The 288,358-nt window shown below is 35.7% G+C and overlaps 12 protein-coding genes and 2 non-coding genes across 16 annotated transcripts; 5 read left to right on the top strand and 9 right to left on the bottom strand.

Annotated features, from left to right (window-relative positions):
• Window positions 1-46,097: 46,097 nt before the first annotated feature.
• Window positions 46,098-48,464, bottom strand: LOC132902893 (slit homolog 1 protein-like). Its single transcript, XM_060949777.1, has 2 exons — window positions 48,287-48,464; window positions 46,098-47,199 (listed from the first exon to the last, which is right to left on the bottom strand). The coding sequence occupies exons 1-2, from the start codon at window positions 48,288-48,290 to the stop codon at window positions 46,100-46,102; spliced, it is 1,104 nt and encodes a 367-aa protein (XP_060805760.1). The 5' UTR covers window positions 48,291-48,464; the 3' UTR covers window positions 46,098-46,099.
• A 6,717-nt stretch (window positions 48,465-55,181) lies between these two features.
• LOC106141977 (protein artichoke-like) lies at window positions 55,182-61,029 on the bottom strand. The gene is made up of 3 exons (XM_060949573.1): window positions 60,962-61,029; window positions 59,021-59,060; window positions 55,182-58,651 (listed from the first exon to the last, which is right to left on the bottom strand). Exons 2-3 carry the CDS (start codon window positions 59,037-59,039, stop codon window positions 55,365-55,367), a joined length of 3,306 nt encoding a protein of 1,101 aa, XP_060805556.1. The 5' UTR covers window positions 59,040-59,060; window positions 60,962-61,029; the 3' UTR covers window positions 55,182-55,364.
• A 1,880-nt stretch (window positions 61,030-62,909) lies between these two features.
• On the bottom strand, window positions 62,910-67,860 carry LOC106139730 (leucine-rich repeat-containing G-protein coupled receptor 5A). Its single transcript, XM_013341227.2, has 3 exons — window positions 67,521-67,860; window positions 66,428-66,470; window positions 62,910-65,178 (listed from the first exon to the last, which is right to left on the bottom strand). Exons 2-3 carry the CDS (start codon window positions 66,435-66,437, stop codon window positions 63,011-63,013), a joined length of 2,178 nt encoding a protein of 725 aa, XP_013196681.2. The 5' UTR covers window positions 66,438-66,470; window positions 67,521-67,860; the 3' UTR covers window positions 62,910-63,010.
• Window positions 67,861-68,665: 805 nt separating this feature from the next.
• On the bottom strand, window positions 68,666-83,191 carry LOC106139731 (uncharacterized). The gene is made up of 13 exons (XM_060949730.1): window positions 83,101-83,191; window positions 82,868-82,971; window positions 82,598-82,669; window positions 81,757-81,909; window positions 79,954-80,152; window positions 78,281-78,448; window positions 77,172-77,317; window positions 75,981-76,112; window positions 74,494-74,571; window positions 72,979-73,122; window positions 71,307-71,432; window positions 70,302-70,393; window positions 68,666-68,855 (listed from the first exon to the last, which is right to left on the bottom strand). The coding sequence occupies exons 1-13, from the start codon at window positions 83,189-83,191 to the stop codon at window positions 68,666-68,668; spliced, it is 1,695 nt and encodes a 564-aa protein (XP_060805713.1).
• Window positions 83,192-83,551: 360 nt separating this feature from the next.
• Window positions 83,552-89,620, top strand: LOC106139744 (eukaryotic translation initiation factor 3 subunit J). The gene is made up of 7 exons (XM_013341239.2): window positions 83,552-83,894; window positions 83,972-84,057; window positions 84,191-84,301; window positions 85,045-85,183; window positions 86,015-86,179; window positions 86,698-86,837; window positions 88,736-89,620. The coding sequence occupies exons 1-7, from the start codon at window positions 83,879-83,881 to the stop codon at window positions 88,796-88,798; spliced, it is 720 nt and encodes a 239-aa protein (XP_013196693.1). The 5' UTR covers window positions 83,552-83,878; the 3' UTR covers window positions 88,799-89,620.
• A 26,853-nt stretch (window positions 89,621-116,473) lies between these two features.
• LOC106139737 (bromodomain-containing protein 4) lies at window positions 116,474-151,820 on the top strand. Its single transcript, XM_013341234.2, has 3 exons — window positions 116,474-116,576; window positions 147,602-151,047; window positions 151,430-151,820. Exons 1-3 carry the CDS (start codon window positions 116,559-116,561, stop codon window positions 151,752-151,754), a joined length of 3,789 nt encoding a protein of 1,262 aa, XP_013196688.2. The 5' UTR covers window positions 116,474-116,558; the 3' UTR covers window positions 151,755-151,820.
• A 719-nt stretch (window positions 151,821-152,539) lies between these two features.
• Window positions 152,540-220,850, top strand: LOC106139352 (oxysterol-binding protein-related protein 9). Of its 2 annotated transcripts, XM_060949666.1 has the most exons (16): window positions 152,540-152,734; window positions 181,401-181,529; window positions 181,866-182,045; window positions 183,282-183,359; window positions 183,859-183,909; window positions 185,352-185,418; window positions 186,513-186,608; window positions 188,493-188,601; window positions 210,204-210,304; window positions 212,241-212,347; window positions 214,040-214,125; window positions 214,638-214,821; window positions 215,475-215,734; window positions 216,044-216,266; window positions 217,137-217,364; window positions 220,625-220,850. In XM_060949666.1, exons 1-16 carry the CDS (start codon window positions 152,633-152,635, stop codon window positions 220,733-220,735), a joined length of 2,112 nt encoding a protein of 703 aa, XP_060805649.1. In that variant the 5' UTR covers window positions 152,540-152,632; the 3' UTR covers window positions 220,736-220,850. The 2 variants fall into 2 exon arrangements, with proteins under 2 accessions (XP_060805649.1, XP_060805648.1); XM_060949665.1 differs by lacking the exons at window positions 152,540-152,734; window positions 181,401-181,529; window positions 181,866-182,045; window positions 220,625-220,850 and adding an exon at window positions 182,399-182,495 and having other exon boundaries at window positions 217,137-217,677.
• Window positions 154,937-179,720, bottom strand: LOC106139735 (elongation of very long chain fatty acids protein 7). The gene is made up of 5 exons (XM_013341233.2): window positions 179,672-179,720; window positions 177,527-177,717; window positions 173,159-173,402; window positions 156,035-156,177; window positions 154,937-155,158 (listed from the first exon to the last, which is right to left on the bottom strand). The coding sequence occupies exons 1-5, from the start codon at window positions 179,718-179,720 to the stop codon at window positions 154,958-154,960; spliced, it is 828 nt and encodes a 275-aa protein (XP_013196687.2). The 3' UTR covers window positions 154,937-154,957.
• Window positions 220,851-224,715: 3,865 nt separating the features above from the next.
• LOC106139734 (protein yellow-like) lies at window positions 224,716-232,707 on the bottom strand. Of its 2 annotated transcripts, none has more exons than XM_060949662.1 (8): window positions 232,338-232,707; window positions 231,672-231,875; window positions 228,639-228,760; window positions 228,039-228,292; window positions 227,070-227,181; window positions 226,291-226,482; window positions 225,520-225,714; window positions 224,716-224,853 (listed from the first exon to the last, which is right to left on the bottom strand). In XM_060949662.1, exons 1-7 carry the CDS (start codon window positions 232,561-232,563, stop codon window positions 225,529-225,531), a joined length of 1,296 nt encoding a protein of 431 aa, XP_060805645.1. In that variant the 5' UTR covers window positions 232,564-232,707; the 3' UTR covers window positions 224,716-224,853; window positions 225,520-225,528. The 2 variants fall into 2 exon arrangements, with proteins under 2 accessions (XP_060805645.1, XP_060805644.1); XM_060949661.1 differs by having other exon boundaries at window positions 224,718-224,853; window positions 225,508-225,714.
• A 490-nt stretch (window positions 232,708-233,197) lies between these two features.
• On the top strand, window positions 233,198-242,805 carry LOC106139340 (RING finger and CHY zinc finger domain-containing protein 1). The gene is made up of 7 exons (XM_060949663.1): window positions 233,198-233,473; window positions 234,404-234,565; window positions 235,547-235,705; window positions 237,740-237,922; window positions 238,467-238,562; window positions 239,021-239,106; window positions 240,155-242,805. Exons 1-7 carry the CDS (start codon window positions 233,372-233,374, stop codon window positions 240,327-240,329), a joined length of 963 nt encoding a protein of 320 aa, XP_060805646.1. The 5' UTR covers window positions 233,198-233,371; the 3' UTR covers window positions 240,330-242,805.
• A 2,528-nt stretch (window positions 242,806-245,333) lies between these two features.
• LOC106139741 (ceramide-1-phosphate transfer protein) lies at window positions 245,334-249,959 on the bottom strand. Its single transcript, XM_013341237.2, has 4 exons — window positions 249,739-249,959; window positions 249,450-249,661; window positions 248,145-248,320; window positions 245,334-245,853 (listed from the first exon to the last, which is right to left on the bottom strand). The coding sequence occupies exons 1-4, from the start codon at window positions 249,855-249,857 to the stop codon at window positions 245,725-245,727; spliced, it is 636 nt and encodes a 211-aa protein (XP_013196691.1). The 5' UTR covers window positions 249,858-249,959; the 3' UTR covers window positions 245,334-245,724.
• Window positions 249,960-250,983: 1,024 nt separating this feature from the next.
• On the bottom strand, window positions 250,984-274,576 carry LOC106139339 (peroxisomal leader peptide-processing protease). The gene is made up of 11 exons (XM_060949660.1): window positions 274,326-274,576; window positions 266,417-266,773; window positions 265,487-265,647; window positions 260,334-260,437; window positions 259,640-259,767; window positions 258,658-258,824; window positions 256,995-257,101; window positions 256,562-256,730; window positions 255,353-255,494; window positions 251,940-252,103; window positions 250,984-251,361 (listed from the first exon to the last, which is right to left on the bottom strand). The coding sequence occupies exons 2-11, from the start codon at window positions 266,767-266,769 to the stop codon at window positions 251,276-251,278; spliced, it is 1,581 nt and encodes a 526-aa protein (XP_060805643.1). The 5' UTR covers window positions 266,770-266,773; window positions 274,326-274,576; the 3' UTR covers window positions 250,984-251,275.
• Window positions 269,068-269,140, top strand: Trnav-cac (transfer RNA valine (anticodon CAC)). Its single transcript has one exon. It is a non-coding gene; the product is annotated as a tRNA-Val (tRNA).
• Window positions 269,421-269,511, bottom strand: Trnay-gua (transfer RNA tyrosine (anticodon GUA)). The gene is given in 2 exon segments: window positions 269,421-269,456; window positions 269,475-269,511. It is a non-coding gene; the product is annotated as a tRNA-Tyr (tRNA).
• Window positions 274,577-288,358: the final 13,782 nt, after the last annotated feature.

The raw sequence follows: 288,358 nt of genomic DNA, 5'->3' as shown, positions 1-288,358 counted from the left end.
GTTCAGATGCTTGGCTTAATGATAGAATTGAGATTCAAATATTGACTGATTGCTAGTTCTATAATGAATCGATTTTTGAAGTTCTTTGTGTTTTACGAAAATGGTAATTTCGATAGTGAGCATGTTTTTTCTCAAACTGCTGCTTTCTAAACAGATGGATCAAATCGAGAATATTCAGGTCTATGAAAGCTCTAGAGAACCCTAAACCGATTTGGATGAAGCGAAATTACAATACCGGTTAATGTTGTATATGTTTATTTTCTACTACCTTATTCTAAGGAGTCCTTGTTCCAAGGATTGAAAGTTTGAATCACACATTTCTGGTATGAATAGATATCACCGTGTGGTTTTGGTTGATTTGCGCCTGACATAAGCTAGCAGCCAGATGCGGGTTTTTCCACAGGTAAAAAAAAAGTTCTTTCACTATCTTACGTCACCCACAAGTAAGATCCAACACGTCTTTATCCTCTACGGGCTAGACCAAGCCAATAGTCACAAGACTCTTAGGCCACATTTAGCCATAGTATACCATACAATCTCAGTTTAAATTCAGATGCATGTCAAAGGCCTATTTGACTATGTTCCAGGCAGTTGAGATATTAGGTATTCTAGACCTAAACTAGACCAAGAATCAAGGTTCTAACCACATTTTCATAATTGTCTATTTCCTTGTTCGTCGCCGGCGAGATGACAATTTCCTGTGGTCTTGCGATGTACGATTTGAAACCAAACTTGGTGATACTATTCTTATGTCTCTGTATTTAACGTCTAAATTTGAATACAGCATTCTTGAAACTTTAGACAATTTTTTTTTGTTGACCTGATAAATAGCATGTTAACCTACTTTGAAGGATGTGGCCTGAATGCAAAATTAAGAAATAAATAAAATACCTAATAATGTCTCCAAAATCACACTAAAATCTGTTTGTGTAAAACCTTACCTTGTGCAATTCGGGACCTGGGCTTTCTTCTCTAAAATAGTGAAGAACGAACTGGGACTGACGGCAACAAGATAATAATACAGATAGAAATAATTACAGATTGTACTATTGATTATATCAATTTCCTTAAATATGGTTAACCAAATCGTCGTCCTGATGTGCCGCGTGGTTCAGGGCATCCAAAGAAAAAAAGAAAAGGACCACTCCATCTCTTTCCCATAGATGTCGTAAAAGGCGACTAAGGGTTATAAGCTTGGGATTCTTCTTTTATGCGATGGGCTAGCAACCTGTCTCTATTTGAATCTTAATTGTACCATTAAGCCAAACAACTGAACGTGGTCTATCAATATTTTCAAGACGTTTGGCTCTGTCTTCCCCTCAAGGGATATTTAATTTAATGTATTGTCTTCTTTAGAAATAAGAAAGTTCATTACATATGGTCACGTCCATATCAGACAGAGCCAACCGTCTTGAAAAGACTGAATGGCCAAGAAAGTGCAACAAATATATATTTTATAACTGCTTATTTTGTTTACTCCTCGGGCCAAAGGAACACAAACATCGACCGCAACTGTCGTGTCGGAGTCAAACAAATTGACACGTAGCTCACTCCTAATTGATTCCGAAGAGTTTTGTTGACTTTGAACAGAGTACAGAGTAAAAATAAAGTAGAGTTAATGTACTTTTGACCTTAATGTTCCTTCTTCTAATTCCTTCAAAAATAAGCTTAGTAAATTCGTTCTCGAGTCTTGAATTGGTTATGAATATAATTTAGTATACATACAAATCTTAAGCATCATTCTCGTAAATTAACTGTTGTTCACCCTTGTCTCAATTTTTATATGTGATAGGTACTCTTATTGTCAGGTTGGCTGGAAGAGATCTTAGGACGAAAGAACTTACGACTTAAGATCTTATACTTACTAAGGGTTAAGCCCGCCTTTGTACTGGACTGTTTTATATTTGTAATGTACTCCTTTAGTAAACAATAAAGCATTTACTTACTTACTTAATGTTCACCGGTCCTCGATTTCGTCAAGGTACGTTCGTCTAGACCTTTTTCTTCCACATTCACATAACTGCATGAATATTTGCTTACTCAAAATACAAAAATAAAAATATTTTTGCTCCAAGTTCATTGATACACCTCACTAGCTAAGCTTGTTCGGTCAATCAATTAAATTTTTAATTCGTCAAAATCGGTTAGGTAGTTTCTGATATATTCTCAATTTTCTACAAAAATTTAAGTATTCGCGATGAACGAAAACGTATTTTTTTTTTAATTCTAGCTGAGAGCTGTGTCTCTCTGTTTATATCCTCTACACCACGGCAACGCTAGAGTTATCTAAAACTCCTCGAGTTGATTTCGCAAATAAGTGCTTGAACAAGTACGCACTTCGTTATGACTTCTGAATGAATGTTAAACAAATTCCACTTTTTGCACTCGCAATATGAGTTTGTAACCTTTTCAAGTACCTTTGATATAATTAGTGAAATGAAAAAGTTTATGTAGAAATTACTACCTACCAGCAGAAAGTTTGCTTATTAGTCTACTTCTGTCGAGAGCTTTTTTTTCGCAATTATGAGCTCTGAGGTTGCATCACGATTCAAAAAAATATATTCACCACAGGATTCGAAAAAATAAAAACTATAGAAGTAGGTACTCGTTGTAGTAAATGTGTCATGGTCATTGCCTGCGCGATTCAGACTCTTCGCTGCTATTGGCTTAGCATCACATTCTTCGCGATAATTGACAGATTGAGTGTAACATGAGTAATGTCGCCACACGTTTCTATATAACAACACTGTTTGGAGTCATCACTAGATGGCGCTGATTAAATCACATACAAATGCACGTTTAATTGTCCGATGCGTGTGATCAGGTAAAACTCGTACCAACCCCTCAGGTGGAGCCGCGGATGAAAGTTAGTTTTTTTTCATTTCATTCATTCATTCACATCTCTCTATCATGCTAGAATACAATAGATTTATTTTCAAAATTGGATACAAGGTATCACTTATTGACGTCACATCACTTAATTATAACTACTACCGCTTAAAAAGCGCATGTGTAGAAGAAGCGGCGGCACTGCAGCATTTTCATCGGACGTCAATATACAAATATGGATCTCTTAAATCTAAATCATCGACGAATGCACACTGTCTACATTAAAAAACATGAACGAATGTAGAACTAGACTGATGCTGACTGAAAATAATTTTCAGCGAAGATACAATTCATTAATATGTAAGCTAGTATCAGGAGTATTGGGTTGCATTTAATATTCAAATGCATTCGATTGGATGCGATATTAGAAACGCCAGGGTGTGGATTCCCTAAATGCGAGGTCTGGTTTCTCTATTAGCGAGTAGTAAGTTTTTATATAAATTTATCTCGTGTTTTTTCTTTTTTGGTTCCTGGCTCTTAAGAATACGACCACTACTACATTTCTTCCCCAATGGATGTCGTAAAAGACGACTAAGTGCTAATGCGCCAACAACTTGTCACTTTTTTAATCTTAATTCAATCCATAATCAATATTTAAATCTCAATTCTATCATTAAGCTATACACCAAATGAACGTGGCCTATCAGTCTTTTTAAGACTGTTGGCTCTTTCTACTCCGCAAGGGATATGGACGTGATTATATGTATAATAATAATAATTTCTTTATTTCTGTACCAACTTAGATCAAACATATTTGTGACCGAGATCTTCTTTTAAGTAAGGAATTACCTGTATTAGGAGATCCCGCTCTTCAATAACAACAAGTATTTAAGTTTAAATGTATGTATACAAAAAATGAATTTTCGCTTAAAGTTGATGATTTAGAAATCATAGTTTCATTTCCCGCTAACAGTTAAATGCTGAATTACAGCGCAAAAACCTCATTTCACGATAAACAGTTCGTATCGAGAATATCTTGTTTAGATTTAAATAATTTAGACTTGAGACGTCTACATATACTAATATAGCAAAGGGTTACGTTTATTATTTTCTTTTTGTGTTTGTAAGTAGGTAACTTATCCACGGAAATACTGAACCGATTTTGTAAAAAATTTTTGTTGATATAATGGTTGATACATTATTTACGGATTATATAGGCATTATATGAATGTACTAAAATAAAGGTGAAGGAAGAAAAGCATGTAGCATCTATGTTCTTTCATACTAACGAAGAATGGAGTTCGTAAATCTGTTAGTTTTTGCCGTGTGGTTCCCGGCCCCAATAGAAAAATGAATAGCAACACTCCATCTCTTTCCCATGGATGTCGTAAAATGCTACTAAGGGATAGCCTTGTAAACTTAGGAATTGTCTTTTATGCGCTGGGCTAGCAACATGTCACTATTTGAATCTGAATTCAAGACTGTTTACTATGTCTACCCCGTACTCGTATGTATGTGCGAGTGTTCTTTGTGTTTTAAAGGAATATTTTCTTCCGAAATATAAACTAGCTCGCACATTCAGAATACTTTTGGGAAAATATTCTAAAGAGCGAATCGTTTGTTACACAGCCAATTTCGGAGGTCGCATCTACATCAAAATATAGAGAGTAGAGAATTGTAAGCAGCATACTTAAAAATAATTAAAATCGTAGGTACTAAAATTACTAAGATTATTAAAGAATTACATGGTATACCGGTGATAAGTGATCTAGCCTATTATAAAATTGGGAAAATCATGGATTTTGTAAAAGGCGACAAAGGGAAAGGCTAATAAACTTGGGATTTTTCTTTTAGGCGATAGATCATTTAGCCGTATAGCTAAACGTTGCTTTTCAGTCTGAAAATCGGCTGGCAATGAAACTAAGGTAACAACACAAATTCTCACTTATCTGTAGTTCTATAAAAAGTAACGCATGACACTCTCTACGAATCGACATAATACATACTTACATAAAAAATGTAAAATTGTTTGTGAGTTTGTTTGTCCGTGATTCATGTCAAAACTACTGAACAGATCTTCATGAAATTTTGCAAACATATAGTATAAAATACAGAGGAGAACACATGGTACTTGACACGCGGGCGGAGCCACGGGCAAAAGTTTAAAACGAAAAATAAACACTCTTTCTTTGTGAGGGTCACTTCTACATACATACATATAGTCACGTCTATATCCCTTACGGGGTAGAAAGAGCCAACAGTCCCGAAAAGACTGAATGGCCACGTTCAGCTGCTCGGCTTAATGATGGAATTGAGATCCAAATAGTGACAGGTCGCTAGATCATCGCCTAAAAAAGGTACGCAATTTTATAAGCCTATCCCTTAATCACCTTTTACGACATCCATGGGAAAGAGATGGAGTGGACTTATCCTTTTTTGTTTTGTATTTGTGCCGGGAACCACACGGCACTTCTGTTCGCTTTTTATTTTAAGTCCGCCTATAAAAAGCAAGTCCACAGGTGTGGGATTTCTTGAAAGGTCGCGTCTATATATCATTATTCTATGACAATATTGCGTAGAGGGTTTAGGAAAGGGTTCAGACCTTTTTATACGCAGTTAGGCACGTACCTAAACTGAACACTAACACACCACAGGGTTTACAATGAGGTTTTGCGTTGTGGGTTCATAGGTCTATATATTGCTTAGTTTATACATACATACATATAATCACGTCTATATCCCCTGCGGGGTAGACAGAGCCTACAGTCTTGTAAAGACTGATAGGCCACGTTCAGCTATTTGGCTTTAAGAAATGATTGAGATTCAAATAGTGACAGGTTGCTAGCCCATCGCCTAAAAGAAGAATCCCAAGTTTATAAGCCTACCCCTTAGTCGGCTTTTACGACATCCATGGGTAAGAGATGGAGTGGTCCTATTCTTTTTTGTATTGGTGCCGGGAACCACACAACACAACACTTAGTTTATTGTAACCTTTTTTTTGTGTACTATCTGACATTAACGTAGTTGCCTCTTTAGCGCAGCAGTAGCGCGCTTGTCTATGACACAGGATATCCCGGGTTCAAACCCCGGACTGTTCTTGATGAATAACGAATATTTTCTGTCTTGAATCTATAAAAGTATTTATTATAAAGTATATAATTTATATCGTTAAGTTAGTATCCCTTATCAAAAATTTCGAACTTGCTTTTGTTCTAGTTGAATCTAAGTGATTTTTCACGTTAATTTATTTATCTTGTTCTTATATTGTAACATTCAACTGTATTTTACATCGTCATTTATTTAATTACTGAATATTTTATGTAGATGCCACCGTTATTTTGTCGTGGGCGCGATTTACTTGATCTTTATTATAAAGTTATATCCACAAGGAAAAACTATACAATTTTAATAAGGGATCTTTATAAAAAATGCCCTTCATGAATCACCACAGTACAACGCTGACAATTTGGATCATCACAATCATCCTTGTAGCATTAATCTCACTCTTATCACAAAAGCCCTATAGTCTATTTTTTAACAGATTTTTGGTACATAAAGCACGTTATGAATTTTCTTTTTAACCCCGTTAATTTCTACGATGATAAAGAATTAGTAGTCTTATTCTACAGTACGATATTACCTAGTACTCTTGGTTACTATAAAGATAATTTATCTTTCCAAGTTAAAATTTAAAAAAGTAAGTCTTTATACAATGGAAAAGGCGCGATGCGACATTTTAACAGAGCTTTAAATGTAGCAGGCGCGGCGCAGTCACTTTTCTTCTTTCTTTTTTTTGCCTATCTCCATGGGGCGTAAATATTTTTACTTATGTATATTTGTAACCCGATACCTTTAGAATCGTTGGTTAAATTTTTATAAGTGATTGATGATGATGTCGTATCAAAAATGTTCACAATTTTGTAAAAATTGAAAATGTTCACAAGGTCCGTATAAGTTCACGGAGAATAACTATTATTTTTAAAAGAATTAAGAATTAAGGGGTAAAATTTGTTTCCCTTATTATTTGTACAGGCTTGGGAAATATTAAAACAATTATATAAAAAATATGTATATCACTGTCAAAAAGGTACATTATCTGCGTGTGTATCTATGAAGCAATGGCGGATCGCTAGTAGATGTTAATTTATTAAAACGTAGCGTCGCATCTGGTTTTGATGTGAAGTGGCCCTTAGAGAAAAAAGACAATAAAATTATCAGATTGTCAGCTTTTGACTGAATAAAAAAAATACAACTGACTATGTGAATTCGGTTCATCCAAATTCATATAACCCTCTTCATGCAAGATCATCGATATTGCTTACCTATTTTACATTATATACATACGTTCTGTAGCGGGAGCTATGGTTCGGCTCGACCGCCACCAAAGGGAAGATCTTCCGCCAGGCTAGGTGTTATGCCTGAGGAACCGCGGCTCCGACGATATTGTGTCGGAGGTTGTATATATATAGCTCCAATCCGTGAAATCATTGAAATCGCGATTTGGATTCTTCGCTGCTATTGGTTGAGCGCGTCAATTTCTTCGCGATGATTGACAGTAGTTGTTTGATTGGACGTTGTGACGAGTGGCGTAGAGATGTCGCCACAGTTCCGTTTTTCCCATTCGGCTACAGGACCCTAAAAACAAACACGAGTACGCAGCCAGAATCGATATTGGGACCTGTGGCTTGGCAGGCTGAGCACACGACGTGCCAAAAAGCTGATTTACCCTGTATTTCGTTTTTAAAACACTGAAGTTCCATAAACTCTAACTGTTTTTTCATTCTGAGCAGAGCAAGACGAAGATTTTTATTTATATCATCAAATTAAAAACAAATATTTATATAGGTATGTGGGATTACTCAGTTAGATTTAGCAAAACAAATGGTTTATTTCAGTTTCTTTAATAGGCTTTACCATCTTACAAACATCTATCTCAAATTGACACCTCTCAACATTTTACATCATTTTTCTTTTAAAGTAAAAGGTGCCAGTGCTTTCAATAACTAAAAATAACGAAAACAACATAAATGAAAAACGTTCACAACCCACATATATATTTAACAAGAGGCCGCCACTTCGTCCGCATGAAAACCCTATAAATCCCGCGGGAACTCCAAGATAAAAAGTAGCCTATATGTTATTCTGGGTCTTTAGCTCACTAGTCTTTAGGTCTCAAGCCACTTTCATGGGATTGAGAGTCAAATATTGACAGGTCACTATAGCCTGTCGCCTCAAAGAAGAATCCCAAGTCTATTATTAGCCTTTGATTGACTTCTCGTTACTACTACATTAACCTAATTTCAATTTATTTATTGCATATCATTTTGTACATTTCAGTTCTAATTACTACAATAGTTACTAGTTTAATTGGGTTCAACATGAACCCCGTAGGATATAGCAAAATTAAGATTGGAACGGCAAGCAATAAAGACGAAGATATGAGGGATATTTTGAAAAATACGAAGAGCAAGAATTTATTTATTTGATTAAATTTAATAATAAGTAAACTTACAAACGCACCCAACGAATTGCCAATCGAAAAATATTACGCACGTTATAATTTGGACGGCCTCTGTGGCGCAGCGATAGTATGCTTGTCTGTGACACCGGAGGTCCCGGGTTCGAATCCCGGCCAGGGCATGATGAGAAAATAACTTTTTCTGATTGGCCTGGGTTATGGATGTTATCTTTATAAGTATTTATTATAAAATATAGTATCGTTGAGTTAGTATCTCGTAACACAAGTCTCGAACTTACTTCGAGGCTAACTCAATCTGTGTTATTTATCCCGTATATGTTATATTATATTTTAACTATGATAATTATTTATTGAAATCCGCAAGGCATTTAAAACGTAAGTACGAGAGTTCACGCTAAAAACAAGACTTATATATTTGATCTCCAAAACGCAAACAACTTAGTGAAGGTTTAACCTCAGTCAGAATAATCTGGGATTTATTCAATACCCCGACGTAAGCTTGTTGCCCATTGTTCTTCTATTAAATATTTAATAAACAATTACGGTAACTCCCCTTGGTCCTTTGTGATTTAACAATACTTGAAAATTATATAATCTTCGTTACAAAGAAATATGTATTATACAAGATATATCTTGGAAATGTATTGTACTCGTAGTAAGTAAAGGATATTAAGCGATGATTTGTTTTGTTTTATAGCAGCAATATAATTGTTAATTTACATACATATAGTCACGTCTATATACCTTACGGGGTAGACAGAGCCAATAGTCCCGAAAATACTGAATGGCCACGTTCAGCAACTCGGCTTAATGATGGAATTGAGATCAAATAGTGACGGTTGCTAGCCCACCGCCTAAAAAAAGGATCGCAATTTTATAAGCCTATCCCTTAGTCGCCTTTTACGACATCCATGGGAAAGAGATGGAGTGGTCCTATTCTTTTTTGTATTGGTGCCGGGAACCACACGGCACATAATTTACATATACATTCATATAGTCTTGTCTATAACCCTTGCGGGGTAGACAAGGCCAACAGTCTCAAAAAGAATGAAAGGCCACGTTCAGTTGAATCATTAATGATAGAATTGAGATTTAAATAGTGACAGGTTGCTAGCCCATAGCCTATAAGCCTACAAGAAAAATCCCAAGTTTATTTGCTTTTCTCTTAGTTGCCTTTTACGACATTCATGGGAAATATATGGAGTGGATATCTTTCTCATGCATGTCAGTATATACATCCATATTAGTGCATTCTTTATTACCCTTTAACTTTAAAATAAACTAAGACAAATTAACGGTTAGATGTAGAACGACATCTAAGCACATACATACATTACCTCTAAACTTATTATGATCAATTTATTGTTGTCAATCAAATTAGTTCTACATTCATTTATGTTTTTTTTTTCAATGTAGACAATGTGCATTCGTCCACGATTTAGATTTAAGAGATCTATATTTATTAATTGACGTCCGATGAAAATGCTGCAGTGTAGTTTGTTCCGCCGCTTCTGCTACACGTGCGCTTTGGAAGCGGTAGTAGTTACAATTAGATTTAAGTGATGTGACGTCAATAAGTGATACGTTATATCCAATTTTGAAAATAAATCTATTATATTCTTTTCCATCAATCAATCATAAATCAATATAAAACTCTTACGTTACCAACTTGATAAGGGAGGTATATGTAATTACTGTTTACCCCTCTGGAACACAGTCGTGATAAGCTTTTACTCGCAACTTCGCTCGCGCGAATTTAGCGCCATCTATACGCGCGAATTTAGATGACTTATTGGCGCCACCTAAACCATTCTCGAATTTACCGCCACCTTAAAAAAAATACAGGTTTTTCGCTTATCCTACAGGAACATGAGTTCTTACCGGGATTAAAAATATACTTTGTCCTTCTCCAGACTAGTTCGGTAGATAACGCGTGAAGAGGAAACGAATCCTACTACTATTATAAAGGCGAAAGTTTGTATGGATGTTTGTTACTCTTTCACGCAAAAACTACTGAACCGATTACCATGAAATTTGGTATGTAGGTAGCTGAAGACCCAGAATAACACATAGGCTACTTTTTATCCCAGAGTTCCCGCGGGATTGATAGGGTTTCCATGCGGACGAAGTCGCGGGCGGCCTCTAGTAAACAAATAAATTTACTTTTTTAGGTATTCTCGAAATTCCCAAAGTTTCTGTGGAAATTCCAAGTTAACACCCAGGTAGATTGGCTCACCAATAAGCTAGTGAAATATAAACCTTATTAGAAAGAGATTTTCCTTATTAACCCTAAACACATTGAGCTCCGGTTTTGGGCAATCGCGTAAATAGGGGTCAGTTTAATTACAACACCCACACAAACGTATCAGGTATGTAAACAAAATATAATTTGCTAGCAAGGTCGGTTGAGCCATTACTGAAAAATTCGTAAGGCAAATTTACACTCAACATTTATAGGCGTGATTAACATGCTTCATGATCAACAAAACGTAAGTGTATATTGACAGCGCCATATAATTAATTTCCCGGAACTTATTAAGAGTGGACACGCAATTATATGTATTGACCGCATTGTAGTTCCACCGATTTGCACTAGATGGCGTTGTTATAAATTTACCGATAAGCACTGTTTTTATACTCTATGTATTTCCGATTTTGAACCTATGAAAAAGGTTTTGAAATGAACATGGAAAGGATGAATCTACGCTCCTTTAATTTTCTATCTTATTAAAACGATAAATTCAAGAAATGACTCGGCATTTCTTCAGTATGTATAAACGTTTTGAAACCCCCTATTAGAGTAGTAGAAAATATTGTTATCATTCCGATTTAAGAATTAGGTGACCTCACATGCGGAGGAGGTCAGACGGGAATCGCTTCATGTAAAAACCTAACCTTCCCAATCTCGGATCACAGTCTTATCTAACTAAACTAACTACTAACTAACTAACATCAGGAGATTTGTGAGCATAAAAATCAAAGTAAAAATATTGCTACACAAAAAAAATGTTGTGATGAAGAAAAGTACGCAAAACTTGTTCAAATTATACTTTTTTTATGCGAAAGTATGTAAGCATGAATCAATCTAATAATCACACTAAAATTTCAGAAATAATTTTCATGAAACTTTTCAGGGATATGTTAACATAATAAATTAAAATTAATAATAGAGTTTAATATTTTTTCTTTATTCACGTGGACAAAGTCACGGTTAACAGCTAGCATAAATTATATGTCTCTTTATTTACAAAGTTATTACGCGAAATTTGTGAAATAAAATGACCCTTTCAACATGTCTCAGCAAACAACCCTTTGTCGGAGGACAGATTAAAATTATCAAAGTGCTACCCCTTGTCTGTGGTTTTGCTTGTTTTGGTGAATTTTTCACGTTAACTCGACATCTGTTTATGGATTATTGTGTGACTTCGATCTCATACATACATATAGTCAGGTCTATATACCTAACAACACAGAGCTAATAGTCTTAAAAAGACTAAAAAACCTCGTTCAGCTGTATATGAAATATTCAGCTACTGAATGGAATTGAAATTCGAATAGTGTCAGGCTACTAGCCCATCGCCTACAAGTAAAATCCCAAATTTATTTGCCTTTTCCTTAATCGCCTTTTACAACATCCATTGAGAAAGTGGACTGGTCCTATACCAAAGAGCGGAGAACCACACGGCACAATAGTTTATTATTGTGTAAAATAGGTCAACGTCTCAAACAGGATACAGCATCATAAAGCAATTGAGAGCAGTCTTAATATAAACTAACTTTTATCCACAGCTTCACCCGCGTTTATTTAGCGCCATTTACAAAAAGCGACGAATTTTAAACTAACGCCATCTAACAAAAAGCGACGAAATTGGCACCGCCTACAAAAAAGAAACATTGAATTTAACGCCACCTACAAAAATCGACAAATTAAGCGTCACCAAAAAAATAAAGTTTTTTCGCAAATCCCACGGGAATTTTAGTTTTTACCGATATGAAAAGATACTATATACTTCTTCAGACTCTAAATTAGATGTACGTATTATTTCAATAGATAACCCGTGAAGAGACAACAAACAAACAAATTAACTTACTTTCGCATTTATATTAGTTCGGTTTAAACCCCAAGAAAGACGGTGTTAAATATGGCGCGTTGTACTCACAAAGCAGCTTCTTATAAACAAAATGCTATAATTCAAGCAGGTTGAACTGAATTAAGTCAGTTTTTATCCAATTTAAGTTTCTCGGAGTTTCCAGCTGCATTCATCAGAAGTATAAAATTATATCTTTGAAAGTTAAACTTTGCGTAATAATGTTAATTGGTATACATACATACATTCATATGGTCACGTCTATATCCCTTGCCGATGGCCACGTTCAGCTATTTGGCTTAATGATAGAATTGAGATTCAAATAGTGACAGGTTGCTAGCCCATCGCCTAAAAAAGAATCCCAAGTTTGTAAGCCAATCCCTTAGTCACCTTTTACGACGTCCATGACGTAAACGTTCATCATTGGTATATATAGTTTTATTGCACTTTTTGAATACCTACTAATAATAATAGCCCTGCAACATTTTTCATTTCATCTTTAACTATCACAATTGAACATACATACATGTATATAATCACGTCTATATCCCATGTGGGGTAGAAAGAGCCAACAGTCTTGTAAAGACTGATAGGCCAAATTCAGTAATTTGGCTTTAAGTTAGAATTGGGATTCAAATAGTGACAGGTTGCTAGCCCACCGCCTAAAAAAGAATCCCAAGTTTGTAAGCCTACACCTTAGTCGCCTTTTACGACATCCATGGGAAAGAGATGGAGTGGTCCTATTCTTTTTTCTATTGGTACCGGGAACCACACGGCAATCACAATTGAACTAGAATCTTAATTCACACGGTGCCCGTGGTCATAGCCTTTTCAAAAGACTATTGGCTCTGCCTACATCTTAAGGGATAAAGAATAAAGACTTTTAGTTTTCTCGACACTGTTATATCTATCTACCTTACTTATGTTACTATAAATCGTTTAACTAAGGCAAAAAAGACTTCCAGTTATTCGTTCACAAAAACAACTCATAATGGTACAATAACGACTGCTCTCAGCTAATAGAGGATAGCTAATTGAAACCAAACAAGGTTCTCTGTAAAAGGAATTCATTTGCGTCCAATTCGAACTGTAATTATATGCGGGGTGCGAGGCACAATGAGAGGTAGCTCATCTAACCTGCCTCGTGTTAATTCAAAGTTACGACAGTTTTCAGAGTTATGTATTATTTACATCTTTACTCAGAAGAATTTAGCGCCACGTTAAAAATAAAAAAACGGTTTCTGTAAAGTCGGTTTACTGACGATAGTTGAACGTGACAACGTCTTATGAAAATACTGTTGGAATGGTAGCATTTTTCAAAAGAAAATTTTAATTTCATTTATTTAATAGATTTGTATGTATATAGAGAAGGAAGTACAGGCTGCCGAACGCGAAGGCTGATTGTGCCTCTTTGTCGCTCGTTCCGCGCTCTCGCTTGCACTTCAAGCCTTACATGGAACGCCTCAGAGCGAGGTAACGCCGCATGAGTCATGTTTATTCGTACGTGCAGCCGGCTCAATCGAATTATAAGACGTCACGTCAAAAAAAAAACGACGAATTTAGACCCACCTACAAGAACGCACCGAATTGCCAACTACAAACTCCAACTAATTAAGCGTCACTTAGAAAAAACAATGAATGAACAATGAACGCTGTCTTAAAATACACAGGTTTTTTTTTGCAAATCCCACGTGTGATTTTTACCGTGATGCAAAGTCACCTAAAGCCCTTGTCCTGATTCTAACAATACTCTTAATGTATTACCTGCTTTATTAACGCCGCTGGTCACAGCTGTTGATTGGTACTCAAAACCAGACAGCCATTCAGATATCGTTATCATGAAAATGACACCCCTTTGAAAGGTGAAATTTGCATGTTGTGTAGGCTTTGTAACTATATACTGAGGAATAAGGTGATAACTTTAGCATAGTGACAAAATGAAATACCTGATATACATCAGGCTCTTAGCCGTTGCGTTTTAGAGCTAAGGGTCCCTCATCATATAATTTTTGTCGTAAGGTTCCCGGCACCAATACAAAAAAAGAATAGGACCACTCCATCTTTTTCCCATGGATGTCGTAAAAGGCGACTAAAGGACAGGCTTACAAACTTGAGATTCTTTTTTAGGCGATGGGCTAGCAACCTGTCACTATTTGAATCTCAATTCTGTCATTAAGCCAAATAGCTGAACGTGGCCATTCAGTCTTTTCAAGTCTGTTGGCTCTGTCCAGCCCGCAAGGGATATAGACGTGAACATATGTATGTAACTCTGTTTGTTTGTTACCTCTTCACGGGTTATTTACTGAATTAATCTTCTTGAAATATCATCGTATATATGGAGAAGGAACGTTGGATACCCTTCATTCTGATAAAAACTATAGTTCCAGTGGTATTTGCGAAAAACTTTTATTTTTTTGTAGGTAACGCTAAATTCGTCACTTCTTGTAGATGGCGCTAAATTCGTCGCTTTTTGCTCTTAGTGGTGATAATTTCTTCGCTTTTTTGTAGATAGTGTTTAATTCGTCGCTTTCTTTAGATGGTGCTAATCACGCGGACGAAGCTGCGTGTTAAATCTTGTTATAAATAAAATTACAAAACTTTCTTCAAGGGAAACCCAAATTTCAGAAGCTAAATTCCCAAATTTTGCATACGTCTACATAAAAGTTTTACAGTCTGCCCTACAGCGATAGCATAACTGGGTCTTAGGTCAAGCATTGATAACCTATCAAACTTATTTTTGCATAGACTTATGATATTTTCCTAATTCTTGTTTCAGTACCCGGAACCAACTAGCTTGCATGAAAAAAAATATGAATGTAGATGAAGCGCAAGTATGCAGGGATCGTGGTAATTGAAAAGATGTATTCTCTGCCTACCTCTTCGGGAAAGAGGCGTGATTTTTATTTCTCGTTTCTGTGATATTTTGAGTCCAAAAATTGCTGAGCTTCCTATTCTTTATATAACACTAGAGGCCGCCCCCAACTCCGGGATAAAAAGTAGCCTATATGTTATTGTGGGTCTTTAGCTACCTACATACCAAATTTCATCGTTATCAGTTCAGTAGTTTTTGCATGAAAGAGTAAACAAACATTCATAATAACATCCGGACATACTCACAAACTTTCGCATTTATAATATTACATAGTAGGATTCTTTCATTCATCCTCTCATCTATTTCTACTTATATCTATAGTCTATGCGAACAAAATAGTTAATTACTGGCGACTCGACGTCAACTCTCGTGACTTCGCGAAACACCAGACTAGTCACGCCAAAATTACTTTTCGGCTGACGTCGTCACCCCCCTCTCCCTTCTACCCTCCCTCAGTTACATCCCCCCTCCCTGTAGACATTTGAGGAAACTGTAATTTATCACTAGAATTAAATACTTAATTGTTCAGATCATAATTCAAAAACTGAACGAGGCTTTGCCGATCTTTTCTTGTGACTTTGAAAGTGACTAAGAACAAAACCACCAATTATAACTACCCTGTGCTCAGACTTTGCTCGGGTTAACAGAAGATCGGAAAAAAACTATATAGGTATTGTGGTCACACAGTTACAAATGCTGTGTGTGCCGTGTGGTTCCCGGCTCCAATACAAAAAAAGCCTTTCCCTTAGTCGCCTTTTACGGCATCCACGGGAAAGAGATGGAGTGGTCCTATTCTTTTTCTTATTGGCGTCGGGAACCACACGGCACATTGATTTATAACACACGTGAAGTACACGTAATGAATCTCATTGCCATTCATAGACAAGCTTGTGGATTAATTGAACGTTTACTTTGTAAATCGCCGCCATTGTTACCTTAACAAAGCTATGTTCAAAACATTTATGTGGAAACTCTGCTTATAATTCAATCTGTTTTGCCTGAGGTATTTCTGTGAGGCTTGTATACATACATACATATATATACCTACTCATGTCTTATAAGCTGTATGGCTTAATGACGGTATTGAGATTCAAATAGTAACAGGTTTTAGTAACCTGTCACTATTTGAATCTCAATCCATCCATTCATCGCCTAAATTAGAATCCCAAGTTTGTAAGCCTATCCCTTAGTCGCCTCTTACGACATCCATGGGAAAGAGATGGAGTGATCCTATTCTTTTTTGTTTTGGTGCCGGGAACCACACGGCACTGGTACATGGCCGTGGGATTCGAACCAGTGCCTTTATGTGCAACCGCGTTTTGACCAGGCACCTTACGATTCGACTACGCTCTAAATTCTTCTATTAGGCGACTAGTTAGAATTCTGTTATATTATTCTTGACGGCCTCTGTGGCGCAGCGGTAGTACGCTTGTCTGTGACACCGGAGGTCCCGGGTTGGAATCCCGGCCATGGCATGATGAGAAAAGAACTTTTTCTGATTGGCCTGGGTCTTGGATGTTTATCTATATATGTATTTATTATAAAATATATACATAGTATCATTGAGTTAGTATCTTGTAACACAAGTCTCGAACTTACTTCGAGGCTAACTCAATCAGTGTAATTTGTCCCTTATACATTTATTTATTTATTTGTTACTATTTGAAGTTCATCATTAAACCATACAATTGGACGTGACCTTATTTTTGAGAGTCCGGCTCTGTTAATCCCGTAAGGAATAAAGACATAATTGTATGAATGGAAGTATAGATGTTCAAATATTCATTTCAATACGTTCATTATAAACTTTCTCCATTGAGATACACCCTTCACCTTAACAATTGTATTCAGTTAGTAAAACAAAGGGCTCTCCGTAACAGTCGGTCAAAGGAACGTTCTGTGTAACCGCTCCCGGTAAATATTTGAAGGCCGAAGAATTAAATTAAACTTTTCATTGTCTTGGAATAGACTTGCAAGGTTAAATATTAATTTCACTGATTTTCATAAGCTTGAGTCGAATTTCGTAAATCGTACTTAAATAATAGTAGTGAAACATTGGGAATATGCAGGTATTCTTGTTTTTCTTTATTGTGAAAATACATACGTAGAAATTATCACGTTTTTATCAATTACGTCGTATACAGAGCCAATAGTGTCAAGAAGACTAAAAGGCCACTTTCAGCTGCATGATAAAAATACTGACGCGTAGCTCAAAAATAACGTCTGATTATCATTATATTGATTTACGTACATGGTTCTGAAATAATGAGAATTATCGATAACAATCTGTATGCAAAATCAATTATTTCCGAAATGCAAATATGTCAAATTAATAATAAAAAGTTTAATCGGAAGAAGATTATATATTTTTAGAATTTATAAAATCACAATGTTTAACTACTTACTTTGACGTTATGTCTTAGAAAACCATAATTGAATTAGGTATGTTTTTTTTTCGAATATAACAATACAAAAAAAACTATTATATTTACATACATTACAGGCATAATGTCACGTCTTAATAATAGAAAAGATATGGAATGGTCCTATTCCTGGCGTGTTATTCCCGGCACTAATTAATACATTATCTAACAACCAAATAACGAAACGATTCTTCGTCTCGTTAGTTATGTGAGTACTTCGAGCAACACGGGTTTCCGACTCGGAGGGGAGTAGGCTTCATAATCTGACCTTTCTGGTCTGCGATTGTGGTAACCCTAGGTTATCTCAAGGGCTTGACCAAACAAAAACGACAAGGTTGCAATAACATCCTTAACAAAACCTTATATCAACTCACTTAAACTGAATAACATACATACATACATATTGTCACGTCTATATCCCTTGCGGGGTAGACAGAGCCAACAGTCTTGAAAAGACTGAATTACCACGTTCAGCTATTTGGCTTTATGATAGAATTGAGATTCAAATAGTGACAGGTTGCTAGCCCATCGCCTAAAAAAAAGAATTCCAATTTTGTAAGCCTATCCCTTAGTCGCCTATTACGACATCCACGGGAAAGAGACGGAGTGGTCCTATTCTTTTTTCATTGGTGCCGGGAACCACACGGCATAAACTTAATAACGAATGTCAAATACCTAATCGAAATTCTAAGAAATGTGCTTAAAAGTAAAATTTCTTCGTACAAGGGGACAAAAAGTAAAGTCATTTTGAATTCATTTGTTACAAGGGATGTCGCTGAATATTTCATTTTAAGTAATATATTTTTTCTTGTAACAAAAAAAAGGTGAGGTTCAAGGAAGGGTAGGTACTCAAGGTCGCTTTAAACAAATGCGAATGAGAATTACTTATTAAAAGTAGATACTGAGAAGTAGGGACCCGTTTAAATAAGGTTACCTTTTTTTAATTTATATTTTTAAGTGCCAATGACAAGGTCTTATGTCTTTTAGACGGCCTCTGTGGCTCAGCGGTAGTATGCTTGTCTGTGACACCGGAGGTCCCGGGTTCGAATCCCGGCCAGGGCATGATGAGAAAAGAACTTTTTCTGATTGGCCTGGGTCTTGGATGTTTATGTATATAAGTATTTATTTTAAAATATAGTATCGTTGAGTTAGTATCTCGTAACACAAGTTTCGAACTTACTTCGAGGCTAACTCAATCAGTGTAATTTGTCCCGTATTTATTTATTATTTATTTATTATTATTTATTATACATTAAGCGAGCAATATTTATAGTATGAGTTTACTATCACGTTGAGGTTTGTTTGATTCCAGACTACAGATTTTTTATTAACAGAAATACAAAACACTGCGGTCCGCTCGGTCGCTCAGGTACTATTTAATACTTTAATTTTTAACCTTGGATGCGCTTGCTCTAACTTTAGTCCAACTTACACCTTTCTGGAGAGGAGCCCGGAGTCCGGAGCCGTTACGACCATGATCCTGAACTGAGTGAGTCACTTGACTAAAAAAAACTAACTAAAGCCTAAAAACTTTTTTACACGATGCAACTCTCATCTGACCTCCGCAACCTTCGCAGGGGATCCTAACTCAAATTGGATCGTCGATACACATTCAGTTGCATTAATGTGCAGGTTTCTGAAAAAGCATTTGCTAGCACTCAAACTAATGTACGTAACTCAGAAAAGAGTCATTAGTACATTGCTGGGGTAGGATTTGAACCTGTGACCTCACGGCTGGGCACCTTAACCGTTCGACACCCGACGCTCTCAACGCTATAACCGCGGGTAACCGCTAGTTTATACCTGTTCTTTGACATGGTAAGCGGTGTCTGTCACCAGATGATACAGGGCCGACCTCACAACTATTTCAATATCCTCACTGCGGTAAAGTAAGGTTAAGTAACTGTCACTGGAGATAGTTTGGGACCGTTGAGGTTGGTTCGGTTAGTTTGGTGACGCGAAAATAAAAAAGAAACAGTATTATAAATTAATTTGCTTGTAACTGTCACCCCGCAACTTGATGCGCGTAGATTTTATGAGTTAACAATATCGTTCAATCTTATAGTAACGTATTTTTTTATCCTTGCTAGGTAGACAGAGCCAAAAGTCTTGAAAAGACTGAAAGACCATATTCAGCTATATTTTGGCTTAATGGTGGAAGTGATATTCATATAGCTACAGGTAGCTAGTCTCGTACAAGAGGAATGCCAAGTTGATAACCTTAGTCGCTTTTTACGACATCCACGGGAAAGATATGGAGTGGTACTATTCCCAAGTGCCGGAATTTTCATACTTATCTGAAACAAAAGGCAAAACAGTTTCAAAACGACTGCAATTAAGGTGCGCACAGACCAATGCCTAGGCTAAGCCCCTCATACCCAGACATTCATTCATTCGTTCACTTTAAAAACGAGTTGCGAAACTCGTTGAAACGTAGTCTGTCACTAATTGGTACCATTCATTACGACAGAACGTTACAAATTAATGAGAGAATGAAGAACTATATTGTTGATAATCGTACCCTTTATTATATATGAGGTATAAGATATATTGCAGAACCCTTTTGTTTTGTAATTAAGCTAAACATTATATCTACCTTACAATCCCAACTGATAATATATATGCCAAAGTAAATTTATTTGTTTGTTTTTTGATAAAATAAATGCAAAAGTAAATTTATTTGTTTGTTTTTTTTTCCTTTGTTTAGGTGGCGCTGAATACGTCGCTTTTAGTTTTTTTTTTTTTTTAACTTTACTTTTATAAATACCTTTTTCCTTTCCAAAAAAGGGGAAATAACGCCAAGAAAATTATAATAGAGTAGAATAGATTTATTTTCAAAATTGGATACAAAGTAACACTTATTGATGTCACATCACTTTCATCTAATTATAACTATTACCGCTTCTAAAGCGCATGTGTAGAAGAAGCGGCGGAACAAACTACACTGCAGCATTATGATGACTTAGAATGTTTTTTTTTTTTACAAAATTATATGTTAAGTACATTTGTATTCTGCCGTGTGGTTATACAAAACAGAATAGGACCACTCCATCTCTTTCCCATGGATGTCGTAAAAGGCGACTTAGGGATAGGCTTACAAACTTGGGATTCATTTTTTAGGCGATGGGCTAGCAACCTGTCACTAATTGAAACTCAATTCTATCATTAAGCCAAAAAGCTGAACCTGGCCATTGCGTCTTTTTAAGACTGTTGGCTCTGTCTACCCCGCAAGGGATATAGACGTGACCATATGTATGTATGTATTCTGTCAGTGGTACACGTCTGTGGTATTGTTATTTTATGGTCGTACCAATTTTCCAGGGACCAGAAATATCGTTATTTTGGCATGAAATATTAAAGGTTTCAATATATACTATTTTAGTGAACCAATCAAATTCTTTTTCAATCGTTTTGTACCTAAATAAAAAAAGCTTGGGATTTTTTTTTGGGGGGGATGAGTTAGCAACCTGTCACTATTTGTATCTCAATTCTATAATTAAGCCCTACAGCTGAATGTGGCCTATCAGTCTTTTCTAGACGTGACAATATGTATATATATATGTATGTTATATTATGGAAACCTTTGGGCAAAAACTATACTGAATTGCTTTCTACACTACAGGATGTCACATTATTTCATAAAATTTGCATAAAATGACAGACATACCTGTATAAGAGGCACGTTTGCGAAAAGCTTAACTTTAAGTACATTTTCCTGTTGCGGTTTACAGAGACGGAACAAATGCTTCAGGTACCCATTCTTTATAATGACGGGTAACACTGAATGTACATTTTGTGTGAAACGGAAACTTATTTATGCAGTTATTTTTAAATAAAATCATTTCCGTATGGTCAGTTGTGTGTAATGTGTCATTTACTCCGATTTCGTTAAAATTTAAATTATAGAGATGCATATAAGCAAGGCAATAATTATATAGCTGTATAGGGTCCGATGTTATAGAATTTTGTTAATAATATAAAAATATTTTTAATAATAACAAAAAATTATAAATTTGAAACATTTTACCAAAAACACCGAGCCCCGCTCGGTCGCCCAAGTACTTCAGTGTAAAATACCAGTATTTCGGTATAAAAGTAGATGATTACGTCAGCTGAACAAAGTCTGACTATAATGCATAATAATAAAAACTAAGAAGTCAAGGTTGGTTTGTCCGTAAAAGTTATTTTACTGTTGTTGTTAGTGATTCCCGGACACGATTTTAAGGCCGTCGGCTGAACATGCTCTAAGTTATAAACTCTTACGAGAAATTGTGCCTAATCTGTTGTTAGATTTTTTTAGTAAATCATATTGTGTGCACTTTTTTATTAGTTAAGTTGACCAAAATTTCGTGATTTAATTTTTTTAAATGTACGCAAATGCTTATAATTCTATTGATTAGCATCCTGTTAATGTTGTGAACTATCGACATATTGTAACATCGATATGGTTCTCGATCGATTAAGCCGGCCTTCGATCTGATGCAGTTTCGATGTGGCATACCATCGCTGTGTCACACCTTCGCTTCTATAACTTATCGATGAAACGCTACCAATATAACGATCATCGATTCGGAAAATCAAGTATAACGATTCCTTTTGATTTCTGAACTATACAATCAACATAGTCTCACAAAATCTGTTAACTTAAACCACTCTCATGATACCCTGAAGGGCAGTACTGCAAGATCTGTGACGATCTTCGTTACGACCCAATAAAATACCTCGTGTCCCGGCTTAATGACCTCTAGGGCCAAATTGTTTTTAATGTCAGTTTGTCCAAAGATTTCTTGTTTACATTCGTGTAGGCCGAAGTTGATTTTTCGTAGACTATTTTGTTATTTAAAAAATGTCTAGGGATAAATTTACGTGAGAAGTAATTACATTTGGTAATTCAGTACGATAAAGCTGAATCAATCTGTTGAATATTTAACTTAATTATGTAGTTTATTAAATAATAATAGAATTATCCTCCTCTTGGCGTTAGATTTGACTGCGAATGATTCGATAAGTAAGGTAATTCGAAGCGATTCCGTTCTTACCTCAGTTACACAACAGTCACAAGGTTCCTCAGTAGGGTATTAAGATCAAAATTACATCCAATCACCTAAATATGTAGGTCAAAGTCAACTTAAAAAAAAAAATATAATCCATTTATAAAAAAGGCAATCTCGATTTTACTGCCCCGTTTTCAAAGGATCGACTCATCCGCCCAAACAAGAATTGTTTGTTTCCAAAACAGATGTCGTCCCGAGACTGTAAATCATGCCGTAAGCCAGCCTATATAAAAACCATTCCTTACGCGTCACCAACTTTTATTTAACTTGCCAACTCAGTATCATGTCTGAGGACGAAATTACGAGAATGTATTTATCATAATATCCCTTAATCTCACAAATCCAGATTTCCGAAACTTTTTGCCCGTTGCCTTACTAGTATGAACTCTTGTCTAACAATAATAGTTGCTAACGAACAAACTTTAAAACACATTTTCGTTTGCACTCCAGCTTTAAGCGTCGGAGTTACTTGCGATTTTTTCTCGTTTTTAAATGATGATGTAAAGTTATGAATTTATGCCGGTCCCAGAGCGTCGTAGCAATTTTCTTGTTCAAGTGTTTGAAGAGTAGGCTTTTCTAAATCAGGGTACGCTTGGGGAGTTAATGAAACCTGGGAAATTGTATTATTGTAAGCCTCTTTTTATTGTTTCCATGCTGGCAGGTGAAGAAAAAAACGTGGTGCGGATCAACTGTTTATCTGCCAACGCCGATTGTGAAAGAATGTCAAAAGGCTTATAAACTAAGATCTGTAATTAAATCTCAATTTCGTCATACATTTGGGTTTTATGATTATTGGCTCTGTTTCGGGCTAAAATAATAATATTAAATATTTATACTTGTAATGTATTGTACATTGTCCCTTCTTGAAGCACGTCACGGTCATATTGACCTCTTGAGCTTCGGTCAGATAGCATCTGCGGAACCCTTCTCAACCGAATTGATGTCTGTGCCTCACACACTGAGTGTATGCCTCACACATTGAGCAAATCATTGACTGAAGACTTGTACTAGTGCGTTGAAAAAAAAATAATACCAATAATAGTAAAACTGCCTGAGTTTTACTATTATTGGTCTAAAAATTTTTTTTTTCCTTTCCAACTTAATATGCTGTCAGACATACCATGCATTGGTGTAAACGAGTATTGAACATCATTCTCTTCTAAACTAAATGGGTCCTTGATAACTCCTAGATTATACGTACAAAAATTTTTTATTAAGCACATAAAATTGTTTATTTGGTGAGTAGTATTTTAATGGCACAATTGGTCATATATACTCTAAATATCTCTCTTAAAAATTTTGTAAATTGTCATCGATTTGAGAATCGATAACTGGCCTGTTGGCTTAGTACCACTGGCCTGGCGAGCCAGCAGCTGTCGCAATGTGTACAGTTGCCCTTACATTTGAAAATATTGTTAATGTCACCATATTTCTGGACGTCCGGACAAATAAACCCTTCGTGTTACATCGGGTTTATTTTGTTTTGTTTATAGGTACTGAGGTTTCTTGTTGGCTATCATCATTATTTACAATTTTTACAAGAATTTGAAAACAAGTAACAGAAGCGATGTTTTCGGTCTTGAGTGCCACGTAGGGATGATCTTCCGCCAGGCTAGGTGTCATGCCTGGGGAACCGAGTGAGAGACCATGCTGAGTCGGAGGTTGTATGTATGGTCCATACAATAATCGGGACCACACTATAATAGTAAGCTGGAAAACTAATTCCCTATATTTTTTACTAATTTCCAACTAATTCTTCCTCCCTAAGGACGGAAGGATAATTTTTATTTTAAAAATTCCCTGTTGTCGCTCCTGGATGCTATAACTGGTAAATTCCCACGGGAAAGAAGCCCCGGGGCACACCTTGTTAGTTCATAGAAAAATGTTACTTACCTACCGAGAAATAGATTTGCTATGTTTGTATAGATAGATAAACTTGCCTACAGTAAAATTAAATGTTACAGCAAAAAATCAGCGGAACGTATTACATTTAAAGGTTAACACTCCCTCGACCCTTATAACTAGCGCGATATCCCGTCTATTTCCAACGTGAGTTTCGAAATAATAACTTTCTGCTACCAAAACTGACCATCCCCTGCGTTTTAACGGCCAAAACTAGTTTTAACACATTCATTGCTGTGTCAACTTGGCGATCGAATAACACTATCGCAACAGAGCAGTGATGTAGCGTGATTACTTAGTTTCAATCGAGTTTTGCGATTACGTAATGGAAGCAACCACTGACCAAAGGTCTCATTATCTCCTTGCAAATAGTTGTCAGCACAGTAAGGACGATTTTAGATAATATTCTATAGGGGCTCACCAATTTTGGCTTGTTTAAACTGTTCTACAGACGTTTATGGGGTGACCGCTCGTTTGGGAATCCAGTTCTCGATTCGGGCAACAACGGCTTGCGCGTAACAATTTTAGTAATTAAATTCAGATTCATTTATGAATTCAACAGCATAGCAATGTCGTTACTTATACAATAAGTAAAGCCAATAACAGAATTCATACTAGTAAGATGCAATTAATGATCAAACGAACTTACCTGTACGTGAAGTTCGATCATAATTATATGATCAGCTTCATTCGATGCGATTATGTAAATACTAATTTTATAAGCAAGCGAATTAAAAAACAAGATACTAATCAAGTCTGAAGATTTTGGGTTATTGTGTGTGTGTGTGTGTGTGTGTGTGTGAATGTGTACTATTTTCAAAATAGATTCTTTACCTATTCATACCAGGTGTTAAAGTTTTACCTAACGCTGACGCATGGCCAATAGATACAAGACCACATTAAAATCGAAACCCTTATACCTATGGAATTAAGATCAAGATACTATGACAGGTCGCCTAAAAGAAGAATCTTGAGTTGATTAATTTGCGCAATACACACGACACGAGAATATCACCCAGGTGACCAAAGTGGAATCAACGAACTTAATAATAATCAAACCTAATACTACAATCGTTACGGTTACCACAATCCCTTTATACTTCTTTTGCTTCATAAGATTTCCATTTAAAAAATAAGGTTTCATACATAGATTTACGGAACATACTTGACCCAACCACATGGGTTTGTCATTTCTCATGTTTTCCTTCAATTTGTAAGCAGATGTGGAGACCATCAAATAGGCACACTCTCAGAATGAGAATCTCGTAATTTTCATGTTTTATAGGTGACAGCAAAGACTAAAATATGAATAGAATAGACAATCTAGATTTTATTCGCAGTAGGTATATGTTCTAACCACAGAAATCAGATTAATTTTTTTTGGAAATCATTCCAATTTCTTGTATGACTTTCTTAAACGCTGTGTATAGATACCATGTCAATATTTTTATAAAAGAGTGATGTGACGTGGTAATAGAATGAACAGGTAAATTGGTAATGAATTTGTTTGATAATAATATGCTTTTGGTTATACTTTTCTTTGAGCAATTAAGTCTATCTACATACGTACATATAATCACATCTACATCCCATGCGGGGTAGACAGGGCCACGTTCAGTTGTATGGTTCTATAATCGAATTGAGATTCAATTAGTGACAGGTTGCCAGCCCATCGTGTGAAAGAAGAATCACAAGTTAGTGAGGCTTATATCTTTGGATGAGAATGTCAAATCAATCTATAAGCCATGCAGTTGAACTAGGCCTTTCAGTCTTCGTGAGTCCGTTATCTCTGTCTACACCTTGAGGGATAGAGACGTGATTATATCCATGTATGGCTAGATTCAGGTCATTAATAAATTTTATCTGACTCATAATACCAATCACTCAATCTTCACCAAGTTATCTGGGTTACGAGGGGATAACATATAAATATCGTGTAAAAAAACTTGATGTTTCGACCGAGTGTAATAACCGTAACACTAAGTTTATTAAGGTTCGTATTATCTTCTAAGCCGGGAAATCGGGAATCGGTACAAGTCATAGAAGTAACGCCCAAAGCATTACCGCTGAGAGAACCATTTGAAAAAGATTGTTACATACATACATATGGTCACGTCTTTATCCCTCGCGGGGTAGACAGAGCCAACAGTCTGGAAAAGACTGAGTGGCCACGTTCAGCTATTGGCTTAATGATAGAATTGAGATACAAATAGTGACAGGTTGCTAAACCATCGCCTAAAAAAGAATCCTGAGTTTGTAAGCCTATCCCTTAGTCGCCTTTTACGACATCCATGGGAATGATATGGAGCGGTCCTATTCTTTTTTGTATTGGTGCCGGGAACCACACGGCACACAACAAAAAAAACCGCATAATTTTATCAATTGCACCACACTAGATCGTTAGGGCAGTTATATACCTGGCTAGTTTTAATGTTACGACCAAGCTCAATGGGCCACAGCAGCGTTATATTAGAAGCTTTCTTTCCTGAGCTTTTTGGATGTTGTAGCGGTTCACTGATTGAGCTTTTTTCTACGCGGAAAGTATAATGTAATGAAGGCTTTTTAGAATAATGTTACGCGATTCGAAATGGCCACTTATTTACTGCAATGAAATTCGCTTAATGTAAATACGAGTACTTACGAATTTCACTCACACACATAGTATAGAAAAGAATAGATTTATTTTCGAAACTGGATACAACATCACTTATTGACGTCACATAACTTAAATCTAATTATAACTACTACCGCTTCCAAAGCGCATGTGTAGAAGAAGCGGCGGAACAAACTACACTGCATCATTTACACCGGACGTCAATTTACAAATATTGATCTCTTAAATCTAAATCGTGGACGAATGCACATTTTCTACATTAAAAAACATGAATGAATGTAGAACTAATCGCGTCCTTATCGCTTACGGGTTCGACAGAGCCAATTTTTTCGAAAAATCTAAATGGCCACTTTCAGCAATGATAGTACCTAAGTATTGAGAATCAAGTATTGACTAGTTGCTAGTCCATCGATTATAAATTACTTAATCCTCGTAACATACATATTTTCAAGGACACTTTTACATTCTAACAAATCCTATAAAAGCCCAAGTGAAAGCTTCAACTTACAAATCATTAAAATTCAACAGGCGTCACCCGTAAAGTTAGTCAAAATTCGTGGACGAATTTTCTTATAATTAAAATCGTTATTCAAAAAACGGAAGAATTTAATTAAAAAGAAAAAGTGGATTAAAACATAATTTTTTTTTGGAGGAATTAAGTTGACTACGCTTAGTGTCCTTGCTTTGGTTAAATTAATGGTTTTTTTTACTAACACGGTTTTGCTACGTGTTTTGTGGTTATTGGTACTCGTATTTTATAAGAAAAGGACAACTCCATGTGTTCATGCACTTTAAAATTTTATGTTACGGGAAAAATGTACTTTAAAACAAATGAAAATAAAACCACTCTTCCTGAACTAATTTAAAACTGTATATTTTCGTTAAAAGAATTAAATTATACATTAAATACAAACGGGACTTATATGTTAACAATTTGCACTTCAACTTATCTCTCGATCGTCACTTTTTTATTTATGTTCTGTCTGAAAAAACTCTTTTTTTTTATTAGTGGCCAGTTGCAAACATAAAGAGGTTGCTTATTTCCAAACACCATGAATTTCGTAAAAGGCGACTTAGGGAAGATACATTTTATGTTGATGTTTTATGAAATAATTCAGATTCAAATAATGACACGATGATAACTATGTATTTAGCACCCGTAATGATTTGACTTTTACTAACAAACGGGTAACGTTTCATAAAAAAACAGGAAAAGACGAAAGAGATAAACTATAACAAATAATAAAGACTTTTCTCATCTTTTTCCCGCGTTATATGCTGGCATTGATACTCGTAAATAAACTTTTAATTAGATTGGTGTGTGCATAATCTTGGTTGAAGTTTGTTTGCGTATGAAAAATAAACGTGACATAGGAATTTTAACTCAGCTTTTTCTAGAAATATCGTATAAATGTATTGCGATGCTAACAAATTTAAATAAGTTTCTTAACCACATTGCATAAGTAACAATTGATTTAAAGTTATTGGAAAAAGTCTCCTCTGAATACCAATAACATTTCAGCTTCTCATCCATAATGATTTTGACCAGTGGAAAGCTGTAGTTTTCGCCTGCCTTCATGTACGTTTTTTTTTATTTATTTAAACTTCATTGCACAAATTACAAATGTATAGCACAACTGGCGGACTTAATGCTAGAAGCATTATCTACCAGTCAACCATTGGGTCTACGTTGTGGATTATGAATTTCTTTTTAATCAAAAAACGAGATAGAATCCGTAAGAGGACACATTGCAAGCGAAATTGAAGAAGGTTTTTTTTTAAAAAACTCTGCAACTGTTCTTATGCCTATAAGAAAAACAGAAAACAAAATCATTCCTAAAAAAGGCCATGTCTGTAAATTTATCGACGGTCAAATTCATAATACGTGTACAACATTTTCACAGTACATCAACTCCCACAGCGTATGGTGCGTTGTTAAAAAATTCTGCAATAAACCGCAGGGCGTAACATTTTTTGGTCAACCCTTCTCACTGCCCTTTTGTTGGCCCGAACATAATTAACAATGTCCAACCATTGTCTCTACAGGACAGATGGACAAATGATAAATTGGACTTTTTCTTTCTGGGCAAAAAAATAATGGAAACATGTAATTTCTGTCCTCAGCTGTGTTCTTATTAATTGAGGCTTTGTTTGGATTTTTTATAGTTTTTATGAAGGTTTTCGTTTTTGTAGGTCAATGGGAAGACAATTATTTATGTCATGGTTAATATTTTTATAGGTACCTAACTTGTAGGTAAGTGAACATAAAAATCCTTATGAAAATAAAACCTGATAACAAAGTATAAAATAGTGCTACTTTTTTATGTAAAGCTTTTACGAGACCAGCACTAGGAGGATGGTGATAGAATAGAGAAAATTTAGAGATTTCATTTTTGATCTGTCTTCTTTTTATATTTAAGATAACTTCGTTAATATTTTCTTATCTGTTTGTTTTTTAGTTGAAATAAATGATAATTTAGGCGACGAAAACCCTTAGCTACCTACTGAAAACCGTTTTTATTCAATTAAAATACTCGTGACACACTTGTTAATTAAATGCTTTTAGAGACGAAAAATGTTTCATTTTGATACTCAGTTGAATTATCAATTACTTTTTAATCCCTATTTGTCTAAAACTCAACGATAAGCTTTGAAATATAAACCAGGTTTTATCAACCGGACTAAATTTCAGATCTAGAGTACCTTTTAAATTTTAAATCCAGTCTGTCCCACAGTGAATGAAAGCGTGGCCGCAGAATATAAATTAATTTCTCATGTAATAGCCAGTCGGCGAGATTAATATTGTATCAGAGAAACCTTTTACATTTGTATGCTTCGTTTAGACGCACTTCGTTTCAAGTGTAACCAAATAAACTAATATGTATGGGGCAAATCAATCAAGCAAGTTCGAGATATCAGTTAAGGGAGGATATCAACGGAATGATACTATATTATAAAATAAGTAGGTACTTATATAGAAAAATATCCAAAACAAAATTAAATTCATTTTTTATCATGTCCCGATCAAGAGCCGAACACGTTAAATGTTCGCCTGTGAAGTGGTAAAAATATAAACCATATGGGGGTTAAAAATTAAACTTCTGACGAACATACTTGTTTTCCAAATCACTACTAATAAATATCCCAGACAGAGCTAATACTTGAAAAGAAAATTCAAAATATAAATATGTATAATATAAATAAAATAGTGCCGTGTGGTTCCCGGCGGTGCCGTGTGGTTCCCGGCACCAATACAAAAAATAATAGGACCACACCATCTCTTTCCCATGGATGTCGTAAAAGGCGACTAAGGGATAGGCTTACAAACTTGGGATTCTTTTTTAGTCGATGGGCTAGCAACCTGTCACTATTTTAATCTCAATACTATCATTAAGCCAAATAGCTGAACGTGGCCATTCAGTCTTTTCAAGACTATTGGCTCTGTCTAACCCGCAAGGGATATAGACGTGACCATATGTATGTATGTATGTATGTAAATATAATAACAATTACTTAATTGTTCTCACATTAAATTTTTGTTTTGTCAAGTAGCTGAACCAATGTGAAGGAAGCACGATTCCTGTGGAGAGCGATCATTCTCACTTAGCCTGCTCTCCTTACCTCCGTCACGACTTCTAGTACATTTATTCTTAACGTACCTGTAGCTTTTGATACTAGGTTTTTAGTAACCTGTTGTAATTTTTAATAACTAGAATAAATAAATAATCCACACTAATAATAAAGAGGAAAGATTTGTATTTTTGTATGTTTGTGTGGAATAAACTCAAAAACTACTGGTCCGATTTTGATAAAATTTGGCACAGATATAGAATAGACCTTCAAAAGTGACATAGACATAAATTTGTTTTTACTCTTTGTTTATTTCAAAATATAAAACACAAAAATATGTCCACCCGTGCGAAGCCGGGGCGGGCCGCTATAATAAATAAACCCGATAATTTCCGTTCCCGTTTGCGGGAAACCCGGGAAATCCTCACTTCATGCACTACTTAAGTGCACTGACTGTGGCTACTTAGCCTACAGGCTAGATTAAAAATTTCTATACCCAGATGTCAGGGCCGTGTTTTTTTTTTTAATTTTTATTTATTTACGTTGGGTATACACAACAGGTTACAACGATAATATTTAATAAAACTAAATTAATAATAATCCGCTTTGATCCGAACTATAAACCAAAAACTTTGCCATCCAGTCACTCAGTAGTTTAAGAGTTTTATATAGGAACTTACATAGTTACATAATTAGATATTATCTCTCTGAAGAAATCCCCGAAAATAATAAAGTAAAAAGAAAAAAAAAATAAAAAAAAATACAAAGTACTATGCAAAAAAAGAAGTACACCTGATTATATTCTTCTTTCTCCTGGATTTAGTCCCGGTTGCATCCTCACCTCACTGGAGGGGAATGCCTTCAACCATAGATCCTAGATTGGGTGAGTCAGTTCATCTGATTAAAGTGATATAATTTTTATAACATGATTACATCAACGTTTCTTACAAACAAGATTATAAACCGCCGAGCTTGCAAGAAGAGAGTTATGAATGTGGATGAAGCGAAGGAAGTATGCAGAGATCGTGGCAAGTGGAAAGAGGTAGTATCTGCCTACCCCTCCGGGAAAAAGGCGTGATTTTATGTATGTATGTATGTAAGACTATAATTCAAACAAACCATTAAACTCAGAGAGATTAGGATACGACCTGGACAACCGCCAAGAAGATTATGATGTAGCAGAGAAACCAGACACATTGAACTAAAATAACATACATACATATGGTCACGTCTATATCCCTTGCGGGGTAGACAGAGCCAACAGTCTTGAAAAGACTGAATGGCCACGTTCAGCTATTTGGCTTAATGATAGAATTGATATTCAAATAGTGACAGGTTGCTAACACATCGCCTAAAATATAATCCCAAGTTTGTAAGCCTATCCCTTAGTCGTCTTTTACGACATCCATGGGAAAGAGATGGAGTGGTCCTATTCTTTTTTTTATTGGTGCCGGGAATCACACAGCACTGAAATAACATCTACAGTATATTGGTTAATAAAAGCCAAAATTACGTAGAATAATTTATTACATAAGCCCAATAAAGGGTCCTGGAATTTCAACCGAAAAAAGAAATAAATTAAAATACGTACCTAGCTCGTTGAATAATTTCACGAGCAGTTTCGCGCGTTCTACAGGCTGCTTCGAAAATTTGTTCTAATTTATATTTTTCTTTAATTAAATAAGACACGGCTGATGTACTCGGAACGTGACTTTGGGAGAGGGGAGGAACCCATTAACCCGCAAGGTGGGGTCCCACATACAGCGTGGGGAATTAAAATGATTTCAGCTGTACTTTTAGTAAGACATACATTCATATAATCACACACACAAATACAGTCTATATCCCTTGAGGGGTAAACAGATCCAACAGTCTTTTAGTAAGAAAAATAACAAAACTAGCATAATCGCTGCAAGGCTACCACTTTAGCGTAAGTTCTTCTTGGTATGAAACATAACATACATACATATAATAACGTCTATTTCCCTTGCGGGGTAGACAGAGCCAAGGGTCTTGAAAATACTGATAGGCCTCGTTCAGCTGTTTATCTTGATGATATAATTGAGATTGAGATAATGATAGTAACAGGTACCTAGTTTGCTCTTAAAAGAAGAATCCCAAGTTAATTAGCCTTTCCCTTGATTGGACTCTACAATCTTCACGGGAAGAAAGCAGCTAGCACACACTATATCTTCTCTTTGCTACCAGAACAGCATGGGTGCCTGCACTAGACTTATGAGGTATAATCTAGGACATACATACATACATAACATGACGATTCTTTCCCGGAGGGGTAGGCAGAGACTACATCTTTCCACTTGCCACGATCTCTGCATACTTCCTTCGCTTCATCCGCTTAATACTAGGACCATACCTTAATATCCCCTTAAAACGCGGATGAAAGCAGAGTGCTCCAAATAGCTCCTTGATAAGTGTAAATATAAGGTGTCTTATTTAATTTTTCTCACAGAGTGCCCCATTACAAGTAACTCGGAATATCCCTACGCTGTTTATTTGCAATTAAGCGTAATTTGTGAGTGGTCTAATGTAGTTATAGCTAAAGTTATCTTTCCATTAAAAAAATCCTATCCAAGTCGACATAGACTTCGGAATAATAATGAAATAGAAATACTTTACGGTACATACATACATATGGTCACGTCTATATCCCTTGCGGGGTAGACAGAGCCAACAAACAGTCTTGAAAAGACTGAATGGCCACGTTCAGCTTTTTGGCTTAATAATAGAGTTGAGATTCAAATAGTGACAGGTTGCTAGCCCATCGCCTAAAAAATATCCCATGTTTACAAGCCTATCCCTTAGTCGCCTTTTACGACATTCATGGGAAAGAGATGGAGTGGTCCTATTCTTTTTTGTCTAAACAAAAAATTACCAATGATTAAAAAGGTTTTGTGAAATGTGTAAGTATTTTTCTGAGGCGCAAATTAAAGAGTGTAGTGGAGTGCCTTAAGCATCTAGAATTGAAAAAGCTCGGAATCCAATTACTGTCAACGAATTATTATGAAACCTGTTGGATTGTATTGTTGATAAGGTATATTAAAATGTTTACCAATTAAAAATCGTTGCTTTTTATTTAATAATAAAATAAATAAATTAAGGCATATAATATAATACATTACGAGCTCAACTAAGTAATGTAGTGTAAAAATCGTGTTATAAATACATTTCTATTAGGTATATAATATTAAAGAGTAATAGTATGAAACAATAATTGTAAAAAAAAAAAAAATATATAAAAAATATTTATTTAGTTCGCCTCTCATACATGCTTAAAAATGATTAAACTTCAATTATTCCGCTTTCGTCACTTTCTTCTACTTCACTTATTTTTAAGACAGGAGATGCATTAAAACAACTATCACCATTGCACTGTGAACACGTGAAATGTTTACCAATTAAAAATCGTTGCTTTTTATTTAATAATAAAATAAATAAATTAAGGCATATAATATAATACATTACGAGGTCAACTAACTAATGTAGTGTAAAAATCGTGTTATAAATACATTTCTATTATATAATATTAAAGAGTAATAGTATGAAACAATAATTGTAAAAAAAAAAGTTTATAAAAAATATTTATTTAGTTCGCCTCTCATACATGCTTAAAAATGATTAAACTTCAATTATTCCGCTTTCGTCACTTTCTTCTACTTCACTTATTTTTAAGACAGGAGATGCATTAAAACAACTATCACCATTGCACTGTGAACACGCTGAAGTGCAGTATAAACCACTTTTTCGACATCCGCAAGCATTACCACATCCTTTTTTACAATTACAAAATAACATTTTAAGTAAATTATCTGGAGCTGGCGATTGTTTCATCAGTATTGGTTCAAGTTTATCAGAAACGTACCTCCAACCCCAATTTTCAACAGAAATATTATTACCTAACCATATCAGCTGCACTTGTAAATATACTCTTTTCAAATGTTCAAACGCTGCATCAGACGTAGGTGGAAGAGATGCCAATTGAACACCGGTTTTTTTGGCTGTACCCTTTAGAAAAGAATTAAACCTCAATATATTCAAATCTTGGACTTTTTTGGGAGCACTGTATTTCGAAATTTATGGAGATAATACTTCGCAGTTTCTTTTTAGGTGGAGACTGTGCAGAATCTTCTTTTGCCTGGTTTTTTTGAATCTCAATATATTTTTTATTAATATATTTCTGTCTGCATATTGCATGAGCATATACAAACTGAGATCCTAAAAATCTAATTAATCCATCTTGTCGCTCATTTGAAGCAGCTCTCAAAGTTGCGACTCCTCTGGTAATTTTTATTAGATCTCCTAAATCTGTGCTACAACCTGAACCAGAACCCAATTTATCACAAATAATACAAACATGGTTAATTAGAATTCTGCAATACAGAAAAATGTATGTTTCAACAAAAAGTTCCTAAAAATACTCTTAATAATTGAAAGATAAAACATAATTTCACATAGTTAGTAATTACCTTTCTAAGATGCAAAAAAAAAAGATTTTTGGCAACTGTTAGTCATATTTTGATTCTCATAAATTGATTTTATTTTGGCAGAATCTTTTAAGTACAGGTATTGGTCAGTTATTTTTTTTTTTATAATTGAAATAACAACAAGAAACAAAACAAAAGAAGTATGCAGGAATCGTGGCAAGTGGTAGGATGTGATCTCTGGCTACCCCTCCGGGAAAGAGGCGTGATTTATGTATGAAATAACAACAAGTAGATTCTAACAGATTACGTATGACGGACTAACAGAATATTATTATCAAATAAAACTCTTATCAAGGGATATGCTTATTAACTTGAGATTCATCTTTTAGGCGATGGGCTAACAACCTGTCACTATTTGAATCTCAATTCTATCATTAAGCTAAACAGCTGAAGGTGGTCTTTCAGCCTTTTCAAGACTCTGCCTCGCAAAGAATATAATGTAGATGTAATTATATGTATGTACGCAATAAAAATCTTCTCCCACTGTTCAACATCCAGCTTTATGGAAAAATAACAAGAAGCGAAGTTCACGAAATTATAATTTACTCCAAAAACTCGTTTCCTTAAATCGAGGTGATACCAAAGTCATCTCAGAAATACATTACAGAGAATTTGAAACTCTCTAAGAACAACATACTAAGTAGAATTCCGAATAAAACGGTTCAATTCAGTGTGTCTTGGGAAAGTCAACGTTTTACGGTTCACTTGCTTTTAAGATGACAAAATATGTACATATATATTAATTTGGTGAATAAAGTTGACAAAATGTGACTATTAAATTTTTTTTACTACACTAATAATAAATCAACCTAATTAAAATAGTGAAACTCCTTAACTACAAATTAAAAAAAAATCGGCACCAATTAAGAAGTATAGGACCACCCCATCTCGTTTCTATGAATGTCGTAAAAGCCGACTGGGGGATAGGCTTATAAACTTGGGATTCTTCTCGTAGGCGGTGGGCTAGCAACCTGTCACTATTTGAATCTCAATTCTATCATTAAGCCAAACATCTGAACATGGCCTATCAGTATTTTCAAGACTGTTGGCTCTGACTACCCCGCAAGGGATATAGACGTGATTATATGTATGTATTATTATTAGCCTCTGAATTGATTTACTTTTACAATCTGCAAGAGTAGCAGCTGGTTTTCTTTGCTTCCAAACCAACATCTTAATCTTCAATGCGTCATCTTAAGAATTTTGTTAGAACATGATACCTATTTTTTCTCAACAATTACTAAAGAGATCAAAATTAAATTCATTGTGAGGATTCATTATGTAGACTTTCTAATGTCTACAGAATAAAACGATTTGTAATGAAAAATGCCTCAATTAGTAATTAGCGATTCCAATTTTACAGACAAAATGAAAGATTTTATGGCCCTAAAATGTCTACATATTTAAAACTTACACTTTATTTGATCATTTATTTGATTGAAATACAATGATCCTGCAGGAATTTCGGGAAATCCCTTTCTACATGATAAATTTAAAGTTTCCAGACCTAGCACTTTGGCCTGTGTGTTGTTGATATATCAGTCAATCAGTCAGTCAGTGTCCTCATTTCGATTCTCGTCTCCTTAATCTTTTTAGGCCGTGTGGTTCCCGACACCAATACAAAAAAGAATAGGACCACTCCATCTCTTTCCCATGGATCTCGTAAATGGCGACTAAGGGATAGGCTTACAAACTTAGGATTCTTTTTTAGGCGATGGGCCAGCAACCTGTCACTATTTGAATCTCAATTCTATCATTAAGCCAAATAGCTGAACGTGGCCATTCGGTCTTTTCAAGACTGTTGGCTCTGTCTACCCCGCAAGGGATATAGACGTGACCATATGTATGTATGTTCATCTTTTTTCAGATCTCAACATTCTCTTATATCGCTGTTCCATAATCCGTTGCTCGATTTTACACCGATCATACTCCTCAAGGCTTTCATTTCCACCGCGCCTAACATTTTCTTAAAATACGAATTCGGGCTAACACATGAATGAGCAAATTTACCCGTCGCTTGCCCTCTTTTGTTGCCCGAAAAATATATTCTTAAGTTCCTCTGGCAACCCCATTTTGATATCACCTCCGTGTAATGAAAGCTTTGTATGTCGAATTCCAATGTAGCACGAATAAAAACCGATATAATTTTATTCCACTGACTTTAATAAAACATGTATACTGGACTGAATATTCTTTACAAAATTAGAGATGGTTACAGCCTTACATTTGAAGTGCGTCCCGAGAGTGTCAACGGGTAATTAAATGACATAATTTTATTGAAATTTTCGCTGGGTCTAGAAATTTGAAATCAGGGATGTAGGTTCGTATTACGAAAATATCGTCATACTTTCAGTTTCGAAAATACCAAAATGTATACAAGTATATCTATTAACGTCAATGTTAGCGCGATCAAGAGATTTCACGGCGTCCGTAGAATTTATAATTTTATTTTATGAATATAATGATAATGATTAATAAAAACAATAGGATAATGATTAATCACCTGTGCTGTCCCGTTGGAGACCGCACGGCGATTGATATAAATAAACCCTAGTGCCGTGTGGTTCCCGGCACCAATACAAAAAAGGAATAGGACCACTCCATCTCTTTACCATGGATGTCGTAAAAGGCGACTAAGGGATATGCTTACAAAATTGATATTCTTTTTTAAGCGATGGGGCTAGCAACCTGTCACTATTTGAATCTCAATTCTATCATTAAGCCGAACAGCAAAACGTGGCCATTCAGTCTTTTCAAGACTGTTGGCTCTGTCTACCCCGCAAGGGATATAGACGTGACCATATGTATGTATGTATGTACACCCTAGTCTACTGACCACAATACTACTCAGGACGCTGTTGAAGCTGGTCCTCACTCTGTGTACCAGGGATCTGCAACTTTTCCACATCGTGGCGTAGAAACTATATATTTAAGCTTCTGAAAACATCCCAAAGCATTGCAAAATTTTGGTATCAAAAGTCCAAGATACATTATAGAGGTCAGTGTTTTATTGTCAATTCTCGGTTTACACGTGTTCACTTAAAATATGTCAGCATATTGTGAGGTATTTCTTTTATTTGCTCTGCTGCCGTTTCAAGAATGGTCGTTTTATTAACAAAATTTTCCACATAATAATTTCATACATTTCAATTCATTCTTTGATGATAAATGACGTTTAATGTATCCAATATTTCTTGACTGAATACGTATTTACTTACATTCAACGACTTATCATACACACAAAGTTACATACTCATAATATGTATAGATTTGTACTGGACAGATTTTGATGGTATTCAAAACACGGGTTGAATTATAACCTGAAATAAATCCACATTTTCAGAAATTCAATATTTGGCTTCAGTTGATGTCTTTCTTAATTAACTATCTATATTCTTGGCTTAGTTGACGGAAAAAAATGTACAGATTGCTTTAGTGTTAAGCAATCTGTACATTTTTTTCCGTAAAAAAATGATATAGAAATCTCAGGTGTTAAAAATACATTGTTAAGGAACGTGTCTCATCACGGTCAAGTGGCCATACAATATATAGGCTATAAATACCTGGGCGTTTATTGAAAACCCTTACTATGTAGTTTTACGGCTACTTACCTTGAACGTTTCATAACAGCGCCCTACCAAAATGGTGATTCCGCATAACAACACCATTATATAAAATGTTTTTTGTTAAATTTGTTGTTATTTTCATATTCTGAAAAGGATAGATTTAGCTATTGATATTTTAATTGTAAACTCAAACACTACTAGATCGATTTCGACTAATATGAAAAAAAAATATGAAGACGAAATAGAATAGACCTTTAGAAGTATCATTCTGTTTATTCCAAAGAAATTGGACTGTCACTAATTAGTGTTTCATAGCGTGTATGCCACTTTATCACTTGAATCTCAATTGTATTATTGAGTCATACAACTGAAATGGCTTTTCAGTTTTTTTCAAGACTGTTGGCTCTATCTACCCCGTAAGGGACATACGAAACGTACGCTTAAGCTTTTACCCGCAGCTTCGCCCGCGTGATTTTAGCACCACCTACATTAAACAAATTAAACGCCACCCACAAAAAGCGACGAATTTAGCGCCATCCTAAATGAATACAGGTTTTTCGCAAATCCCACGGGAACCATAGTTTTTAACGGGATGAAATGTACGTATCCAGTGTCCTTCTCTTAATTATAATATATACGCGATATTTTAAGTAGATCAATTCAGTAGATATAATCTTTATAAAACTCTGAGAAGCGATACTGCAGGCAAAAGTATGTTTCATTATAAATCTCTTCGATAAATCACATAACCTGGATCTCAGTCTCTTTTAATCCCACAGGACGTTGATGTTCAAAATTTCAGGACTTATCTATATTCCTGGCTCGTATTAGGATGCCGAGAAAATCCCTGGAGTGTCCCTAGTTCTCGCTATTGATATATATAAATATATATATATATCTTTGAGGAAACACTGCGCATAATATATATAATCAGATCTTAATCCTTAAGGGTAGACAGAGCCTACAAACTCGAAAAAACTGTAAAGCTACGTTCAGACTAAGCGATCGTATGGTACCGAAGAAAAAACACCGTATATGTCAATCAAGGGACAAGCTAATAAACTTGGGATTCTTCCTTCAGGCGATGGGCTACCAACCTGTCACTACTTACACAATCCTAGAATTAAACCAATGTAGCTAAATATGGCCATGTAAGACTGTAGGCTCTGCCTGCCTCGTAAAGGATAACATAATTATATGTATGTAGATTTCCATGAAGACATAACACTCGATTTTAGCGCTGTCGTGTAAAAATTGGGCATTACTAATCGGAAATAATTACGTGGGTAATGAAAAGAGCAGATTCCCAAGCTTCTTTGGCATGGCGCGTCTAATGGAAGTTTGAGTGCTCGGGCCGAGCTGCGAACAATATGGAGTACCTCAATGGTTAAAGTTATCGATAGACCAAAATCAGGGAATTCGGTTAATGAGTATTTGACAAACCCCAGTTTTCGTAGGAACAAGTCTTTCTAAGCCCTCTTTGATCGATATATGGAGATCGTCACAGTTATTGAAAACGCTTGTACATATTTTTTGCACGGCGTAGACATACATAAATAAAGTCACGTCTTTAACCCTTGCTGGTGGACAGAGCCTACAGTCTTGAAAAATGTTAAACTAAAATTTTGTAATAATGTAGATTTAAGTTGTCATAAATAAATTATTTAAGCTAGAAGTAACTCTGTCTCTCTCTATCTAACTCATAGCGGCTAAAATGCTCTTATGGGTATACGCAAAGATAAGAGAGAGTCAGTCCCTTTGCTACAATGCTTCTTTTCGAAAAGACTGAAAGACCACATTCAACTCGATGGCTTTTCAATGAAATTAAAGTACTTAAGTCTTTATACCTTATAGGGTAGACAGAGACAGAGACTCAAAAAGACTATAAGACCACGTTCAGAAGATAGCTATCTACTAAAGTTACAAAAAAATAATTTCATTAATTATTATGTTGTTGTCAGTTCTAAAATAAAGAGTGGAAAGGGCTTACAGTCACAATACTTGCAAGAAATTATTGAAATGTATTTTTTTTTTTTGCGAACTCTAAATATTTTATCAGCTCAATGGTGAAAGATGTTTCCTAAGCGCTGTTTACTTTCAGTGCCCAGTTTTTATGCGAAATGATCGCCAATAATTGTACATTTCCAAGTGAATTGGAACAGTATTCATGGGGAATCCTAATGACACTTAATCTTAACCGGCTTGGAAAAAAGAGGAGGTTCTCAATTCGAGTGCATGTTTTTTTTTGGCAAATTGTGAGGGGATTTTTGTTTTTTTCGTTTTCTTTTAAAAACTTTTCTCATACATCTAATTTTAATTATAAAATTTATAAATTTTGTCATTCCAAAACTTTAACCTGCTTAGTATGAATCTTATACAAAGTGCTAAAGATTATATTTGTTTGGATTTAAAACTGGTAATATCGCCTTTAACACTTTGCCAGTGATCATAGTTTACGACGACCGATAAAAACTTCCTTCCAACGACGGTCAACATAAATCGAGTTTATTGACATAGTTCACACTGGTTTAGTATTTTTGGAGTGATTTTCACTATTCTGTACTTGATCATAAATACATTACATACATATAGTCACGTCTTTATCCCTTGCGGGCTAGACAGAGCCAACAGTCTTGAAAAAGCTGACAGGGCACGTTCAGCTTTTTGGCTCGATGATGATGAATTGAGATTCATAAATACTTATATGATATTATTATGTCTTCAACCTTTCCAACAGTCTCTCAAAGACAGAAAAGTGTGAAATAAAATTTTGAACGTCGGTGACGCAATCCTTATGAGACTTACCCGTTCTTTTGTATTGAGGTCCTTTAGTACTGAGACAAAACTCTTACTTTTTTCTGATTAAAAACAAAATTTCTTAAAAAGATCAGCACTAACTGTGTAGCACATTGTTTACAGCTAGCATCATACTGAGGGGGTACCCTTTCGGGAACAACATCCTACCTGTCCACTTTTAAACTTGTACATATTCTTGTATTTCCTTTTTATGGTTTATGGTGAACTACGAATAAATTCTTTTTTACTTTACTTTGGTTCTGAGTTATGTCATCGATACGTATATAGCATTATGACTGGCTTCACAAATGTGGTCACGACACTTCACTCAACAGAGTACTTACATAAATAACATAAAATCTTTCCCATAGGGGCAGGCAAATATTACACTTGCCACGATCCCTGCATACTTCTTTCACTTCATCCACATTCATAACTCTCTTCATGCAAGCTAAACCTGACCTTTGACCAGGACGTTCCTAGTTTGATCATTGCACGTTTGTCTACCCCTTCCCACTGAAAGGTTTCCAATCTCACTCTTCTTATATACTTGTTTATGACAAACAACTGGTAGTAAACATATGAATGTACCTTTACAACCTCACCTCACTCAACTCACCAAGTTACTGTAACAAAATATCTTTGCCTTCGCTCTCTCTGTGTAAACTCGACTTTATTTCACGTTCGTGGGTAGATTTAAGTATGACCGATAAATATATTTTGTAGATAAACACTTTTATTGCGAAAAAACTGGTAGATTGCTATAGAAACCTTAACTTTCTATACAAATCTACCAGTTTACAGTTACAGGCAAAATAACTTATGTAGTGCTAAAATGTGCAATTTTGCAAGTTTTATTACTATCACGTCTATGACCCTCGTGGAGTAGACAGAGCCAACAGTCTTGAAAAGAAATCGAGATTCAAATAGTGACAGGTTGCTAACGTGTCGCCTACAAGAAGAATCTCAAGTTAATTAGCCTATCCATGGAGTATCACTTTATAGGCTCTGTATAGGCTAATTAACTTGAGATACTCCATCTTTTTCCCATGGATAGGATAATTATATATAATCCTCTTCTTATTTGTATTGGGTTCGGGAACCACACGACACAAATCAGAATAACAATTTACCTAAATAATGAAGTTAATTAAAATAAAATGAAACGACACTTTTGAATCAAGAATTTTGAAAGCTCGGCTGAGAGATCATTCCTCGGAAATATAAACCGAAGTTTATTGAAACAATCGCTAGACCTTGTCTTTAAACATCTCAAGTTTTTCATTCTTAAGGGCTTTGAAATTTCCAAATTTCTTCTTTGGGAAATAGAACTTTATGTTGTATTTAGAACATTGCTTCTAGTTGTCATGATAATAAATAAATATATACTATACGTGCTTAATTACACAAATTGAGTTAGCCTGGAACTTGAGTTACAATATACTAACTCGACAATACTACATCTATACAAGACTCGTATTATAAAGCTGATGAGTTTGTTTGTTTGTTTGAACGCGCTTATCGCAGGAACTACTGGTTCAAATTGAAAAATTATTTGTTTTGAATAGACCATATATCGAGGAAGGCTTTAGGCTATAACATCACGCTGCAACTATTAGGAGCGAAGAAATAATAGAAAATGTGAAAAAAGCGGGGTAAATTATTCATCCCTGAGGGCTTCAATGATGCCCAAAATAACCATTCCACGCGGACGATGTCGCGGACACAGCAAGTTTTATTTTAATAAAAACTCAATCAGAAAAAGTTTGTTCCTCATTGTGCCCTGGCCGGGATTCGAACCCGGGACCTATCATGAACGTGTACCTGGAGGAGGTTAGAGTAGATATGATGATAGAGTATAAAGGGGTGACCTCAATTGCAGAAATTGCCGTGTGGTTCCCGGCACCAAAAGAAAAGAGTAGGGCCACTCCATCTCGTTCCAATGGATTTCGTAAAAGGCGAATAAAGAATAGGCTTATTATCTTGGGATACTTCTTTTAGACGATGGGCTAACAACCTGTCACTATTTGAATCTAAATTCTATCATTAAACCAAACAGCTGAACGTGTTCTATCAGTCTTCAAGATTGTTGGCTCTGTCTACCCCGCAAGGGTATAGAACCGCAAGCATAGACGTGATTTTATTTATGTATGTATTTATGCAATTATGAAAACATCGACTAAGGGAATAAGCATACATTTATCTTATGCGCTTTGCATAGAGACAGAGAAAAAAACATAACATACTATGTGCTAGCTGCTTCTCTACCTGCAGTTTGTAAAAGTTAATCAAACCAAGCGACAGGCTAATAAACTTACGATTCTTCTTTCTAGCTGGTTTAACCCAGGTAAACTACTTAACTATAGTGAAACGAAGTTAAGTAAAATTTTACTCATAAAGTTTTTCCTTAAACTTTTTTAATTGACCCAAAAGTAAATTTTAAGCGACAATTAAGTTCCTGCGGTATCGCAACTTTCAAAGCTTTGCGCCTGCATAAGTTTTAACTCAACATACATACATACATATGGTCACGTCTATATCCCTTGCGGGGTAGACAGAGCCAACAGTCAATTCCATCTTAAAGCCATACAGCTGTCACGTTATGCTGTATGGCTTTATGAAGGAATCCTTTCAGTCTTTTTGATACTGTTGGCTCTGTCTACCCCGAAAGGGATATAGACATGAACTATTGTAATGTATGAGCAGGATCTCTCCAGGATAGTTACCAAGATAGCATGGAACACACCGATAAAGGAAAAGGCTTTATCTCGGACTGAACCATCTTTCATCCTTGACATAATAATTTCACAAGAAATTGGCGGACGCCCCGGCTCCGACTGCTTAAAACAAAAATTCCAAGAATCATGAACTAGGTGAATAAGTATGCCCGTTCCAAATTGTGTGTTACAATGGTACCAAAAACATTCAGTCGAATTGAGAACCTCCTTTTTTTAAGTCGATTGAAAAAAGTCGTCAATACGTAGTGGATTGTAATAATCTGTGGCATTCATGACGTTCCGTTTTGTTGAGAAAAACTCATTTTCTGAAGCTTAGCAGTTGAAACAAGCATGGTGTAATATGACTGTCACGATGGTTGGAATTTTTAATATTTTATGAGAATTATTCTTTCATGTATACATATCATCACGTTTTTATCTCTTACGAGGTAGACGGTGCTAACAATCTAAAAAAACTTAAAGGCCACATCAGCTTATTATATGGCTTATTTTTTCTTTCAGTTCGCTGATAATACATTTGAAGTGAAGGTGAATTATTCAATATGACTAAAGTTTCCCTGCAATAGTTGAGAAGATTTGACGGAAATTTGATCGGAATTTTATTATTTCCAAAACTGTGAATATCTCAAAAACGACTTAACCGATTTTAATGCCCCGTGAATTCTAATTATAGATTCTAAATACCTTTTTTAATTTCGTCGAAATCAAGCCAGCGGTCTGAAAATTATTGCATTAAAAATACGTAGGTGAACCTCACTCACTACACTCGCTCTGTCAAATAATCCAATATCGAAGTCATAGGCGGAGCTTAATCTTCTCCCAAAAAGATGTTGACACAGCCTTAACTTAATGAGAACAAATTTTTTTACCAGTTACATTATATTTCCTTATTAATTTTTTTTCAATAAATTACAACTATTAGGAGTCAAGGGAATTACGTCAATTTCAAACTTTGTCCCAATTCTTGTCATACGCCATATTATGCACAAGCCTCATACGTGCTTGGTTTAGGTATAATAGCAATCTTTTATTTTGCAAACCGCCACGATTTAAAATTCTCTCCCCACGTTGGTTTCGTGATATGAGCATTTTAAAGGCAAGACTGAAAAACCTCATCTTCCTTACTAACAGGCAAATTGTGGTCTTAAGTCTAAAAAAAACTCTTAAATAGAAAAAAATAAAATAAAAAATTAATGGTCTATTTTCCTGCCACAATGACGCACAGACAAGTTAGCTCTACACTGTAAATGCTCTGCGTTCGGAGAGAAAAAAGTGGCTATTGTTACCGAGAATAGGACCTCGGGGACGCACTGTAATTGCAACTAGAAATTCTAGAGAGGTGTACTTCCATACATACATACATTGCTGAAATGAAAAATTCTAACTATCAATATGATTATTTTTAGATTCCCTTTTTAACAGTGTGTATATGTATATTTCTGTGTTGTACGGCGCGGCGTGGCTATGGCGTATGCGCGTGGCTTCGTTCGTTGGAAGAAATTTGAAATAAGTAGACTTTTTCTGATTTGTCCAAATCTGTGCCAAATGTCATCAAATTCAGTAGTATCTGAGTACGATTTAATGTTTACATAAATATGCATCGAGTATAGATAAACATAAACAATAAACAAACACAGAGTGCGTTCAAGACCTTTATTTAAATGTTTTAATTTTGACGAACTAGAACTGAAAACAATCTAATGCACTTAGATATTATTGTAAAAAAACTAGTTGTAATCCTCCCTAATAAATTAATTTTAAGACTACTCAAAGAGGAATTATTTGCTTTTATACCTGAAATTCCGGTATCAGATAAAATTACAGATTCTAGATAAATGTTGTCTTGAAATAGTTCATCGTTTAGAAGGAGATTATTGTTGTTACTTAAATCTAAAATTTGCAACATGCGCAATTTCTGAAATGTTCCTATTTCTATATCCGTAATGTTATTGGAACTCAAATTTAATTTTTGCAATTGTGTCATGGCATCGAAATTAGTTTTTTTCAGACATGCAATTTTATTCTGATCTAGAAATAGTTCTTTCACATTTTCCAATCTCGATAGACTATCATGTAAAGATTCTAATTTATTATGCGATAAATATAAAGTTTGCAAAGAAAGCATCCCCTGAAATGATAGGATGTCTAAATTTTTGATAAAATTATTCGATAAATTTAAATGTTGTAGATGAGGGAATTTAACAAAATAATTATTTGGTAGTACATCTATAAAATTATAACTCAGATCTATAACTTTTAATGAATTAATTGGAGAGGAAATTACGTTTTCATGTTCTAAAAATGTGATGACATTGTCAGACACATTAATCGTTTGCAAATTTCGATTAGTAAATTTAGAAAGGTCTATACTTTCTAGTGTGCTTTGAGAAATTTCAAATTGTGTTAACTCGTCAAAGGTATAAACTTCATCGGGAATTGATAGTAATTCAAAATGAATCATTTTGATCACTTTGATGTTATCTTTGGAGAAATTTGGTGGTAAAAAGTTTTTAAACGAATAAATAATGAGGTCTATATTATAAAAACTTAAATGTAACTCGTAAGCTCCTGTGTAATCTGAATCTTTTGGTTTAATAGAAGTTAACGTAGAATCTTCGTATTTAAACATTCTATTACAGTTGATCTTTATTGTACAAATTCTTGCATTGTACTCTTGTTCGCATGAACATCCGATGGTCTCATTAATCGAAGAGCATGTTATGACCGTAGTAATCATCAAAAGTAAAAAAAAGATAAGTACCGAATCTGAAAAAAAAAATGATACATTACAATGGTTCAATTCGTATGTTTCTTGTCTTCATGATAATATCAAGTCATACGTCACTAGGTACCATAAAATTGGAATATTGTCAACGACACCATCGTTACTACAAGTCAGTCATTATTACTACACTTTGGTTTCAGAGTTATCGTCCCCCTGAATGCGTCTCACATTTTTGGAGAGGGGTTCGTTCCGTCGTCCACGATTTGGTTAGTCAGATTTATCTGTCGAATCTCCGAAACCCTTGCAGGGGAACCATATATATATTGGATCAAGGCTACATGCCATCCAGCTGTCTGAATGAACAGTTAACTTCAAGTGAATTTCTTTCACCATAAGAGCATTAGTTAGCAATGAAACTAATGTGCAATACTCAGGAAATTGTCATTGGTTGCTTAAGAATATTGAATCTTTTGGACCACTTTTTATTCAAAGTCAGATCACCGATGCTCTGTCTCATTTCAGAACTAATAAAATCATAGATTTTAAGCTGAATGTGGTATTTTCAAGACTATTGGCTCTGTCTACCCCGCAAGGGATATAGACGTAACCATATGTATGTATGTATGTATAAAAAGCAAAGCAGTGATAGATTATCGCTACTGCGTAGCCCGTGCCTTGTTAGCCCGCTGGTTTTATTCAGCCCCGCCGCATGACTAAACTATCTAATCATTCCCTTGTCTATTTCTGACACAAAATTCACTTATCGTATTATTCACTATCCTGTCATTCAATTTTAAACAGAACCAAAATTGTTTAATACATACATACATACATATAATCACGTCTATATCCCTTGCAGGGTAGACAGAGCCAACAGTCCTGAGCGGACTGATAGGCCACGTTCAGCTATTTGGCTTTAAGATAGAATTGAGATTCGAATAGTGACAAGTTGCTAGCCTATCGCCTAAAAAAAGAATCTCAAGTTTGTAAGCCTATCCCTTAGTCGCCTTTTACGACATCCATGGGAAAGAGATGGAGTGGTCCTATTCTTTTTTGTATTGGTGCCGGGAACCACACGGCAGTTTTAGTATTGTTTAATTAAATTTAAAAATCAGAATTCTTACGTACCCATTCCGTTTTGAACTTTAAATTTCTATGACGTCATCAAATAATTTTATTCATCTGTATATTCCATTATTATAGTTACTGATAGCGTTATTTTTGATATACTTTTTTTTATATATGAAACGATTGTGTTATTTCTGGTGGTGATAGTATATCAGGCGACCACAACGCTAGCACAATGTTTCGCTTATTATGTGTGAATGAGTTAAACGTTGTTACGGCTTATATTGGTCCAATTACTGCCAATAAATGTAGTTTGATAATGTCCTTGGAATATTTAATACTAATGTGGACACTAAAGTCTTTGTAATTTGTGAGCTATAGTTTTCCAGTTGGCGATTTTAGATTTGCCGCCGTGCCGTGTGGGTCCCGGCAACCACAAAAAAGAATAGGACCACTCCATCTCTTTCCCATGGATATCGTAAAAGGCGACTAAGGTATATGCTTATAAACTTGGGATTCTTCTTTTAGGCGATGGGCTAGCAACCTGTCACTATTTGAATCTCAATTCTATCATTAAGCCAAATAGCTGAATGTGGCCATTTAGTCTTCAAGACTGTTGGCTCTGTCTGCTCCGCATGGGATATGGACGTGGCCATATGTATGTATGTATTTATGTATGATTTTAGATTTCGCTCGTAGCTCTGACTGTGTGAAAATTTACCGTATGTCTTTTTTTTTGTAGACATATAATATAGCACAATATCGTCGGAGCCGCGGTTCCCCAGGCATCACACCTAGCCTGGCGGAAGATCTTCCCTTTGGTGGCGGACGAGTCGTATCATCGCGCCCGCTACAATAGGGGAGACCTAGGAAGGTTGTGACAATTTTTGCTTTAAGGAGTATATCTCGACGGAGAATCATAGCACAATTATAAACTCTATATCATATTATAGCGTAACTCTTACTCTTTCAAAAACTATCACATAAGTCAATAAAAAGTGGAAGGTTTCTGAGCATTTCCACAAAAACTGGAGGTACTCCTTTTGTCACAACTCTCCTAACACCGAGGTAAGTTGTGACAATTCTATTTTTAGACTTTTTGTGATAAATAAAAATAATATTATGGGAATATAAACAAAAACACACATAATTTTGCATAAAAGTAATATAATTATAATTTTTGCCATGAATATAGGAATTAGAACGATATTAAATATTAAAAAAAACATTAATTATTTTTTGTTATTGATAAGCGATCAATAGTTTTATAAGGAGGTAAAATTATTAATCTAATCGGACAAACAATTACGACAGACATATTGCAGCTCGCCTCCAGTGCAATCTTCGAGAGATCAACCTTTGCATTCAAGGCACTGAACCCACTTCTCATTTGATCTGCTATTTTCATAAGGTTCAAGGCAGGCAGCATAAGCAAAAGCAATCATTTTCCGCATCTTCATCTATATCGCCTTCACCCTTCTTGTTGATTTTCTTGGCTTCCTTAGGTTTCTTCTCTTTTTCGGTCAAAACACGATTTTTCACACTTTTTAACTTACTTTTTTTTCTATAGCAGCAATTTCATTCTTGATAGGTGTGTCGGTTAGCACCGTTGACTTGATCTTGCGTCTATTAGGCTTAACTGATTCTGGAGAGATCACATTAGAGACCGTAGCAAGAGGAGTACAAGCTGTAGACTTATTTTTGCCACCTAGGAGAGTTGTGACAGCGTGTCACAACTCTCCTAGGTGGCAAAAATCAGGACACCGTCGGAATATTATTTTGTAAATTCGAAACAAGATGCAAACACAATAAAACATTACCATGCTTAGAAACTTAAATAGACATGCTCCATAAAAAAATAATGAAAACCCACGTTAGTGTTATAGGTTGTGATATAAACACAATCAAAATATTTATGAAAAACTTACTTTTTGGATATTTTTTCGTGCCGTCGTCGTGCTCTCGCAACCGCTTGCCATGGGCCCCCGTGCTTACTGCGACAAATGGCGCGTCACAAGAGAGACTATTGTGGACTGTTGCCGTCCAGCTAACGGTCACGAATTTTCGGAAATCATCGCTGTCACAACTCTCCTCTGTCACAACTCACCCAGGTCTCCCCTACCTATAAGCCTTTTCATTCATTTCAGTAATCGCTGCACCTATTTATTTATGTATATTGTTTATTTATTGTAGTTTTTATGTATTTATATTATAATTATTTTATTTTATATTTTGTGTAGGTATAAATATATTTATTTAGTGGGACCCCACATAAAGTTCTCTGTCAGAACCAACGGTTATCTGGTAGGGTTGTCCACCCTGAACATTTTTTAACTAGAAATTACTTAAAATTATTTATATGGCGAAACAACGTTTGCTGGGACAGCTAGTATATATATAATTATTATATACATATTCTTGATCAAATTAAGGACGTCCTGGTGAAGGGTCAGGTCAAAAGTGCCCGAAACCGCCGAGCTTGCATGAAGAGAGTTATGAATGTGGATGAAGCAAAGGAAGTATGCAGGGATCGTGGCAAGTGGAAAGAGGTAGTCTCTGCCTACCCCTCCGGGAAAGAGGCGTGAGTTTATGTATGTATGTATGTATATAAAAATTAAACAAACAAACTCTTCAGCTTTATAATATTCGTATAGATATCCAGAGCGCTAATCTCTGTCAAGTAAACATCGTTCTATTTCAGTAACGAATCTTTTTCCTTCTCTTAAGAATTTACTAAATAATAATAATAAATATATACGGGACAAATTACACTGATTGAGTTAGCCTCGAAATAAGTTCGAGACTTGTGTTACGAGATGCTAACTCAACGATGCTATATTTTATAATAATTACATATATTGATAAACATCCAAGACCCAGGTCAAACAGAAAAAGTTCTTTTCTCATCATGCCCTGGCCGGAATTCGAACCCGGGACCTCCAATGTCACAGACAAGCGGACTACCGCTGCGCCACAGAGGCCGTCAACTACTAAGACCCAAGGCAAGAAAAAATACTCAAAAAACACTCTGAACTCACTTTAACCGTTCGACCACAGACGCTCCTAATCTAGAATTCTGCATTTATTAAAGGTCGTTGGCACCGCTTTGCTTATTGCGGGGAATCCCAAAAATATATAAATGCATTGTTTCAGCGGAAAATAATGCTTATCGCCATTACTGACATATCAGCAAGACACATGAACTGCGCAAAATTTTTGCGCAACCCGATATTAACAATGTAAATGTAGCGATTTCGTTTAGTTACTACACAACACTTATAAATCAGTAATACATAAATCTATATACGTTGAATAACCCAATCCCAACTTTTTTAATAAATGTGAAAGTGAGTATGTTTGTTAACTCTTCGAGAGATTTGAAATTTCGCGTATAATTCGCGTTCGTCTAAAAACCGGACTCACCCAATCTAGGATCCATGGTCAAAGGCATACCCTATGTTCTTCTCCAGAGAGGTTAGGATGCAACCAGGACTAAAGCCATGAGGAAGAAGAGGAAGCAACGCGAAAGTTTCAAATCAATTAAAACCTGGACTCTTCTGGCGGTGCAAAAGAATTCTACACGCTAACCACCTACTTTTATATGTATTTTATATGTAGCTATTAAGTATTAGTAACAGTCTGGACAATATACATACATATAATCACGTCTATATCCCTTGCGGGGTAGATTTTATTTTATTTTAGATATAGCCAACACTCTTAAAAATACAAAAATAATGAAAGAATTGAGATTCAAATAGTGACAGGTTGCTATCATGTCGCTAGACCATGGCCTTAAAATAAGTAAGGGTACCGATCGATAAATATTTTAATTAAAAAAAAAATATTACCCAAGCTTATTTCCCTTTCCCTTGATTGACTTTTACAATCTTTACGGGAAACAAAGCAGCAACACTCTATGATACATACATACATACATATGGTCACGTCTTTATCCCTTGCGGGGTAGACAGAGCCAACAGCCCCGAAAAGACTGACAGGCCACGTTCAGCTATTTGGCTTTAAGATGGATTACTATCACTTTGGATATTATATAATAATATATACTAGCTGTCCCGACAAACGTTGTTTTGCCATATAAACAATTTTAAGTAATTTCTAGTTTAAAAAATGGAAAGGATATAAAAATAAGATTGATAGTTAAGCATAAGATAGATAGATAGATAATTTATTTATTTGATTTGCTACACACAATTTACAATGTACATATGTAATACAAATTAATTAGGGTGTGAGTCGCAGCAATACGAAAAGGTCAACTCAACGAGTTTGCTATAGAGCAATACGCTGATTTTAAGATAAGCATAAATGCTTGCACTAAGTATCTATATGATTGTGCTCTAATTTCCTTAGTCGCCTTTTTCGAAAAAGGGATGGAGGATTTTTTGGAAAAGGGATGGGGTGGTCCTATTATTAGGTGTCAGGAACCACACTTCTAGACTACTTCTATGCCTGAAAACTCTTAATGGGGCGAGTTTCTTATAAAAATCTTGACCTCACTTAATAAAAAATATCATATTAGGTACTTTTATAATAATACTTACATATCTACATGTTTAAAAAAGAGTAGATATTATTTAATATTAATATATTCGGTGCATCAACCAACATGATAAAAGCACATTTTTTAACAGAACAAACGTAATTTTTATGTTAATATTAGAATTTATTTGTTTAACTAGCTTTTGCCCGCGGCTTCGCCTACGTTAATTTCGCTTCCATAAAAAGATTGCTTAGATTAAGAGCCTTGCATTGACATAAACTAATATTATGCAAAAAAATAGATGTGCCTACGTGAGTGCGTGTTAAAGGATGCTATTCAATCATGCAAATTCAACTGGATAGATTTTGATGAAACTTACGTACACGGGAAGAATAATGCCTGGAATAGAACATAACTTATTTTTCCTACAAAAGCAAAGTCCCGGGGGCGCAGCTGTTAAAAAACGAATAAATTCTAAAGACAAAAAAAGGTAAGTATAATAATGGAAGTAAGTACTGGCGAAACTAAAATTACTTTATTAAAACTTAATTTTCATATTTCATTAAAACTTAGGTTTCATAGGCTTAGCAAAGTCAGTAAATCATTTATGGGGAACTGTATACGATTTTATAATAGGTTGCCGGAGTCTGTTCTTGATATGCCCTACCGAAAATTCAAAGAGTATGTAAAGAAAGTACTTTGTGAGAAGGCTTATTATAGGACTGATGATTACCTTAATGATAAAAACATCTGGCTCGAGCTTGGCACAGGAACCTCGTAATTAATTGTAGTTTAATTTGAACTTAAATCAAAATTTCAGTACACTCTGTACATAAATCTTTTTAAAATTGGCAATCCATAAAATATATATATATGTATATATATATATATATATTTTTTTTTTTTTTTTCTTTTTTCAATATTAAATCTCATAAATATATAAATCTCCCGTGAACAATGTATTCTCCCGTCCACATTATATTCTAAGTATAATTTAATATTGTGAAGTTGACGTTGTTAAAGAAAATGCTGCAGTGCAGTTTGTTACCGCTTCTTCTGCACTGACGCCTTGGAAGCGGCAGTAAACTTAGTTTTTAAGTAATATATTTGACGTCAACCAAGTTGTTAAACCATACGACAATTATTAAGCGATATAATAATATCCTATAATAATGAATAAAAAATTTTGAATTTTGAATTTTTGAATTTTGAATTAATTAAAAATTTTGCCGGCGGCTACAATCGTGTTATTTCTTAAATTCTCATGAGGCGCCATCTCGTATCGAGTGGTCAAAAAATAAATACCTAAACCACGGGAACTAAATCAATAAACAAAGCATAATGAATTAAATCAATAAAATGCTATTTTTTTAATCATTATCATCATTTTTCATTATAATAAACATAAGAATTAATTATTTATGGTGCCGTGTGGTTCCCGGCACCAACACAAAAAAGAATAGGACCACTCCAGCTCTTTTCCATGGATGTCGTAAAAGGCGACTAAGGGATAGGCTTACAAACTTGGGATTCTTTTTTAGGCGTTGGGTTAGCAACCTGTCACTATTTGAATGTGAATTCTATCATTAAGCCAAATAGCTGAACGTGGCCATTCAGCCTTTTTAAGACTGTTGGCTCTGTCTACCCCGCAAGGGTGACCATATGTATGTATGTATGTATAATTATTTATAGATTTTTATATCGATTCAAATCAAAAATGACGAAGTTCCATACAAACTTGCACCCCCTATTTCATCCCCTTGGGATAGAATTTCAGGATAAAAAGTAGCCTATATTCTAATCCAGGTTACTAACTATATCTGTGCCGAATTTCGTTCAGATCCGTTCGGTAGATTTTGCGTGATGCGCGTACAAACATACAGACAGACAGACGGACAGACAGACAGACAAAAATTCTAAAAAAAATTGTTTTGGCTTCTATTGACCCTAAAAAGACCCCTTATAATTTTTTTTCTTAAATATCTTCAATGTACAGACTAAGTTGAGTTACAGTTTTATTATATGTATGGATATCTACTTTTGAACTTTCTTTATACATACATATGGTCACGTCTATATCCCTTGCGGAGTAGACAGAGCCACTAGTCTTGAAAAGACTGAATGGCCACGTTCAGCAATTTGGCTTAATGATAGAATTGAGATTCAAATAGTGACAGGTTGCTAGCCCATCGCCTAAAAAAAGAATCCAAAGTTTGTAAGCCTATCCCCTTAGTCGCCTTTTATGGGAAAGAGGATGCTGGGAACCACACAACCAACTTTATTTATTTTAATGTTTATGTGGTTCCCTTGTGATTAACGTGAGAGCTATATCACATGTGCATTCTGTGTTCGTTCCAAAAAGGTTGGAAACTGTATGGCATATTATGCATGTTACTCACCTTGTTCGCTGTCCAGTCAGTCATGGGACCAAAAAATTAAAAAAAAAAAGAAAACAATAAAAATAATCTTTATTTCTGCTACTTTAATGTTTTTGCTATTACATGTCCTTTAATTGGGGATAATATACTTACATAGAGAAATGGACATATATTTATCTTTATCGCTTAGAAATAAAGTCGCATGATAATTACACGAATTACAATAATTAAATGGTAGTGAATGAAATACGTTTAGTTACAAATTCGGGCTTTCGAGTTCTCTAATACTCGATGATCTACGAGGCCTAATATATATTTTGGATTTATAAACTTTATACAAAATATATCCAACAAGTATAACTAATATAATACCAACACATGTTTCAGTAAATACTGATTCTGATTGTACCTTACTATTATCAAATTTTTGCGACAGTTCTAAAGCAGGTGCGGTAGTCGACAATTCGACATGTCTGTTATCGAAATTTGATTTTATTGATGATAATTTAGAATTTATTTCTGCCATTATATTCTTTTTTTCTGAAGATATACGATCCTCCAGCTCTTGCCTTATTTCATTGATATAAGGTAGAACATTGTCCAAACTAACATTGTTCTTAGAGAATACTGTTGTTCGATACTCACTTATTCTCTTTAACATTCTTTGTAATAAAATATTCGTATCATTTGTGTTTTTCACCATTGCTGCTGAAAAGTTTGCCAGTTCAACAAGTTGCTCATTTTGTTTTAAAATTGTCTGTGATAACTCATTTATATTTGACTTTGGGTATTGTTCAATAACGTGGTCTTTTTCTATTTGCGATTTTTGTCCACTTGCAATTTTTACTAATTCATCTCTAATTTCAAAAAATACTTGATTGTTTTCGGAGATTTTAGTTAAATCTGAACGGTTTTTTGAACTGATAGTTTCTGAGTTTAAACGATTGTTACATGTTATACCATGAAAGTTTTCTTTGTTATACACGAGATGTATTGCAGTTAATTTAAATGGCGTACCAGCCTTATCTAAATTAACCAAAAGATCACATGGTAAAAGATTTTCGCCTATGCTTAGTACGTCCAGTGTACCAAATTCGTATGCATTAATTAAATTAATTTTATTATGGTCGACTATAAGTATTAATAAATTAGGCAGTTCATAAAAACGTTCACTTCTAAGATCATTTATTTTATTATACGACAAATCCAACTTTTTTAAATGTATTAAATGTTGAAAAATTCCATAGTTTAATTCACTAAGCATGTTGTGAGAAATATTAAGGAATGTTAAGAGAGTGTTATATTCAAAAACATTAGGTTGTATTGAAGTGATATTGTTATTACTTAAGTCTAATGACAACAAAGATTTCATGCCACATAAATCGCCTACGCGTAATTTCTGTATATTATTAAATGATAAAGAAAAATCTTCTAGCTGAAACAACGGTTTTAAATTTAGTATTTTTATATTTTCTATACCATTTTGCGCTAAATTTAAGGTCTTTATTGGTAAAAAATTTTCTTCCGTAAAATCTATTTTGCTTTTAAGTCCGGACAGATATAGAGTATTTAATTTTGTGTTAAACTTTATATTCGACACATTAAACTTCATGTTATTATTAAATGACAAATCTAAATACTTTAAGTTAGTTTGATCTTTAAAAGCATCAATGCTAATTCTCATAATATGGTTTGTGCCTAAACCTATAATTTCTAAATAATGCAACCCCTTAAAGGTACTGTCACAAACTTCACTTAACATATTATTATTTAACATCAGTGTAGTGATATTTGACAGGTGTGTTGAGTTGACCAAAAATGTCGAAATTCTATTAAATGATAAATCAACAAATTTTAAAAGACCTGTATTCATGAATGTATTATAATCAAGCCTATTAATGATCCCATGGGATGCATTAAATTCAGTCAGTTGATACATGCCGCTCAGAGAATTATTTTCGACAGCCCTCAATTGATTACCAGATAAATCAAGTTTTGGTAGAGAATTCAACCCTTTAAAGGTACCTGTTTCTAATGAACCACTTAAAGGATTGTTAGAAATGTCAAAATATATCAAATCTTGTAACGATTTAAATGTTTCAGGCTCCAATTTCGAAATATTATTAAAAGCTACATTTAAAAAATGTAGACCTCCAAGATTGACATAATCGTTAGACGTAATGTAATTCAAATAGTTATTTTGAACTGATAAATGTTTAAGATTTATCAAATCATCTTTTTCGAAATTTATAGTGGTAATTTTATTATTTGACAGATCTAAGTTTATCAAATTTAAAACGGTTCTGAAACTTTTCTTAGACAAAATGCTGATGTTGTTGTTGCTTAAATTGAGCCATTTTAATTTTTGTAGTCCAAAGAAAGCAAAATCTTGGATGGAAGTTAATAATTGGTTGGTTAGATTTAAATATGTGACTGATGTTAGCCCATCGAATATACCTTTTACTAGTGAACCTTCCAAATTGTTTTTTTCGATCGAAAATGTCATCAATGTTTTGTCTTTAAATAAGTATTTCGGTAACGAATGAAGATTATTACTTGAAATATCAACATCTGTCAAATAACTATTATTTAAGAAAAAATCTTTTTCAATAGACTCCAATAAATTATTACTTAAATTTAAAAAACGTAAAACAGGCATTGCTTCTAAACTTGTCTTTTCTATAGCTATTAAAGAATTAAATTTCAAGTCTAATGTTTCCAAACTTTGTAAATGTTTGAAACCATCTGTTTTTATTATCTGTATCTTATTGTAGCTTAAATCCAAATATTTTAACTTTTTGAATCGGAACAAGGAATTACCGACATCGTTAATATTATTATGAGACAGATTTAAGTTAATTAAGGCCTTAATGCCTTCAAATGACTCTATTTGCAAATTTTCAATAATATTGTAAGACATATCTAATTTTTTAAGTTTGGAAAATCCATCAAATATCCCATCAGGGATTTTAGTGATTTCATTATGTGATACAATAAGGGACGTAAGATTCACAAACTTAAACTCTCCGGACACGTCAAAATCAACAATCTTATTATACGAATAATCAATTTCCGTAAGTGAAAAAAGATTGACAGGATTCGTTAATTTTGCTTTAGTTATGTTATTATGCGATAAATTCAAGTTGTGTAGTCGATCCATCTGTGGTAAGTTGGGTGTTGTATTATAATTTTGGTTAATAATGTTCAACTCAGAAATAGCATTGACGCTACGTCTTTCAGTCGTGTCACTGCTATACACTGAACTTTCAAGTTCTTTTTCATTGTCACTTCTGAACATAACAACTATTTTTGTGTAGTAATTTCCATTGTTGCAAAATGACCGAAACTCTCTGAATGATTGGTAATTTGAATATCCATCTACAGAATTATAATTATTATAAACCGCACTCCAATATATTACATTAAAACAATAAAATCTTATTAAGCAATTATCAATGTCAAGTTCCTCATTACATCCTTTACTCTCCAGAGGCCAAGTTGTGAAATCTGCGTTTGGAAGCGTGACGAAGAAGAGTATTAAAACTGAAAATATAAGAAAACGTTATTTTAATAATTAACTTATATTAACGCAACTTATATTTTAAATTCACATCTTTTTGGCTAAACCTAATGATTAATTGCCGTAAAAGGCGACTAAGGTAATGGCTTATATAGTTGGGATTCCTCTTTTAGGTGACAAGCTAGACTATTTGAATCTCAATTCTGTTATTAAGCCGGACAACTGAACGTGGCCTTTCAGTTTTTCAAGACTGTTAGTACTGTCTACCCCGCAAGGGATATAGACGTGACTATATGTATGTATAGACGTCGCAAAAGACCCTGGGGTCCGGAGTCCTCCTGAAGTCAGGAGGATATAATGATCCGCTATGAATGTACATTGTAGTAACTTACAGTAAAGAAAATTCATCATCACTGCATTCCCCAATTTAGACTGCAACAAAAAATATATAAATAAGATCGGTCAAATCAGTAAGGGGACTGACTGAAATATTTATATATTTCAGTCAGTCACCTTACTAGCCTAGTTAGGATTTGATTGAGTGCTATACTTACTTACATACATACGTACAAACATACATACATATAGTCTATATCCTTTGCGGGGTAATCAGAGCCAAAAGTCTTCAAAACACTGATAGGCCACGTTCAGCTTTTTGGCTTGATGATGAAATTGAGATTTAAATAGTGACAGGTTGCTAGCCTGGTCCTATTCTTTCTCTACTAGTGCCGGGAACCACACGGCACAACGATACAGATAATTAATCTTAGACATTTAAATCGCCCAGAGCAAAAGACTTCTAAATCCGAAATACATAGATATTCATTTAAATCATCATCATTGCCTGAAACCTATGTAATGAGCAAAAAAAATCCATCCATCCATCTGATGTATGTTTGATTAAAGATGTAATGAAGTACAGACGTCAAGATTTATAAAGAACATTTCAAGATTTCCCGGGGGTGCTAAGCGGGGGGCTGTATAAAATTGGCACGGGAATATATAATACTATAGAATTAACAAGCGAGCGAGCGAGCGGAGCCGCGAGCAACAGATAGTTGTAAAGAAAGAAGGCACTAAGTCCTCACAACTAATCTAGTTATCTATACTCGTACGTACTCGTACTCGTACTACGAGTATATCTATACTCGTTCAATTCTCGAATACTCACTTTCTGACCCTTAGGTGTTCCACGATTTATAGTTTCTATTCGACTACCTAATATTAAATCATATTTATAAACATCTCAAATTTAAATATAAATAAAACTATGCCTCCTTACAAATGTCAGGAAATGTGCTAAAAATAAAACAACATTGTCTGTCATGGGGTTAACAAATTGGGGTTCCGCATTATAAAAGAAAAGAAAAACATTTGTTTATTATATGTATATATTATTGAAACTAACTTTAAAAAGCTGCTTCTCCACCCGGGTAGATTGTAAAAGCCGATTAAGGTAAAGACGAACAAACTTGGAATTAAGGTGATGGAGAAGCTAAACCATGACCTCGATTCCATTATTAGTATATACAGCTAAACGTGACCTTTCAATCTTTGCGATACTTTTGGCGCTGTCTACCTCGTACAGGATAAACATGTGTTGTAAAATGTTATAACTTTTAAAAAGGAAGACGGCCTCACTTTGTTATTTGATCGTGTCTTATCACATTATGGCGGACACAAAATATAAACTTTTATCGCTAATTATTATACATACATTTATACTTACATAAATTTATACATACACTTATACATATATTTATACATACATTTAAAGAAACATTTATTGTAACGATGATTAGCCTAAACTTTTAACTAATTTTTCATAAATTTTCACATACATCTGTTACATTATTTTGTATGTAAACCATAATCCTACATGGGTTAGGTTTACCTACAAAGATTACGGCGGTAAGAAAGCAGTCGTCTCGGGTAAAAACCTGACTTAGGTATGTAGGTAAGTACTCCTATTGCTCGTGGTCGAAGGCAGTGAGAAGGCAACCGGGTTAACGCCAGGAAGAAGTTTTAATTATACTAATTCTGTATTTCTATATATTGATATTACGACTAAACTGAGTTTACAAAACTTATATACATAACTAAGTTTTAGTAAATAAAGTTAATTATCAGAAGACAAACAAAGGTTTTTTTTTCTGAAAATTTTCACTGACCTGACGAAATATTATCAAACACGAGCTCGTATACAGATTATTATCAATTTGGATGAAACGAAAGAATTATGCAGGGATAGCGGTTTATGAAAGTTGTAGCCTCTGCCTACCTCTCTGGGTGAGAGGCGTGTTTGAGTGTAATTAATTAAATTGTAAACTTACCTGATTAAGTAAGGAGTGCAAGATCAACGTCTTCCTTGCATTAGCGAATAATGAAGTGAGACGTGAAATATGAGTCTGCTCTATTAAATATATGTATTTTAGGGATACTTACAAAATTACAAAAGAACCATGAGCGTACATTTATATAAAAAATCATTATAAATTCCACTGTTTTTTGATTTTTTTTTCAAGCATAATAATGCAACTTTATTTAATTCGGACTTCTCGTAAAAGAGTTCCGTTGATCAATTATTGTTTTATGACTTAAACTGAGTGATATCATGTTTTTTTAATAGTATACAAGATATTAACGTGAATACCATATAATTTCGGCATATACTGAACCTATATTTATATTACTGAGCAAGCTTAGCACTACAACAATATTGCTGACAGGATGCGATTACGCGATATCGGAATTTTAATAGATATCATATAAATATAAGACAATAGAAATGGCCTGTTTGGAACTACAGGAATGATGTGTCGCCATCTTGTAACTCAGTTGTTGTGCAAAAGATTAAAGTTAGAATTAATATGTAGTGATTAAAAAATGCCGTGTGGTTCCTGGCATCAAAATACAATAAAGAATAGGACCACTACATTTCTTTCCCATGGATGTCGTAAAAGGTGATTAAGGGATAGGCTTACAAAATTGGGATTATTTTTTTAGGCGATGGGCTAGCAACTTGTCACTATTTGAATGACCAAAGAAATGGTCTTACCCATGGATGTCGTAAAAGGCCGTAAAAGGGATAAACTTGGGATTCTTTTATATGGCGTCGGGCTAGCAACTATATGAATCTTAATTCTATCATTAAGCCAAATAGCTGAACATGGCCTATCAGTCTTTTCAAGACTGTTAGTTCTGTCTACCCCGCAAGGGATATACACGTGACATGTATGTATGTATGATGACAACTAATTGTAGTAATTACCATCAGTTGCGATGACATATTTACCAGTTCTTACCACTTCCACTGTGTGTTAGACATGGTCAGATCTTGAGCACAAGTAACTGTGTCACAGAGATAGCGTGAGGAATGTCCGTGATAAAGAGCAGACAAAGTATAGGAAAGCCGCTTACGCTGGTTTAGCCACGTCTTTTGGAAGCCGGCAGACATCTGGAGGCTAATTGTCTGGCTATGCGGGGTTCAGCAGGTCAAGTTTTGTTGCGGAGGACGCCACGGGGAACACGCAAAGATAAAGAAAGAGGCCACTTCTACTGTCTTATATTATTCTGAATTCTATGGTCGTTCTGTATATTGAAACTGTTATCAAAAATACACTCGTAGATAATAATTAAAAACAAATGAGAATTCGGAGGCAGGTCAAAGTTGAGAAAAAAACCGGCAAAGTGTGTGTCTGACTCGGCTTGTGAGAATTTTTGTTTGTAAATAATCTTTTGGAAAAGTGTAGGTAAGTTTTGTATGTTTTTTAGGTAAGTAGGTTAGTTATCAACCCTCTTTTCGCCTAGGTACGACATATTGTTTATTTAATTTTAAATTATTTGTAGTCTATAAGTGTTTAAAATCAGTTTTTTTTTTCTATGTTTACAGAACTAGATGAAAGTGCCTATTATCTTACGAAGAGATGGAGGGTGTATATTAAAGGGCCGTTATAACCACACGGCATGGATTTAATAAATAATAAAACAAATAATTATATGTATTTAATAATAAAACAATGGTACTAACAAGTGACAATACAAGTAAAATAAAATTTAAGTTTTCAAAACATAGTTTGAACAAATTCACTGGTGTTTCATATTTTTCACAAATGTCACATACATAGTGATATATTTTACAAAAAACACTAAGCAATTAACCAAGTGTTCTTTTATTATATATTAAGAAAAACAACCAAAAAATAACAACAATACGAGTATTACATAAAAGTACATTTTCTTTTTTTCATTTATTGTTCTTTTTATATATTTTTTTTTGTGTTTTGGGTTAGAAAAACCCTTGACAGTTAGGCTAACCAGACAGATCATAATAATAGTATAACGTTTTTAAAACAATATAAGTAACTGCTCTAAGATAAATGTTAGTATTTTGCCGCCCTCTCGGATATCGCGTGAGCCATATACTTCTTTATAAAGTAAGTTTGCTCTTTTATAGCCCCTAAAATTTGTAGATTTACTGATAACATTCGGTCATCATTAGACATGAGAGGATTTGAAATTAGTTCTCCGACCTCTGTTTGAAGGCAAGGTATACCTTCCACAGAATGTTGAGTGACTGCTTCTACTAAAACAGTCGGTCTCATTTGGGAGAAATGATTGTGATAGTCACTTAAAGCAGTACTTAACCAATTACAAGTAAAATTGTTTCCATCCACGTAAACCTCCAAATGGTTTTTATGGCCAATCCAACCTTTGTAATCCATATGATACATTTTATTGGATCTTATCGAAAGATATTGTAATGATTTGAGGTCTGAGAGGACTTTTGAGTCTAAATATGCAATTTTATTGAAAGACAAATCTAAATCCCGAAGTGCAATTAAACCTTGGAAGGAGCCGTAATCTATAGTAGTTAATTCATTATGAGATAGGCGTAACATTTCTAAATGACGGATACGATGAAAAGCGGCGGGTTCGATTTTTCTGATATGATTAAAACTAAGGTCTAAATTTGAAACTGTAACTGGAAGACATAAAGACGAAGAATTTAAAAGTTCAATATAATTTTTACTCATGTCTACATGTACCAACTCGGTTTGATGTAGCAAATTGATAAACATGGCTTCTGAAATATTGTTAGAACTTAAAAATAATTTTCTCATTCGTAATCCTTCCCCTAAAGGAATAGTCAATCTTGAAATTCCATTATTTGAAAGATCTAAAATACCACCATCCGGATGGAATATCTTTATATGAATGTTTTTCAGAATTGTAAACTCATTATCTGTCATATTAACATGTTTCAAATTAAAGTTATTTATAAAAGTAAAATCTGGTATATATTCCAAACGATTGTGTGAAAGGTCCAAATTATAGAGATTTCTCATAGAAGCGAAGCTATCGAAGTACAAATGTGTTATATAATTAGTACTAAGATTTAAATATCTGACGTATTCTAGGTCATTAGCATTAACAACAAAGTCGATCAACTTATTACAAGATAAATCAAGAGACCTTAGACGAACAAGAGAACTGAACGCGTCATAACCAATATCTGTTATAGAATTCTTTGACAAATCTAATTCAGTTAATACATCAATATTATTCTTGCTATAGGATCTAGTGGATCTTGGAGAATACTCTTCAGTTGTTGCATTAGGTACAGCAAATATATTATTTCCAGAGAGTATAATTTTACAAATTGAGTGACCTCCCAAATGTTCCCAGTGTCTTGAGAACAATCCTGAAGTCAAAATTTGGACTTCATTTGTTGAAAAATCTAATGTTTCTAAATGATGTATAATATCTAAGGACTCGTCACTTATATTTTGTATTTTATTATGTCCAACGTAAAGATGTTTCAGATTAAGTAGCTTGTTGAGAGCTCCATTTAAGTCTACTATTTTATTGTTATTTAATTTTAATATTTGCAAGTTTGTCAAATGTGCCAATACTTGTTCGTCTAATTTTGAAATATGATTGAATGACAGGTCTAAATCTACCAAAGAGATTAACTCCTCAAATACATCTCCAGGAATGTCTTTAATCAGATTGAATGCTAAATTAAGTTTTGTCAATTTATTTTTTGTTATTATGTCATTTGTTTTGTCAAGTTGTTCAATTTCTTCTGGTTCGAATCGAAACAAATCTGTTAAATTACTTAGTCTATTGCGTGAAAGGTCTAGATTTTCAAGGCGATTTAGAATGTAAAAAGGCTTGGAATCAAGAACACCAATATTATTGCCTACCAGAGAAAGGTTTTGGAGTTGTGGCATGTAATGTAAAAATGATAGTTTGGTCTGAGGCCACTTGCCAGATGCTTTCAACGATGTCACTGAAATTAAAAAGTCAGCGTCAATGATACGTTCGTCGAATCTTTCTATAGCGTCAGTGAGTATAACTTCTACGTTGACGGGATAGTTGGTGGAAGCCCGACATTTTTCTGGAAGACTTATGCCCCTTATGTTTCCGATGCAGTAGATTCGGAATCTGCACTCGTCGGATCTGTCGCCGATACTGTAAATCTTGTCTTGTGGACAGTAGGCATGCACTGAAGTGAAAACCACTGCGAGTAATAGTAACCGGCTGGCTGAAAATGAAACAAAATAAACGTCAATATAGAAAGACTTTTACATAATCCACATCCACACTAATAATAAAGAGGAAAGATTTGTATTTTTGTATGTTTGTGTGGAATAAACTCAAAAACTACTGGTCCGATTTTGATAAAATTTGGCACAGATATAGACCTTCAAAAGTGACATAGGCATAAATTTATTTTGAAATAAATTAGTTTTCAGGTAGATTATTCAACATTTATAAAGTAATCCGGGAAAAAAAGCGCTACCGAAAATCTTTCCGTGCGTGCGCTGGATCCACTGTTGATTATTCAGACATACAATATTACAAAAATAAAGGTTTTTTGCAGATCTATAAAAAAGTCCGCGACACGATACATCTAACTTCTATAATTTAGTAACTACAAGGTATTTTGTGCGTAAAAAAATAATGTAAATTCAAAGGTGCGTTTTGAGAATTATTGTTACACAAGCATATTAATCCTTATGATTGAAAGTTGTTTTATCATCAAGATAATTTTACGGAGATAAACTTTGTCCTTTACAGCTCAGTGATTGGATAAATAGATTCTGAAATATCGTGTAATTAAAAACACGCACTCCAAATTATTTTAAGTACCTACGTCACGCGAACGCGCTAGCCGCATAGGTACTTACGCGGTGTCTCGATCGCCTGAGAGAAATGTGGACTCTTTGTTTATTTCAAAATATAAAACACAAAAAAATGTCCACCCGTGCGAAGCCGGGGCGGGCCGCTAGTTTATTATATACTAGCTGTCCCGGCTGTGGCGAAATCTATACGCCATAAGTCACAAAAATAAAAAATAGAATCACGCGACGCTATCAGTCATAAACAGCGAAAAACCTAAATCGCGCAAGCAAAGATTTCACGGATTGGAGCAACAACGTCCGAATAAACAACGTTGGAGCCCCGGTTCCCCAGGCATAACACCTAGCCTGGCGGAAGATCTTCCCTTTGGTGGCGGTCGAGCCGAATCATCGCTCCCGCTACACCGGCAAACTTTTTTGCCATATAAATGATTTTTAAGCAATTCCCAGTTAAAAAACATGTAAAGGGTGGACAACCCTTATCACTAAGGGGTATGAGAAATAGATGTTGGCCGATTCTCAGACCTAATAGGCTCACAAAATTTCATAAGAATCGGTCTAGCCGTTTCGGAGGAGTACAGGAACGAACATTATGACACGAGAATTTTACATATAAGATTAGTTAGAATAGTATCAGTCTAAAAAACTTACTCCCAGCCATTTTTAGTTACAGTCTTGATTTTTTAAAGTTTATCTGAAACAAGAATATAATTTATTGGTTACTTTGACGTAAATACATAGATATATACATATTATCACGTCTATATCCTTTGCGGGGTAGATATAGTCAAACAGCCTTAAAATGCTTAAAAATACCATACGGCACATGTAGGTATGTGGAAGATAAATATAGGTCATTACCTCAACTTCCCTGAATTTTAGACTCATATAATATAGTGGCAACTTAGGCTTTTTTGTGTATGTTTGTGATGTTATCACACAAAAACTACTACACAAATATTGATGATGTTTGACATAGAAACAGACCTAACCATCAGGAGTAACTAGGCTAGCTATAAGCTGTACAGTATTAAAATATAGATAGATATATAAAACTCTTTATTGCACCATAGGAGTAAAACATACAAAACAGCACAAAACAGATAGAGATGGTACAAAGGCGGACTTATCGCTAATGTAATCTCTTCCAGTCAACCTTTGGGTGGAAGGAAACCAAACAGGAGATTGGCGTTGGTGCAGAGCAAGATAAATAAATGTTTGTTTGTTTGTTTGTTTGTAATTTCTTTATTGCATAGAAATTAAATTAATTGTTTGAACATAGTGCCGTGTGGTTTCCGACACCAATAAAAAAACAGAATAGGACCACTCCATCTCGTTCCCATGGATGTCGTAAAAGGCGACTAAGGGATAGGCTTATAAACATGGGATTTTTCTTTTAGGCGATGGGCTAGCAACCTGTCACTATTTGAATCTCAATTCCATCATAAAGCCAAACAGCTGAACGTGGCCTATCAGTATTTTCAAGACTGTTGGCTCTGTCTACCCAGCAAGGGATATAGACGTGATTATATGTATGTATGTATGTATGTATGTTTTAACATAATAAAATGCACACAGAATATATATCTATATGATACATATAAATACATACAAATACGCATAATTAATATACAAAAATACGCATAAATACATAATAATAACATATTCTTAGATTAGAGTAGAAAGATAATTAGACCTAATTATTTATGTAATTAATAATTTTAAATCTAAATAAAAGACATACCTGTTCTGATGTTGCACAATATTATGATAATGAAAGTATCAGAACATTACGACGTATAAGCTCAAAGTCCAACTGAACCCATACCTTAGCCTTTCATAATTTTGCTGACCATAGAAATGAGAGCGCATTCTCTAACGACAAAGGCTACAAAATTGTAGAAGTACCACCCTGTAATATGGGTCTTATACTTAAAGTCAAAAAGTCAATATAACAATAAAAAAATGTCAACGCTATTTGATCAAAAATTTTATACCAATGTTACGTACAAAAAGCACACCTTTTTCCCGGAGGGGTAGGCAGAGGCTACATCTTTTCACTTGCCACGATCCTTGCATACTTATTTCGCTTCATCTACATTCATAACTCTCTGCTTGCAAGCTCGACGGATTCGGGTACTCTTGACTTGACCCTTTGTTATAGCGTCCTACATTTGTTCAAAGTACCTTCGTCTAGGCTTTCCAGTTTTTCCTATCGCTCTCTTTGTATATTTAATTAATCAATCTGCATAGTCGCAGTAATTAAGTAGGTCGTGTGTGTAATGGGGCTTCTAAACATACCAAATCTATGCATGATTGTTCATCACTCCTAGATTTCCTAGTATTCATTGGCTGCTAAACAATATTTATTTATCTTGTCCGTTTCAATTGTACTGACTTCAATCCGAAACTTCGCTCCCATGATCATTTAAAAAAAATATATCAATGCGATCGTGCGCAAATGTTATCATTTCGGCTCTTGCGTGACAAATTTCAGTAAAATTTGTTAGGTAAGTATGTAATTTCAGTTGTGGTACATTATATTCTACTCCTACTTGTCTTCTTCTTCCTACATACATATAGTCACGTTTATATCCCTTGCGGGGTAGACAGGGCCAACGGTATTGAAAAGACTAAAAAGTCACGTTGAGCCATATAGGTAGCTTTATCATGGACTTGAGATTCAAATAGATAATAAGCTAGCAACCTGTCACTATTGGAATCTCAATTCTATCATTAAGCCTATCAGCTGAACTTGGCCTTTCAGTCTTTCAAGACTGCTGGCTATACAGACATGTATGTACGTATACCAGAAACCCTGTATATAGGCTCTGTCAACTCAGTAATGGATACCTAAATACGTATGTATCATGAGTCATCCGCTCTCACCTACGCAGAAACTCTTCCAAAGTCTTCAAATTCTGGATAATCGTCTCCATAATTAACTGGGAACAATGCGGCGCACTCATCCTCCCCACTAACCGGGTCCCTACTCACATGCGTAGGGTTCAAATCCATGAGCTCCAAAATTGCCAAGTCCACTTCTAATGATATCATGAACGCTATTTTCAGTTTATCGCTAAAAATAAAATACTAACAATTATTTAAGAAACAATTAACACAAATTGACTGACCCAACGATTCTATTTTACATATCATACATACATGCATAAAATCACTTATCCCTTGCGGGGTAGACAGAGCCAACAGCCTTGAAAAGACTGATAGGCCACGTTCAGATGTTGTTTGGTTTAATAATAGAATTGAGATTCGAATAGAGACAGGTTGCCAACCCATCGCCTACAAGGGGAATTCTATAGCCTATTCCTTAGTTGCCTTTTACGCTATCTATGGGTAAGAGACGGCTATTCTGTGAAAGTGCAGGGAACCACACGGCCACATTCTATTTTACTTCGTTATAAAACATACAAGACCCAGGTCGATCAGAAAAAGTTCTTGTTCCGCCATTACCTGGTTCGAACCCTGACCTGCTTACAGCGGCGAGAACCCGACAACCATGCCAAAGAGGCCATCATAATAGGAGTGAGTATAGAAAACCGTCACAATCATCTATCTACATACATCCTACTACTATTATAAAGGCGAAAGTTTGTATGGATGTTTGTTACTCTTTCACGCAAAAACTACTGAACCGATTACCATGAAATTTGGTATGTAGGTAGCTGAAGACCCAGAATAACACATAGGCTACTTTTTATCCCAGAGTTCCCGCGGGATTGATAGGGTTTCCATGCGGACGAAGTCGCGGGCGGCCTCTAGTATAATATAATCAGATCTATATACCTACCTTGTGGCGTAGACAGAGCCAACAGTCTTGGAAAGACTGATACTATTACTACATAAAAGCACCACTCTATCTCTTTCCCATGGATGTCGTAAAAGGCGACTAAGGCTAATAGGTTTATAAACTTGAAATTCTTCTTTTAGGCGATGGTCTAGCAATCTGTTACTATTAAAATCTCCAAACAGCCAAACAGGTAAATGAGGCCTACGCGGTCTTTCAAGACTGTTGGCTCTATCCCTTCCGCAAAGGATATTGACGTGATTATATGTATGTATGTAAGTAAGAAAAAGGCTAATACGCTTGGAATTCTACTTTCAGGCGATGGGCTAGCAAGTGGTCACGTGGCCTTCCTGTCATATCGTGACTGAATCCTACCACCCCGTGATTATATGTACTATATTTATGTACATACATACATATGGTCACGTCTATGTCCCTTGCGGGGAAGACAAAGCCAACAGTCTTGAAAAGACTGAATGGCCACGTTCAGCTATTTGGCTTAATGATAGATAGAATTGAGATTCAAATAGTGACACGTTGCTAGCTCATCGCCTAAAAAAGAATCCCAAGTTTGTAAGCCTATCCCTTAGTCGCCTTTTGCGAAAGAGATGGAGTGGTCCTATTCTTTTTTGTATTGGTGCCGGGAACCACACGGCATATTTATACTTATTTTTATTAGTACTTATAATTATATAATGTAAATTTAAATAAAATTCTAACGTTTCTGTAAATGAATCCGTGGCGTCGAATTGTTTTACGCTGTACGCAATATGAACCGCTTTATAAGGAGTCGTAGCCCTAAATATACCCATCTGAAATGTGATAATATTAGCATAGACATACACTTAGATAGATACTTAGTCTTTTTGCGTTTTCATTACAACGATGGTCTAGGATGCCGGTTTAAAAAAAATGCTTGATAAAGAACACGCTGACTGACATAGCAAAACTCACGGTTTAATGCGCTGGATTTGATATTTGAAATATGCCAAATAAGCTCCTCATGTGGTCTAGAGGCGCAGTGAAAGGATTTGTCCAAACGAACGCAAATTATAGATGTTTTTCGTTTCACGCGAGCAGAGTCGCGGGCATACTCTAGTAAATAGTAGCCCACAAGCCCACACTAATAATAAAACGAAATAATAATGTATTTTATATATATTTGTAACAGACAAACTCACACTACTGATCCAATTTTGACGAAAATTGGTGCAATATTGAAAAGACCCTTAGGAATAACAGGCAGTGTTAACTAATGCTTTTACGGTGAGGAAACGTCGTGAGGAAACCTACCCATTCAGGCAACTGAATGTTAACCATGATCCAATACGTGTTAGGTTCTCCTTCAAAGGTTGTGGAGGTCAGACGAGGATTCAGGATCTATGCTCAAAGACCCCGGGCTCCTCTCCAGAGTGGTGAGGATGCAACCGGGACTATAGCCAGGAAGGAGAAGAATTGTAGAGTACGGAGAAGATAAAAGAAGATACAGACTAACGTGATATCAACCCACGGCTGGGTCAGAGATTTGAAATTTGACTTGTAAGTTCATTATAATGGTCTGTGGTGAATTCAGAGAGATCAGTCATTTTTATATCATAAAGCCATCATAAAGCTTATCATAAAGATTATCATCATAAAAGTCTTTTCAAGACTGTTGGCTCTGTCTACCCGCAAGGGATATAGACGTGATTATATGTATGTATGTATGTAGTCATTTTTACTTACGTGAATAATCAACTTTCTGTGTCTCCTCAGAGCTTGAATAGCTACATAACGCTTGGATATGTCAAGCATAACTAGAATATGTGGAGGGAGGTACTCAGGCTGAGGAGTCACGCATTCTGACACCAACTGAAAGACACAAAATTAAAATATCCATCTCATATTCACTAATTAAACAAATAATTTTATAGTGTGTAGTGTTCTACTCAAACTCACAATCAAGATTCTTTCTTCTCCCACATTAGTCCCTTAGTCGGTTTTTACATCCATTAGAAAAAAGATGAAGTGATCTTATCATAAAGTGCCCGGAAACTACTCTGCACTAACATTTCAAAACATAATTTTACATACCTACACTTTTTTTTTTAATTTTTTTTTTCTTTTTTTCAAATATACACGGGACAAATTACACAGATTGAGTTAGCCTCGAAGTAAGTTCGAAACTTGTGTTACGAGATACTAACTCAACGATACTATATTTTATAATAAATACTTATATAGATAAACATCCAAGACCCAGGCCAATCAGAAAAAGTTCTTTTCTCATCATGCCCTGGCCGAGATTCGAACCCGGGACCTCTGTTGTCACAGACAAGCGTACTACCGCTGAGCCACAGAGGCCGTCTAAACACTGAATCTTAAGTGCCGTGTGGTTCCCGGCACCAATAAAAAAGCCACTGCCCTAAGAAAAGCCGAAGGCAGAACAGCCTGAGAGCAGCTCATCAAGGAATCCGTCAAAGCATTTCAGGACTTCAGTAAAGAAGAACACAATCAAAAAGAAAATACATCTTTAGGAAACACTTTAATGGAATTGGACAAATCACCTAGTGCCTATGGATGGGCAAAGAAAATAACCATATTGATTTAGCGCAGCTGTGGTCCAATATAGGTTAGAAGGGAGTCGCTTCGTGTAAAAACTTGACTTACCCAGTCTTGATCAAAACACTCACATCGGACTCCAATCGAGAGAGGCGAGAATGTGACCAGGACAAACAAAACAAGAAAGTAGTATCGTAGAGTTAGTATCTCACGACACAATTTTCATACTTACTTTGAGGCTAACTCGATCTGTTTAATTTGTTCCATATACAGGGTGTCTAGTAAATCGCGTTTCATACTTAAGGAATATAGTAAATCATGAGCCCGCTTGAATCTTTCCCCGGTAAATCGGCTCCATCGACCAATGGGTAGATGGCACAGATTAAATAGGTATCAACTAACCTGGTCGGTGTTAAGAAAGAGGCTGATATCATAGAATGAGCTGCATGCGGTAGTGTGAGCAATTCACAATTAAATATTATAATATAATTTGGCAAAAATCTTATCTCATCACAACGCTCAAAGCGGGGTGGATTCTCAACAGTCCCGGTGATCGGCCCGGGACGGTTGAGAGATTTTCGCGCCATTAAACCCGTTCTTCGCCGGGACCAAAATACCGGGACCGTTAAATCCATTTCTTTCAACTGTCCCGTCACCGGGACAGGCTCACCGGGCCAGATGAGAGTTACCCAGATCGCTGCGTGGATACCTAAACATCTTATTTTTGTAGGATAATTAGAAAAAAAATTAACTACCTCTGTTGTATAATTTATTTGGAACGACAATCAGATTATGAATGCCTCTTTTCAAAATGCGACGCGATTTACCAGACACCCTGTATATCATTATATCTTACTTTAGGAAACAATATAGCTAGTCCGTTGACTTTCGCTATATCATTGGGTGGAGCATAAAATCCAGGAATGACCAGGCCTGGTGGAGGAAAGTACTCGTCTTCATCTTCTTCACTACTCTGTTCATCCAGTTCTTCAGGTAACTCCTAGAAAAGAGTCATATTGAGACATAACCACAGACATTACTTCATTATACCTTACAGGATAGGCAGGGACAGAATTCTAGATTGTCTGGTCGGGTTTGTGACAGTTTGGACTTCTTCTTCTTCAACTTCGGTTTTTTCCCAGTATACGGCGTCCGATTTCCTGATCCTCTGATTGAAATTGACGGCCTCTGTGGCGCAGCGGTAGTGCGCTTGTCTGTGACACCGGAGGTCTCGGGTTCGAATCCCGGCCAAGGTATAATGAGAAACGAACTTTCTCTTATTGGCCTGCTTCTTGATTGTTTATTTATATTATAAAATGTAGTATCGTTGATTTAGTATCTAGTAACACAAGACTCGAACTTACATCGAGGCTAACTCAATCTGTGTAATCTGTTCCATACTTATATATTTATAAAGAAAATCTAGAAAAAATTTAGGCTTTCCCAATTTTGCAGCGTCAGGAATGCCACAAAACTGTTTGAACTTAGGTATTATTTTTATTTTGTAAATACTATTTTTGTTTTGAAAATAAGCAAAAACAAAAGTTATAATGTCAATCTAATGGCAACTAAGACAACGTTTTGGATTTTAACACAAAAAGTAAGTAGTTTACGTCTTCAAAAACGAAGAATTGTTTTCATTTCCATCCCAGGCGATTGGGCAACTATTTGGCTATAGTCTGGCTAGAACACGCCGCCTCTAAGATTAAAGACAGTGAAATTATTATCCAGGTGTAAGATAAGATATTTATAAGGTACACTTATAAGGAACTAGTGGCCGCTCGCAAACCTATGTTCTTAAATTCTGCGTACTCCACAATAATGTATTATAGCAACTTGCGAATTATGTCAAGAAAAAAAAGGTTAACAAAATAAATATATATTGGATGCTATTTTTACAATACACTAACTTAAAAAAATCGATGGAAACTATCCAACAAAAACGCAACGAAATTCAGGGAAGACTCCGCGATTTCAAATAAAGGCGCTAGGTATTCCATTAAGAGACAGGACCGTATTCTAGGGGCCGGACTCAGCAGAAACTTAAACACGATATAATGTACAAATAATAAAAATATTTAAATATTAAAGTACCCGAAACCGCCGAAAAAGAGAGTTATGAATGTGATTGAAGCGAAGGAAATATGCAGAGATCGTGGCAAGTGGAAAGAGGTAGTCTCTGCCTACCCCTCCGGGAAAAAGGCGTGATTTTATGTATGTTTAAACATTAATTATAATGCAAATTTTAAATTTAACCCAATGCCCGCTAAAGTATGTTAAATCTTATGGCGATCGGTTCATGGGTTTTGACATGAAATATAGACACACAAACACACACACAGAGTGACAATATTAGTATGGCTATACTTACTTCTGGAATAGGAATGCTCAATTCCACATCATCATAATTTTCCGGTTCATCTTTCAGCTTATTCAGTTCGTCCAATTTCTGGGAAATGTTACATATCAATTTCAAATAACTATACTACCATTTATTTATCTATACTAATATTATAAAGTTTATTTGTTTGTTTGAACACGCTAATCTTAGGAACTACTGGTTCGAATTAAAAAAAATGTTTGTGTTGAATAGACTATTTATCGAGAAAGGCTATAGATTATATAACATCAACGCTGCAATTATTAGGAGCGAAGAAATAATGGAAAATGGCTTCAATGATGCCCAATATAACTATTCCACGCGGAAGAAGTCGCGGGCACAGTTAGTATAAATATACTTGTACGCAAAGATTGTGGTTCCTGGCACTAATAGAAAAAAGAATAGGGCCACTCCATCTCATTCCCATGGATGTCGTAAAAGGCGTCTAAGGGATAGGCTCATATACTTATTTGAAATCCATTCTATCATTAAGCCAAACAGCTGAGCTGAGTTTTTCAAGACTATTGGCTCTGTCTACCCTGCAAGGGATATGGACTTGATTATGTGTGTATTACAAGGAGATTTTTGTTTGTCTACAGTAATAATAAAGAGAAAAAACTTGGACCATACAGCTGAACGTGGCCTTTTAGTAATGTATACATACATACATATGGTCCCGTCTATATCCCTTGCGGGGTAGACAGAGCCAACAGTGTTGAAAAGACTGAATGGCCACGTTCAGATATTTGGCTTAATGATAGAATTGAGATTCAAATAGTGAAAGGTTGCTATCCCATCGCCTAAAATAAGAATCCCAAGTTCGCAAGCCTATCCCTTAGTCGCCTTTTACGACATCCATGGGAAGGAGATGGAGTGGTACTATTATTTTTTGTATTGGTGCCGGGACCCACACGTGACTGTATGTATGTATGTTTGACGGCCTCTGTGGCGCAGCGGTAGTACGCTTGTCTGTGACACCGGAGGTCCCGGGTTCGAATCCCGGCCAGGGCATGATGAGAAAAGAACTTTTTCTGATTGGCCTACTTCTTGGATGTTTATCTATATAAGTATTAATTATGAAATATAGTATCGTTGAGTTAGTATCTCGTAACACAAGTCTCGAACTTACTTCGAGGCTTACTCAATCTGTGTAATTTGTCCCGTATATATTTATTTATGCCGCCGTCTGCCGTGTGGTTCCCGGCACCATTACAAAAAAGAATAGGACCACTCCATCTCTTTCCCATGGATGTCGTAAAAGGCGACTAAGGGATAGGCTTATAAACTTAGGATTCCTCTTTCAGGCGATGGGCTAGCAACCTGTCACTATTTGAATCGCAGTTCTATCATTAAGCCAAATAGCTGAACGTGGCCATTCAGTCTTTTCAAGACTGTTGGCTCTGTCTACCCCGCAAGGGATATAGACGTGACCATATGTATGTATGTATGTATGTATATTTATTTGTATGTATGCTTACCCCTGATTTCAGCAGCTCGATCTTCTGTCGTTCTCTATCAGCTCTCTTGGCTTCAACCGCCTCTAGTCTCGCTTGCCTGGCCATCCTCTGCATCTCTGATAATCTTCTTTTTCGTTTCTCAATCTCTTCTTGCTGCAAAAATTAAAATAAATAGATACGTACTTACATTTAGCATTAGGCCCGCCCGTTGTATCAACATTGTTTTTATAATAAAGTTTATATAAATACTAGCTGTTGCCCGCGACTTCGTCCGCGTAAATTTCGAGTTGAATCTTAATCATACAGTCAAATACAGACAGACAAAAAATGTAAACAAAATTCTCTATCCATTTCAGTCCAAAATACTAAATGTAGAGACAAAATATTTTTACTGTTTTATTATATGTAGGTATAGATATCTATTAATTAATAGCAGCTGAGCGTGGCTTTTCAGTATTTTGATGACTGTTGGCTCTGTCTGCCCCGCGAGGGATATAGACGTGAAATAAACAAATGCTTCGCTATCGGCTAAAAACGTGAAAGGTAGATTATTTCTAAATGAAGCCGTCAAGCAATATGTAAGATTAATACATACATACATACATACATAAACTCACGCCTCTTTCCCGGAGGGGTAGGCAGAGACTACCTCTTTCCACTTGCCACGATCCCTGCATACTTCCTTTGCTTCCTCCACATTCATAACTCTCTTCATGCAAGCTCGGCGGTTTCGGGCACTTTTGACCTGACCCTTCACCAGGACGTCCTTAATTTGATCAAGATATGTTCGTCTAGGTCTTCCCACCCCGACCTTTCCCTCCACACTCTCCTTGTATATCTGCTTAGTCAACCTGTTTTCATTCATCCTAAGATTAATACAATTTCTGTAAATTCCTATTATTGGACAAAGGTTTACCCCGTACTTTTTAAGTAAACTAACAATCTGGCAAAATCTGGAAGGCCACATTTAGCGGTAGGTATGGCTTAAACATGTAATTGAGATTCAAATTGTGGTTGCTAGCCCATCGCCTTAAAGAATAATGTCAAGTTTAAAAGCCTTTCCCTTCGCCGCCTTTAACGACATCCATTAGAAAGAGATGGAGTGTGTGTGTATATATTATTTCTAAGTGCCGGGAACCACACGGGCAACGCTTGGAGGTATTCATTAGTTAAAAACTTTCTATATAATATCAAAGTGATTTCATTATTGACCTTTTTCTTTTCTCTTTCTTCCCGGCGACTCTGAAGTATTTCTCCCTTAGTCTTACTGTACGACATGAAATGTTCAAAAGCCGTTCTCTCCCTACCGTCCTCCCCAAACGGTAGACGGTCCTCATATAAAATTTTACGTACTAGAGCTGTTATGACAAAGATGAAGTATTATTAAAACTGACAAGACCTTCTAACCATTAAAATTGGTACATTATTATACATACATATCTTGCGGGGTAGACAGAGCCAACAGTCTTGAAAACACTAATAGGCCGCGTTCATTAATTATACATTATTATAGGTATTCGTAAACTCTTCAGAAACGTCATACTGTTTCTCCCTAGGACATCTTCATATCTACATGACTGACTGACATATCAAAGCAAAGCCCATACCGTTCGGTCTTATTTGGCATGTAGGTTCTTTATGTGGTCTAGGGTGCACCCCCTAGACCACATAAAGAACCTAAAAGAAGATTTCCCCAAATTTCCCGCGGGAATGGGAATACGCCGGCGGAGTCGCGGACGTCCTTTATTAGTAGGTATAGTATAGACGCACACACATTATGTTAAGTTTGCTCTGTCTACCGTAATAGGCGTGACTATATATGTAGGTATGTATGTTCATCAGATTCGATAGATTTTTAAAATGAACTACGCTTCATCCAATTGGTGCCCTGAAGGTATCTGTGTCACTTCGCCACACTAATAATAAAAAGGACAAATAAAATATATACATATGGTCACGTCTATATCCTTTGCGGGGTAGACTGAGCCAACAGTCTTGAAAAGACTGAAAGACCACGTTCAGCTATTTGGCTTAATGATAGAATTGAGATTCAAATAGTGACAGGTTGCTAGCCCATCGCCTAAAGAAGAATCCCAAGTTAGTAAGCCTACCTATCCCTTAGTCGCCTTTTACGACATCCATGGGAAAGAGATGGAGTGGTCCTATTCTTTTTGTATTGGTACCAGGAACCACACGGCAATATTGGTGCTGGGAACCACAAGGACAAATAACAAGTACTATAATATCGGCAAGAAATTTAGATTATGCGATTAGTCTATGTGTGGTAACCCAGGTATCTTCTGGACCGTGTCTCTACTCACAGACAAAATGCTTGTCTTCATCTAGTAGTCTGAAACATAGCGTGAGAACAGAGCCTGATAAAAGGCAATACATGGACGCCTCATTAATAGGCGCATCGCCCGCGTAAAGGATGTCTTCTGCTTTTTCCTTAGTCAGCTCGATTGCTTCACGGGCAACCATGTATATGTCTGAAAAGATTACATACATATGGTCACGTCTATATCCCTTGCAGAGCCAACAGTCTTGGAAAGACTGAATGGCCACGTTCAGCTAATTGGCTTAATGATAGAATTGAGATTCATATAGTGACAGGTTGCTAGCCCATCGCCTAAAAGGGAATCCCAAGTTTGTAGGCCTTAATTGCCTTTTACGACATCCATGGGAAAGAGATGGAGTGATCCTATTCTTTTTTGTATTGGTGCCAGGAACTACACGGCAAATAAAATAATATGATTCTCAAACAGGTTAATAGCCCCTGGTGAGAACTGTCAAAATAAATGAAAAGTTAAACTTTGGTAGACAGAGCAAAGAAAATAGAGGAACGAGAAGCCATTTTGGAAATTTCTGTAGAGCCTGAAATTATTAATCAGAAATCAGTAATAACCATAGGACGTTTTGAAGCAAATTTTGTTCCAAAATTAAGACACTTAACTAGACAAAAATATTTAAGAAAATCTTTAATGGTCCTAGACGAACGTATCTTGATCAAATTAAGGACGTCCTGGTAAAGGGACAGGTCAAAAGTACCCGAAACCGCCGAGCTTGCATGAAGAGAGTTATGAATGTGGATGAAGCGAAGGAAGTATGCAGAGATCGTGGCAAGTGGAAAGAGGTAGTATCTGCCTACCCCTCCGGGAAAGAGGCGTGATTTTATGTATGTATGTATGTTTAATGGTAATTAGCTCATCATCACGCTCCAGTCACATGAGTCCCGATTGCGTCTTTGGAGCCCCAGGTGCGCCTACCTGACTTAATTTATCCAGGATATCCAGGATCATGATCTGGGATAAATTAAGTCAGGTTTTTACACGAAGCAACTCCAGTCCATCTTTCGTAACCTAACATTATAAGTAGTTGCACTTTCAAATGCCTGGATGTACCTCATGATGAGTCATTCGTACAAAGCCAAGCTTACTATTCAGGCACCTTAAAATTTGGACCACTGACAATAAAAGCTGCTTTACTGGAAGAGATCCCTTCATAGAATAAGTCTGCCAATGCTAGTGATTTATTTATTTTGATAACTATGTTCTATTTCTTGTAACTGTGTAAATGTCTGTGCAATAAAGATATTACAAACAAAGGTGTGTTATTCATCATTATAAAAATACTATAAAGAAGTTGTAGAAAAGTTATGAATGTATGGATGAAGCGAAGGAAGTATGCAGAGATCGTGGCAAGTGGAAAGAGGTAGTCTCTGCCTACCGCTCCGGGAAAGAGGCGTGATTTTATGTATGTACTAGAGGCCGCCCGCGACTTCGTCCGCATGGAAACCCTATCAATCCCGCGGGAACTCAGGGATAAAAAGTAGCCTATGTGTTATTCTGGGTCTTCAGCTACCTACATACCAAATTTCATGGTAATCGGTTCAGTAGTTTTTGCGTGAAAGAGTAACAAACATCCATACATCCATACAAACTTTCGCCTTTATAATAGTAATAGTAGGATGTTGTAGAAAATTTTGATAAATTACTATTCTCAGCCCATCGCTCGTACAGTTGGGGATGGGCGTTATGAGCGTGGGGCCAGAATACCACAAAATTCAGGTGAGGCAGATGCGGCACCATGAGTTCAGCACGGTGCCGCTTCCTCTGCGCTTGTCGATTGAATCGACGAGATTGGAGACTTAATTCCTCCCGCTTTTCTTCCAATGCCACAGTTGTAATCCATTCCTGTGAAAACAGATAGAACTGAAACTGTGGTAAGTGTACAATACACTCATACGTCTTATCTTATCTTAGAAGCTGTCTGATTCCCGAGACCGGGTGAAACCTTTGGGTTGCCTTGTTCTTACCCCCAAACATTATTCATTAGCATCAGGCCTCTTCAGAATTCAGAATATTACCTATTGCACAGTACCTGTAGCCTTACAGTTCGGGGTAAGCTGATCCGGGGTGCCTAATTCGTTCACCAGCTAACGAATCGCAGCAATAAGTAAAGCTCAAATGTCTCATAGAGGCCTCTTCATCACCACATGCCCTGCAAATTGGGCTGTTGACACGTTTAAGATTGAAGAGGTGACTACGGTTTTCAAAATGGCGCGTCAGGGATCCCATTAAGGTCCTTGATTCTTCTGTTGTACTTACAGATACTTTTGTTCCATCTGGTGTCAACATTCACACTAAGTTTTAGAGTGTCTCAGTCCACTCATAAATAGTCTTTAATTACCTACCCCTATTTTATACATACACTAGCTGACCCGCGCAACTTCGTTTGCGTGTATCCCGCTACTTCGACAAATACAGTCAACGCACCAACACATATTGGATACTAATTTTCAATTCACAATAACTTCTCTTTCCCTTAACCGCGTTTAAAATATTTTTTGGATTCTGTGACTCTTCTTTGATCGCCCCCCCTATCAGTTTTTGGAAAAAATATTTAAGTAATGTACAGATTTTTTTTGTCTTATATGTATAGATCAAAGTCGTAGTACCTACTTTTTAATATTATTTATTTGACGCTGCCCCCGCCGCCGCGGCCGGCCCGTACCGGCACGGCAAAACTAATATCGTGATATCTCCTAAACTATATGTCTAAATAACACACTGTAAACTGCAAAAATAATCTAAATTAAATGCTCGTGATGATGAACTTACTTATTTTGATAAGGATATATGTATTATTGGTTATATCACCAGTTAAACATCACCCAACGAATTAAATGTTTTTTTAATACAGAAAAGTAGTTTTTGTGACTTAAATAAAAAAGCTGGATATATGTCATCGCGGACTTTTTTGTAGAACTAATAAAGACCAATGTTTTTGCTATACATTGTTCTTACTTGTATCCAACGGTATAAGCGGCGCACGCACAAATGCAATCATCAAATAGATTTTTTTTCTGACTTCTTGGACATAAATCGCTATAACTCAGCTAATAAAGTTTCAATGTATTTCAATTATATATAAAAACCTGTCGGAGAAAATACTCTTTCTATTAGTGAAAACCGCATCAAAATCCGTTGCGTAGTTTTAAAGTTTTATGCATACGAAGGGACTACAGACAAAATGGGCGACTTTGTTTTATACTATGTAGTGATGATACATACATAAAATCACGCCTCTTTCCCGGAGGGGTAGGCAGAGACTACCCTGTTTCCACTTGCCACGATCTCTGCATACCTACTTCCTTCGCTTCATCCACATTCATAACTCTCTTCATGCAAGTTCGGCGGTTTCGGGTACTTTTGACCTGACCTTTTACCAGGACGTTCTTAATTTGATCAAGATACGGTTTATTTGTGTCTTTTTAATGCATTAATGAAATACTTACGTGTTCGTCGGGTGTAGCTTCATCTAACTCATAAAATGGTCTTTCTGGTCCTGCTCCTGCTACTTCGTTGTTGAGATGTCTTATTTGTTCCCTCGCGACCTGAGCTAGTCTTATGCTGTCCACTCCGCGGAATACTTTTGTTGCTTTTTTTCTCTGTACAATGTAATTTATTATCTACTAGTGACCTGCCGCGGCTTCGCACGGGTAGTATTTGGTATAGGTATAAACCTTCTTCAGATAACCCACAAAACTCAAGAACAAATATGTCGACAAGATTCAGTGTTTAGCGCATACATACAGACAAAGAAAAAAGGGGAAATATATATAATATAATTTAAAAAAAAAAACAGATAAATTAATAGCAGCTGATAGTCTCTTGGCCCCAAGCGTTAGTCCCAGTTACAACCTCACCTCTCTGGAGAGGAGCCCGTGGTTCGCCTTTTTGACCTAAAACCAAGTGTACCTATATAAAACTTCTTTTTTCCTGAATCTCACGGAGCAGAGGGCAACTACCTTTGTTTCCAAATTTATCAATGACCAGTAGTTGTACATACTACAAACATACATACATATGGTCACGTCTATATCCCTTGCGGGGTAGACAGAGCCAACAGGCTTGAAAAGACTGAATGGCCACGTTCAGCTATTTGGCTTAATGATAGAATTAAGATTCAAATAGTGACAGGTTGCTAGCCCATCGCCTAAAAGAGGAATCCCAAGTTTATAAGCCTATCCATTAGTCGCCTTTTACGACATCCATGGGAAAGAGATGGAGTGGTCTATACTTTTTGTAATGGAACCACACGGCAGACATACTCTACTCACATTTGTATATACTCACAGAAATAAACATATAAACAGGTTCACTGTGACCGCGAAATCTCTGTAAGCACTCTATTTCATCACATGGTACCTGAAATTAATTGATTTTTTTAAGAATAAGATGAGGTATATATGATGTGCTAATTAATTAAGAATAAGATGAGGTATATGTATATGATGTGCTCATTGAAACTTGAGAATTATATAATGAGGTTTACATCATAGTTTATAAAAAACAAACGAAGATGTGCGCCCATATCAGTTCATAAAAAAATCAATCGACTCTCACCTTCAATAAAATCATTTTACTGTTGCACCAATCCAACTTTATAGTAGTAAACAGTCTGTCGAGACAAGTGCAGGATCCGAAATAGGAGCAATAGATTTCAGCGCCTGATGTGAAAAATAAGCAATGATGAGGATCAACGTTACAGTACTTAGCAGACTTGACGGCGAACCTAACATAATAGAATCATTCAATAACATTCAACGTTTGCGCGTTAGATTCTAATTGCAACTTACAAATAAGTTTATCATCATTTGAATCTAAAATATGATGAAAATCTCTCTCATTTTGTATTTCCACAAATATTTCTATTTTTCGCTTTGCCATTGTACTATATTGTATTAGGTTTAGTTTATATTATATGAATCTATATGGTCATGCCTTAATTTAAATAAGATTCAAAACAGTATGACAGGCCAGTTACCCACTTAAAAAAGTTACAGCTGAAAGTGAAATTTAAATATCGAACGAAATCACATACTTGTCTAAAAACTTAGGGTATTTATCAACTTCATTCGATTAAAGGTATAATTTCTAAAATTTTAAGCGATTATAGCGATTCTTTAGCTACAGTAGAGGAAATATATCCTAAAAAATGAGCTTCCACAATATTAAAATTTAATCGGTTATGAATCGATTATTAACAAAAAAATATTGTTTTTATTTTAATGGCAACATTTCTTTCCGCCATATTGAAAATTTTAGTGATTCGGATAATTATCGCCTGCGATGGAGTCATATTTTTGCTTATCAAATTTTGATTATATTTTTGTTGGGATTTCGCCAAAATTATGTCAATTGCCCATCGTTTCCCAATTCGGTCGCGGTCATTGCAGAAAAGCCTCGGTCGTTTGACAAAATTCGCTTGAGAGTATTGTCAGTATATTCTCGGTCGACCCTGGGGACATCTTGTGATAAAAAATCATTGCAGCAGCAAGATAGTCGCTGTCTGATTTTGTCATAGAGTGAAACGGTTACAAAAATTAGTATTGGTGCTAGAAAAGACCCGTAAATATGGATGAGTCGTGGGGTAAGTGTTGGACTGCGACTTACATATTGATTTTTGGCTTTGTGTCAACGTGATGTCATATTTCATGTGTTTTCCAGATTCGGAAAATTTTGAGCCTAAGCTCCCGACCACGTTGACAACTTCGAATAAATGGGAGGGCGAAGACGAGGAAGACAACGTCAAGGTAAGTCTATCGTGCCAAAAACCGAAATAAATATCTCTATTTCCACATCATTTCTTGCGTCGTGATTTCCTGAAGGTTCTAAAGATAACCTCAAAATGTTTGCATACGTGTTGATATCTTTTTCGTTTTTTAGGAAAGTTGGGAAGACGAGGAAGAAGAGAAAAAAGATGAGGAGAAAAAGGATATGCCCCCACCAGCACCAAAACCTAAAAAGAAAATCCACGACAAAATAGCTGAACGAGAGGTATGGTAATAACTTAGCAGATAGCATAAATGATTTTCTAGATGCAAGTTCAGACTTTCTAAAATCGAGGTCATTAGCCTAAATTAACAGCTGTTAGATAACCTGTCTCTGAATTGAATTTAATAAAATTCTAGTTATATCATGGGTTTAAAGATTTAAATTTACCAAAACTCATACTTTGTCATTTGCATTCCGATCTTGGCTATTGCCCATGTCTTCGTCCATTGGAATTTCCAGGAAAAAAAGTTGTCTCTCTTGAAACTAGTCTATTTATTAAACGTTATTGCACCTAAAATAATTTACAATAGGTAGACTTAATGCCATATGACATTCTTTACCAGGCTAACCTTTCAATGTAGGTAAACCTTACTATTAAATATGACAGTGATAATGAAATCTATACTAATATTATAAAGCTGAGGAGTTTGTTTGTTTAAATGCACTAATCTCAGTGTTTCTCAAGTAGGTTTAAGATTCGCCAACATCTGTTTTTCATTCTGTAATTGACAAAGGTTGTCCACCCTTAACATTAACTAAAAAATTTATATGGCAAAGCAAAGATTGCTGAGACAGCTAGTGCATTATATAATAAACATTTAAATCAATAAAAGCCTAAGAGCCAGGCCAATCTGAAAAAGAATTTCCCATCTGTGGATTGAAACCCAGGCCTCTTAGTTCAGAGGTGATAATTCCGACAACTACACCAAACGGGCTTTCTAAAGAATTATTACACTTCTTCACAGAGAATGGAACGTGAGAAACTGGAGCGTCTCAGTGTAGAGAAGCCAGAGGAGCTCACTCCTGAACAGAAATTGGCAGAGAAACTCCGTGCACAAAAACTGCAGGAGGAGTCCGATTTAAGGCTTGCTATGGAGACATTTGGTAAGCATTTACATTCTATCAAGCTTTTCTCTTTATAAATTTATTTTCAAAATAAATAAATTAATAGATATATACGGGACAAATAACACTGACTGAGTTAGCCTCGATGTAAGTTTGAGACTTGTGTTACGAGATACTAACTCAACGATACTATATTTTATAATAAATACTTATATGTATAGATAAACATCCAAGGCCCAGTCAATCAGAAAAAGTTCTTTTCTCATCATGCCCTGGCCGGGATTCGAACCCGGGACCTCCGGTGTCGCAGACAAGCCTACTACCGCTGCGCCACAGAGGCCAATTTTTTTTAAATAATGTACTTCCGTTGTCGCTATAACAACAAATACTAATTAACACTACATATTTAAATATAAAAAATAAATATTTAAGTAACAAATGTGATGATGGTACTGACCCTTCGTGGTCGAGTCGGACTCGCACTTGGCCAGTTTTTATTTCTTTACAACCCTTCACCCGCAGCCTGTTTATAAGTAGCCTGTTTATTTTAAACATTTTTCTTCTTCCTGGTGTTAGTTCAGGTTAAATTAGATATCTGGAGAGGTGCCCCTGGTGGCTGAGTCAGGGTTTGCACTTTGAATCTAGCCCGGAAATTGGATCATGGTTGATCATCATTTGATTACTGATTTATTTCAAAACATTATTATCTTAATTGTATACCTTCCTATCTTACTCCAGGCAAGACACCAAGGGGATGATGAGTGTAGATAGGCTGGAAGTATTAGAGTATAGATTATCACATACTGCATTTTTTACAGACACACACATTTTAAATCATGTAGTTTAACAATTAATATATCTCAATTTCAGGCATATCAGAAGGCGGTGGTGGTAAGCTGGATACCTTCAATCCGACCACCAAAGCAGAGTTCACGGAGTTTGCGGACCTTCTCAGCAAGAAGATTACCATTTATAAGGCCAGGGAAGAGTTTCCCGGGTTTGCGGAGGACTTGTTTAGGAGTATTCTTGTACAAAGTAAGTTGATACATAATTCTTTATCCCTTACAGGGTGGACGGAACAACAGTCTTGAAAAGACTGAAGAACCATTTGTAACTGTATAGCTTAATAGTTAAATTCAGATTCAAATAGAGCAAGTTGCTACCCCGTCGCTTTAAAGAAGAATCCAAAGGTTGTTAACCTTTTCCTTAATAGACTTTTACAAGCTACATGGAAAAGAGATAGAGATTATGTAAGTGTCGGGAACCACACGGCAGGATAATGATTTAAATATTAGTATACATAGTATAATGCTTATCACTACATACTATGAAGTCCTATTTCTCTGTTTGTATCTATGCACAAGTCTCGGAAACTTGTAGACTAATTTGTTCCCTGTTTGAAATGCTGGAAAGGGGTTTTCTGAAGAAGGTTTATATCAAAATTTGGATATGAGCCATTCTGAAGAATGTTTATATCAATAAATGCTACCTGTGCGAAGCCAGGGCGGTTCGCTAGTTTGTTATAATCAAAATGTATTAATTCTCCATTTCAGTGGCTTCAGCTGACATCAAGCGGATAAAACTCTGCGTGGATAATCTCTACATTGAAAAACAGAAGGCTGAGAAGAATGACAAGGCGAAAAAACCAACAAAGGGCAAAGGGAAGGCAAAATTAAAAGTAGAAGGTGACAATGTGAGTACATAACAATTATTTATTTATCATAACCCAAATTTATCCTCTCTACATATTTATAATTCTAAGTTTGGATTGGAAATGCTTCTGTGAAATTTGTTTTCTGCTTCTTTCTTTCTTTTCTATATTATGGCTTCCACCGGATTTTCGGTGATTCTGCCAATGTCAGAGACACGAAGCTACGAAATTGGATGGTATAGGATCTGAAAGGAGAAGGTTAACAAATGTACAATCACGAAAATACAAATACAACAAATATGTATTGTTAGTAAAGGGAAGACAAGTTAATGATTATAATGTGTAGTGAATGTGTACGGTATGAAAGATTTGTAGGACAAGGCACATTAGAAGAGATTTCAGAGGTAGAAAAAAAAGAATCTGCTTCTTCTCCACTGACGCTTTAGAAGCGACACTAAATGTCAAACAATGTTGTGATAGCAAGATGTGACAAATACTAAGTTTTAAATAGAATAGAATAGATTTATTTTTAAAATTGGATATAAGTTATCACTTATTGACGTCACATCACTTAAATCTAATTATAACTACTACCGCTTCCAAATCGCATGTGTAGAAGAAGCGGCGGAACAAACTACACTGCAGCATTTTCATCGGACGTCAATATACAAATATAGATCTCTTAAATCGAAATCATGGACGAATGCACAAATGAAATGTCCCACAATGATGATGAAACAATTTTGATTTCATCACTAGCTTAAGTACTTCTTTCTTATATTTGCGGGTTTACTGTTCCCCCTGCACAGCTCCAATCTTGGTCGGTTTTTTTCATTTGAACAAGATCCATTTATTGATGTGAAGAAAAGGTACCAGGACCCTATATGTCTGCTTTATTTTCTCACTCCAATGAATTAGATTTTTATTATACTCAGTTTTAAGTGCATTGGCTCGCATATTATCTTGTGTAGCTATAGCTATATATAGCTAGCTGTGTGGTTCCCGGCACCAATACAAAAAAGAATAGGACCACTCCACCTCTTTCCCATGGATGTCGTAAAAGGCGACTAATGGATAGGCTTGCAAACTTGGGATTCTTTTTTAGGCGATAGGTTAGCAACCTGTCACTATTTGAATCTCAATTCTATTGTTAAGCCAAATAGCTGAACGTGGCCATTCAGTCTTTTCAAGACTGTTGGCTCTGTCTACCCTGCAAGGGATATAGACGTGACCATATGTATGTATGTATTATCTTTTGTGATGAATATTGGTTAGTTTTTTTTTTGTCATTTCAAAGCAAGTTCCATTTATTGACGTGACGTAACACAACCTTTTGTTTGATAAAATGATAAGATGTAATGGTATTTACGTGTTTTATCTTTGTACGATAACTTGTAACAGATAAATTATTAATAATATAATTTAATAGAATGCAGAGCAGATAATTCATTATTTGGATATGTCGCCATCTTTAGTATAGTGGTAATATGTTTGCCTAGTCATTAGGTGCTGGGTTGGATTCCCAGTAAAATATATACTAATATTATAAAGCTGAAGAGTTTGTTTGTTTGAACGCGCTAATCTAATCTCAGGAACTACTGGTTCGAATTGAAAAATTATTTTTGCGTTGAATAGACCTTTTATCGAGGAAGTCTTTAGGCTATATAACATCACATTGCAACTATTAGGAGCGAAGAAATAATGGAATATGTGAAAAAATCCGGGGAAAATTATTCATCCTTGAGGGCTTCAATGATGCCCAAAATAACTATTCCACGCGGACGAGGTCGCGGGAAATTATCTGGCATATTCCACAAACTTGGGGAACAGTCATGGAAATACATATTGTGTATTTTATCAAATTCGATTGATTATTAGTATTTAAGAAATCACTTTCCACATTTTGAAATTTGTAAGTTTAATTTTATATTTCTTTACAGGCTCACTTGAATCAATACGACGCTTACGGAAACTTCGATGACGATTACGATGACTTCATGTAAAGACCACTGTACTTACATAGTACAGTCAGATGCCTGCTATCCAAACGTTTTTTATGTAATAACACCTTGTTTATAAGGGCGATGTTGCCATAATTAAAAGGTATATTATATTCTCGAATATTCTTTTTTAGAGGCACAATTTGTAAGGTCTGATTAAATCTAGTTAAATTAAAATATTTGAAAAATCGGCAGAGCCGACATTTTAAAATGATTTTAATGGATTAAGCATTCGTCGAAAGAAATATTGATAAATATAAAATTTTAAAGTAATATATGTAACATAATTATATGCAAAGCTTGTTTGTATTGAAGTTATAGCATATTAAAATAAACATTATAACGACATAATGATTTCAGTATACAGTATTTTTCTTTTATTAAAATTTTTATTCATAAAAAAAGTTTTACTTGTTTAAATGTATAATTTTTCTTTGCATCCCGATTAACTTTTGAAATAACTCAATATTGACTTGTTCCTGTATATTTATTTATTTTTAAATAAAAGAATTTAATCAGATCTTACGTTTCGCATAATACAATTATTTTTTTAAAATATTGTTTATATTTGTCTTAAAAATATATCGTCACGTAAGCCATTGTAATGCCATCCAGGATAAAGTAATCGCCCGTATAAAATGGCAATTATGTTATTAAATTATTAGTAGTTTTTAAAATTTGTATGTCCGTATCGTTTGTATGTCAGGTATCTGCGTATAGCATATACTATTATATACACAATGTAATATACAGTCGTTTCATTGTACGGTTATGGTCGGATGTTATGTTATATATAGATAATAAATTTTTTATTGTGATAAATTATTCGGATTTTTATTTGAACTTTATGATTTTTTTTGGAACAAACATAATTATGATCATGTCCATCCCTTATGGGGTAGGCAGCCTACAGTGTCAAAAACCGAAAGACCCCATTCAGCTGTATAATATCTAAATTGACTCGAATACTGATGGGTTGGAGGTAACTAACTAATCTAAAGATAATCTTCTTCTTAAATCTAAGTTATTAGCCTTTCCCTTGATGGACTTTTACAATCTCCATACGTTATATTTTTTGAAATAGTGCATCTCATCAACAACATCAACTTTATCTAAAGTTCAGTAAAAATAATATTCTTTTCAAAAATTTAACATACGAAAAATAAAGGTGCGCTTGCGCAGTTTCCCCTAAGAGGAATACCTTGGAGTGAAGCGTGATTTAATTTGTGTTTTTGAAGTGTGTATGCTCACGGAGTAAGTAGTATATGTACACAATATTTTTTAAGTATTTACGGCAATAGTAAAAAGTAATCTAATTATTATTATAATTATTTTTTTGCTAACATTGCCTAGTTTATATAAGAGACCAAATAACTATACGAGTTCACCTCGTTCATAAAAGAAAACCTAGTTCATAAAAGAGAACCTAGTTCATAAAAGAGAACCTAGTTCATAAAAGAGAACCTAGTTCATAAAAGAGAACCTAGTTCATAAAAGAGAACCTAGTTCATAAAAGAGAACCTAGTTCATAAAAGAGAACCTAGTTCATAAAAGAGAACCTAGTTCATAAAAGAGAACCTAGTTCATAAAAGAGAACCTAGTTCATAAAAGAGAACCTAGTTCATAAAAGAGAACCTAGTTCATAAAAGAGAACCTAGTTCATAAAAGAGAACCTAGTTCATAAAAGAGAACCTAGTTCATAAAAGAGAACCTAGTTCATAAAAGAGAACCTAGTTCATAAAAGAGAACCTAGTTCATAAAAGAGAACCTAGTTCATAAAAGAGAACCTAGTTCATAAAAGAGAACCTAGTTCATAAAAGAGAACCTAGTTCATAAAAGAGAACCTAGTTCATAAAAGAGAACCTAGTTCATAAAAGAGAACCTAGTTCATAAAAGAGAACCTAGTTCATAAAAGAGAACCTAGTTCATAAAAGAGAACCTAGTTCATAAAAGAGAACCTAGTTCATAAAAGAGAACCTAGTTCATAAAAGAGAACCTAGTTCATAAAAGAGAACCTAGTTCATAAAAGAGAACCTAGTTCATAAAAGAGAACCTAGTTCATAAAAGAGAACCTAGTTCATAAAAGAGAACCTAGTTCATAAAAGAGAACCTAGTTCATAAAAGAGAACCTAGTACATAAAAGAGAACCTAGTTCATAAAAGGAAACCTAGTTACAAAAAAAGACACCAAATTACTGTACCAATCATTTGTCATCTAAGTAGTCTCCATTGTTTAGTTTTAAAATTAAATAGTTTTGCAGTTATTGCAATTGAACCTTGACCCAATGTGCAATAACTGTGCGAGTGTGAATTTTTTAAGTAAATGTGACATATTCTCAAACTTTAACCTGTCTACAAAAAAAAATCCTGATTGTAAATTTTATGAAACAACCATAACAGCTTTCGTGTGGTTCCCGGCACCAATAGAAGAAAAAAATACGACCACTCCATATCTCTTTCCCATGAATGTCGTAAAAGGCGACTAAGGGAAAGTTGAAAAATAAACTTGATATTCTTCTTTTAGGCGATGGGCTAGCAACCTGTCATTGAATCTCAATTCTATCATAAAACCAAGCAGCTTGAACGTGGCTTATCAGTCTTTTCAGGACTGTTGGCTCTGTCTACCCCGCAAGATATATAGATGTGATGTATGTGTGAATGTGTCTATAATTGTAATAAGTTTCGAACCGTTAAGATATTTACAATTTGTCAAAATGTGTTCGCGAAGTCTTCAAGTTCGTGGCGATGAAGAACTAAGCAAGGAATTTAAGACGGCCGTAAATATAATGCTTCGCACACAAAATCCGTTTATCAGAAACTGTGATCGGTACCTACACGAATTCGCCAACAGTTTTGTAATCGTTCTCGTCTCGTTTCCAAAAAACAAAATGTAGATTGTTGAACGCCCTTCAGCTCGGCCCACTGTGAGCAAATATTGTGAGATCTTATTATACTTATTTACTCTGCTGAAACTATTTCACATGTATGTATATTCTGTGTGGGAGAGTTCGTGGCTTACCTAACGGTTAAAGTGTCCGAATAAAAAAAGCGCGACGCTCAGGTTGGCACGTTCAAATCCAACTCGGACATAAAATCAATCTACCTATTAACAATTACAAGTACATAACAAGTACATAAAATCAATCTACCTATTAACAATTACAAGTACATAACAAGTACATAAAATCAATCTACCTATTCCGATCTCTGATTATGACCAATGACTCTTCTCTGAATTTTGCAGCGAGGTCTAAGTTCGCGGCGAACATACGGTTTAGTTATGTATTGGTCAAAAACACGTCAATCGGTTACATTTAATATGCCGCCTACTTTCCAACAATTGAAACACGAATTTGCATAATCAATAATCTTGTATCTTGACTGTCAGGTTACCTAGTCTACATTTACACAATGGTATGTATTACAAACACAGAGTATATAAATTAATAGAGTTTACATTCGGGTTAAATATTTCAAGGTCTTCTTTTTATTCTAATAAACAATTCTAGGATTGTGCCAAATTTGGCATAGAGATAGACTGAATCATCATCTGATCACACTACCTACTTTCATATGTAACAATACAAAAATATATACTAATTACATATATAACCATTTAAAATGTATAACAATATACTAAGCATATTATATTGTTTATAAAGTTTATTACAATACAATAGAAATGTATTATGTAAAATATCGATAAAAATTTCTTAGTCACAAGTCTAAAAACTCGTTTTTATGCTCTCTCTGAAGATATTATACTCTGTGACCGGTATAGACAGACCGGAAGATCGACATTCAACAATGGTTCCTTTCTTCAATCCAATTTTAGTCATTTATCTAAATCACTGACGTGAATATACTGGACCAGATATTCTTTACCTCTACATGACTGTATTCTAGTCCATTTGAAGTGCGTGTATTTTGGATAGCTGGTATTAGTGACTCACTTACTAAATTTTGAAAGATAGTGCATTTACATATTAATTATGTGAAATTAAAATTTTCTTCGCTATCAAGATGGAAGCAGAAAAACTATGAAGAAATAGGATGCCGTTTTGGAATGTATGTACAATATGAAGTCCAGAGCACATTAGTCCGTGTCAGTTCTTTTCTTTCCGAATGTGACGCAACATTTGTTGTATCTTCCGACACACATTTTTTGCTAATGACGTTTCTGTATGCGTGTGAATAGATTTTATTAATGTTAAATTTATCATTTTTTCAATTGCAGTTAAAATAAAGTTAAGTGCGGTTACATTTATTTTCATAAACACTTGTTGAGAGAGAGTTATCGCTACACGCGATTAAATTTTGTAATACCTAATAATAAAAAAAATCCAAACTTTGCGACAACCTTTTTCAAAATCCTTTATCAGTTGCTGCTGCATTTTTGGTTCACACTAATTTAAATGCAGGCCATATAAAATTGGTCAGCTCGATAACAATGTCAGTTATTCGTCCGCAACTAGACTACTAGAATACAACTAGATATACGGGTTCATTACATAACACCTTTCACGGACGGACGGACGGACAATCAAATAAGTGACTGGCCATTTGTGTAATACGATGCGAAGATTTACACATAGATACTGCACGTATCATACATACATACATATTATCACGTCTATATCCCTTGCGGGGTAGACAGAGACAAGTCTTGTAAAGACTGATAGGCCACGTTCAGCTATTTGGCTTTAAGATAGAATTGAGATTCAAATAGTGACAGGTTGCCAGCCCATCGCCTAAAAGAAGAATCCCAAGTTTATAAGCCTAGCCCTTAGTCGCCTTTTACGATATCCATGGGAGAGAGATGCAGTGGTCCTATTCTTTTCTCTATTGGTGCCGGGAACCACACGGCACACTACACGTATCAAAAGTTAGAAAAGTCGGAAGGCGGATCCCGGGCACCGAAAAACTTCTGTACAGGGTGCAACCAGGAACACGCAGAGATGAGAGATAGTGCTACTGCGTACCAAAAGTCGACACCCGCGCTCCTCTAGAGAGTGCATGGCACTGAACTATTGGTGTCCCTTTAAACGTCATAATAAAAAGTGAAACAGCGATAGGTTTGCGCGCGGTAAAAACGACGTCGCGCGTACTCTGCTCCGCGACCAGGAGAAAAGAAGAGGCCAGCACTATTAGAGGCGAGTAAGGGCCGTAAGTAAGGGTTCGTGCAGCGTGCCACCGACCGACGACTAGCGACTTTGATGACAAACGTTTAAATTCCGTCTGTCCGAGTCGGTCCTAAGGCGGACAAAGCCTGCGGCAAGTTACACTGCCCCAAAGGGTTAAGTACTTTTTTGTAGCTTCTGACCATGGATCCTGGATTGGGTGAGTCAGGTTTTTAAAAGAAGCGACTCCTGAATGACCTCCGCAACCTTTGCAAGGGAAACAACTCATACTGGACACATCCAGTTGCCAAAATCTTAAATAAATTTCCAGATTGGTGACATTCTGACATCACTTGTGTCAGGTTATGACAAAAACGGTTTGAAGATATAAATAAAACCAATACAACTGTTTCATGCTGGTTTCATGCATATGATATACGTATGTATGCATATAATAGCAAACAGTCTTGAAAAGACTTAAACTCCCCTAAGCTATATTTCTTAATGATGTAATTGAGATTCAAACAGTGACAGGTTACTAGCACATCGCTTACAAGAAAAAAAACAATTTTAATAGCCTTTCCCTTAGTCGCCTTCAGTTTGGCCCTCTATATATATAGTTACTGGTGATCTGCCAACTAGACACCCAAACATATGTTGCAATCCACCAATGGTTGAACAGGATGCGGTAATTTCACAAGGACACCGCTTTCACTGGTCAAGTGCGCCTTTCTATTCGGCGCGCGCGCATCATCACGCGTTACTTCGTACATTTAAAGGATTCTCGACACACAAGTGAGTCTCAGAATTATTAGTTATTCTGTAGATTCAAATTAAACACGGCTGGCGAAGTATATTTATTTTTCTAATTAAGTATGTATGTTTTTAATTACCTAGTTAGTTATATATTTTTGTGGGGAACAGGGAAAGACGATATCAAGAATGAAGTATTTGAAATAAAAAAAAATTCTAAATTATGTTGTCGTAAACATAATTAAAGTAAGTAAATAATCAAATGTACCTACTGTATGTAAATAATTTAATAGTTTAGTAAATTTAAGAAAAAAAAAAGATGAGTAGATGACGTGTAATTTATAAACATAAGTGTTAAAAAAAAAGAGAAATGTAAATAACAGACGAAAGATGAGAGAGAAAGGTTAAGTCAGAAATCCACATACATAGCAGAAAACGCAGTATATAAAATATGTATATACTTAGATGACCTTTCCGACCCGTGGTACGCCATAGTGGTTCACCTAGGTGTTCAACAGTTTCTTGTTAACACTTTACAGGACAGTACGGTTATAGCAGTGTGCTAAAAACTTAGAAGGTTGACAGCCCGGGCACCGCAGTCGTTTTAAAAGATAGCGTAAAGAGCGCTACGGTGGGCACCGTGCTACGTTCATACTATCATTGTAAAGAACAAGATTTACTGTCTATCTACAAGTTATTCAAACATTGTTACTGTCAAATCTAAGAACTAAAATACATACATATTTACATCGTGTAGAACCACAAAAAAGTAGTTGATATAGTGACACCACGGCAATAGCCGTTTAGTTCGCCTAGAACATTCTTTGAAACATCAAGTCAGTGTCGCAAAAATTTGTGACAGAAAACGTAAGTATTTTACTCATTCTTATAAGATTCATATGTACATATGTTGTTATAAAATATAGTATCGATACTAATGCCATTACACAAATCTCGAACCTACTTTGGGGCTAGCTCAATTTGTGTGATTTGCTCAAGTTCACTTTTTGTCATAGATGAATAAAGACGAAGAGAATAATCAAAAAACTGTTGGAGGATGTGTCGACCCCGGAAGATACCGACGATGATAGTTTATTTGAAACATCAGAAAATACTGAAACAGACCCTTTTGAGGCTAACTAACCGTCTTGTTGGTTTAAGTTTCTATTTATAATAACAGTCCGGTTGTATCCGTACAGAGGGTATGCCCGTAGCTACAGACGTATATTGATATTTTAGTAGTCATTTTAATAAGTACTGCTATAGACGTGGTGATTTTTTGTATGAAAAACCGGAGTGTCACCCTGTGTAATTTGAGTTCAGTATTCTGTCCTGTAAAGGGTTAATTATTCTGTGGGTTCGTCGACCTTGGACAAACACACATACATACAAACATTCGTATTTATAATATAGTAGTTAGTATAGTATAGTAGATAAGATCGGTTGTAAAATACAATTAATATTTTCTACCTAGTACCGTGTGGTTCCCGGTACCAATACAAAAAAGAATAGGACCACTCCATCTCTTTCCCATGGATGTCGTAAAAGGCGACTTAAGGGAAAGGCTTACAAACTTGGGATTCTTTTTTAGGCGATGGGCGAGCAACCTATCACTATTTGAATCTCAATTCTATCATTAGGCCAAATAGCTGAACGTGGCCATTCAGTCTTTTCAAGCCTGTTGGCTCTGTCTACCCCGCAAGGGATATAGACGTGACCATATGTATGTATGTATGTAATATTTTCTACGTTATGTATATTAGTTTGGGTAAACCTCGCGAGGTAACATTTAGGATATTGCATCCGTAACCATGATGGGTTGGGTTTCTCTGGAAAGATTGTGGAGGTCAGCGAGAGTCGCTTCTGACTTCTTCAATCTAAGATCGTGGTCACAGGCGGCTCTGGATGTAATAGGGACTAACATCATAAGGATGATGAGACAGTGAGATGCAACTGACTCAATAAGAAAGAATGATTAACAAGGTGCCGTGTGGTTCCGGCACCAATAGAAAGAGAATAGAACCACTTCACTCCATCTCTTTCCTATGGATATCGTAAAAGGCGACTAAGAGATAGGTAGGCTTATAAACTTGGGATTCTTCTTTTAGGCGATGGGTTAGTAACCTGTCACAATTGTATCATTAAGCCAAACAGCTGAATGTGGCCTTTTAGTCTTTTCAAGACTGTTGGCTCTGTCTACACCGCAAGGGGTATAGACGTGATTATATGCGCGTATGTATGATTAAAAATAAAACCGGAAGACAGGTTTCCAAGTTTAATCTACTAACCCACTTAAACAAAAATAGATTTTATAGCTATCGGCTTAAGTAGTCTGTTGTCACTAGTATAATTCCATTTGGTTACATTCTTCGTGCATAACGATTAATTATTACTTGCTATTTTAAGTAACAACTTCTTATAATACTCGTAGTAACTTCTAATTATTATGACTATAATCCTCTATGCTTTTTATCTGTCAGTATATCTTTTTATGTGCTGCATTTTTGTTTTTGTATTTTCCTATTGTGATTTGGGTGACTGGAAGAAATCCTAATTGAGATAAGTCCGCCATTGTACTTATTTTTGTTTGCAGTCACTGTTAAATTTAAGAAAAAAAAGGAGATGAGTATATTATAACTACTACCGCTTCCAAAGGGCATGTGTAGAAGAAGCGGCGGAACAAACTACATTGCAGCATTTTCATCGGACGTCAATTTACAAATATATATCTCTTAATATCTATCTATCTAAATGATGGAATTGAGATTGAAATACAGAGAATTCGTGTACAAATGTACACGCCCTAAGTTGTATTTTTCGGATGATATATCAATCACCCAAAATTACGTAATATCTAACATCGGAATGCGGTAATTGTGTGAGATTTCAATCTTAAAAGTACAGTGTGGTGAAGTACAAATGTGACACCCGAGATCTTTTTGCAGAAAATCTGTCTACTCCTTCTGGGAAAGAAGCGTGATCTTACCTATGTATGGAAGTCTATCCAGGCTTAGTTAGTGTTGTCCATCGCAATGAAATCATCGTGAAAATATTGATGATCTGTATATGAAAAAAAATAGCCATCAGAATTGATTCTTAAACTCCCTGCCTAATGTAAGCAAGTAAGAGCGGCCTCTGTGGCGCAGCGGTTGTACGCTTGTCTGTGACACCGGAGGTCCCGGGTTCGAATCCCGGCCAGGGCATGTTGAGAAAAGAACTTTTTCCGATTGGCCTGGGTCTTGGCTGTTTATCTATATAAGTATTTATTATAAAATTAATATAATATCGTTGAGTTAGTATCTCGTAACACAAGTTTCGAACTTACTTCGAGGCTAACTCAATCTGTGTAATTTGTCCCGTATATATTTATTTAAGAGCCGTGTGGTTCCCGGCACCAATGAAAAAAAGGAACAGGGCCACTCCTTCTCTTTCCCATGGATGTCGTAAAAGGCGACTAAGGGATAGGCTTATAAATTTGGGATTCTTCTTTTAGTCGACGGGCTGGCAACCTGTCACTATTTGAATCTCAATTCTATCATCAAGCTGAAAGGTTGAACGTATCCCGTCAGTCTTATCAAGACAGTTGGCTCTGTCTACCCCGCAGGGGATGTAGACTTGACTATACCTATGTATGTATGAAATGTAAGTGTGTTTGCATCACACTGTACCGAAACGTATGGTAATTTATACGGTATTGTATTGTTTACTTTTACATCAAATTACAATACTCCATCGCGTGCCAAACCAAATGTGTGTGATAATGCACATGCCGGAGGCTTCCTACACTTTATAATATTTTTATGATAGTAATAAGAGCCTTATAATTATGACCTATATAAATACAAACACACATTACGCCTAAATCTAAACTAATATTATAAAGAAGAGTTTGTTTGTTTGAATGCGTTAATCTCGGGAACTACTGGTTCGAATTGAAAAAATATTTTTGTGTTGAATAGACTATTTATCGAGGAAGGCTTTAGGCTTTAAAGTAGCCTATATGTTATTCGGGGTCTTCAGCTACCTAAATACCAAATTTCATCGTAATCGGTTCAGTAGAGTTTGCGTGAAAGAGTAACAAACATCCATACTGCCATCCTGACGTACTGACGTACGACACAAACTTTCGCATTTATAATATTAGTAGGACAGGGCTGAATAAAGGTTTTATAAGAGATCTATGAAAGATATGAATCTTACAGTGTGAAAGCACCCTTATTTAGGAACCTTCACGAAGGTCGCGGCAATACAACGTAACATCAACCTAACCATATTAATATAAAGTTACTTTTACAGTAATTCGTTAGCACCTACTAAAGCCAGTTCACACGTATTACATCATCGTTATTTCACTTTCTTTTCAAATTTACTGTAATGTGATCCATTGTTTGTTTTATCTCATATTACTCTATTAGAATACTAGAGCTTCGGCACGCCTCTTTCCCGGAGGGGTAGGCAGAGAACACCTTAGGGTGCAGTGAAGTTACTAACCACAATCCCTGCATACTTCTTTCGTTTCATCCACACTGTAAATATTCGAAATTTAATGAAGATCGGTTAGTACTTAAAATAGGAAAAGGTAACGAACAAACAAACTTAATTTCACATTTACAATTATAGTGGACCAGCTGTGCCCGCGACTTCGTCCGCGTGGAATAGTTATTTCTTAGCTCCTTAAAGTTGCAGCGTGATGTTATATAGCCTAAAGCCTTCCTCGATAAATGGTCTATTCAACTCAAAAATAATTTTTCTATTCGATCCAGTAGTTCCTGAGATTAGCGCGTTCAAACAAACAAACTCTTCAGCTTTATAATATTTGTATAGATATGGATTTCGACGTCCTTTACAACCTCAAAGCAGAAACCTTCTTTTTTTTCAATTTAATTTGTTATGAGATGAGATTCTTACACAACGTTTGAGAGGTTCTACCGCGTTTATGTTGTAAACTACATTACTTAAGAGTGCAGTGATGGTCTTTCCTTTCACTAAACTAGCCTTTTATCAAGTCTAAGGTTTAGAACGAAACTTATTATAACCATCCCAAATAATCGTTTATGATTATTGTCTGATAAACATTTGTAAAATCTAAAGCAATATGTACCTACCTATATAATGTGGGTGCAATTTCGTTCCCATTGTATTCCTATCATTCAATTGTCCCCTATTATTATACATATTGCTTTAAATTCTACAGATTCTAGAGATATCCTACTGAAAAGATTTTCACGAAATTTAGCACACACAAATTGTACAATTTTTTGTGAAAATTTGTCCAGTAGTTTTGCTTTTTTGTTCATTTGTATACTCTTTATTGCACATAAAAAATATAACAAAACAGTTATTGGATTTAGAAAAATATGTACAATGGCGGATTTATATCCCAATTGGGATTTCTTCCAGTCAAACAAAATATAAAGGAAGATCCATAATAAAAAAAACAGCACACTAAAAAAGCATTGAGAATGCGTTATAATCATCTTGTTTTTATAATAGTTTTTGTGTTCATTCGTTACAAACAAACAAACATACAAATCTTTTCACTTTATTAAAAGTGTGGATGTGGAGTGGATGTTGTACTTTGGTTACACTATTACACACAGATTGAGTTATCCTCAAAGAAGTTCCAGACTTACGAGTATATTATGAGGTAATAACCCATCGGTACCATATTTTTTAATAAAACTTATTAAATATAGATACATATCCAAGACCCAGGCCAATCAGAGAAAGTTCGTTTCTCATCATGCCCTGGCCGGGATTCGAACCCGGAGCCTCCGTTGTCACAGACAAGCGCACTACGCTGCGACACAGAGGCCGTTATTTTTATTATACACTACACTTTTATTTCGGTAACCCCTTGACCAAAATGACCTTTAATTTAAACTATACCTATTGTGGATTGGCAATATTTTCAATTAAACTCGTAGATTTCTTATTAACCAATGTTTTATTTATTCACTTGTTGCATTACACTTTACAAAAAAAAACAGAGGGCAGAGACAAGGAAAATAGCGCACCTAGTGGCGGAAAAAGGAAATATGTACGTTTACAAAGACAGTTGGTAAGGAAATGTTTATAGATACACCTATGAACCACTTTATAAATTTATAATCATTCAACAATACCCACGTAGACATAAATTGATTGACATAGGACTATAGATGTCGTCTGAAAACATTGCGAATGTGTACAAACAAACCCACACTATGTTGCACATGTCCACATATCGATTGCTTGTTAATAGCAGAACCACTCAAATTGACTCTAATACAAGTAAGAAATTTCAAAATATTCTAACATACTCGTATGAGTAGATTTATTAGGTACATCTGGGTTTTGCGCGGGACTTAATTCCCCTGGGAATTTCCAAATAAAAATCTATACACCTGTCGGTTTTGTGTGTCTCTGTGCCAAATATCATGAAAATCGGTACAGTGGTATATATTAATACATGTGGGTATATACATTATATGTATATCTATATATATAGTATTTATGTAAATATGGGAACCTAAGTCAGACTTTTACACGTACCATCTCACGTCTGACCTCCGCAAAATTTGCAGGGGAACATTATCCATATTGGGTCATGATTACACATCCAGTTGCCTCAACATCGATATTTTCCCGATTAATAAACCCTCACCATGAAAGCATCGATTAGCACTAAAACTAATGAACATAATTTAGTAAAGAATAATTGTGAACGGCCGAATAAATATTTGAATTTGTGTATGCATCACATTAAGTCTCTTTAACAATTCTACCATCGACGATATATAATTTTAATTTGTTGGATATACTTACTCTGAACTGTGAGGTCATTAGTCTCTTTCTACTTTCTCGTCCCTTATCGCCTTGACCGAGTATCGCCAAATACAGGTATCCAAACTAGTTTGCATGACAATTTGATATAGTTGAACCTTCTTGTGTTGTGTCAAACAAAATGAATATAATTTAGGAATAAAAGTACATGGTAAATTGGTATTCGCCAAATCTTTTATCATGCGAACCGCTGTTTGGAATTTCCTTGAATTATTTGGAACTTTGCGATTATCAAAGCAAGAGTGAATAAGCACTATTTAAGCTCGCGTGAACAGCATTGGGCCTGATCTTGCTTATCACCAGGTAGATTTAGGTCAAGCGCACTCAAATCTATTAAAAAAAATAAAAAAATAGGGCTGTTTTCAAATGTTGACTGCTTCCAATATGGTTCGTATGAAAATAAACTTATTTTCAAAGTTCCGACAGAAGGTCACAATAACAGAATGTTTTTAAATAAGTTTTTCACAGCTAGCGTACATACAATACGTTTACAATCAGTTAGATTGTTAACATAGTGTATGTAAGTTTAGTATTAGTTTGTACAATAAATTACTTGAAAAAGGATAGCGGTAAAATCATGAAGACTATTAAAAACTTGATATCTTATAAAAGGTATTGCTAAGCCATTTATTACGCCACTAGCTAGCATTTATACATAGTAGCATAGCATATTTATACATAGTAGTATAGCGTAGCATTTATACGTAGCAATTATACAAACTTTCTCTTGAATCACTCTATCTATAAAGAAAACTGCAGCAAAATCCGTCGTGTAGTTTTGAAGATATATATATAAGCATGCCTACAGACATACGCGGGAAGCGACTTTGCTTTATACTATTTAGTGATACAGCCGAACGTGGTCTTTTAGTATTTTCAAGTTTGTCGGCTCTGTGCACCCCGCAAGGGATATAGACGTTATAGGAAAGTTTAAAAAAAAAACAATTTTAATAAATTTTTAGTTTTATATTCTTAAAAATGTCAGGATTTCAAATAACTGTACAACAAATTATCTTAACATGTTGTTGTTGAATTTGTAGTAAAAGTTGTTCACATTGAGAAGGTTTTTATGTGTCAGGTAATTACTTAATAATCATGTATTATTGTGTGATTAAGTAATGCGATATAAGTCATTGTATACGACACTTTAGAGTCAGACCACTCATCATTCGCATCGTACTCGTAAAAGGTGACTCAGGCAATAGGCACATTTATTAGGATTACCTGCAAAAGTTGCGTAGGTCAGCTTAGAAGTGAGTCGCCTGACTTATCCATGCCAGGATCGTGGTCAGAGAGTGCACCTCTCTCCAGAGAGGTAATGATCTAACCAGGATTAGCGCCTGAAGGAAGAAATAGTAATACGCGGTCAAGTCAAGAATATAACATAAAACCTACGAGCTTGCTTGAGGAGAAAACCTACTTTCCTAAAGAATATGAATGAAACGAAAAAAGTATGCATGGACTGTGGCAAATGGGAAGTCTCTGCCTACCCCTCCGGGGAGGCGTGATTTGTCGTCAGTAATCAAAGAGACATACGTTTTTCGTGTTTCCAAACTTACGAAAGCATCATAAACATATTAGATGACACAAACAGTCATCACACAATCATCATTTGAAACATATCACATTTTCGGAAGGGGGTCAAAATTAAGGTTCATCATTGCGTCGGTTACATGTCAGTCGTCATTAACCTTTGTTTGAAAAAGACGGGTTATATAACAGCTAATGACATACTACATGCGGCTTGTTAAGTTTTTTACAATTCGCAAAATTTTTCAAAATATTTTTTACAGTTATTTCTTGCCTGGAGCTTTGTTTTTGTGGAATTTATTACTATAACCAATGGCAGGTGAATAATGTGTAAACATTATTGTGTAACCAATCGTAATAGGTTTCCCTGCAAAGGTTGCGGAGGTCAGATGGGAGTCGCTTCGTGTAAAAACCTGACCCACCCAATCCAGTATCGATGTCGTAAAAGCGCATCCCGTATTCCTCTCCAGAAAGGTGGGTACGAAATTGGGAATAACACCAGGAGGAAAGAAAAGTGGTGTCAGCAAACAATTTATTTTTAAAAGGTTAACTTTTAGCTGTATGTCATGTCAGTTACCTCTTGCATACCTGTAAGAAAGATTATGAATTATTTATGTTCCTTTCAAAAAATCCTCCTGATTTATGTAATTCGGCCACCGATAATTATAAAATTGCGATACTTAGATATTTTACGTAAAAAGGTACTAAAATAACATACAAACATATACTAAGTATCTCTTACGGGATGGTCAAAGTCAGTCTAAAAGCTTCGTAAGGCCGCGAGCAAATAGCTCATAAATACAATTGAAATCATAATAGTCACAGAGGGCTAGTTCATTGCTCAAAAGATAAATCCCAAGTTTATTAGCCTTTCCTTTGATTAACTTTTGCAATCTGCAAGGGAAGAGAAACAGCCAGTATGTTTCTCCTTCTTATTTGCAATACATAGTTATTGATCCATTTTCTGTCAGTCTTTTAACTCCAGCCTATACATGGCTAGGTCCTTTTCCATTGAACCATCCCAGCTCCCTCAGGAAGCGAAGCACCACCGACAGTGAGCAACAAGCCCCGCTTCATTCATTCATGTTTTTTAATGTAGACAATGTGCATTTGTCCACGATTTAGATTTACGAGATCTATTTTTGTAAATTGACGTCTGGTGAAAATGCTGCAGTGTAGTCTGCTCCGCCGCTTCTTCTACACATGCGCTTTGGAAGCGGTAATAGTTACAATCAGATTTAAGTGATGTGACGTCAATGATTAATACCTTGTATCCAATTTTGAAAACAAATCTTTGCTTCCTATTCTATTCTTAAGGTTTCTGGATTGACCACGAACGTCTTCCTTAAGTAAGTATCTATCTATATTACACATCAATAAGACAAATGATTATAATGATGATGTACGATTACTGTACAATTAACGCGTTAAATCGTGAGCGAGAGATTATGCGTTTCGACAATAATTAATTTCACTTTCGAGGGCACTACGTATTTCGTCCGGCAATTTGGAGAATAATTAGCAATCTGTCAGTTTCGGAAACGTACGGTTTGAAATTGCAGACGGACCCGCTGCGTTTTGATAACGGTCGAAAGAGTCGGCCTGGTACGTTTAAATATTATTCTTTAGTACCCTCATAGATTACAGGAACCTATATGCCACAGTTCAAATCTCTAGCCAAAGATTATGTCAGTCAATGTCCTGTCATTTAAATTTCATGTAATTAGATTTTCACGATTTGCCTTGTTATAAAAACGTATATATAATAATAATATAATAGAAAAAAGAATAAGACCACTCCATCTCCACTCCTCTTTTCCATAGATATCATAAAAGGCGACTAAGGAATAGGCTTTTCTCATATAGACGTGACTATATGTATCTATGCTTCTTTATTGTGTGGTTTCTTTTCTTAATTTTCGTAATCCAACGAATCATACAGAACTAAAACATAACTTCTTTTCAGCAACATATAGGATGAATTAAGTAACTATACGAGATACGTATAATTCGGCATAGCGTTTTGTAAACTTAATGACGAGCACGTCTATTATTTGTCCACGTATGTTTCCAAGATACTGAACCCAACCGCAATCAAAATAGTAAACGTATTTGATGCTCTAGCAGATTACCAAAACATTGGCCAATAATCAATTTGGAAAGATCCATATGAGTTTCTCATTGCATTGCATATTACCAAATTTATTACTTTTGCGCCGATTTCCGGATAAAAAAATAATTGATAGTTATCGAGTCATTTCGTTTTAGTGAAGGGATTATTATGTAAAAGTACTTGAATACTTGCTGACAGGTCTATTAAAAAGTTAACTCTATAGTTACTCTCTTACTTAGTAGCTAGAAGTATAATGAGTATTATTGAGTCATACAGCTATACATGTCCTTTCTGTATTATCAAGACTGTTGACTCTGTCTACCTCGCAAGGGATATAGGCGTGACTATGTGTATGTAAATAATGATCTCTTGGTCTGACCTTTTGCCAGGACGTCCCTGCTTTGATCAAGGTAAATAAGCCTTCCACATCCAACGATCCCATACATACATACCTACATACATATCATCACGTCTATATCCCTTACGGGTAGACAGAGCCAACAGTCTTGAAAAGACTGAAAGGCCATGTTCAGCTGTCGCCTTTTACGACATCCGGGGGGAAGAGATGGAGTCCTATTCTTTTTTCTATTGGTGCCGGGAACCACACGGTACCGATCCCATTCACACACTATTTGTATAATCATTGTGGAATTTGTAATCTTTGTATAGATAGATACATAGATAAATACTCTTTATTGCACCATAAGAAAAAGAAGGTACAAAGGCGGACTTATCGCTAAAGCAATCTCTTCCAATCAACCTTAGGGTCGGAGGAAATTAAAATAAATGCTTAGACAACCTTCTTTCATTGATAATCCATATCTTCACCTCTTTCGTGAATTAAAACTCGATGTAACCAAAGAAAAAAGTTACTCTTATAAATTTTAAACTACTCATGTAATAATATCAGTTTAAAAAGAATGTAACTAACAAGCGATGACATACATTCTAACATATGTTTTTAATTTCATTGCTATTCTTAGATCAGGTTGCATAACCAATGGAGGTAATTCAGAAGCGATTGTATTTATGATAAAAATATCTGTAACAACTAGGGCCATTTTGTTAGATTAATGACTGTTAAAGTCGAGGAAATGTAGACTTGTTTATTGTGGCCATAGATATAAATATACTTTGTTAATGAAGTGAGTTGTAGGATGGCAGGTGTAACTCGAGAGGCAGTAAGGAATTAGATTTATTTACCTCGGGTCTCTGATGTATGAGAATTTGACCAAGACATAAAATCTGAAAGTGAGTTTGTTTCTTTTCTCTTCACGAGTTATCTACTGAACCAATTTTATTGAAACTTCAGGTATATATAATTAAGAGTCTGGAGGAAGACATATTGTACCTTTCGTCCCGGTAAAAACTTAAGTTTCCGTAGGATTTGCGAAAAACCTGTAGGTATTATTTTGTTGGTGGTGGCTATATTTGTTTTTTTTAAAGTAATACTAAATTGGCGCGGGCGAAGCTGCGGGTCTAAGCTAGTGTTGTTATATATTAGAGACGTTAGTCCTGGTTGTAATTTGAGTGTCAGGATGAGGAACAACGTGATAAGGGAACAATCTACAAGGTCAATTTTGACTCGCAATTAAAGAAAAAGACGGTTCTCAGCTTGACCTGTATATACCTATGTTTATCTCGTATTTTGCTGAACCGATTTTGATGCAGTTTTTAGAAAAGTGTTTGTTACACTTAGGAGAAGGTTTTGGAAATTTAACCGACTTCAAAAAAGGCAGACATCGATTGGTAGCGGTTCTGCTTTAATTACAAAAAATATTCTGATTTTTTATGAATAACACCGTATGCTTACATGTAGTCATCTTAAAAATTGCAACAAAACACCTGTCTCTATTGCAGCAGTGGCATGCAATAACATTTTACATAACATTATTTGCATAACAATCAACACGCGTGATAGAAAAATCCGACTATATCTTTGTGATTCACGGTAACTATTAGAAAGATGGATTACTTTTATATTGTCGACCACTTATACTTGGGACTTATTTATTCTCGATGAAATCGGAAACGTCCTGGAAAAAGGTGTTCTTTTATTTAGTATAAAATATAATATCGTTCTTGCAACACAAGTTTTTAACTTACCTCGAGGCTTATAAAATTGGGCTTATAAACTCTTTTAGGCGATGGGCTAGCAATCTGTCACTATTTGAATATCAATTCTATGATTAAGCCTAATAGCTATAATAATAATAAGATGGAAAATCCTTATTAGGTAAAAAATTAAATGTCCCAATTGTTACACAATTTTGATTTAGAATATATTTAATTTTGTTGCAAAAACTATCTGCAGTCTAGTTAACGTGGTCATTGCATTATTTCACAAACAGACGAACAGTTTCATCAGGCGGTGAATGTAGTGCATTGTATGTATGTATGCATTGATTTTGTTTTTATTTCACTGGCTTATGTAACGTGATGAAGATGAAATATTGAGAATTTGTTATTTTTTATTTATGTTGTAAGTAGTCCAATGGATGTTGTAAAAGGCGACTTAGGGAATAGCAGCACATTCATCTAGCGCGAAGTTCCATGCAGTTCTGATTGGGAAGAAAATATGTAATTTTTGCCAACAATATATCTTACCATGTAGAACGTAAAAGCCAATAAAGGGAGAGGCTTATAAACTTAGGAATCTTGAGACTCTTGTAGGCGATGGGCTAGCAACCTGTTACATTTGAGTCTCAGTTCCATCATTAAGCCAAACAACTCAATGATATAAACATGATTATATGCATACATACATACATATAATCACGTCAATATCCCTTGCGGGGTAGACATAGCTAACAGTCTTGTAAAAACTGATAAGCCACGCTCAGCTATTTGGCTTTAATATAGAATTGAGATTCAAATAGTGACGGTTTGCTAGCCCATCGCCTAAAAGAAGAATGCCAAGTTTATAAGCCTTACCTTTAGTCGCCTTTTACTACATCCATAGGAGAGTGATGAAGTGGTCCTATTCTTTTTTCTATTGGTGCCGGGAACCACACGGCACGGCATGATTATATGTATGTACGTAAATATTTTCCCTCAAAATTTAAAGTCAAAACAGCCTTTCCATTCCGCCATCTCTTGGCAAATCTAAACAGTATAATTTATGTAATTTTATGTAAACTATACTAACATCCAATCAAAGTCGCATGTTACGTGACCCTACAATTATGTTTCAACAGAACATCCCACTTACATGGTACATAGGAGAATACGAAGAATTACGTACATACTTCAGAGTAATGATATGCCAAAGTCTTCACTCATCCTATCCTACTACTATTATAAAGGCGAAAGTTTGTATGGATGTTTGTTACTCTTTCACGCAAAAACTACTGAACCGATTACCATGAAATTTGGTATGTAGATAGCTGAAGACCCAGAATAACACATAGGCTACTTTTTATCCCAGAGTTCCCGCGGGATTGATAGGGTTTCCATGCGGACGAAGTCGCGGGCGGCCTCTAGTAAAACATAACTTACACTAGAGTGTGGCTCGATAATGCGAAAATCCAGTTTTCTGTTCCTGCGGGAGTCCTCTCTTAGTGCATTGTAATAATTTAGGAATAATTTTGAACTTTGAACCCTAGGAACAATCTTAAACTTTGAACCCAGTGGTTTGAGCTGTGCTTTTTACGTTTGATGTGATTATCCAGTATTATGCCCGTGAATCAGTAAGTCAGGGTCGTTTTTTAAATATTTAGATAACTTTTCTAATGAGGTCGATACATACATACATATAATCACGTCTTGCGGGATAGACAGAGCCAACAGTCTTGAGCGGACTGATAGGCCACGTTCAGCTATTGGGATGTAAGATAGAATTGAGATTCGAATAGTGACAGGTTGCTAGCCCATCGCCTAAAAAAAGAATCTCAAGTTTGTAGCCCTTAGTCGCCTTCTACGACATCCATGGGAGAGAGATGGAGTGGTCCTATTCTTTTTTGTAATGGTGCCGGGAACCACACGGCACATGAGGTCGATCTTTTTAATAATTTTTATTAATTAGCAACAGCTTGTTTAGGCTATCCGGTTGCCTTTAATGCGGCAGAAGTAGCTTAGAACCTTGGGCCTTTTCTTCTTTTAACCAAATGACTTATAGCCAGGTCAATGTCTCCTCACCACTCTGGAGAGAAGCCTCGTCCATGATTTAGATTTAAGAGATCTATATTTGTACATTGACGTCCGATGAAAATGCTGCAGTGTAGTTTGTTCCGCCGCTTCTTCTACACATGCGCTTTGGAAGCGGTAGTAGGTATTTATAATTACATTTAAGTGATGTGACGTCAATAAGTGATACCTTGTATCCAATTTTGAAAATAAATCTATTCTATTCTATTTGAACCTATGTCTTTATGCGCATCACATATTTTAACTTTACCATTTCGACCACCAACGCTCTGCACATGAATGTACAATATGTTATTACTCGAAGATGGTTATGTCACTAAGAAATAAAATAAATAAACTACACACGTTTTCTTGTAGGTTGGTCGTGGGCATGCTTGCTCAATTTCAATGCTACTTTTGGTTATGGACAAAGATTGTAAAGTGGTATCATAAATTAGATAACTAATTATTGTTGATGTGTTCTGGTCAGCTCATTAATTTGGTTAATTCGTGGTGTCTATCGAACTGTTACTTGTTAAATTAAATTAAATTTATTGTTACAAATTTTCCGAAGTGTGAATAATTTATAATTCCCTGGCAATGTTTTCGACATGTTTGTAGCTCAGAAAGACTAAATAATTTTAACAAATTTCACAGATTGAGCTAGCCCCAAAGTTAGTTGAAGACAAGTGTTGTGGGACACTAACTCAACGATAGGTACTATATTTTATAATAAATACTTACATTAATGAACATGAACCTTGCCGTGTGGTTCCCGGCATCAATAAAATAAGAATATGACCACTTCACCCTTTTTCCATGGATTTTATAAAAGGCGACTTAAGGATATGCTTATAAACTTGGGGTTCTTCTTTTAGGCGATGGGCAAGCAACCTGTCACTATTTGAATCTCAATTCTATCATTAAGGTAAATAGCTGAACGTGGTTTGTCAGTATTTTTAACACTGTTAGCTCTGTCTATCCCGCTCGGGAGGTAGACGTGATTATATGAGATCAAAAAGCAGAAAATGTTCTCAGATCGTAATTCGAAACATATACATACTTTATTAAACTACTAGCTGTTGCCCGCGACTTCGTCCGCGTAAATTTCGAGTTGAATCTTGATTATACCGTCAGATACAGACAGACAGACAAAAAATATAAAAAAAAATTATCTATCCATTTCAGTCAAAAATACTAAATGTACAGACAAAATATTTTTACTGTTTTATTATATGTATAGATAACTGTTACTTTAAAAAAAAGATTGTCCTAACATTTTTGTTGGGTACTTAGACGAATTTAATTTTTCATTCTAATGTTTTTAAAAACTTCCATTAGCAAAAGGCATAAACATATTCATGTCAAGGCTGGAAGAGATTCAGATGAGAACATCTCTAGGTTTTGTTTACATTGGTCAATTGATTAGGCGAGTTTAAGAAACTTAAATCAACACAGATTTTAATCTGTTATCATTATGAAATTCTACTGAATCAAGAAATTTACTGAAAAAAGAATAGGAACATAAAATGATAATTTCATTTAATCGTAAAATTATACTCTTACATTACATTAGTGCCTAATGCACCTAAACGTGGCCATTCAGTCTTTTAAAAACTGTTGGCTCTGTCTATCCTGCCAGGGATTTAGACGTGATTAAATTAGTTTAGTACATTGATGCAAAAAATTTACCCTGGAAAATAATAGAACATAAATATTAGTCTTCGGCTTCGGCCACCTTCGGCCAAAAAATCCACCTTCGGCGAAACATTCGGCTTCGGCCCAAAACCCGACCGAAGCCGAAGGTTTCGCCGAAGGTCCGAGCGACCGTCGAGATTGAACGAACTGTTACGAAAGTCATGAGGCGGCGGGGAGTCACTGTCAAAATATCACATTGCTGATTGCATGCATCAAAACAAGTCCGTACGTGTATTTAAACGAGTGTTTTTGTAAGAAATCAAATCATTATTTTTTACCAGTAGGTAAATCACAAAATCACAAACTTTTATCTATATCTATATCTATACATATAATAAAACAGTAAAAATATTTTGTCTGTACATTTAGTATTTTTGACTGAAATGGATAAAGGGACACTTAGAATGAATAATAGGAAGCAAAAATATATTTTTTTTAATTTCTTGTCTGTCTGTATGTATGATCACGATTATCTCCGAAAGTACTGAACTGATTTACTTCAAACTTTCACCAATTGCTTTGTTTTAACTCAGAATAACATTTAAAGTTTGTTTCATCAAAATCGGTTCAGTAAAAAAAAGTTATCGACATTTGAATGAACTCAAGGCATCAGTTTGCCTGCAAATAAGTTACGAAATTAAAAATTCAAAGTCATTTATCATTATACGACGGCATTATACCTATAACATATAAATATAAGTGAAAGGCGACTAAGGGATGGGCTTACAAACTTGGGATTCTTTTTTAGGCGATGGGCGAGCAACCTATCACTTTTTGAATCTCAATTGTATCATTAAGTCAAATAGCTGAACGTGGCCATTCAGTCTTTTCAAGCCTGTTGGCTCTGTCTACCCCGCAAGGGATATAGACGTGACCATATGTATGTAGTCTACTTTAATTTCGACACCAACGCAACGGCCTCGATGGTCCAGTCCAGTGGCTAGCCGAGTTAAGTTCGAATCCCAACAATTACAAGATATTTTTTTTTTATAAAAAATTTTTTTTTGTATTGTTTGAGTATTTTATTTTAAAAAATTGAAAATCAAAATACTACATATAATAAAACGGTAAAAATATTTTGTCTGTACATTTAATATTTTGACTGAAACGGATAGAGAATGTTTTTTTACATTTTTTGTCTGTCTGTATCTGACTGTATGATTAAGATTCAACTCGAAATTTACGCGGACGAAGTCGCGGGCAAGAGCTAGTTTATCTCTAAACCAACCATCTCTATGATATATCATCAACTTCTATATGAGACAGTCAATATATAAACCTTCAATATTGAGGTTTTGAAATGATTTTAATATTAACCCTTCTTTGCATGATGATGGAAATTTCAATCATAACATTTAGTGAAGAAAAAAAGGTACTCAAAAACTGTAAACTTTAAATTTGTTGTTGCTGGCAACTTTACAAATGACTATTGCGTACAACAAAACCCTAGTACCAGTCTACTAGAAGATGAATTACAATAAATAAAAAGAAAGATCACTTCGGTGTAAATTTCCCAAATGTAAAGGCTATTCCACAATTTCGTGTAATCAATGTGGAGTTCATTTGTGCTTGAATAAAAATAATAGTTGTTTTTTAAATTATCATTTAGAATAAAGGAGAATAAGTAAACAAAATCTTTTGACTTATTTAGTACTGAGCTATATATGTAACAATGCATAATGATGTAAATTTTCATCACTGTTTTTTAAATAATTCAAATTCTTATTTATACTAGGATTTTTTTAAATATTTTTCCTTTAATCACGAGCATTAATTACATCAACCTGTTTTTTTTTTTAGAAATAGGAAAAATCATGCAATGAAGGGTTAATTGTAGTTTGTAGACAATATTGAACAAAATTCATTACTGAGTGCTGAGAGAATATAAACCTTCGGCTTAGGCCGAAGGTTGTGGCGATAGCCGATTAATCGGCTTCGGCTTCGGCTTCGGCCAAAAATAGACCTTCGGTCGGGCACTAATAAAAATACACTGTATTTTTAAACATAAAGTTTTAAAGTTAAAATATGATTTATTTAGATCAAAGTTCATTTAAAGATCTACCGATTTATACTGTATCTTAAGTTTATAATTATTTTTAAGTAATTATTCTATTGCATAATATAAGAGATGACAAAAGCGCGTGGCGCTCCAGTATTTTCAGGTTTTTTTGGCTCTGTCTACTCCGTAAGGCATAAAGACGTGACGTATGTATGTACTAGTTAAAGAAATCGTAGGTGCCTCCATTAACCACTCGCCTTTCTACTCGCCTATTACACTCGCCCAATTTGACATAAAAATCTAACGATACACTACTGCATTATTTGGGATGGCCTCAGTAAATCATAAAAATTAATTGTGTTACCATTTCACAATATCATCTGCGAGATTTTTTCAACAATAAACGAATTAATTTGGCAGCCTTGGTGTCGATGGCCCTAAATTACAGGTTTAATTGTAGTGCAAGATCTAAATTTATATTTCTCTTTGTTAACATGATTTATGGCATTAATCTTTCTTTGAGAAGATATTCCACTAGATTTTACTGTCTGGCACATATATTTAAGAATGCGAGAGTATGTTTGTTTGTACGTCTTTCTCGGCAAAACCTCAAAACCTATCTTCATGAATTTTTTGTAACATATAACGGATATTAACATTAAAACTGGACTGAAAAAGCGTACATAAAGAAGCCTGAAAATCAAAACAGTAATGTGCAATGGTAATCATTATACCGTGAAGGTCGATAAATCAATAAATCTTTTTCGACCAAACAAATTACCATTAAAGAAACATAATGCATAACACCTGCACAATGGTTTTTTGATCTATGACATGACAGATGAATGAAGATGTTGCATGATCCATTGAACTGAGATCGAACTACAATAGGGGTCATGGTGTCATCTTTGTGAGTGGTCAACCTCTTACTGTCAAAAGATTGAGTAATTATTGTTGACATAGAGCGCGTTGTAGCCCGAATTGATTGTACGACAAAAGGAAGTATATGGATGGTGTCAAAAGGAACAATGCAGCCATTTTGGATACGATAGCCGACTTTGAAAATCATTTAACCTATTCGTGTTAAATACGTTTAGGTATTTGTCGTAGCTATTGGTCAAAAGATTTACAATTCAATATTTTTACAGACTACAAAAAGGGCTATCAAAGTAGTTTCAATTTAAATATAATTGAAATGTAAATTCGAAACGATAAGATTTTGTTTTCATTAAACTATTGACAAAAATTAAATACAATTTGATTTTCTTTAAACAAAGTAGGTGATAAATTTAATTTTGATTACCTGGGTCGGATAAAACCTTTACATGATGTAATATTATATGATAAGCAATTTGAGTGAATAATAATACCAAATTAAATCGTTTAGCCCTCACTAAGTAAAGTTTTATGTTAATAAAAGAATATAAATAAAACTATATTACACATTGCCTATCACAGTCGTAAAAGGCGACTAAGGGATAGGCTTACAAACTCCAGATTATTTTTTTAGGCGATGGGCTAGTAAGCTGTCACTAGTTGAATCTCAATTCTATCACTAAGCCAAATAGCTGAACGTGGCCTATCAGTCTTTTCAAGACTGTTCTGGCTAACAGCAGAACAGCTGCTTCTTTTCAAGGCTCTGTCTACCTCACAAGGGATATAGACGTGACCGTATGTATGTATGTATATATGCCCATCAATTATGGCTAGGTTACAGAAAGTCGCTTGACCTTACACATTAAGTATATGTAAGGTCAGGCCACTTTCTGCACCTGTTGCGCGCTCTTATAAACAAAGCTCTAACCAATAGGAATATTGCTTCTATGTGTCAAACAGAGTCAGTGACGAGTTGTGAAATATTGTTATTCTGATGACTATCTTATGTCCTTTCAAAGGTTGAGTGCAATTGATTCATTTATCGATCATTTCGAAATAATTTTGATATATTACAATATAATAGCCGACAGAATGAATTAACTTAAAAAATTGAAATAAGCACTTACATAGACAAGTACACGACTAAATGGCAAATGCCGTGTGGTTCTCGGAAAAGATTTGTGAAAAAGAGTGACCTTTGCGTTATATAATTTAAAGGGAGGGATATAGGTACTAATTCTTATAAATTTTCTTAGGTCTCTAAGGTGAAACATAAACATGTAAAATGTTGCTCGTGTCCCGTATGGCTCGATGATGATTTCGTAAAAGGCGAAAAAAGAAATAGCACATTTATCTAGTGCTAGCTTCTATGCTGGTCCGGTAGCAGATAAAAACATTGAGTGTAAACTGTGACCGATACATAAATATATACATATAATCACGTCTACATCCCTTGCAGGGTAGACAGAGCCAACAATCTTAAAAAAACTGATAAGCCACGATCAGCTGTTTGGCTTTATGATAAAATTGAGATTCAAATAGTGACAGGTTGCTAACCTCTCGCTTGATAGAAGAATCCCAGGTTTATTACAACAATAAATAATTACATAGATTTTCCGAAGTTCCCGCGGGAACGGAAATGACGGGATTCACGAAGGATCCACTAGTAATAACAAAAAAAAAGGTCAAGCGCTTCTTTAAAGTACATACATACATTTATACAAAACGTTTTTATCTCTTACGTGGTAGAAAGAGCCAACATTCTCGAAGAGACTTAATGGTCACGTTCAGTTGGACAACTTAATTTTGGAATTGATATTCATATAGTAACAGATTCCAAGACCATCCCAATTAAATTAGCCCTGAATGACTTTTACAGTCGACACGGGATGAGAAGGAGCTGGCTCACACTATGTTTGGCAGTGGATAAAAGGTATTTTTTATATAATTACAATTATACTTAGCACCTTTTATGTGATGTCGTAACTCAGTCTCGCGTCGTGCGGTTAAGAAAGGCGACCGCAAAAGCGTCATCAAGTCTAGATTGAAAAACTGGAGCAACGCTAATGATTTTTTGTATTTAGAATTTGAAGAAAAATGCTTTTAAAATTGTTTTTTTTTTTAAGATTTGATTTAAGACATAGAAAAAAAGATTGATTGTCTCACCATTTATGTGCCCAAATAAAAAATGGTGATGTACCTACGCAGGGAGGCTTAAAAGGAGACAGGTTCAAATCCTACCGAGTCCATATGCCAATGACTTGTTTCTCATTTTTGTGTACATTTTAACATGAGTGCTGACAGATCCTCTTACGCTCAAGAAAAAATTTGCGAGAAAACCTGAACAGCCAGGCCGCAGCATGTTAAAAATGTGTAAAAATGTACGGGTCAGGTTCCCCTGCAAAGGTCACATAACAGTTGATTCATGTAAAATCATCCGCAACGGTCATATTAACTCGATATCATATAGGCTTTAAAACAAGCGGAACATCCTAACCTCATTGTCATCATCTCAGCCTCCATTATATTCATAATGCACTTGCGTTTTTTGTACAAGTTTACATAATCCACGAATGTGAAGGTTGTATACTTTCTTTGGCGGGGAGGCTGTATGACACGATGCCTTCGCCTCAGTTGTGAGAAGAGCGCGCGCGATCGCGCCTGTGCTGTGCCTGTTTTGTTTTTTTAATTTATTTTTTTTAAAGTGTTGTGCCGCACGGATACAATGAGGTTGATTTTATGGGTGAGTTCGATTTTTGATTTTTTTTTTTTTATAATTTTTGTGACTTGTTTTGTGTGATCGCCAATTTTGGCTCGCCGCGGGCGAGTCCACTTTCTTTAGTGAAAGTCGAGTGATCATCGATTCATCATCGGAAGAAACGTTTTTATCGATTCATGTCCGAGTGCCGTTAGTGCCGGTTCACTGATTTTGTGATCGAAAACTGTGACATGTCAAGTGCAACCAAAATTGGGTTAGCGTTTTATGAGAACATTTTATTCGTTGATAATTTGATAAAACTATTTTTTTTTTTAACAAGTAGCCTTAATTAAAATAAAATTATATCTTATTAATTACATTTTTACGCAACTTATTTATTTAAATTTATTAAAAAATGCATATAAATACGTATTAGAATTATGACACTTTCACACTCAACGTCAAATATTATGCGCTTTTGAAAACTCATTCGCCGCCGCTTCATTCAAATTTATCCACTTGAGTTTATGAAACACTCTGACAGTTCATTAGCATACAATACTAATTACAATATTTATTTTCGACTTCATTTTCCACTAGATCTAATCTAGTCATTTGGGGATAAACATTATTCTTCTAAAATAATTAAAACTAGAGTGCAGATGCGTCAACGAAAAATTGCATTATTTTTCGTTCCCGCGGGAATTCAGAATATCTCTAAATGCACCATTTGACCATCTACATGTAAAATTTTAAATCTTTGAACGCTTTTTGTTTTGTATACCTAATTCATTTGTAAATTTTCCCGTTCCCGCGAGATTTTGGAAAATCCTTTCTTTGTGGTCCATCCTTAAGGTACCTTCATTCCTAACTTCAAGGTCCGGACCTAGCGGTTTAGACTGCGCATCGTATGTACGTCAGTCTGACAGTTACTCTGTAACGGAAGAGTTTTACATACATTAGTAGATATATGATTCATTCATATAGTCACGTCTATATCGCGGGGTAGACAGAGCCAACAGTCTTGAAAACCGAAAGGCCACGTTCAGCTGTTTGGCTCAATGATAGAGTCAAGATTCAAATAATGACGGGTTGCTAGCCCATCGCCCAAATGAAGAATCCCAAGTTTACAAGCCTATCCCTTATTCGCCTTTTACGACATCCATCAGAATGAGTGATCCTATTTTTTTTTTATATTTGTGCCAGGAACCAAACGGCACATTCGATATTTAGTATAAAATATATAAACAAATATATTTCACGTAATATCAAATAACTTCATATCACGCGGAATTCGATAAATTGAAACTCATATAAAAATGTGCGTTTCTCAGAAACATCTTCGTAGCTTGCGGTAGGAAACTCGTAAAGCTATATATAAATAGTGAGAAAACAAGTGAAACGTCGTCCGTCTATCCGGTCTCGCGACCTACATGCATTTCTCCCTTTTATGTAATGAATAAAAGGACCATATATATAGACGAACGTATCTTGATCAAATTAAGGACGTCCTGATAAAGGGCCAGGTCAAAAGTACCCGAAACCACCGAGCTTGCATGAAGAGAGTTATGAATGTGTGTCTCTGCCTACCCCTCCGGGAAAGAGGCGTGATTTTATGTATGTATGTATGTATGTATATATTCGGTCATGTGGAGAGGATGAATGAAAACAGGGTGACTAAGATATACAAGGAGAGTGTGGAGGGAAAGGTCGGAGTGGAAAGACCTAGACGTACGTATCTTGATCAAATTAAGAACGTCCTGGTAAAGGGTCAGGTCAAAGGTACCCGAAACCGCCGAGCTTGCATGAAGAGAGTTATGAATGTGGATAAAGCGAAGGAAATATGCAGAGATCGTGGCAAGTGGAAAGAGGTAGTCTCTGCCTACCCCTCCGGGAAAGAGGCGTGATTTTATGTATGTATGTTACTGTAAAGGGGGGGGAGGGACATAGCGATCGGACAATAATGCCGCTTAAAAATCCATTAAACGTCTCCTTTGCTTTACATACATACATATTGTCACGTCTATATCCCTTGCGGGGTAGACAAAGCTCATAAGCTTACAAGTCTATCCCTTAGTCGCCTTTAACGACATCCATGGGAAAGAGACGGAGTGACGGAGAATAGGACTTTTCTTTTTTCATTGGTGCCGGGAACCACACGGCACCAATAACTTATAGTATTTATGTCATAATTCCAACGGGAACAAAGCTTAGGGGCGTAGGTAGTTATGAAAAAAGGGTACACCTCACAAAACTATGTAAAGTTTTAATTTTCATGTACCGTACACTATGTGCCAGGTTTTTGAATAAATTTTCTTTATTCATTCATACCTCAACAACAACTCATCACGGGTATAACGTTCATAGGAAAGACATCGACGCGCTCATTGGACTGATTTCTTTAAGTAAATTCGTAAAAAGATTTATATTATCACGTCTATATCCCCTACGGGATAGACAGTGCCAATTCATGATAATATTGATAGGCCACGTTCAGCTGTATGGCTTAATGATAGAATTGAGATTCAAATAGTGACAGGTTGCTAGCCCATCGCCTAAAATAAAGAATCTCAAGTTTGTAAGCCTATCCCTTAGTCGCCATTTACGACATCCATGAGAAAGTGATGGAGTGGTCCTATTCTTTATTAGCCTTTTCCTGTATTGGCTTTTACAATCTACACGAGAAGAGGAGCTGGCTTACACTTACACTTTTTGACTCCGCTAACAGACGATGTGCACCTATTCCCTATGTCGCCTTTTACGACATTTACGGGAAAGAGATAGAGTGCATGAAAAGTGTACTATTTCTGTCGTCAACAACATCATAAATACGAATGTTATGCCATAGTTAATGTAAATTGCAGAGTGATGTCTGTCCGTCTGAATGACATAACGTAAAAACATTACTAGTTAAGTTACAATAGAATAGATTTATTTTCAAAATTGGATACAAGGTATTATTGACGGCACATCACTTAAATCTAGATAATTATAATTAGTACCGCTTCCAAATCGCATGTGTAGAAGAAGCAGCGGAACAAACTACACTCCAGCATTTTCACTGGTCGTCAATTAAAAAATGTAGATCTCTTAAATCTAAATTGTGGACGAATGCACATTGTCTACATTAAAAAACATGAATTAATGTAAAACTAACTATTTCAATACGAGTATTACGAGTATTTCGTCAAATAAGTAAAGATAAAATATGTACACACTGTACAAATTATGTCAACACCATGTCAAAAATGCACAAGCATTAATAATGTGTATATGACGCATTAGTGAAATTGAAGTGTGATTGGTGCCGGGAACCACACGGCACCTTAACAGAACTGTTTTTTTCCCAAATTGTTTTATATCTACCATAAAACCAATGGTAGACGCCCATCTGTCACCAATTCAAGATATAAATAAATAAATATATACGGGACAAATTACACAGATTGAGTTAGCCTCGAAGTAAGTTCGAGACTTGTGTTACGAGATACTAACTCAAAGATACTATATTTTATAATAAATACTTATATAGATAAACATCCAAGACCCAGGCCAATCAGAGAAAGGTCGTTGCTCATCGTGCCCTGGCCGGGATTCGAACCCGGGACCTCCGGTGTCACAGACAAGCGCACAACCGCTGCGCCACAGAGGCCGTCAGATATATTCCGCTCACACCTGTCACATTATCGTATCCTGTGCCAGGTAACAGCTTTATCAGAATGTGGGTCACTACCTGACATCCAGTTTGAAATTTGTAGTGAATTAGTTTGAATTTAGTCTGGTTTTAGCTAGAATTTCTGTTTGTAGGTTTTTGATATAGTGTGAATGAATTTTTTATCTATCTAATACAACAAATGACTTTTTGTTTTTTATTGACATTATATGTTTAATATCTTTGTATCATTTGACAAATTAAAAATTAAAAATGTCTCGTTTATAAATATTTTACTTTAACTTTGATTCGACCGGTAATAACGGTATCTTATACATATATAAATCCAATCTCTATTTTGACCTACTCCTTAGTGTAACAAACACTTTCCTAAAAACCACATCAAAATCGGTTCGGCTAAACGCGAGATAACCGTACATACATACAAGTCAATTCAAGAACCACCTTTTTTTTTGCAGAAATCATTTAAAAAATGTGTCACAACAGAATCTATAGATAATGTTTCCGGCGCCAAAACCAGACCAATTCGGTTTAGTGAGGAGGGCTATTAACACGACCTTGACTTTGAACTGAACCAGCGCAGTAGGCCTATACCCCACTTACCGTTCTAATCATTGTGTGTAGTCGAGTTGAACTCATACGCACTGCAATTGTATTACGACTTTTTGAAGTCATTATACATAGTTGTCTCTTTCAGTTACTTACTGCTTTTTAAACGAGAGATGGAAATGGCGACTTAATGGATTTTTCCATTTTTAGTTTTCATTTTAAATTGATTGATTAATTCTATTTATAATCACGTCTACATCCCTTGCGGAGTGGACAAAGCCAACAGTCTTGAAAAGCCTAAAACGCCACGTTCATCTGTTTGGCTTAATGATAGAATTGAGACGCAAACAGTGACAGGTAGCCAGCCCATCGTCTAAAACAGGAATCCCAAGTATCTCTAGCCTATCCCTCAGTCGCCTGTTACAACATCCAGGGGAACGAGATGGAGTGGTCCTATACTTTTTTTATTGGTGCCGGGAACCACACAGCACCTAACTAAATCTACATAGCTGAGAACGATTATAACATATTAGTGAATATAATGAGGCATTCAACGTGCTGAACTATCTACGATCATGTTAACAATCATATATATATAATCATATAAATATATATGTATATGTTAATGCGTTGCACATGTTAAGGTTTATCATTACGCAAGTCAATAATCTTGGGAAATATGCTAAGAACATTTTCTCTAATACTAAGTTATGAAATTCTAACGCAAGATATATGTAGGTAACAACTTACATACATACATATATAAATTCATCATTCTAATTGCCACGAGCCATGCATACTTCTTTCACTTCATCCACATTCATAAGTCTCTTCACGCGAGCTCGTCGATTTTGGGTACTCTTGACCTGATTTGGTCATTGTCGTTCAGCTAGGACTTCCCCTTCTAAAGTTTTAATTCACACTCCTAAAACGGTAATGAATCAAATTTTAATGTTATTGATTACATTATTAAGATTGACAGTCTTTTGCCATATTGACCTGACCGCGAATCGAACCCGGTACCTTGTGACTCAATGGCAAGCTTTTTCGTTTGTAAACTCTTTATTACACATAAAAAGAAATTTAACTGTCATTATATAGATACTAGAAGCCGCCCGGGACTTCGTCCGCATGGAAACCCTTTCAATCCCGCGAGAAAAAAAGTAGCCTTTATATTATTCTGTGTCTTCAGCTATCTGCGTACCAAATTTCATCGTAATCGGTTCAGCAGTTTTTGCATGAAAGAGTTACAAACGTCCATACTGACATACTCACAAACTTTTGCATTTATAATATTAGTACCTAAGATCAATAAATATAGATACCTACTATTCGAAATATAGTCACCAATAATTCCTTTTCGATGAAAAACCCTTTTTATTACTTGAAGCACGAGCGTATCTAATAGGCTTAATGTCGAGATAAGCATCACTAATAGCGGCTTAGTCTAAACTTAAGCATTTTTAAGTGTAGCAGACAGACGTGACGAACACTCACGTGTAGTGTATATACATTGTTTACACTTGAGGAATCTATTGTTAGCATCTGTTTCCCACTTTCTCTTAAACTAATATGTGTGTTTTGTATATAAAACTACATATTTTTGTAAGGATACCTACGTTCATTCATATACCTAGTCACGTCTATATGCTTTGCGGGGTAGACTGAAAGGCTGATGTATGTGTCTATGATGGAATTGAGATTCAAATAGTGACAGGTTGTTAGCCCATCTCCTACAAGCGGAATCATAGGTTTATAAGCCTATCAATCATGTTTATAAGCCTATCCCTTTCTCGCTTTTACGACATCAATGGGAAAGATATGGAATGGTTTGAATTTTAAAGTGCCGGAAACCACACGACACATTATATTAAGGATATTTTGTAAGGATACGTGTATTTAGGTGTATTTTCATATAAGTACTTTTAAAAACTTGGATGTAATGTGTGCTTGAGAATCTCCTTTTAGGCGATGGGCTAGTAACCTGTCTCTGAGTCCTATCCTATAACTGAATCTCAATTCCATCAAACACACGTATATACAAAAACTAAAAAGTTATTGAAAGGCGCAAATACAAACAGTGTCTCCAGTAGTAATAAAAAAAAACAAGAATAAAGATATTTAATTATCGTAGAAAGAAACGATATTGTTATTCATTTTAATCATCAATAAGCCTTATTACTTAAAACTAGCTGTGCCTGCGACTTCGTCCGCGTGGAATAGTTATTTTGGGCATCATTGAAGCCCTCAAGGATGCTCCTTCCCCGATATTTTTCACATCTTCCATTATTTCTTCGCTCCTAATAGTTGCAGATAGACGTTATATAGCCTAAAGCATTCCTCGATAAATGGTCTATTCAACACAAAAATAATCTTTTAAATCGAACCAGTAGTTCTTGAGATTAGCTCATTCAAACAAACAAACAAATTCTTCAGTTTTATAATATTAGTATAGATTAATATAAGATCGTGGCAAGTGGAAAGAGGTAATCTCTGCCTACCCCTCCGGGAAAGAGGCATGATTTTATGTATGTATGTACAAATCTAAGTGCCTATTTAAACTAAAGAAAATATTCTAATATAATTATAATCAGAAATATGTACCTACAACTTACAAAATAAAAAGAAATGAGAATAAAGTTGAAACGCCTGTGCAATACTGTCTTGCCGTCGTCGGGTCTTCCCATACTCCCTTAAGGGAGTCAGAGTAGATTGGTCAGGGTTTTTGGCCCTCTTCAATGGCATCATCGCTGCCTATGACTGTAGGCAGGTCGATGGGGTGGCCGTGACGGCCTGGGTCTTCACGTCTTCATACACTGGGAGTTCCCATCGGCGGCGGCGTTGTCACTGGTCGACGACGTCAGCCGCGAGGCAGCGAGGGGAGGGTTTCACCCGATGGCCCGGAGGGCGGGCGTGGAGCGGCGCGATGCCGCGCAGGTGGCTGTGTGATGACGCGTCCGCCCTCTCGAATATCTAGGTTCTCCCACTTCAGGTCCCTGAGGATCGTCGAGTTCCTTACGTAGCACGGGGCTCTGACGACTGCTCTGAGACTTTGGTTCTCTTGGGCTCTGAGTCTTCTCCTGTTGGTCTCAGAGCAGAATGCGTACCACGCCGGGGCCGCGTACGTGAGACGGGATCTGACGTACGTTTGGTAGATCCCGAGCTTCGTCCTCAGGGGGAGGCTGGAGGAGAGAACTGCGTGAATTCCCCCCCTGGCTGCCTTGGTCATGAAGCTTACGCTCGCCTCCTGCCCCTTTTATACCCTGCCGCCGCTAGCCGCGTCGAGCGCGGCAACCGTTACGCAAAAATAATCCTTATAGCATGATTCAGTATTTACGCGCGATGGCTTGTTAGGGTATTTTATTTCATGTATAAGTTTGGTGTTTCTATACCGATTTCGATGATTCTTTTTTTATTGAATAGGTACTTATATTAATTTTAAGAATAACGAATGAGTGTGAGTGTTATTGGTATTATAAACATCAGAGTAAAGAAATATAATCAGAAATCTCCGAACTGCTAAGCTATTAGGAATTAAACGTGTTATTGTGAGTCAACTATAAAAGATAGACTTATGCTGTCGTGGGATATTTTATTAATAATTTTATGTAGAATATTTCCGTTATACATGGTTTCGCTGTATCTTTAACCATTAAGGCTTCACACGCGACGGAAGCTTGAAAAATCAAGTAACTTCTCCCGTTTTCCCAACATTTCCTTTCACTGCTCTGCTCCTAGTGATTGTAGCGCAATGAAAAGTATACTATAACCTGCTCAGGAGTATGAAGAATACCTGTACCAAGTTTCATTAAAATCCGTCCAGTAGTTTTTGTTTCTATAAAGAACATACAGACAGACAGACAGACAGACAGACAGACAGACAGACAGACAAAAAATTTACTGATTGCATTTTTGGCATCAGTATCGATCACTAATCACCCCCTGATAGTTATTTTAAAAATATATTCCATGTACAGAATTGACCTCTCTACAGATTTATTATAATTACTTAAAATTATTTGCAACTTCTATTAACAGTGATCAAACTTATCAAATTATCGTGATCACGGCAAAAAAAAAACAACTAAACAAAACACACACCGATCAGAGTAAACAATATCTCGTTAACTTAATTGGGAAGATTGTACAAATTGTCTAATCGTACATCTACCTTTATAATCTCTCTTCACATAGTACAGCTCTTGGGACATAGAAATCCGTGGAGCAGCGTGCGTTACGTAACGTCCTGTAGATGTGAATAGATATGTGAGTTAACGTATGTTACTGATGTTCAGACTATTTCCTTGTCTGTATTTTGAAACGATCATCAAGGTATGTTATTGTACATTGGATGATTTCAAAAGATTCACGAAACCGATTAGGTTACCGTGTGGTTTGAGAGGCTGTCTTGATTTTTTTTATTATGAAGATAATTCAAGAATTTACTAAGTATTTTTAAAAATAAGATTTTTATATCTTTTTTTTGTAACGAATAAACTTAAAAAAATTATTTAAGGCTTTGATTGGGAAATTTCCAACAGCAACAAAGTCTCGGGGAAATGTAAAATTTACCAATACAATTATTTTTAATTTTTTTTTATTAATCAATTCACGATTTATGAAGTGTCACCTCTTGCGTCGTTTTACGTAACACTAAGTGTTAAACCATAGCTAACGAACCTTACAGATGAATATTACTATTACGCATAAACATAATAAAATCGTTAATAAAACAGATAACGTAACGTATAAACATTTTGAATAAAAGTTCCTAAATTTCGGAATTAATTATAAAATTATGCATACCATACCAAGTACGCGGCCATAATGTTTATAGTAAAACGTTTATTATGGAATTTAGTGTAAATATTTAATATATTACCCATAATTAGATATTTAACGTAAAAGGTATTAGTTTTATTTAAAGCTGAAGTTGTTTAGAAATATCGTTTAGATAACAGATATTGATAAAAAATCTCAAAATGTTGATAAAATTATACAATCACGAATCATATTAAAATGCTCACTAGTTTGACAGATGCAATTGTACAAGCCCTCAGAAAAGAAAGAATTTTATTTTTTTTTAATTTTTTACCAATAAAAAATAATATTCCATAACAAAAAAAAACCTTAAGCAACTCCACACATTTTTGTGTCCTCGACGACCTTCCGAGAAAGTCCACAGTAAAAGTATTTGACACATTCGATGTAATTGTAAAATTAAGCAAACGTTTACATCACTCACCCGACGTTGTAATCCGAACTCTATGTATCATGTAATAAGGTATTTGTAGGTTACAACTTTTACTTTTTATGACGCCGTCGTCAAAATACTTTCGGTCAGCATGAATCTCACGGTATTTTTTTTTTCTTTTATATGAGATAGATGTGTGTAAAAAGCCCTTGTAATTTAAAAATAGAATTTAAAAAGGCGCCAAATGATAATTAGAAGTTATGTGTACTTACCTATTATAAGCGGTTTTAATTCAAAAATAGAATTATAAAAGGCGCCGAATGATGACTTGAACTTTCAAGACTGTAATTAAGTGTTGTTGGTTTACAGAGAGATTAATAACTATAAACATACGTAATCAGGCTTCACCTTTTAAAAAAATGGCAAGTACTTGGTGATGATTGAATTAATATACCTTATTATAATACCCAAGGAGGGAAAGGTCGGAGTGGGAAGACCTAGACGAACGTATCTTGATCAAATTTAGGACGTCCTGGTAAAGGGTCAGGTCAAAAGTACCCTAAACCGCCGAGCTCGCATGAAGAGAGTTATGAATGTGGATGAAGCGAAGGAAATATGCAGAAATCGTGGCAAGTGGAAAGAGGTAGTCTCTGCCTACCCCTCCGGGAAAGAGGCGTGATTTAATGTATGTATGTATGTATGTATGTAATACCCAAGGAAGAATGGAACATCCCTTACCTATCGCTTACAAAACAGAGATTACATATCTTACTTTATCACTCCACAGACTATCTAATATCAATCAATAAATTATTATACAATGATCATTATTTTTTCCCTAACAGGCCAAGAACGTCCATAAAATGTCAGATCTCCCGATTTAATTCTAAAAAATGGTAGTCACTTTAGAAGCTCGAACCATAAAATCCATTACCGGCTCGTTCATTTAATTGTGAATGTTACATAAACTTGGGGGGTCATTTATCTGACTTAAGACTTAGTTAAGAAGGCCATTTTCACACGGCACGTTAATATGTACTCTTCATAATATTTTTGGATTCGGTATTGATCTGTTATTCTGTGAATATTATTAGTGTACATAATTTATTTTTAAACATATAGAAATAAGTACCTATAAGAATATGTGACAATGTAAGGGAAAACTTACAGAAGCATATTTCTTTTTGTTTGTATTTTGTAGATATTTTTTTTTAATTTATCTGTGATATTAAAATTCATGTTTTAATTTATTTTATAAGACCAGTTTTTTAAAGGAAATTAATAAAGTAGAGAACAACATGAAAAAAATTTTAATTTTAATATCCATTAGGTCACATTGTCCACAATACCATGATCTTAAAAAAACCAACAGATAAAATCGAGTACAAAACTTAAAGTAAAGAGAAGTTTATTACAAGGACACTATTTATTACTAGAGAAATTTATTCCAGTAGGGCTGTGGTATGTGTGTGACGGACCTTAAATAAGGGAAAGCAATAAAATAAGCGAGCCTCGATGGCAGCTCGAAAACTATATAAATTGAATAAGTAATGATTATTCGGGGACATTGAATTAGAGAAAGCAGACGATTATGAAATAATGATTCGGAATCTATTTTCATAAATAAAAGTCCCTACTTAAATTTAGATAAAGTTACATCAGAAGAGAAATACATACATAATATATCGATTAAATAGTTCTAATATTTTAATCGATTTAACCCCAGGTTGTTAAATTATGAGAAACCCATATGAATGAATAACGCATCCTCAATGCTTTTAATGTGTGCTACCTCTTTGATTCTAGATTTTCCTTTATATTTTGGTTGACTGGAAGAAATCCCGATTTTGATAAGTCCGCCATTATACATATTCTTCTTAATCCAATGACTGTTTTATATTTTGTTATAGGTATTTCTTTTTATGGGCAATAAAGAGTTAAAAAACAAACAAGAAGTAGGTGTAATAAAAAAGACCAAACTTTTGTATCACGTCAAAAATTATGAGTAGTTAAGGCGGCAGTTAGTAGATTCATTCAAGTTAATAAAAGTCTATTGAAAATATAACTTCTTTTTCCAGTAAAAGGCTATCAAGGGAAATGCTTATAAACTTAAGATTCTTCTTTTTGTGATGACGGGCTTGTAGTTCCACTATTTCGAGATTCATTGTAAATGGAACAAGTTATGAAAATTATTATCATGGAACTGCACTATTGTACTTGTGTCAAGAAACGTAATTAATTATCTCTCACTTCTACCATTAGGCCATACAGCATAACGTGGCCTAAAATTTTTAACTCTGTCCACCCCGTAATTGTTATAAATGTCATACATACGTATGTATTGTAAAAAATATAATTATATCAATTTGTCCGCTATCGCCTCAGCTTATATTTTAAACCATACCTCAATTTACATTCCAAATCATATGTTACTGTTCAAACTATCTCAGCCCATCACCGCACCTTACGTAATACTCTCAAATGCATCTTTTGATGACTGAATTCCGGCGTTTATTGTTTTTTTTTTTTCGTACTTCATAAAGGTGGTCTGATAGCAAAGATAAAATATAGTGTGGTGTGTGTAACGGCCCCTGTGGCGCAGCGGTAGTACGCTTGTCTGTGACACCGGAGGTCCCGGGTTCGAATCCCGGCCAGGGCATGATGAGAAAAGAACTTTTTCTGATTGGCTTGGATCTTGGATGTTTATATCTATATAAGTATTTATTATAAAATATAGTATCGTTGAGTCAGTATCTCGTAATAACACAAGTCTCGAACTTACTTCGAGGCTAACTCAATCTGTGTAATTATTGGTCCCGTATATATTTGTTTATTATAGTGTAATGCCCACTGTTTTTCTACCTGCGCTAATTATAATTTTACAATCTAATGTAAAGGCTTACAAACCTGCAATGCTAGCAGGCGATAAGCTAATAACGATTCTGGACTTTCAGTCTTTTTTACTCTGTATGCCCGGTAAATGCCAAAAGATGTGATATTTGTATTCTTGGTAGTAGAAAATTGCTCTTACGATTTCGTTACAATTTGAAATACTGCCAATAAAATAAAAATTTAGCTAGCTGGGACCCATTTTGTATTACATAATATTAATTCATTGATCATTCTGTCGGTCTGTATGTTACTCAATAAGAAAACAATGATAACCTTATTGATATTCACAGACTGATATTATTATTAATCTGAATAAATACATAATTAATTTGCCTAATTGCAGACGACTTTCTTCTATTAATTATGAATTTAATTAAATTGTGATTCTTCTGTTGTAACCGACTTAAAAAAGGAGGTTTTATTTCGACCATTTTTAAAGGGTGATTAAGGGAATAAACAGATTCAGCAAGCTTCCATGCTGGAATAGCACTCGATAGTTTTTCGTTAATTATTGTTTTTCAAAAAGTGTTCGCAAATTAGCTGGTAAGTCAGTGAAGGTACAAACATACATACATATAATCACGTCTATATCCCTTGCGGGGTAGACAGAACCAACAGTCTCTCGAAAAGACTGAAAAACCACGATCAGATGTGAAACTGAGATTAAAATAGTTACAGTTTGCTAGCCCATTGCCTACGAGGGGAATCCCAAGTTTATAAACCTATTCCTTAGTCGCCTTTTACGAAATGGGAAAGGAGTGATTCTATACTAAAGTGCCGAAAACCACACGGCACTGCTGTTAACCACATGTAACGGTAGATATTATTTGCAAAAAACATCTAATCAAATTACAAATCAGAAAGTTCACCCTTACTTATCATACCTTGTCATTATTCATGACCCAGTTCGAAGTAAACTGACCAGTTTTCACTATTAATGGGCATCCTTCTGCAGAATTGGTTCCCACGCCGGGAGAACCAGGTGAAAACAGTAGTTATCTGTTATTTACTCTAGTGACGTGTCATTAGTGTTCGTTCGATTAGAAGGTAAAGGTTTAATCGGTTTGAAATCGATTCCTGCGTTTTAAAAAATGATCGTAAAGATAGAGATTGGGTTCTATAGAGTGCACAATAATTATAATATTATAATTATTATATAGATATTTCTATATAATAATTATGTAATATTATAATTATTATAACAACCCTTAACTTGATAACGTACATGACAGTGTACATAGTTTTCAAAAAAATATTCTGAAATAGTTATTTAATTTTACACATTTTTTTTTTCTACTAGACATACTTTAAATAATTTAAAATTAGAAGAAAATATATTTTATGTGGTAACACTTTGGAATAATGACAAAATAAAAATTGCGTCTAAACAACAAGGCGTACGCGCATCTCGGGTAAGCAATTTATTCATATTTAATTATTTAATGGAGAAAGGGTACATTTCTTGCGTGCGCTTTTATGTTTATGTTATAAAGTATATAAAATATGTATTTTAAACATGGTGACTAACGTATAATATATATATTTGGCTCAAAGAATATAATGTACATTGTGATGTCCATTGCCCAGAATGCCGTAAAATACAAACATGGCACTACGGTAACCACAGTGTACATTGCCAATTTTATAGAAAAAATAAAATTATTTTTTTGGGGTTTTTTTTCTAATTGTTTTTGGTGTTTGTGCATGGGAATGTCTTATCTGAGCTTCTTTTTTCTGTTTGCCTGCAGAGCTTGAAATTAACCCGTGCGCATAAGATTTTAGCTTTAATTCCTTCGAGCAATGCATTTCATCTCAACTTTTTAAAAGTAGAAGAAGAAGGTAAATATTCTATAGACGAAATGATGATACCTTACAAAGGTCGAAAAGCTGGTAAAAGAAAGCAGTACCTTAAAATGAAACCGAAAAATGGGGCTTTAAAAATTTTGTTCGTGCGGGGGTATCGGGATTTATATAGATATGATTTTGTTATGTACGGCGGAGAAGACACATTTAGAGGTTTTAAATTTGCAGATTCAGAAACAACCATAGGCTTGGGAGGTATGGTTGTACTTGCTTTATGCCAGACTATTAAAAATAAACCTGCAATCGTTTATGCGGATAATTTTTTCACATCGCCAGAACTGGTAAATATTCTCAGAGAAGAGTACGATATTTTTAGCCTAGGCACCATTAGAAGTAATCGCCTTAGGGGTTGTCAGAAGCTACTACCTTCTGATCAACAAATAAAAAAGAAGAAACGTGGTACTAGTGCTCAAATTGTATGCAACAAAAATAAGTTGGCAGTAGTAAAATGGCACGATAATAAGGTCGTGACACTTATAAGTTCTTTCGTTGATTCGTATCCTATTGAAAAAATAAAGCGTTATAGTAAAGATGAAAAGAAAAAAAGTCGAAGTAGAGTATCCACAGAACAGATAGTAGTATAATATATAATATAATAAACATATGGGCGGAGTTGATTTGGCCATTATCTTTATATCGGACGCCGTTTAAGAGCCATCGGTGGTATCTTGGTATATTCTCACAGTTGATAGACATGAGTATAAATAATGCCTGGATTCTTTATAGACGAGACGGTAAGAAGGGTTGTTTAAAAGATTTTAGATTTGAAGTGTACGAAGGATTAGCGAAAGGTGGGAAACAGATAGAAAGAAGTACAGCAGTTGACATAAACGAAGATTTAAAAATTCAAAAGCCTGTTTCTGTCCGTCCCACCGATAGCGTCCGATATGACCAAATTGGGCATTTCCCAGAAGGGGGAAATGATACAGTACGTTGTAAGTACTGCAAGACAGGGAGAACCACTGTGTACTGCATTAAATGCAATGTGCATTTGTGCTTTATTGTTGGTAAACAGAAAAGAAATTGTTTCCGTAATTTTCATATTGCTTAAATGTTATGTAACTCACATAAAATTACGGAAACAATTTCTTTTCTGTTTGCCAATATAATAGTTATAATTGTATTTCTCTAATAAAAATATATAAAACATATAAAATGTTCTTTATTGCCATATTGACAATGTACATTGCAATGTACGCTTTGAAAGACGTATACATTTTAGAGTTCTTAGCAATGTACATTGTGCTGCACATAGTTTTTTTCAAAAACTGAAAAACCTTAATTTTTATTTTTATTTTTCCTAAGGTTTTTTAACCTAATAGAACCCAAATTTATTGATAAATATAACTTTCTTTATATTTTTTTATGTTGCCAAGTTAAGGGTTAAATTATCTTATAAATAATTTATACACCAATTAATATAACATTTTGGAAGAAGCGAAATTAAAACCAAAACTACTTATAAAAAAAGTTGATCACAAACCAAAATTAAATTTACAAATTGAAGTTTCATTCACTTCCCTGCATAGCATCAACTATATAGCGTCTTGACTGGAAATTCTTCTGATTGACTGACTTCAAATTCCATTAACACCACACATCGTAGTGGTCATAAGATTAAGGCCAGATTTGACTGATAGGCATAAAACCGTGGAATTATTGAGACTTTACCTAACCAACTTAACTACGCGACTAAGAGATTGGCTAATCCACTTGGGATTCTTTCTGTAGTCAACCTGTCACTGTTTGTCTTTTCAAGACTGGTGGCTCTGTCTTATCCGCAATGGAAGACGTGATTATGTATGTAGGTATTGCACACAAAGCAATGGTCAGCCACAAATCCTTAACTTACTTCTGAAGATAAGCAGGAAATTTGTATTATTCAAGTATTCATTAGTAGATAACTGATTTGCGGTATAGAAATTTCAAGTTTACATATTGTGGTTCCTAAGGAGCCCACTGACCCAGGTTGACTGACTTTCGCCTCATCAATATGGCTGGGCCGAGCCAATATCAAGGCTTGACCGTTACGATGGCATTGTTAAACAACTTATTGGCATAATTTTCACATAATTTATGTAATGAAAGTTAATTAGGTGACCTCTTTTTTGAATTAAATGTTTTGGTTGGATAGATAAGCACTTTGCTCTAAGCAAAATGCAAAGATTACAAAAAAAGATTTATTTATTATAGGCACAAAGGTTGTCTATTGGATACAAATCAACACTATGTTTTCATTGACTTTTACACGATGGAATACTTGTTTATTGAAAAATTTTTAATTAATGTTTCGCAGATGGACACAGGAGGTTACGGGTTCGAATCCCGGCCAGGATATGATTAGAAACAAACTTTCTCTGATTGTCCTGGGCCTGGAATAGAATAGATTTATTTCCGAAATTGGATACAAGGTATCATTTATTGGCGTCACATCACATGAATCTAATTAGATACATATATCTACTATTGTTTTGGATGTTTATCTATATAAAAATTTATTATAAAATATAATATCATTTAGTTAGTATCTCGTAACACAAGTCTCGAACTTACTTTAAGGCTAATTCAATCTGTGTAATCTGTCCCGTATATAGCTCTCTATTATTCAATATTATTAATTTTCTAAATGAATGTAATTTAGCGACGAACCACTGATCTTTGTCTTACGATAAATGCTTGTGTACATATATATATACTTAGCTACTTCCATACTTTCAACATGACGCATCAACCGCCCCAGATCAAAGTGGGCATCAGATTTGGCAAATCGCAAGCATCATCTCAAAATGACGTAACATAAAAGTGACCGCGTCCAAATTGTTGAGTGCCGCACATTCCACTTTCTACCAGCCGGCCGGACCAGTCGCAGGGCTCTCTCGGCGATTTTGAGAAACTTTTACGATGTTAACTTATCTCACGATGTTACCTTACCTTTGAGAATTTTCCATCGTGAATGGAAAATATTATTTTTCCTTCTGGACTTTCGCCTGCGGACCTGTCTGTGACTTTTTTAGAATGTTAGCTCTGTTTACCCTGTAAGGAAATATAATTTTAAAAGTGGTAGTGTAAAAATGTTCGTCACTGAACGACTGAAATATCAACACACAGTCCAAACCGCTGGATCTAGAAATTTAATTTCGGCATGTAGGAATCTTTTGTGCACAAAAGGAGAATTCCCCAAAATTTCCGCGATAACGAAAATTATGCGTATGTATGCATGCGTACCCTAGTGTGTTTATATAAAACAAATTTAATATCACAATCACGGATCACAACAACCTCATTCGTGTGAAGGAAGCAGATGCATATACGTACATTGTGCACTTCCCACGAAGGACCAACTTTCTAAAGACGCATGCGCTGCAAAACTGTAGTTTTATGCTATGCTTATTATAGTAGGACTTGCTTAAAATCTGTCATACTCTTAATTGCTTCCTGTATGGTAAAATGCAGCTTTTTTTCAGTAATTCGAATATTGATTTTTATAGTACCTAGTCAGGAAATTATAGATAAACCTGTCTCTTTCTAATTACACCAAGTAAAAGGAGAGTGAGTGAAACTTTTTAATTTAGTTGGCCTACCTTTATGTACTAATCCTATAATGCAAGCAGTCGAAGTCTCCGACACCAACTATTGTCCTACAATTATATTTAATACGTAAAAATTTAAGTACCTAATTACACTACCTACACAATCTCTTATTTATAGAGAGTTGCCTATGAACATATGTATGTGGCACAGTCAATGATAGCCTGTGTGAATACTAAGTAAGATCTACTTATTCACATATCTTATAGAGAGAAAGATTGAAATTTGTAGACCCCAGAAACTAATAGGTACCTTGGTGTCAGGATTCCGTTTTAAGCAGATGTGAAGCTATTACTGCGTCGCTGTCATCTTTTTCTACCAGATTTTCCATTTCATCATTTTCCTGAGGTTGCATCATCACCTCTCTGGAGAGAAGCTCGGGTTCCGCTTTTAACTTTCTTAGAGACCCTGTGATATCTTTTTTACTAGATAAAGGTAAGAAATTAACACCAATAATTTAGAACAAGCAGAGAGAGTACTGCCACCGGAGGGTAATGATTTTCGACTGTATTTGTATGTCGATTTCTATGTGTCCTGCTACAGCCTGAACGGCCTGGAGGATTTTAATCCTCCTTATAATAGAGATTCAACCATAAGAAATTCTTTGAACATATTCCGGAATCCATCGCCAATAAATCAACGGAAGTAACACAATGACATCTAAGGTTTCTTCATAGAAGCGACAAAGCGGATGTCAGCTCGATTCGATGCATCGCTAATCGCTCATTAAATCGATAAATAAAACATCGAGACACCATTGTTTGGTGAAAGCGGTGGCACTGAACTTGCAGGAATTGAACCATGGATTGGTGAAGATTTAACTACTATTGTTTCATTTTAATCACGTAGTCATCTGGTATTTTAACGGTTAATCTATTTCTTGTTGTAACTTGTCTTCTATTATATTTATATTGGTGCCGTGTGGTTCCCGGCACCAATAGAAAAAAAAATTGGACTACTCCATCTCTTCCCCACGGATGTCGTAAATCTTTGCTTGAATCTTTGTTTTTACTTCATTTGCATATCGGCCTTTGTTTTTGAGGTCAAAAGCAAATGAGTTATAACGAATGAGTAATTATTTAAAACTATTATGTCAATGCAAGAGGGCAAAGCTGGTTACGTCAGATTTCTTTCAGTACATTTTTGTAATGAGACAGACGACACGACTGACACACATTTGTGTCTTTAGTCTACTAAAAGTTTTGGAAAAAAAAATACACTATTATTTCAATTACCGTGTAGTTTTGGCACTTTAGGATAGAACCCTCTATATCTTTCCCATGGATGTTGTAAAAGACGACTTAGGGATAGCCTTATAAACTTGAGATTCCTCTGGTAGGCGATGGGCTAGCAACCTGTCACTATTTTAAACTCAATTCTATTATAGAGCCATACGGCTGAACGTAGTGTTTTAGTCTCTTTAAGACTGCTAGCTCTGTCTACCCCGCAAGGGATAATAATTAAATCATTGAGCCATATAGCCGAACTGAACCCACGTTCAGAAAAAAATACTGAAAGGCCACCTTTTCAAGACTTGCATGTATCTGATACCCAATTTCCATGTTATATGGTCAGCATTATCTTTTATGAAAATTATTAACTTTATTTAACAGGTTTCTTGAAGATATTTTTAAAAAGGATCTTACCTTATTTTTTATAAATACGAATATTTAACTGTTTGAAATAGCAGTTATTTTTTGTGACATGCTGCTCCGATCCATCTTCACCATCCAGTCGAAGTATTCCGCAAATTAAATGTGTGGCTGCCGTGTGGTTCCCAGCACCAATACAAAAAGAATAGAATCACTCCATCTCTTTCCTATGGATGTCGTAAAAGGCGACTAAGGGATAGGCTTACAAACTTGGGATTCTCTTTTAGGCGATGGGCTAGCAACCTGTCACTATTTGAATCTCAATTCTATCATTAAGCCAAATAGCTGAACGTGGTCATTCAGTCTTTTCAAGAATGTTGGCTCTGTCTACCCCGCAAGAGATATAGACGCGACCATATGTATGTATGTATTAATTATACAATGACCATTAATGTAATTGCTATAACTTGTCAGTCAAACATTTACATAACAGTTCGGCGATCCCAAACGTGCCATCGCGAACGGTTAATTAAAAAGATATTATCTTTAGTAAAAGTGAATGCGCGTGCGCAGCTATCTGTTAGCGAGAACACACAATGGGACTTCCTTGTGTAAACGTTGTTGCTTTTAGCAATTAACTGTAATTTTAGTTCCTAAATTCCGAGTTGCAAAATTGTCTGGTAGCAAAAATATAGATTCTCTTCCCGTCCATGCAAATTATTTTTAACTAGCCGTCCCCGCGACTTCGCCCGCGTGGAATTGGTATTTTTAGCATCAAGGACAAATAATTTCCTCCGATTTTTTTCATATTCTCGATTATTTCTTCTTTTCTAATAGTTGCAGCGTGATGTTGTATAGCCTAAACTAAAGCCATCCTTGATAAATGGTATATTCAACACAAAAAGAATTCTTCAATTCGAACCAGTTGTTCCTGAGATTACCGCGTTCAAACAAACAAACAAACGAACTATTCAACTTTATAATATTAATATAGTAGATAGAGAGTTCCCGCGGCTCCACCCGCTATTCTCGTCGGGATTTCGGGTAATTCATTCTTAGCACGACCCTAGATCACATAAGGTTATTTTAAGTTTCTGAAGCGGTTTTTGCTGTGAGATATCTGTCAGTCAGTCACTCACTCGCTCAGTAACGGAAGAGTTTTTGAACAAGCTTTCCAAATTACCTATAAGTTTGATAATTTTTTAACGAAATCAATGGATTTACTCTATAATAATTGTGATATAAAGATTTTTTCTTTATATCACAATTATTATAGGGCCACTTTCCAGATAAAGAAAAAAAAAACTGTTTCTGATGGGTTTTCAATATTTCATAATCTATACTAATATTATATGCTGAAGAGTTTGTTTGTTTATTTGTTTGAACGCGCTAATCTCAGGCACTACTGGTTCGAATTGAAAAATTATTTTTGTGTTGAATGGATAATTTATCGAGGAAGGCTTTATAACATCACGCTGCAACTAAAAGTAGCGAAGAAATAATGGAAAATGTAAAAAATACGGGGAAAATTATTCATCCTTGAGGGCTTCAATGATGCCCAATACAACTATTCCACGCGGACGAATTCGCGGGCACTGTTAGTTCTATGTAAATTTCACCTAGCATTCCCACGATCTAACATTATAATGATATTAACGGAAATCGATATCGTGTAGATAATAAATGGAATGGAATTATTTGCAAGTGAAACGCAGGCGCAAGTGTGAACGTGCCCTAAGGTAACGTTCACCAGACATGAGACACCTTTCGGTCCGAATAAGGAAGAGGTTTAAGTAAGTGTGGAAAAGCGGAAAATCATAAATGTTATATTATATTCAATATATTATTGCATATAATCAAGGCTTAATTTTTTTTTACTTAATCTTTACGTGGTAGACAGAGCAATAGTGTCGAATGACCAAGTTCGGCCTTCCACTTAATAATGGAATTAACTTTGCTCAGCAAGAACAGCAGCTGGCAGATACTTCGACAGGCACGGTGTTTTATTTTTTGCTAATTTAATACTGCCTCTATATAAAATAAAATATTTTTAAGAAATAGCAATATTTTCACGATCCAAAATGTAATAACATTTTTTGCATTGACAAATCTCCTTATTTCCCTCTTTTATTTATTAAAGGTAAGTGAGAAAAACCAAGACCCATATTTATTTGTTTCCAAAATAAAATAAAAATCTTCGGAATTACAAACTGTTGCTAGTAAACTAGCATGTGACAGTCGAAACTGTTTCGTCGCTCCACTATACTCTCCGCCTTTTAGAATACCGCTTCCGCTTATGCGATTATTACAGCCTTACTTCTGAAAGCGACTTTTATGGTAGAGACGCATCACGACTTAGAGTTATCACATGTATATATTTTCTTTCACCAAATGTGATGTAATTTTGTCTATTTGAATCTCAATTCCATCATGAAGCCATACATCTAAACGTGGTTAGTCTTTTCGAGACTGTTGGCCCTATCTACCCCGCAAGGGAAATAGACGTGACTACATATATGTATGTACGTGATATAATTTTAATTTTTGTTTAATAACACTATCTTCTTTAATTTATTCTACTCCTTACGTAAGGTCGTCATAGTTTGTTGTTTTCTACTAGCTATTGCCCGCGACTTCGTTTGCCGTATCAGTTCACACACAAGATCAAGATTTTTGTGAATACAAAACATACATAGACAGATCGTCAGAAAAACAAAATTTCTAAAAATGTTATTTTTTTTGGTCTTTTATAGATCACCCATATCGATTTAATAAAAATCTGACATCCGCCAATTACCTACTATTTTATTAAACATAAGTATGGATGGCAATCAACTACACATTCTTTTCTTACTAAAAAAAATGAAAATTTACTTCACACTCACTACACGGTACCTATTATAAAATTAATAACACCAACCATAAAAAGAAAACACTGATGACTGTACAGTACTGGAATGATTCACATAACTTACATATTTCCAAACCATTAATAATATTTGATTGACATTCCGACAGTATAATTGTTGAAGGCGTGAAGCGTCTTGTGATTTTTATTATGTGGATAACATTTAATTAGGTGCAATTATTATTATTTTTTTCTAAAGACAGATCTATGGTCTAATGAATTGTAATTTTTTGTTTTCTTTTGTTACAACGTAAGATTGAGTTATTTTGGAAATGAAATTTAAAAAAAAGAACGCCAAGTGAAAATAAATCGTAAAAAACCCAACTCTGGATTGGTTGAGTTTCTCAATAATAGATTCGATTTCATTAGAACATAATACAATTTAAAAAAAAATTTGGAAATTGCCACGAAAACGTGATAATGTTTGCGACCGAAGCTGCGTGCATGTAATATGTTATCGATAAATTCAAATCTTGTTACATTCACTTATCATACTTCCGACAAAAGTTAAAGTGTTGTAATTAATTTGAATAATTATCAATCGTTAACACCAACAGCATTTGAAACGGAAATGGTAATAGGTACCTAAAATCTTTTTAAAAGTAACAAGGCACCACATAACTTTTCCTTTACTTAAAAATACTTCTAATCACTTTAATTACTATTAACCTTCAACACTGTAAAAGTTAACATCTGCGCGGGGTTTAATTACTGTGTGAATTTTCAGAAAAATGTAACCCTTAATTATTTATGAAGCTTTCAACTGTCAAAAATATATTCAAAAATCACCCAGTAGTTGTTGAATTTATTCGTCACAAACAGAAATATTTTTTTAATCTATATTCTTTGTTATATACATAAAGTCGCGCCTCTCTCCTGAGGGGTTAGGCAGAGACTACATCATTACTCACGCAGCAGTTTCGGGTACTTCTTGACTTGACCTATCGCCAAGATTTGATTTTATCAAGTACGAATAATTACAATTATAAAAAAAATAGGAGACAAGAAGAGGAGGTTCTCAAGTTTACTATTTTTATTAAATGTATGCCTTATCACTTATTGATTGTGGAGTTCAATTTGAGGCATCAATGAGATGCATAGAGCCAAAGATGAAGGCATTTCTACTTTATTTTTATTACCACGCCTTTTTATTAAAAAATGATGTATTCACAGTAAATGTAAAATAAAAGAGGTTTTTAAAATACATATTGCGTACATGTGTTTTATTACAGATTGCGTTAATTGAATGTTATGACATAATTTTTATGATGAAATATGTTGAAACATTTTTCAATTTTAATTCAATTGATTGAACACTCAAAAAGTAAACATCATAAAAATAACATAAAAATAATGACGCCGACGATGACGTATTGTAAAACACTTTCGTTCTAATGAAAATTTTAATCTATACAGAAAAATTATACAGTCATCTATTGGATTATCATACCGTACATGATAAAATGAAACAGCCAATTCCAATTGCTTCTTCCTAGCAGAAAAAAAATGTCAACAAAGAAGTTAACTTAGCGAATCATAAAAGTGAATGTACTACAGTTGCAGAATTATTATTTTATATGCAACACTACGTAATAGTCGCGTCATTACCATTCTATTTCCAGACTTAATGATCGGTAGTTATAGTTATATTAATTTGTATGTCATAGTTATGTCATTGCAAATTTGTGCCTCGTTCGAATAATTAAATGTTTTAATCATATCCGAATAATATTATTAAATACGAAAGTTTATAAGAGTGTGGATGTGTACGTGTTTGTTACTTTTTCACGCAAAGCTATTAAACGAAATTTCATGAAACTTTCCAGTAATATAGCTTTATAGCTGACGAAGCCGCGGACAACGGATAGTAACTTAATATTAAATATATTGGCTGACAGTGAAAAAACACGAAAGGGATAAAACACCCAGATTGAGCTAGCCTCAAAGTTGAAGACTTAGGTAGGTATTTAATAGGATACTAACTCAACGACACTCTATTTCGTATTATTATTCTAACTTTCGCTCGCGGCACTGTCAGTTTGAAATGTACCCTATGTCCTTTCGTAATCCACACGTACATAATATATGTAGAATGTGTATTAACAGTGAAGCGGTAACAAACTTAGAGGTAACACTCATACCTCCATTTATAATATTAGTTAGGAGTGGGCCAATATGTTTTGGCGTAAAAAAAGTATGGCGGACCAAGCTCGAAGCATTAGAGGGTGCAAGAGCGACCACGCAAAGATGAGAGCTATTTATGGATGGACCAAAGACCCAGTTTTATGCCAGTTAGCTCCAACTGACGGCAAAAGTGGAATCTTCAAAGCAGAACGTGTCAGTTCAGCACCGTATTCCCACCGGCCATTTTTCTTTTCCCAAGATTCCCACGGCACAAATTGTATGTTATTTTGTTGAGTACTTAGCTGCTTGCGGACGTTAGTAAAGTCTGCAAAATACGGATTATTCTATGTAGGAAATACACAAATCAACATTTAATTTTCTTGACAGACATATACATAGGTATGATCATCAAAATCGGTAGACTGTTGGCCGAGTATTTACGTCGCAAACGAACAAAAAAACATAACTGAGTCGAATTAATTGATTACCTTTTTGGCGGGAACCCAAACGATTTGTCGTTTATAGCGTAATTATTAATCTGTTTTATCGACTGTAGATTAACAGTACTTAAAGTCTAGATTATTTTACAGTGTAAGTACTAGATATATAATTAGCTTTTGTTTACTCATTTGCAGACTAATTTTACTCCGTATATTATGATGCCGACTGTACCTTGTAGTGGGTGCGTTCAAGCCATTATCTCTGTTACAACTAGGAAGCTACCTGGCATTAGCTCGTCGAATAGCTTCTGAACTTTGAGGAAGTTAAGCCAAGAAAGAAGATGGTTTGACGATTAATTTTGATTGCAATTGGTAATGGAATATTATTTATTTTACAACAAACAAGAATCGTCAGACTGAATAATTGATCTTTCTCTACATACATATATAATTGCGTCTTTATCCCTTACGGAACAGATAATAACAGTCTCGAAAAGACTGAAAGATTGAATGTTTTTATTCCGAGAGATAAAATTAGAGTTGGCTTTACTTTTACACTATTGTTTTTACTGAAAATCGTGTAACCACTGTGTTAGCAATGAAATGTCACCTTATACGGCAAATAAATATTTTTGTTTCTTTCTTTCCAAAGATTTAGACTGCGACTTACCTAAAGTGTTGTGTGACTTGTCTATGATGCCATGACCGACAAATTTTATCAATTATAGCCACGTCTACTACGCATCTCAAATGGTGTAGATTATCAAGTTAATGCCTAGCAGTGAATCATGGTAGTACACCATAGTCATTATAAACTCATAGCGTGATGCGTTACTAATTTCGGGACCGAGAGCATTATTCTCTTTTTTTTTTAAACTCGGGTTAAAAATAGACGTTAGGTTTGTGGCGTGACGGAATGCTTATTAACTTCGTCTCGGGGGGTTTAATGTTTTTATTTTTACGTGGAAGCAAATAAGAGTGTGATCTTACGATTTGATAAACACGTTTATGGTTATTTAATTTTTTTGCATAATATCAACTTCCTTAGCAGTGTTCCTGCTTGATGATATATTCGTGGCCCGGAGTACCTACGCCTTCTATTATTCCTCTCTAGTTTGTCCAGTTTTCAGATATAGGCCTTACTCTACCGCTCGAGTCTAAAATTAAAAAAAGAATGTAGAATGCTCACACGCACGAATGTATTTCGGAACAGCGGCCTATTACAGAAATTACTTTTTTATTCCATTTTTGAATGACAAGATTCGAACGTGTCAGAAAATTGTTTAAACACCGGTTACGTGTGGCTGTGAAAATGATGGTTATTAAAAGTTATAAAAAATTATCAGTTCTTAGGCAAATACTGCTTAGCCCGAGAGGTAACCGCATAGCTAATGCTGTAGTTATCACCATCTGACTTGTACTTGGAATTACAAATTATTGGAATGTGGTGCGTGTTGGCGTTTCTACATACATACAATCATGTCTATATCCCTTGCGGGGTAGACAGAGCCAACGGTCTTGAAAAGACTGATAGGCCACGTTCAGCTATTTGGCTCAATGACGGTTGCTTTGTTTAGGATTATATATATATATATATATATATATATATATATATATATATATATATCTATTAGGATTATAGATTTGTGCCGTGTGGGACTACTGTAGGACCACTCCATCTCTTTCCTATGGATGTCGTAAAAGGCGACTAAGGGATAGGCTTACAAACTTGGGATTATTTTTTGGCGTGGCCTATCAGTCTTTTCAATACTGTTGGTTCTGTCTACCCCACAAGGGATATAGACGTGACCATATGTATGTATGATTATAGATTTCTATGGTGCTAACATTTTTTCTTTTGTTCCGTGAAAAGGAATCATCACAATTTGCATACACGTCGACAACAGTACGCGACTATCACTCATTGTTTTCGAAAAAATTTCAAGTTGAAACGTCGACCGGGTCTATCTTCATCGTGAGAGAAAAAAACAATGGTTACTTCACTTTTTACATTTTGTGTCTTTGTTTCGCAAATCTTGTGTGAAACAAGTTTACTATTTAATTGATTTGTCTGTGTTGATAGGTATATTGCTCATGCATTACCAAACTGAATGAGAGTTTGCTCGAAGATTTCATTATTTTAAATTGTTTGAGTGGACTGTATATTGATCTGGTCGCAGTATCTCCAAATAAAATTACTTTTTTAGAAATTGTGGTATTATTTGGATGTTAAGAGAGAAGAGGACTCCCGGATTCGCTCGTTTTCTATAATGGTCGTTCAATTTCGGCTTCATAGATATATATATATATATTTTATCTTGCTCGAGCTTGTACATTATAATTTTCCTATAAGAAAGACATTACATTACATAGTACTCCTTTAGTGAACAATAAAGCATTAACTTACTTACTTACTTTCATGTACATAGATAGACGCATAGTAAATAAAAAGCATCCCACAGAAGACCAGGTAGGTTGCAAAACCATCACCTATAAGTACCTAGGTATATTAAAGTTTATTAAGCCTTTTCCTTGATCGACTTACAAATATTTTGTAACACCTTAGCTTAAAATATAGGAAGTTCTTAACGATTAAAGATTAATAGTTCGTCTATCTATGAGAATGTGTTAATGTTTTTGTACCTATGCAAATTAAGTTTTTGTAAACAATGAAGTTACTCCGAATAGTGTTATGTAAAGTTAAGTAATGGTCGCGTGCGGCCCCTTTTGTGCTTTGTATGAACTACTTAGTTTCCGGTTTCCGGTAGTAAAATGTGCACTTAATTAATATAATGGACTTAATGCATCGGGTTAAGTAGTATTGCGCTAAATTTCACACCAAGTTATGACTCATTGCTACTAAGTTTTAACCTTCTATAATAAAGTAAGGTAATACATGTTTTCTGTGTGTCTGTTCATGGACTTTATTAAGACATATATCTTCTCTCTCTCTCTCTCTCTCTCTCTGTCTCTCTTTTAGGTTCCGATGTAGTTCAGCTGTTTGACTTAATTATAGAATTGAGATTCAAATAGGTTGCTAGAGCATCGCCTTAATCAAGAATCTAAAGATAAGCCTATCCCTTAATCGTCTTTTGCGCCACCCATAGGAAAGAGGTGGAGTGGCCCTATTTTTTTTTCTTTTGGTACCAGGAACCACACGGCACAGGCAAGTCTCATATATGAGATAAAGACTTAATAACAATATGTTTATAAAAAATATAAGATGCATCTCACTTTTTGGCATGCCTAATACGGCAAAACGTTTTGCGATATCAAGTAAATATGTAATTAGTTTATACTTGGCAGTTTCCACTTTTTCGAATACAGAGGCCATGAGTTTAATCTCAATGAGACTCACTTTTACTTTTTGATTAAGCAATAACTAAAATATTTTGAAACAGGTGTGTACTTTAACTAAGGTAGGTAGGTACCTATTATTTAGAAGTACATAAGAGTAAAAATATTTTGCCAAAGGTTGCGGAGGTCAGACGGGAGTCGCTTCGTGTAAAAACCTGACTCACCCAATCCAGGGTCAAAAGCATACCCTGGGCTCATCTTCAGAATGGTGAAGATGCAACCGGGACTAGAGCCAGGAGGAAGAAAAAGAATAGAAACTATTTTAGTTTTTTAATAAGTAGTACATATAACGTATATATATACTTCAATTTTAAAATCAAATAATTTTATAAGTAAGAATTATAAGTATCTATTAGTATATTTTTAGCTGTAAATAAATTTCAAAATTCATTTCTCATCATGTCCTGGCCAGGATTTGAACCCGGGACCTCCGGTTGACGCACTACCGCTGAGCCATAGAGGCCACTGTGAAGCCCGTATCAAATTTATTTCAGTTGTTTTTTGCATTTAGTGACAAGATAGGAGCTAAAATGTTAAAAAATAAATATGGGGAATTATTTTAGGTCTTACCATCTAGGTATAGGTCATAAATCCCAATAATATTATTCCTATTTTACACTTATTTACATTTATGCTTACTTTAAGGTGAAATAAAAACTGTTTTATTACATACGAGTGCTCTTTTGAGAAGACGCCTAATAAAGAGCTCACATATACAAATCCGTAAACACTTCAACAACTTAATAGCCCGGGTCGTGTCGGGTCAACAAGCTAGTGTTGGACAGTAAATACAGACGAATGTACCTACTTTTATTCTTGTTGGAATGCAGTATGACAAGTCCCACGAATTTTTATGGTTGCCGCAAGTGAAAAGTGGTAGGCGTTTTTATTTTTGAACTAATTGTTTGCATGGGGCGTTGCTTTCGTTGTCTTCGGAAAAAAGACTTATCTGAATAGAAGATCATTCTTGAATTTCTATCGATCTGTCAGTTTCTAGATCACGAATCGCTCAAAAATATTGTACCTAGGTGATAATTTGATGTAGTTTTACAATCATTATACTTCATTTGAGGTCTACCATAAACTGGTGTAGGTATGTATTATTTTAGCTTTACTTAATCTCGAGATAATTAAATAAATAAACTCACTTTTAAAGTAAGTTGGTGAGCAGAAGCTATTAATAATACAAGTAAATAATAAATAAATAAAATAAACGTTTATATCCCCTGCGAGGCAGACAGAGCCAGAAGTCTTCATAGACCGAAAGGCCACGTTCAGCTGTTAGGCATGTTTTCTAGTATACTAATTTAATATAATGTAATAATAGTCTATACCTACTTACTAATGTATTTCAAACGCTACGCCTTCAGCAATAAAACATTTTTATCTGAATGTTCAAAGCAAACAAGAAGCCCAATGCTTTCCACATTAAACACTTTCTCCGTGTTATGTATGATGATATTACGACTGAATGATGACATGGAGATGACGTATTGTTGATGGAGGTAACAGCTTCGGCCAATATTGTCGGTTCTTGTTTGTTTAAGAAATTTAAGACCGAGAGCGTATTCGGTTTAAGGAGAATTTATGTACAAGTTGTACATTAGCCTAGAAAAGATTGTACGGCGTCGATTTTCATGTTTATTTTATGGTCGTTGTAGTGATTCAGACAATCTCACTGTACCTTCTATCATGAACTGCTGTTCAAATTCTATCATGGTGGCGTGTGTGCTAGAGACGACATAATACTTCCTTCTCGTTCACTCTTATACATATGCACATACACTACATTCATAGGATTTATCTTCCTAGATTTATATGTATCTCGCCTGCGAAAAATACAGTGTAAAAAATCGGTCGGTAAATCAAATCAAACTCTCTCTATTTGAATCTCAATTCTATCATTAAGCCAAACAGCTGAAAATGGCCTATCAGTCTTTTCAAGACTGTTGGCTCTGTCTACTCCGCAAGGAATATAGAAATGATTATATTTATTTATTTATTTATTCTTTATTGTAACAATTACAATTTGTAAAGTACAATAGGCGAATATATGTATGAATGTACCTAAATCAAATCTTTGGATTTTTCTCTGAGTAAAAAAAATATACAATTCCCCACATGAGCAACGTGGGTTTCAAATTAGGTGCTTAACATCAATTTTTAACTTAGTATCACGTCATGAAAGTAACACAGAATAGAAAATTGGAAAATTAGATAACCTATTTTTGCAATGTTCGAAAGTGTTGAAAATTTATAAAGTTAAAGTTGTAATGAATAAAATAAAATCGGAACAATTAACGAAATAGCTGTGAAATTTTATAAATTTTAATCTCAATGTCAAGGTTATACGTTTCATTGAGCACGAGATGTTTAATAGCCATGAATAATTGGGCTCGGACATGGTCGACCGAAGAGAAATCAATTCAATAACAGTTTTACAGAAATGCAAGAACATTATTAAAAACAAAACATTACAAAAATAACCTTCAAATATATGTATACAAGCCAAGATAAATAAAATTGTCTCTGTATATATTTTAGAAGAATATGTTTTATCTGCGGTGTATGTGAGAGAATTTTTTTTTAAATGTAAAATACTTACTATATCTAAATTTTTTTCTACATATAACCTACAATTTATATACTAAACTATTCGACAGATTGCGCTAATAGTTTTAATCTCTATGATTCTTTGAGAATCGACTTAATTATAAATAATTAATATGCTATGATTGCACATTTACCAAAAACTAATTCTTCTGGTTTTCGTACAAACGAAACGAAACCAATTCAATAATATTTAAACAGGGCAACAATTAACTCGATAAAATATAAGTTATCGATTTAGCAATCCAAAATATTAATAGAATATTTTCTATTGTTTCAGGTCACAGCCCTAGCTGTGCTCAGCCTTACACATGCGAAGAATTCCACAGCGAAAACGAAGCCGAAACGACAACTGGAAAACATAAGGACTCCACAGAACCTTCAGTACTCATTAGTACTACCTCATTCCAGAGTGACCCACTTCAGGTCACTCACAAGCAGCCGGAGAATAGCTCATGTCCCAAACAATGGCGGAAAATTGCCACCTTACGCAGTACAAATGGAGCCCGTCGTCCAGTACTCACAGAAAGATCCACTCTATGACCCCAATCTTGATAACTTAGACGACGCTGGAGTAAACAAGAACGAAATTTATGCACAACCCAAAATACTCAATGTTCATGATAATTCTGGCGAAGGAACATATGGGCCTCCTTACGGATCACTTCCAACTGCTCCTTTGTACAGCCAAGAACCAAGTCACCCTCATTACTATGAAGCTCCTGAACCCATTATTGAAATTATTATCAAAGAATCTAATGAAACCCTTCCTGCACCACCTCCGACACCTGCACCAAAAAAGAAGAAAGAACCCGTTCATGTTTTCTATGTAAAATACAGTAAAGACCCTCACTCAAAAGACAAAGTTATTTATGAAAAACCTATTCCTGCTATTACTCCACCTACTAACCATGAAGATGACCATCACCATGATGATTACGTCACAGTTACACCTGAGCCTATATACGCACCAACCCAAACAACCACTTTGAGAGCTATCATCAAACCTGAGTCTGAAGTTTACCATAGTGACAGTAGCGTTAAAATAACTTTTGGAAACGAAGGTCGTCATTACAGTGATAGACATGATAGTAACGCCGAGGGTCACGAAGAAACAGCTCCAAGACCTGCTATAGCTTTTCCAAATCCGTCATCTAGCCACCCCCCGCTACAACGATCCGCTTCACCTAAGCCGCAACACCACGAGTCACCGACTAGACCAGTAGCAAATCATCCTAAGCAGCAATCCTATAAACCAGTGTCCCAGCATGCCCAAAGCCGCATCCAATTTCAACCTCAACAGTATATACCAAATGAACAACAACTTCCACGACAAGGACCGTCAATTGCACCTTTCAAACTTCAACAACAAGTTAATCGACAAAATCCATTCGGACCATCATCTTCTTTAAGCCCTCACCCTAACCCTCATCCACCATTCTCTAATGCCTCTCCTGGACCTATCGCTCATTTTGGTAACAATGCGCCAACGATTGCAGGACCAGCCTTTTCCACATCATTCCCGAGACCAAATAATCCGCCTCCCACTTTCCTACAGCGCCCTAACTCTCCATCCTTTGCTCCACGCCCACATTTAAATGGACCATCAAGGCCCAGTTTTCATACAGGACCTCAAAGACCGTTCTATCAACCTCAATCCAAACCATTCTTTGACGAACCTAAGTACTTGCAAGAAAATTATCATACAATTACGACTGATCAAGTAGACCCTCCCAAAGAACAAGTCGTGCCCAATAGGCAACCACAAAACTTTAATTTCCATTCACGCCCGAGTCCTAGTCCACCTCCATCCCATTTCCAAGAACAGCATTCACGTCCTCAGTTTATTCCTCTAAACCAACAATTACCTCAACAAAGACCGCCACAACATTTTGTTGATTCTCAGCAATCTTTCCCCGTTAATCCCAGCAGGCCTCCATTTTTCAATCTGAAACCATCACCACCAAAAGTTGAAGATAGTCGCCCTCAATTCCAACAACAACAACAACAGCACCAAGCTCATCCACAATTCGGGTTTCATCAAGGCCCTCAAATATTACCTCACCCAACTCCTCAACTTCCTCTTCAGCATCAGCCCTCATTCTCAAGTTCTCCGTCACCATCCCCGATTCCACAACACCAATTCCTTCCACAACCATCGTCTCCACCTTTATTTAATTACCATGCTCAACCTTCTCCTACTCCAGCACACCATCAATTCCACCAACAAGTGTCACCATCAGAAAGACCCCAGGCCCATCAAACTATTAGTCCATCTGAAAGACCATCCTTTGGCAATCAACAAAGTAATTTCCAAGATCAAGCTAATCTCCAACATCAACAGAATGTAGGGCAGTTTGTTCCACAAGGTGGTGAATTCGTACCTTCTATTTCCAAGTATGAACAGCATATAACAGTAAATGGTAATGAGCCACCAAACTATAGTGGTTTAAGCGGACCAACACAGCCAACGCCAACTGCGAGTCAACCTGTACAGCAATATCATCAGCTACAACAAAAAGAACAACAACAATTTTATGATTCTGAACAAGAGCAAGTAAGACAACAACTGGCAGAAAATGTAAAGAAACAACAGGAAGAAATACATCGACTACAAACGCAATTACTAATAGCACAACAACAGCAGCAACATCAGAACCAACAACAGCAACAGCAACTACAGCAGCAACGTCAACAACAACAGCAACAAAGTCAGTATGAACAAAATTATCGTGAGGCACAAAACCAACAATATGCCCAACAAACCATCCAAATAACGTCACCTAAATCGCAATACGTGCAAGAAAGGTCAAGGCCACAGTCTAACTATGTTACAAGTACACCGTCACCTGCTTACTATCAATCAACCTCTAGAACTGTGGAAATCAAACCGACTACGCAGAAATACTCTTCCTCTACTATTAACTCTATAAGTTCAACACCAGAACCACAAAAAGAAGAGAAAAAGAAAAAGAAGCCTCAAATTGAACTACCTGATGAAGTTCCTGACGATTTGCGTCAACAGCTGCTTTCTTCGGGAATCTTGGATAATGCGGATATTAGTGTTTTGGATTACGACAAAGTAGGAGAAACTCCCTTGGAATCACTGCCTCCTGATCAGTTAGCCAACTTCTTCAGTGCAGGCGGTGGTCAACAAATAGCTTCTACTGAACTTAAGCCTGTTGTTGTTACACCCAATGGTGATCAAATTACGTCTCGAATTGACGAAGATATCGATGATGACCAAGACATCGCTGCTTCAGAGAATGTTCCTACATATGTCGCTCCACCCCAGTCACAGAAACAAGCTGTGGAAATGAAGGTTGTTCATTTTGATCCAAAAACAGCTGAGGGACAGAATATCGCTAAGGTTTACGTAAAAGAGGATGCTACACAGGTCGAACCTGTCGCTCTAAATGATAAAAAGTATAACAGATATTTACCATTGAAAGTAAGCGGCAATCAATTTCCTTTACCAGATATTCTCAAAGGAAGAAAGATTACATCTGTAGTTGTTTTGGCTCCGGTAGAAACTGCAGATTTAAGTAAAGATCATACAAGGTCAGAGAGGGCTACTAGTAACTCATTAAAAGGAATTAGATTTGTAGCGGGGGATAGCTTGCAAGACTTATTGAAACGACCAACTACAGAAAATTTCCAGAAGTGGCTGGATGTTGAGAAAAAAACAGCAACAGATCTTCAGTCTGTCATTCTTCTAGTGACTGGGTAAGATTAATTTATAACTGATAAAGTTATGAAATGCTTACAACTAACTAAACATTTACATAGTATTCACTCTTAAATCTTATCTTACTATCCTAATTATGAAATGTTAACTCCAGTCACCACATATAACACGTCTTTACTTCGTACAGGGAAGATATTGTGAACAGTATCGAAAGGACGCGGCACGAAGGCCACATTCGAGATAGAATTGAGATACAGTTGGTAAAAGGTTGCAAGCCCATTGTCAAAAAGAAATTTTTTTATTAGCCTTTCCGTTTATTAAATTTTACAATGTACTCAGTACATAAGAGAAGCAGCACACTGGTTTTCTTTCACTTACTACAACCAATAGGTATTAAAAATGGGTATCTTTCTATTGCAGGAATGAAGAAGACACTGGCGACAGGGAAATTTATATGTACGACATCTCATCAGGCAACATCAATAAGCTGAATGGTGAACTTTCCACCGCGTTCGTAGAAGCAGCAGAAAACAATTCACTAAGCAAAGATATTGAGAAACTAGCAATAGAAGGGAATGGTGTCCCTGAAAGGTTTGACAAGGACGATGTAACCGCTGACGGTTCGGAAAATGTGCCATTTTTAGTAGATTTATCGGGGTTGAGTTTAGATCAAGATAGCAATCAAGTATCAATATCATCTGGTTATAGTAAAACAAAACATGGCAGATCATTACGAAGACAATGATGGCGATGACTCGCGTTCGAAAGTCGAACATTGTAAATAGTCTAGATATAGTATTACTAAATTAAAACAGCGGCATGAAGTTGCATATAGTCGGAGTTTAAAGTGATAATCAGGTTGTACAAAATAAAGTACCTTTTTATACATTTACATTGGAATTTTATTCTTCTTAATTACCAAAATTTATGAACCTGAACCTGATATTTTCATACTAAATCTTACTTAATAAAAACGATAATAGTACAATGAAAAACTTCATTGGTTTATTGTTCATTTTTAAATAAGTAGTAAAATTATTCGATCCTAATTTCCATTTAGGTGCCTACTTTATATTATACTGACTAAGTTGAAAATACTAACTAACTACTAATAATTATTATAGTCGCGTCTTCCGGAAGGTTGAACGTTTCTACCAAGCCTAAGTAAGAGAAGCAGACTAAAGAAATCCTGATAAGACCTCGCGAAAGAATAATTATATTGATAATTAATTTAATATTTATTTTCATGAATAAGAAGAAAGGGAGAGTGTATTTAAATTACCAAACGGTCAAGAAGTCAATAAACATCTGAAATTTTAAGTTTACCAATAGATATAACATATTTGAATACCTGTACCCTGCAGTCGTGGGGCAAGGAAAGAAAAATAAATTTTATTAAAAGGTTTTGTATTTTTTAATTTGAAAATAAAAACCATCTGAATCGATTTCTTATTAAGAATCGATAACCTACACAATTTTTTCACTACTGGTAACACAGCTTTGCTTTCATCTGTCAATGTCAAACTTATGGATTATTTATTGTAGGACGGGTTCTTGCCGGAGTGTGGAAATTCGACGTTTTTATTTTTCATGTCTTTTGATAATTGTTTTTGAGTTAAAAATATGATGGAGGGTTCATTAAGTAAGTGGACTAATGTGATGAAAGGATGGCAGTACCGCTGGTTCGTGCTAGACGAGAGTGCTGGCCTGCTGTCTTACTATACGGTAAGTGACACTTTTACGTTTTTCTATCTTTTATTATAAATCTAGGAAATATCCTAGATTTCGACGGTTATTTATTAATTTACAATCGAAACCAACTTAATATAATAATGGGCTTATCTTTATATCTATATGGATACCAAAATAAGGTTACTTTTTATTTGCTAATAATTAAGCATACGTAAACTATGTTTGCGTTGAAATTACGCATGTTTACACACAAAGTACAAAACATTTCCCTTTTCGAAATAAATAAAGCTTTAATACGCCTATTTTTCATCACCGGGATTAAGTTAAAGTTTGTTTATTTACTGTTAAAAGTTCAAGTTCATCTTTTTAAATTTCTCAAATTGGTTTTTGGTACGTAGTCAGTTTATTTAGTCAGTAGTTTTGCCACGGTAATCTATTTAATTCCGTAATTGTAGCCTGAAGGAGATTGTCTATATATCTATATACTAGCTTTCCGCCCGCGGCTTCGCCCACGTGTAATTCGGTTATATATAGCGTTTTTTAATGATCTCGACAGGGCTTTTTCTTCCACAGGCTGAAATCTTGTTACAACTGGAATTAAATATAGCCTGTGTTACTCAGGGATGATGTAGCTTTCTAATGGTGAATGTTTGAAATCGATTCAGTAGTTTCGGAGTTTATCGATTACATGTGTAAACAAACAAACATATAAAAAAATAGATTGTTCCTCTTTATAATATTAGTATACATACAAATCTATATAGAAAAAGTAAAGCGAGACAAAATCATCGTCTTAAAAGAAAAAAAAAACAGGATTTATAGGACGAAAAGGCCTTACAGGATTTCCTTCTGTTTAAGTATTTGCGTCTGATAGTCATCATCCCATGTGAATGAGCTGATGATGGAAGGTACAACTCCTCAACGGTTAGGAGTTGAAAGAAAATTCTTACGAAGTTATACATACATGTGAGGCTATTAGGTTGACCTGATAATAAAAAGTAAATCTCATTAACGTTAAGAATTTAGGTGAAAATGGATGCGGACAAATTTCGTCTCTTCACTTGTTTCCTTTTAGCTGTTTGTGTGGGTAGTGTTAACACAAAATAGGGATTTAAAGGCGTGATGTTATTAATGTTATGCATGTATGTACATAATTATGTATGTTATTATGTATGTTAAAGAGACGACTGAAAGTTGTCATACAAAGTCTTTTTTTTAAGGATGGGAAATCATCAAATGACCTCTCCCGCTCTGGGTGGAACGGAAGGGAGTGTCAGACTTTTACTGACTAAAACCCACCTCGTTCCTTCAGTTGCCCTTTGCGTTCCGGGGCCACGGTATCTCGTTAGAACTTTCCCGCAGCCCCGGCTCAGTTTATCCCGTTTCCCCCCCTTGGGGGTTGACATTTCAAAAATCCCTTCTTAGTGCTCACTTATGTTACTAAAGGAACCTCTGTTCAAAATCTCAGACTCCTATACCGAGCGGTTTCGGCTGTGCGTTAATAAATCAGTCACCCAATCGCACCCCCTAAATCACGATTGGAGGGTAGTTTGAAAAAACTTATAATGTCAAACATATTTACTTGCCTATGTACGTGTTCATGCCAAGTTTCAAGTTTATAAACCCAAGGAATAAGATTTTTCATAGAAACGTTTTTACCCCTTTTCCCCCCCTTGGGGGTTGAATTTCCAAAAATCCTTTCTTAGTGCTCCCCTACATATCCCAAGGAACCTACATTCCAAATTTCAGCTGTCTACGACCAGTAGTTTCGACTGTGCGTTGTCTGTCAGTCAGTCACTCAGTAACGGAAGAGTTTTATATATATAGATTGTACATAAAAGTGAAAACACTACTTACTCATGGATTGATCACAAAGTCTCAAAAACTACTAAAAAAAGCTGGTTAGGATGAAATTTAGCAGAAACTTTTATTGTGACTTAGATACAACTGCTAAAAAAGGATAGTTGGATATTCTCGTGGGAGTATGAAGAACAGGATTTTTCTTTATGCACCGGAGGAGCCACAGCTGCTCCCTGATGATAAACTTTAAGAAGGGGTAACTCATGTATATCACTCTTCTGTAGAAAGATTTTACAATTTGTATTAAGAAGTCATGTTGAATGGGATAAAAGAGAAAAAATACTTCCAAAAAAATTGTATAAGCCTTTTATTCAAGGAAAAACATTTTATCAATAAATAAAATTAAAAAATAGGTATATGTAAAGGTAAAAGCAGAGATTTATTTTTACACATTTATCAGTTATTTTTAACCCCATTGAGACAACTCTTGTTCTTGTTTCTCTTCTCGGTCTGCTTATAATTCTTCTTATAGAAGTCGTAAAACATGTAGTACACGGTAACAACAGTTGAAAAGTAGAGTGGAGTCACACCGAGAGGGGCAGGGCAGTTGGGCCAGAACACTTGAGAGGAATGTATAAGCATTATGGTGAATTGGATCTGGAAAAAAGGCATAAATATCTGTTTGTTAATACATACATACATACATATGGTCACGTCTATATCCCTTGCGGGGTAGACAGAGCCAACAGTCTAAAAAAGAGTGTATGGCCACGTTCAGCTATTTGGCTCGATGAATAGAATTGAGATTCAAATAGTGACAGGTTGCTAGCCCATCGCCTAGAAAGAATCCCAAGTTTGTAAGCCTATCCCTTAGTCGTCTTTTACGACATCCATGGGAAAGAGATGGAGTGGTCCTATTATTTTTTATATTGGTGCCGGAAACCACACTGCTTTTGTCTGATTGTTAATGTCTTCATAAATAAGTTATTAATAATATATTAGTACTTATTTTTTACTTTATGTTTGTCTTGACTTTTCTGGATACTTTTTATCCCAGGAAAAGTTCATGCAAACCCATAGGTAGTTAATAGTTTTTTCTTAATCCGCAGAGCAAACATACTTTCATACTACTTTATTTATCATACACTAGCTTTTAAACATAACTTGAACGCGTGAATTTAGCACCAATTACAAAAGAGTACAAGTTTTTCGCTAATCCCACGGTAGGTAACTAAACTTTTTAACTGGAATGACTTCTTGACTAAATTGATAAATGAAGGGGTAACAAATAAACTTTCCCTATTAATAATATCAGTTTGAATAGTCTATCAGAAAAGTCTATCTTTCTAATGTAGGCAAACCAACTGGAATCAATGCGAACATAACACCCTGACGTTTCCCCAGGGTTGTTTGTGAGAATTTCATCTTTCTAGTTATCACGGTTTATGAGATTACAGCCTGGTGACAGACAGACAGCACAGCCTAAGTAATAGGGTCCCTTTTTATGTATATGCAACTCTAAAAACCACTCACCATTTGCATTATCGTGAGCCACTTCTTGTACTTCGTAAGGCGGGCCTTGACACTAGGGCTTCCTTCCGAGGAGAGGAGGTAGTAACTGTACATTATCACGTGTATTCCGTTGTTCAGCATGGGTGGGAACGATGTTAGACCACCTGGAATAGAAATATATAAAAGTAAATATAATAAAAAAATATATACATACAGGAAAAATTACACTGATTGAGCTAGACATGAAGGAAGTCCTTTTGTTGTAGAATACTTACCCGAAGATTACTATTAACGATTCATTAATTCTTTTTCATTCGATTAATTCTTATCTTTCCTATGGATTTTTAAAAAGCTACTTAGGGGAAAACTGCTTAACGTTGGATTTTTCTTTTAGCGATGGGCTAGCAACCAATCAACCAAAATAATGACATTTCAATCTCGATTCCATCATTAACCTGTGCAGCTGAACACGCACGTCTTTTCAAGACTGTTGACTCTGTCTACCGTATCGACGTAAGATGTAGTGACGTGATTTTTAGTATGTATTAGAAATTACACCCTATTAGCGACAAAGTAAGTTCGAGACTTGTGTAATGGAATATTAAATCCACTATAAATATTTTTTTAATAATATATAAACATGTATATAAATAAATGCATTTATATACTCGTTTACGGGGTAGACAAAGCCAATAGTTACGGGAATACTGAAAAGACTGGTGGCTTAATGATGGGATTGAGATTCAGATATATAGCCCATTGCATTAAAGAGGAATGCAATTTACATTAGCCTACCCCTAAAATGAGATTGACCTTGTTTTATCACATGGTGTGTTGAAAATTGAGTGTATGTGTGTGTGTGTGCTGTTAATGACTCATTGTTACTTGTTATAGCTGATAAAAATGTGTATGATAATGATAGCTATCGGTGTAAGTGACGAAATGAAATGCGGTGTCCAACGCTGCCCTGGTATAACTAAAATGCCGTTATCTGCCAAATCCTTGTTTTAAGTAAAACGTCAAAAACTGCGGTAAAAATTTAAACTGATGCCATTCATCAATGAGAACGCCTATTTATGACTTAAAGGTACCAAAAAGTTGTATATACAGATCGAAAGAGGTTTTTTTTTCTTATTTTACTGGTAAAAAAGGTGTAAATCCTGATGTCAGATAACGGCATTTTAGTTATACCACGGCAGAACGATAGTTACTTCTATTCGCTTCAATCTTGACCGCAGCAATTCGGTAGTTGCTACAGATGAGTGTCAAATTTAGTTCCGTTCTGTACCATACATACATACATACATATGGTCACGTCTATATCCCTTGTGGGGTAGACAGAGCCAACAATCTTGAAAAGACTGATAGGCCACACTCAGGTATTTAGCTTAATGACAGAATTGAGATTCAAATAGTGACAGGTTGCTAGCCCATCGCCTAAAAAAGAATCCTAAGTTTTTAAGCCCATCCCTTAGTCGCCTTTTACGACATCCATGCGAAAGAGATGGAGTGGTCCTATTCTTTTTTTTTTACTAGTGCCGGGAACCACACGGCACCCGGAAAGCACACGCAACACATTCTGTACCACTGCGTCCAAAATGTGATCCCGCCGCTCCACCCCGATTTGGCGATATAAATAGCCTTGACATTTCACTGAATAGACCTGCGCGTTTCAACAAGTCAACGCCGCGTTTCAAATTGACCGTAGGTATTTATGTTATTTATTTGCATTTTGTTACGCTAAGAAGAAATATATATGAATTAAGGGAATCTAAACCCTTTTGGAATCATACACAGTTAGGAAGAAGTAGTGCTTCAGATCTTGTAGGATGTGAAAGCTACAACCACTGGCCATAACAACAAATTAGTTTATTATAAATTCCTAAAATCTTCCTTTTAAACTTAAATGAAAATTGTTTACGGACATAGTTCGATCTAGTAGGTTAAGGTGATATGGAATAATTTCGATGAGAACATAATGTTAAGGCTAGTTTTCACGATAAGGAAAATTGCATATTTTGTAGGTACTCTTTTCGCTTCCCAAGACATCTATAGGAAAAGATATACTGGTCCAAACTTCTCTTAATTTGTCAAACACCACACGCCCATCGTCAACATTTTAACTTCACTTAGAAATTTCAAAGAAAATTATTTTCATCAAATTATTGAATCAATTACCATGTTCTTCTCACCGTAGCGGCGATTTATAAGTAAATTATCAACTATAAGTCACCGTTACATAACATTACATTGCTTTCCAAGTAAACCCTGATGCTTTACAATAAGGGTCATTTTCTACAACTGTCGTCTTCACTTTCACCAAGTAGGTAGGTAGGTACTTAACTTACTAACTCGTTAGGTTTACACGTTGACCTGTCGCAGACCGCGGTTTCGTGTATAAAGTACGGCTATTGACAGTATAAGAAATCGTGGAAAATTCCATTTATTTCTTAAGCTATTTGTTTGTTTGCAATATCTTTATTGTATATACGAAAGAACACAAAATACAGTAAATTTTTACAACAAAATATACAAATGTAGACTTATTCCATTTAGGGATCTTTTCCAGTCAACTATTGAATAATTGAGGGAAGAGTGACTTGAATAAGACAGAAGTACGTACAGTTCCTTATTATATATAACATACCTACATTTATTTATTATTAAATATCTTTATCTCAGTACAGCTTATATTTATTGTTAGTTTTCATTTAAATTAGATACAAAAAAAAATTTACTTAGATATAATCTAACTAAATCTTTCTTGGTAATATTGGAAATTAGAATTAGCCAATACAAATGCCCTTTTCATTTCAACAAACATGAAGATAAAAGTTTCACTGATTATAATTTCTCGGAAAAATAAATAATAATATTTTTTAATTTTTTTTATGTGTACCAAAAATCGTTCAATTGTAAATAATGCGGTTCACAATTTTATACTTTTATATCGATAGACTTTTATTTCTAGTCTAGTGGCCTATCAGTCTTTTCGAGACTGTTGGCTCTGTCTACCCCGCAAGAGATATAGACATGACCATATGTATGTAAGAATACATATTACGATTTTACTCTGATAAATCAATTTTATCCTTCAGAAGGTAAAACGCAATAAAAGTATTAAAAACGTGTTAGTTTATAGAGCAAATAGCTAGAAATAGAACTGCAATTAACGCTTTTGTTCCCAGCGTTTCAATTTCATGAAGTTTTCATGCCTCCAGAGCGCGGCCCGCTTTAATGAGAGGGTCGGGAGTGTTTGTGTTTACTGTGGCAACACCCTGTATTTGTTAGTATAGTTTACATTTTACCGAATTATGTGCTAAGCTGCAACAACTTTATCTAGATACGTATTAGTTTCATGTTCAACTAAAATTTATTGTTCCCTGCGATTACGTACAGTTATTTACATACATATAGTCACGTCTATATCCCTTGCGGGGTAGACAGAGCTAACAGTCTTGAAAAGACTGACAGGCCACGTTCAGCTTTTTGGCTCGATGATAGAATTGAGATTCAAATAGTGACAGGTTGCTAGCCCATCGCCTAAAAGAACAATCCCAAGTTTATAAGCCTATCCCTTAGTCGCCTTTTACAACAACCATGGGAACGAGATGTAATTTCTATTGATTGAAAATTTACAAAAAAAATTAAATGTACCTACTAAATGTCCCGGCAAACGTTTTTTTGCCACATAAATAATTTTTAAGTAATTTCTAGTTCAAAATAAATGATAAGGGTGGACAACCCTTATCACTAAGGGGTATGAAAAATAGGCCCATTCTCAGACCTACTCAATATGTTTACAAAATTTCATGAGAATCGGTCAAGCAGGAGTAGGTACAGGAACGAACATTCTCGTGTCACACGAGAATTTAATATAAAAGATGTCATATCTTCGAAATTCGTTCAGTGGTTCCCATCATGGACAAATTGGGTAGTAATTCCTATATTTTTTTTTATTTGACTTAGCATTAATTTTCTTTGTCTGACCGAAAGGTTAACTGGTAGATGTAAATGTTTCTAGCATTAAGACTGACTGTTGCATATTAATCGTATCAACCAAACCAATTTCCCTCAGCACCTACTAGATATGCCGCGGTTAGACTATTCGATATGAAGACTGTTTTAGTTACAATTAGTGTAATAAGAGTTAGTCAGTTAGACTCTTAAAGTCTTCCTGTAGGCGAGTCTTAATATCAAATACGTAGTGTAGTAAGAGTTAAGAGTCCGACCATCTCGTTCTATTAATATAACGAGAAATAACTAGCACATTCATTTAAACATAATCATTTATTCAACATGACCTTTAGCTGGAAAAGCTTAGAGATGGGACGCGGTCCTCAGACAGAGGCCTGTTCTACTTCAATGAATAATTTAGATGTCATGAAGTGGATGGAGTCGTTAGATAAAATTTATGCTTTACACCGAAGATGTATCAATAGTATAAACGAAATAAACATACTTAAACCATTCATGAAGAAGAACAATATGAATGAAGAGATTTATGAATGTGGATGAAGCGAAAGAAGTATACAGGGATCGTGGCAAGTGGAAGGATGTTGTCTCTGCCTACACTTCCGGGAAAAAGGCGTGATTTACGTATGTGTGTATGTAAAACATGCATAGAGTTGGATGTGAAAAACTTATTTGATATCTAATAAACCAAATTATATATGAGATTTTTTGGAATATTAAATTAACATTTACATTATGATATATCATATTTATTTAAATTAATATTAACTTTAACATCAATATTTTGTCCAAGTTTTAACGATCACAATATAACGTCAATATCGGACTGGCTACATTATTTAACAGATTATTAACAACATTGCCAACATATACAAAATCGTCTAGATAGACTAGTTTTGTTTACTCAAATAATGAAATTAAAACTTTATAGCTCGTAAATGCAAGTCTATAAAACGGAACAGGCTTCCTATGATTGTAAAACTAAATCTTCTAAAGCAAAACACGCAATTTTATGACTTATAAGTTTTACAACTATATAAACTATAGTAATCTGAAAGATAAGGAAAGCGTACATGCTAAATAGAAGGTTAAATGTAAATATTTCTATACAATAATACTAATAAGGACGTCCTGGCAAATATCAGGTCAAGAGTGCCCGAAACCGCCGAGCTTTCATGAAAAGTGTTATAAATGTAGATGAAGTAAAAGAAGTATGCATAGATCGTGGCAAGTGAAATGAGTAGGTCTCTGCCTGCCTCTCCGGGAAATTTGATTTTATGTATGTATTAAAAAGCCATACAGCTGAATGTAGCCTTTCAGTCTTTTCAATACCGTTCTGTTGTGTTGGCTATGTCTACCCCACAAGGGATATAGACGTGACTATATGCTTAATGCTACTGTATAAAGCAACACCAAAATCAACAAATCTGATTATTTTTCTTGATTTTATATATATTTTTTGAAGGAAAATCATATTTCACATTTTCGCTTCTAAATCTGTGGTAAGAGGCTTAACTTCCGTGAGAATATTGGAATATATTGCACCTTAAAGACCACATCTCTTTCAACTTGAATCTCCACATGGTTGTTCGTGAGTGGCATTTATAATGTAAATGCTTTTTACATGCTGTTATTTCAACAATACATACTAAAAGCCTAAATATTCTGCAGACAGTTAAGCATGATAAGCCAAGCAAACTGCAGGAGAACCTAGGTCATATTCAGATAATCAAGGTTCAGGTTAAAATATATTTGTATGTAAAACTTAGATAATACAAGGAATAGTTGAACGTGTTATGCTGAATGAATTTGCAGAAGGGGAAGGGAATTAGTCTTTTTGTTAAGACCGTTCTATAATGAAGATTTAGTACACCGGACGTTGAGTAGCCTTGAGCATCTGTGTGCAATTCACTATTAAATTGCTCAAATCCAATACCTTTCGGTCCAAATTGGTTACTAAACTATGTAATTTTAACTCATTTTGGTCTAGTTACTTTAATATAAATGATGCGATTACTTTAACTATTGGAAACAATAACTTCTTATGAGACAGGTAGATGGGAAAATTTTAATAAACTCTTCTCTATTATCGTTACTTTGACGGTATCTGTGGCGCAGTGGTAGTGCAGTCGTCTATGGCACCGGAGGTTTAGGTTTCGAATCCCGGCTCGGGCTTGATGAGGAACGAAATTTATCTAATTGGCTGGGTCTTGGATCTTTATCTATATAATAAGGTAGCAATTTAATTATAACACTTTGCACCAAACCAAATTTTGTTGGTAATTGTCACTCCTTGTTTAAAACAATATTTTTAAATGTCCCTCTGAACCATTATCAATTAAAGATAGCCTCTTTCCCGATAAATATGCAGTAATAATAGGGTAAGTCCGGGGTAGTTGGCCATAGTTTTTTCTTAGCTCTACTAGAAATCAAATACTTATATTTTTATAATTATTTTTATTTTTTATTAAACTTTAAAGAATCGACTTTGATATTACAAACATAAAAGTAACAACTTCTAATGAGAACACCTTACTAATTAAAGTTTTTTTAAAATCACAAGTGGCCATCTCTCCCGAGGTGTCCGGGTGTGATGGCCAAGGCATTAGAGGTAAGATGGCCATAACTTAACTCTAGGCTTATAATTACTTTTTGGTCTCATTTTTACTTTTAAGTCTTCTTTTCTCTTCGCCACATCTGGAGCACTTCAGTTGTGGCGGTTTCAAATGCAGTACAGTGTCCGTGAACCCAAAAATGGTACACTGTACATTGAAGCCAGTCTTCGATGAGAAGTGTTTCGTAGTAATTCTCACCACATCCACGGCAGTTGTCTTTTTTGTCTAACTTTCTGTTTTTATTCTTATCTGACAATATTTTTAATGGAATCTCGTCACTATTATCAGATAATATTCGAATGGCTTTTCTTTTTACACATTGAACAGTACCTTTTCTTGTCTCTTCCTTTTCCTTTTTTATTTTGACACATTTTCTTACGTTTTCCTTTTTTTGACTTTTTTCTGCAGAATTTTTTCTAGTTTTGATGTGTTCTTCCGATGTCAATAGTGTTCCAACTTGCTTTGCTCGTTTACGCACTTCAATCAATTTTTGTGGAATAGGTGATATATCCTGTAAAATTCGAGATGGGGTGTAATCTGGATCTTTACTGGATGAAACCTCTTTCGGAGTGCTCGGATGTGAAAGATTAGACGTCTTGGCAGTTCTTACGGAGATTTTTGATCTTTTAGAACTGATTACAGGGCTATGGTATGTTTCACTTCTTGATTCATGAGAACACCCTGGAGCAGGTTCCTTTTCATTGTCCACAGCAGATGCACATTGGGAAAGCTCTTGTGTAGCGGAAGTATTCCTTTAGTCACTAGATTCTTGAATAAATGCGTAATCTGTCAACGCTGTAATATGATGGCCATATGGCTATCATACACCGATTACAATTGGCCATCTCTCCTTCTTTTCCGTCCAAGATGGCCACAACTAAAACTAAAACAATTCATGACACGAAACAAATAATTTTGACGTAATAACTTAGCATTGTTTGTATACTTTGCAACAAATACAAATATCACCATTATTTTCAGAAACTGACACCGCAGTTGTATAAAACAATTGACATCAAAATAATATTCACAGTAGTCGAAAGAAAAAACAAAGGATTTACTTACTTTTTCTTTTTTTTTCGCCAAATCTTTTGCCGTACCGTTGCTCTCACGGACGACGCGCGGCGAACTAAACGATTAACAGTGACATCTAGTCAACGAGTCCCTGAAATATTTCCATAGGCCATCTCTCCCCTATGGCCATCTACCCCGGACTTACCCTACATGCATCAGCCAATAGCTAACTTTTGAGGTCTCCTTAATACTACCTACCTACGTCTCATGACTACGGCAGAACACATCGCGTGTTTGATGCACCGCATATCGTAATGACAATCCCGTTTCTTCGATTTAGTCTGTGGCAACATGTCGTCAAGTTAAACTATTACGACACGTCATTTTCGAACGTATGAACTTGTGACCCTTAATTTTACAAGTTTCTGATGAAATTTCATATTTTGTAGTAGTAAACGCGTGATTTTGTTATTCGAACACTATTTTGGTAATAGTCAACTTTTAACATGCGACAGTTGCATTCGGAATGTATGTTCAACGTATTTGATTAGTCATCAAATCATCAGTTTATTCTTTAAGTGTCGGTTATTATGAAATTAGGACTTATTTTTCTGTCGGGTTTTATAAAATAGTCACCTCTTTAGCCTTATTCAGTCCTTTCTTTTTTTCCTATTCCTTCCTTTATTCACGAAGGTTCCTGGCTTTATTCACGAAGTTTAGAAGTATCATCAATCTCAATTTTATCTTACAGCCATATAGCAGAACGTGGCCTATAAGTCTTTTCAAGACTGTTGGCTCTATCTACCCCGTAAGGGATATAGACGTGATTATATGTATGTATGTGTGTTTAGAAGTACTTATTAGCTTTGTGCCACAATTAAATGCTTATCCCAAGTACTTTCTCCAGTATAAGTAACCTGGTAGATACTCGTAATGCTAGGATCGAGTTCACCTGTTGTAGATTCAAAACTTAATAAAATTAAAAAAAAATATGACCTCAGAGCTGGCTTAACCCACACTATTTTACTGATAGGTTCGTATTTCATCAATATTTAGATATGTATTGATGTAATAGTCTCATCAAGCTTCAATTTCACAATAGATAGACTAGTCCTTCAGTTCTCTCATAACTCACAGATTCGCTACACATGTCCGTATTGCATTAATTGTTTTCTCTATTCTATTGGAACCTAATGGGTCATTAATTGTAATTTTTTCATTGTGTATGTTTCAAAGTTTGTTTGTTTGTTTGTAATATCTTTATTGCGTAGAAATTTACACAGTAACAAGAAAATTGTACAAAGTTATAAAAGAAACAAATCACCTGCAATGGCGGACTTATCCCATGAAGGGATCTCTTCCAGTCAACCGGCAAACAATAAAGGAACTAGATAATTCAGTACAAAGTAGTAATACCTTAATAAAGTTGTTTTGTCCAAAGGGAAAAACGCTTTACGCATCTTTTTGTCTGGCTAACTTAGCATAATTTAAAGTTGCATTAAATGCCAGTAGTTAAAACTAAATATATGTATAAGCGAAACGGATCTTTTATTTATGTTTAAAGCATCTAAGTGATATAAAATAACCTCTAACCGATGGGCTAGCGACCATTCACTTTCTCTGAATTTCTTCATAATCATCATCAATGTACGGGTAAATGATGGAATTGAGATTCAAATAGTGACAGGTTGCTAGCCCATCTAGTCTAGTCTAACAAGTTTAAACAAGTCTCCCTCTAGTAAGTCTTTTGCCAATTCCTTAATCGCTTTTTACGACATTCATGTGAGATTTGGAATGGACTTATTCTAAAGTACCAGGAACCACACGGTACACAAGGAATAAATACTCAAATATTGACGAAAATATTAATTAAATTTTATGTTATATTAATTTATTTCATTATGCTAATTTAATTGCACTGAGGTTAATCTAGTTTTGCCATTAAAAGTATTTTATTTTTCGTTACATATAATATTTTACTGAGCGAGCAATTCACCCATTCATCCAGTTGCTTAACTTAAACACATCTTAAAGCTTTGTTGAACTTCTTCCATTAATCTTCAAAGTAATGCCATGCCTTCCGAGTTAATTGTTTAGTCATTTGTAAGAAACAACCAACAGTTTATATATATGTAGAGAATAGATATACAGACAGATACACAGTCGCCGGTTCCAAGGGAACATGACCTTTTGGGGAGAAAGGGACTACTGTGAATGATGTTAGTGTTAAGAGTTCATCTTGAATCGTTCGTGTTGCATTGTCATTAGTACTAAAATAAATGCTTGTTTAATACTTTTTAAGCTTATTTGTATCTGTTGATTTTGTTAAATATTGCTTATGTGGAAACGTCGTATATTGTTTTTGTATAATCCAGAACTAAGAGGAGTTCTGGATTTGATCCTCGAAAATAAAGAAAGGAAACATTTTGCAGTTGGAACTAATTTGGATGTGTATCTCAGTTAGTCACTGTTAAAATCTCATTTCCATCATGACGCCATACAGCTGAACGTAGCCTTTCAGTCTTTTCGAGACTGTTGGCTCTGTTACCCTGCAAAGGATTTAGACGTGACTGTATGCATGAATGTATGTTTTATCAGTTATTATCCCGTAAATCAAAGTTTGGCTGAGTTGCTCATTCTTAAACCTGTGTTTACGTCACCATTGTCTGGACCAATGGTTCGGTTTGACTGCTAACAAATTGAATATCTTCCCGCCAGGAAGGTATAATGCCTGGGAAACCGCGGCTCCGACGATGTTCAGTCGGAGATTGTATTAATGTTCCAAACTGTGAAGACTTTGCTTGCGCGATTTAGCGTACTCGCTGTAATTGGCTGATGCGTAGCATTCTTCACTGCGATTGGTTGATGGCGTGTCTTGTTAGAGATGTTGCCACATTCCGATATATTTATTCAATTTGACAGACGTAGACGACATGGTTTTATTTTCCGTAAATGACTGATCGAATGTCAGTATTAAAAAAATACTTAAAAAGAGGAATTAAATATATACGATTAAACGGCCTGGGTTCTTAAGGTACAGCGAAATCATGACCTGACTTATATTTTTGTTAGAAAATGACAGATCAATTTCCTACTTAAGTTGGAAAGTATGTTTCGCGACGGAAACGGGCAGTGTGACCTAAATTTGTGGCAAAATCGTGACTAACATTTTTACGAATCGGTGTTATTTTCAGTTCCCGAATTAATTAATATTCAGGAAATAAAGTACTCGTAGAATCATATCGTGGAATTAAGTAAAAATGCGAGTACGTTAATAGGAACTTGTGTGGTTATATGGTCCTAGACTGATATATAGATATTTCGCATTTAAAAAGTCAAACCTTAACAAGAAATCATAAACGTAAAACAAATCATCGATTTCCACCAAAACAAAAAATATATATATTATCGTTTAGCTGGATGGTTATATCGAGCTGATCGATATATTCGTTTATTCGTCTTTAAAGACTGATGCCTTAGTCTTCCTCCTAAGGTATAAACATTTGATATAAGTAAGTATGTATGTAGGTAGATAAATACCATAGAAATGGAAAAAGAAAAACATGGCAGTATACCAAGAGCTGTACAATAACGTGGACAAGCGATACAATGTCAACAAACAACTCGCAAACCTATTGTCATGTTACAAACTATCTAATGTGTAGAAAACTGTCATACCCAACGATTGACTGGTAGATAATGCTTCTAGCATTAAGTGTATTATACAATACACCTAAAAAATGAAATCAGGAAGAAAGACTTCGAACCTGAAAATTACAATAAAGATAATATCCTGATCAAATCGGAGACGTTCTATCGAGAACAGAACAAGATTGTGTACCCCTGCATGAAAAATGTGGATGACATGAAAGGAGTTTGCAGGGATATTGGCAAGTGGAAAGATAATGTCTCTCTGCCTAAGTTAGACACCGGGGAAGAGGCGTAGTTTTATGTATATACATATATGAAAAAAACCTACTGGGTACAATAAAACACACCAGTGGAACAAATAAGGGTCATACTGTCTGCGATAGTTAGTTATCGCTATATAGTTATCACTATAGACTAGTGGACCAATGGACCAATGCTCTTACGGTGAGAGAAATCATTGTGAAGAAACATCCACGTTCAGGTAACTGGATGTATAACCATGACCCAAAATGGGTTATGTTCCCCAGCAAAGTTTGCGCTCGTTAGATGGGAGTCGCTTCGTGTGAAGACCTGACTCACCCAATCCAGGATAATGGTTGAAGGCACACCCTGGGCTATTCTCCGGAGAGGTGTGGATGTAATCGGGACAAACGCCAGGAGGAAGAAGATGATGACCTTAAACGAAATCAAGTGTCACATCTGTAAATTGGTCTAGGCACATTTGCTGCCACGCCTTCTCCATACAGAACAGTTAGCCATCATATCGATTTCCGTTAAAACCAGGATATTTTTTGCAACTTTTAACACAAAAATATATCAATTCTATATTTCTTGCAGCATAGACAGACAAATAATCACACGACTTAAAGCCCATCACCTAAAATCTGTGATTTAATTTTAACGCTCTTTTTACGATGATGGAATTGAGATTCAAATTGCTAGCTCATCGCATCGCCTACATACACAGGGTTTTAGAAAACTCTGGCAAGAGTCGTAATATGTTTTTTTCTTTTTTAAAATTTTCATCTAAATTCTCTGAGTCGTAAGGTATTAGGTAACTGAGCGGCCAGCCATATTGATTTCCGTTTAAGTCCCTGGCTGGGTTTCCCTAAATTTGCGTTGCTCGGAGTTCCCAATGAGTTTGTCCAATTAAAAGTAATCTCAGGTTTCAGAAACGTTTGTGAAAGTTTAGTCCATTTCTTTAGGTAGGTACTGTAATGAAGGTACATGATACAACAATTTTGATGCATGATACGTATTTTAAAGAAAAATAAATTTCGAAAATGTTCAAATATAGTCAGATGTGTTCGCGGCTTGTCGGCGTACGCGGCGAGGCGGGGTAGTTTGTGGCATGACACGCTAAGACTTGGTCCAACTGATATAAAAAAATTCTTCTCCCACACCTCTAAAATAGCAATACAGGGGTCAAATTTTACGGCGAACGATGTCGCGGGCCACAGCTAGTCACAAATAAACTGATAAATCAATAGCTGAACAGCGAGTCCCAGTTCAGCTTTATCTGTTTTATCTTGTCCAGTTTATTGTTGAGCTTTGTTTGTTAGCTCAATATTGTATTGATGTTCTGGTCAGAGTGTAAACGTTTTTTTTTTATTTAAATAGATGAGATCGGAATAATCAATGATACAAAAAACACCTAAGAATTATATTATTTCTTAATTTTTAAGATATCAATAAAAGCATATTGCTGATAGATAGATTTCTCTGAAGGTTTGACAGATTATGTCGCATCTGATTTGTGTGAATTATTCAACATTAAAAACTTGCTAGCTGTACTTTTTCAGAAATTTCGACTGTTTCTCCTTAATTCTCCACAATTCGTCTTACACGTTTCCCCATTATCATATTTTGAAACTTTTTTCATAATTCTGTTTTTTTGACCAACTGTCCTACAAATTTTGTGATCAAAATCCTTTAGCAACCTCAAGACACCTTACCAATTTTTTTGAAAAAAAAAAAAAAAAAAAAATACCTTTATTTACTCCACAACAAGATGGCCTAAAAATACTTATTATCTCTGATAAATATACCTGTGGACAATAATCGTTGTGGAGATCTGGTGCCTACGCTAGGTGTCAAAAGAACCTGTATTGCAGGTCACCAGGTCCCCCGCCCGGTATGACACAATAAACGGTAACTATAAGTGACTAACTTAAGGTTATACAATTCTGCAATTTAAGAGTTTTAGACATTGAAAAATTTAAACTAAGTACGGGAGCCAAAATCATACAACAAGTAAACAAAATAGTTAAAGTTATGTAACTAAACTACTTATTCCTAAAAAAACTATAATTTAAAGTAATTAAGTATCTAAACTAGATTGGGTGATCCCACAAAAAACAACTCAGAGTGTGATGAAATACATTTGTGTTAGAAACAAAGTCATATGAGCAATAGCAATAACAGTAACCATAATGACAAACACCATAGTAAGAAAATATTGTGCAATTAGACGATTGGGTGTAGTAGTTCTTCTTCTGAAATCCGTAGAACTTAAAACTTTTAGTCCTGACTCTGCACTTTACGAGGCTGTAAACATACATAGATATATTCCGTTAAGGCAATATCATAGCGAAACATTTTGAAATTGGATTCCCGCGGGATATCAGACCCTGCCATTTGTATGAAGTACAAGGTCGTGGAATATATGCTGGCAGAATCTTTATATTGTATATAGTTAACACTGTAGCATTTAGATTCAGAAGTATGAGACATTACAAGATTCAAGATTATCAACTTCGCTGTGTTGTTCTTTCTTTGTGATTTAAATTCAAATTAAATCTATATCAATTTCCGTTGAATGGTTTAAATAAGTCGTTAGGAAGTAGCTTCTCTGGAATCGTAAATCTAATTTTCAATCTATGTTACACTATTTTCTATGTTACACTGATTTAGATAACTCATCACTGGCTCAAAGAACTACAAAACACTTGGCCAGTCCATGGCAGCGGTTGAGGTTGGTTTGGACGAATTCGCAATTAGTCTTAGACAAGATTGGTACAAAAATACTATTATTTACGTTCATCTAAAAGTCAGACATACTCAAGTATGTCTAAGACTCGAAATAACGTGATAAATCTACCCTACACCGAATATTGTTCGGTTAATCATTGTGAAGTAGGCGAAAGAACAACGTGAGAGACAGGTGTATTTAGTTATTTTGTGACCACAACATTAGCGAGCGAAGGTAACGACAAGCGAGCCTATTAAAATTAAGACGACATTAAATGAATTTTGGACCAATCGCTCGTGGGACTTATCGTATACTAGCGACCCGCCCCGGCTTCGCACGGGTGCAAAATTCGGAAAAAATTATACATAAAAACGTTCCTCTTGAATCACTCTACCTGTTACAAAAAACCGCATCAAAATCCGTTGCGTAATTTTAAAGATTTAAGCATACAGACAAACAGACTAAAATAGCGACTTTGTTTTATACTATGTAGTGATGTAGTGATTAGACATTAGACTAACTAATCGTTCCCTACGTGACAGAAGTTCGCAAATGATCGTCAATAGTATATTTGTGCAATCCGTGTCAATTTAGTTATTTGATGATTCATGCACATATTTGCAAACACATAACGAACAAACAATCCAATCAATCCAATTTACAATTTTGACATGCTGTATGTCAATATTGCGTATGTAATATCATAATTACAGATTTGTGTATCAACATCAAAATAAACAACGACAGAACTTGCTTTTTTTATTATAATGTGCTTGTTACAATACATATTCTTGACATAAATTCGCACATATAAATGTTTCATCTTGTCTGAAACTTATGTCACGAGATACTAACTCAACAATACTTTATTTTATTATAAATACTCACTCAAGACCTATTGCCAATTTGCAAAAGTTCGTTTCTCATCATGCCCTCATTGGTTCATCTAGTCCATTTATAGTATCAGAGGCATTCAGTAATTTAGAATTTCAGTGTTTATTACGAAATTTTAATTAACTTTCTTTCTATTTATTTCGTTTTTGTAGATCATCGACAAGAGAAATCCTTGAAAAGCACACAATGCTCTTTTACCACTGATCATTAGTTGTACTTTTTCAAAGATTTCCCATTTTCATATTATCAAACATTTTTCATAATTCTGTTGTAATTTTTTGTCCAACCTCAACAAATCATGCGATGTTTAATTAACTGCCTATCTATTTATTTCGATTCTCGGTCGTTAACAACTTGCGTGTTCGTTACATATAGTGTTCTCATAGTAAATCAATCAATTTCTCCAATAAATCTGATTGCTGTGATTGCGCTACTTTTCAAATGCCACAATCATCAAACTAAATGAATAACCAGAACATGATACGCAGCATGCATCTTTTGCATTACACTTGTCAAAAACATCGTTAGTATAATTGATTTCATCTGTGTAATCAGTGTCTCTTCAACATCTAATCTACACATATATACATTCATATAATCACGTCTATATCCCTTGCGGGGTAGACAGAGCCAAGATCAAAGAATGAAAGGCCACGTTCAGCTGTTTGGCTTAATGATAGAATTGAGATTCAACGCTTACACGAGGAATCCCAAGTTAATAAGCCTATCCCTTAGTCGCCATCTATGAGAAAAAGACGGAGTATCCTATTCTTTTTTCTATTGGTGCTAGGAACCACACGGTACGTCAATATTTTAACTTGTTTATAATCAGAAATGTTTTATAAAGAACATTCTATATATATCCAGCAATGAACATTGGATCTTTCGTGCGGGTCAGGAACAATTGAAAGTTTAGTACCATTCACAAAGGTATGATTTATGATTGAATCCTGTTTTGGATATAATGTTTGTTACACGATTCATTATGAAATAATACGACCTTCATATATGTTTATGGTTTTGATGCCAAATCATCCTCCATCATTCATTACTGTTGCTAATTGCTTGTATTCTAAACATCATCATAGCAAAATAGGTCAAAGAGATATAGCTGCCATCAGATATTTAGTGTAGTGATGGACTAAATGTGGTGGTGTGATGTACTAATGTTACTTAACGTTCAATGATTTCTTATCTTATTTAAATGTAAATACTTATTTTATTCACATAGTGTCCTATCGTCTTATTCCATTTGAAGATCTTGATCAACCACTGATTCCTGTGATTAAGTAGTATTCACACGTGATAATTTACCAACAGCAAAGACTGGCCGCTTGTTGTTTCGCAATGAGATTCTCCATGCTTTAGAAACGATTTTGATTGAGAAAGATTTGCTAACAGAATACATTCGCATTAATTTTAAAACGGACTCATATCTTTATACCAATTTGGAATTGGCTGTCTAAAGGACAGCCAATTCCAAATTCGTATCACACAAAATGGTACTCACGGGAATAATTGTAATACTTACAGTTATCACATATAACTCTTTAAATAATAATCGCTTCTTACTCCGAAGCGTCGGAAATTCAATTGAGAAACCAATAAGTACGTTATGAAAGGAAAAAAGTAAAGTGAAGTGCGACCCTTTTCATTGTCGGTAAATTGCCGTTTCTTGGCAGATTCTCGATAATATTGAAAGCTGAAGTGAATAATACCTACCCTTTGAAATGCTAAAGTAATCATAATTAGTGTAGGTATTATACATTCCCTTGTAGAAAAATAAAATCAAACAACCTTTTATTATATCAGTGTAACGGCAGAGCCTTTGTTCTAATGTCCACCTACTACAATCCTTTTAAAGATATCAGAAAGAAGTCTTAACATGAATGTTATTACTTACTTAGTCTAGCTTCAGCAGAAGGGACCTAATGGAGGCTACACTAATAGCAATCCATGTGGCTTTGCATTGGGCTGATAAAATCAAAATTTTAGATCTTCAACACGAATAATAAGATTACATACCTCCAACATATTTCACTCCAGACCAAATAATGATCAGCGTGCTGACATGATGATAAACGTGTAGAAACGACGCCTGCGTCTCTTTCTTTCTTAATATAAAGAACATTGTCTCAAACAGCTCTAAAAGTTTCAGCACTGTCGTCCACCAGAGAAACCTAAGCATTCTGACCGGTTCTGGTTTCATTGAGTAGTCTGGGAGGACGCAGCCCATGTGGTAGGTCGTTGTCCAGCCTGAGGTCAAGATCTGAAAGTAGAAATAGATTTCCTTAATCAATGACCAAAACTACATTAAACACGTCTTTATGCCTTACCGGGAACGATATAGCAATCAGCCTCGAAAAGACTACAAGACCAAATATAGTGGAATTATAGCAGTTAAACTGACTTTTTTCTTACTTATGCTACCAGACCGGGATGGCAGCTTTTTCAATCAACATCAATCGATTTCCTATTAAATTCTGCTTTGCTTTATATTAACTTTAAAGTAAGTTTACTTTTCCGCGTAGAGGTGACTTGTGACGATTGGAATTTTTATCAGTCATCTACTACTCGTCAACATCTTATCAATTCTATTGTGCTAGATCAAACATGTCCATTGTTTTAGGTACTTGAGAAACTTTGATTGCATTTTATTCATCCCAAAAAGTGTCACAACAATTGAGTTTTATCTTTCGTCAATCTTTTGGACTTATCAACAGCTGAATATTAGCCGTACATTTGATCCAACCAAGTTTGAAGAAAGATGCACTCGTAAATTTCATAGCTGAGCACAAAATTCAATATCAAACAGAATGAATCTGAGATGATTATAATGGTTTTACCTTTATGTGCTCAATTATTTGTTAAACCTCATCGCCTTGGAATAAGTACTCCTTTGCCGTGCCTATTAACTGCTGAAAATTACCGATAGGTTCCTAATTTCTCCAAGATTAATTTAATGAAAACGCTTTGCGCAGGGCGTTTGCTTAATTATTTCCTTCTGAGATGTTCGTTCATGCTGCATTTAACAATTAGTGACCCAATCCACTGAGTATATATGTTTGCATTTACAAGGACTGCGAACTAACTGCCATGTCATGAGGTTTTAATCTTTATTTATTTATGTACATATGATTATATACAGGAGCATTTAATACAGTAATCTTTATCATCTGAGCCTGGCTTATATCATAGTATTTACGTAGTTCAAAATATGTATGCCACTTTTAGCCCTGATCTGAATTTGCCGTTGAGTTATCTGCACATGACTGTCCGCCTACAAAAAGCTTTTTTTTTGGCTTGAAATCATTATTGTCTTAGTAGTTACCTCTAATTTCGCAAAGAGCACTTATCATATCGACAAGGAAAAATGTATCGTCAAACATTTTTATTAGGCAAGAAGTTTCATGTTATGCATTATCGCGATTATAGCATATACGGTTTAATCGCACGTAGCACAATCAGCAATTTAACCTATTGTATATTTTGTATAACTAGGTAAAATCAAACTGTTCACTTTTATGAGTCACTATCATAACAGCGCCGCGATCTCTGTCTTTATATTAATTTTATCCTTAATTAAATATAATATGGTTTATTTTAACTTTAGTGTCTATCATTTATACCTATCTATCAGCTTCTAGTTAGGTAATATCCTTAATTGTAGGTATTTAACTGTAAAGATAATATCATCGATATAAGTTTACATAAAAAAGTACCTGTAATAACAAAGTAAGAATTTTTTTACAAAATTTGCTTCGTCACTTATTACTTTCAATCCAACTTATCCTTGGCTCTTTCAAAGCTCCGATCAGTATCACCGGAAGATCCACAAAATCTTCGGCACCGAAAATGGAAGCGACTGATATAAATCGATGTTACAGATAAAGTGCTATCTTAATTGAGTAGGTGTCATAACAAGAGTAATGGCATTCTCACCAATAATTGGCGGTCTGAACATTCTGTTTCTGGTTCGGTATATTAGTAAAGACGTAGCCTTCTGATGATTATTTCAAAGCAATGATTGATACATCAAATCTATTTCTAAAATCATAATATTGGGCAACTGATTGAACATCTTGGGAAGTTCATTTTATTTTTCTGTATGCCAGAGCACTAAAGCAACAAATTGGTATTATCGATGCATTATCGTTATTAAGTAATTTATCTAATGTTTTTATATTAACAATTATTTATTATGTGCCGTGTGGTTCCCGGCAGTGCCGTGTGGTTCCCGGCACCAATACAAAAAAGAATAGGACCACTCCAACTCTTTCCCATGGATGTCGTAAAAGGCGACTAAGGAATAGGCTTACAAACTTGGGATTATTTTTAGGCGATGGGCTAGCAACCTGTCACTATTTGAATCTTAATTCTATCATTAAGCCAAATAGCTAAACGTGGCCATTCAATCTTTTCAAGACTGTTGGCTCTGTCTACCCCGCAAGGGATATAGACGTGACCATATGTATGTATGTATGTATTATTTATTATAAACGACATTGACCTCATTTGGATACTAACTTGCTGTTGATCACACTCTCATGCAACATCTCTTATTTGATTCAAAATTTTATCAATATATGGTTCCAGTTCTGCTTATAAATTCGATTCAAGTTCATGAGCATGTAGACCAAGCTGAGCCAAGAAATAAAAATTTTGTGAATTCAGGTCACACCCGTTGATAAATTACCCGCGATCTCCGCGTCCTGTACTTTCATTTACCCAATATGCCGTAATGGTCTTAGTCACAAGGTGATTCATGTAACTTTTGGGTTAGACGGATCCCCTGAGAATCTGACTTTCTTCATTGTTCTCTAAATATTTATGCAATGTCCTTAGTACATTACGAATATCTTTTTATAATTCAAATGTTTTGTGTGAATCTTTCGATACAACCATGAGGTAGTAGAAGTAATTAGTAAGTTTTTAGTGTCAAATATAGTATTTAATAGTACCATCACTACGTGCTTGGCTGGTAGCGATAAAACCATAGTATATGTGTTTGCCAGATATTTCTCTACCCGCGTGAATTATAGAAATCAATCAAGGAAAAGACTTGAGATTTTTCTTTTAGGCGATGGTTCTAACAAACTGTTGAGTGTGTAATTCTTGCGTTTTATTTAGAAATGTATTGAAATACATATTATTTCGTAACTTATTTATGCATTAAGTTGAAAATATTGTTACTTAATTCTTGTCGTAAATAGAACTTTTACCTCAGCATGCGACCTTTTAACTGTTACGAAATAGCAATCTGATCACCTCGGAAACGTTATCGTAACGATATCGAAATTGTATCGTCTCTATTTCAACTGCTATTGAAATGTGAGAGCATTATTAAACCCTTTTTTGTTACGTCACGTCCTGTTGATATTAATACTGTTAAACTTTTAGTTTTTGTACAAAAATGTGCCACTTCTATATTTCACACTAACTATAGGATAATCTATTGAAATCGAATACCATGAGTTTGAGTAACAATAGACAATTCTTCATGTTATACAACATTTAGATATTGTAAGCCGGATAAACTCTATGCGTCGAAATAACAATGAATTTTCATAATTTAATTTCAAAACTGTATTTGTGAATTGTGATAGGGAGTGGTACAAGTACTCGTACATTAAGTTTGTCAAATTCGTTATAAGTAAGCATTTTGTTATCGAGGGAAACAAAATTTGGGAACGTCAATCTAGGTTCATGATCATGCCGTGTGGTTCCCGACACCAATAAATAAAGAATAGGACCACTCCATCTCGTTTCCATGGATGTCGTAAAAGGCGACTAATGGATAGGTTTATAAACTTGGGATTCTTCTTTTAGGCGATGGACTAGCAACCTGTCACTATTTGAATCTCAATTCTATCATTAAGTTTTAAAGCTGAACGTGGTCCATCAGTCTTTTTAAGACTTTTTATATATTAAAGTAAGTAAGTTTAAATATATATATATCAAGATTTGAATCTCAAGTCCATCAGCCATACAGCTAAACACGGTCAGTAAGTAAGTAAATGCTTTTTTGTTCACTAAAAGAGTACACTACAAATATAAAATAGTAGTACAGTACAAAGGCGGGCTTATCCCCAAGTGGGATCTCTTCCAGTCAACATGACAATAAGAGGATCGCATACAAAATTGAGGCAAGGGTGAACAACAGTTCACTTACGAGGTATGATGCGGTCTTTCAGATTTTCACGACTGTTGGCTCAGTCTGCCCCGTAGTCCCCTAAGACGTGATTATTTGTTATGTTAACCATTGAAGATACAATCATCATCATTATTTTAGGATACTTCATATCGCTTAATAATTATCAAATTTATCGTGACCAAGAAAAGAGGCCCATGCGCAGAACTTACATAGATAATGGAATAATGGTGAAGACTTACGCCCCAAGTGACCACACAATTCGCGATGATCTGCACAATGTTGTACCATTTTATTATGGTCTTCAGGTCGTATGCCTTCCTGTGTCTCATATGCTTTGGGAGTATCACCTTGATCAGGGTCAGATACGTCACGATGATAAAGAATATTGGCCATGGCGATTTCATCAAAAGCCAGTCTTTCACACGGGGATCTGGAATAATAACGTGGTTTACTATTACTATAAAACATTCTAAGTATTTTTTTCGGCTTAAAAATACGACCTTAAAATGCTGTTTATCAACATAAATATATATTTTTAAGTCTTGTCTTGAAAAGACATGACGAAAAAAATAAAAGCCACGTTCATCTATAGAGCTTAATAATGGAAACGAGATTGAGACAAAAATAGTGTCAAGTTGCCAGCCGATATATCGCCTACAAGAATAATCTATAATTTATAAGCCTATCCCTTTCTTTTTTTTATCAATAGAATTATGAAATGTGTTAACGTCAATTGGAAAAGAGGCTTTCATTTGTTTTTTCATCATAAAGCGGCGACATTATACTAATGTAAATTCATCATTATAGTCACAGCGAATACCCATTTTCTAGTTAAAGAATGGAGATAATCAGTTGGACATTTCAAAATTGCAAAACTAACAAACATATTATTTAAGCTAAACTAACGTAATCAAGAACATTGTTTCTGAAATTTTACAAATTCATACTCATGGTCAACTGCTGCACGCCTTCTCAGTTGCATTGGAAAAGAATAAAAGAATTGATACAGCATCACGTGGCCAACATTTGGTAACACTTCGTATTGCATAGTAAAATTCTGAGTAAGTACGACAACATTGCTAGGTGTTAAGGTTCCGTAGATAATTTAAATACGCGAAGAAAGTAATGACGCGGTAAAAGAAGCTAATTTGAAGGTAACTTGAGTAGTTGATATGCTGTTGACCGCCTTTGGAACTATTAGAACAAGACTGAAGGAAGAGATCCCACTTTTTTAGTTTTATATTTGTAATGTATCCCTCTATTGAACAATAAAGCATTTACTTAGTTATTCCCCAAAATAAAGGAATCATATTTTTTTTTACAACAGAAATTATAGTGTAGTAGTATTCGTCCACTTCTTCGACACGTGCGCTTCTGAAGCGGTGATAAATATAATTAGATTTAAGTGATGTAATGTCAATAAGTGATACCTTGTATCCAATATTGTAAATAAATCTATTATATTCTATAAATATCTACTCGTAATTTGAATAAATCGAAATGGGCTCCAAATAATTGACATCGAAACTATATAATCAAGAAAAACAGAAAGAAAAAAAGAAATGTTTGTTTTCTTTAAGAAGCTAGCATCAAATATTGAACAAAAGTTTTGATTGAATTTCTATTGGGCTTCTCGCATTTACCACGGGTCCCTGAAAACTTCTCGCACGCTCGCTCTCATTATTGTATTGGCATAAATTAAATGTTTATCTGCATCTTATCTCTGAATCAATCCTTCACTTGGATTGTGGAAGAACGGGCCGGTTTTTTATTTATTATTTTATTTTAACAACGATTATGATGGTGAAAGGATTGTTTGTGAGATTGTAACAAAAAAATATATTATTTTTAACTAGCTAATGCTGATAGTCGTGTGGTTCCCGGAACCAATAAAAAAAAAGAATAGGACCACGTCATGTCGTTTCCATGGATGTCGTAATAGGCGACTAAGGGATAGGCTTATAAACTTGGGATTCGTCTTTTAGGCGATGGGCTAGCAACCTGTCAATATTTGAATCTCAATTCCATCATAAAGCCCAACAGCTGAGCTGAACGTGGCCTATCAAACAGTCTTATAGACTTTACAGTAATATTGTTGTGCGGTGTGGTTCCGCCGCCGATTTTGTGCCCTGTGGTTCCCGACACTTTAATAGAATAAGTCCACTCCATCTCTTTCCCAGCGATGTCGTATAAGGCGAATAAGGGATAGGCAAAAAAATTGGGATTCTTCTTGTAGGTGATGGGCTAGCAACCTGTCACTATTTGAATTTCAATTCCATCACTAAGCCACACAGACAGTTGACTCTGTCTATTCCGCAAGGGATATAGACGTGATTATATGTATACGTATGTATGCAATTATGTTATTTAGAAAAGTTATTTACCTGCTCTCTCATAAAACACTGTGTTGTAAATGCTGAACACTGAATCCATAATTTTAATATTGTTTAGTGTGAGGAAGCACTGCACGATTGTCGTGCGTTTTGCGGAATTTGGACCGTTCAATGAAACAATTTACATAAACCCTTTACCGTTTCGATATATACTTGTACATCATGTTCATTTTGTTATCAAATGTTATTTATATATTTTACTTCAGAATAGGACCACTCTCAGGACATCTTTTTTCCATATATACGCACATATAATCACGTCTCATACATACGTCCGGGGTAGACAGAGCCAAAGACAAAGATTGATAGGCCACGTTCAGCTGTTTTCCCATAGATGTTGTAAGAGGCGGCTAAGTAAATTAAGTGCACATTCATCTTACGCAAGCTAAGCTACTACAAGCAATGTTAACTACGAGTATTTTTAATTTTTTAAACCAATCATTATCAATGATCATCATCATAATCATCATGATCCGCTTGACGTTAGTCCCGATTACATCCTCTCTTCGTTGGAGAGGAGCCCGGGGTGAGCCTACGACCATGTTCTTAGATTGAACAGGTTTTTACATAAAGAGACTCCCGTCTGACCTCTGCACTCTTTACAGGGAAACCGAACCCATATTGCATTAAGGATACGATGATTTCCCTCAACAAAATATATATATAGCACCTTAATGTTGACATCTAATGTATTTAAGTCATTTCAGAAGACCCACATCTATAAAATAGGGTAATACGTTGCGCGTGCGCGTCCAAGGTTGCACATTACTTGCATCGTTTTGATTCATTCATTTGTTCCGCCTATTATCAACAAAGTCATTGCGATGATTACTGTCACGATGTGATGATATTTACGAAAATATTTTGAAACAACCTGTAGATGAGTGCACTCATTGAAATGTATGTTAATTCAGGTTCACAAAGTCATGTGGCATTCATTTGCAATTTTTAATTTTTTGAGTAGGATAATTTGGCAAGTTGCGTGTATTTTTGAAATAACAGGAGTGACATAGTAATATTTTAATTATGCCGTGTGGTTCCCGGCACCAATACAAAAAAGAATAGGACCACTCCATCTCTTTCCCATGGATGACGTAAAAGGCGACTAAAGGAAGGCTTACCTACAAACTTGGATTCTTTTTAGGCGATGGGCTAGCAACCTGTCACTATTTGAATCTCAAATCTATCATTAAGCCAAATAGCTGAACGTGGCCATTCAGTCTTTTCAAGACTGTTGGCTCTGTCTACCCCGCAAGGGATATAGACGTGACCAAATGTATGTATGTATGTACATAGTAATAGCCACCCAGTGTACCTTTACCCTAGCTAGTAGATTTTAGTAGTAGTAGTAGTTGAAATCCGACAGTGTTTAAAAAGTATCTTATTACCAAACAGATATTTACAAGAAAATTTAACTATATATTCCTCTGCTTGAGACCATTCACATATTAAATTAGTTGTTCTGGTGGAAGCGCCTTTGAATTATCATAATTGGTTAGGGATTTCATAAGTAAGTAAATCAAAGGACTCGCGGTCGAGATATATAAAAGTAACAAAAATCTAGATTAATGTAAAAAAGGGGTAAAACCTACTAACCCCTAAAGAGGTGCGAATGTTACCAGAACTAACCCCAAGAGGAAGAACTCCTCTCGCTTTTCTCACACAATTTTTTATCTAATAATAAGTACATTATTGTAAGAAGTTTGTTTGTATTTTCTAGTCTAAAGAAAAGATGACACGGGGCGTGCGTCGCGGCTGTGTCAGACTTCGCGCGGCGGTGATCGGCATCGATGATGAAGACGACTCCACCTTCACCATCACTGTCGACCACAAGACCTTCCACTTTCAGGTACGAATCATCATATATGTATCATGTTAATAGGGAAAAGACGCGGTACTATACATTAGTTTGAATACTAACCGATGCTCTTACGGTGAAGGAAAATATTGTGAGGAATCCTCGTTCAGGATGTGTAACCATGATCGATCCGTACGGGTTAGGTTTACCTGCAAAAGTTGCAGAGGTCAGATGGTAGTCGCTTCGCGTAAAAATCTGACTCGCCCAATCCAGGGTCCATGGTCAAAGGTATACCCCGAGCTCTCCTCCTAATGGAATGAGCAGATGCGACCGGCGCGAAAAGCGAGTAGCAACAGTAAATTTTAATACAACCTTCTACATTTACAGGCACGAGACGGTTCAGAAAGAGAGAGATGGGTGCGAGCGTTAGAAGACACAATATCGAGGCACGGTAGAAGGGAACGTTGGTCCCGCAGTATGCCAGCGCCGAGACACCGCCACGGCGACCTGGAGAGGCGGATATCTGAGGCGGACGCTTACTTGCAGATCATGATCGAACTGGTCAATGTATGTATAACTCTATAATAACGGATGATAGAATTAAACAGAGGATTGGTCCTGCAGTATCTCAGCGTCGAGACACCGCCACGGCGACCTGGAGAGGCGGATATCTGAGGCGGACGCTTACTTGCAGATCATGATCGAACTGGTCAATGTATGTATAACTCTATAACAACGGATGATATAATAACTAAACAGAGGATTGGTCCTGCAGTATTCCAGCGCCGAGACACCGCCACGGCGACCTGGAGAGGCGGATATCTGAGGCGGACGCTTACTTGCAGATCATGATCGAACTGGTCAATGTATGTATAACGCTATATTAACGGATGATATAATAACTAAACAGAGGATTGGTCCTGCAGTATGCCAGCGCCGAGACACCGCCACGGCGACCTGGAGAGGCGGATATCTGAGGCGGACGCTTACTTGCAGATCATGATCGAACTGGTCAATGTATGTATAACTCTGTAATTACGGATGATATAATTAAACAGAGGATTAGTCCCGCAGTATGTAATTGAAATAGGTGATACAGTCTTACATCGTCAGCTTCCTAGAAATAAGAAACCTGGATTGGACCATGACACTGGTAACTGGATTGAATAAGTCGGGTGTTTAGACGAAACACAATCTGCGCAGCCCAAAAAGAGTGACACGCCAAAAGCAGTCCAGATGCGGCGCAAAAGTCGGTCAGCACAAAGTTCCAATACAAGAAACTTCTTTTCAAAGTCGTGACACGGCGACAGAGCAGTTCAAGTGCGTTTCAATTTTGATGTGACGAGTTCTATGAGTTTCTTGTATTACAACTTGGTGCGGGCTTTCAGACTGCATTGATTCTGACCCTGCTTTTTCTGGATTGTTTAGCCCGAGACCCACAAGCAAAATGCTTAAATATAAAAACAAACCGTGTGTTTCAGGGCACTTTAGAATAGGACCACTCCATATATTTTCCATGGTTATCGTAAAAAACGATTAAGGGAAAGGCTAATAAAGTTGAGATTCTTGTAGGCGACGGACTAGCAACCTGTCACTATTCGATTCTGAATTCCATCTTAAGCCAAGCAGCTGAACTTGGCCTTTCAGTCTTATCAAGACTGTTGACTATGTCTACCAAGCAAAGGATATAGACGTGATCATATGTATGTATGTAAGTATGTAAAAACTTTTTGATAGTCCCTCGATAGGTTTCAGCTTTAATTAATTAAAAAGTAAATCAACATTTTCTTATTTTTGTTTCAGAAAATGAGCACGCGCGTATCCGAGTTGGCGGATCCTCACGAGAAGAGTAAAGGGCAGGTCATTCTAGACCATTCCAATGTAAGGGCGCAATTCAATATTTACCATTAAACAAAATTACAGTGTTGTTTCAATAATATGCATTGAACAACTTTATCTAGTAAACATTTGAATCGAAGTAAGTAATTTCTTAGGCATTTTCAATTAACAATGAAAGAAAAAATCTACTTTGGACACTATTCAATGTACATACCTACATATTTCTTAAATTTTTTATATTATATATTTTTTATCAATATTTAGACAGTTTATAGTATAACAGACTATGGCATTATTATATTTTATTTTTGTCTGATTCAATTCCTATTTATTTGTATAAACTTTATTTAACACTAAAATGAAAGAATCTGATATGGGAAGACACAAACAAACATACATTAAACTATCTTCCCGCAGATGCTTAAAATATTAATTTTCGCCATATCTAATTAAGTTTTTATCCAAGATTTCGCTAATTTTAAGTTATATTTAAGCTAAACTATTGTAGAATTTACTTAGGCACATTTTTTTTCTTTTGCAGGCAATGTTGGATAATATAAAACATTCCATAGTGCTTCTTCAAATAGCTAAGGTACTGTTACACTGTACTTTTGTTTTAAGCGTATATATCATTATGTAATAACTTATGTTTTGTCGGTATTTAAAGTTAAGGCCTATACACACAAGCCTATATGCATATTTGCTTTGCTCACGAAGTTATTCTTCTGAACGTTTCCTATCTGGCCCTTTAGCCAAATGTCAAACGCTCGGAAGCGTTTATGTACACACCGACTTGGCGCTTTTTTACTAAATTATTAACTTCCTCTATTGTTTGCTTGTTGACTGGAAGAGATCCCTTCATGGGATAAATTCGCCATTACAAGTGATTTATTTCCTTTGTAATTATGTAGTATTTGTTGAAACTGTGTAAATTACTGTGCAATATAAATATTACAAACAAACTAACGAGCCGGTAACGCCGTAGATTATTATAACACTAGATACTGCGTAATAGCTGGAATAAAATTATAGTTATTTTTGTATATATTTTATATAATGATATTGTAACACTACATCTAGTGATATATTTATCTATGATGACAGCGCTTTCGTTAATCGATTGACATTAGGCTTGTGGGACTGATAATATTCACGAGACACAGTATACCGTCACTTGTAAACAAGCATTAGCAAAGTTAACAATAGCATTTCTTTTTACCGATCACGACGAATTTTATTATTTTACGCAAAAACAAGCTGACTGCCACGAATGCTATTCCTCTATTTTTACTAATTACTTACTAGCTTTTACCCGCAGCTACACCTGTGCGAATTTAGCACCACCTACTCGCGCGAATTTAGCGCCACTTACAAAAGCATACAGGATTTTCGCAAAGCCCTCGATATCTTTAGATTTTATCGGAATGAAATGGATGTAACTTGTAACTCGGACGTACTAGTACACCGATGTGCTTGTGTGAAGTGATTGATAAATTTGGATGATGCAAAAGAAGTATGTAGGAATCGTGGCAAGTTGCAAGTGGAAAAATGTAGTTTGCCTAAAGGTGATCAAATCGGGGACGAACTGGTGAGCCGACGAGCTTGGATGAAGTGATTGATGAATGTGGATGATGCAAAAGAAGTATGTAGGAATCGTGGCAAGTTGTAAGTGGAAATATGTAGTTTACCCAAAGGTGATCAAATCGGGGACGTACTATTGAGACGATGTGCTTGCATGAAAAGATTGATGAATGTGGATGATGCAAAAGAAATATGCAGGGATCATTGCAAGTGGAAATATGTAATCTGTCTAAGCCTGCGAGAAAGAATACCATTTCAGCCGGATCAATAATTAAGCACTTTATTTCAATGATATTACATACCTACTTATTGTTTTTAAATAATAAACTTTCGCGCTCTATGATTGGCTGATGATAGAATGCGTGAGGTGCCGTTTTGTTTTTTTTTTTTTTTTTGTAAAATTAGTACATAGATGTAGCTATTATATGAATTAAATGTCATGTTTTCTTTCAGAATACAGTAAATCCAATTAACGGTATATATCAAGGACCGACAAATACACAGGCACATATCAAGCAAGGTACCTACGTTAAATTTATAGAAAAATATTTTAAATTAATCTCATACATACATACATATGGTCAAGTCTATATCCCTTACGGGGTAGACAGAGCCAACAGTCTTGAAGAGACTGATATGCCACGTTCAGCTATTTGGCTTAATGATAGAATTGAGATTCAAATAGTGACAGGTTGCTAGCCCATCGCCTAAAAAAGAATCCTAAGTTTGTAAGCCTATCCCTTAGTCGCCATTTACGACATCCATGGGAAAGAGATGGAGTGGTCCTATTCTTTTTTGTATTGGTTCCGGGAACCACACGGCACTCTCATCATTAATCTCATTATTTATTAAAACAATGTTAAAGATAAGATTCGGACACTCGCATACTAATCACGTCATTATCCTTTACGGGGTAAACAGAGCAAACAGGCCACGTTCAACTGTATGGCTTAATGATGGAATTCAGATCAAACATGATTCGTCACATACAAGGCAAATCCGTAATAAACTTTCTCAATTGATTTGATTATTGATATAATTAAATATCTGTGCCGTGTGTTTTCCGTCATTTTCCAATATAACCACTACAATGTTTTCCCATGAATAGAATAGAATAGAATTATTTTCAAAATTGGCTACAAGGTATCACTTATTGACGTCACATCACTTTAATCTAATTGTAACTACTACCGCTTCCGAAGCGCATGTGTAGAAGAAGCGGCGGAACAAACTATACTGCAGCATTTTCACCGGACGTCAATTTACAAATATAGACCTCTTAAATCTAATTAATTGTCGTAAAAGGCAACTTAGGGATAGGAAAAGTCCGCCATTGAAAGTGATTTATTTATTTTATAACTATGTAGGTACTTTTTCTTGTACCTAACTAAATTTTTGTGCAATAAATATATTACAAACATACAAACAAACAAACAAACTTTGGTTTCCACTTGTAGGCGATGAGCTAGCAACCTGTCACTATTTAAATCTCAATCCAAAAAGCTGAACGTGGCCTATCAGTCTTTTCAAGACTGTTGGCTCTGTCTTCCCCGGCAAAGATATAAACGTGTCTATATGTATGTATGTTAAATATGATTTTATAATTTGTGGCAGATGCGGAACTATCGCCACGCGTGGAACTTGGAGCTGAATGCAGTGAATTAACAACTTCTACACGAAGTATGCCGTTAGAAGACATAGCGGCTACAAGTATGTATTGGATATTTATTTATAAAAAAACATCAAACTACTGCGTTTGACCGATAAGTGATACTTACTTTACACTGGACGAGTTTTTCAACATACATACATAAAGTCACGTCTATATCCCTTACGGGGTAGACAGAGCCAACAGTCTTGAAATGACTGTTAGGCGATATTCAGTTGCTTTTCTTAATGATAGAATTGAGATTTTAATTGAAACAGGTTGCTAGCCCATCGCCTAAAAAAAAGAATCCCATGTTTATAAGCCTATCCCTTAGTCGTCATTTACGACATGCATGGGAACGAGCTGAAGTGGTCCTATTTATTTTTGGTCTCGGGAACCACACGGCACATGACTGACATGGCAATGACTATTACATCCTACTACTATTATAAAGGCGAAAGTTTGTATGGATGTTTGTTACTCTTTCACGCAAAAACTACTGAACCGATTACCATGAAATTTGGTATGTAGGTAGCTGAAGACCCAGAATAACACATAGGCTACTTTTTATCCCAGAGTTCCCGCGGGATTGATAGGGTTTCCATGCGGACGAAGTCGCGGGCGGCCTCTAGTATGTATATAAAATTATCACCGTTGTCACACATTTTATTTTCTTAAATAATCTAGTTGGTTAAGTGATAAAATTATAACTTCATAGTAAGCAATTTGAAGGCACAATGTCATTCGTGTAATTGATAAATCTAAATTGTTAGTTTTTTTTTTGCAAAAATGTACCGGTATTATGTTACTCACTATAAATAAAACAATAACTTCATTCTGGACATACATTAAAATGGATTTCAATTAAATATATCGGCCAAACCACATGTGAAACTTTATTTTTTTATTTAATTTTATAATTGACTGATTTTACAATGATATTGTCGAAATTCCAAGTAAATAATGCATGATAATCATGTTTTTCCATAGGTAAGTACTGAAAGTACAAAATTGTGTTGTTGTCTTTGCCTTTTTACGTTTTAAAGTTAAAATAAATGAAAAAAAAAATGTTAAAAAGTTTTTACACGAAGGGACTCCCGTCTGACCTCCTCAACCTTTTTGCAAGGGGGGATCGATCATGGTAACACATCCAGTTGCCTGAATGTGCAGGTTTCCTCACGATGTTTTCCCTCACCGTAAGAGCATCAGTTAGTATTCAAGTTAATGTACATAACTTCGAAAATAGCCATTGGTACATGGCCAGGGTAGGATTCGAACCTGTGCCCTTTTTGTGTCACACGCATTTTAACCGTGCACCTTACCGATTTTACCACGGACGCTCTTAAAAATCACTACTTAGTATAAAACAAAGTCGCTATTTTAGTCTGTTTGTCTGTATGCTTAAATCTTTAAAATTACGCAACGGATTTTGATGCGGTTTTTTGTAACAAGTAGAGTGATTCAAGAGGTAGTTATAATAACATTTATAATTTTGCACCCGTGCGATGCCGGGGCGGGTCGGTAGTAATAAATAAATACATACGGGGCAGACTTAAACAGATGTTGCGACCACAAAAAAAAAATAGAAAAAGGATAGGACCACTCCTTCCCATTCCCATGGATGTCGTAAAAGGCGACTAATGGGTAGGCTTATAAAATTGAGATTCTTCTTTTAGGCGATGGGCTAGCAACCTGTCACTATTTGAATCTCAATTCTATCATTAAGCCAAAAAGCTGAATGAGGCCTTTTCAAGTCTTCTCAAGACTGTTGGCTTTGTCTACCCCGCAAGGGATATAGACGTGACTATATGTATGTATGTATGTGGACGCACGTTTACCGTCCTACGAGACAATATACTAAGGAATAGTTTTTCGTCTCGACGTGTTTATTATATTTCTTATAAGATATTATATAAATATAATATATACATTTATTTTTGGCACAGGACCCATGTCACTCTTCGTGCCGGACACTTCGTACTCGTCTTCGGAAGGCGAGGATGACTTCTACGACGCTGATGATGAACCTGTCGGCACCACGCCGCCGGGGCCAAGGTTAGTAGGTACCCATAGTGACAATAGTGCAAGTGCAAAATCATAATCTTTCTACTTTCTCTCTCTCTGTCACAAATCTTTTTGGAGAGACACTACCAAGTTTCACAGATATTTTTTTTTTGTATGATATGGTAGGTAAATAGGTATAGGTAGGTATATACGGGACAAATTACACAGATTGAGTTAGCCTCGAAGTAAGTTCGAAACTTGTGATACGAGATACTAACTCAACGATACTATATTTTATAATAAATACTTATATACATAGATAAACATCCAAGACCCAGGTCAATCAGAAAGAGTTCTTTTCTCATCATGCCCTGGCCGGGATTCGAACCCGGGACCTCCGGTGTCACAGACAAGTGTACTCCCGCTGCGCCACAGAGGCCGTCATGGTATTTATATATAGGTATATATATATATATATATACACGTCTTTATTCTTTACGGGGTAGACAGAGCCAACAGTCTCAAAAAGATTGAAAGGGCACGTTTAGCTATTCGACTTAAGATGGAATTGAGATTTGAATAGTGACAGGTTGCTAGTCCGTCGCCTACATTAAATTATTATGTAGCTTAATGACTATTATATAGTCTATTTTAGCATTAAAAAATTATATTACACAAAATAAGAAAAATGCAGGCATGGATGTCGTAAAAGGCGACTAAGGGATAGGCTTACAAACTTGGGATTCTTTTTTAGGCGATGGGCTAGCAACCTGTCACTATTTGAATCTCAATTCTATCATTAAGCCAAGCAATTGAACGTAGCCTACAATGTGTGTGTCCATTCAGTCTTTTCAAGACTATCGGATCTGTCTACCCTGCAAGGGATATAGACGTGACCATATGTATGTATGTATGTAATAAGAAAAAAGTGCAATATGCCGCCTGACCACGACTGTTCCTGTCAAGAGCATAAGACAAAGAATAATTATTAAAAGCGTTAGTTTCAAATACACTTACAACCGGAATATACTGTTACAAATGCTTGGCGATACAGTTAGGGTTAATTATTATTTGTTGATGTAATAATTATCTTAGTTCGACATAATTATTACCGAAAACATAGTTGTGGATTTGCGTTTAACGTTAGCGTGTGTGATGTTCGGGTTTGTATTCAAGGAAAATCCTAAAACTGCGTAAGTTTGCTTGATTTAATTATTATATTAATACACATAATTGCAAATTAATATAAAATGAAGTCAAGGAAAAGCTTATAAACATGGGAACCGTCGTTTAGGCAATGGGCAACTATTCGCTCATTTAGGCTTATCTATACTAATATTATAAAACTGAAGAGTTTGTTTTTTGTTTGTTTGAACGCGCTAATCTCAGGAACTACTGGTTCGAATTGAAAAATTCTTTTTGAGTTTATTAGACCATTTATCGAGGAAGGCTTTAGGCTATTTATCATCACGATGCAACTATAAGAAGCTAAGAAATACTCAGTTACTCAAGTGTAACTGTTTGTTTAAAATTCGAATACGCTAATGCTAATAACAATGCTAAATAGGTCTTGTTTTTTTTTTGGTTTCCATACTATAAAATTACCAACCAAATTTTATAGTATGGAAACCTTCGTTCGCGAACCGACTCTCACTGGGTCGGCTTATAAAATAAACTTTACAGACAACAAAAGATACGATCCAAAATCATAACCAAACTTTTGCAGTGAAACAATAAGTTGAATATTGTATTCAACTCTCGTCGTAGTGACGTGTGTATACTGCATAACTTGTTTATGCAAATATGTGCAACGGTCGGGGGTCAGGGGTCGCCAACCGTTTGGTTTGGCGGGTCGCTGCACTTTATTTTGCACTGCTTATTCGTGCCGTGTGGTTCCCGACACCATTAGATAGACTAGATTTTGTTCATAATGAAGATATAAATGCTTCCATGGTTTTGGTCATGTTGAATGTCTCTATAGACATAGATTTATCTATATACATATATACATACATACATACATAAACTCACGCCTCTTTCCCGGAGGGGTAGGCAGAGACCATATATGTATATATACATATATTACTACTAATAAGTATTATAAATGCGAAAGTTTGTGAGTATGTTAGGATGTCAGTATGGATGTTTGTTATTCTTTCACGCAAAAACTACTGAACCGATTACGATGAAATTGGGTATGTAGGTAGCTGATTACCATATAGGGTACTTTTTATCCCGAAGTAGTCTCTAGTTTTTAATATAGGTTACAAGGTATGGCTTGGCTTAATGACGTCAAATCAGGTTAGCAAACACATAAGGCGAGTATTAATGGAAATGTTGGTAGAAGGAAGGAATAAATGTACATACCTGCGTATATGTAGGAGTACACACATACATACATATAGTCACGTCTATATCCATTTCGGTGTAGACAGAGTCAACAGTCTTGAAAAGACAGAAGATAGGCCACGTTCAGTTATTCTGCTTGATGATAGAATTGAGATTCAAATCGCTTGAAAGATGAATCCCTTAGTGGCCTTTTACGACATCCATGGGTAGAATCCATGAGTAGTCCCTTTTAATATTTGTTTGAACGCCTATGGCTTTGACAAAGCAAGAGGTCAAGTTTATCAGCTTCGTCAGTCTATGCAAAACTTTTGGCTCTGTCTACCCCGCAAGCAGCAAGCATATAAAGACGTTATTATATGTATGTATGAACTTAAAAAAGTGTATAAACAAAGATACGAACCTTTTTTCTATGACGTCATGGTACAAAATGGAAATGTTGACTACTTAAAGCGTTATATAAATTTGGTTTACAAAGTCGGTCGATCCTATATTTCCAGTGTTGTCAGTGCGTCACAAAAATAATGTAGGGTTGTCAATATTTGTTTTGTTATTGGGTAGATTTTCAGTACTAGTTGTTTTAGTTTTAATTACATACGTACATATATATAGTCACGTCTGTATCCCTTGCGGCGTTAACAGAGCTAACGGTTTTAAAAAGACTTAAAGGCCATGTTCAGCTGTTTAGTTTGGGTTTGTTAGAATAGAATAGATTTATTTTCAAATGACATGGAGAGTATGCAGGGATCGTGGCAAGTGGAAAGATGTAGTCTCTGCCTACCCCTCCGGGGAATAGGCGTGACTTTATGTATGTATGTATGTTATTTTCAAAATTGGAAACAAAATATCACTTATTAACGTCACATCGCTTAAATCTATATCTACTGTGCTGTTATTGGGAAATCATCACATTTATTATACACCCACACATATTAATTACATCTTCATCAATTACTGGGTGTGGCTAGTCAACACCCCACAATATCCATTAAATTCTGCATATATATGGTATAAAGTACGGAGAAAGCGATAGAACTACATAGGTACATACATAAATCACGCCTCTTTCCCGGAGGGCTAGGCAAAGACCACATCTTTCCACTTGCTACTATTGTTCTTGCTACACTTGCTTCATCCACATTCATAACTCTCTTCATGCAAGCTCGGCGGTTTCGGGTACTTTTGACCTGACCCTTTGCCAGAACGTCTCCGCTTTGTTCAAGGCGTCAAGTAATGTACGTAATTTTTTTTAAATAGTCATTGGTACATGGCTGAGGTGGGATTTGAACCTGTGCCTTTCTGCGCATCGCACATTTTAACCTTACCGATTCGACCATCGACACTCATACAATAGTCTTCTGTAACGCTTATTAAAAAGGTAAACACAATGTATCTATCCATATAAAATAGCTATGAAAGGCCTTTTTGGCCGCCTCCAAAAAAAAGGTTTTCAGTTTGACCTGTATAGTGTACGTATGTTTGTTTGTATGTATTTATGTTTGTCCGCAATTATCTCGCGTTTCGCTGAACCCAACTTTTTTATGCGGTTTTCAGGAAATTGTTTGTTACACTTAGAAGGAGGTTAAGGAAATTTCACCTATTTCGAAAAAAAGAGGATATCGATTAGAGGCTCTTTATACACATAAGTTATTCGAATAAATGAGTGGCGAGGCTTTATGCAAAAGCTAGATCTATAAAATGCGAACTTGGCAAGGACCATCCTTGGCTGAGTCTGAAGCAATCCGAAATACACGCAGAGACGCAAAACGATATGAATGAAATTGCCTTTCATAAGATGACAATGGCGCGGCGGTATTATAAGTGGGTGACGTAATCGCTCCAGTGCAATTTTCCAAAAAAATATAGGTAAGATTTATACATGCGCCGTGTGGTTCCCGGCACCAATACAAAAAAGAATAGGACCACTCCATCTCTTTCCCATGGATGTCGTAAAAGGCGACTAAGGGATAGGCTTACAAACTTGGTATTCTTTTTTAGCCGATGGGCTAGCAACCTGTCACTAGTTGAATCTCAATTCTATCGTTAAGCCAAATAGCTGAACGTGGCTATTCAGTCTTTTCAAGACTGTTGGCTCTGTCGACCCCGCAAGGGATATAGACGTGACCATATGTATGTATGGAAAGATGTAACCTTCCGCTCCGGAAAAGAGGTGTGATTTTATGTGTGTATGCACACATAAAGAATTGTATGTATGTATGTATGTTTAACCACACAAAGTACGAAATTATCCTATTCCGAGTAGGTACGGCCCGGCCGCACAGTTAAATTTAATTGGTGTCATACCACCAAAATAACCGCGATAATCCGGTTACAGCGAATGTCCTTTTATTTATTTATTTATTAACACAAGGCAACTTATACAATATTATTTATACAACAATATTCATTTACACAATAGGTACATAACAATCGTTAAAACTTATTCTAAAATACATTCGTCATTCCGAACTAGATTGAGACCCAAAAACGCGTATACGCATAATTATGACAGTTGCAAACTTTTATAGGAAATGTTTTAAATATTTATTTTTAACTAGCTGTGCCCGCGACTCCGGCCGCGTGAAATAGTTATTTTGGGCATCATTGAACCCCTCAAGGGTGAATATTTTCCCCGTTTTTTTTCATATTTTCCATTATCTCTTCGCTCCTAATAGTTGCAGGGTGATGTAATATAGCTTAAAGCCTTCCTCGACAAATAGTCTATTCAACACAAAAATAATTTTTCAATTCGAACCAGTAGTTCCTGAGATAAGCGCGTTCAAACAAACAAACAAACTCAGCTTTATTATATTAGTATAGATGGATACTGATATTGTAATGAGAACAAATTGTTATTTTCCCTTCGGTCGTGTACGAAACTGTAGTTTCGTAACCAGTTACGGTAGAAGAAAAAACATCTTCACATGATATTTTGTAACTAATTCAGTTGGACCATTTTTGACGAAATTCTTATTTGATGAGATTGACTACAAGTAAACCTTCAGAAGTTATAAACTTTCTTTTTTATTATTTCCTTAAAATCTCAAGGGACCTTAACCCCGGGACAAAGTCAATAAATAAAGAGGCAGGCGAATAAAAATTTTGATGCAAACTATCTCAACTATATCAAAAATCTCAGTAAGGATATGCCTAAAATAAACAGTTTCTCTTGGCAGCCGACCTGCAGTCGACAATGGGCTATATATTTATATCCCCCTTGGGCACTTGCAATGTTCTTATTCAAGTTAACTTGAACTACTTTGGTGACTTTTATCTGTCAATTGCACGTAAGCGCTCAACAGTCCTGCATTTGGTCAAAGACTCATTATTTCACGATTCTAATCTATACATAGATGTAGTACCACACTACATACCCTTTTTCGGTAATTCTAAATCTTTTTTCAGACAGTGTCTGCCTGAGAAGTCAATAACAAAATGATATTCTGAGTCAGCTAATTAGTGAATATCTACACAGAACCGATTTCGCCGGCTATATATAATTGCGTTGCACCACCGATTTGTTTATTTATAAACAATGTTTTGTCCGTCAATGCGCGTTCGATGCGCCGACGCGATGCGGTCGTGTTCCACAGATGAAGTAATTTTATAGATGCGTCATTTTCATAATTTAGTACCGTGCCAACAACACGATGAAAGTCGTAAAGGGCGACAAAGGTAATAAGCACATTCATCTAATGCTGTGCGGGTAACGAAGATAATACGTCAGTTGCTTATCTTCCCGCGCAGATTAAAAAGTAAGTTAAGCGCAGGGCTAATTCTTTCATACGATGGAGTAGCAACCTAGTTATACCGCAGACAGTTTGAAAATATTTCTATATATCCCTTTTTTATTGATACAATACTAGAGCTTTTTTTTATGAATCATAAAACTGTTTTGAATTGGTCTGTTAAAAGAATTAAAATTTTCTATTTTTTAATAAACAAAGATAATTCAATATCCTGCCATAATTCTACTCCAAAACTTAACCCTTCATTGACTAAAACTCTCATCGAGTCAATGCCTAACCTGCGTTCTGCGACTTTAAAACTCTATGATCATCTCCTATGCCGCACTTCAGTGCACGTCGTTCCGTGCCGCGGGCCGCTACACGCCGCTCTGAATCCGCGCCGATCGATATCCAACCGGCCACTGAAATCCCTTCTAGCACTCTAAGAATTACCACCTCGTGCGAAACTCACGGCAAAATTACGTACGTCGTCCCTGCGTTGTGTGTTTTTGGTTACTTTATTTTTTTATTCAGGTTTAAATTTGGAATTGGAAGCGCATGTTTTCGGCCAGTGTTGTGTTTACGTCTTGCTAATTAAATTACAGTATTATATTTAGGACGTTTTGTTTTTGAGTTGTGATTCTGTGTGATGTTTGTAGCTCTATGTTTGATTTTCTACGGGCTTGAGACATTTGGATGCACTTAGTGAATTCATTCATCCATTATCATTCATCCATTGTCATTGTAAATACCATCCAGTTTATGTGGTTTTTAAATCACGCTTTCATTTATTATTTTGCCAAAATCTCGTCATTTATTATATTATTTATATCATCGTGATATTTTTATGACGTCATTTTCTAAAATAACATAATTTCTAAACTCATTTTTGGGTCATATAAAATTTGAAACCGCCGTTAATTTTTATGTTTTTTTTTATTCTGTAATTATCAACCGGCGTTATTTTCGAACCGTTTAGGTGGTAATTCTATTGTTATGTTTCCGCTCTCATTAGCTCCGAAACTGCTTCCTCTGAGGCAGTTTAGTTATTGTTAAATACATTAATTTCTGGATCGTCGGTAATTTTGTTGCTCTGAAAGAAACGTAGACAGAATGATAGGGGTTGGTTTGAAACGTGTCAATATGTTTTTCTTTTTTTTTGACGTGGATAAATAACGTGGACTATAACAACAACAAGGCTTTGGCTTTGACGTAAAAAGAAATAGTTCTCTCTTCCTTTCACCACTTTTGCCAGTTTTCGACGTGATTTGAGATACAAAATTTTTCAATCATAATCTTAACTCTCTATTTAAGTCTTAATTATCCATAAGGCACTCCTAACAAAAAGTCATGAAATATATCTGAATCATTCACGGAAAAGATTTAATAAATATGACTATATTGTTTGACAATTTTAATTTAAGATAGATTCGCCAGGTTCAATTGTTTGCTATACAATTGAGTTTAAGAGGTAAAGATTGGCAAAATTTATTTATTTATTTATTTTTTTCATGCAAAAGAGAATGATGACGATTGTGACATAAAAATATAATAGTTAAGTTGTACTAAAAAAAATACCTATCAGACCACCTTCTATAGAGGTGAGGATGTAACCGGAACTGACTGAGGAACAATCACAAACAGATGTCAATGATTTCATTAAAACCAGTGTTTCTGAACATAGCAATGAAACAAATTGACACATCAAACTGGATCTGTTAGTACATGACGTTGTTATCCACTTAGCCGATGCTGATAATATCACTGATCCCGTCAACTGTCAGTTTTATTAAAGTACAGTATGACATATAACCAATGATCATACAATGGGTGAAACGTTAGTCGAAGCTGTCAGAAATTAATGTGCACAGACTGCATCATACATACAAGTATATATACAGGCAGAGACTACATCTTTTCTCTCACTCTCTCTCACTCGCTAGCCCTGCATACATCTTTTGCTTCATTCACAATGAACGATGCAATTTCATGACAAGCAAAATTAAACAAACGTCACTCAATATACCACTCACTACAATCCCTACATTCCTACTTCTTTCGCTTCATCCACATTCATTAATCTCTTCATACAAGCTCTTCAGTTAAGGGTGCTCTTGACCTGACCTTTTTTGTAAGATATTCTCGGGAAATTTGAGTGCTTGTTTCTTTCTTTATCTAATTCAGTGTGAACTTACTATGTTCTGTTAAGAGCATGCTAAACTTATAAGATAAATGTAGATTACCTCACGTAAATACTACAATAGAAGCATAATAGGTGTTAAACCCATTGTTTTGTCATACGTCAAGTATTCAATTATAATCACGTTTAATATGGCATAACTCGATATTGAGTGCCAACAATAGGTCTATCATCGGTATTCAATCAGGAAAACTATTACCACAATATTGATTTTTATTTCAATATTTTCTCTCTTATCTTTTAGTATCCATTTGCACATCTTTGTTTTATTTTCCATTTCATCAAGTTGTTTCTTAAATACAAAGCCCGGAATCAACTTTCGAACTCCACCTTGACATACGTTATTATCTTCAAACCTATCAAACAAACCACACTGGTTCGTTACACTCATAACACCTCTTTTCTTGCGTTCTACTCCCGCTCCATATATGCTATCATCATATATATATTATATGATGCCCAACATCCGAAATTTCATTGCCAGCTAAAACGTATCAATCACAGCACGCGACCGTAGACTCCATGCCACTCCCAGTCTCCTATTATTGTGACACCACTTCCTTTTCATTAGAGCACGGATCATTCAAACATGTCATTACAAATAATTTATTCATTCATATAGTCACGTCTATATCCATTGCAGAGTAGACAGAACCAACAGTCTTGAAGAGACTGAGAAGCCACGCTCAGCTGTTTGGCTTTATGATAGAATTGAGATTCAAATAGTGACAGGTTGCAGGCCCATCGCCTAAAATAAGAATCCCAAGTTAAGACTATTCCTTAGTCGCCTCTTACGACATCCATGGGAAATTAGATGGAGTGGTCCTATTCTCTTTTTTTATATGGGTGCCGGTTCATACAAATAAATTGACACAAAATTGAGATCCTATGAAAAGGTGTTTTGAAATTACGTTATCATAAACATAGCAAAAGTAACTCTGAATACTATATTAGAAGTGCACGTAGCTCCTTTAAAATTTACGACCCTCAGTTTGCCGCATACTCCCTGCCGACTTATTTAGGTCGCCTGAAAACAGGCTAAAAATGTTTTACGGAGGTCATTAGGTTTTATAAATTTGGACATATCAAATGATTGAGTGAAATTATACAGAGAGCTGATATTAATCTGTTCTTCTTGATTGACACAAGAATAAGCTATTACTTACGTGTTTACTAATGGTTTTGTCCAGATTTTAATGATCACTGTATATCTACTTTTCATGAACTCTCCTAAAAATTTTCAATGAATAATTGCATATTCATTCGTTACATTTTTGAATTTAGGCAATTCACAAAAAGACTTAAACCCTTTACTTAAATTTATAAATAGAAGAACTACTTTGGCATTAATAATCTCTCTCACTCATTCTTAATGTGTTCCCGGTTGCACCCTGCACATCAATGTTTGGAAGCCTGGAGTCCGTTTTCAGACTTTTCTCTCAAAACTGTGTTGTCCGGTTTTTGGCGACCTCAGTTTTAAGTCCGCACTAATGCTGTTTGTCTAAATAAAAAAAAAACTCTATTTTTCCCCCTTATTCAGCATCCCACTCAGCAAACCATTCAGAATCTTGCACAATTTTTCCACGATACGATACACAAACTCATAAATGAACCAAAAACTCTAAAACAAGTGCAAACGCCGACTCAATAGTGTTACATAGTGTACAGACAATGTTACATCTGTAGTGGTCATATACATTGTGATGTGAGTGTGTAGTTCAGTATGCTGCGCGCATTGACTTCCAGGCGGTGGTCTTTGAGAAGAGACAGCGGGAGGTGAGAGACTAGTTAACATTACTGCACAAGTATTTAATACACCCAGTGAAAATTGTGTGAGTCCAGATTATACGGTAAGGCATTTTATTTGTAGTGGATAGTTCAGAATGCTGCGCGCATTGACTTCCAGACGGTGGTCTTTGAGAAGTGACAGCGGGAGGTGAGAGACTAGTTAATATTACCGCACAAGTATTTAATACACCCAGTGAAATTATGTCTACATCCAGATTATACGGTAAGGCATTTTATTCGTAGTGGATAGTTCAGTATGCTGCTCGCATTGACTTCCAGACGGTGGTCTTTGAGAAGAGACAGCGGGAGGTGAGAGACTAGTTAATATTACTGCACAAGTATTTAATACACCCAGTCAAAATTATGTGTCAGTCCAGATTATACGGCATTTTATATCTATCGTCATGTTAAGGACACATTTTTTACAAATATACTTACTAGATCTGGATACGTCTGCCACTGCTGAGCAAGAGCCTCTCCCGCCTCAAAAGAACATACACACATCTTTATCGCTAACGGGTAAACAGAGACCAAAGTTGCAAAATTCAAAGGCCACGTTTAGCTAGATGACTTAATGATGGAATCAGGTAGTGTCCAGTTGCTAGTATGTACATCCATAAAATGTCTTTCACATGATTGTCTTTTACAACTTGCGCTGTAAGAGAAGCTCACACGCACTTTTTTCGTTTTTTTGTTCGCTACCACAGACCAGCAACAAATATTGTACTCTATTGGTTTCTTTAAAGCCACTTAAACGGCAAAGGAATACTTCAGATACTGTTGTAAAGCTATATTCGGCCTCTCTGAAACCAAGCCTGCTTGAAAACATCTGATACATTGCCTCTTTGACGTTAAGACGTCTTAAATAAATATACACGGGACAGATTACACAGATTGAGTTAGCGTAGGAGTAAGTTCGAGACTTGTGTTACGAAATATTATTTAAGTATATTTTATAATAAATACTTACCTATATAGATAAACATCCAAGACCCAGGCCAATGAGAGAAAGTTCGTTTCTCACCATGCCCTAGCCGGGATTCGAACCCGGGACCTACGGTGCCACATTCATAACTCTCTTAATGCAAGCTCGTAGATTTAGGGTACTCTTGACCTGACATTTGGCCACGACTTTTCACCTTCTTTTTATATACATAGATGACATGATTATCCATTCCATTTTCACTAATCCTCAAAACATTTTAAGCCAATGTGAAAGTAAGTAAGCCTAAAATATGACTCGCTTCATCCAATTACGACAGGTGTCGCCTGCCCGCCAACGAGTTAAAGCGCCTGGCGATATTCACTCCCCATCCCCGGAATATGTTAGTATAGGATGAAAGGACTTTTTGGAATATACACGTCTCTTTGTGAATGGTTTGTTTTTCTGATATAATTGTATTTCTTTCGTAGCTTTTAGCTATTCCGCGATATTTCGGTGATGAAAAGTAAAGTTGGTATATTTTGTTTTTTTTTTTTTTTTTGTAATTCCTTTTTTCTGTGTGGTATTTATTATGCTTATAAATTTAGAAGTTGTGCTAAGTGCTGTGAAAGAAGTATGCAGATATCTTGGCAAAAATAAAGATTTAGTGATTTTGCGTTAAAACGATCTCGATTCAAGCTTATTTTTTTAATTTTCGATTTTATTAATTTATTTTTATTTTTGTCATTCGATGAGCAGTTTGCGATCTGTTCAGAGTGAACTTTCAAATGTCAAAGGTGAATTGTTGCTTTCACGATGCAAGGTCAAATCGCAGTGATCTCTAAAACTACTTGAAACTACAGACATATTTGTAAAAATAACAAATGAGAAAAATCTTTCAATTATCAATAGACTGAATCGGAAAGAAAAATGTAATCCAAAAACATAGACATATAGACAGAGAGACGATCTCTGTGACTCTGTGATCACTTGTCAGCAATACAAGACCATTGCACTTCAATCTATATATTTATATAATCACGTCTATATCTATTGCGGTGTAGACAGAGCCAGCAATCTTGAAAGGCTGAGGAGCCACGTTTAGCCGTTTGGACTAATGATAGAATTCAATTACCATTGCACTCAGCTATACTTTTAATGTAATTTATCCAATAGAGCATAGACTTAGTGAGGGAGACATGCTTGGTTAATTTTTGTGTCCTTATTACTCGTATCAGAAGATAGATATTGCCCGAAGTGTATTTTCGAAAATTACGATTGTTTTAAACATGTACCTAAATAACCGTGTGGTTCCCGGCACCAATAGAAAAAGGAATAGGACCACTCGCATCTCTTTCCCATGGATGTCGTAAAAGGCGACTAAGGGATAGTATTATAAATTTTGGATTCTTCTTTTAGGCGATGGACTGCAACCTGTCACTATTTGAACCTCAATTCTATCTTAAAACCAAATAGCTGGACGTGGCCTATCAGTCTTTATATGACTTGATTTTCAAGACTGTTGGCTATGTCTACCCCGCTAGGGATATAGACGTGATTATATGTTAAATATGTAAAAAGGAACACTGTATGACTGAGTGATTGACATATCAACGCTAAGATCAAATTTTTACACGAAGCGACTCCCATCATATCCGCAACCTTTGCCGTGGAGCCCAACCCATATTGGATCATAATAAAAGGTGTACTTTTACGACATCCATTCGAAAAAAAAGGTAGAGGTCCTATTCTAGAACCCACCACCACCACACCCAGTTTATACCACACGGCACCACGACATGATATATCTATACTAATATTATAAAGCTGAAGAGTTTGTTTGTTTGAACGCGCTAATCTCAGGAACTACTGGTTCCAATTGAAAAAGTCTTTTTGCGTTGAATAGACCATTTATCGAGGAAGGCTTTAAGCTATATAACATCACGCTGGAACTATAAGGAGCAAAGAAATAATGGAAAACGGGTAAAATTATTTATCCTTGAGGGCTTCAATGATGCCCAAAATAACTGTTCCACGTGGACGAAGTCGCGGGCACAGCTAGTGTATGTAATATAAACGAATCTCTTCATCTTTTTTAACAGAACGGTAACAGACTATGAAAAAGTCTAGATTTTATCATTCTAGAATCGAATTAAACGTAAGTGTTGAGACCGTGAAGGTGTACCGTTACGTGGACCGTTGCGTACGGTCGTTGGCGATCAGCGCCGTAACTATGATGGCGACGATTGTAGAAACTGTATTTCGATTAGGTATAAATCTTAATGTGTCGTGGGGTTCCCGGCACCATTAGAAAAAAATAGAATAGGACCACTCCATCTCCTTTCCATGGATGTCGTAAAAGGCGACTTAGGGCCTATCCCTTAGTCGCCATGTCAACTTAGGATTCTTTTAGGCTAGCAACCTGTCACTATCTTTTAGGCGACAGGCTAGCAACCTGTCACTATCTTTTAGGCGACAGGCTAGCAACCTGTCACTATTTGAATCTCAATTCTATCATTAAGCCAAACAGCTGAACGTGGCCTATCAATCTTTTCAAGACTGTTGACTCTGTCTACCCCGCAAGGGCCATAGACGTGATTACATGTATGTATGTATGTATATTCGACAGAGCCAACGTTGTCGAAAAAGCTCGACGATGGCCGCTATCCAACAGTCCACCATTTGGAATGGGATTAAAACATGCCCTGATCGTTGATTACGTAACGTACTGACCTGTCCTGACCTGATTCAGACCGGGTTCGTGTCTGGAAATATTCCAGTAAATACTCGGGTGGTAGGGCGCGGAGTTCTAAAAAAAAGGGAATCAATCCACTTGAAAACTCGACGTTATAATATACTAGCTGTGCCCGCGACTTCGCGTGAAATAGTTATTTTGGACATCACTGAAGGCCTCAAGGATTAATAATTTTCCCCGTTTTTTTTTTCACATATTCCATTATTTCTTGTTGTTTATATAATAATAACGCTTCTTATAGTTGCAGCGTGATGTTATATAGCCTAAAGCCTTCCTCGATAAATGGTCTATTTAACACAAAAATAATTTTTCAATTTGAACCCGTAGTTCCTGAGATTAGCGCGTTCAAACAAAGAAACAAACTTTTCAGCTTTATAATATTAGAATTCTATATGTATATACTATATAATATATAATATATGCACAGAAAAACATACATATAAACATGTCCATATCCCTTGCGGGTTAAACAGAGCCAACAGTATTAAAAAAACTGATAAGCCACGTTCAGCTGTTTGGCTTAATGATAGAATTGAGATTCAAATAGTGACGGGTTGCTTTGCTAGCCCATCGCTTAAAAGAAGAATCCCAAGTTTATGCATGGATAAAAAGAGATTTATAAACATTCATACGTCAGGAAAGTGTAAATAATATGTCGAATGGCTTCTGAACGCATTGTCTCATAATTGATGACATCTTCTTGGCAGTTTCCCCATTGTCCCACGCATATATTCTGCAGTCTGCGTCTAGACTTAGTCTGGTCGTTTGGCCGTATTAATATCTGTTTACGAATCACGGTCTTAGGAATAATACTAAGGGATAGGCTTATGAACTCGGGATTCTTCTTTTAGGCGATGGGTTAGCAACCTGTCACTATTTGAATCTCAATTCCATCATAAAGCCAAACACCTGAACGTGGCCTATCAGTCTTTTCAAGACTGTTGGCTCTGTCTACCCCGTAAGGGATATAGACGTGATTATATGTATGTATGTATGTCGATCTATAGTATCGTATATAATCGATCGATTATAGAAGATCAGGATCTTGTTATTTTAATATCACATCTTTATATTTATCACGCGCGCCTCTTTCCCGGAGGGGTAGGCAGAAATCCATATCGATCATTCTCTTTATGCACGATAATCAGTTTGAGGTAATCATGACCTGATGCTTGATAATATCGTCATCTTATTCAATAGCCTTTTCTGTATGGGTTCTACCAGGATTATAATGAGACTATTCATTAGTAAGTACAATTTGTACATCAAATTATCTTGCCTGCAATAATTTACTATTAATTTCATCTAAAGCCGAACAGCTGAACGTTACCTTCTAGTCTTTCCAAAAACTGTTGGCTCTGTCTACATCGCAAGGGATATAGACGTGATATATGTACTTACACTACCAATGACAGAAAAGAAATACTACAAACAAACATTCGATATTCTACATGCTAATAGTCAAACCAGACTATGCCCCGCCTACACCATTAAATCAGCTGACCGTTAGTGAATCAATACTGTAATACACTGGTCGTTCAAGGTGGAAGTGTGGCCACCCTGCCGCCTTGACATTGGCCATGGGGGAGCTTATGAAACATCACATTATATGGGTTTCCTCAATTTGTCCTCTTTAAATAAGAGGCAGGGGTACCTTTATGATCGCCATCCAGGAATGGATGGTATAATAGTGCGCCACTTAAAATAGTATGTCATCTTTGTGACGTCTACGATACTATAATTGTATCATGGAAGGACTGGACATTCCGGTAATGAGACCTAGTGCCGAAAGGATTTTTTCTATGTACCTAAATTATGAGGATCACAACTCCCGTCCGATTTATGTATCATCTTTCTGACCAATTGACTGACTGGTTAATACAAGAATCTAAATCAAGTTGGATCATGACTATTGCTCCACGTAAAAGAAGTTCTTTTTCCTATTCTGACGATCACGTAATGGAATAACATCACTCCGTCTCTTTCCCATGGATGTCTTAAAATTCGACTAAAAGATAGGAATATAAACATGGGATTCTTCTTTTAGGCGACGGGCTAGCAGCCTATGATTATATGAATTTCAATTCTATCATTAAGCCTAACAGCTGAACTTGGCCTATCAGTCTATTGACCCTGTCTACCACGCAAGGGATATAGTGGTACGCTCCTATTCTGACTTGTCATGGCACGTTATCAATACTGCAGAACATTGGGCGTTTAGGGTGGCAGTAGTATGGGAGTTAGGTGGCATGACTGACCATTGGACGACAGGTGAAGATTCCCATGTAAACTATTTAATTATTTGCATGGTATGTTCACCTACTGTCATGTAAGCAATTATGATTCTAATAATTCGGAAGCTAGAAGTCATTTTCTTATACCACCAATTCACGGGTCAGATAACTGAACGTGTATGAAGTAATGCTTGATTCACAATCCCTATTGAAGTGTCTTCATTGTTTGATGTTTTTTTCTAACTATGAGAAAAGTGTCGCTGATGCATAGGAAACCTTAGTCAATGAACCGATGTGATAATTAAATAGCACCTTTATAGAATTAATATTAGAAATCAATTTTACCTACTCACTCCTCAGATATGTTTCTCACTATACAGTCAACCGCATATTAAGTTACTCTGCACTGTGACACGGTAATACAGGCGAATTTAAGAGTTTGGGTAGGTTGATGCGCTGTTGATAGTATATTTTGGAAACGCCATTGTATTGTCTTCATCGACCATACTTACCTTGACAATAGCCGTCTCCTGCCTCAGTTACACATTGAGTACCCAATGTGCAGGTTTCTTTACGATATTTTTTTGTACCAACTTATAGGTCAAATATAAATACAAATTTTTAATTCATTATTAAAGGACATTTCAACGTCACTTAATCATTGTCATATCTTTTGGTTTCACAATTTGACGTCAAATAAATGACTTCAAACTAAGTTTACTGCTTCTTCGAAAGTGTCAGTGCAGAAGAAGCGGTAACAAACTACACTGCAGCATTTTCCAAATGTCTATATTCCTGACTGTACTGTACAATAGCATGATTCACGATTGTATTGTCTTCATCGACCAGGCTCACCTTGGCAATGGCCGTCACCTCCCTCAGCTGCCTGTTCCCGTGCAGTGTTATACATTCTTTATTGCTTACCATGCTTTGTTGATGTTTTTATTTATTTATTAAGGCACACTACAGACACTACACATACAGGCAGATTACAAAATTGCAGGAAACGTAAATATAGTGTATGTCCAAATTTAGTGTATAAAGCATTATCATGTAAAATGAGTCATTAACAGAATAAATAAATAAATATATGTTTAGGAATATCATGTATAATTTTTAGGAGACATCTTTAGGTCTAGATATATTATATTTCATGTTGCATTATTCTATGTATTTATAATATATTTATACAGGTATTAAACGCGCACGTAACTTACCTTTATTGTCTCGGATGTTTCGAATGATTCTTTCAAAAAACCTATTTTATGGCATTTTAAATCTCAATTTCATAATTCAGCCATACTGCTGAACGTGGCCACTCAGGAATTTTCTGCAGGGCGCGAGCAAGAAATTATAATGTATGTATTTCAATGGTATAAGCAAATAAAAATCACGAAATTTTCAAAATCGGTGAAGTCTGAACGGATATTGGCACAGAGAAAACTAATGCTTAGGAGTTAATGAGGCTGTTTTCATCCATGGAATATATATCCGATAGGAGCGTATCCCCAGACAAACTACTAGTATATAATACAAATGTTACGCTTGTACGTAGGTCGAAATGTGAATCTAGATTAATCACATACCTTTGAAGATGTAGGTATATCACGCAATACAAATTGGGGCACATTTCAAAGGGTCAAGCTCTGAATTGCAAGCTCCCTTCCTACGGATATTTATCACCGGACAGGGTATGTTTGCTGTATATATATTTATGTCTAGCTGTTTCGCGCCGTGTGGTTCCCGGCACCAATAGAAAAATGAAACGGTACCTACCACTCCATCACTTTCCCATGGACGTCGTAAAAGGCGAGTAGGCATATAAACTTGGGATTCTTCTTTTAGGCGATGGGCTAGTAACCTGTCACTATTTGAATCTCAATTCTATCATTAAGCCAAATAACTGAACTTGGCCTATCAGACTTTTTGGCTCTGTCTACCCCACAAGGGATATAGACGTGACTTTATGTATGTATGTATATACATAAAGTCACGGACCGTTTTAACAAGTCAGTTAACTTATTTCATGAGGATACAATGTTTTATCAGTGCGTCGTAAATATAACCATATCGGGAGGAAATATGTCGTAAGTTCTCTGTGGAAATACGTTACACAGACGATAAATAACGGTTATGTTGAAAACGTGAAGATGATATGAACGGGAACTGTTGGAATATGAGAGAGTTGCATTTTTTATGTGTGTGGTTCCCGGCACTAATATAAAAAAGAATAGGACCACTCCATATGTTACCCATGGATGTCGTAAAAGACTTAAGGATGGGCTTATAAAATTGGGATTCTTCTTTTACGCGATGGGCTAGCAACCTGTCACTTTTTGAATCTCAATGCTATTATTATGCCAAACAGCTAAACGTGGCCTATTGGTATTTTCATGTCTAATGACTCTGTGTACCCCGAAAGGGATTTAGACGTTATTGTATAAATGAATGAATGGATTGTTCCACTTCCAAAGAAAAAAAATGAAAACTTTACCTATGGAATTTTATCATCACAAAGGTGACTTAAAGGAACAAATAATCATAGTTTAAATCTTGTGGATTTTGATCACCCAAGTGATTTGCCGTCAGGTGATTTCAGGAAATAAAAGAATGTAGAATAAACCTAATCTAAGTGCTATTATTTTCTATCATGTTTGAAATTACTGAATTTTTTATATAGGTATAACACCTTCCTAGATACCTAACCTTGCTAGACATAACGCAACAAACTAAGACTCGTTAACTTTTTCAGCACGTGACCACGTAACTATAAGAAACATTTTTACACTGTAATTTACATAGTTTAATTACATACATACAGAGCACACGAACTTAGCACGCGATCTGGTTTGATGACCTCGTGTCATGTGATAAAGTAATTTTGTTCAAGGAAAATAATATAGAAGAAGACCTAGACGAACGTATCTTGATCAAATTAAGGACATCCTGGTAAAGGGTCAGGTCAAAAGTACCCGAAACCGCCGAGCTTGCATGAAGAGAGTTATGAATGTGGATGAAGCGAAGGAAATATGCAGAGATCGTGGCAAGTGGAAAGAGGTAGTCTCTGCCTACCCCTCCGAGAAAGAGGCGTGAGTTTATGTATGTATGTAAAATAATATTTTCGAAAAGTTTCAAACAAAATATTTTCTACGAGCAGTGCCCGCTTCGTCCGCGTGGAATAGTTATTATGGACATCATTGAAACCCTCAAGTATGAATAATTTTTCCCGTTTTTTTTTACATTTTCCATTATTTCTTTGCTCCTTATAGTTGCAGCGTGATGTTATATAGCCTTAAGCCTTCCTCGATAAATAGTATATTCGACGCAAAAAGAATTTTTCAATTCGGACCAGTAGTTCCTGAGATTAGCGCGTTCAAACAAACAAACTCTTCAGCTTTATAATATAAGTATAGATTTTACCTTGCTGGTCTGGCGGTGAAGACAAAATTTAGTATTTGTATATATGTGTGTGTGTGTGTGTGTGTGATTTTGAATTCCCCTCCTTCCCCCCATACATACGAATTGGGGATTTTCAAGACAAGAACGAAAAGGCCTCAGTCCTCATCTTGCTAAAGATCAGACACATTGAGGTCAAACACACTCAAACTAAAATAAAAAAATTTAAATAAAAAACGTGCCACATGCTCTCCTTTCCGCATTGATTTTTAAATAAATTTTCAAAATAAATGTAAATAAATGACTGACTAATTTTTTCTCAACTGACTATTCTTCTGAATCAAAAGCAACGAGAATTAAAGTGATTTCAGTGAGCCAAATATAACCTTCATGTCGTAGACGTATCAATGGTTCCTAAAATGTTAGATGTTTCGATGTAGCTCACTGTACACTACAATTTTAATGACTCATGAAAGCACATGAAAGGTTCTTTTCAAAGTGACGACGCCCTTGACCTTCTTGGGCCGCCTGTCGGTTAAATCGTACCTTCATACGAGTACAAGCACGCCTCTTTCCCAAAGTAGTAGGGAGAGGCAACATCTTTAAACTGGCCACGATCACTGTAAATATGTACTTCTTTCGCTTCATCCACATTGATAATGCAAGCTTGTCGTCTTAACATGAACATATGATTAAATAAGGGTTGTTTTTACGTAATAATGCAAGCTTGTTGTCTTAACATGAACATATGATTAAAAAAGGGTTGTATTTTTACGGTAAGAGCGGGTTTACATTGAGATGTTGGTAGTTAGAGATCTATGTTCAAGAGCCATGATCAAACATACTGCCACAATTGTCACGAAGCGATGTTGCGATGAAGAGCTAACATAACATACATACATATACTCAAGTCTATATCCCTTTCGGGGTAGACAGAGCCAACAAACAGTCTTTTAAGCCACTTTCAAATGTTTGGCTTAATAATTCAAATAGTGAAAGGTAGCTTGCCCATCGCCTAAAGAAAAAGAATCCCAAATTTATTATTTAATTTAGCCTATCCCTTAGTCGCCTTTTACGACATCCACGGGAAAGAGATGGAGTGGTCCTATTCTTTTTTGTATTAGTGCTGGGAACCACACGGCACACTATCCCAAATAATATTATAAATTGTTTGTTTTCTCTTCGCACGTTATTTATATAGTTTTAAGGATACACTAAAGAGATTTCTCAAAATGCCCGCCTAAACGCATCTCTAGATTTATATTTTCAAATTTCGATTAACTTCTGATAACATTTTTTTTTATTTTTTTAAAAAAGAACTACGAACACCTATAAAGAGCTCGAAAATCGCACGTATTGCCTTAAATTCACATTCACATCGCCCTTGACCGCGAAGGGCTAACACTAGGGTACCTATATTACACTGACTATATCGCAAATATTAGCATTACCATGTTAAGTTGTTAGCGAGCGACGTGTATTATGTTAATTAAATATTACGGGCCGTTGATTAGGTGTTTCACTGTGTTAATATAAAATTGTTGTTGATTTGTATGGGGACTGATGAAAGTTAATTATTTATTTTTGTGTAAAGTATATTATGGTTTACTAGCTATTGCGCGGAGCTCTCGAGAGACATTCCAGAAGGTCTATTCTGTATCTGTACTGTAAATTTCGTGAAAATCGGTGCAATAGTTTTTGAGTTAATTCGTAACAAACATACAAAAATATAAATAGCCATAAGATACCACTACATCTCTTTCGCATGGATGTCGTAAAAGGCGACTAAGGGATAGGCTTGTAAACTTGGTACTGTAAAATTCGTGAAAATCGGTGCAATAGTTTTTGAGTTAATTCGTAACAAACATACAAAAGTATAAATAGCCATAAGATACCACTACATCTCTTTCGCATGGATGTCGTAAAAGGCGACTAAGGGATAGGCTTGTAAACTTGGAATTACTTTAGGCGATCGGCCAGCATTGTGTCACTATTTGAATCTCAATTCTATCGTTACGCCAAACAACAGCTGAACTTAAAGGAATTCGAATTCAAATTTTTTATACATCATTATAGGATACTTCATATCGCTTAATAATTGTCAAAACGTATGGTTTAACAACATTGGTTGACGTCAAACAAATTACGAATAAAGACATGTAATTTTATGTATGTACGAAAAAGCCATAAGACAGCAGTTTTGTTCATCCTCTGTCTGTAGTTTGGAAAATTAGTGTTAATAAATTGCAAAACATGTAGCCAAAGGTTTCTTTTTTTGTTACAGCGCAAGCCGCACTGTCCCGGCGGAAGGCTCGATCGAGCAAGACTCGACGCAGCCCGCCGTCGACCTCCCGCGCACTAGAGACGGAGAGATAGACTATGACGGTCAGTATGGCACAGTTGTGCCGTGTGGTTCCCGGCACCAATACAGAAAAAGAATTGGACCACTCCATCAGCTCTTTCCCATGGATGTCGTAAAAGGCGACTAAAGGATAGGCTTACAAACTTGGGATTCTTTTTTAGACGATGGGCTAGCAACCTGTCACTAGTTGAATCTCAATTCTATCATTAAGCCAAATAGCTGAACGTGGCCATTCAGTCTTTTCAAAACTTTTGGCTCTGTCTACCCCGCAAGGGATATAGGCGTGACCATATGTATGTTCCGGTTCGAATCCCGGCCAGGGCATGATGAGAAAATAACTTTTCTGATTGGCCTGGGTATTGGATGTTTATCCATATAAGTGTTTATTATGAAATATAGTAGCGTTGAATTAGTTTATCTCGTAACACAAGTCTTGAACTTACTTCGAGGCTAACTCAAACTGAGTAATTTGTCCCGTATATATTAAAAACATAGTATATACATAATTATTATTGCTTCCGCCGTTCAGCCTCCATGGGCAGACAGACTCTTTGATTTGACTTCTTCCTCCTCACTTTTAGTCCCGGTTGCATCCTAACCACTCTGGGGAGGAGCCCGGGGTATGCCTTTGACCATGGACCCTGGATTGGGTGAGTCAGGTTTTAACACGAAGCGACTCCCATCTGATTTCCGCAACCTTTGCAGGTAAACATAACTCGTTTTGGATCGATCATGGTTACGTATCCAGTTTTCTGAATGTGCAGGTTTCCTTTACGATGTTTTCCCTCACCGTTAGAGCATCGGTTAATATTCAAACTAATGTACATAACTTACGAAAAAAGTAATTGGTCCGAGGCCGAAGTGGGATTCGAACCTATGCCTTTCTGCGCATCACGCATTTTTAGCGACCTAACGATCGACCACCAACGCTCTCTTTTGGACTCTTTGACTTGACATTTAGACGAATAAAACTGACTGAAAGGTTAGTAAAAAATGACTAAAGACTGAGACGACGACTGGACAAGACTCGCCTTGAACGGAGACCTAGTGTTTTTTTATTTTTGTGAATGACCCATGGGACCCGTGGCCCGTTCAATTATGTTCACATACAGCCCTGACGTTAACATTGTAGTGTAACATCAAAGCCTTGTGACACCGACACCAGGAAAAATATTATACCAATACTACAAAAAGGGACAGGGATTCGTACAAAATTGGGATTCTTCTTTTTTTAGGCGACGGGCTAGCAACCTGTCACTATTTGAATCTCAATTCTGTCATTAAGCCAAATACTCGTAGCTGAGCGTGGCGCCTATCAGTCTTTTCAAGACTGTTGGCTCTGTCTCGGGATATAGACGTGACCATATGCACATATGTATGTATGTAGGACAAGCTATGAGATGTGGTGGTTGAATTACATACATACATACATAAAATCACGCCTCTTTCCCGGAGGGGTAGGCAGAGACTACCTCTTTCCACTATGAGATAGTCCATACAATACACAAACACTCACACACTATTGTACATTTTTATTCACTAATCAACCTTATTAATAGTTATCATTTAATATAAAACGCAATCGAAATCTCAACAAAAGGAAGGATATAAAATAAGGAAAAAAAAATTTACACACGGTATAAACTAAACGCCATTTTGCGTCTACGTTATTAGTTTATTACACATACATTATTTGAATTATAAACTGTATGTTTTTCCTTAATGTAATTTCTTTTTCAGCCCTCTACAGATATTCTAATAATAAATAAAAATTAAATAAAATATCTCTACAGATATTCAACACAAATTTTTCAATTCGAATCAGTAGTTCCTTTGAATTACCGCGTTCAAACAAACAAACAAACAAACTCTTCAGCTTTTTAATATTAGTAGGTATAGATATGAAGTATCTCATAATAATGATTAAAGTTTGAATTTGAACTGGAATTTCTTTTTCAGCCCTCTACGAGGACGAATCGGACAATGACCTCGGCTCTATGGAGAACCACGGGTCGGTGGTCACACATCTATTGTCGCAGGTCAAGATTGGCATGGACCTCACCAAGGTAAGGCTTCGTGGCGTAACACGCGAACGTCACGTCTTTATCTCTTACGGGGCAGACGAAGTCAGCAGTCTTGGAAACACTGTAAGGCAGTGAGCCTTCGACATGAAAATTTTGTAACCTTGATCCAATATTGGAAACGCTGGTGTGGTAGCAAATGCGTTTATAAGTCTTTCCCTTAATTGACTTTTACAAATCGCAGGGGAAGAGAAGCAGCTGGCACACACACTATGTTTTATCCTCGCTATCAGACCAGCATTATCCTACTACTATTATAAAGGCGAAAGTTTGTATGGATGTTTGTTACTCTTTCACACAAAAACTACTGAACCGATTACCATGAAATTTGGTATGTAGGTAGCTGAAGACCCAGAATAACACATAGGCTACTTTTTATCCCAGAGTTCCCGCGGGATTGATAGGGTTTCCATGCGGACGAAGTCGCGGGCGGCCTCTAGTATGTACGTACATATGTGCGCTAATGTCTTGTACTTAGTCACCTTTTACCATATCCATGGGAAAGAGTTCCGAAGTACCGGGAAGCACACGTCATAGAGAAATTCCCGTAATAATTGAAGGAATATTCATTCATTCAATTACGTCTACGTCCCTGGCGGGGCAAACAGAGCCAGCAGCCTGAAAGATCGATAGGCCACGTTGAGCTGTTAGGCTTAATGATAGAATTCAGATTCAAACAGTGACAGGCCGCCTACCCATTGCCTAAAAGAAGCAACCTAATTTTATAAGCCTATCCCTTAGTCGCCTTTTACGACATCCATGGAAAAGAGATCCAGAGGTCCTATTCTTTTATAATTGCCTGGACATAATACTTTATAATATTAGTTAATGGTATAGATTATATCTATATATATGAATGAATGTGAATGAAGCGAAGGAAATATGCAGAGATCGTGGCAAGTGGAAAGAGGTAGTCTCTGCCTACCCCTCCGGGAAAGAGGCGTGATTTTATGTATGTATGTATTATATATATATGTGAGGAAAACACTTATACGTTGTTTTATATTTATATAAATATATATTCAGCCGAACCCCTGAATAAATGAAAAGGTCGAGTCATTAATATTTCAAGGATAACCAGCCTAAGTGTCAACAACAACCAACTATAATATAATATGTACATATTATATGAGATTGGGTACGGCGATTATAAAAGTAATAAAGTATTTTATCTTATACTAGAGGCCGCCCGCGACTTCGTCCGCATAGAAACCCTATCAATCCCGCGGGAACTGTGGGATAAAAAGTAGCCTATGTGTTATTCTGGGTCTTCAGCTACCTACATACCAAATTTCATGGTAATCGGTTCAGTAGTTTTTGCGTGAAAGAGTAACAAACATCCATACATCCATACAAACTTTCGCCTTTATAATAGTAGTAGGACTAGCTGTGCCCGCGACTTCGTCCGCGTGGAATAGTTGTTTTGGGCATCATTGAAGCCCTCAAGGATGAATAATTTTCCCCGTTTTTTTTTCACATATTCCATTATTTCTTGCTCCTTATAGGCTCACAAGCAACCTGTCACTATTTGAATCTCAATTCTATCGTTAAGCCAAACAGCTGAACGTGGCCATTCTGTCTTTTCAAGACTGTGGCTCTGTCTGCCCCGCAAGGGATATAGACGTGACCATTTGTATGTATTTTAAAAAATCTTATTTTTTTTTTTTACTTTTGCAGGTCGTGTTACCAACGTTCATCTTAGAAAGGCGATCGCTTTTAGAAATGTATGCGGACTCGTTCGCACATCCGGACCAGTTTGTTAAGTGAGTATAATTAAATTTACTATTTCAGTTGTAGAGGTAATTTTCCTAATCACATCTATATCCCTTGCGGGGTAGACACGAGCCAACAGTTTCGAAAAGACTGAAAGGCCACGTTCGGCTGTATGGCTTTTAATGATGGCATTGAGATTCAAATAGTGACATGGTTGTTAGCCTATCGCATGTAAGAGGAATCTCAAGTTTTTAGTAGTCTTTCCCTTAGTCGCCTTATACGACATCCCTGGAAAAGAGATGGAGTGGTCCTATTCTAAAGTGCTGTATTTTAACAAACATACACACACATACGTAAATCACTTCACTTCACATTCACTTTCCCGGAGGGGTAGGCAGAGACTACATATTTCCACTTGCCACGATCCCTGCATACTTCTGTCGCTTCATCCACATTCATATCTCTCTTCATGCAAGCTCGCCGGTTTCGGGTTACTCTCGACCCGCTAGAACGTCTCCCATTTTTAAACATCGTCGTTATCATTCCCGAACGAATCCTCCAGGATAGTGGACCAGCCGACGCCCCGAGACCGCATGGTCCAAGTGGTCAGGTGGTACCTGAGCTCGTACCACGCGGGCCGCAAGTCCCAGGTCGCCAAGAAACCCTACAACCCCATATTGGGGGAGATCTTCAGGTGTCATTGGGACCTGGACGGTGCTGAAACTACCAATGCTAACACAGAAAAGGTATGTCATGTGATCACGTCTATATTCATTGCGGTGTAGACAGGGTTAACGGTATTTAGAAGACTGATAGGCCACGTTCATCTGGTTGGCAGATTTGAGATTCATATAGTGACAAGTTGCTAGTCCATCGCCCAAAAGAAGAATCCCAAGCTTATAAGCCTATCCCTTAGTCACCTTTGACGACTTATTTTCTTCTCTCATATTATTACAAAAAGGAGATCTTTTTGTAATTAAGTTTTATTTTTTTAAAACAACTTGAACGACTTTGTCATTCAGGAATCAGATATCTGGGCTTGAGTTAAACAATATCTTCTTCATCATCATTTCCAAATATAATGTCGATTTGGTAAATTGGCGCAAAGGTTCTCAGTCAAAACCCAGGCCAAGAGAAGGGATGACCACAGGGAAAATCCTATAGATGTGAATTACATTAGAAGTCCGCATCTTTAAAAAATGTAGTTTCTTACGTTTTACATATGTTTTTTTAATTAAGTTATTTAACTTAAATTTAGTTTTGAATATACCAACTTTTTGTAATCTATGTATGTCTGACAAAGAATAAATGGATTATGAATTATTATTACAAATCATCTTTAATTTACTTTGAACCAAAACAAAAATAAAAATTATAAATTTATTTAATCTTCCTCCAGCAAGAAGTAGGCGACGGTCCAGTCCCCTGGTGCAGTCCAGAGCAACTGTCATTTGTAGCTGAACAAGTGTCCCACCACCCGCCCATATCAGCTTTCTACGCGGAACACGTCAACAAGAGGATACAGTTCGAAGCCTGGGTGTGGACTAAGAGCAAGTTCTTAGGACTGTCCATTGGAGTCCACAATATTGGCAGGGGAACTGTGACGCTTTTGGACACAGGGGAGGAGTATACGTTGACTTTTCCCAATGGTTATGGCAGGTTAGTAAAATAAAAAGTCTTGTAAATTATATTATCAGCTGATCGTGACTGTTGGCTGTTGGCTCTGTCTACCCCGCAAGGCATATAGACGTGTCTATATGTTTGTGTGCAGGTTTTTACATGAAGTGACTCTCGTTTGATATCCGCCACCTTTGCAGGGGAATCTTATCCTTATATTGGATCATCGTGAAATCTGCACTAAATTAATGTCTCTATTCACTTAGTCGAGTCCTATTCCAAAGTGTCGGGAACCATACGGCACACTATAAGAAATAATAGAAGAAATTAACAATTAATTTCTTATTCCAGATCAATATTAACAGTCCCCTGGATCGAACTGGGCGGTTCTGTCGTCATCGAATGCCCGCAGACTGGCCACAGAGCGAACATTGAGTTTCTAACGAAACCTTTCTACGGCGGGAAGAAACACAGAGTCACTTGCGAAATATACGCGGGGAATGACAAGAAGGCGTATTATACTGCGCAGGGGGAGTGGAACAGTAGGATGGATGGACGGTGGACTGATTCCGGGGTATGTAAAGATTTTCTACATACATACATATATATAATCACGTCTATATCCCTTGCGGGGTAGACGGAGCCAACAGTCTCGAAAAGACTGATAGGCTACGTTCAGCTATCTGGCTTTAAGATAGAATTGAGATTCAAATAGTGACAGGTTGCTAGCCCATCGCCTAAAAGAAGAATCCCAAGTTTATAAGCCTACCCCTCAGTCGCCTTTTACGACATCCATGGGAACGAGATGGAGTGGTCCCATTCTTTTTTTTTATTGGTGCCGGGAACCACACGGCACTAAAATAAAAAATATCTTTAATTAGATAGATAGAAAAATATTCATATTTTATTACATACCTATATGTGAAACCACTATGTTAAATATCTTAGTAACCGGCATCAGGCCCAACGTTCGCTGTGCCCTTGCAGTACGTCACCTGCACTTAATATTTATGTAACATCTTGCATTTCCACACGGTGTAATTTGTCCCGTACATATAAAAAATTAATCTCTCCTCTCATGGGTCTACTGGAAGAGATTTCTTTTGAAATAAGTAGCACCTTTGTACTAGAATTACTGTAATAAATGCTTCTGTATATAATTTTGTGTACATAAATAAATAAATAAAATAAAAAATATAAAACATACAAATTTATTCATTCACTAGAGGCCGCCCGCGACTTCGTCCGCATGGAAACCCTATCAATCCCGCGGGAACTCTGGGATAAAAAGTAGCCTATGTGTTATTCTGGGTCTTCAGCTACCTACATACCAAATTTCATGGTAATCGGTTCAGTAGTTTTTGCGTGAAAGAGTAACAAACATCCATACAAACTTTCGCCTTTATAATAGTAGTAGGATAATATTATTATATTTACGTAACAGCGCTCGGAAGTGCTGTTCGAAGTGTCGTCCATGAAGCCGCGGCGCAAGCGCGTGGCGCCCGTGTCGCGGCAGGCGGCGGGCGAGTCGCGGCGCGTGTGGCGCCACGTCACGTGCGCGCTGCGCGCCGCCGACACCGACGCCGCCACCGCCGCCAAGCGCGCCGTCGAGCAGGCGCAGCGGGATGCCGTGAAGGCGAGGGAGGCTGGAGCTGAGAAGTGGGTCACGCAGGTAGGTTGCTAGCTATATTGTAGTTCAGTGTGTGCTCATTCGCATCATGCGCTTCAATTATGACATAGAAGGTTTCTAGAATTTTCGAATTCTGACCAAACGTGCGGTCGAGCAGGCGCAGCGGGATGCCGTGAAGGCGAGGGAGGCCGGCGCTGAGAAGTGGGTCACGCAGGTAATGTTGCTATGAGATAGTGTTTATTTCCAGAGTTTGGAAGTCTTCCTTCGAGGGTCGTGTCTCATCTCATTTTAAAGTATCATAAAGACGCCACTAGCGCCAAACGTGCGGTCAAACAGGCGCAGCGGGATGCCGTGAAGGCCAGGGAGGCTGGTGCTGAGAAGTGGATCACGCAGGTAGGTTTATCTCCAGGTTTCAAGGTTTCTAGAATTTTCGGATTCTGACGCCGCCACTAGCGCCAAGCGCGCCGTGGAGCCGGAGAAGCGCGACGCGGTGAAGGCGAGGGAGGCCGGCGCTGAGAAGTGGCTCACGCAGGTAATGTTGCTATGAGATAGTGTTTATTTCCAGCGTTCGGAAGTCTTCCTTCGAGGGTCCTGTCTCATCTCATTTTAAAGTATCATAAAGCCGCCACCAGCGCCAAACGTGCGGTCAAACAGGCACGCTGTGAAGACGAGGAAGGCCAATGCTGAGAAGTGGCTCACGCAGGTATGTTTATTCTTAAGTTTCATTGATGAATGAGCTGTGATATAATTAGATACTGACGCCGCCACCGCCGCCAAGCGGGCGGTCGAGCAGGCGCAGCATGATGCGGTGAAGGCGAGGGAGGCTGGTGCTGAAAAGTGGGTCACGCAGGTATGTTTATTTCTAAGTTTCATTGATGAATGAGCTGTGATAAAATTAGATACTGAGGTGGCCACTAGCGCCAAACGTGCGGTCGAGCAGGCGCAGCGCGACGCGGTGAAGGCGAGGGAGGCCGGCGCTGAGAAGTGGCTCACGCAGGTAATGTTGCTGTGAGATAGTGTTTATTTCCAGAGTTTGGAAGTCTTCCTTCGAGGGTCCCTGTCACATCTCATTTTAAAGTATCATAAAGTCGCCACTAGAGCCAAGCGCGCCGTCGAGCAGGCGCAGCGGGATGCCGTGAAGGCGAGGGAGGCCGGCTCTGAGAAATGGCTCACGCAGGTAGGTTGCTAGCTATATTGTAGTTCAGTGTGTGCTCATTCGCATCATGCGCTTCAATTATGACATAGAAGGTTTCTAGAATTTTCGAATTCTGACCAAACGTGCGGTCGAGCAGGCGCAGCGCGACGCGGTGAAGGCGAGGGAGGCCGGCGCTGAGAAGTGGCTCACGCAGGTAATGTTGCTATGAGATAGTGTTTATTTCCAGAGTTTGGAAGTCTTCCTTCGAGGGTCCCTGTCACATCTCATTTTAAAGTATCATAAAGTCGCCACTAGAGCCAAGCGCGCCGTCGAGCAGGCGCAGCGGGATGCCGTGAAGGCGAGGGAGGTCGGCGCTGAGAAATGGGTCACGCAGGTATGTTGCTAACTATATTGTAGTTCAGTGTGTGTTCGTATAATTGTGAGTTAGAAGGTTTCTACTAGCGCCAAACGTGCGGTCGAACAGGTGCAGCGGGATGCCGTGAAGGCCAGGGAGGCTGGTGCTGAGAAGTGGGTCACGCAGGTATGCTTATCTCCAGGTATCAAGGTTTCTAGAATTTTCAGATTCTGACGCCGCCACTAGCGCCAAACGTGCGGTCGATAAGGAGCAGCGCGACGCGGTGTAGGCGAGGGAGGCCGGCGCTGAGAAGTGGCTCACGCAGGTAATGTTGCTATGAGATAGTGTTTATTTCCAGCGTTCGGAAGTCTTCCCTCGAGGGTCCTGTCACATCTCATTTTAAAGTATCATAAGTATCATAAAGTCGCCACTAGCGCCAAACGTGCGGTCGAACAGGTGCAGCGCGACGCGGCGAAGGCGAGGGAGGCCAAAGCTGAGAATTGGCTCACGCAGGTATGTTGCTAGCTGTATTGTAGTTCAGTGTGTGGTCGTATAATTGTGAGTTAGAAGGTTTCTACTAGCGCCAAACGTGCGGTCAAACAAGCGCAGCGCGACGCGGTGAAGAGAGGCCGGTGCTGAGAAGTGGGTCACGCAGGTAGGTTTATCTCTAAGTTTCATTGATGAATGAGCTATGATATAATTAGATACTGAGGTGGCCACTAGCGCCAAACGTGCGGTCGAACAGGTGCAGCGCGACGCGGCGAAGGCGAGGGAGGCCAAAGCTGAGAATTGGCTCACGCAGGTATGTTGCTAGCTGTATTGTAGTTCAGTGTGTGGTCGTATAATTGTGAGTTAGAAGGTTTCTACTAGCGCCAAACGTGCGGTCAAACAAGCGCAGCGCGACGCGGTGAAGAGAGGCCGGTGCTGAGAAGTGGGTCACGCAGGTAGGTTTATCTCTAAGTTTCATTGATGAATGAGCTATGATATAATTAGATACTGAGGTGGCCACTAGCGCCAAACGTGCGGTCGAACAGGTGCAGCGCGACGCGGCGAAGGCGAGGGAGGCCAAAGCTGAGAATTGGCTCACGCAGGTATGTTGCTAGCTGTATTGTAGTTCAGTGTGTGGTCGTATAATTGTGAGTTAGAAGGTTTCTAGAAATTTTCGGATTCGGATTCTGCTGTGAAGATGAGGGAAACTAATGCCAGGAAGAGTGGGTCACGCAGGTAATGTTGCTAGTTGTTTTATAGTTCAGTGTGTGGTCGTATAATTGTGAGTTAGAAGGTTTCTAGAATTTTCGGATTCTGACGCCGCCACTAGCGCCAAACGTGCAGTCGAGTAGGAGCAGCGGGACGCGGTGAAAGCGAGGGAGACCGGCGCTGAGAAGTGGCTCACGCAGGTGTTTATCAACAGCGGTCAGAAGTCTTGTTGTAAGTTTCATCGATGAATGAGCTATGATATAATTAGATACTGAGGTTGCCACTAGCGCCAAGCGCGCCGTGGAGCAGGCGCTGCGCGACGCCGCTGGTTTTTACAATTTTCAAGCTGTCTAACAGGCGCGGACTTACGTATTTTAGATATGAATCACCTACGTCTTTTGTTTTCCAGGATTTTTAATTCGACGAGGAAGGAAGACTTCCAAAATTTATTATACTTTCCCTAAGTCGCCTTTTACGAAATCCATGGGCAAGATATGGAGTGGTCCTATTCTTTTTTGTATTGGTGCCATTCTAAAATTCATAGGCACTATATAGACGTGATATAGTTATATGTTTATGTATTACATATAACTTATTTACCTTTTCTTCTCACAGCTATTCAGTCCCAAAGGCGAGGACGGTTGGGAATATAATTCTCCGCTGAAGAAACGTCTCGACAAACAGACGCCCCAACACAAGACCGCTGACAACTCGGACGCGAGATAATGTGATAAGTGACTGTACATTTGGACTCTCAGTATACATAGAAGTGACAGCTATATTTTGGTTTCCATAGTTGAGAACCTGATTCTGTGATCAAGAGGTTTGGTGTATATATATATATATATAGTTACGTCCATAATATTCCTTGCGGGGTGAACAGAGCCAACATTCTTAGAGGCCACGTTCAGCTACAGCAACTATATGATGGAATTGAGATTCAAATAGTGATAAGTTGCTAGCCCATCGCCAACAAGAGGAATCCCAAGTTTATGAGCATAAACCTAAGACGCCTTGGGTACCTTGTCTCCTTTGTTGAATCCTTATTTCCATTAGGACACCCCCCCCTTAACCGCCCGCGTAAAATGAAAAATCCCAATAGTGCCCGTTCCTGCGGGAATTTCGCGACATCCTCTTTTAGTGCACCCCAAGACCGCATAAAGAACTTACACGGCAAATTTTAAGTCTGTAAACCCAGCGGTACTTTCTTATTATATATATATATATATATATACTGTGTCGTATATGATTAGTGAATGCGTCGGTCTTTTTCGTCTTCTTACTGTAGTAAAAAAAACATGTCTAGTTTTTTTTCCTTGTTTAATCACACATCTTCATAATCACGCCAGCAGCTTGGCAGAGACGACATCTTCCATCATCATTCGATTTGCCGCGATCCCTGCAAAGTGATCTCATTTCATTTACTTTCATATACCTTTTATTGAACTCAGATCTTAGATAGCTATTTATAGCGCAAAAAAAGCGCGAATCTAATATTCATAATATATCATTTTTGCTTTCAATTTTCTTATTTCTTTTGCCTTTCTGAAATGAAAACGTTCTCATCCACATCATCGCAGGACACCAAAACTCTTGATTGAGGATCAGACTCCTAGCGATGGTAACCAAAAATAGTAGAATATAATAGCCCCTTTATTATAAACACATCGAACGCGTTCGTAGACGTTGATAGAAGACAAAGTTTATTTTTGTCTTGGTCAAAAAGAAGTTTCTCAAATGGTCACGATCCTAAAATGATCGTGACCATTTGAGAAACTTATTTTTTTTTGTAATGACAGTTGATTAAAACGCATTTTAAATTATGTGTTAGCAAACATCACTTGCGTATATTGTTTTCATAATTATATCTCCAACAGACAAATCGTTTTTTTATTTTAAAAAAAATATGTTTTATATATGTCATGCCTTTTTTTATCATTAAATGAGTCATTGAAAATTTAGTTTTAATTTTTTTAATTTAAATATATTTTTTTATTTGATAAATTAGTAAAACACTTGAAAATAGCGCGATGGCAGACTTACATTTAAAAAGCACTAATTCCAAATGGATGTTTTTACTAACACTAGCTAGAAAATTTGTCGGACCGATTTTATTATTGCCGAAGAATTAGGTTACAGTGTTAAAATAAATGAAATTTTTGCATTCAGAAAATGCACCGTGTGTTGTTTTTCGGATAAATTGGAGTTATTTTCATTTTGAAAATCGTTAGAATACTGAAACGTATAAAGTCAAATACGTATTATGTCAAAATATTTGGTGCAAAACATCATGATGTTAATTTTGAAAGTTTCTACTTCTTGAAATCTTGGTTATGTACTATTTTCCGATTCGCATTTATAATTTTGCGAATACAGTTTTACAATTTATTATTGTCTGCATATGTGTTTTACTTCAAAGTCTATTTTATATCTGCGGGGTTAAGTAACATTTATAAGTGAGAAAAATAATACGAAATTTGTCTATGAGCGGTGAAATCTGCTTTTTCATCGCAATATGTAATAAAAATTTTATGCGCTTATGAGATTGGTGAGTCTATCTGTTGATCAATAATTGTGGATTTACGAATTATAATAGATCTTTTATATAATGACGAATTTATTTGAATCATGATTTTTTTTAGATTTTGGTATAGGTATTTATTATTACTTTTTTATCATCATCTTTATTGTTTTACGACGTCATATGCATAATGTGTTATAAAATTCTTACAGTAACAACAATCTATTTGGCATAACTTTAAACGTCTATGACGTTTTTGAGCGAATGCTTATTGAGTGAGACTCTTACTCAATACATAAGCTATATTAATATAAGGCTATACCCTACGAATTGTGCCCAAAAATCTAAAACTTTTTGTGTAGGCGGATTAGTCCAATTCGCGATTTGTCCAAGCCGCGATTGGTCCAAACAGACTTTAGTTACCTCTAAAAATAGAGTGGCTCCCTCGCTAATGTTATTTTCACAATATACCTAACCTAACCTAACAAACCTACCTATAATTATATATTTTTATATCGAATTGGACCAACTGCGAATCGGACATTTTTATAACGTTGGACCAATCGCGCTTAAAAAGTATTATAATGATAATGAACAAAGTCATATCTGTATAAAAAACAAACAACAATGTATGTAAAAAAATAAAAGAAAATATTAAAGCATTCCTACCAATCTTTCCACGCGCACTATAATTTTGTAACTAATTTGAATCTTACGTCTTATGGCCTATTGAACGTCAAGCAATAAATTGTAAATATTGAAATGTATTTTATAAAAAGCTTCGCTTCTCTGAGTTGGGTTAGTACACGCATAGGAATAGGGAATGATAAGGTATGGATATAGAAAATGGACATTATTTTAATATTGAAGAAACTAATTGTAAATAATAATTTACAAAACACAGGTTTATGTCATATACAATTTGTATACATACATAGATATTTTTGCTTTTCCATGCACCAACAAATGAATATAATTGGCATCAATTTGATATGACACTAATCTTTTCGTATGAATTTTAAAGGTTGTTCATACAAATTCAGTAGTGAAAATGTTGGCAGAAATTATAATTTCATGATGTGTTTGCCTATTCATAGCCAAAAAGCTTTGGTTATTAAGTTTACTAGCTAGACTAATATGTAGCTAGAAAATTTTCTCAATTAACTTAAACTAGTATTCTCAACTTGTTATAAAGTCATTATCTATATAATTGTATATACAAAACTGTAGCGGGTTCTGTAGAATTGATATTATAACATATAAAGACATCCATAAAATTGTTCACATTTCTTGTAGACATTTGTGACATATAAGAAAGATAAATCTTATTTTATAGTGTCAAAACGCGATAATTCCTAAACGAAGCTCCTTATGTCACCTTAACGTCAAAATATAATTTGACTTTGTAGTAGCATTTAGGTACTCATCAAGAATTTTACAAAATATTTTATCTCTATCTCAGCATCCAATAATCGAACTAATAATATCGAATTATTTTTGTCATGAATATTTTTAATAATCTCGTTTTGCGAATTGCATTTACAAAATAAGATTGAATAAATATACCTAATGGTGGGAGTTAAATTTAATGGCTGTATTTTATAAATTGTCTTTATATTTACCATGTTTATAAGTCATGCCCATTTTCTATGTTCCCGGTAAACCTCATCGGTTCACGAGAAAGTAATTAGTGAAAAGACTGAGAAAATAATGTGAACGAAATCTATCGAGCGTCGACGGAGGCACGTGCAAAACTAGTGTTAATATTCAATCACATAGACTAAATAAAAATATAACTTTAATTACCATGTTGTATATTTAAATAAAAAAATATAAATTATTTCATTCGCTTTTTATTTTATCACCGTAATTTAATCAAATACTTATGATTGATTTTGATAGAAATGCGAATCATATAATATTACTGCATTTTTTCGTTTCAAAACACTTACTTATGTTTCAAATGACATGAAATTAAAGGATAGAGTATGAGAATTAAGATGTATCCAAAGAGTAGTCGAAAAGTTCTGCAACTTTTGCATCAGACAGTACCCAAACGTGAAAATGGCCTAAAATATCATAGTGGTTGGGTCATATTTTTCTGATATGTTATATCTGGGGCCTCCTCATTTAAGGGGGCCTCTTGTGCTTGTGTCATATCAGGCTTTCGCCTATCAACTGGTTTTTCGCACTCTGTATCTTGAATGAGGAGCGTCGTGGGAGCCGATAGAACTCTGAAGTTGACTTGAGTGGTGTCCAACGATTTGTACATGAAACGGGACTGCCGGTTGCTGACAATCCAGAGGTTGCCCTCTTGATCCACCTGAAAGTATTTAAATTATTCATTATAAACTAGTGCGAAGCTGACAATTTCATAGGGAGAAATAAGAAATAGTGTAGTAAGTTTGCATGTACATTTTACTAAATGCACTAATGCAGAATTAATAGAAACAAGCAAGTCAGAAGGAGTATTTCTGTGCATTTTACTGATTTATACTGCTACAGTATAAACTTATTCATAGTCATTTTTTTATTTATACTTAAGCAAATAAATTCTCTCACTATTTCACTTGTAGGGCAAAATTATTAGTTACAATAAAAATTTTCAAAGCTAGGGAGGTTCGTTTGCCATTAAAGTAAATTTCAACGACACAATGTGGTGTAAAGTCAAAGAAATTGTACAAGTGTTGCACAGAAATTTTAGTATATATTTTTTTGCCAATCTTACTATTTAGCCCTACAAGTGAGAGTTAATTTCCGAATAATTACATTTTAAAACTTTACATATTTATTTACATTTATTGTTTACCATTTGTATAGACATTTTGCGATTTTGACATTCTGCTATTTTTGTGAGACTTGAATTTTCAAACGTATTTCATCCACACATTTATGAGGTCGAACTTCTATTGAAATCTTTTATAGTTTTAATTCATCAATTTATTTGACATACACAACACGGTGCAAAGAAAGTTACCTAATGGCGTACCTCCCTCGTCTATTTCGTTTTCCTCCTTTTCATTTTGCCAATGAGACCGGTTTTCCTCTCGCAAGCCGTGCCCTGAACCATGGTCGCGGTGGGAGCGGACAGGATACGAAAGTTTACTTGCTGGAAGTCCATAGATTCGTACAGGAACCGAGATTGGCGGTCACTGAGTATCCAAATATTGCCTTCTCGGTCGACCTATGTAGGTATACAGGGTGACTTTTAATTCAACTGCATAAATTTAACTGTTTAAGTGTACTCATTTAAAGGATATTTAAAAACGTTAAAAGAAAATTATCGGTTCATATTTCAGAAAGTACGAAAAAAATAAAAGTATCAAAATCTACGATCCTAAATACGTCATATCACCCCGGCCGGCGGAAAAGCAACACGTAAGATTCAGAGGTCAACGACACAATTCATTCAGCTGATCGATCTCGACAACTCTATACTTTGCTTGATATTTAAATAAAAGAAAAATAATTTATTTTTCAGACATTTATTTTCATGTTTAGTTTTAATTTTAACTCCAGCATCTGACAGTCACTAACAAGAAGCGGTGTATTGGCGGCGTCGAATGGCTTTTTAATGTTCCAACAAGCAACAACCACTTCATATCTTTTCCATAGTCGCCTTTTAAGACATCCATGGAAAATATATGAAGTGGTCCTATTCTTTTTTCTATTCGTGCCGTCAATCACACGGCATCCGGTTCACTTGAAACAAAAATGAGGCAGGTACCTAATCTACACTAATGCCGATCATTTCCAATACCTTAACATCATTAGGGAACTCCAGCATCTGGCAGTCGCTAACAAGAAGCGGTGTGTTGGCGGCGTCGAATGGCTTGTTTACGTTCCAACAAGCGAGGCCGTTCTTGCTCAGCTGCGTGTAGAACAACACTTCGTTCACGGGATCGTAGTCGCAGGCCGTGGACTGCGTGTTGGCTCCTCGGTCGCCGATTACCTGAGTAAGTGAGAGTTTAGGTAAATGACTCCGAAAGCGGTATATGGCAAGTGGAAAGAGGTAGTCTCTGCCTACGCCTCCGGGAAAGAGACGTGATTTTATGTATGTATGTATGTATGTATTACGAAAGAGAAAATGATAAACAAATCTAAAAACTAAAAAAAAATCGCTTCTTTTTTAAATTTATATATACCTACCTACATAGTTACTACTAAATAATAATAGTGCCGTGTGGTTCCCGGCACCATTACTAAAATTAATAGGACCACCCCATCTCTTTCCCACGGATGTCGTAAAAGGCGACTAAGAGATAGGCTTATAAACTTGGGATTCCTCTTTCAGGCGATGGGTTAGCAACCTGTCACTATTTGAATCTCAATTCTGTCACTAAGCCGTGGCCTATCAGTCTTTTCAAGACTGATGGCTCTGTCTACCCCGCTAGGGATATAGACGTGATCATATGTATGTAATTACTTACATTTAAAACTAAAAAAAAATACGTACCTACAACTTTCAATAGAATTTTTAAGTAAATGACGAAACCTCAACCTTTATGCATATCGATAAAAACATATAACTATAATCACCTCAACAGCATTGAACAATTGTTCCTTGGTACTATTCTTGTCCCTCAACAGTTTTGTGGACATCCTGAACTGTCTGGTGCTTGAAGTCGGGTACAGGAGCAACTCTCGTTGGCTGAAAAGAAATATCTACATACATACATACGTATGGTCACGTCTATATCCCTTGTGAGGTAGACAGAGCCAACAGACTTGAAAAGACTGATAGGCCGCGCTCAGCTATTTAGCTTAATGATAGAATTGAGCTTCAAATAGTGACAGGTTGCTAGCCAATCACCTAAAAAAGAATCCCAAGTTTGTAAGCCCTTAGTCGTTTTTTACGACATCCATGGTAGAGAGATGGAGTGGTCCTATTCTTTTTTTTACTGGTGCCGGGAACCACACGGCACTAAAATAAAATATATCTATAATTAGATAGGTATATGAAAAATGTTCCTATTTTACTACATACCTATATGTGAAACCACTGTGTTAAATATGTATTTTAGTAAATAGCATCTAGGCCAATGTTTGCTGTGCCCTTGGAGGACGTCACTTGTACTTTATATTTATGTAACATCTTTCATTTCTACTTGCGACATTGCAATAAATACATCTGAGTCTGCTAATAGTCCCCTTGTTTTCATGACTCCTAGAGGGTTAGGGAGAGACTGCCACGATAACTGTATGTATATTTCGCTTCATCAAACTCGTAGATAGTAGTTTATTATGTTAGTTACTTATTCTATATATGTAAACTAGCTGTTAAGCTATAAATATTTTTTTAAGTAATTTCTAGTTAAAAAAAAATGTTAAGGGCGGACAACCCTTATCACTAAGGGGTATGAAAAGAACATGTTGGCCGACTCTCAAACCTACTCAATATGCTCACAAAATTTCACAAGAATCGGTCAAGCCGTTTCGAAGGAGTACGGGAACGAACATTGTGACACGAGAATTTTACACATAAGAAGTTATTTTTCTTTCACGCACCCATCTTTTTTAGCCGGCAACAGCGCTAAAGCCGACACTCCATCGCGCCAATAGAAGTCCACGCCCCCCACTTTATACGCCCCAGCGTGGGGGTCGAAGTGAAAGTAATGGTTCTCCACGCGCCAAGTCTCGCCAGTACTCTGACGGAAGACTATGATGGCGTTGGAGCCCATATCGGGAATGTACGCATAGGTCTCATCTTCAGCCTTTTCCTTGCCTTTTTCGGGTTTGCCCGCTGGTACTATATCTACCACCTGGAGACGAGAGATTTGGCTTTCAGTTACTACAGTCTCGTTGTCGACTGATAAGTATTTAACATTATCATCATATCAGCCGTAGGAAGTTCACTGCTGAACATAGTCCAATTATTCCCACTTGTATAAAATATAAATATTCTATTCTATTCTTGGCACTATTTGAAGCAACCTGCTTCCAACGTTTTCCCGCGGTCTTCACCTTTATCGGTTCATCTCGCGGGATTTTATTTATTTAAGTAGGTAGGTATATATTTGTCTATGTTTTTGTCAATTTGTCAAATTGTATAACCTTTCATATATAGGTATGGGTAACCAAAGAAAAAAAAATGTATGGAGAACTCACGATGCTGGTCAGAACAGAAGACTCGCTGAGAACTTCTGGAGCCAGGGGGTAGCGGTTGATCAGGGCGTCAGTCTTCAAGTCAAACACGACTATAGCCGGCTCCGCTATTTGCTTCACGTCGCCTGATGTATCAAAGAAATCGTTTCATCGTTCTTTTTTATAAACTAATCAGCATCAGAATCGGAATTACTAACTTTTTTTCATATATAGGACTTGGTGATCAGATCTTGGGATTCGATATCAGAAATGAAAGGTACCTTATTTCCTTTTCTTACATACATAAAGTCACGTTCATATCGCCCGCGGGGTAGACAGAGCCAACAGACTCGAAATGACTGAAAGGCGACGTTAAGCTGTATGGTTTCATGATGAAATTGAGATTCAAATAGTGACAGGTTGCCAGCCCATCGCCCACGAGAGGAATCCCTTAGTCATCTTTTACGACATGCATGGAAAAGATATGGAGTGGTACTATTCTAACGTGCCGGAAACCACACGGGATAAATTTCCTTTTCTTAAAACTGATAACTAGGTACCTATAGGCCATGGGTAGGAACTTATTAAAGTGATGTTTCAAGAAAATTAGTTGAGTAAGAAACAGACTATCATTATTGCATTAAAAAGTAAGAATGGAAATGAAATAACGTTCTGCTAATAATTTCATTATATATTCATTTTACAAAAAAAATACAAAAATCCCTTGCTTCAAACCATTAAAATTTTTGAGTCATTTAGCCGATAACTTTTTAGACTACATTATTATAAAATTCCCATATATTAATTGCATGCAGTCTTCTCTTCTTGATAACATGCAAATTTATCAGTACAATCTTTTTCCATAGTAAGTATCTTCTTAGTAACCTTACACGTATTGTTCAACTTAAGCACCTAGTTTATTTTGGTCATCGGTTACAATGTACTTAAGCCATTAATCTCTTTCGAGCGATGAACGACAAAACCCCTTATTATGCTAAGTTAGACCGCCTTCATTTTTCTTCAGCAGCATTTAACAAGAACATCACCAGAATATCATTTTGAAATATTGAAGTCCTGGAACTAGCAAAAAATAGCACTTCGCAAAACTGGTTATTACAGAAGTTAATTTCTCACTTTCTTAACAACATTCTTATTTTTTTTTTCTTAAGTTCTTCTAGTCTATAGTTAGGTACTTGCAAGTGGAACTTGGTCTTGTGAACGCGTATTGTATATACAATGTTACTGTTATCGATTTATCTTGTTCCAAAAGCGCTTGTTGGTTTCATTCAATGCAGCCTAAATTGATTTAACACTTTGGTGGATCGTCCAATTTGTGACAATTATTTACTAACAAAAATTTATACTTTATGAAATTTCCATTAAAAAAACAGTGGCTTTTACTTTGCATGAGTGCTTTACATATTAAACTTACACAAATTATAGCGCAAATCTACAATTAAGAACTATCTTAGTTTTACATATTTACATATACAGTCATAAAGCTAAGTAAGTTAGGTTAGTTGTTAGGCTTATAATAGCACTTAGTTGTTAGGTTATGAAACAAATTAATTAATTAAATAATTCATAGTACCAAACTACCTAATGATTTTGTGCATAATAAAATATATGAAAAAAAAACACTGTGAATAAAATAAATTCTCATGTTGCCGGAAAGATCAGAAGGATTCGGATTAAACTTTAGCGACGTTTATTTATCAGGGAACAATTTTCGTCTTTTTTTTAAGTTTGTTACCTACAAAGGAAAACGTAAATAAGGTTTCTAAAGCGCAGGTATCCAAATCCTACTGTACCTAACATAAACATCGAAAAAAGTTCAACTAATCAAGATTTTTTAGACAAATCTTGAACTCTGTGGATTCATCGGAGCATCAAGAATGCTTCTTGCAACCGCAATTACTGAAACATACTGAGCTTCTATGTCAAAAGTCTCCCTATCATCACCAATGCATGACGCCCGATTGAGCAATGCATTGTTTACTTCTAATACATCATTTACAGAACCCGCTTCAATATCCGACAAACTTGTTTTCAACCAAACTATGTGTTCGGTTACTTGTATGTCTATCTGTACGTCTTGGAACTCAAAATACATTTTCTCAAATTTTTTCAGACGTCTCTCTACCTCCAATTTTTCCATAGGCATTAAACTCATTCCGATACGAGACCGTATGTATAGTGCGATTTGTTCAGCTTCAATTAAGAGTAATCTACGTTTTTTAATCAAAGCTGCAAGAGCAGTTTTATTCAGCGTTTTGTAAGTAGACATTTTAGTAAATAAATAGTTTTTAATTCAAATGCAATAATGTTCAAATCACCTAAGTATAGAGATCTATAAAATTACTTACAGTACAAAAATAATACAAGAATGGTTCTTTAATAACTATCAATTGCATTGAAAACACATTGATCAATTCTTCAAATAATGAGTACTTACTTACAGTGTTTGTTACAAATACAAGACCAAAACGTAGATTTTAAAATCACAATTAATTTTAAAATTAAATTGGAACGATCACACCCTTAAACTGTTTTCTTGTTGTAAGCTTTGATATCGTCTTCTGCTGTCGCTTGGTGTCTTCGTAATAACTGATTAGGGGCTTCACCAAATGTAATGCCTCCGCAAAAATGGCGTATTAAGTTATTCAGTCTCGTTTGAGCTGATGTATTGAAGCCAGGGTGAAGTAAGAAGACACATTTGAACGATATTAAAAAATGAGGGTAGACAATTATAAGGTTATTCCGACCAGACCCATGACACATTATTGTGCCAGGGCTACACAAAAGGGAAATCCTGTTTTCGCGATGGGAAGTTTACAAAAGTATTATCATGGTTCATATTGCACCTAGTCTGACTGTAATTTTAACTGCAATATATTTTAATTGCTTTAATGGAACGGTTGGTGTGTGATATGAAAAATACGTCAATGATATGAATTGAATTATACCTGCACTATTGCCACTGGGTGTGCCTACTTATATTGTTCATATCAGTGTACCTACTGTAACAAAAAGAAAACTAGATGAAAAACTTCTTACCAGACATATCAGCCACGCCATTATCCACGACCCACAGCCTGTCTTTCTCGTCCACATGGACCCTGAATGTGGAAACCACAGTGCTATTGGTGCCGAGGCAGCAGGCGTCGTCTTTGACGAAGCCCTCATCCCAGTTGGGGTAAGGGTTCAGAGTCTGGTTTTGGGGGCCATTTATGTGAAGGTAGTTGAGGGAAGAAGGCACTCCTGTAATAGAGTACACAAAATTAGGTACACTCCTGGCATTGTTCCGGTTACGTCCTCTCTAAAAGGGAGTCTAAATATATAAATATCACAAAATTACACTCCTGGCATTGTCCCGGTTACGTCCTCTAAATATATAAATATCTGTAGAACTTAGCATACTTTCTCTCACACGTCAATAAAATTCAACGCCTGAACCGGTGCACATATTTACAGATTTAAAAGGGTGTCTGCAGTGGATTGCTCACGAACGATATCAAGCATACATTTTAGCTTCCTTATCTTTCTATCGTTTTGGTAAAATACCGAGTTAGAGAGAGAAGAAAGATAAGGCATTTTAATCCTGAATTACGTTCGTGATTCTGGGCCCTACGAACGACCTTTTTGGTCACTCGATGTGGTATGTTCATTCTACGTCAATTTTGTATCAAAGAATAGGCAAGGTAGATACTGATTATAACTAACCTTTTTTCCACCTAGGAATGGTGATAAACAGTTTATCCTTCCACCTCGCTATACCTGTAGGCATGTTATTTTCTGGTATATAAGACCCTGAAGATATGGCCTCCTCTCGCTTTTCGGGGCTTTCCCACGCGAAGTCCAAGGTCTTCCACGCAAATCTGGGTGGGATCAGACCAGAGACCATGGTGATGGACCACAGCAAGCAAACAGTAAGCAGAAATTTCCACATTTTTGGTATTTTTTTTTATTTTGATTTAGTTATTTAGATTTTTTTCATTATTTTGTTATACAGTTTAGAATGATAATTTTGTTGTTCTGCTTAGACTTTAGGTTTGGACTTTGGACAGGTAATGAAAATGGCCATTGACTTCTATCATTGCAAGAAGGCAGAACATTGAAGATAAAATAAGGTTATATGTTGTGATGTGAAAGAAGATGTAGCAATTACATTTCTTGATTTTTACAAACTAGCCAGGTACGTAGAGTAGAACGACGAAAACAAGCGACTTATGTAGTCTCTGCCTACCACGCCGGCGAAGAGACGTGATTTAAAGTACATTTATATATTGCAGTGGAGCGGGGAGTAGAATGAGAGAGAAAGTAACATAGGATGTTTTATCTAAGTAGGTATGTAAAATCTCTAATTTCAGATATTGAACTAACTACATAAAGTGAAAGCAAAATTGATAATATGTCTGTGTAATACGTACTATGTCCGTAATTACTAACATGGTCCTTACATCACTTCAATAACTAGACCTGGCATAAGTACGACGTACTTGCTTTACAATGTTAAGAAAAATAAAGAAAATGTCATGTCTTTTTAATTTAATTGTCAAAGTCACGAGACGACCTGTCCGTCCTCTCCTGTCAGTCATTCTGTCATGTCACGTTTTGGTAGCAGTAGTGATTTTGTTATTCATTAATTATTTTTAAATAAATGTAATGAATTGATGAAACCTACTCAATTCAGCAAATTTCGCTAGCCTTGAACTGGTATTGTCAATTATATCTTGATTGCTATAAGTTTAATAAAAATGTCTGAGGAAAATAAAGAGGCTAATGGTGATAGTGCACCTTCGCAAATTACCGAAAAACGCATTGGATGTGCTCATTATAAACGCCGTGCGAAGTTTGTGGTAAGTTTTATCTCTAGAATCCTTCGTATAATTTCGTTCCCTGCTATAATCATAGGTTCGGCCAAGAGGAAGTGTCCTATTCTATAATTAAACATTCGCGACGCAAAATCTTTGCGATCTCGAATGAATTCGGGAAACAAACAATGGATGTCAACGAACCGAAAACCGCTCAACTTGATGTTATTTTTACAGCAAAATTGTTTGCAACATATATGGAGTACATTACCCTGCAGTTAATTTTCAGTGACATAGAATTTATTTTGAAGTTTATTTCCTATTGGAAAATTGATTTGATTAACACATGATTAATCAACACCAGCCTCATCTTATATTTGTAGGGTTGTTTTATTCTCATGGAGTTGCACAAAATAGGTTTTTTACTATTTAGAGATGAGGGAGATTGTAACTTAACTCTTCCCTCAAAATTATCTGAGTATTTTGTGTATGCAAAAATTTTTTGGAAAACAAAACTGATCTCTATGTCTGATCCAAAGTTTCCTACAATTCTGGCAGTATTATTTCACTCAAAAGAATACCTTCTTCAGACCATATCAACTAGATCAGCACATGATTTAGTAAACTGAGATGTTTACTAACCAGGGTCAATTTTGGGCCAATGACATGATGAATAATTGACACTTTGTACTTAAAAATTTAATGTTCTTTTCTTCAGTATTCCAATTTTTTTTATAGGTGTGTATATAATTATTTTACTAGTTATAATTTTACTTTGAGAGATCAAACATTTTATATTTTTTCTGTAAATATTTGCAAGGACTTATAAATGACACTGTTTCCTTACCTTGTTTAAGACTTGATTTGTATGTCTTCCTGATAAATAAAAAATAATAATAAATAAAAACAGAAAAATAATCTACAGTCACAGTCACTTTACACCTTTTAAAATATTGTGGTTTTATATCTTTCCAGACCCCTTGTTGCAATAAGTTGTACATGTGCCGGTATTGTCATGATGAGAACGAACAGCATTACCTGAACCGGAAGCTAGTGACAGAGCTGATCTGCACGGAGTGCGACACGAGGCAGAAGGTGCAGGCCGAGTGCGAGAACTGCGGTGTTACATTTGGAAAGGTATCATTACTTTTATCTCCTTAGTTCCAACAAGGATGCTAGACAATAATAAATGAATTTTTTTCACACATGGTACTTGTATACTCATATAATCTGTATTAATTTTATAAAGTTGCAGAGCTTTGTTTCTTTGTTTTAACATGCTAATCTCAGGAGCTACTGGTTCGAATTGAAAAATTATTTTTGTGTTGAATAGACCATTTATCAAGGAAAATTTTACATCACGCTGCAACTATTAGGAGCGAAGAATAATTGATTGAATCTTGAGGGCTTCAATGGTGCCCAAAACAACTATTCCACACGGACGAAGTCGCGGGCACAGCTAGCAGATAGATAAAACATTTACTTTTTCATCCATTGCACACTCATACAAGTTTATAATAACCATTAAGACATGCATAAAACGTAAATGTGAGACATTCATTTACAGCTCAGCGCTCTCAGCAACTTATTGACCGTGATCCTGGAAAGAATAAAGTCAGGTTTTTACACAACGTCCAACATTCTAATATTTGGATAATATCTAAACCGTGCCATGTGATTTCCGGCACCATAGAATAAAACCACTCAATAACTTTTCAATGGTTTATAAATTTGTGTTTTTCTTTTAGGTAAAGAGCTAGCAACATGTCACTATTTAAATCACAATTCCATCATCAAGCCTTAAATCTGAACCTTTGTTCTTTCAGTCATTTAAAGACCGTTACCTCTGTCTATCCCGCAAAGGATATAGATGTATGTAGACAATGTGCATTTGTCCACGATTTAGATTTAAGAGATCTATATTTGTAAATTGACGTCTGATGAAAATGCTGCAGTGTATTTTGTTCCGCCGCTTCTTCTACACATGCGCTTTGGAAGCGGTAGTAGTTATAATTAGATTTATGTGACATCAATAAGTGATACCTTGTATCCAATTTTGAAAATAAATCTATTCTATTCTATTCTATGGATATTTACCTAAACTTTTCTCTTTACCAGTACACATGCCTGATCTGCAACTTATTTGACGATGAAGACAAGAAACAGTACCACTGCGACGGTTGCGGCATCTGTCGCGTGGGCGGTCGCGACCGCTTCTTCCACTGTGAACGGTGCAACATGTGTCTGCCCGTGCAGTTGCAACGAGTGGGACACAGGGTGAGTATAGCTCTGTATTTAAGAAGATCCCATGGATGTCGTTATAGATGGCTAATAAACGTGGGGTTTGAGTTGTAAATAAATCTATACTAATATTATAAAGCTGAAGAGTTTGTTTGTTTGAACGCGCTAATCTCAGGGACTACTGGTTCGAATTGAAAAATTATTTTTGTGTTGAATAGACCATTTATCGAGGAAGGCTTTAGGCTTTTACAGTAGTAGTTAGTGAAAAAACTATTCCACGCGGACGGAGTCGCGGGCACAGCTAGTAAATATATATACGGGACAAATTACACAGATTGAGTTAGCCTCGAAGTAAGTTCGAAACTTGTGTTACGAGATACTAACTCTACGATACTATATATTTTATAATAAATACTTAGATAGATAAACATCCAAGATTCAGACCAATCGGATAAAGTATGTTTCTCATCATGACCTGACCAGGATTTGAACCCGGGACCTCCGGTGCCACAGACTATAACTATTATTTAGTATTACGGCCTACTTTACGGCCTCTGTGTATTACGGCCTACTTTACGGCCTCTGTGTATTACGGCCTACTTTACGGCCTCCGTGTATTACGGCCTCTGTGTATTACGGCCTACTTTACGGCCTCTGCGTATTACGGCCTCTGTGTATTACGGCCTACTTTGCCGCCGTAAAGTAGGCGATGGGCTAGCAATCTGTTACTATTTGAATCTCAATTCCGTGTTAACCCTAACAGCTGAATGTGGCAGTATTTTCTAGATTGTTGGCTCTGTCTACTGGGTATAGACTTGATTATATGCATGTATATTTATGTATGTAAGAGGACATAATTAAGAGTTATGTATGTTGTTATAACAAATAGCTTTTGTCCTTGTTAAACATACATACATACATACATAAAATCACGCCTCTTTCCCGGAGGGGTAGGCAGAGACTACCTCTTTCCACTTGCCACGATCTCTGCATACTTCTTTCGCTTCGTCCACATTCATAACTCTCTTCATACAAGCTCGGCGGTTTCGGGTACTTTTGACCTGACCCTTTACCAGGACGTTCTTAATTTGATCAAGATACGTTCGTCTAGGTCTTCCCACTCCGACCTTTCCCTCCACACTCTCCTTGTATATCTGCTTAGTCAACCTGCTTTCAAAAAGAAAGCAGGTCCTTGTTAAACTTTTCGTAATACTACTCGTAATTTGATAAATTGGACCTACATAAATTTTACATTATTTACAGGCTTGCTTACATTGATTACAAAAAGGATTTTCTTTTTAGAGTAATTTAGCTCAAAAATTAAATAGTATAGTTTTATAGTCGGCTACGTGCTTCGTATTTTTTGTAGTTACGAGACAGAGTGAACAGTTTTGAAAAGACTGATAGACTACTATAGTTGTATGTCTTGATGAATTATGATTCAAATAGTGACAAGTTATTAGGTCATCGCCTTAATAAAACAGTTATTTTATAGCAAAGAGATTGAAAATAAAGATTATAACATTATTATGTAGATCATAACAGGATGATTTCATTTTGTCTGTTACTAGAACAAAAATTATGTTATCTGCTCACGTAGGTTGACGTATTATCTAACAGACAAAATAGTTACTATCAATTAATAAGATTATAATTACCTATATTACGTCACATTCTTTATTATACAGAGACACGCTATATCAAGATTTAAGTTGTGACCAAGATGGCTGTGGTACCTTATTTAAAAAGAATAAAATGATTTAATTGTAACCTAACCTAATATAAATGCGAAAGTAACTCTTGTCTGTTGCGCTTTCACACCTAAACCACTGAACAGATTTTGATGAAATGAGTGTAAAGTTAAGAGGACTTGAGGAAGAACTACTTTTTATTGCGAGAAAAATGGAAGAAGGGTTTTACATAGGTGATGAAACATTGTCAGTGAACTTTACAGCGAACGAAATCGCGGGCAACGGCTAGTTTTGGAAAAAAAAACATGAATAAGTAAGCAATTGAAAGGTGATTTCACATGATAAGTAAGTATATTGCAAAGAATTAATTCGGTTTCAGTGCGTGGAGAACGTGTCGAGGTCCAACTGCCCGGTGTGCCTGGAGGACATCCACACGTCCCGGATCCCGTGCCACATCCCGGACTGCGGGCACCTGCTGCACCGGCCCTGCTTCGAGCAGCTCCTGCAGTCGGGCCACTACGCCTGCCCCACTTGCCAGACCAGCATGATCGATATGACCAATGTGAGTCTGTCTGTTTGTAACACATCAATTTATCAAAGCTTAATCAATTCTAGAGACAGTTAACTAGGAGCTTAGTTAGTTAGAAGGCTGGCCAAATAATATAATATTTTGGGGCTGCGGCCAACATACATAGAAAGATAGATATTTTACTTACTTTATTTGCACCATAAGAGTAAAACATATAAAACATACATACGATAACGTCTATATCCCTTGCGGGGTAGACAGAGTCAACAGTCTTGATAGACTGATAGGCCATGTTCAGCTGTTTGATTTTATGAGAGAATTGAGATTCAAATAGTGACCATATAATTGCTACAAAAATCTTTAAAAAATATATATTATATTTTTTATTTTTATGTTACCTTATTATAAATTAAACTCTCAGGCCAAGAGCTCCATACAAAATTTTGCATTCAAATTTTGATATACCCTAGAGGAGTTTTGATTTGTAAAATCTTGATAAAAAGAGAATTGGTTGGATATCATTCATTCATCCATACTTTTGAGACAAATATATTTATATTTAAGTAATTTGTTATAGTTATGGAGCTATCTAGATTCGGAGGTGGCCGCCACTCCAATGCCCCCTGAATACGCCGATTACAAGGCGACCATACTGTGCAAGGATTGTCATAAGGTAATTTTATATATATATATATTTGTACCTTTTTCTAAATAAAATATTTTTACGGTTATTCGAGAGTCTTAAAGCTATACACACAATCACGTCCATGTCCTATGCGGGGAAGACAGAGCCAACAGTCTTGAAAAAAAATGATAAGCCATGTTCAACTGTATGCCTTAGTGATAGAATTGAGATTCAAATAGTGACAGGGTGATAGCCCATCGCAAGTTAATATGTCAAGTTTGTAAGCCTTTCCCTCGGTCGCCTTTTACGACATCCAAGGGAAAAAGATGGGAGTGGTCCTGTTCTTTTTTCTATTGTCGAGAACCACACGGCAAACCCATAGAGATCGGAATAATATAATGCAATAGAAATGACATATTGTATTTGAAATTTTTATGCTTATTTATATAGATTTTATATTTAAATGTTACGGCTAACGAAATTTAACACTTATTTATTAATTTTAGCTTTCCACTGTGAAATTCCACGTGGTGGGTCTGAAGTGCCAACATTGCGGCGCCTACAATACTTGCCAGACGAACGGATTTCACAAGTAAGTTGTTTTTTACACTAATTTCAAGGTGATTTCACCTTTCGTCGGGGATAAAGTCGTGCGTATCTGCAATAGATCCAGTTTTACAGGGGAAGGTTAAAACTTAATAACTTTATTAATTCAATTAATTTAAAGCTCATTTTTACACAGAAAGTAATTAGTAATGTGTTCTATCTCTTGGTCGAAATGAACTCGTTTCAAGTCGGTGGCAGCCTTCATGATTTTGCGTGAATTTCCCGCGAAAACTTAAAATGGCTACATTTGTCATATACGCGGAATTATTCAATGCTAGTTACGCGGATTTGAACTATCCCCGACGTTATCTATCTTTATTTATCAATATTTTTTGTAAAAAGAGCGTCGGTGGTCGAGTCGGTAAAATGCCCGGTTAAAATGCGCAATGCGCAGAAAGGCAAAGGTTCAAATCCCACCTCGACCATGACTGTTTTCAAAATTATGTACATTAGTTTGAATACTAACCGATGCTCTTGCGGTGAGGGAAAACATCGTCAGGAAACCTGCACTTTCAGTCAACTGGATGTGTAACGAGCGATCCAAGGCGGGTTATGTTTACCTGCCAAAATCAGACGGAGTCGCTTCGTATAAAAACCTGACTCACCCAATCCAGGATCCATGGTCAAAGGCATACCCCGGGCTCCTCTCTAGAGAGGTGAGGATGCACCGCTTCCAATCGATATCATCCTTTTTTGATGTCATGTCATTTATGTTGTGTCTATGCCTGTGACGCCGGAGGCTCCGGGTTCGAATCCCGGCGAGGGCATGATGAGAAACGAACTTTCTCTGATTGGCCTGGGTCTTGACTATTATCTATATAAGTATTTATTATAAAATTTAGTATCGTTGGATTAGTATCTCGTAACACAAGGACGAACTAACTTCGAGACTCACTCAATCTGTGTAATTTGTGGCGTATATATATTCATTTATTTATTATTATATTTTATTCATTTTTATTCAGTCGTCAAAGGGTCATACGCAATTTCAATCGTCATCAAAAATCAAATCATTTTGTTATGCCACCTTCCAGAGACTCCGCGAACCCCGAAGCGGATTCCTCATCGTCATCGCCGTCCAGTTCCTCGACTTCGACGAGCAGAAGCGGTTCCTCATCAGCCGCCTTCTCCCAACCCTGTGAGGAAACCCAACAAGAGGAAGACGAGCTGCCAAGAGCCAATCCCATGGACGAACCGCCTCAAGCCTGACAAGAGTAGTTCGGTAGATGGCGTTACAGTCATAGATTTAAGACTAAAACGCTAGATGGCGGCACGGTCTTGCTTTTCAAATAGCGTTTCAGAGATCGGATATTTAAAATCCCAACTAATTATTAAAATGCGAAAGTAAGTTTATTTGTTTGTTGTGTCTTAATACGTTATCTACTGAACTTTTGTAGGTGGCCCTAAATTTATTCGAAGCCGCTGGTAAAAGCTAGTAAGTAATAAGTATGACCAGGCCAGATGGCGTTGAAATCGTGACATTTCAACCCATTTGAAACAGTTTATGAGAGCTACGAAAAGCGATCACGCCTCAGGCTGTGCTTAAAAATGCTATTGAATCTTGCAATTTTTAATTTTTCACAAATGAAATCATTTGTTAAAACTAGGGGGCAGCACTGAATTTAGTATGCCCTTCTAATTGGATGGTATTATACGCTAAACAGTCTTAAACTGTGATAGTCATTGAATTCTGAATAATGTATAAGACAATAGATCCGCCCCAGTATCATGTGGCACTATCGCTGTCCCTTTTCACGTCACAATTAAAAGCGAAACAGCGATAGTTTTTCGCGCGATAAAAACTGCGTCGCGCGTGCTGCGAGTGCTGTTGACTTGTAGATAATGGTGAATGTGACCTCGCGACTGACGGTTGTGACGCCAAAACTTTTTGTTATTGCATGTCAATTCTGAGATTTATTGTAAGTACAATGTGGCATTTCTATTGTCTTATATTATTCCGATTTCTATGGTGACGGCCTTAGATTATCTGCCTCAAAATAGTCATAGTTCTTTTTTTCATCATAATTGAGAAAATAAAGTCAAGAAATTATTTTGTAGCTTTTCATTCTACAATAGATTCTATAAATTTTTAAAATAGCTATAAAATGTTCGCGCCGTCTTGAAGTTGATAATCTATTAATACGCTCCAGTATATACCATATTCCAATAATTATTAAGTCCAATTTTCTAAGCATTAGGTAATATTAAAACTAAAGCAATAACATTGTACAAAGTAATATTAGTACATTTTAGCTTTGATTGTTATTATAATTATTGTAATTAATAAATAATTTAGGAATTTGTAGTATTTTAAAGTAAAAAAATTGTGTTATATACTCAAATAACTTTATTTTTGCTTTTTTTTTTGTCGTCAGCCAATATAGTGTTAAAATATATTACAGCAATTTTTATATTATAGATATAATGAAGAAGATACAATTTCACAAATCTGTTTGAGCCATAAACAAATAAAGTGGTTATTATTATTATTTTTATCTATCTTTTTCTTCAGAAATCTTTTTACACATGTTTATGGTCACTCGAAAAATAGATCTTTTTTTTTATTACGTCCAATTTTAATTGGCAAGAAATGTGTTCCTCCTTAGAGGCTGTATTTATTGTAAAATAATTTCTGTAGTTTAATTTATCATAGGCACTTTTTAAAAATATAATATAGGTTTTTGCAAGTGGAAAAAAAACATCCGATTTTATGTTCCATATATTACGTTTATACGTCGGTCTCGGTTGTTCTGACATAAATTTAGTACAAATAGTTTGAGTTTGGTTTCATTTAAGCAAACATTTTTCTTTCTATCTACAAAAAAGAATATATATCATGCGATACTATATATGCTGTGAAAAGATTTAGCAAAGTTTAGACGATAGGAAGCAAAATTTGATACCAACCAGGCTTAGGTTTTTGTGGCACTGACTAGTTTGTGCCTTTGTCCTTTAGTCGGTTCCTACGACTTCCACAAGGAAAATATGGAGCGATTCCAAGGTTCATAATGTGTCTTTAAGTATTTGTACCTACTGAATTGTTGGGACGTTTAATATTAACAAGTAGCTAACATTCTCAGTATGAACTGTAAATAATATTGTAATTTACTTAATTAATACTTGATATCTTCGGCTGCTCTATTTTTATACTCGTTATTAATTTTTTTCACATTAAGAGAAGTAAAATTTCAGAAACAAAGTTACAAATCAACTGCTATTAAATTATATTTACAAAAAGTTCTTGCAATATTTTGTAATGCATCATTAAATTACATACTTCTAATTATTTTGTTTGAAATAAAATTTAAAAAGATAAGTATCTCACGTCATTGCATTATTCAAAGTATTATTCTTTTGTTTTTGGTACGACACCATTTGTCGATTGACCCGAATCATGAATTTACACTTTAGTTTATATTTACGAAGGTAAGGTTCTCTAATTTACCTTCAAATTATAGTTATAAAATAGAGGAGCCAAAGTTTCTTCATATAATTACCTATTTTAACAAACTGTAAAGATTGTTATTGTATAGATTAATATTAATATAAGCGAACTGTGAGCTAAAGATAAGTTCATTATTATTTCGTATTGTTAATTTTATGTTAGGATGAAGCCATCCAAATGTATGTAATAAGTTAATATGTTACTTTTATTTTTATGCATCGAATAAATGACCAGATTGTCTATTGTTGTTTTATTGTTTATTATGAGAACTATTTTATTAACGGAATTATTTTTCTTACTTGGGGCAATGTAACTTCTTAATGAGCTAATTTTTGTGTTCAGTTTAACTTACTTTTCGTTATAGAATATTCGTATATTGGTCGAGTAATAATTAGCGTTTCCGCCAAAAAATCCTATACGCTAGTTGTAAGGATGCAATTATCATTTCCAAATTGACTTCACATTCTGGATGTAAGAAAGTTAGTTCACTTTTAGCTGGTAGGTAGCCAACTAAAAGAACTATCGACTAAATGAAGCGGAATTTTTCATTCAAATGAAAGATGGATATTTCACGCAACAAATTATAACGAAGAATCAGCTGAAATAAAATTCAAAATACTTGGCAAAATATTTATGTAATTGTAAATAAAAAATCTCATACATATAAGACTTATACATAAATTAACTACGTCAGCCATGTTTCAGGAATGTTCGCTCATGTTATGGCTAAAATAAAATATAAATCTCAGGGTCTGCTAAATACAACACCTGTTTTTTTCTGTTCTCGTAAAAATTCATAGTTCACGAGGACAGAAAAAATAAACAGGTAAACACATACGACTACAAGGTTTAGGATTTATAAAAACAGCTATTTCATTTGATTTGATTTGCTAGGTGCGAATATTGAAAGAAAATCTTATTCTTCACATTTAAAATTAGGCAATTGCTTAAAAAGTAAAGAAAAAAATACTGAAGAGAATGACTTAAATAATCATAAAATTTCAATAAAATTATACAAAAAGGCAAGAATATACATCATCAAAGCACATGTTTGTTGATTTTAGTATACTAACATAATCAAAGTTTGTGCCTAAAGTTGTAAAACTTAAATACCCTAGGTACATTATGCATTTAAGTATTATTTAAATCTAGTTCTAAAGCAATTTAGCACACAATATGAAAATTATAACAGTATTTTGTATAAAATTATACATTTTAGAATTTAAATGATAAATAAATATGTAGGTATGTATAACAACTTACTGACACATATCGATTTTGATATATTTAGTTATGTATTTAGTTAGAAAAACTGGCAAACAGATAATAAATCGAGACTGTAATACAATATGCCACGCGTAGGTGTAAAGCTTCTAAAGCACTTTACAAAATATTGACCGTACTTACGAATATTTCATATAAAAACAAACCAAAGACAAAAAAATATTTTTATTTTAGATAGATTCCTTTGCAAACAAATAATAAAAGTTTAGATGTACATGGAATGTTTATGCAAACTACAATAGATTTAATACAATTTTTGTACATGTGGGTGAAAAAGCATTTATGAAAATACGCAAATGTATATATCACTTAGATATAACATACATGATATTAATTATAGGGCAAACACTTATAATTATATTTTTTTTAATACTTAATTAATATAGTGACAACCTCGTTTGAGGTATCATGTACAAAATTCATATGTTTAAAGCAATTATCCATTACAGTTCGGTACAAAAGCTACAGATTATATGAAATGATCTGAGCAATAGTTACAAATTGAGCTCAAATTTTACCAAACCTAATTTTGTATTGTGGTTCCAAAATAAATGGTCGAAAATACTTTACAATAAGATATTTATTTAGCAGAATTTGTGAATTTATTTTTATTATATGAATATCCATTTAGAAAACCATTCATTTTTGAATACCTATAAAATAAATAACCGGCATTATTTGTAGAAGAAATTACAATAAGGCTAGACGAAAAGATTGAAACTCGTGATCTCTATGTTCATAAATTAGTATTTCAGTGTTATACAATACAATGTTGTTAGATATAACAATAACAAAACTAATGTTGTTAGAATTGAAGTTCTGAAAATTTTAAAAATTATAAATCTGTATATTTACTTGTACAACATGTAAGACACTGTGCGACATAGCTGCTAATACTTACATAAATGGTTTTAGGACATCATGACAATAAATCGTGTAAAAAAAAATTGAGATCACTTTTTGAACAAATTTAGTCATGTAATTTTGATAAATTGGCATAATTTCTTTGGTATTTGATTTTAAATCAACCATTTCTAAATACCATAATTTAAAAAAACTAGATGTGGTATTTTGTCTGTTCACATTATATACGCGTTAAGCAAGAGTATAAAATACATTTAATTTTTATTTAACATAGAAATTTACTGATCAGTAATTATTAAGTATAAGCACCTTATAATATCCCGCGCTTATAAAAACGGGGGAAAACTTAATTACATCTGCTAAATTATGTTAAATTATCATAAACAGTAATATACATTGTACTTTAAGGCTTAACTTACAGCATTTAACGGAATCATTGAAAATTTAACATTTTCAGACCAAATTTATAAAATTTCTTGACAAACAGTGTTACTTGTAATAAAAAAAGCGCAACGCTTAGTCATATCATGACCGGTAAATGAATATTTGGTTATCCGTAGACATGACATCTTGCATTCTTCTTCTTCATACACATTCATCAATATTTTTTCATTTATAAGTAATGATGGAGAGGATTTGAGTTTATGATGAAGAAGGTTGCGTCTAATCATGACGGGGTCACCACTGTTGTTATAGGAACCGCACGACAGACGATGTTGAGTCGGAGTTTGTATTTTTGCTCCAATCCGTGAAATCTTTGTTTGCGCGATGTAGCACACGCGCTGTGATAGGCTTGGTGACGTGTGACGTTTGAGATGGCGTCAAAGACTCTTCGCTGCTATTGGTTGAGCGCGTCGTTTATTCACTGTGATTCGCGATCGATCAAGTCGCGACAGTATCAATTGGCCTAATTTGAAAGAGATTTAAAGACTTTTCATATCCAGGGGTTTTAGTTCCATCATCACGAGTAACTGTTGACATCTTACTGACGATATTCAAAACTGTACCTTACTAAGGTAGCTCATGGAATTCAAACTCCGTGTACAACTGTTGTACCCTGTTGTAAACCTCGTCGCATGAAGTCAGGGCTTGGGGGAGCACTATCAACGCCGCTGATAACTTCTCGTCAGTGCCAAAGATCTAAAAAAAAATTGATAAAATATATTCTATGTACGTGTAATGTCGTTTCGACAATCAATATGAGGTACCTACAAATACTAAATGAATGGGTCCACTCCATATCACCATCCACCACCATGAATGTCGTAAAAGGCGACTAAGCTTATAAAACTGGGGTTCATTTTTTTAGGCGATGGGCTAAGAACGGATATTGGCTCTGTCTACATACATAAATACATATGGTCACGTCTATATCCCTTGCGGGGTAGACAGAGCCAACAGTCTTGAAAAGACTGAATGGCCACATTCAGCTATTTGGCTTAATGATAGAATTGAGATTCCAATAATGACAGGTTGCTAGCACATCGCCTAAAAAAGTTTGTTAGCCTATCCCTTAGTCGCCTTTTACGACATCCACGGGAAAGAGATGGAGTGGTCCTATTCTTTTTTGTATTGGTGCCGGGAACCACACGGCACCTGGCTCTGTCTACCCCGCAAGAAATATAGACGTGACTTTATGTATGTATGTGAGGTATGGAGGGTATAGCAGGAGACTGTAGGTAGTACATACAAAGCAAAACCTTATAAATAAATATATGCGGGCCAAATTACACAGATTGAGTTTGCTTCGAAGTAAGTTCGAAACTTGTGTTACGAGATACTAACTCAACGGCAGTAAAGTTAGTTTTAAGTTATTTATTTGACGTCAACCAATGTTGTTAAACCATACGTTTTGACAATTATTAAGTGATATGAAGTATCCTATAATAATAAATAAAAATTTTGAATTCTTTTGAATTTTGAACTACTCGTTCGAAATGAAAAATTTTTTGTGTTGAATAGACCATTTATCGAGGAAGGCTTTAGGCTATATAACATCATGCTGCCACTGTAAGGAGCAAAGAAATAATGGAAAATGTGAAAAAATCGGGGAAATTTATTCATTCTTGAGGGCTTCAATGATGCCCAAAATAACTATTCCACGCGGACGAAGTCGCGGGCACAGCTAGTTATGTCATAAATTTGATAAGTTAACCACTGAGCCGCTGACGCTTTTAATTGCTGAGATTAAAGCTAACAAACAAACACTTACAAATATACGTATGTATAGATAACATGACACACAGACGCACATACAAGCCTATCTTGATAATTGCTGATAATTTTGGACGACCTTCGCGGCGAATGACGGGACGGCATCGAGATCAATTCAATGACCAGAAGTGGCCAAATCATTGGCTTAAATAATATGCATTGCAAACAAAACAAATGAGGTATGTACAGTGAGCCACAGATAATAGTATACCACCTATAGTATATATATTCAACTTAGTAATGTTCACGATCTATGTCAGCTCTATAACATTCTAAATTATCATCATCGTGATTACATATTTCAAAAAAAGACTTCGAACTATTAGGTATGTTCCATTTACGAAAGAATCCTACGTTCTTTAATAAGTTAACTCTTCCTACCCTTTTTGACCGTACAGATTTTGTCTCCAATTCTTTCGGCTACGGCTCTAGAATTCACTTCCAAAGTCTTTCTAGTTTTTGCAGGTATACAGGTTTATTTCTGCTGCAGTGTAGTTTGTACCGCCGCTTCTTCTACACATGCGCTTTGGAAGCGGTAGAAGTAATAAATTTAAGTGATGTGACGTCAATAAGAGATACCTTGTATCCAATTTTGAAAATAAATCTATTCTATTATCTTTTGGGTTTAACCTAATAAGCCTTCTCACTAATTTCGGTTAACTGTAATTTTTGTAGATGGCACTAAATTCGCGCGGGATATATCGCTAAGATGCAGTTTTGATCAAATATAAAATATATGTTTGTAAAACTCAATGAAAAATTATCAGAAAATTTGACATCAGGCCACTTGATATGTATGTAGATATGATAATATTCTATTAAAATTATATCATGCCAGATTATAAAACATATTATGATAAAACAAACTTCTATTATTAACAAATATTATCATATACCTAATTATAATTCAAATTATTTTCCTTTACACCACATCCTCATTTACATACAAACATAATCCTGTCTTTTGGGGTAGACAGAGCCAACAGTCTCAAAAAATCTGAAAGGCCATGTTCAGCTATATAACGAAATTATGGAATTGTGATTCAAATAGTGACAGTTTGCTAGCCAATCATCTTCATAAAGAATTCCAAGTGAATTAGCCTTTCCCTTAGTCGCCTTTTCTAACACCCATTGGCAATATGTGGAGTGGTCCTATTCTAACCTAACTGCCGGGAACCACATTACACATAGTACATAATTATAAATGATATTCCTACCTTTTTCAATAAGTCTGGTCTTGTCGGCAACGCGTGCATGGCCAAGGTGGCGGCTTTCCGAATGTACCACGGGTGGAACTCGGCCAGTGTTTCGTTGTACGAGCCCTGACAGGTTGTGCAAGTGTTCATTGTCTCATCCGCCTCGCTTAATCTCTTTAGAAATAGTCTAATAAAATCTGAAGACAACAAGAAAGTTAGATTAAATTCAAATTCAAAATTTTTATTCATTATTATAGGATACTATATATCGCTTAATAATTGTCGTATGGTTTAACAATATTGGTTGACGTCAAATAAATTACTTAAAAACTAAGTTTACTGCCGCTTCCAAGGCGTCAGTGCAGAAGAAGCGGTAACAAACTGCACTGCAGCATTTTCTTCAACAACGTCAACTTCACAATATTAAATTATACTTAGAATAGAATGTGGACGAGAGAATACATTGTTTAATTTTATATATTTATGAGATGAGATTTAATATTGAAAAAAGAAAAAAAATATATATATATATTTTATGGATAAAATATTCATTACCCAGTTCTTTGATTGTGGAATACGCATTCCACATTCAAAGAACTGGGTAACCTTACACATGGTGTATCTGATCCACTGAAGTCCCATTTATTTCTTTGGAAGGTGACTTAAGGACAAAACCACATTAAAGTTAACCAATTATCCTAACTAACATTAGCATTATTAGAGGCATCATTCAATGTGCAGGTGACAGAATGCGATAGAATAAAATGTCTTTAAAAAAATACCTTGTTTTTAAATATGCATATTATATTTCTGTTTTTTGCCAGATGGAAGATTGGTAGATAATGCATTATTAGTGAAAAATGGCACACCAAAAATATGCTCGAGCAAATTTTTAGCTCAAGGGTAAAATAAGGAAAATCTGAATTAAGGTATTTTTTCTACAGTACGAAAAAAAACAATCAAAGTTATCTATACCTAAAAAATATAGATAACCTTATCTAAATATAACACTCCTTACAGGTGCAATAAAAATTTAATTACAGAAGCACAACATTTTTCGTGTTTTATTCACTGACAAACAGTCTGACCGACTTTGTAAATAACATCTTGATGTTTTTAATTTTACCCCTGCTCTTGATGAAATCAATATTTATTAATAAAAATGCATATCATTTTACAGAATGAATGAAACAGGGTTAAATGCACTGTTAATGTGTGAACCCGACGATTCGTGGTGTCTCTTAAACTAGTAATAAAATTTAGTTGAGGTAATTCTGTGAGGATACAAAACAAAACAAAACATAGAAAGGAAAACATATAACTCACCTAAACCTCTATGTAATCTGAGCATAGTTCTAGAGCCAGATACGAAGCCACTCTTCTCGTGCAAACAAGTCTCTTTCTCATACTTCATCATCTTCTTAAAGGATTCGTAATAAATTGCATTTTCTCCTTCCTTGTGTTTTTCCATCACCTTTATTTTACTCTTAACATCACTACTTACGAATGAAAATACTGATCCGATAAGATTTAAGAACCTGGGAAATAGGGTTTCTTGTCAGACAAAAGCCATATGGTAATAAATTAAAGCATAGCATCCAATTAAAATCCTTACTTGACCAGCTCATTATAGCCATCTATGTAAGCCTCTATTACAACATCATCCTCTTCTTTGAGGCTCCTTTGGAACGACTGATGAACGTAATGTAAGTCTAGCGTGTTTTCGTTAGACATTTCTTTTAATTTTGTTCAGTTTTTTATTAGATTACACTATTAAAACAGTTCAAATGCCCGACGTTCACAACATAACACAAAAGACTGAGATCTGACAAACAAATTGACATGAATGACAATCTGACCAATATTGCCAACTCCAAATTTGAAAAGGCGAAGACGGCCTACTTGTCTCGACAAACTGAACATACATACAAATCGTAATCAATGATAGAGCACAATTTAAAAAAATTGTAGCTTGACATAAGGAAGAGTTTATCAAAGAAATTACAAGTCTTTGAAATTTATTATTATTATTTTTTTTAAACCTATACGTAGAGCTACGTGTGGAGACTTAGAGTTGGCAATGTTGAATCTGACATTATTTTAAACGTCAAAATTGTAATGTGACAGTGACAGCACAGCAAGTTGACAAGAGAACAAAAAATGCTATTTTTGCATGACAAGAAATATATACATAATTATAAAAAAAAATAAAATAAAATAAAATAAAAATAAAAATCATTTATTCCAGGTTTCTAGACCCATATCGTTGACACAAAATTACATTTTTAATACATTCATTGAATAATAATATAAAAATAAATAATGAATAAATTAAATAATAATAAATTCCATTACAAAAAATAATAATAATAATAATAATAATAAATTATGTACATACATCACAGATTTAAAAACTTAACATATGGTTTAGACAGAACCAATAGTTTCAATAAGACTAAAATACCACGTTCAGCTGTATGGCCTAGTAATTGAATTGAAATATAATTTTTTTTTATCATTATTAAAATTAAAATTAGTTTATATTATTTAATTAGGTATATTTATTAAAATGACAATATAAAGAAAGAAAAAAAATAGAAGTTGACAGATTAACTACCGCTTACAAGAATCCCAAGTTTAAATTAGACTTTAACATTTTTGATTATTTTTTAATTATCGATGACCGGACATCTTGTCACGTGACGTCTGATGAGGCACGTAATGTCTGATGCACACGGTGTTTGATGAGACACGTGATATCTAAGACAAATGATGTCTTATCAATACCTGCCTAATGTATTTTATAATCTGATATTTTTGAAAAACGATTCCTGAAGGTTGATACGTAGGTACATAATTATTTTCAAGGGATATCGTGCTAGACTCGGAGGGGCCGCTAATAATAATTAAAAGCTACTACAATAAATATTGCAATGTTTTATTAAAATTGTTCAGTACATACTCGTACATGAATTATAAAGCCACTTAAATTTAATAAATATTAGCTAAATAAAAATTATATTATTTACAAAAATATTAAAAAATTGTCACCTTAAAACCTAAATTAACATCACAGAAGTAATAACATTTTATATTTCACTTCTTAACAATGTCCAAATTGCCTCATACTAAGGTATTTTGTCAAGTCTAGACTATATTTTTGACCGATATGGCATCAGTCTCCATTGCGATTGTATCATTTCTCTGTTGTTCTCTATCGTCGAAAGTTTGCTGACATCTGTAAAAAACAATTGTTTCATTTTATTACACCCTATTTACGTAATTAATAAGGACTTCATCTTAAAGTATACTCAGCTTCGTATAAAAACGTCTAATTCAATCTATAATTTCAGTCATAGCGGATGCTAGACTCGTCGTTCGACAAGCAAGGAATCGCAGCATCGCATTCAGGACCAACGATAAGGGCATGATGATTACTGTACAATTTATGTCATTTAAAATACACTCGCTCTATTATCTATTAACCATCTGTTTTATTTCGAGCTTCATTTTTTCATACTCGTAACTACCTACACGACTACAAAAATAAAATCACGCCTTTCGCCGAGACAAAAAACAATAAAAATAAAATAATAAATAAATATATTTTTTTATTTTACAAGTAGGTAGGTACTTACTTACACTAAAGCCATAGTTACACTACCTAGTTGTTTAAGTAGGTTATACCTTATAATTAAGAGCAAATAATAAGAACGCAGGCAAATTTAAGAAATACTTTAGAAGACTTAACCTTTTCTACTGGCCACGATCCCTGCATACGTCTTTTGCTTCATCCAACACAAAATTTTTAATTACCTTTATCCTGTAGGAAGTTATTGAGCAATTGCGCAAAAGCCCTGACGGGCACCGCCATGTTGATGTTAGGGTAACACGCGCCGTTGTGTGTTTTGGCACTGGATACTATAATTCCTAAGACTTCTACAGCGTTGTCTTTGGTCACTCGGAAGATTGGACCGCCACTAAAAAAAATTGAGAGTTATCAAAGGTGTCAATTTTCTTTGGCGCCAAAAAACAAACGCGCGACATTCGATTTTTAAATTTTGAGATGTAATGCTCATTCTTATTTCGTAAACCCTCACTACCATCAGCGTTGCCAGACCGTACCAAAAAGTACGGTTTTCCGTACTATTCATCACACAACCGTACCACTATCGTACCTCAGTGCAGACCGTACCTTTTTCGTACCTTTTCCATATTAGTAGTTTATTTTTCACTACAACCTACAAAGGGTAAAAAACAATAAAAAATCGCCTTTTTATGTTTTGCTCAACATTCTGAATTTGTGTTCAAAAAACTTTTTTCTTCCAAACAAATAAGACTTAGTTGTTTGGATTACATTCATTGCCTTTCTTACTAAGAAACGATGAACTTAAAAAAAAAACAAAATATAGTCTGCGGTCTGCAGGACTCAAAGAATTGGCGGGACTATCACCAAATGTCAAATAGTCAATCTGAAACCGAGATCGAACTAAATATTTAAAGATAACTTATTTTCACAAGTATGATTAGAATTTGGTTTTAATATAAAGTACTGTGTTCTGTTGTTCGGATAATCACATAACTGATTGAGAAAACAATACGAATCTCGAGACGGAAGAAAAGTTAAGTCAAGGTAAGTTGATGTTGATGATGGTTTGCATTTTTCATGCATGATTTTTGTTTGCATGGCAAGAAGGCAAAGTTGTGTGACTAAATGACAATGCTATTTCTTTTCTTATCACCACAGCCAAGGTGTGGTTTATTGCCTTTCATTCATTCTTATTAAATAGATATTGACAAACAACTTAAAATTTTGCAAACTATCTGTTCCGATCTGATGGTCAAGGGTAGAACTATATTTAATCGCCTTGGACGTTTGATATAATAAATTATTTATAGGTCGACCAGAAATATTGCAGACCTGTCAACGAGGGCGCTAATTATGCATTTTACACAATAACATTATACCCTAAACAGGATTGATAACTGATAGATACCTAGCGAAAAAACGACCCGAGCGAGATAGGTAGTACGGGGGCCGGCTGTCCCTTTTTAATAGGGCGACTTCATAGTCGCGATAGAGGCGATTTGGCTATGTGAGACAAATTAGAATTTGCTAAGATTATTTAACTTTGTAAATTTGGAATTGTTTTTATATAACATATGCTATAAAAAAACATTAAATGCTAAAAAGATGCTAAATCATCCGACGCCATGACATGATATGATTTTCAGGGTTACCATAAAAAATAAAAAAGCGAAATATAAATTTATATTTTCTTTTTGATTTAAAAATACATGCAAAGAAATTAATTCGATTGTTATTTGTTGACTTAACAATTGTTAAAATACCATAAAAATATAAGTGTTTCAATGAAATTTTTGAGTAGCCAAAACTGTTGATTAAAATAGTGTTCATTTTCGTAAATATATATTTTATATCAGTCCTTTTTTAGCAAAGCAACACCAAATAGGTATGTCATATTGAGTAAACTGTCAAATTGTCAAATATAATCAGACTTATTTTAGAAGATGTAAGAACAAGCAAGACCATAGAGCAACACTGATTACTGAATATTGTCGGGTTATGGTAACATTTTTTTTTTAGCCTTGTTGCCAGTTATTTTTTTTTGTTGCTTTTTTTATCCGCAGTGTGGCAAAGTCTGCTATATTTCTGGTCGACATATAAAATTAATAATCACCACTAGCGTCAAAATGAAACAGATAAGTTTGATGCTAAAAATCCTGTTTTTTTAATGTTTTGTTGGGGTTGCCATCTTGTGAATTAACAACCGAATTTAGAAAATTCCGGAGTATTTACGTATATCACATAAATTCATTTAAGTAATTGGCTATTTGATAGTTGTAACGATGAAACATCAAATATGTTAAATATGATACTTGAGATAGCTTGTAACCAAAGAATAATGGCACAATAGATATCGGTTTATAAGAAATTTTAAATATTTTATTTTCGCAAAATAGATGTCTTTTTTATCTGTGGATATATTGTGATACGTCACATACATCTCACAGAAAATGTCAAGCAAAACGTCACCTGTCGGTTTCAAACAGCGTTCACTGATTGGCGAGAAATTGTAATGTGACGTGACCGGCTGTTTTCGCGCGAATTTAAAGTAATGAATATTTTTTTGTAAATATTTTTCCGAAGGCTGGCACGTAGCCAATTGTATGAATGCATGTGTGATTCTAATATTTGATATTCAATAATACGAAATTATACTTTGTTTCAATATTTTTGTTTCATAACTTTTTCATTTTTTATGTTTTTTCGTTTTTGCAGAATCCCGACCCAACCGTACCTTGAAGTTGAAAACCGTACTTTTTCAGAAAGTCAACAGTCCTTTTTTGGGAAATCATACTGGCAACACTGACTACCATAAAAACTTTATTACTGGCAGTCACTAACATTTTCACTTTTTCAGTATAACAAATCTTTTTGGAGATAATCCAAACGTCATGTTAAGTTGTAATGTGAAATGTGATTAAAAAAGGAATATGAATTTTGAATCTCGGGCCGTTAATGATAAATCTGAGCAAATTGTTAGTGTTTGCATGAATTGTGCCATGAAAAGTACCGTGTAGGTACTTAGTTCTCGTCACCAATACATAAAAGAATATGACCACTACATCTCCTTCACATGGATGTCGTAATAGGCGACTAAGTATTGTATATAATTCTATTTTAAATTTATCTTGTAAGCATTTTGGATGTAATATCTGTTAGCTTGTAAGATGTATTGAATAAATCACTACATAGTATAAAACAAAGTCGCTATTTTAGTCTGTTTGTCTGTATGCTTAAATCTTTAAAATTACGCAACTGATTTTGATGCGGTTTTTTGTAACAGGTAGAGTGATTCAAGAGGAAGGTTTTTATGTATAATAACATCTATTAAATAATGGAGAAATACTGTTATTTTCAGGGTTTCTAATGTGGTGTCATAAATTCTTACATTTTTTGCCGCTTACATTGCGTACGCAGACTTAACCTTACAGGATTTATAAAAATAATGTACTAAGTATTATTTATTGTATAACTAGCGACCCGCCCCGGCTTCGCGCGGGTGCAAAATTCGGAAAAAATGTATAATGTATTATACAACATTGTGGCGGGGTAAATAAATAAGGGATAGAAGCCTATCTACACACTACTACCCCCCATGGGATATAGACGTGACTATACACATATGTATGTGTGTATGTACCTAAACCCGGACTGCACGCAGCACGAAGTGTGCAGGAGCGACGGTGACGTGCTGTTGACGTGCCCGCTGGTGACCGTGGGTCGCAGCGGCTCCAGGTCCCTCTCGCTGAAGTACGGGTAGCCAGCCGCCAGCACTGGTTCTCCTGAAATTAAAAAATTACTGAGTTTCCCTTAGAATCCTACTACTATTATAAAGGCGAAAGTTTGTATGGATGTTTGTTACTCTTTCACGCAAAAACTACTGAACCGATTACCATGAAATTTGGTATGTAGGTAGCTGAAGACCCAGAATAACACATAGGCTACTTTTTATCCCAGAGTTCCCGCGGGATTGATAGGGTTTCCATGCGGACGAAGTCGCGGGCGGCCTCTAGTACATACATAAATAAAATCACGCCTCTTTCCCGGAGGAGTAGGCAGAGATTACATCTTTCCACTTGCCACGATCTCTGCATATTTCCTTCGCTTCATCCACATTCATAACTTGGAAATATAGAATTACTTCAGTTAGAATTCAATTCTATCATTAAGCCAAATAGCTGAACGTGGCCATTCAGTCTTTTCAAGACTGTTGGCTCTGTCTACCCCTCAAGGGATATAGACGTGACCATATGTATGTATGTTCACTTAGAAACATAGGTTATATTTGGACTATCCTGCTGCAAAGGCAGATAGCGCAACAAAAGGCAGGTAGTGCGCTTGTCTGTGACACCGGTGGTCCCGGGTTCGAATCCCGGCCACAGGGCATGATGAGAAACGAATTTCCTCTGGTTGACCTGATTGGTCTTAGATGTTTATCTGTATGTAACCAAACGTAACGTATAATCGTCTATATCCCTTGCGGGGTTGACAGAGCCCCCCCAACAGTCATCAAAAGAATGAACGGCCACGTTCAGCTGTTTGGCTTAAATATAGAATTGATATTCAGATAGCGATAGGATTAGCATCCATCTTTTAGCATAAAAGAAGAATCCCAATTTATTAGGTATATATATCCCTTAATTGAGTCGCATTTTACAATATCCATGAGAAAGGGATGAAGAGATGGATCCTATTATTTTTTTATTTGTACCGGCGAGAACCACACGGCACTTAATTACCCGAATTTACTACTTCCGTACATTTTAGAACAGTGCTGTGGTGCTTAATGCTAGCGAGTATGACCTTGCAATCCGCCGCCATTTTAGTTCATCTTACAGGCCGCACCTACCTTTCTCAGCAGGCTCGCTCGCCAACACAGCTGCCTGCAGATGCGTCCAATATTGTGGATTCATGTATAGTAAGGCCAGGTCGTAAGCCTTATCGTCTGTGGTCTTGTAACGGACTATTGCTGTCTCCTTTACACCTTTACAGTACACCGATACTTTGTAGATTGTGTACTGAAACATTTATGTGAAAATTTCAAGTCCATCAGTTGATGGGAAGTGGGAAATCCATACTAATACATATTATAAAGCTGAAGAGTTTGTTTGTTTGAACGCGCTAATATCAGGAACTTCTAATTCAAATTGAAAAATAAATACCAGTTCAAAGAAGACAAGTCTAACCTTCCCAAATTTTTTTTTTAAATCGTCTGAAAACACACCTATTGAAAAATGGCTTAAAATTAATAATTCAAGGAGAGTAATATTTTTTAAACTCACATTGGTGACGACGTGTGCGCATGTGATGACGTACCCTGCACCCAAGTGCACGCCAGCGCCCCACGCGGCGCCGCAGCGAACTAACACCGCGGTGCTGTCGATGCGTTCTGTATAGAAAGCCGATATCAGAGGATTTGAAATAAGAAGTTGTATAGATATCTATACTAATATTATAAAGATGAAGAGTTTGTTTGTTTGTTTGGACGCGATTTATAATTTGAAATTGTTGTTTGTGTCTATGTTGATGTCTAGCTTGTCAATTCCTAAAAAAATGTGCTGGTGTCACAATAAAACTCATAGTTATTTATTCAAATTTCGTTTATTTACAACAGAATTGAAAAAATATTTTTGTGTTGACCATTTATCGAGGAAGGCTTTAGGCTATATCATCTTACATTACGCTGCAACTATTAGGAGCGAAGAAATAATGGAAAATGTAAAAAAACGGTGAAAATTATTCACCATTGAGGGCTTCAATGATGCACAAAATAACTATTCCACGCGGACGGAGTCGCGGGCACAGCTAGTGCATGATAAACATACATATAGTCACGTCTAAGTATATCCTTTACGGGGTAGACAGAGCCAACAGTCTTGAAGAGACTGAAAGGCCACGCTCACCTTTTTGGCTTGATGATAGAATTGAGATTCAAATAGTGACAGGTTGTTAGCCCATCGCCTAAAAGAAAAAATCCAAGATAATATGCCTATCCCTTAGTCGCCTTTTACGACATCTTTGGGAAAGAGAAGGAGTGTGGACCTATTCTTTTATTTATTACTGCCGGGAACCAAACGGCACATGAGAAATTATATGTATTTATTTATAACTATTAAACTCAAAAACTACTGGACCGCTTTCATAATTTCAGATAGAAACCTTCATTAAAAACACTTTTAACTGTAAATGTACCTGAGCGAAGTCCCCCGCACAAGCTAGTCTGGTAAAAGGAAAATGGGTCTGATATATCGATGCTACTGAATGTCTATAGACCATGGCAATGTAGACCAGCCTATACCATAGGGAAGCATTAAATAACCCAGAACCCAGCTTGAAATATGATTGTTACGCATTTTATGTCACCAGCGAGAAAAAGATGGAGTTGTCACTTGACGCAGTGCTGAGAATTGACTAAAGATCATTCGGCGCTCCTCGTGAATTCACTAGATACTATTACGTGAGTCACCTATTAAATAATAAATAAATAAATATATATACGGGGCAAATTACACTGACCGAGTTAGCCTCGAAGTAAGTTCGAGACTTGTGTTACTTCTAGCTCAACGATACTATATTTTATAATAAATACTTATATACATAGATAAAGATCCAAGACCCAGGCCAATCAGTAAAGGCTCGTTTCTCATCATGCCCTGGCCGGGTTTCGAACCCGGGACCTCCGGTGTCACAGACAAGCTCACTACCGCTGCGCCACAGAGGCCGTCAAACATACATACAGTCACGTGTGGTTCCCGGTACCAGTACAAAAAAGAATAGGACCACTCCATCTCCTTTTTTCTATTGGTGCCGGGAACCACAATCTTTGCGTACAAGTATATTTAATACTAGCTGTGCCCGCGACTTCTTCCGCGTGGAATAGCGCCACAGAGGCCGTCAACCTTATTATACCTACTTAGGGAGTCGTATCTAAATAAGTCACCTAACCTAAAACACCACTATATGGATGACTCCCCACCGGCTTGGCGGGCGCTGGTGGCATCACGTGTAACTTGGCGCCCAGCACCGACAGTAGGGGCGCCACCAGCGTCAACCCCACCCACTCGCCGCGCCACCACGCCACGCTGCATACAACCACACCCACTAATTCCTTGCTGAAAATATTTTGGATGAGCAATGCTTATGTTATCAAACATATGACTCAGTGCCGTGTGGTTCCCGGCACCAATAAAAAAAAGGACCACTCCATCTCTTTCCTATGGATGTCATAAAAGGCGACTAAGGGATAGGCTTGCAAACTTGGGATTCTTTTTTAGGCGATGGGCTAGCAACCTGTCACTATTTGAATCTCAATTCTATCATTAAGCCAAATAGCTGAACGTGGCCATTCAGTGTTTTCAAGACTGTTGGCTCTGTCTACCCCGCAATGGATAAAGACGTGAACGTGTATGTATAATGTTAAAACATTTATTTATATATCTTCGCCGCTAGGTGGCGCAAACGTAAACACTGTGCTGTGTGTTTAGTTTTTTATTTTGTTTTTTTAGTATGGTACTCGCAGAAAACCAGCGTCATGGCTCTGCCATGACACGTGCTGAGCGAGGGCCATTTTTGGTGCATGCATGTAATTTAACAATTCACTAATTCCAATTTATATTTTGTTAATGTACCAAATAAACGATTTTTCTTTCTTTCTTTCTTTATTTATCTTGCTCTGCGCAAACGCCAATCCCCTGTTTGGTTTCCTTCTACCCAAAGGTTGACTCGAAGAGACTGCATTAGCGATAAGTCCGCCTTTGTACCATATCTATCTATTTTGTGCTTTTTTAAAAATTTTACTATTATGGTGTAATAAAGAGTTTTATCTATCTATCTATCTAGATTAAGACTTAGATCTACCCGGGTCCTCCTACCCAACCTCAAGAGGATTTCACCACTTTTTGGATAAGAAAAGACTTGGGTAACTTACGTAGGCCCCTCGGTGAAGACTGGCCCCCCTTCGGAGCCGAGGGCTGTGGAAGTATCAGTCAGCAGTAGGGAGGGCTTCTTACCCACCACGCCGCATATCGTGCCTCGAGTCACAGCGTTCAAAAACACCTGCAATGATCAAACCACACGGTTAATAAAAGGCATTTCTTGAATTTTTGGAGCAGTGGTTGTGTTCTTGCCTCGGAACCACAGTTCCCAGGTTCGACTCCCGGGTAACTGACAGTCATCATTATTATTTTTTTAGCATTTTTTCTGTTTGTGTCTTTCATAAGGATCTAGTGACTGGATGACCACAAATCAAGGGTACAAAGGTCAGGTTACATACACATAAATGAAGCAATTTCCATTTATTCTCCGTGACCTAAAATAACCCAGCTTGACCTATTTTTACACATTCAGTTTCCTGAAACATGCATATTTTTTGACATTTTTTTCTCTCGTCGGAACAGAATATCATTCTTATCGTATCATTCGACTTGGTCTTAGATGACGTCACAAAATCCTATTCCAGGGGACTTACGTCACTATGATCGTTAAAATGTTTTGTGTTATCTCCACTTTCTTTCTAGTTTTGAGGTAACCTTGAGTGGTAGAAAGAGAGTGTAGATTAGACTTATTGCCTTTCAACGTTCGTGAATGAATTATGATACTAAGAATAACTGAAGAATACTCACTTCGCAACCGAACGGCGTGGAGTGAACCTCTATGGTAGATCCCCTTTGGGGAGCAGGCCTCACCATGTCGAACAGTTCTGATAATGGCCTCACAGATTTCACGCCTGGAACAAATAAGACACAGTTATTAATAAACATATACCACGTTTTTATCCACTTTGGAGTAGACAGAGCAAAAGGGCTCGAAATAACTGAAAGGCCACGTTATGCTGGACGTTATAATGATGGAATTGAAAATAATAAAGACAGGTTGCCAGTCCATTTCCTTAAAAAATAATCTCAGGTTGTATCGCATGAACCTTAGAAACCTTAGAAATTTCTAGAATTGTCAAACTTTCAATTATACGAGTATTTAACCCTGAGGTGTATTTTTGTAGAAAATATACCTACTGGTTTATCACTAGCTTTTTATTAAGTAAACCTTAATAAAGACTACATCATAAACTTTTTGTTTCGTGTCTTTTAATTGTCAATAGTCTCCCTAAAGACATTGTCATGGGTCAAATAAACTTCACTGACAACGAATTTCAAAGGTACTTCAAATACTAGAAAATGTTTATATAACAATTAAGGGAAATCTTAAAAAATCCAAATGGGTCTTGATTGCAGTCCCTTTAAAGAGAAACCTCGGACTTACTACCGGTATTATGATACTCCAGATGGGTGTGACGTGCCAAAGAAGGTAAATATGACCCATGCTCCATCCATACTAGCATTGAGAAACCGTGTTCAATCTTTGTTAACTGAGGAAATAAACGATATTTTATGCATGCATAGGACACGCATATGGTCACGTCTATATCCCTTGCGGGGAAGACAGAGCCAACAGTCTTGAAAAGACTAAATGGCCACGTTCAGCTATTTTGCTTAATGATAGAATTGAGATTCAAATAGTGACAGGATGCTAGCCCATCGCCTGAAACGAGAATACCAAGTTTGTAAGCCTATCCCTTAATCGAGTCTTAGCTGAACGTGGCAATTCAGTCTTTTCAAGACTGTTGGCTCTGTCTACCCCGCAAGTGATATAGACGTGACCATATGTTATGTACATATGTATGTATGCAAATCCTATCTAATATTCCAGGTGCTAGTGACCACACGCTATGGACTGATCGCAGGTCTAATTTTTGGCACCGTTGACATAATGATGTACTCCCACGCAACTGGATTTTCCCCAATGATGAAGCGGTCAGTATTTTGTTTAGATATTACGATATTTTACCCTTTTTATATCCTTTTCCTAACTGGAATAAGACCAACGTTTGAATTATTTAACATTACCTTACCAATAAGAGATTCATTCATTCATCATTGAAGCGAAGGAAGTATGCAGAGATCGTGTCAAGTGGAAAGATGTAGTCTCTGCCTACCCGTCCGGGAAAGAGGCGTGATTTTATGTGTGTACTAGCTGTGCCCGCGACTTCGTCCGCGTGGAATAGTAATTTTGGGCATCATTGAAGCCTTCAAGGATGAATAATTTTCCCCGTTTTTTCATATATTCCATTATTTCTTTGCTCCTTATAGTTGCAGCGTGATGTTATATAGCCTAAAGCCTTCACCGATAAATGGTCTATTCAACGCAAAAATTTTTCAATTCGAACCAGTCGTTCCTGAGATTAGCGCGTTCAAACAAACAAACAAAGTGCCGGGAACCACACGGCAGTTGTTTTATGATGATATATATACGGAACAAATGACACAGATTGAATTAGCCTCGAAGTAAGTTCGAGACTAGTGTTACGAGATACTAACTCATCGATGCTATATTTTATAATAAATACTTATATAGATAAATATCCAAGACCCAGGCCAATCAGAGAAAGTTCGTTTCTCATCATGCCCTGGCCGGGATTCGAACCCGGGAGCTCCGGTGTCACAGACCAGCGTACTACCGCTGCGCCACAGATGCCGATGATTGTATGAAATTGTTCCAGCTAAGGGATAGGCTTACAAACTTGGGATTCTTTTCTAGGCGATGGGCTAGCAACCTGTCACTATTTGAATCTCAATTCTATCATTAAGCCAAATTGCTGAACATAGCCATTCGGTCTTTTCAAGACTGTTGGCTCTGTCTACCCCGCAAGGGATATAGACGTGACCATATGTATGTATGTATGTTCCAGCTATATGAAACACGCGGTGCCACTCAGCCTGATGGGAGCGACGTTCGCACTCGTCTCCAATGGGATGCTGCATTATAGGAAGAAGGACGACAGAATTAACTATTTCTTAGGTAAATATATTTTGAAGCCGTACAGCTTATCGTGGTCTTTGAGAATATTGGCGACCTCTGCGCCGCAGCGGTGCTACGTTTGTCTGTGTCACAAGTGTAAGGGATATAGACGTGACCATATGTATGTATCTACGTAAGAGAGTCTGGGTTAAGCTAAAGACACGAGATCCAGCTAGTAGCCGCCTGAGGTTAGCGAAATACGTTGAAGTAGACCAAAGGAGAAGGTTCGGCGCGCGCGCTTATAAAAGTCCCCGAGCGGTGAAAAAGACGCTGGGGAGACCAAGGCGGCACATCGTCACATCCACTTAACCCACACCTCACCATCTCGCCTAAACTGAATGCAAAGGCCTGTTCTTTATATACTGCGGTAGAGGTTAAGTCAATAAAGTGCATTCGTCCACGATTTAGATTTAAGAGATATATATTTGTAAATTGACGTCCGATGAAAATGCTGCAGTGTAGTTTGTTCCGCCGCTTCTTCTACACATGCGCTTTGGAAGCGGTAGTAGTTATAATTAGATTTAAGCGATGTGACGTCAATAAGTGATACCTAGTATCCAATTTTGAAAATAGGTAAATCTATCTAATCATGCTGTGTGGTTCCCGGCACCGATACAAAAAAGAATAGGACCACTCCATCTCTTTCCCATGGATGTCGTAAAAGGCGACTAAGGGATAGGCTTGCAAACTTGAGATTATTTTTTTAGGCGATGGGCTAGCAACCTGTCACTATTTGAATCTCAATTCTATCATTTAGCCAAGTAGCTGAACGTGGCCTATCAGTCTTATTAAGACTGTTGGCTCTGTCTAACCCGCAGGGGATATAGACGTGATTGTATGTATGTATATAGGTATGTGTTGTGTATATCTATTCTATTCTAAATATTGTTTTTTTTTTTTCAACAGGCGGTCTCGCATGCGGGCCTCTGGTGGCCGCATATCTGGGGTCCGGCCACGGCTTGGTAATAGGTGGTCTTGCCCTGGGTGTAGCCGGCATGGTCAAGAAGGACTCCATAGACAACTGCGTGACACTGTTCCCTACCAACACGCCCCACATGGGCACAATAAGGTCGTGGAGGAACGATTACACCGTGGTCAAGGATCCGAGAGATCGTAATGTTGTTTTTGTTTATTTTTAATTAACTATAGGTTTTTTTTTATATTAGTACCTTTTTTGTATTGGTGCAGTTTGGTGCCCGGCACCAATAAAAAAAAAGGACCACTCCATCTCTTTTCTATGGATGTCGTAAAAGGCGACTAAGGGATAGGCTTATAAACTTGGGATTCTTTTTTTGGCGATGGGCTAGCAACCTGTCACTATTTGAATCTCAATTCTATCATCAAGCCAACAGCTGAACGTGGCATTTCAGTCTTTTCAAGACTGTTGGCTCTGTCTACCCCGCAAGGGATATAGACGTGACTATATGTATGTAAATATATATAAGAGTAAAACATACAAAACAGCACAAGACAGACAGAGATGGTACTAAGGGGGACTTAACGCTAATGTAATCTCCTCCAGCGTTAATTAAAGAGTTATATAACCGAGTTTTCTTGTAGTGGCATCAATCTTGTCTTTAAAGATGAGATTCTAGGTTTAATCTATGCAATAAGGTTAAGGTGGTTAATATCTAAACCGAGTAAATCTTGGGTACCAAATTGCTATTTAATTAATATTCCGATTCACGCCTTTAAAGCTATCACGCAGTGGAGAAACTAAGGAACGTTAAAAAATAAATCGCCTACTTCCTAAAACGAAATAAGTATTGTTTTTTTTTTACAGTAATGCGGCACACCTGTGATGAATCGAAGTGAATTCTGTGTCTTGTAAAAGAGTTTTAATTATGTATTGATTCAATATCTTATAAATATAAAACACCTCTTTTTGTTATTTACAAATTTTATTTACGAATATACATATATTGCGTTTGGTGCCGTTGGTTACCGGCACCAATATAAAAAGGACCACTCCATCTCCTTCCCATGGATGTCGTAAAAGGCGACTAAGGGAGAGGTTTAAAAACTTGAGATTCTTCTTTTAGGCGATAGACTAGGAACCTGTCACTATTTGAATCTCAACCCTATTATTCAGCCTAACTGACACTGACTTACTAAATGACTGACATATCAACGCAAAGACCAAACCGTTAGGTGTAGAGATTAGTTTAACATGAATCTAGTTCCATATGGTGATAACCGTGAGAGCATTTCCGTAATTTCCCTCGGGAATGGGAATTGGTGAGGTTTTTTTTAAGGCGGGCGGAGTCTCAGGCCTAATCTAGTAGTATTGTAAAAGAATGAAATAAAGATTAGAATGCGATCTCATGATGCCTTCAAAATGGCAAGAAGGCGCGCCGGAGAGAGTTTTAGTGTATAGGCTGCCACATTAGGTGCCAGGAGTCCGGGTGGAGAGCCAGGGGGCAATACGTACAAAGATGACTTTCTCTCGAATTCTAAGTTTTGATAATTGTAAAGTTGATGTTATTGAAGAAAATGCTGCAGTGCAGTTTGTTACCGCTTCTTCTGCACTGACGCTTTGGAAGCGGCAGTAAACATAATTTTAAGTAATTTATCTGACCTCAACCGCAATGTTGTCAAACTAAAAGATATGACAATTTTTAAGTGATGTTTGAAATGTTCCATGATCCTACTACTATTATAAAGGCGAAAGTTTGTATGGATGTATGGATGTTTGTTACTCTTTCACGCAAAAACTACTGAACCGATTACCATGAAATTTGGTATGTAGGTAGCTGAAGACCCAGAATAACACATAGGCTACTTTTTATCCCAGAGTTCCCGCGGGATTGATAGGGTTTCCATGCGGACGAAGTCGCGGGCGGCCTCTAGTAATTAATAAAAAAAAAATGAATTTAAACACAAAATACCATGCCCTAGTAAGAAAACATCATCCAAGTACCTCTGTCATCATCCAAGTCGACCAATACGAACACAGACAACAAGGTCTTGCCCAGCTGAGACTGTTTGTCCACGTCACCATCTCGATGGCCTATGGTCCAGCTGTAAAGAATGTCGTCCACGCAGCGGTCCAGGATCGGGCACTGCCAAATATGGCAGATTCTGAAACAATGTCATCTAAATAGTTACATTTTTAATCTGAAGGTACAAGTTTGAGTGCTAAACGATGCTCTTAGCTCTTAGAAGGTAAATAGAAACATCTTGAGAAAACTGGTTGGCGTGATAATAGAATTGAAATTATAAATACAGGAAGATTCAGAAATCTGAATGTTGTAATTCAGATTTATATGATTGCAAACTATCTGAGTATAGTCTTGTCATTGATTCATTTATTTGATAATGTTTTTAATAAAAATTCATAAGACTAAATTTTTGTATGTCAACTGCGGTGTTTGGGGCTTAAAACAAATGTGACAACTGTAATATGACTCATTCATTGCATAATAAATCCTTCAATCATTCATTCATTTATTCATTCAAATCATTCATTATTGAGAATGAAATTGAATCTCAGGAATCTCTGCTGTGAGAAACGAACCATATTTTGAAACCATGTTGTATTGTACCTATCCGTGGTTCAACTATTTTATTCCCCTGGTAAGACCATGGGATATTACCATATACTCGTGGTAGTTCTGCATGTATTCTTTGGGACCACAGGACATCATCACGTCTATGTTGTACCATTTAGCAAAAACATTGTATAAATTTTAGAAAATAATAATTATCTCCAAGAAAATACTTCACTGGCATTTACAGATGGTTTCATACCATTCTGTAAACGCTAGTGTGATACAAAAGAGTTTTAATATTCACATGTAGCAAAAAAAAAATCTCTTAGAAGAAATATATTAAATCTTTAAAGTCTCACCTGCCAGTCAGCACTCTAATCTGATAGCTGCTATGCTCAAAGTCAGCATCACCGTCCATGTTTCTCTCCCGACTCATCTTTTCCACGCCTTCGTACACATTTGGCACATTCGACGACTTCTTCTCACAAGTCACGTGGATTTCTGGCAAATTGTCGTAAAAGTCGTCGTTGAGAATAGGTTTTCCTTTTAAATTCTGTATCGCTTGGGCTTGTTTTAATGGTGACAGGATGGATCCGTGAGTGAGGACCCATCGATTTGAAAATAGGAGGCCTGATGCTGATACCGTCAGGATATTTGCGTGTTCCTCGTCTTCTGAGTAATTGTAGGACACCATAACACCTTCCGCGGTCATGGTTCTGAAAAATCCAATTTATTTAATTTAGTATTCTGTCAGAGAAGTTTTGACAGACTATGAAAATATACAAGAGTAGAAGATAATGGCGGTAGATGAAGCGAAATAAAAAGAGAGTATTTTTTAATTGATATTCTAATCAAATAATCAAGGGAAAGGCTAATAAACTTGGGATTCCTCTTTTAGACCATGGGCTAGCAACCTGCCAACTATATAAATCTGAATTCCATCACTAAGCCATACAGCTGAATTTGGCCTTTCTAGTTTTTAAGTTGGTAAGCTCTATCTACCCCGTGAGGGATAAATATGTGATTATATGAATGTATGTTTGACTTATTATTACAAGTAATTTATGTACTGTTCATGAGTAATGTTCTGTTTTGTTCATAGACACATAAAACATCACACCTCTTTCTCGGGGGTAGGTTAAGTAGCCTATCTATCATTAAGCCAGGCAGCTGAGAGTGCCCCATCAACCTTTCCGAGACTGTTGGCTCTGTCTACCAAGCAAGGGATATAGACGTGTTTATATACATACATACATACATATGGTCACGTCTATATCCCTTGCGGGGTAAACAGAGCCAACAGTCTTGAAAAGACTGAATGGCCACGTTCAGCTATTTGGCTTGATGATAGAATTGAGATTCAAATAGTGACAGGTTGCTAGCCTATCGCCTAAAAAAGAATCCCAAGTTTGTAAGCCTATTCATTAGTCGCCTTTTACGACATCCATGGGAAAGAGATGGAGTGGTCCTATTCTTTTTTGTATTGGTTCCGGATTTATATGTATGTATGTATCCTAGATTGGCCCTGGCACGTGTACCAACTGTGCACTAAACAGATGCCCAGATGTTATCTGTTCCAGCTTATATCTAGAATGGACACTATTCCAGTTTCATCCGCTGTTTAGACCTATTTATAGGGCATAAGTTATGCACTATCTGATTCAGCGTTAGTAGCCGCTTCCAACCGGATTGAACTGGTTAGGCAAATAAGAGATTGTTCAACTGCATTGACTCTTACATTGATATGAGACGGAATTCATGTTTTATCATCAATAGGACTAGATGAAAGACTGTTTATTTAAAAGAAATTGTTGTGGATGTTGTAACAACCTTTTTTAGAAACCATAGTGTTTAGTTTAAACATGGCATTTAAAATAACAAACTTGTTTCCAGAGTAAACATCATCTTTAATAAAATAAAAATTTTTTATTATATTTGAAGTTCTCAGTGTTTTTTTTTTATTTTATATAAAGTAGGACTATTGTTAAGCAGACTTCATTAATCTTTCCATATTAGACGGCGAAATCACCTATTTTTATTTGGTACATTTACGCACTGACACTATCTCTGAATCTTAATTCCAGCTAAACGTGTCCTTCTATTGTAACTTTTGTCTACCACGTGAGTGCTACAGACGTGTTGACTACCCCGCAAGAGATATGGACGTGACTAGTATATGTATGTTATGTACATAAGTATTCTTTAAATACTTCGGTATACTTAGTCATCATCTTTTCCATTCAGATTTCTGAATATAACTAAATTACTTTCTTACACCAATGCGAAAATAGTTATACAGTGACGTCCATCGCTCAGACACTGCATTTCAATATAATTGTGCGAAACAAAATTATTAATCACAACAATACAATCCATTGCGCATTTGTTTCCTTTATAATAAACTTACCGACTATACAAACCCGACAAGCTATTGGTAACAACGCGATAGTTTGAAGACATTGAATATTGCGTAGTGGATCCTCAAATGACATAAAGAAAGGGTGCGAACACGATTACAAATTTGCGAGGAATAACCACACCCTTATGTTGCTTGTAATGAAGTATATTCAGCGGGACGCCAATAAGCCATACAATTTACTTTGGTATAAAAGAAAATTCCCGTATTCCGCGCACTAACCGTAACAGAAGCGCCATCGTGATAGGCGCCCGTGGTTCACGTTCCATTTTCAAATTTCTCCTTTGGATTTTGCAACTTTCAGCCAGTTCGTTGCATCTATTAAGGTTAGTTCAAATCTTTTTATTTTTAAATAGGGACAAGAAATCAGAGTAAAGAAATCATTTCGTCAAATTAGGAAGTGGTAGGAATTTAAAATTAATGTCTGCGTTTGACACAAAGTTTTATATTTTTTTATTAAAACTTATGTAGACAAAATAGTAAATATAGGTAAGGTGATATGGAATATAGTCAAGAAGTCTAACAACTTTCATGCATTTTTCATTCTAGTAGAACCAATGCAACGTGTTCTTTATTTTCGTTAAAATCAATCAAGTTTCCGTAGTGTAGCGGTTATCACGTGTGCTTCACACGCACAAGGCCCCCGGTTCGATCCCGGGCGGAAACAATGAATAATTTTTTTGTTTTTATACAAATTATTGTAACCAGTTTTCATCCACTGATCCAAAATTCCCGTTTTTATCAAAAAAGGAGGTTTAACAACTTTGTTTCAAGTAATTTTCAAGTTCGGTTTAGTGGTAAAACCGTGAAGTGAAGTAAAAAAAACTCTCATTCCCATTCGAAAGAAATTCGTGTATGTATTTATAATATTATAATACATACTCGAATTTTCTGCATGTTTTACGAAACAGGGGTGTCGTGACAAGTAAAAAAAAATTGATCAAAAATCCTTCGAGCCGGATTTGAACCAGCGACCTATGGATGCCCACATTTATATTCCTCTACAGTCCACCGCTCTACCAACTGAGCTATCGAAGGTGACAGGCGGTGCGCCGAAATTATCAATAAGCTAGTTTATAGCACTGCCCAATGACATGGTGAATAGATATAGGGTCTAACATTAATAGTAATGAAATTTTGAATTTTAAAATTTTTAAAAATTTAGTTTTTTTTTTTAAATAAATACTGAATAGGTGAAAATTTAACTTTTTAAAAGAAATAGACTGAGATAAGACTTATACGCGTGTATAAGGCTCCGCACGTGTAAAATTAAGGATCCCGTCATCTTCTGCTCGCGTGGCAATATCATGAAATCCTCTCTTAGTGTACTCTTGGAGGACATGCGGAATATAATGGCAAAATTTAAAATGTACACCCAGCGGTTTGGGTTGTACGTTGACATGTCTGTCAATCCGTCAGCATCTTTTACATACATACATATAGTCACGTGGTTATCACTTGCGGGGTAGACAGTCTTGAAAACACTGAAAGGGCACGTTCAGCTGTATGGCTTCATGATGGAATTCAGATTAAAATAGTGACAGATCCCTAGACCGCCGCCTACTTATAAACTAAAGAGTCCTCTTGAACTCCTTAGTTTATAAGACTATCCTTTAGTCGCCTTTTACGACATCCATGGGAAAGATGTAAAGTGGTTCTATTTTAAGCATCTGTTATTGTATAAACGATATTTATTTATATACCTTTTACAAAATTAATTAAAATATTTAATAGGTAAATCCAAACATCAAGCCTTTTTTTTAGAAATCACATGCATTGGCAACATGTTGCCTTTGATTTTTATTCAAACATGCTGCACATATTATAACTGGATATAATCAGATTGATGCGCACAGTAATTAATAAACAGCAGTTTCTCATTATTGAATATCTTATCCTATCGCTTATTTTCTGAATACACAAACACATAACAAAATTACTTTTCTTTAATACACCTTCGTGCTTATCAGTGTTTATCCATTTATAAGATAACTATTTATATGATATCATGGTAAGATTTTGAAAATCGGTCGGTAAGATGTACAATTGAAATAAATAATAAGTTTTAATAAATAGTTTATATAACTAACCAATATCAATTAAAATTTAAAACGTGATTTAGTTCACCGGGGTCCGTTAATTGGTTAGTTTTCCAATCAAAAAACAATTTAATCAGGTCACACTACCGAGAATTCAAACTGTATAGGACTTCATTATGGCGTTCATTTTCCCGTAACAAGAATTTGTGCAAATTTAATTTTGATTTCAATCGTAGGTCATTGAAAATAGCATTATACAACGTTTTAGAGTTAGTTAAAATAAAGAATAGGTATTTGTGGATATCATTTCATATTGTATATTTACTTTTTCATTCACAGCCCTTAGAAACTAACTTAAATTGACTGTAAAAGAAAGTAACGGACATCAAAAAAAAATTTATAATATTTGAAATTCACATCAGATGACACAGATATTATAAAAGTTGCAAATACAATCAGATTTCTATGAAAACTGCAATAAATTATTTTGCCCTTAGACACAAAATAACTATGTTACTGAATAGGAAATTACTAGTTTGCTGTGATTGGTGCACTGAAGTGGTGTGAGCGGCGCGCCTGCGACGAATTAACACCAAATGGGTATATCCAAAACCGTTACGTTAGTTGTTTTAAAACTGATCAACCTTGACACCTTTCAGTTGGGTGTTTTCTGTTTCTGTCTGAGTAACAGTCTTCGTATTAACAGTATTATGATAGAACTTCAGGACAGTTACTATCCTGAAGTTCTATAATAAAATAATATTCGTAATATAATTATCTTCTTGACTATAGCCTCCTCACCACTCTGGAGAGGAGCCCGGGGTACGCCTTCCAACGACCATAGATCCTGGATTGGGTGAGTTAGGTTTTTACACGATGCGACTCACATCTTTAAACCTTTCATATGGTTACACAACCAGTTGTCTGAATGTACAGGTATCCTCACGATGTTTTCCCTCACCGTAAGAGCATCGGTTAGTTATCAAACTAATGTACATAACTATGAAAATAGTCATTGGTACATGGGCGCGGTGGATTCGAACCGGTGCCTTTATGCGCAATCGCATTTTAACCAGGCACCTTACCGATTTGACCACCGACGCTCTCACACTATTTGATTATGATTCAATTTTAGAAAAAATATAATTTTTTACTTTATCGAAGGTTTCAATAACAAAACTCATCATAAACTTTCTTTATTTTGTTTTCTAGCCAAATACAATTGGTGGTAGACATGGTTTTGTTTTGATCATGTTATTAGGAGCTATTGTCTTCACAGTTGGATATAAGGTTCTTAATAAGTCCTTCATATTATTACAAAAACCTTGAATTTATACAGTAGATTAAATGTGTGATGGATCGCAAGGGGATCAATTTGGTCTTATTGTTCTGTTTTTGTTTACACATTGTCATTAATTAAGGCAAAGATAGTGTTATTAAACTAGAAGTTAGCACTCGGGTAACATTATTATTCACCTGAGTTCAAAGATAATAATGCTTAATGCGTATTAGGTATTGAAAAAAGTTGCATGCCTTATAACTGTTTCGTCTACTATAGTTTTCAATATTTGGTAAAAGCTAGCAACGCATGCTCTTAATGAGAGAACATCCGCAATAGGAAATGTTAACTTTGCAATTATAATATAACTAATAAAATGATTTCAAGAGTTCCACTAATTTTAATGTGTAATAACTAACAGTCTTGTTATAATGTAACAATGTCATACGGCCAAACCACGTGGCAGGTTTGGAAATACAACAACATGATCGGTGACCTCAAGTATTGTATTGTAGCATCATTAAATTCGGCTGCGGGAATCAGTCTGGCCTTACTTTATACATAGACACTTCGGCACACATTGTATGAGTAACTTTGTTATCTAGAACCAACCAGAATTGAGCGGTTTTCTCAAAGGATACAGTTACAGGAATAGATACAGCTAATCTTAATTGGTTGTAGTTGCTTTTGTCATTAGTGAAGTACTTGTGTGTGCACATTTAAAAGGACATCCCAGAATTTAAAGAGTTTATCTGGATGTAATAATGAATAATGTATTGTATATGTATGATGCTTTATCTTCAGCGTTTTATTTTTGTTAAACCTGGGTCGATTTCGGTGTAAAACAACTATGCGTTCGATAATTTATTGATGCTTTCTTAAAGGACACAAATTATTGTAATATAATGATCTCGACTTCGATCGTCATAATCCAAGAATTCCATGCGAAATTTTGAACGGAAGTAACTGTCTTCAAAAGTTTTGCCGGTAGTTAAGGGGCCAATTGAGAAAATGAGCGTGAGTTACTCAGGATCCGGTCCCGTGACTCGGCCGTTCCCTTCGCAGTGCCTCTTAATGCTCTTAAATTACGTCTAGTTTACCTCACTAACCAAATATATTATTCTTATTGATTAACACCATCTAATGTTGTTGTTTCTTTTATCAATTCTATAAATCAAGAGGTAAATACCAGCTTTTGGAAGGTACTGCAAATGGTCAGTTCCTTCAGTTAAAATTCGTTGGTGCTGTATGACATATTTTGCAAAGTTATCATAAATTAATTTGCCCCCAAATTCTTAAAAAGACTCACACGTTTATCGCTCCCGGTCGGCAATTTAAGGAGACACTGGCATTACGATAAGCCCACGACGACAATACAATAATGGTCGCTCTTTTGCCTAATGGATGGCATCCTGCACGTCCCAAGCGCACTCCAGTCAATGCTATGTGCTCGTTTCTTTCGCTCCTATGCTGTTTATCTGAACTCCGCACACGTTGAATTCATTGGGTATCGTGTTTCCTTCATCTACTTGTCTGCCATCTAATTTTCAGCATTACGACATCTTTGTGTGGGCTCTCGGTGACACTACCCTCACGACCGCCGGTTTGCGAGGAATCGCCCGCATCCGTCGGAGACGAACGATGTGTCAGTGCCAATATCGAAAACGATAACGAAATTCGCTTTGAAACTGAGTGCTTTTACCTAAAATCACACTTCTCGGATGCAGTGTCAAGGATGTATTTGTGCATTTTGTAAAGGAATATTGTGGTGGTGTGGCGGACATGCCTGGATTCCGACGCCTAGCATCCAGCGTTAAAAAAAAGAAGATACTTTCGCTGGGCGGGTGTCGGTGTGAGTCAAGCGGTTCCATTTGTTTGATGCGATAACGTTTTAGGTGAGTACCATTGCTGTGAGTACAATTTAAGGTAAAGTCATTAGTGCAAAGTGCCGCGGCTTCATTCCTAATGAGTATTTAGGAAGTTATCCGAAGAGCACAGGTGTGTGGGTTTCGGATAAATTTTAATCTTCTAAGAATGTGTTTTATGAGTTTTGTAATTTGTGTGTAGGCAAAGGTTAAAGAAAATTTTGTATTTTTTTAATATGCTATTAGAAGTTCTGCCTTGAAGCTCGCATTTCTTAAAAGCAGACGGGAGATATCTGAGAGGTAAGTAAGTCAATTATTTTTTAACAAGGATATGAGATAATTGGCAGGGGTTTTTTATTATATTTGATTTATTGTTTACTACTGTTCTCTTGCTAATTGATTTTGTAATTTAAATTTTATGTTTTATATCCAAGTTATTTTAAGTATTACTATTTCATATTTCGTAAATAAAAAGACTACATAAGTAATTAATTAACATTTTTAATTGAAACTATTACAACTAGTGATTTTTTTTTAATTTTGATTGCGTCGAAGTAATGTTACAAAAATTTAAAAACAAAAGAAAGAACAAACAAAGAAAGGTTTCTAAATAGGTACGATAAAAGTGAAAATGAAGAATATTCAATTTTTTATCTATGATAAACTTACCTTTGATCGCGGGATCGACCTACTTTTTCGGTTTATTTACAAAACGTTTTGAGGTTAGGTATATATCCCCAAGAAATACGAATTCATGGAGAACGTAGTAGAAAACACCACTAACACGTTAACACTGCAACATTATCAAGTTAAACTGAATTGAAACTGATCCTAGTTGTCCAATAAATTTTATTTTTCTCCTTATAACTTTGTTATCTTGTGTTTGTATGGAAACATAACAACAAAATGCAAGTTACGTGCGTAAACAAGGTACTAAAGTTCATTCAATAGCTAGCTGTGTTAGACCAATCATGGTAGTGACTTGTGAAATAGTTCGTACAGTTTTCGCTAGATGGAGTAAATTAAAATTTATTACAAGATTAATTAAAGTCTATTTTTATGTTTTTTTTCATAAAAACCTATTCTTTGAATACAAATATTGAAACAATTTTTATAGACTTTTACTTTTGTTGATCATTAACTACTTAAGTAAGTTTGCTTTTACAGTTACAAAGTCATAAATAAGTATTATGTACTTCTATAAACTTAAACTTTAATTTCAAAAGTTTCGATTACATATTTCATTATTCCACTAATTAATTACATTGCGTAACTGACCTACCTTTTCGACGAACCACACCTTGATTGGACGTCGCAAATTGTTTACTGAATACTGTAAAGACCAAATTGGTTTTGTTATGTTTTAATTGAAATATAACAAAGTAAACTGTAAATATGAAAGTAATGAATAATTGGGCTATATATATTGGAATTCTTAGATTTTTAAGAGATATCATACCGTCATCTCATTCTCAATTCCATCATTATGCCATCTAGCTAAACGTAGCATTTCATATGTTGGATCTGTTGTCTATGATATAGGCATAAGGGATAAAGGCATGTTATATGTATTATGGAAATACGTAGTCAAACAGTCTGAATAAATAATAAATAAATATAAACGGTCGATAAATAAATATCAAGTCACAGTCACTTTAAATCATCACAAACTAAAATACTAATCTAGCCTCCAGTCACGATCACGAGGTGCCGGGTTCGGTTCCCGGTCAAATCATCATGATTTTTCCTGAACTTTCTGGTTGATCATGAGGGTTTAAAATACTTACTACCTACCTATAAATATACTTTTGGCGTATCTGAACATGTGGGTTTGAATCAAGTTTAAAGCGGTATGTAAAGCGATACAGATTTCCATATTTAAGCAGCTGATATTGCGAACTTACCCTATTAAAAACTTTTATAGGTCGGGCAAGGAGGTGTAAGTATCAAGATTATACAAGTGCCTATGTATCTAGTGAACTTATTTGTGGTAAAGTAAAATAAACACCGTATGTGTGCTACCTGCTTATATTTCCTTGCAGATAAAAGTCAATTCATTCATTCATAAAATCACGTCTACATCTCTTGCGGGGTAGGCAGAGCCAGCAGTCCTGATACGACTGATAGATCAGTTAGATGCAGTTGTTTTAAATGTCACCCTGTATAGCCTAAAGCCTTCCTCAACAAATGGTCTATTCAACAACAATTTTTCAATTCGAACCAGTAGTTACTTCCTGAGATTGGCGCGTTCAAACAAACAAACAAACTCTTCAGCTTTATAATATTAGTATTCATACATATGAGTCATTTGGACTGCATGAATGGAAAAATGGTCGTATTTTGCCGCTGCAATTAATTCAGCAATTGCTTACATGGAAAGCGGAAAATCACCGAGGGGACAATTATACCTCTTGCTCGATACTAAGTAACCAATTTAAGTACTCGTCTGTTTAACAAGAGTGAACCCAGAATAGAATAGAATAGATTTGTTTTCAAAATTCGATACAAGGTATCACTTATTGACGTCACATCACTTAAATCTAATTATAACTACTGCCACTGCCAAAGCGCATGTTTCCAAAGCGGCGGAACAAACTACACTGCAGCATTTTCACCGGACGTCAATTTACAAATATAGATCTCTTAAATCTAAGTCGTGGACGACTTATTCTATAGGTATTTTGTGGGTATTGACGGCCTCTGTGGTAGTCTGTGACACCGAGGGTCCCGGGTTCGATTAACGGCCAGGCCATGATGAGAAACGGCTTTTTTTCTGATTGGCCTGGGTGTTGGATGTTTATTTTCATAAGTCTAGATAGTTCAAGAATCTTGTAACCGTTACATAAGTTTTGAACTTAATTTGAGGCTAACTCAATCTATATTTCATATCTCAATTTATACTTTTAGTATTTTATTTAATAAAACCAATATAAAATTATAAAAAATACATACATATAGTCACGTCTATAATCATTATAAGAATCCCAAGTCTAAAAACCTATCCCTTAGTCGCCTCTTACGACATCCACGGGAAATGAGATGGAGTGTTCCTATTCTTTTTTATATTGGTGCCGGGAACAACACGACACATTATAAAAAATAAGAACAACTAATTGTAAATTTACATACATACATATGGTCACGTCTATATCCCTTGCGGGGTAGACAGGGCCAACAGTCTTGAAAAGACTCAATGGCCACGTTCAGCTATTTGGCTTAATGATAGAATTGAGATTCAAATAGTGACAGGTTGCTAGCCCATCGCCTAAAAAAGAATCCCAAGTTTGTAAGCCTATCCCTTAGTCGCCTTTTACGACATCCATAGAAAAGACATGGAGTGGTCCTATTCTTCTTTGCCGTGTGGTTACCGGCACCACTACAGAAAAGAAATTGTAAATTTACTATAAAATAAAACTCCATCTAGACTGTTAACTATTATTTGAACTGATGATTTCGTCTATCATTGACGTCATCTCGCATCACCTGGGTTTATTTCAAGCTTAACTTCTTAGGTCAGTGAGTGAGTGAGGATTAATATAGGATCTCAATTTTCTTAGAACGCATTTTTTCCTCTATAATTACAAACTGTAAAGTTTGTGCTGGTAAATACAGTGTGTTATGTACCTATTTCGATTTATTTGCTGTAAATAGGTGATTTCCTTGACGTAGATACAATGTTCAATTAAAATGACCAAATGCCCTTGGAAAATATAAGGTTGAGTTTGACAAATAAATAGTAATATAATATTCCAGGATGCATGAAAGTAGGTTGACTAAGCATATATACAAGGAGAGTATGGAGGAAAAGGTCGGAGTGGGAAGCTCTAGACAAACGTATCTTGATCAAATTAAGGACGTCCTGGTAAAGGGTCAGGTCAAAAGTACCCGAAACCGCCGAGCTTGCATGAAGAGAGTTATGAATGTGGATGAAGCGAAGGAACTCCTGGAAAGAGGCGTGATTTTATGTATGTATGTATTCCAGGACGCGTGATGTACAGAAATAATACTCGTACCCATTATCTATCTCTAAGCTAGTGTCCTAGAATTATTTTAAAACCGATAGTTTTTAAGGATATATGGAAACATAGCGTGAACCCTGCGCATACGCATACAACCAAGTCGATGTGTAGCCGCGATTTATTTATTAGTGTACTCTAGATATAAATGCGCCATCAGATTAATGATGACCTCCGAATCGAACTCGGATCCGTTCGGTCTGGAGTGCCTCTGTGCCAGACGGTTGGAAACCTTCCAAATACTGATTCACTGCTACTGGAAACAATCAGAACACAGTAACTAACAATTTATTTTTTACCTATTGTAGTTTTAAACTTAATAACATCAAGTTAAAATTATATGAATTTCTGTGTGTCAAGGGTTTGTGATTGTTGTAAATATATATTAATAGTCACATTTCTAAAGCTTAATAGTTTAAAATTTTTTAATTGACATTTTTATCTAGTGGTCATCATCGCGAGTGATAAAATTTAATGATCATTTTCTAAAAACGTACTATTTACCTACTTCCTATTTATTTTATATTTACGACATTCTATTTGAAACTCTCTTTGTTCTTGTCACCGGTGCAATGAACTTAAAATAAATATATGAGCTCAACCACCAAAAAACACAAATATATTTGAAAATTTAAATTGATTAAAATCTAAATAAAACAAAACACTTATATATACATAACTATGTACCTGCTTTAAATAACAATATTTTCACACATCTCTTTATACTTATATATTTAGGAAAAATATGTACAGTACTGGGAGCTATTTTTTTACGCCTAAAAATATTAAAATGAAGATATAATATTTTTCTGGTGTGTCGATAGTGACAATCTTAACAGCCCCTGATCTCTAGCCAAAGGTTAAATAAGGCCTTATTATAATAATCTTAGGCGTTAGCGGCACCTAATAAAGAAACTCTTCCGAACATTTGACACTTGGCTAAGAGGATAGTAAATACTTTTAATAACGGCCTGTTTGTCAGTTACTACGTTTTATTCCACGTCAGCTGATCATTTGATGTTTTGATCAAAATTTATGTACCTATTTACAGTTGATCAAAAGTAGATGAACCGCAGTATTTAGTGTTCTCCTGATGGTGTTTTCCTTAACCTTACTTTCAATTAGCCTATCTCTCATTTCAATCATACACTTTGATGTTTCGTATGATTCAATATGATTCATCTTGAGTTTCCATATCGAATCCCGTGGAAATTTCTTCCTGCATACGTCATGCCTCTTTTCTGGAGGGATAGGCAGAGATAAGCCCCCCAACCGCTGAATAGGTACTTCTTTTGCTTCATCGATATTATTTTTTTCTTCACGCTTGCCAGTTCAAGGTAAATTTGTTCTTGTTGATTCAAAATGGCAAAGTTTAAAAACATTTTTGTTGTAAGTAGTTGTCAATCCTTTAATCGACTTTTACGCTAACTAAAGAAGAGAAAACCATTTGCCAAAACAATAATTTTAATTTCTAATTTATCTTATAAGTACGAACGTACTTTAGTGACAATTTAACGCCACATGCAAAGCGGATATTAGAGTACGTTTTATTCTCCTTAAATGTAAATACATTCTACCTATAGGCAGCCACATAAAAAAGTATAATTATGTAACAAGATATTTTTGTAGGAAAATATACTTTCAGTCAGGAAATGATAATAAAAACTTTGACTGGCTGACCAGCGTCATCACTTTCCCCAATTTTTTAATAACTAGCTGTGCCCGCGACTTCGTCCGCGTGGAATAGTTATTTTGGGCAATATTGAAACCTTCAAGGATGAATAATTTTCCCTGTTTTTTTCACATTTTCCATTATTTCTTTGCTCCTTATAGTTGCAGCATGATGTTATATAAAAGCCTTCCTTGAAAATGGTCTATTCAAAGCAAAAAAAAAAAAATTCAATTCGAACCAGTAGTTCCTGAGATTAGCGCGTTCAAACAAACAAACAAACTCTTCAGCTTTATAATATTAGTATAGATAATGAATAATGGACTTTTGGCACGGCAGATGACACTCAGTGCTGGATTGAGACGATAGAAATGCCATGTTTTTTTATTAATTTGCTAAATAATTAGTGAAAAATAAGCTAAAAGAAAAGTGAGACTGACATAATATTCAACGCACAGCCAAAATTATTATACGGATTTTCATAAAATTGGACAAGCAATATTGAAAGTAAATGTAACTGGCCCGAATATTCACACATATGTAGATACGCTTTGCCTCAGGGGCAGGTCAGATTTTTTGCGACATCTCACATTTTGAATGTGACACATGAATCTCGTACGGGAAACGGGACTGCAAACGGGACTTTCATTATTCAGAACACAAGTTTTTGAAGCTAACTTTGATTGAATTGAAGCTTAGTTTATTATCTAGACCAAAATTAATTTTTGATGGCGTGTAGTGCCCGGCACTAATAGAAAACAGAAAAGGGCCACTTTCCATGGATGTCGTAAGGCGACTAAGGGTGAGGCTTATAAACTTAGGATTCTTCTTTTAAGCGATGGGTTAGCATCCTGTTACTTATCTCAATTCTATCGTTAAACCTAACAGACGAATGTGGCCTATCAGACTTTGAAGACTGCCGGCTCTGTCTACCCCGTAAGGGCTATAGACGTGATTATATTGTATTAAAACACTTAATGCGTAATCATGACCTAATATAGAATAAATTTTTGGCAAGTTTTTAGCACTTTCAGTGAAGCTACACCACTGCATCTTTCGCTGGGTTATAAAATGGTCCTTCGAGACGGATTAAAACATTTTTTTTTAATTAATAAAAGATGTATGATATGTGGATACTGTTGGTCAATCAAATAAATACAAATTTATTTTATAAACCTTATAATTGAATTAATTTATAGTATACTGACACGAACTACGTACATATACGCAAAAGACGCAAAAACATGGCGCCATCTAGAAAAACACCCGGAAGTCTATGACCTTCAAATCCAGATAATAAATCATTAAAAATTAAAATAAGCAGTAACATACTTATTACAGTCATATATATCGATACCATAGACAATTATAACACTTCTCTATCCCATGGATGTCGTTAACGGCGACTAAGGGATAGGTTTATGTACTTGAGATTCCTCATTTAGGCGCTGGGCTAGCAACCTGTCACTATTTGAATCTCAATTCTATCATTAAGCCAATCCGCTGAGCGTGGCCTTTCAGTCTTTTGATGAGTGTTGGCTCTGTCTACCCCGCAGGGGATATAGACGTGATTATATGTTATGTTATGTTTTGATTGCATGTCCGGCCAAAAAACTGGTGTCTTACAGAAGCCGGTCAAGCTTTTATTGACCTGGCAACCCTACTCCTAGCGTTAGCCCCGGTTACATCATCATCATCATTAACCCTTGGAGAACAGACCGGAGATGCACCTTTTCATCGAGGATTAGCTATGTCGTCTCATACTTTCTTCCACTTACACTCCCCAGCTCTTCTCTGGAGTAGTGAGGTGAGGTTGCAAACGAGACTTATGTTCCAAGACTTCAATGGATTACATATGTACATACCATCACACCTGTCTCCCATTTCCATGATCCTTACAGACCTCTCCCGCTTCTTCTACACTCATTACTCTTTTCATGCATATTCGACGATTACGGATACTCCTAACATCTCCCTTTTTAAGACATTCGAAATTTGGACCTTGAAAGTTCGACGAGGCCTGCCCTGTCCCTTTTTACAGTCAACTCTGCCTTATCAATTTTTCTTTATTTAGTCTATCCTCATCCATTCTCTCGACAATAAATGGATTACTTCTAATTAATTTTCAATTTCCTCATACAAATTGGCAACGTAACTTTTCAATATAGGCATTATAATAATTATGTATCTACAGTCATCATTACAGTTACTGATTGAATAAATTCAAACAAAAAATAAATCATATCAATCCTTCCGATTCGATGAGCAGACCACGAGCACAGACCATGACGTAATTTTACAAAAAAAAAAAAGAAAAAAGTACACTTTTGACTGACAGGTCATTTTCAAATGCAGCCATCCACACGATTTAAGACCTAATTACTGTGGTAATAAGTGGAAATAATTCGCAAAACTGATGATTTTGCGAACTGTCAGTTGCGGATGTCAGTGAAATTTTTGGATGAAGTCATGAGGGAACAGGTTGGGATGATGCCTCAGGATTATGCACAGAGCACGGGCCGCCCTCATTTACCCTTTGCTCTGTTTGATAATGGAATGCTGATGTAAGCTTTTCCATCAGCATTCCATCTTTTGTAACTGGCCACGCATTTCAAATTATTATGTTAGTTATATTTATTCACATTTTTATAGGTCATCTTAAAGTCTACCCGACCGTTTCACGGCTAAACTTTTGAATAGATTTTAAAACACTTAAAATGTACTTACAAAAAGTGGACTGAATATATGCCATAAGGCATTCTCTGTCAGATGAATTTTTGGGCCAAAACCTTGTTGTAATTTTGTATAAATCATAATTATCCGAGGTTAAATATAGGCTACCCTTATGGCAGAAACTCCATTCCACAGGAACATAATATGGATTTTTCTATTACGCTTAAGAATATAACCCTCTTTTTTAAATCCTTTAAATAATATCAACTTTGGTACAAATAAGGACGATAATGGCGTGAAATAGAATTCTCTTTTTGCAATAGTAAGAAATAGTTCGAACAAGCAGCCAAATTCACATAATAATAAGATGTCAGTTCGTCTGTAAACATCTAGGGTTATTACATCAGGTAATGTGTGACTGTGACCTTATTGCATTTCGTAAGTGCACCGCGACTGCGCATGAGTTGTCGAACGGACGAGTTGCGTCAGATTGGAAACTGTTACAGAAGCGACTGAACGTTGGTCGTTTTCTTGTTGTAGGTTCGAAACCCAGGAAACACATTGGGTGTACATTACTTAATAGGATAATTTTATGGAAAAAAAAGAAATGAAAAATATATCGATTTTCTTTTTTTTAAATAGCATCGAGAAATATTTCGCAAATTGAAAAAAAAACAGTGGTTTTAGTTGGGTCTTTTAAATTTGTAAATTACACGCGAATCTTAATTCCGAAATCATACAGCTCAACGTGGCCATGCAGTCTTTTCCAGATTGTTGGCTCTGCCTACCCCGCAAGAAATGTTAACGTGATAACATGAATTACACGCGAAAATGTCTTCTTTTTAATTGTTTCTTTCATTCTTCTATTGTAGCATCACGCAAAATTAATAAAAACTTGTATCAAAAATATAAAAACCTAACTGCTTTTTTTAAACTTTATTGAGCCTTAAAGCTACAAAGCATTCTCTGCCAGGCTATATCCCTAACAGGAAAATATTATTCAATCAAAAAGTACTTAAAAATACATTTTCAAGTTATATAAAAAGAACTTTTTCAAGTCTTTTTTTTATAGGACGACTTTTACCCCTTATTGCTATTAAACGTTGAAGTATCGTGTGATTCACTGGGTTTCCCCATGACGTTGTAAGGGACAAAAACACGGTCACAAGAAATGTTAACCTGACTCCGATATTACTCTAACACACACTTATATAGCCACTAAGAAAACTTTGCGGTTTAAGGTTTGTATTAATAAATTTGTGGTTAAAGTGTGGTATACACAAGTGCTCTCAATTTAATAATTAAGCCAAACATCTGAACTTGGCCTATCAGTTTTCATTGAGACTGTTGGCCCTGTCTACCCCGCAAGGGATATAGAAGTGATTATAAGTATGTATGTATACTAGTGAATTCAATTTGTAGGAGTGTAGTTGGTTCGGAATAGCGTCATGTTTAGGTAAAATCCTACAAATTGACTACCTAGTCATAGATTCTAATCATACCATTGAATCTTTTCAGAGATGAGTACATTAGTTTGAGTGTCAACCTTACAATGAGGGCAAAACATCGTTAGGGAACCTGCACATTCAGGCAACTGGATTAAACCATGATCCAATATAGGTTAGGTTCCCCAGCAGAGTTGCGGAGATCAGTCAGGAATCTAGTCACTAAGTTTAAAAATCAGACTTGGCCAATCCATGATAATGGTCATAAGGCGTACCCCGTGTAGTTGGAACTAACGCCGTATTAGGAACTTTTATTGAAAAATACTAACAACTTGTGCATAGAAACCTAAATTATTAGGAGTAATTCTAAAAATAACAATTTTATGTTGAACCTATTAGTTTTACGGTGTGTTTAATGCCTTATATCTTATAAAACACACGTTCTTTGATCTCTTGCGGTTTGTTCATATTAATTAGCGATCTAAGCGATATTTTCGACGTAGGACAACTTATTTTCGGGTTTTTCTGTGTGCAAATAAAAGTTCCAACCTTAATGCTCTGTTGCAATTGATATGTTCCATGATAAGGGTTTTCCCCTTAATTAAATTCCCTAAAATAAATTCGAGACAAGATATAACTTTGATAGCGGTAGGTTAACAAGAGAAAACGAATATTATATTCTTTTATAGGAGTGGTGATCGATTTATATCGATCATAATATTATGATACTTTAACTTTACCTGTTCCGAGTCAGTCAGACAGTCAAATTGTACTGTGGCTTTTTTATGTTCTTAAGATGAGATAAAATATTATGAGGAAATTGCAATTTAGGCAACTATAATAGCTGGTAAGAGATTGTAAATATTCAACAGCTATGAAAAGAGAGTAGGCATTTAAGTGGAGATTGTGAATGTCCGTCTGTGTGTTGCTAAAAGTATTAAAGAGGACAGTGACTGACTGATTGACTGACATACAACGCACAGCCTGAACCACAGCGTTTAGATATTTTAAATTCAAAGGTTTCTTATGTGGCCTAAAGAAACACTAAGAGAAAAGCTCATGTAGGAATGGATATCCTGGTAATAGCGTACTCTAATAAAATATTATTTTTACTGAGTTAACAATTGAAATTCCCAGAAAATGTCAATTGTTTGCTTTCTAGGTCGTATTACTGGTAAACATGTGACGCTATACTATATTGGGCACTGTAGTAATTAATACGTGTGGAACACGTGAATAGCGCAAATAAAAAAAAACTGTCAGAAATATACAATCGGATGGAAAGAAATTGGTCTTTTATAGATCTTTTTATAAGGCACCTCTGGAAGATCAGCGTTGGCTGTGTAGCATATTGTTTACAGCCAGCATTATGCTGAGGGGGTACCCTTTCAGGAGCACCATACTACATTTCTATTTTTGAACGTATTCCTGTTTGTTTTTTTTTTCTTTTTGTTTTGGTGTTTTACGAATAAATTATTTTTACTTTTTTTTTACTTTTTTATCTCTCATATCATCTTTGCCAGTATATATAACCTTAATTTTGTAAGCCTAAATTTACAATATTAGTATAGGATTATTTCTAATTTAACTTGTTGCATATGAATTAAGTTGTAAGTTAACTTTGTTGTTAAAATTTGTTCGGATCTACGTGACTTGAGACATGCGGCACGTGGTATGTGGGGTCGGATAGCGACGGCCGGTGTCGAGTTCGACGTTGTTAACTGGTTTACTGCTTTCCAAAGATAATAGACAAACAGAAATATTTTCCCGCCATCTGCTTGACAATTTACTTTTTCAAAGGATTGTAAAGATAAACTTTTGCCTTTCCTGAATATAATTTGCACGGAAAGAAAAGCAACTAGCAATCACTATGGTTATCTTCTAATCTCATCTTAAAATCATCTTTCACTATTTTTGAATCTCAATTTTATCAGTATAATCATTCATTCATATAGTCACGTCTATATCCCTTGCGGGGTAGACAGAGCCAACAGCCTTGAAGGGACTGGTAGACCACGTTCAGTTGTTTGGCTTAATGATAGAATTGAGATTCAAATAGTAACAGGTTGCTAGCCCATCTAAAATGAGAATCCCAAACTTATAAGCCTAACCCTTAGTCGCCTCTTACGACATCCATGGGAAATGAGATGGAGTGGTCCTATTCTTTTTTTATTGGTGCCGGGAACCACACAGCATGTAATTATCCGGACGTCAATAGAGTACCCGATACCGCCGAGCTTGCATGAAGAGAGTCATAAATGTGGTTGAAGCGAAGGAAGTATGCATGGATCGTGGAAAGTGGAATAATGTAGTCTCTGCTTTACTCCTCCGGGAAAGAGGCGTGATTTTATGTATGTGTGTTTGTATGACTCCTGTTTGGCCTCAACCCAATAGTAGTACTTAACGACCTAACGCATATTGGATCATGGTTACATACAAAGGTGCGAGGAATTGCAAATTATCAACTGGTTAATAAGATGTAGAGAGTCAGCTGGTCTAATGAGCCATAAAAAAATTGTAATCATATGAACAATGCAGAGGATATACTAATATAAACAGTCACATGACTACTTTTATCACAATATTACGTATAATTACATCTCGGGGTTTTAGGTGACTCAGAATAAACTAATTTAAAGCACAGGTTATTATACTTTAGTTGTATAGTTCAAGACACAGAAAATAACGATTTTTTTAGTTTATCGTAAACAAAATATCAAAGAAATCCTCTGATTAAGTAAATAAATAAATGAATAATGTCTTTTAAAACTTTTCCATTAACTTTAAAGATAAGTAGTATTTACTTTTGTAACCTTAAAATAGTTTTTCTTCCTTACCGTTTGATAATACTCATTCTATTTACATATTAAACCATAATTAAAATATCTCTTCCTAGTTTTACGCCATCAAATGTAACAGCATTTTTTCCTAGTTACCATAGATACAAAATATTTGCACAGATTAAAAAGGATTGAGTGTAATGTACGTCACTGACCGTGTGTCGTATTATATCATCATGATAAGGTCCACGTAAATACTTACACGTAGATACTTATCAGATAAAATTGTTTACAGAATGTCGTTAAAAAATTTATAATAGATATCTTTTACATTTTAATTTTTTCAATGTAAGAAATCATCTTTAACCTGGTCCGTTGGGAATTTCCAAATATTAAGAAGAAATTTCACACATCACAACATGTCAGTGGCAGATAATCATAATCCCCTGTTCATATAAAAATCTAAACTATTGGAAAGTCAAGTTTCTCTGATGTTCACTGTGCGTACTTGCAAACCATAAAGTTAAAATCAGACCTAGAATTCGAACCTGGGTAAGTGGAACGGATAAGGCGAATAACCGTAACCACTCAATCAACGACCATCAAACTGGTCTCAAATTTAGTTCTATTAAAATTCGCTTAGCCTATAAAATAAACACAAGTTGCACATTGAAAAATATTTGAGGAATTTCATAACAACGCCTTGAACTTTGATGTTATTTTTAACGTGATGAAAATAAAATACATCATGTATGTTTTCAGTTCGGGTTTTTTTAGTGCCTACACATTAATAATGTAACTTTAAATGTAGGAGAAAATATTGTAAATGAACGTGTTACCATGATTCAATAATGGTTATTCAGCAAACGGAGGTCAGACGGGAATCGTTTCGTGTAAATACCTATCTTACCCAATCGAGGGTAGGGCCAGACTTATCTGAATCTTAATATTACCTACCTATCTTTATAAGACATACATACATATAGCACGTCTGTATCCCTTGCGGGACAAGAGATACTCAAAACAAATCATCTTTTAGCCAAAATTTAGAGCCAGTAAGATTGAAATATCTTAGTTTCTTGCGTAGCTGCTACGAGACAGGCAAACTCGTAGCAGCTACGAATAATTCGTAGCCGTCTACGAAAAAATATTGTAGACCTTAAGTGATATTTTTACAAGAACCAAAAAAATTCATAATCGTTTCTTATTAAGGAGCATCACATAATCTCAGCTAAAGATAATATATTTTAAAGGTAATTTTCATGTAAATTTGAGTAAATCGGTTACAGAAAATCAGATAAATCAACACATAGATGCGAACGTGGATCTCGCGATTTCGCCCAATATTACTTTACAATCATAAAAGTATTTTATATTTTATATATATATATTTTGTATTATCTTAGAAATATATGGACTGAAACGATTTTGATGCTCAACGAACTCCATCGAGTCAAATACCTTTATTTAAACTCTACTTTTTTAAAATGGCGATAAATTGTAAACAAATTGCAAACTTCATATAACGTACTAGCTGTGCCCGCGACTACGTCCGCGTGGAATAGCTTTTTTGGGCATCATTGAAGCCCTCAAGGATGACTAAGTTTCCTAATTTTTTTTCACATATTCCATTATTTCTTTGCTCCTTATAGTTGCAGCATGATGTTATATAGCCTAAAGCCTTCCTCGACAAATGGTCTATTCAACGCAAAAATATTTTTTCAAATAGAACCAGTAGTTCCTGAGATTAGAACGTTCAAACAAACTCTTCAGCTTTATAATATTAGTATAGATGTTATTAAAAATTGTGTTTATTACCTATAATAGTATTGATATTTCTTCGATCGATAATGAGAAAAAAGAGCAACCTGTATTAAGCTTTTATTATACAAATTCCTATATTAATGGACATAAAAGATGTTTAGGAGAAATGTTTTACGTCACACTTTGCTAATAATAAAGTCAATTTAACGGTCCCATTCCGTTTTGATTGCAAATTTGTTAAAAATAAAAGCAGTTTGCGTCAGTACTAGCTGGATATTGTTTTTAAGAAAAGTTTTCTTGATCGCCAAATCTAAAAAAATAATTTGGATAGATTAACATTATTTATTAACTTAAA

Source organism: Amyelois transitella, chromosome 19, assembly GCF_032362555.1.
Source record: "Amyelois transitella isolate CPQ chromosome 19, ilAmyTran1.1, whole genome shotgun sequence".
In the NCBI taxonomy this organism is placed as follows: Eukaryota; Metazoa; Arthropoda; class Insecta; order Lepidoptera; family Pyralidae; genus Amyelois; species Amyelois transitella.
The sequence above is the reverse complement of the archived record's forward strand: the minus strand, read 5'-3'. Positions and strand labels throughout refer to the sequence as shown.

Excerpts from the sequence above, each read along its gene's own strand:
- LOC106139731 (XM_060949730.1), bottom strand. The coding sequence starts at position 83,191 with ATGGCAAAGCGAAAAATAGAAATATTTGTGGAAATACAAAATGAGAGA. Across the intron at positions 78,449-79,953 it reads CGAGCGATGGGCTGAGAATA|ACATATACATGGTTGCCCGT; the intron begins GTAATTTATCAA and ends TAATCTTTTCAG. Across the intron at positions 71,433-72,978 it reads TAGCTATATTGTTTCCTAAA|TTGGTGTCAGAATGCGTGAC; the intron begins GTAAGATATAAT and ends TGTGTCTTTCAG.
- LOC106139744 (XM_013341239.2), top strand. Across the intron at positions 84,058-84,190 it reads ACGAGGAAGACAACGTCAAG|GAAAGTTGGGAAGACGAGGA; the intron begins GTAAGTCTATCG and ends TTCGTTTTTTAG. Across the intron at positions 85,184-86,014 it reads GCTTGCTATGGAGACATTTG|GCATATCAGAAGGCGGTGGT; the intron begins GTAAGCATTTAC and ends TCTCAATTTCAG.
- LOC106139737 (XM_013341234.2), top strand. Across the intron at positions 151,048-151,429 it reads GTCATTCTTCTAGTGACTGG|GAATGAAGAAGACACTGGCG; the intron begins GTAAGATTAATT and ends TTTCTATTGCAG.
- LOC106139352 (XM_060949666.1), top strand. The coding sequence starts at position 152,633 with ATGATGGAGGGTTCATTAAGTAAGTGGACTAATGTGATGAAAGGATGG. Across the intron at positions 182,046-183,281 it reads TCATGATCGAACTGGTCAAT|AAAATGAGCACGCGCGTATC; the intron begins GTATGTATAACT and ends TTTTTGTTTCAG. Across the intron at positions 183,360-183,858 it reads TCATTCTAGACCATTCCAAT|GCAATGTTGGATAATATAAA; the intron begins GTAAGGGCGCAA and ends TTTCTTTTGCAG.
- LOC106139735 (XM_013341233.2), bottom strand. The coding sequence starts at position 179,720 with ATGGATTCAGTGTTCAGCATTTACAACACAGTGTTTTATGAGAGAGCA. Across the intron at positions 156,178-173,158 it reads TGGAGTGAAATATGTTGGAG|GTGGTCTAACATCGTTCCCA; the intron begins GTATGTAATCTT and ends TTTCTATTCCAG. Across the intron at positions 155,159-156,034 it reads GGCTCACGATAATGCAAATG|ATCCAATTCACCATAATGCT; the intron begins GTGAGTGGTTTT and ends CCTTTTTTCCAG.
- LOC106139734 (XM_060949662.1), bottom strand. The coding sequence starts at position 232,563 with ATGTGGAAATTTCTGCTTACTGTTTGCTTGCTGTGGTCCATCACCATG. Across the intron at positions 228,761-231,671 it reads TGGCGTGGCTGATATGTCTG|GCGACGTGAAGCAAATAGCG; the intron begins GTAAGAAGTTTT and ends TTGATACATCAG. Across the intron at positions 228,293-228,638 it reads CTTCTGTTCTGACCAGCATC|GTGGTAGATATAGTACCAGC; the intron begins GTGAGTTCTCCA and ends TCTCGTCTCCAG.
- LOC106139340 (XM_060949663.1), top strand. The coding sequence starts at position 233,372 with ATGTCTGAGGAAAATAAAGAGGCTAATGGTGATAGTGCACCTTCGCAA. Across the intron at positions 234,566-235,546 it reads GCGGTGTTACATTTGGAAAG|TACACATGCCTGATCTGCAA; the intron begins GTATCATTACTT and ends TCTCTTTACCAG. Across the intron at positions 239,107-240,154 it reads CAGACGAACGGATTTCACAA|AGACTCCGCGAACCCCGAAG; the intron begins GTAAGTTGTTTT and ends GCCACCTTCCAG.
- LOC106139741 (XM_013341237.2), bottom strand. The coding sequence starts at position 249,857 with ATGTCTAACGAAAACACGCTAGACTTACATTACGTTCATCAGTCGTTC. Across the intron at positions 249,662-249,738 it reads GGCTATAATGAGCTGGTCAA|GTTCTTAAATCTTATCGGAT; the intron begins GTAAGGATTTTA and ends CCTATTTCCCAG. Across the intron at positions 248,321-249,449 it reads CAGATTACATAGAGGTTTAG|ATTTTATTAGACTATTTCTA; the intron begins GTGAGTTATATG and ends TGTTGTCTTCAG.
- LOC106139339 (XM_060949660.1), bottom strand. The coding sequence starts at position 266,769 with ATGACCGCGGAAGGTGTTATGGTGTCCTACAATTACTCAGAAGACGAG. Across the intron at positions 257,102-258,657 it reads TCCATATAGTGGTGTTTTAG|AACGCATCGACAGCACCGCG; the intron begins GTTAGGTGACTT and ends CTTTCTATACAG. Across the intron at positions 255,495-256,561 it reads GAGCGAGCCTGCTGAGAAAG|GAGAACCAGTGCTGGCGGCT; the intron begins GTAGGTGCGGCC and ends TTTTAATTTCAG.